General features: G+C 39.2%; 1 protein-coding gene across 2 annotated transcripts; it reads left to right on the top strand.

Moving 5' to 3' along the window:
* Positions 1–2,944: 2,944 nt before the first annotated feature.
* On the top strand, positions 2,945–231,610 carry LOC134541170 (xanthine dehydrogenase). 2 transcript variants are annotated; one of them, XM_063384399.1, is made up of 28 exons: positions 2,945–3,075; positions 19,042–19,099; positions 33,069–33,165; positions 34,863–35,098; positions 39,955–40,235; positions 51,521–51,668; positions 66,445–66,612; positions 73,794–73,870; positions 82,175–82,268; positions 82,351–82,463; positions 129,954–130,138; positions 148,266–148,379; positions 148,456–148,579; positions 149,537–149,612; positions 153,480–153,697; positions 155,772–155,894; positions 155,970–156,194; positions 173,730–173,863; positions 173,947–174,121; positions 175,022–175,213; positions 179,298–179,443; positions 195,091–195,268; positions 196,197–196,325; positions 199,408–199,535; positions 203,072–203,186; positions 203,271–203,525; positions 224,639–224,806; positions 230,785–231,610. In XM_063384399.1, the coding sequence occupies exons 1-28, from the start codon at positions 2,977–2,979 to the stop codon at positions 230,833–230,835; spliced, it is 4,107 nt and encodes a 1,368-aa protein (XP_063240469.1). In that variant the 5' UTR covers positions 2,945–2,976; the 3' UTR covers positions 230,836–231,610. The 2 variants fall into 2 exon arrangements, with proteins under 2 accessions (XP_063240469.1, XP_063240470.1); XM_063384400.1 differs by lacking the exons at positions 196,197–196,325; positions 199,408–199,535; positions 203,072–203,186; ... (1 more) ...; positions 224,639–224,806; positions 230,785–231,610 and adding an exon at positions 195,634–196,185 and having other exon boundaries at positions 2,961–3,075.
* The last annotated feature ends 12,183 nt before the right edge of the window (positions 231,611–243,793 follow it).

The following is a 243,793-nucleotide window of genomic DNA, read 5'->3' as shown; positions in this document are numbered from 1 at the left end:
GTATTGCACAGATAAAGGCTTTTGGAAAATCATATAAAAAAATGGTTGTCTGTAAAGTCGGTTTACGGACGATAGTTTAACGTGACGTCATAACAAAACATTGATGAAATGATTTTATACATTTAAGAATAAAATTGAATCATTTTTATTGAATTATCACAATTTTGTATGGATTCAAAGAAGGAGTGAAATGAAATCTACAATTTAATTGATAAATTTACATTTATTTGCACTCATTAATTCAAATATGTTTATTACTTTAACGAAGAGATTATTTTAACTTAAACTTTTATACATGTTTGCTATTTAACTTCTTCCAATCTGTGTTATTCTGTTAAGGATAGGACGATGATAGGAAAAGTAGGAAACGAATGGCAGTGTTTCAAGTTTAATATGCTTGGACAAAGTAAAATCGATGGTTTTTCCAATCGAGTGGAAGAGAGATAGATGCGGCGCAAACGTACAATGAGCGTAACGGAACAAAGCGTAACGGGAAAATGTGAGTAACGGGACAATGAGTCATCCTTTTTCGAGCGTGCAGCCGGCGTTCATAGATTTATTAGACGTTGTCACGTCAAAAAATTACCAAAACAATATTGTACGTTCATTTAAGGTGACATGTTACTGCAGTATTTATCTCCGATGGTCCGGAGGGCACATCCATTCCCCTGTAGTGCTGTAACGAATATTGTTTTAATATTTTTTCTAGTGAAATTTTTATTCTGAGTATTTAAGCAAAACGTTTAGTATGAAAGTGCAAGGGAAGCAGATATCTCGATACAGATAAGCAAGGCGTAAACGTTTTGATCAGAAAAAAATACAAGGGAAAGATAAGACCTCACTAAAGTTAGGAAATACAAAAAGAAACACTGTAAGTAATATCAGTAACGGTAAACTACTGAATATTTCCGTGAAAATAAATGCAAATGATAGACAGAGTTTGCAACAATCCTGAAAACCAACTAGCTGAAATCATTCTAATTGCACATATACGTACACTTTAACAATTTTTGCTGGGCATTTAAAATATAATTAAATTCCAAAACAAAGTTTCCTTCGATGATTTTTAAGTTAAATAAAGTCTCTTGAAACTACCAATGATTTAAACTGGATTTATTTCTTCCCAAACATTAAACTAACACAATTATTACATCTTTTGATCACAAAATATTTACAGTATGAAATGAATATTTGCAATAACCAATTTCAATGGCTCACACAACCTCATTAAATGCTTGGAAAACTGAATTATTGAAAAGTTTACGTAATATCCTCCGGGTTTTATTTCGAACACACAATACAACAACTGAGAGACCACTGTTTTCTCAGTTTGGACACAAACCGCTCAAAAGGCTGCTTTTGGGCCAACGCTGCTGCCTTTGGTCGAAATCACGTAATTAAATCTAAAAAATGTCCGCAAATAATTATTGTTCCAACAGCACGGCCTGGACAACAGGCATGAAATCTGATCTAGCTCATATTCAAATATGAAGTTTGGAAAGTCCCCACACGATGCGTCCTGCAGTTGCAAGTGCCCAAGCCACGAATGAAAATGGATGAGTCATTTTTTCACAGAGAAGGACTTTCTTCAGAATATTTGCTTTTAAAAGCAGTCCCGGAATGCCAATGCTGGCGGCCACTGGGCTATTCTCTTCGAAAGTATGGACCCCGAGGCTGAATGTTGGTTCACTGACAGTGTCCACTCGCAGATTGGCAGTTACATTTTAAAATAATCTGCATTTTAATGCAAGTTAATTTAAGTGGGTTCTGATATTTAATAATCTGCGCAGTTAGCAGTTTTTTTATTTGATTGAAGCTGATTTATTGTAAGGCTAGGTGCTGTTTATACAGCGAGAAGGACATGCCCGCGTGACACCCCACAACCAATCACTAAAGAAATCGGCCAATCACAATGAATAAATTAAGGCAATGTAAAAAAAACATTCCAGTCACATAACTGAGGGCTTTTTATTTTCTGTCAGGTCAATGGGAAAGTCTGTAATCCACTGTTCCCACACTATCGTAAATATATCATCGTAATGATCTAGAACCATATTAGTCCACAGGCATAAGTGATAAAAAAAATAAAGCAAACAATACAAAAAAACCTTGAATACACATGAAAACATAAAAAAAATGAATATAAGTAACCTTGGATGGGTACGTGTTTAAATATGTGTATAATAGGTATACAGTAGGTAGTAAAAAATAGTTTAAATGTTCTGAATTAAATGAAACAGATTGCTACCACATACAAAAACGTTTCTAGCGATCCTGTAAGCTGTGCTAACGTGAACCTATGTGAACCTTGCAACCTGAAGAAAAAAAAAAAAGAACTTAAAAGTAGCTAATAACCACACACAAGCCAGTACTGCTTGAACAACAGGCATTAAGAGGCAGCCACATATATATGTACTGGAGCTAAAAGATCCTGAAAAATCTCAAATATGCTCCAAAATTACATAATAATAGATTTTAATAACCGAATTAGCTTCCTGATACGCATCATACAATTTAAACGCAAATATGAACGATATTGCCACAATAACAGTCTTTTGAAGGTATCTGACATTATTTAACTGTACTTAATACAAACTTCATTTTATAAACTGTGTCTTGTGAACAGAGAATTGGCGTCTTACCACCAACTTAAGATTTTCGACCGAAAAAAAAAATGGAATATTACGTATTTACCATAATATTTAATTATGAGTTTTTGAAAACTATAAACATGACCGTGTTGTTATCGGTCTACAAAATAAAGCCGAAGTAGACCGAAGCTGAACTCCACGGATGTGTTAGGGAATGTGCAGGCTTCCCGTGGCAACCACAAGCCTACACATTTTTGATCTCTCTCTCTTCTCCCCTCCCCAGACCTGCGCGAACCGCTCTGCCCCCACTCCCGCCATGCAGGGGCAGGTCTAGACAAGGTCGCGGTAGTCCGGCGGCCATTCAGCCAGTCGAGGCAGTCGCCGGATGCTCGCAGCTCGCTGTACGCGCGCGCACACAGCCATGGGATCTGCCGCCGGACAGCAGGCGGACAGCAGCCTCGTGTTCTTCGTCAACGGCAGGAAGGTAGGTCCCTGTCCTCTGTCCAGTGTCGGCCCCCTGTCAGGACTCACACCCGTCCGTCCATCCGAACCTTGCCAGGGTTACACTTTCGAAGGACGGACGGATGAAATTATAACCTCAATCAGTGGCGAATCCAGGATTTCGGTTTGGGAGGGGCTTGACCCAGCTGAGGCTGGGCTTTATCAAGGCAAACACTAATACAATAGTGGACCCAGATGCTTTTGGAGGGGGCTTGAGCCCCTTAGCCCCCCTTCTGGATCCGCTACTGACCTCAATAATGTCCAAAATTCTCTGTCTTCATTATAAAAGGTTTGTAAGTTTGTTTATTTGCTAAGCTGCTTCTGTATTATGTTTCTAACAGGCTTATGAACACATATTTAAAAAGAAAATTGGGCTTGAGATACAAAAGGTATTAAATAATGCACAGTTACTCGAAACTATATTCAAATAAATATTATACAGTTTATTTTATAATTCTTAAGTACATTATCGTGAAAGTGGTAAACCTTTATAAAACAAAGTTCTTCAGAAATGTAAGCCTTAGTTGTTGTTGGCAGCTTCAGTGTGGAAACATATTATGACACTTGCGGATCATTGTGAATCACTTGGCTTGTTGAGGGACGGACAGAGTGAGTCCAGCTGCACCTGAAGTGACACTACCGCTCACACTCCAGACTCCGGGTGTGTCGTCACCGAGCAGTTTATTCACAACGGACCAGCCGTAATGTGCTTGGTCACGGTTTACTACGTAACAAACAATAACTGGTTTCCCCCTCCCCTCGGCCGGTAATACTTTATTTATTTGAATGCGACTCACCAAGCACCATATGTGTTATTATTATGTATGATTATTTAGTCATCTGGACATGAGGCATGTTCCACCATATGGCTCTGGGCCTCACTTGCTTACCCCCCCCCCCCCTTCCTCCTCACACACCCACACACGTATGCGTGAGTGGGTTAGTGTGGATATTTCGCTGCTCCGAACACGTCCTGAAGTGTTATTTTTGTTTCATCCAATATCTTTGAGGCAGCTATTTTACTACACCTTCACACCTTTCAATTAAAATGCTTGTCATTAAATTGTAGAACCATATTCATTATATCAGGTAAACATTATTTATTTGATTTAAAAACATTAAATTTATCTTAATTGTTGTTCATTATTGTAGTTTTAAGATGAACATAAATAAATTATCAAAACTAACTAGTACCTAACTGGTTGATTTGAAAATATTTATTTAAAGAGGTTATTTTTAAAAAATTTCCGCGGGAGCCATCTTTTTTTTTCTATCCTGTAAGGCCCCCCCCCCCCCCCACTAACCTTTTTCCCGCGATACAGCCACTTTCCAAAATAAAAACTAAAAGTCAGTCATGGGGACTGTCGACAGAAGTGAAAACTTAAAATTTTGTTTTTAAATGTAATATGAAATAATTTCTACGCCAAATGTACGCAATAAAATGATTTTGGTATTAGGTATATCACTAGAATGTCGGTGACGCGAACTCATAAGTTTTGCCCCTACCAATAATAACTTTAAAACTAGAAGAAATTAAGATTTTTCATTGAAAAAATAAAAAATTATTATCTTAAATCTACAAATAATCAACATTATATCTAATAAATCAATAACCTGACATTTGAAGAAATTCACATCGCAAATAAATAAACAAAAGAAAAAACACAACCTCAACTTAACTACCTACTAAAAAATATCCAATACTTGCAATATGTACCACACAATAACGTTAAAATTTCCTTGGAAAATAAAGATAAAATTAAAAACTTGTATCTTTAAAAATAGAATGAATTAAGTTTTTAACCTTGAAATATAACAAAATTAACACGTCACGTGACCATGTTGATGAAGACTTACATGAATTTACTCCCTATTCAAACCTTCCTGTAGAAGTTTTCACTTGCTGCTAAGTTAGGGTCGCAAGTGGTAGGATATTCTCTAGTTGCATAGCAATGACGACATGGCGAAGTCAGACTTGTATAGGTGGCAAGAACTTGTGTTCCCGGGCTTGTTTTGCTTCACGAACTGCTGTATCAAGAGGCTGGAGGGAAACCAGTTCAAAAAAGAAAGCGGAGAGCTCAATGTCACTTGACGGGTCAACTGACGTGTCAGTTTCAGGAGCTGACTCGGGGAGCTCGACGCTAGCTGAATCTTTGGGGGAACGTCGGCCTTGTACCACGGGTACCTGCCATTGTCAAATGACACTTTCCGGGTTACGTCAAGTGCTGCGTGGGCCTGTTAGCAGCGGTGCTTGGAACACAATACCGCAGTTTTCAGCTACTTCTTACTTGAAAAATTTGAATAATATTGTATTCTATCTAATCAGCCGCGGCTTATCTGGCAAATTTCAGGGAGTTTATTACAATAAAAAAAAAATACGTGAATTATTCCAAAAATATTTTCTCAAGAAATAGGCACACTGCCTAGTGCATGAAAGATTTAATTCTTAACGTAATTTTATATTTTTTTAAAAGTGGTTTTGTGTAGGCCTTTTTAATTGTAAGTATCTATTTAGTATCTCATTTTATAATTTATTTTTTACTGTGTCCGAGAAAATATTTTGCCATGATAAAATTAAAACTTATCTCATTATCAATTCATGAGGTAGAAAAAAATTGTTAAACACGCTCCTATTTCTATTACTTTAATTAGGTTTCTGCCAACGTTTTGATATATTATGGTTAAAATTATCCTCAGAATGATTTAATAATTTCACTTTATTAAAAATACATGCATTTTTATAACATATTTGATGGCCGAGCATTCAAAGACAGTGACATCTAATTTAATGGGACTCGCAAATTTAATAACAAGTTATATGGCGAGAAAATCACAGCAACAAACAAGCACACTTACAACTGGCAAAAGTCTTCTTACGAATCGAAAATTCAAGTGCGTACTCGCAGAAAATATACTAATATATGACGCGGGTAGTAGGCAAGACAAACTTTAAAGTGTCATTAATGCCAAAACAACGTTTGTGCACATACGATACGAGTTATACAGAATCCATGTCTTCAAACGTCATACTGCGAGTGCGAACGCACACGATGCGGATGCAAAACCAAATAGCAAACGTTGAAACACGCACTTATACGTGACGAAAAATTTAGCAATTAGAAACGCAAGACAACAAATACGTGGCCTTAACAGGAGCATACACAAACCTTTAAAGGGATGGGTAAAAACGAGACAAATGTATTTAAATAAATAAAGAATATTGAACAGGTGTGTAAACAACCACCGACATGACGCACGAGACTTTCCTTGGATCGGCAAGGTTAAAAAAAGTACTCAGTCACCAGTATCTTAAATTAAGCGTACAATCTCCAATACAGGCGACGGCCGAATTAACACACTTAAACTGGAGAACTTACATTCATATGAATTTACTGTGCAGTCATCTTGTACTACAAATTGAAAACCTTACGCAAATCAAACTCAGAAAACCATGTCGACCGAGGATTCTCGTCGCATAGCCTCAAACGGACTCTAAATATTTAAACAGAGAAACGTGGCTGCGGAAAAAAATATGAAGCAACAGCGAAGGTGAAGTTAATTCAAGAAAATAAGTTAACCGAATAAGACCAGTTCCTGTTACAGTTTCCAGTTTCTTTGGTAACCCGCCTCTCTTAGGCTTCTGCCATAGCCGTCTCGGGGCCCCCACGGGCGTAGATACGGAATACTCAGTATACGCGAGACAGGAGAGGTGTTAGAGATCCAGCTATGATCAGAGGCTGAGGCTACCCATCTCAGCATAACCACCACATACATCCCCCGCCTCACTCAGATAACCAAGCTAAGCTCTTAGACATGATCAACGTTGCTGGAGCCTACCCAGTTATACTACATCACACTGGGACCCAGTGAACCCGTGGTCCGGTGGAGGCCTACCCAACCTCTACTAGCTGTCCAGGCTAGTACCGGAGCTGTGTCGTCGCTCACCACGTCGACACTAGGGAACCCTTGGAGCCTGCTCCAAGCGATCGGAGCACCACTACCAAGTCCTTCCCAATCAGAATCCAGTGCCTTGGAGGAAACATCAACGGGAACAATCTTTCACGGATTCTTCCTGTACTACTACCAACTTGGCATATATAAGACCATTCGCCAACAAGCTAGCCGACCTCTACTCTTCAGAGTCCCTCCACTGGATGTCCTCGTCTCCTCGGACTACCCTCCGACCTGCCGTACCTCAGTCCGACTGGTTTACAGCCGGTTAAGGCCCGGACGTGCCTGGACTCATCCGGCGGCGACCGCAGGAAGCCCTGGCTAGACATGACACTCCGGTCGTGCGTGGGCTGGAGGGCATCGGTACCTCCCCCGACCACTGGACCAGGGGAACGTATCACACTTAGTCGAGCAGTTTACGGCTCTTTGTTAAGCCAGCGCCATTCTAGGTCCTTACCATTACCATAGGCCTAAATCCATTCACTATGGGGCCCTTGGGATCAAGACACTGAGGCTCGGCAGTCGAACCCCCCAGAAAGGTTTCAATCGCATCTGCTGTTGCCCGCAGATTCAGCCAATTCACCATTTCTGGTCCCATACATGCAATTGAGGATGCACTGCGGCAGGGTTACGCCCGGCATTGTCCTCTTCAGTTAAGGCGATGCCATGAGCAGAGTTTGAGGCTACCCGTCCCAACATTAGTCACCACAATTCGCCCCCAACAGGGGTGCCCACGCGGAGGCAGAGGATTGCCACTTGGTGCGGAGAGGCGATGTGTTCGCATCCTTGCACCTGTTGGATCATGTCTCGGATACTAGAGCCGGCAACAGCTCCGACACCTCAGACGACAATCACCTTCCCCTCAAGGTCAGGCCCACTCCCAAACCTAATAAGACCAGCAGAACAGCCAGTGGTCTATACAGACTACCTTAACTCTCACGGTGCATGAGCCAGGCAATAACAACATGGAGGGGGAAGTCGCCGACAGGAGTCAGGGGTGGGGAAGTCATGGCGAGGAGGGGGACATGTAGCAGAGAGGGATATACGGCGCGCGGAATTTAAAGCGGTGATGACGTCACCACTGCACAAACTATTTCGGCCTACAGAATTTTTTAATACATGTATTTAATAAAAAAATAAAAACACGGTTTAAAAAATAAACAAACATATACAAAGGTGTTACTGAAAGTCATATAAAAGGAAATGAAAGTTTATATATTATTGATGTCTAAACGAACAGTTGATAGAAACTGCACACCTGTTGTATGAAAATGTGTGTTGGTTTTCTTTATCTTAAGATTTAAGTTTATTATCGAGAATTCCCTTTTTTTAAATCTATGCTTGTTTAAATTATGACATGAAAAAATAATGGGTTATTAAAACGAGTTACTCGATGGCATTTTGAAATATGTATTAAGATTAACATATTTATAACTGTGGATGGAACTATCTCCGTAAATTAAAAGCATGTGAGTTTACAATTAGGTTGATATATATCACAAGTACCCCTACGGTAAAACAATTGCAAATTCTGTTATATACGTCCTAATAAACATTATATGAGTACATTTTTAAATAGCCCATCAAAATATTGTCTCATTTATTCGTGAGTAGAAAGAATTATTTTTTTAATCAACGACATCTACGTTTTAGAATTGTTTAAAGCGAATTGAAGAAAAAAAAATAAAAGATCAATTCCGTGGGTAACATTCTTTTAAAAAAATGGCTATCATTGATTGTGTTTTTGCTGAGATTATTTGGTTAGATTGACAGCAACATGTTTATGTATAACCCGGCTGCTACACAACAACAAATTTACCAAGGAAAAAAAAACTAAATTTATACAAACATTAGACAGTTATTGCTTTGGCTTTGGTTGCATACTACTTGATTGTGAAAGTTAAATAATTGTTGCTGTTGTGGTGTTTTCGTTACCTACATATATATATATATATATATATATATATATATATATATACATATATACATAACAAAACACACACACACGTATATATATACATATATATATATATATATCTGTTTTGTTTGAATTATTATCCTCTTAACATGTTTAGAAATGTGTTTCCCGACTTTGAGGCTGTTAGGAAATATATTTAATATTAAAAACTTTTTCCCATTAATGTTCTTGTTATAAATATGGGCTTGGCGTAACACATCCACATAATTATTGAAATAAAAAATATCAAATTATTATGTTTTAGACTATTATTCTATATTTACATATAGCTCTTTGTAAGTATAGAAAATCATTACACATCACTAACATTTAAAGTTAAGGCACTTACATGAAACAATATAATTTAAAATAAAATATCTGCTATCTCTAAAACTACGCGTATTTATACAATTTTCTTTAGAGTACGACGACCCTTTGAAACTGATTAAAGTTAATGTTATGTTCATTCTAGAGAATATAGATCAGCCTCATGTTTTTACACACGATAATGAAATAAAATATACTCGATTGAGTTCAGGGGAAGGTAATTGAAACCTCCCTTCTCCTATGACCTCTGGCATTGTCCTCAGCTTGTTCAGGATATGCGCCAACTCTTGCTGTGAAAGACTGCGACCCAGCAGAACTATTGATGACGGCGACTCAGCGTGGCTCTGCACAGTATTGGTTGAAAATTCCTTAAAATGGGTGTGTATCACCAGTGTAGACCGGAATGGTAGCTGTGTAACTGAATGGAAGGTTCGTAGCACAATGGCTGATATTCGCCCGACGCGGTAGTGTAAATAACTGCGGAACATGACTCCCTATGGTCCGTATGGTTAAAACCAGGTGTTCCTCGACTTAATACATGCAAAGCAACATAAATTCGCGGCAGCCACGTATCTTCATGTTCTCTGCGCGGGAGGGACCGCCCCACGCACAGAGGACGTATTCTCAATCCGAAGCCCAACATTTGAGTAATTGTTCTTTCTAAATCACCGGCCCGCGAGCATCTAGGTTGGGAAGAATGACTAAGCGATCTCGCTTCCTACTTGGCGAGAGAGTTAACACTCGAAGACCATAGCTTACTAGTGCAGTAAAGCGAAATCAGTAATAAATCTCAAATAAATCTCAAATAAATATTCAGCAAAGAAGAATAAAATCCCAAACATGAATATCAACTGATACGCTATGGAATAAGCTTGGGTCGTCGCACTATGCACAAATAATTACTTAAATAAATGAAAAAAATAATTATTCCTATTTAAATAACAAATTAATTATATAACTATGAGACAAAAAGATTAGAAACATGTAAACATGTCTTAATGTTTAAACTGTGTCAAAAGTGAGGTTTTAATGTAAAACATACGTTAACAAGACTTATCATTGTGAAGAACTATAAGTACTTGGTACAACCACAATGAATGAAATGATGCAGTTGACACTTTAGTGGCAATGTCTTCATGTTTTAAGATTATGGAAGCTTATAGAAGAAAACCTTACGAAATGAAATATTTTGAAAAAAATAATCTTCTTAATATTTCATGTCATAATTTATTTATTTCTTGTTGTATAAACTATGAAAAAATTAATAACATTATTTAAAATTAGTTTTATTTAAGGAACTATCTTTCACTTTTCATTAACAGAATTTACGGAATATTATTTGTATTTAAATAAATTTTGACTGAAATCAACCAGCAGACACACATTAGGTCGCGATTTAGCCCGCCTTACACAAAGTTTAATTACTTCCATAACTTATGTTATGCCCATAGGTATAACAGTGAACATTTCAGTTTGTATAGCAGGAGAGAAAAATTAATTTGTTTCTTTAGAAAAACTATATCTAATGTACCAACATGTAAACAGCCACCATAGTGGTCGAGCAAAGTAGCTGCACGTATCAGCAGACAAACATATTGCTGTAATTTAAAGAAATACCAAAATTACACAAACAATTCAGGAGTGTAATTAATGATTATTTAACCTGGGAAATATATATATTTTATTATTATTTTATCTACTTTGCTTGCGAAAAATGCAACAAACATTTTCATCATAAATATAATAATAAAAATGTTATGTGCAAGTTTTTAATTAATTAAGTTGAATTATACTGCTAGACTTTTTGAAAATCTAGGATATAAGGGAATTTAGTTGTTATTTAATGTAGGTTTATATGATATAACCGTAAAATTATATGTAACTAATCATGTCATCAAGAAAATTCATAAAAATAATTGTGCTCCTAGAACGTTAAGTTCAAAAGGCTACCGAGTTTATTTTTTATTTTTAGTTTAAAATAATTGATTTTTAAAATAGTTTGCATAATTGTTAAACATGTTTTACCAACTGAGACAAAGGAAAAATCACATTTTAACATAATAGTAATGCCAAACATTATTTAAATCTTATTGAAGTAAAAACAGCTCGCTATTACAATTAATAGGGTTGCAGTTCCTATAAATAATTAGTGAATAACATATAGAAACTTATTTACTAATATACTTAGGCTTTTTGAATTATAGATTTAATATTTTTGTTTAAAATTATTTACGTATATTATTAAGCTTTACTATAAGTAATAAGTAAATGTGACGTACTATAAAAATACTAACGTATGGATCTATGTACTTATTAATAGCAATTAGATACACAAAAAAATAAATATATTTTGCTTTAAATACAATTTGTATCATGAAATTTTCATTTATATTAAAACAAAATAAAATAATTTTTTTCAGTAAAATAATGTGAACCAAATCAAAAGAATGACATTGGATTCGAAAGTTCACTCTCTGTCACTGCCCTACAGAAGCACGATGTAAAATATTATGAGACTGTATTTATTCAATGTAATGACAGTTATAATGTGTTTTTAAAGTTTCTATTACTTTTTGCTATGACTATTGAAATTTTCAATATGTATTTGAAATAGTTTGGCTACATTAAATGTTCATTTGACACCCATACAATTGGTGCGTCCGCCGATGTTCACGAATAGGAATACATATATTTATACTGCAACACGTGGGTCCGCCATGTTGACAACTTCGGTTCGGCGATAGCGATGACTGGTTGTTTCACCTGTGGGCCTGATTGTGGTGTTCTCAAACACAGCGACAAACTACAGGCGGGAGTTCGACCGCACCTCGTTGCTCATGTCAGCATATCGTCAGTTTCCAAGCTCCTGTGCACGAGGCTACAATCACTGGCCAAATGGATGAAATGGTCCAATGGAACCATCCGTAGGAACTGTCATTAATAGGCATAGCCTCGCAACTGGGTAGCTGGTAAAATAAACGCTCTGGTTGTAGAGAGCGCCCGTGGCTTGTCAGTGTTTGAGAATATGTGCCCCACAGGCGGGTAGTCGCACCTACCACCTACTTGCTGGGTGCGTTTAAGAGTCGAACCCCAGGTCGCTGAGATGGCGAACCAGCACACGCTGACTGACTTGTCTCCATGCAAAGACACAGTGGATCTCGGGAAAACAACGCTCTGTAGAATTGCGCTAGACTTGTCTCCTGGCGTAGCGAACTTTGTAACGCGCCATGAGAGGCTGTGTAAACAAGTTGAGCAACCTGTTATCAACAGATTGTTCCGTACATGAACCCACCGAAGCTATTCGCTTGTAAACAAGATATGTCTGGCAGCTGCTTACCGTGATGATGTCAATACACTGGAAGGTCTCTGAAGACACTAGCGCTCACATGAAACTGCTATAGTGCGTGTGTCCAAGCTTACAAATAGTTGTGGCTGCTTGGTGAAACTTTGCAAGAACTTATTACCAGCCTGGCATGTCCATCTTCCTGTTATCTATTGAATAAGAGTGTTGTATTGGGTTTAAAAATAACCTTAAAAATCTTTTATAATTTTTTTGGCTTCTTTAAATGTTACATATGCAATGACCTAGCCTCAAATAGCTCAGTTTTTAATGACCAAACTCTGAAAATCAATATTTCTATTCGGAAGCAGCAAAAAAACTACTTAAATTATTATTTTGAACACAAGCAGTTGCCAGTTTACACTGTATGTCATAGAGACAACCTGAATAACGGACAAAGAATGATGAACACACAAACATACAGAAAACAAGCAAAACTCAACACACGTAAATTGTTAAATTTAAAGACAGCATAGAGAATTTCGTTTAAAGCAATTGTAATTACTCAGATCAATATCATAGCTCAGACTAACACATTGGGCTGACAACGAGTCAGTTGCATTAAAACAGTAAATAGAGACAAACAAAAAATTCGGACAAAACAGCGACAGACCGAGGAACCAAACGATATTACTGGTATGACTTATGTGGGGATAACTGGGTCTGGAATTAGGTTATTTTCACAGTTTTACTAATTAATAAATTATACATTACCTAATAATAAATAATTGTACTTTAAAATTTCAGATCACAAATCAGCAGCACTTGAAAGTGTTTATTCTCAAGTTACTCAGTCTGTCCCGATCCGCAGCTCGCACTCCTCACTGCAGCTGGGATCGACAGTGGTTCGCCCCTCACATCGCGCCTGTCCACACACAGCCTCGCGCCACTCAGTCGCACTCTCACGACCCAGTCAACTCCGCGTCGCGCAAGTGTCGTTGCCATACCTCAGCTCAAGGACCTCTACATACTCCACAGTGTTTTTGGTCTGTAACTGGGATTTTTTTCTTACAAACTTTCACCTTTACTACTGAGCTTATATTTCACACAGACTCATATAAACTACGCTTATGCTGTATCTCGCAGCGTTGCCGGTTCGCGCGGATAAAGAAGGTGGTTTACTTTATCCTATTCCGTGTACTGAGCAATTGTTTTATCACGAATGTCCTGGTCTGTAATGTTTAATTATTAAGTATGTATTACTCACGCTATAATATCACTCGTCTTTTTGTAGTCGCATTACAGGTTTGAACGGAATATATTAAAATAAAAACAAATATTTATTAACTGTAACCCGAATACGAAAAAAAAACACTAAAAGGGAAGAAAAAAAGGTAGGTGCGGTTTGATATCATCGTGTTATTGAGTAAAACAAGTCATTTGATATGTTAGATATTCCTATTTATTTAATTATATTGAAATACTCTTTCACTTCCTTATAAATAACATTATAATTCAATTCAAATGCCGTAGTCGTGCGTTGTCAACTACAGAAAAAAAAAATTATTTTTCAAAACTGTAAACCGATTATGGGAAAAATACCAAAAGGTAAGAAACAAGTTAGGTGTTGATTACTATTATAGTTTTATTAAGTAAGATCAATCTTTTATAATTAAAATCTTCTATCAGTTTAATATAACACCATTATAATTTAATTTATCCTTCTTGTATATCCAACTATAATGCTTGCTGGTGTATCAAATTAAACGCATGACTACGGCATTTGAATTGAATTATAATGTTACTAATGTGGAAGTGAAAGAGGATTTCAATAGAAATAAATAAATAGGAATATCTAAAATATCAAATAACTTGTTTTACTCAATAAGACGATGATATCAAACAGGACATACATACCTTGTTTCTTACCTTTAAGTATTTTTCTTCCTTAGTCGGGTTAAGGTTTTTTAATTTTTTTTCATTAAAATTTTATAGAAACTCTATTTTTATAATAAATTTGAAATTTTTTCCCTATAATTTTTGAAGTTTTTTAATAAACTTTTTGATCTATTTTTTATTTGAATATTTTACCCATTAAAACCATATAATAAATATGGATTTTCAAGATCGCTGCTGTAACGATACTTGTAACGAGGATATCATAATTCAAAATGCTTGCCATGACATCCTAATTGTCAAGGTCAATACCTGGGTGGCTTATGGTGGTCTTCCTTTAGGACTCTTTAGCCGCTTTTTGTACTTTTCAAGCCGTTTACATTTTTCATGATAAAAATGCGAACTTTTCCCTCAAAACGGGAATTTTCTCTCAAAATAGGAAAACTTAGGTTTTTCTGTTTCATTTTTATATATTTAGGGGTGATTTTGTTTCCCTAAAACTGGAAGTTTTTGGCGAATTAAGGCCAGTTTTGAGGAATTTTTGGTAATTTTAGCAAATTTGGAAGATTAAGGTCAAATATCAAGGTGAAGGTCATACAAGATCGCCGCCATGACGTCAAAATAAAATATGGTGGACATCAATACCAGCACCACACTCCTATTCCTTTAGCAGGGGGTCGCAATATAGGGCCTATACCTACTACCTAATGCTAAAACAAACTATTACTGCAAGACGTTAAAAGAAAACAGCGGTAGATATAAAAAAATGTATCTGTAGTATGTACGCTATTATATCCGTTAATATTTATTGTGAAACCTTACAAAATAATTTTCAATTTTTATCAGAAATGTTTTTTATACACTCACCATTAATGCAAGGGTTTGAAAATTATATGATTTGATAGATAAAAACATTAATAACTCCCTTATTATGTTCAATATCTAATTTATTCTGTTTGTAAACATTATAAATAGTATGAACAATTTTTGTCTGAAAACTGATTTTGATGCAGCACACTATTTCTGCTAACGGTAAAATTAACAGGGATTGAAGGATAGAAATTTTCTAACTCCCTTATTAGCCTAAATTTTGGTCTGAAATTTTTTTAATAAGACAAACCATTACTACAAAGGGGTGTAAAAACATGGGTTTGAATAAAAATAAGTAAGTAAAACTTTCGTACCCTATACAACATCTTACCGGTTCTTAATTTATTTTTTCTAAATATTGCCTCAAATGATTGTCTTAAATAAATTGTTAAGAAAGCAAAGATTACAGCAAGACGTAGAAATAACAATGATTGAAAGACAAACGAAAATCTTAATTAATTATAAAAGTTCTTTGATCTAAAACCTTAGGCAGAAATAACATTTTTCAGGAAACGAACTATTAAGTATGTAAAAATAGGAGTTGAAATAAAAAATCTATGTTTCCTTACTATCAAATATATTTTAGTATATATTAAACCATTTTAATTTCATTTAAGTCTTCTTATAGAATAAATTTATATACGACTAAATATTAGTGTAAGCTAAGAAAACTAATTTTTGAAGGCCAAAAAAATTCATAGCTAGGTACCTCTGTATGCATAATATTAGATTAGTTCTGAGCTATTCAATGCTGGATGCATTGTATTAAAAATATTTAAAACATTTTCACTGCATGGAATATGAGAATGTTTTATCAATCATTGTGGAAGATTGGACAACATATGGTAGTCATGTTATTGAAATTTTAAAAATGTTCCTGAAGTTAAAAAAAAAAAAAAATCCAGAACGGTTCCAGAATAAATAGTTAGGTACCTCGAAATCTACCTACATTTGTAGGCTGTGCCAAAATGGATGTTTTTAAAGTGAAACCTTTTTAAAGCCGGTTACAGATGGCAGCAGTAGTGTGTAAACTCCTTTACATTATAATATTTTTTAAACGTTTACAATACTTTCTCATACATTTGCATATGCTTGTATACATTTTCGTACTTTCGCGGACTCGTAATTCTCAACTCTAATTTCCCAACTCTGAGGTTTGATCCGGTGTTTGCATTTGAATTGTGACTACTTGTTGAGACATGTATTATATATATATTAATTTTTATATATGTTTATATTAACATTGAAAACTAAGTATTTATTTAATTTTTTAATTGGATTTATTTTATACTTTACCAAACATATTTATATCAGTCTGGCCCTTTTATTATTTTATGTATATTGTTATTTGCATACAAAATTAAAGTAAATTTTTTTACCACTCTAAGTAGGTAAGTATAAATTCTGTAGCGTTTACATAAGAACACGTACCCATTTTTTTTTTTTTTGCTTTGGAAGCTACCACGAGGCGCATGGACCGAGCGGCCCACAGTCAGACACTGCACTTGCAGGCCAGAGGTGCAGGGTTCGAGCCCCGACCCGAATAACGTTTTTCAGGCCCGCCGAGCTCGCTCCAAGCGAATGCAGGCTAATTCTGGCAGATAGTTTCTTACAGCCAGCCGTGTCCTATTTCCTCCCCAGTATCCTTGAACTGTGATGTCTCGGATGACCTCGCCCTAGAAGAGACGCCAAACCCAAGTTACAATAAATAAAACGCCTCCATTAACACGTTCCTGGGATGGTGCAAGTAAACCTCGACACGTCCAGAGCTATCCAACATCCGTCAGTGACGCGATGTGACAGGTACTGCTCGCTGGTGCTTCTACCGCGGTTATATCCTCTGGACTGGCGCGCGTTTTATCGTCGTGCATAGTCAAACCATGAGATTTGAACTTAACCATAACCTTATATGGTGGAGAGATTATGAAAAAATAAAATGCAAGTACCTTGAGTGATTTCAAGAATATTCCACGGGGCGTTTCATGACTAAAAATAATTCTGAAAACACGCGTTTTAGCCATTTTCCTCTCTCCTACAAACGAAATACAGAAACAAAACCCCTCATCCTCCCTAAGCGTATTGTTAACTGTTTTCCGTTAACAGATGCGACCCGGTTACAATGAGCAGTTTCTAAATCGCGTGGATTGTTCTAAGCTCCGTGTGTCCGTGCAGGAGCTGGGGAGAGGCGACTGCTTCACCTGCTGCGTTGCTGCGGCAGCAGACGGCATCTTGGCATGGACGACTGTAACAATATTATAAGCCAAAATTCATTTCATTATTTCAAAAAATAAATTACAGAAAGAGATTGGAAACCGTATATGTGTTAATTTTACTGCCGTGGTGTTAACTGTCAAACCGTTCAGTATTTATCGCCAGAATGTCGTAGTGTGGTAGCTGTTCACTGTCACTCGTCTTCGCTATTTGTGTGTCGAAAACCTGGAAAACTTTAGGAACCATAGGTAGTTAAGAATAACTGGGAAATAAAAATGAATGCTTGATTAATCCATTTGCAAACAATCGTCGTGTGCAGTGAAACTAACTGTCTAGAAACGGCGGGAAAATGTGAATTTGTCTGTTTTCACGAAATAAAACTTTATTTATTTTCCTTTTACTACGTTTTATGTACTAAAAATAATCTGAAGGTAGATGTATTATTAAAATTTATTAATAAATAAAAATAAAATATAACATAAATATATATTGTGGAGCATTTTAAAAGTCATACTGATCATTAGCAAAAGTTTGGATCATATTTCTAGCCCATTAAAAAATTCACCGCATGGCATACAATAAAGAAAAAACGCCTGGAAAATACTTGAATTAAATTTATTATTAATAATAAAAACATTCATCCTAGATAAACCAAATCGCATTATTTTTCTGAAAAATATATCATCACACGAAAACTTTTTAATACCAGTAATTTTTTTTTTCTGTTACATGCGCGGAGTGTCTTTGTTTATGATATCCATTTATTTAGTTATATGACTTTATAATATCTAATAGTCTCGTTTTTAACATCCTAGTTACACTTCACACTAAATCTTGAAATATATAACTTATTTTAAAGTTTTTCCAAGTAGGATAGCTTATGGGACGTTTTCCACAGCCGTATAACACGAGACACTGTAAGCAGTATTGTCTAATCCGATTGCTTTGAGAACATGTATTGTTCTTTCGATAATGCATCGCACTTATTACATTTTTATGACTGAGGGAGTATCGCCTTTACCGTCCGTTTTGACAAGAAACACTTCAGTCTGATCCTTAGATAGTACGTGTCAGTAGTTGGTATTTTGATATAAATTTCCGTACTCCGTAATAGCGTTGCATATGTTAGCATTGTAAACTTCCACAGGTAAGTTGATTTCGGGAACTGTTTTCAAACTTTCGTCACAAATATCAATGCCTGAAAGTAAGTATTCACCTCCCACTGCAGACAGTATTGATGGCCAACCGGATTGACGTAAAATGCATTTGCAATGTTGCATGGAAGTTACTTTTGTGAATGTAGGTACCCATTATGCTCGTTAGATGCTATATTATTTAGTTTTGCACCCACATCGTGAGTCATTTCCTTTGTATTTAAGGTAGCATTACTAACTGCTCTCGCAGCCGAGTGTAATATCGTTAATATCCATCTAACAAACTTTTATGTGTGTTTGCAGGTTGAAGATGGCGACGTCAACCCAGAATGGACATTGCTGTTTTATCTACGAAATAAACGTATCCTTTTTTTTTTTGGTTATTTCTGCTATTATTTGATTTCATTACTTTAATAAATTATATACAATAACTTTGCGATGCACAGATTTAACTTATACAAGTTAATAATATGTATATTTATTATGTAGAGAAATACTAATTCTAGACTGTTAGATATCTATGAATAGACATGTAAGGAATGATGTTGTGGGAGGGATTTCAGCATCCTAGCAGACAGCACGTGTCTGTCCCATGTCCATGTCAAAGGCACACTTCGGCTTTTTCCAGAGGCAGATTATGCCAGATGGACTGTTACAAACAATAATGTTAGTAATTTATTAGAATATTTCACTTAGTTTTATTTGAAACTTTTATTCTGTAATTCAAACCTAAAATTATATTGCATGGCATTTTTTGGAAATAGTTTTTTTTTTATTAATTTAATACATTAAAATACTAAATCCAAAAATGGTTATTATGGCTATTCCTACTTCTTACATGAAATGTTTGAACTGGGAAAACATGTACAAAATGGCCCAGTTAGTAAACAACCATTATTTATTAACTAATTGTTACCCAACTAATAAAATAACATCAATTTAACTATGTTTCCACACAGTAATCATTCTTTAAATCAGTCCACGTATCACTCTCCCCACTGTAGCTTGGCTCAACAATGTCTCTCTCTCTACTGCCTGTCTCTTACCACTCACTTCGGTCCTAACACACTGCTAACATTTATGTACAATATTACGACGTCAAAACACATGTTTCATTTATAAATGATATAAAGTGTTGGAACACCTAAAACATATTTCATACATTTCTTCTTATTTACTTTTAAACATTATTTTTATTTTTAAAGGGCATTTAGATATCTCGTACATCAAATACTGAATATACATCTACAAACAGTCAGTGAGAATTTGTCAAGAGTTAGAGTTGGAGTTGACGTTTTCGGGAGTTTCAAAATATTTTAACCATCAGCCTTGCTTGTTATTGGCATAATTTATTGGCAACGGAAAACAAACTCTACAGCAGCTCAAATAATCCAAGGAGGGATGTAGAAAACTTGTTAGCCTCGCAATGTACTTTAAAAGACTGTCCGTGAAATAGTTTTTCATTATTATCAATGTCAGGAAATTTACACGAGGGCCATTGCATGCATGGGTTTAGAGAGAGGAGATCCACCATACACCAGATTTTTGCCATAGAGCTACTGATGGAGAGAAGATACAAATTTTGGGAATATCTGGCTGTGGGGAAGGCGAAAGACAGTGTAAGAAGACAGTGTATTTGGTGAGCTATTGAAGATTCTGGGATTAAAGAAAAGTTAATGAATAGGAAAACAAGCAGTGAGAGAACTGGTAGACGGATGGGCAAGTGGTTTAAACCAGCCAACAGAGTGAAGTATGTTAATGCATTTTACCCACTTATATTTATAATAGCGTTGAAGTATATTATTATAGTATTTTGTAGAATGTTGAATAAAAGATTGGAAAAGTAGTGATAATGAGTTCTCTGGGGCTTTACAAAAAGAAATTCAAATATTAAAAAGGCAAGACTAGATGCTGCATTCAAACTTTCAAGGAGGTTAGCAAAAAAAAAAAAAAAAAAAAAAAAACAACACCTTGTTGCCGGGTATAAAATCTTTGTATGGCCAAGATTTTACCAAATTCTCAAATATAAGCACTCGATCTGTAACACAAGACATAAGTGGCAAAGTAAGTAAATAGCGCACAAAAATATATCAAAGGGAAGAAGGTGTAAAAATTTCAAAAATATTAGGCCTTTTTATCATGGGTTTAGCAAAAAAAAAAAATAATTTGCAGATATAATTATAAGCTAAGCATCAAAATAAAATCGACTAAAAGTAAACTAATACAAAAAACGTTCGTCGTGTTAACCGGGTAATTTATTTTAATAAGTCAACGTTATGCCGACACCTAGAAGTAAATGATATTAAGTAAAATTCTCTTTACAGTATTCAGATAATACGTGAATACAACCTCAAAAAAGGGCAATATACAGGAGATTAAAAACCTGCTTTAATTTGTGCAATGCGTAAGTCTCCAGCACTTGTGCACTTGTTGGTGTTCCACGTGTTATTTAAAACTTGCGGAACAAGGCTCAGATGCAAACTACAAAGCGTATTGACGTAAAATCTGCTGACCTCCGCTTTTTGGCTAGAGATTATAAAAAGTACTGTTTTTCAGGGAATGCCACCCTAGTTCTGGTGTCACGGTTATTTTTGAGCAAAGGTGGCTCACTAGTCATGCACCTTAAAATATTACCAAAACAAAAAGACTACTACTTATACCATGTTTGGTTTATTACCCTATTTTTTAAATATATTTTACCATTATTTTGTGTTGGGACAATAACAATGCTATACTTTTACATATGGGTATTACTTTTCCTTTAGGGCAGAGTATTACAAGTTTTCTTTACTTATTTACAAAAAATATTTTAACAAACATATATAAAAATATACATTCAAAACTTTTTTTGGTTATGATAAGCTACTGGGGCCCGACTTAATATTTTAATTTAACATTTCTTCAAAGATTTGTTTTGATTACTAGAATATTTTTGGTATTTTTCAATTAATCGTCCAGATGGTACGAATTTGTACGTCGTTTTCCAGATATTAAGCACATTAAAAAAGTTTTAATTGTTTCCTTGCCGAAGATAAATTTTCACAAGCCAAAAATAATAATAATGGTTGCTGGGAAGGGGAGGGCACTCCCATACTCCAGGCAAGCATACAGGGTTTTGTATAGTGAATCGTGTGGTCGACATAAGATAATCGCTGAGGAACAAAATTTAAAAATGAAATAATACATTTTTGCCATTAAAAACAATACCAGATGATCCTCGATAAAATATATTGATAACTTACCATCTGCAGCGGTAAATTTTTTTTTAACCACAAATAATTATGCATGCTGTTTTCATTACCAACTTTTCTTTTGAAATTTTATTTGTGGCTGACAAAACATATGAGAATATTTTGGTATGACATTATATATCATTATTTAGCATAGTTTTTATGATATTTTAGCTCATAATAGTAGTATGTAAATGGCGGAACTGGCACAGGGTCCAGGGTGTGGATTGTGTGGAGTGGGATTGTCGGTCCGCCACCTTGGATTGTGACGTCACGGCGGCCATCTTGGATGGTTGTGACCTTGACCTTTGACCTTGACCTTGACCCCCGCGGCCATTTTGGATCCGCCATCTTGGATCCGCCATTTTGGATGACGTCATTGTGTTCTCGAACATTCCAGCATTGTGTTTTCAGCCATTTTGAATGATGACGTCACCGTTGCAATTTCCGTTACGGCCGCCATCTTTAACTTTTTTATTTAATATCCGATTTAAATGAAATTTTTTTTAAAATTTATTAAAAAATCCATTTAATAAAATTTTAATAAAAAATATTTTAAAAAATATACTTTTACGACACGGAGTTCGGAGTCCTCGGTTCGAACCCGGTGAGGGCAAAAAAAAATTAAAAATGGCGACCGATCCTTCCCCCATGGTGGGTGCTAGCAGACTGACTCCCACCACTTTTTTTCAAAGCATATATATCGTCACCTAGTATGACGTCATGTCCGCCATCTTGTCTTCGTTGCTGGAGACCACCATCTTGTTTTCGTCGGCGAGAGTGCGCTGACACCATGTTAGTTTAGTTCTTATCCGCTAGAGTGCAGTAATCATTTATTACTGTGAAAACCGCCATCTTGAAAATCCGTAATTATTTAGCTAGAAATTCGGGAAAAGTTCCAGAATTCATTAAATAAATCACTCATTAATTTACATATTGATTCGATCGATTCCCGTCCTCGGTTCGATACCCGATCGATGCAATAATGTTAAATTTTTGAAAAAATAATAATTTCAATAAACCATGTTAAACTTTCATAAAGAGACTCTAAATCCTCTACGACCATCATCCTATCAGTCATCAAGACTACCATATTGGAAATTCGTAATTTTAATGCTAGAGATTCGGGAAAAAGTTCAAAATTCATTAAATTAATTTGTAATCTATAAACTGATTGATTGGATCCCTGGACGATACAAAACAACATTAATATATTAAAAAAGTACCACTAAAGTGGCAGGTTTGAGAAAATAAAGAACACCGCAAGTTCTTTTAAAAATATACTTTTATTACATACATACTACACTACTACAAGTACAAAAAAATACACAGACAAATTACTAAAACCTTCTGGATTCCTCGATTCAAACAGTCTTCTTATTGTAGGGACTAAGCCTTTTACATGACTTTAAATGTCTATCCGATCCAGTCATCACCGCAGCCAGAGACGGACTGAAGTTCATATCACTTATATAGTCTCATTAGCCGGTACAACACATGAGTCGAAACAATAACCATGTTCATTAAACGTGAACTAAACTTTCTCGGAGCATTTTTTATAATGATGATGTAAGCTGTCGAGACGTGAAATTAGTTTATTACATTTTATACACTGAAACAGTATTCTTTGAGCATTATTCTGACAGCTGCTTCTTTCATGTCTGCGCGCATTTGAAGTTCTAGTAAATGATGCGTCACAATATTTGCATTGATGCGATGCACGCTCTTCATGAATTGAAGTCTGGAATGCAGATGGTGAAACTTCAGCTGATGATGGAACAGCACGTATCGTTGTCTCCTCTGCAGTCGGTATCGGGATCTCCACCGCTGTCGTGGTCTCCTCTGCATCCGGTATCGGAATCTCCGACTCCATCATCGTTGCTGTCATCGAGGTCCCTGCTGCTGTCGGTAAACAGTCTATCCCGGTCGACATAACTAAATCTCACGAAACTTAATGGAGAGAGCACGTCCGTACTGCACCGCGGCCAGAGGTGAACTGCGGGTCCAGTCGTCTGAACCTCGCTTATATACCCGTGGTCTTCTGGTATACTACATGAGTCAAAATATTGTCTGTATTTAAATTTTTTTTATTAGGTACCTAAAAATTGTAGAAATAAAAACACACAAGTTCAAGTTTTACACATTTATTTATAAAGAGTACACAAATACATATTAGGTTAAGGAATCAAGCAGTTTCACAAGCAAAGTCTTTAATGCCGCACGAACTGTCTCGTCGACTCCGGTTCCAACTGGTTCGATGACTCCGGTTCCAACTGGTTCGCCGGTCACGCGATCAGGAACACAGGTTTCCAGCTGGTCATCTTCTGCGACGTCGACAACTCCGACAAGACATGGTCGGTGACGTCTGTGACCACGTCTATGCCTGGGCTTAGGCTCAGTGCTAGTTGGGACAGATTCACTGCCTGAACTGCGACGACGAGATGCACGTCGTTTGGAAATCTGCGTAGAAGCATCACAGGTCGCAACAGGTTGCAACACGTCCATGTTTGGTGTTGCACATGCAGACGAGGCGACTACCTCAGCGATGCTAGCAGGAAGGATTGTGTGTGGTCTCATGTGATAGACAGCACAGTTTCCAGGTTCGCAACAATCTACCAGCTGCTGAGTCGGTTCGTAGGACACAGGAAAGTGCGCAAACCGCCAATGCTGAGCGCCTCCATCACAGGTTTCTGTATATGTACGTAGATACCCGGAATCCCAGTAGCTGTACTCGACACTGCTGAAGCTAGGTCTTGCGCTCACGCACACGTTAGCAGGATGAAACGTAAACATCTTCTTGCAGGTCGAACGTCAACTGAAGGCACGTACGGATGTACACCATTTATATATGCAGGCTCCTACTAACACTGTGTGTGCCATTTCTGCATTAACTGCGAGTTTGTACAGGCACAGACACGATCAAACTTGTCACGTGACTGCACGTCATATATTGCACTAAGCTTGCGCAGGGAAGGACAGCCGTAGTCGGTCTGTAGGTCTACAATTACAACTGACGCATCACACAACTTGCTCAGCCATTTCTTCTGTTCAGGTCCGACAACGTAGATTATTTCGTTTTGAACTAGTAAATCTTCAATAGTGTTTTTCACTTGGTGGTACGGAATTTTTCCTTCGTCCCACTCTAGTCCGTGATAATATTTACATAGCCATTCATTCGACCGTTTACTTTTTTCGTCTAGTAGTTTCCACGGATACGGAGGTCGGAAGCTGCGGGTTCGAGTCTTGTCTCCGGAGGTGACGCTAATTTCCTTGAGCACGAATCCATTTTGACTCTGGAAACCTTGCAGGTTGCAGTACATCTTGTCGCTAGCAACGGTTGGTCGTAACTAAATTAATATCGAAAACGAAACGGTATTTATGTCAGAATTTTTACAAGTTTGTCTCTACAATTGTACGATGCAAGCCGATAGTGAAGTATCAGACAAAAAACATAGGTGTTTGGTGGAATATTTCCACTAGTCGTTATCTCGATCCTACAGTCGATGATGTTTGAATTTATTCGATCATCCTGTTTGGAAACGTCAGACACCATTAACGGAGCCTTGTTCTTGAAACTGTCAGGACTCAGTATCGGTGACTGTCTCCGCCCATAGTAAGCTTGCTGAAACTTGGCGTACATTTGATATGCTAGAAGATATCTTCCACTTTCAAAATCCATGTTCATGTCAACGTACAGATAACTTTCGCTGTTTCAAAATATTTTTACATTGCGTATTTGACAGTTATCGAATACGGAGCGACTTACTCCTGCATTGAGCTGTCTTCCGGTCTGAAGCCCAACGATGATGTATCTTGGTTTTTCCGAAGCGAAGCTGGACTTTACTATCCAATTGATACACTGACTATGAGGCAAGCCAGGATAAGTTTCCAGGCTCCAGGATCGGAATGGCACATCGAAGTTCTTGCCATTTTCTATGTTCTTCAACATCTTGACTCGTTCAACGGTGCTCACTTGGATGTGGGGCAGCATCCACTCGATAGACTGTAGTGTTAGCGAGACATCTTGAGGGTTTTCTGCAGCGGCGACAATTGCATTAATGTGCGTGTTGGCTAGAAGCAGTACGAGCTCTTGTTTCGAATTAATGATTATATGCTTGTAGTCCTCAGCGAATCCGAGAAGCATGGACAGAGGAACACAAACTTTGAACTTCCCTTCGGCATAAACCGGAAGCTTATATTCATCCTCGAGAGCCCAACCGGCCATCTTTGCAGCAGACAGTTCATTTGGCGTGAGCGAAAGGTAATTTTTCATAGCAGATGTTATGCCTACATCTCTCGTCTGGTCTACCTCGACGCCATTGAGTACATATGTAATGCGCTCGATTAGGTGAAGAATACCATTGCAGGATATTGATGTCGTTGTCGGGTGCGTACCATCCGCTTTTGTAAGCGTGCCTCTTATACATAGAAATGACTGCGAAGGTAAAGTACAAATATCTTGGTGTTGTACTGCAATGCGTACTTCCGATGGTAGTGCGTACGGTCCGAGCAGGAAAGGCTGGTACTCGTGCAATTCCATTTTCGTAATGCTGTCATCAAAAATGACCGGATATTCCACGTTGAGGATTTCGTCTTCCATATTTATTCGGCAATTGTCCAATACTGAGAAGATACTTTATGTTGTCAGGTGTTAATGCACCGATGTCTGGTAGAAAACTGTTCTTAGTCACGACAATACGATTTCTTTTATAACTGTTCGGTGTTACGAACTTTATGCCCATCGCTTCAAGTGCAGACGTAATGTAATTTCTTCGTCTTGAAAATTCACCTTTGGTCCTCGCTGGTCAACGATTCGGACGACGACTTCGTGTGCGCACTTCACGACGACTGGAACATAAATGATACTTTGCGGTACTTCTACCAGTTTATATCCTGGCGGGACCATCGGCGAAAACTCGTGCAGCATGTTGCTTAGTCTTCCGTTGAGATACGTTCCACTTGTCAAATTACAGTTTATTCTTATGACATTCACAGGCAAAATGTTTACTGCGCGCGTAGATTCGTAAATTCTTCCTGTATCATACACCTTTGATTCGAATCCGAGCATCGTACCTATGGTGCCAGGTTTCGTAAAGTCGACATTTTCACTGCATGTTAGAATACTTTTTTGAGTGTTTGGATTTCCACGCAGTTGAAAGTCTACATCCTGTGGTAACATATCCCTGATGTACTTTGCAATGTCATCAATTTCGTAAGAGCCAACAGATAACTGTATTTCATGAGCGGTCCCATCGCTTTTCAGGAAGCAGATCTTGCAATTTTCTTCGTCAATGTTCGGTATGGCATTATATGTTTGAAAATCTACGAGTCCGATACACCATTCTCCGTCTAAATCCAGAGGCGGGAAATGAACCGCCCGCAGCTCAGATGCGTGACCTGTCAATGTAAGTGTTATCGACATGACTAATAAATTATCGTCACTGCACAACCTTTAAGTAGCAATTTTTATTTGTCAGCTATTTTTGTTTGTTAAAAAGCGAAGTCACAAGTGTCCGCAGTTTGTTTGATTAGGCCTCTGTTCCGTTTCATAATTGTAAAACAACGTAGTGGACCGGCCCAGGTACTGTCGCAGTTCTGGCGGAGGCCGTAAATTTCCAAAACTATCGTAGTACTCGGCCATTTTTCCAGACTTTATGTATGCCACCCAGTGCGTGCCGCGACCCGCCGACGTGTCTAAATTAATTATGGCACTCTCACGTGTGTTTGGCTTGCTGGGCAAAGTGTCTCGCATAAACACGCCACAGAAGTTTGGTATTTTAAGTTTGCGTGCGTACTTTATTAAATCTACGTTGGTGAGCGGACGTTTCGGCAACGAACTTAGGATTTTCTCTTTACTCGTTTCTTTTTCATGCCTCGACCTGTCTTGTGAGGTCGTAAGTACAGTCCTGCGCCGTTTTTTTACCGATGGCAATGGCTTCCATGCTTGCATTGTGTCGCTGTGCTTCTTTTAACTGCTTGCATTTATTCTTCGAAGTGTTGACTGCCCGCACTATACCGCTCGTTGCACCGATGAGGCCGCCGAGAGCACCCAATTCAGGCAAAAGCAAAGGAACAAATCCTCCTATAATCTTCTTGTCGAAAGTCTGTAATTTTTGCTTGGCTTTTTGCACGCCTGCACCAGTCTTGTGTTTGGTCTTGCGTGAGTTAGTCTTTGACTTGATGGAGCTGGCTCGTTGAGCGCCCAGTCCTAATTTCGTCTTTGCCTTCATGATTTTGGAAACGCCCCATGCTGCGATTTTCTCTCCTAGTCCCGCGTTCGACGATTTACTTATATCTTCGGCTTCCTGTGCCAATATCTGATCTGCTCTGTGCCTAGATTCCAGATCCTTGCTTAATGAATATGCGATGTCGTGCTGCTTGCACTTTTCGTCCAGAGAATTAATGCCCACGTCACCTCGAGCTAACCTTTTCGCTAGTTTAGTCCCGGGGCCGCAAAATCTGTAGCCGGGAATGTGTAGCTCGAATGGTAGGTTGTTTATCAGCGAGTTTACGAGTCCCGCACCGATGTGTTTTTTGTTCTTACCTCTTCGAGTCATTACGCACAACTGACCAGAAAGTATAAATACGCTTCTTTTATACAATTACTTTAGTACAATGCAGGTCGTCAAGAAAGACGTGTGTTTGCCCTACGCATTACGCAAGACGATGTATTTAGTGCGCGTGAATCACGACATGGCTTACTGTTACCTTCCGCCGTACGTTGCATAATGGCGGGTCCGTCAAACTCCGGCAAGACATGTTTTACTGAGTTTACTGGAGGAGCCAAACGGTCTTCGGTTCGAGAACGTTTACTTGTATTCCAAGTCGTTGCAACAGCCAAAGTACCGGCGCCTAGCTACTGTTCTACGCTCGGTGGATGGTCTGGAGTATTTTCCGTTTAGCGATAATACCGATGTTGTACCTCCAAACGAAGCAAAGCCTAATTCTGTGTTTGTTTTCGACGATGTAATGTGCGAGAAACAAGGCATAATACAAGAGTACTTTTCCATGGGCAGACACTCCAAGGTAGACTGTGTATACCTGTGTCAGACGTACAGTCGTATTCCAAAACATCTCCTACGAGACAACGCGAATGTCATAGTTTTGTTTCGCATGGACGAACTTAATTTACGTCACGCTTATGACGATTACGTAAACACCGACATGACATTCCAGGAATTCAAAGACATGTGCTCCTTGTGTTGGAAACACGAGCACTGATTTCTAGTCATTGTAAAGGACTGGCCACTATATAAGGGCACGTACAGACGAGGTTTCGATCAGTTTATCGCCAAACATGAGTCATAGCATTTCTAAATTTGGACGCAGCAGTCGAGACTTACGTACTGCTCTCAAGTCTCATGACAGCGATATCCGCAAATACATTTCGCTACTGGCTCAAAAGGTGGAAAGTGTGAAAAACGAATTACTATAATATCTCGTTGCCAACGACCAGCGTGTGGAAGCCTCGGATTCTCGCATTCGCGACATGATTGAAGTATCGAATGCACAAAGACGTGACGATCTGAGAACTTTTCAAAGTAGTCTGAAAGAATCACTATCTCACTTGCCAACAAATTCAAATTTAGCCAAACACAAGAAAGAAGTTTCTGCGATCGAATAAAAAAGTATATAAGGAGGTCTTGCAATAATTTTTCAGCCAGTACAATGTCGGACCTGGCCAGTGGCCTTCATCGAGCTATACAGTCTGTTCGTGAAAAATATTTACTTGCTAGACGAACCAGACTTGCACGTGAGAGGGAAAATGAGGAGATATTTAAACCAATCACTAGTCGCCTTGACGAACTTAAAAACAAGGAAGAACCAGCCATCATTGTGAAGACAGAAGTTGAAGATGAAATGCCGACTGTAAAGAAGAGAAAGTATGAACCGGATCGAGAAGAAGAGGACTTAACAAGTACAGAGTCCATGAACAAGAAAAAAATACCGAAAAAGGGACATCAAGTTAATGCAATGGTCCGACCATACCTGATATCGTTTACGAGCCGGAATAATGACACGACCTACGGAGTGTACAGAAAACATAATAAGTGGTTCCTCGGTGCTAAAGAAATAGACTTTCTACCAGGAAACATCGTACGCGTAGCAGAGTACAAAACGCGCGGGACTCCGGGTCTGTACGAATTGCTGTTTCGCAGGGAGCCTAAAGGATATTCTCACAAAGACTTACAAAAGTGTACAAAAAACTGCTAGAGCTAACCAACGCACATTTTCGCGATAACGATCCAGATAGTGGTGTATATAAAGACGTAGATCATGAAAAAATCGACATTCTCGCTAATCTCTTCAGTGAACTAACAATACATGGCGAAGGTTTAAAAAAGCTAGAAAGTGGTCAGATATTTGACTATGTATATTGGGACGACCCTAATGAATTAGTTGATCGCCTTAGAATTCTACATGCTTCGCTTAGCGTAGGAAACTATTCGCACATCAACGAAATAGTCTCCATACTTGAAGAGCTGAGGGAAGCCGGCTACATACAATGAGTCGAACCGGAATCGCTCGCGAACTTCATGCTCCTGCTAGACGAAAATACCTTCGTCGTAAAGTCATAGTTCGTGGAATTGATGATTTATTCCAGGCGGACCTTGTTGGGATGATACCGTATTCCCGATTGAATAAAGGTTTCAAGTACATGTTGACAGTCATCGATGTTTATAGCAAGTTCGCTTGGGCTAGACCTGTCAAATCAAAGACTGCAACTGATGTAGCCAAGGCCATGAACAATATTTTGCGTGATGGACGTGTACCGTCGCACCTGCAAACGGACCTCGGGAAAGAATTCTACAATGCAACCTTCAAGGCTTTGATGAAGAAGTATGACATCAAACACTACACTACATTTAGTAACGTCAAAGCCTCCGTTGTCGAAAGGTTTAACAGAACTTTGCATTCCAAGATGTGGCGGCAGTTCACGGCTAACGGAAATTACAAGTGGCTTGACATCTTGCCGAAACTAATAAGCGAGTATAATTCCAAGGTGCATTCTACCACGAAAATAAAGCCAAAGGACGTAACGGACAATCGCATGCTTCAAACAATGTTTTCCAACACGAAGAAGAAAGATCCACGAAAGCGTAAAGCTAACATCGGTGACATTGTGCGAATCTCCAAGCAGAAAGGTATCTTCGAGAAAGGTTTCACTGCAAACTGGAGTCCCGAACTTTTCCGTTTGACACATGTTCGTGAATCAGAGCCTAGGACCTACTACCTCGAAGATTTCGACCACAAACCTATCCATGGAGGCTTCTATGCCGAAGAGATTCAGCCTACCTTGTATCCCGATACGTACTTGGTGGAGAAGATTATAAAACGAAGAAATGGACGGTCCTATGTCAAGTGGTGGGGCTTTCCACCTCGCTTTTATTCGTGGGTGGCTGATCCGAAAATCGAGAAATCCACAAAACTTTAGTAATTTGTCTGTGTATTTTTTTGTACTTGTAGTAGTGTAGTATGTATGTAATAAAAGTATATTTTTAAAAGAACTTGCGGTGTTTTTTATTTTCTCAAACCTGCCACTTTAGTGGTACTTTTTAATATATTAATGTTGTTTTGTATCGTCCAGGGATCTAACCAAGGACCTTAGTCGATCCAATCAATCAGTATATAGATTACAAATTTATTTAATGAATTTTGAACTTTTTCCCGAATCTTTAGCATTAAAATTACGAATTTCCAATATGGTAGTCTTGATGACTGATAGGATGATGGTCGTAGAGGATTTAGAGTCTCTTTACGAAAGTTTAACATGGTTTATTGAAATTATTATTTTTTCATAAAATTTAACATTATTGCATCGAAAGGGTATCTAACAGAGGACGGGAATCGATCGAATCAATATGTAAATTAATGAGTGATTTATTTAATGAATTTTGGAACTTTTCCCGAATTTCTAGCTAAATAATTACGGATTTTCAAGATGGCGGCCAAATTTCAAGATGGCGGGTGTCACAGTAATAAATTATTACTGCACTCTAGCGGATAAGAACCAAACTAACATGGTGTCAGCGCACTCTCGCCGACGAAAACAAGATGGTGGTCTCCAGCAACGAAGACAAGATGGCGGACATGACGTCATACTAGGTGACGATATATATGCTTTGAAAAAAAGTGGTGGGAGTCAGTCTGCTAGCACCCACCACGGGGGAAGAATCGGTCGCCATTTTTAATTTTTTTTCCCTCACCGGGTTCGAACCGAGGACTCCGAACTCCGTGTCGTAAAAGTATATTTTTTAAATATTTTTTATTAAAATTTTATTAAATGGATTTTTTTATAAATTTTAAAAAAATTTCATTTAAATCGGATATTAAATAAAAAAGTTAAAGATGGTGGCCGTAACGGAAATTGCAACGGTGACGTCATCATTCAAAATGGCTGAAAACACAATGCCGGAATGTTCGAGAACACAATGACGTCATCCAAAATGGCGGATCCAAGATGGCGGATCCAAAATGGCCGCCGGGTTCAAGGTCAAGGTCAAAGGTCAAGGGCACAACCATCCAAGATGGCCCCCGTGACGTCACAATCCAAGGTGGCGGACCGACAATCCCACTCCACACAATCCACACCCTGGACCCTGTGCCAGTTCCGCCATTTACATACTACTCATGATATGTATCGTAAAGACACGTTTTAGTTTCTATGTGAATTTAAAATTTGCATGTAGGATATTATTATTTTAGTCTCAAGTTGAAATTTTATTAAGCAAAATTGAGAATATCATGCCGTTTTATTGTTTTGTTTATAGTAATAATTATCTGCGTTCAGCATCGCCTTACTTGAAGCCCTTTTAAACTTATAAGCCAACGAAAAACTAAGCGTTTTTTTTATTGAATTAAAATACGATAAACTTTTGGAATCAACTACAATCTGTTTTCTAAAATTTCTACTCTAAAATTGAATTATGTGTATGGTTTTCTTTTTGGAATGTACCTAACATAACATGAAAACCAATGACTTACTAAATGGTTTTTTCTTCATCCCATGCTGTTAATTATAACTGAGTTATTGTCTGTTACTGCGCATGCTGTGTGTAACGGCGGTACCTTGTGTGTGTTCTCCTTGACGCCGTGCAGTGCGCCTGTGCGGGACGAAGCTCGGCTGCGGCGAGGGAGGCTGCGGCGCATGCACCGTCATGGTGTCGCACTACGAGCAGTCCTGCAACAAAGTCGTGTATCCTTTCAAGTCCTGCGTCATCGCAAAACTCACACTCAACAGCTCGGTTATCTGTGTGTACACCACCAAGCCTCTGTAAACCTCTCAATGTTTAGGAGCCAGCGATACAAAAAAAAAGTACTTTTACGAGCAGCTCTCCTTTTTTATTTTATTTTATCTTTGAAGTATTAAACAGTATCTATAAAGCCGCGTATACAATATCAGTAAATATAGTTAAACTTGTTGCAATTTAAATACCGTTCCGGATTATTGGACACAGTAAATTGTGCACAGGATTTTGTAACAACAAAATGGTCTGATGTTTTCAGAACGACTGTGTAGTTACGTGTGGGTACCCTGGCAGAAATGAAGAGACAGGCGTCGAGGCGACCTTGCGCCGAGGATTCTCAGAGCCGTGCTTTGGTACGGAAGCAGCTCGCAGCATTTGCCAGGAACGATTTGGGATACTTTGGAAAAAGAAAATCAAAATGGTTGTGCCCAGGATTTTAAAATTTTTCCTCGCGAATGCGAGTTTCTTTCGGTCTGAGTGATGTGGCGCCAGGGCAAAACATCGGGGCAAGCGTTCGTGTTCGGATTCCACGCAGAGAAAAAAACTTTGTTGGGACAAAGAAACATTTGTTTTGTATTTAAAAAAAAATATTTACTTTATATAACAAACTATTTGGTATTTTATAAACTTTGAGTAGCAAAAATTTATTTTGTTTCCCTAACAAAATATGTAGGTACTTGAGTTGAAACCTTTTTGAGGGTCAACCAAATCTTTCCTCTTACAAAATATTCGTTTAAATCAACAGCAAAAATTTATTTGGCCATATAAAAAAAACGTTTCGTCAATGCCGACGATCAGACTTCCTTTCTTTTTCATTCCCGAATTCGCCCCAAGAAAATTCTCTTTCTCGTGCCGTGAGCGAGTCATTCCATTTACTCTCCTACTAAGTGCTATACGTCCATCAGTTGTAACATCTTGTCGACGAGACGTAAAACTACTCACATATGTGTAGGTAATCAAAACTGGTTTATTTTCAACTGTAGAATACAGGAGTTTTACTTATGGGCACAAACATACCCAGATGCATTTACTTTGTATGGAGCTTCCGGATAAAACCAAGCGATACCGAACATTTTTCAATATATGCGAGTGTTAATAATGTTAGCAGGCTTTCACGGCCATTGTCTGATGTAGCCTGGCGTCTGGGTTGTAGTCGTGTCCTTGACGAATAATTCACAGACGTCTCGGTCGACATCGCAGTCGCCATCATTAGGGAGCAATTACCTACAGAGGTTATTACCTGTTGTCCTGCCTTTTTTGTATCCGCCATTAGGTTTTCCGCCATTTTGAACTCTAGGATTTTCTGCAATTTTGTCTTTTCTGGGGATTGATTGACCCACTCTCTAATGTAAAACTTTTTTCGTTACGGCCGCCATCTTGAAAATTCGTAAAAAAATTAAACTAGATAAAAAAATTAGTGTTATTTTAAAAAACTACGAGTCCGCTTTTTGAAATCATTACGTCACTTTTCGCAATGGCTGCCATTTTTAAAATCTGTATTTTTAATGCTGGAAAATTGGTTATCCTTAACAGCTTTCAAAAAATATGCATCAATATTTTTCACCTAGCATTTCATCAAATTTTATTGGGTTATCATAATGACCGTTGTAGTCTCAGGAGCTGGTTAGTTCCTTGACGGGCGCAGTCACCGGTCGGTGAACGCCTGCCTGGCCCCGGTGGCCGCCATGCACGGCCTGGCCGTCACCACCGTGGAGGGCATAGGCAGCACCCGCACCAGGCTGCACGCTGTCCAGCAGCGCATAGCGGAGTCGCACGGCTCCCAGTGCGGCTTCTGCACGCCGGGCATCGTCATGTCCATGTACACCTTGCTGCGCAACAACCGCTCTCCGTCGGTGCACGACATGGAGACAGCTCTGCAAGGTACCGCACTTTCTTTAAGGGAATTGGGTGATGGATCACAGTCCTTCTGCTTTTATGATCTGTATTGAATACTGCCTGGGTGAAACCTGTTTTTATATCGTGGGGAACATGTTGAACATTGCTGTGAAGCTGGGAGAAGTATTTGAGTACTCAAGCTCTTCCTTACAGTGCATTCTGTTAGCATTTAATTTTACTATTGAACATTTTATCTGTCGTTATGGTTTTGAAAATTACGTAAATTTCATACCGTTGTGCTTCAATATTTATTTCATAAGTATATATTTATATTTTTTTTTTTAGGTTTATAGTCTCAAAAACAAGGGAATGCAGATTTCGATTCGGTTGTGACCTTGAGACGAACTCTTGTTAAAACCTCGAGACTCAACTAAATGTAGACGGATAAAATCCTTTGAACTTTTTTACATTTACAAAAAAAAAATACATTCAAACTTTCCCTTAGCCTCTCGTATTCTCCTCTAAGCATGTGTCTCGCAATGGCACAAGAGATGTTGTATATTTCTCTGAAATTCCGTGTAAGAGAGAAACTGTTTGCTTTTCTATTTGCAGTGAAGACATTTTTTGAATTTTAAACTTCTTTGGGCCCGATGAGAGTAATATTTTAAGGCCGGATTTTAATGCAACGTTTTTGTGAAACTATTTCTGACCTCACAGGATGGAGAATAGTTTGCAGACGGTGGAGAGAAATCGTCGTGTCTTGTATCCTGAGTGGGCTCCACGTGGTGGCGTGCGGCTAATGTTGAACCCCGCCGTGCTGCAGGGATAGGCGGGTCGCCTGCGCCTGACGCCACCCGACTTGCTGGCGTCTAGTAGGGAGTGTTTGGGCAGACAACGGGGTTTGAGCTTACTCTTGTGCACTGCGCCACGAGCCATATTCGCAAGAAAATGGTGTTCTTACAAAAACGTTTTATATTAATTACTTGTGTAAATCACTATGTTAAACATTGTTTATATGAACATTGTTTTAGCTGTGTAACTAGATACTTTAGCTGGTATAATGCTTTTAGTGCTTTAGTTTGTCATCATAATTAGTTTAATTTTATCCACTAGACTGCTATATAATTTATTATTACTGTCGCGCCCGCCATCTTGAAATTTGGTTGCCATCTTGGAAATTCGTAATTATTTAGCAATAAATTCGGGAAAATTCCAAAATTCATTAAAAAGTCTGCAGTTAATATAGTTATTGATTCGATCAGTTCCTGTCCTTGGTTCGATACTTTATTGATTAAATATTTTATTTTATGTAAAAAAAGTCTTATTTAATTAAATATGCTGAAAGTCGTAAAGGGGGCTTAAATTCCTTTACCAGCCTCTAGTCAGTCGATGATGACAATTGACTACCATCTTCAAAGTTCGTAATAATTAACCTAGAAATTCGGAAAAAAATTCCAAAAACCATCATAACAATGACTCAATAATTAACAGTTTCACTTTTCGTTAAACCCACCATCTTGGATTCTAGAATGCTGCACTTTTCGTCATGGTCGCCATCGAGTATATTTATGCAATTTTATTTTCGGCCGCCATATTTTAATGGGAAAAGATTTAAAATTTATAAAAAAATAATAAAATTTTAATAATATTATTTATATAACGCAATTACGTCATGGAGTCCTCGGTTCAAACCCGTTCTTCCTCCACTGAAGCCACAGACAGACTGATATCCCACCAGATAGTATGACTGAATGTTCGTCATCTTGTTTTCGTTTGCTGGAGGCCGCCATGTGGTTTTCGTCTGCTAGAGTGAACTTCCACCATTTTAGTTTAATTTTTACCCACTAAAGTGCAGTAATCAATTATTATTTGGTGGCGCCCGTCAACTTGAAATTTGGACACAGTCTAGGAAATTCGTAAATATTTAGCTATAAATTCGGGAAAAATTCCAAAATGAATTGAAAAAAGGTCACTTACTAACATACTGATTGACTCGATCGATTCCTGTCCTTGGTTCGATACTTCATCAATGCAAAAAATATTTAGACAAAAAATACTTTTCATTAAATCAGGTTCAAAATCCTTAAAGCAGCTTAAATTCCTCAACTACCAGCCTCCAATAAGCAGGTGAGGATACATTGACCCCCAACTTTAAAATTCAAAATAAATAATGAACAAAATAAGGAAAGATTCCAAAATTCATAAAAAAAATATTAAAATAATGATTAAGGCAATGGATTTCCGTATTTGGTTTGATTCTCGACCAGTGTTTAAGGATAACTTAAGCTTAAAATAAATTTTAAAATTATGTTACCCGTTAACTTTCGTGGAGTTTATTAATCATTCACTCTACGAAAAAAAAAAAAACTAGACAAGATACCTGTCCGACGAATTAAAATGTTGTCGAACTGCCTAACATGGAAGTCATTTTTTTTCGATGCATTGTCCATGATTTTTCAAACCACAAGACCAGGTAATGAACACTGTCAGACGTATAGACCAGACATTTCCGTACCTCAAGAACTTCTTCTTCGATAGCTAATATAACATATTTCAAGCAGTCAAAAAAGTCTTCGAACGGTCAGACCTAAAATATCTATAAAATATAATTCATGGATTTAGACCAACAGAACATGTTTTACGCGTACTTAAGAACCAATAAATCATGAAAAATGTTTTATCAAGACCAAGAGGTTAATAACTAAGAGATGTTCAGAGCTACTACAGATTTGACTACGCACATTTAACGAAAATACACATTCAACAAAAGAAAAGAAAACACAGTTCACACAGTAGTCCTACACACTGGACACACAGTACGTACACTGAACACACAGTACACACACAGTATGCACATTGGACAAACAGTACATACATCAGACTCACAGTATAAACAGTACACACTAGATGAACAGTAGTGGCTTCCGTCTGAGGAGCGAGGAGCGGGTCAATGAGCGATTGCTCTGATGTCATGGCGGCCATTTTGGACTCAAAAATTACTAAAAAGATGACTCTAATGATTAAAAGATGACTCAAAATGACTCAAAATGACTGTAAAGTTCTAAAGATTTACCGATTTTCTGCAAAAATTCTCGTTTTGAGAGAAAATTTCCCGTTTTAGTCTTTAAAAAGGCCAACTGCTTCGAAATTCCTAAAACTGTTTAAATTCCTTAACGACTAGACACTCCAAGCCCCTCCTTCTCAATTAGGATGCCATGACCGTTTTATTGTATTAAGACGTAACCGTTGCATTTTTCGTTACGGCCGCTAAATTGAAAATTTGTAATTTTTATTCTAGAAATTTGGTAAAAAAATAAAAAAAAAATATTTCAATTATAAATTTTTTATAAAAAATATTTTAAAACACTGTTGCACATTTTGTTTCGGTCGCAATCTTGGATTCTATAAACGTTGCAAATTTCGTTGCGTCCGCCATATTTAAAGTGTATGACATAATCATGGCGTGTTTCGTTAAATACATCATGGATTCTAGATCCTTGCACTATTCGTTAAGCCCGCCATCTTGAATTTACGTAATTATGCTAGAAATTTGAAAAAAGATAAACAATTCATTAAAAAAATTAAATAATCAAATTAAAATAAAATATTATTTCAAACACGCACTTATGTCCTTGGTTCGAACCCGGTGAGATCAGAAATTAAAAAAAAATATATTATAGATTCTTCCTCCACGGAAGCCATCGACAGACTCTCCTACCACCACTAATGACAAGGTATATATCGACAACTAGTATTATGTCATGTCCACCATCTTGAAGATCTGTAATTATTATCCGATTTTAATGAAAAAAGTTCTAAAATTTATAAAAAATAATCAAAATTTCTATAAAACACCACTTAACATTGCGTTATGGCCTCCATCTTGGATTCTAAAAATTTTGCAAATTTCTTTTTTCCCACCATCTTGGGCATGTACTACCTATGACATAGGCTAATCGTTGCGATTTTCGTTATGGACACCCTCTTGGATTCTAGAATGTTCCATATGAATAATAAACTCCACGCAGTGTAACAGGATTTAGAATTTAGTTAGATTTTTGCTTTACTTACTTTTATCACTGGAAGATGATCGAAACAATATCGGTCGAATCAATTAGAGGCTCGTAGTTGAGGAATTAATAACTCTTATAAGTTAATTTTTATTATATTTTTTTGAATAAATTATTTTTCTTGAAATTATTATTTTCGCATCAAACACGATAAATGTAAAGATATAAATTTATCAAATCAATAATTATTTCAAAAAGCGAATTTATTAAAATGTATTTTGGAATTTAATTTCCAAATTTTTGGTCAACAATTATAGAATTTGAATTTCACGTTTATGGTAAAGTTGTAGTCTTTGCGGCTTAGCGCGGTTTGCCTATAGGACTCTTAAGCCAGTTTTAGCAATTTGGGTTCTTTCGAGTCATTCCGAATTTCAAATTTGTGATTTAATGAAAAATATAACGGGAAATTTTCCTTCAAAACGGTATTTTTTCTCTATAAATAGGGATATTTCGAGAAATTTTGAGTTTTTTTTTTGGAGTAAATCTTGAAGAGTTTTGAGTTAAAGATGGCCGAACCCTGATGATTGCCAAGTTACCACCATCAAAATCGTAGTCCTATAAGAAATACATTGCACCGGATCATACCAAATATCAAGTACTAAACAGTTTTATTTTTAATAAAATGTAACTTACATTATGATAATCCATTTTACATGAGGTATCTTAAATTTATTGGTGGTTTTGTCTACTTTCTATTAACTTTATGTTCATGAAGTACGTTTTTAAAACAATGTGTATGTTTTTAAGTCAACCTGAATATAATTAAATACATGGAATAATAAATCATTTGGATTTTTAATTTTAAACCATTATCGATGTATCTATTTACAGGTAACTTGTGTCGATGCACCGGCTACCGACCAATCCTGGAAGGGTTCCTAGTCTTCACTGAGGAGTGGGAGAGGAGACAAGCCTCGCAGTATGCCAATGGCGTGAACGGTGTTAATGGCGTGAACGGTGTGAACGGTGTGAACGGTGTCTGTGCCCTCGGCGACAAGTGCTGCAAGAATAAGACGAATGGTTCCGAAGAACAAGAGGAGGAACTGTTTAACAAGAGCCAGTTCACGCCATTTGATCCCTCTCAGGAGCCCATATTCCCACCTGAACTCAGAGTAAGTGAAACAAACCATTTAGAGAACCTGTTAATGGTGCTGGAAGATACATAATGTCACATACCACAAACATTTATTTACTTTTGCCGCGAGGAAGCCTTTACTTACTAAAAATATAACACTTGAGTATGCTACATGAATTTTTGCCAAATATAGCAATATCTCTATTACATAGCAAAATTTCTAACTTATATACTCCGATTACATGATTTAGGCTTACAAGCTGAGAAGCTGGGTTGGCCATACTATATTCTGCCATAATGGACACACTTTAACATAAAAATTACCCCTTTTATCTGGAAAAAAAAAGGATTGAAAATAACAAAACTTTGCATATTTCAAGAGAAAATATTTAATTTTGAGGGAAAATTTAATTCCGTTTAAAACAGCTGAAAATTTTTCTCATCGAAGAGCAATTTTATTTGAAGAGAGACCAATTTCTTTAAAGTCGGCCTAATTCCTATAAAGACCCGATCTGAGTTCATGACTTTGACTTTAGCAAACACAAAATATTTAATAGAAAAATCAATTTTTTTAAAGATTGTATGTATATTTAAAAATAAAATATAATTAAAAAAATAATTTTGGTTGCGTCGTGAACTTTAAGTTATTTGTAAAAACTCTATGACTGAAAAAAAAACACATATATTGAAACTAATAAAAAAATAATCACTGAAGGGACATGATGGTTAAGGTTTCTGTCCTGAGCGGATGTTTTTGTAATAAAAAATACACATTTTTTCTCCAAGTTGTCCAAAAGAGACTGAATTCCACAACTTATACAGATTTCTCCAATAAATAATAAAGGCATTATTTCTATTGCTTCATTCCTATATGTAATCCCTGTTAGGGTATAATAGGAGATTTATCAATTTAGTAATAGTTTTATCTTCAAATCATATAATCTTTATATTAACTTATTTTCAAAGGGTTTATCGGGGTTAGTAAGAGATTATATTGACTTGTCCCCATAGTTAATGTTATATGCATATTATATATCTTCATGTAAGATTAATTTCCTCTATCCAATAAACGTTAAAGTAAACAAAATAAATAATATTAAACAAAAATTTTCTTCTTTCTTCAGAATCTTCTGAATATATAGGGGAAGGGGGGGCAAGATGGGGTCGTGAGGCAAGATGGGGCAGGTGTTTATTTGTCTGCATGGTGCTGCCATCTTACGGGAAAGGATTTAATATCGAAGAGCAAGTCACGCTGGCTCGGCGTACAAGATTTTAGTAAGCTTGGAGTATTTAGTTGTGTTCGGTGGCCATTTTATTGTATCTCACTGTTTTGATCTTATTTTAATTGGTTTTGGCAAGGCCAACAGGTAAGCCACGATTTAAAATGTTATATTTCTTGGCTTGTATTGAATAACATTGTGTTTGAGGTATTTAATACTGTAACCGCGGAACTGACTAAAAAAGCTGTAAAGTTATTATACTTCTTTTAAGTATTATGCTACAGTTGAGGCAAGATGGGGACGTCCCCATCTTGCCCCTTAACATTGCTCCCATCTTGCTCCTTAAAAGCTCCTAAATATTGTCATGCCAAGAGTAATGCTTTTGATAAGTTGTAGTTATATTATAGGTTTAAAAACCATACCTGCTCGTTTGTAATAGTCTAGTAAAAACCAATTTTTTTAACTATTAGGACAGCTGTATGACCAATACCAAATTACTCCAGACAGAGTGTACAACTGCGATGAAACAAGTGTGTCATCAGTGCCAAAGTGAAGATCGAAAATCATCTCTTCGAAAGGAAGAAAACAAGTTGGAGCTCTGAAATCGGCAGAGAGAGGACAAACAGTAACTGTAGAACTTTATGTCCGTGCACCAGGCGTTTACATGCCACCGATGATATTTCCTCGACAGAGAATGAAAGACGAACTGTTGGATGGGTCTGCACCTGGAACTTGGGCCGAATGTCATCCATCAGGCTGGATGCAGTCCGACATTTTTGTAAGGTGGTTCAAGCGGTTTATGCAATTTACTAACGCCTCCAAAAATAATCGTGTTTTATTACTGTTTGACGGCCATTCTACACAAACAAAAAATCTTGAACTAATTGATCTAGCAAGAGTAAACGGGGTTATCCTCCTCTGTTTCCCGCCGCACTGCACACATCGTTTCCAGCCACTGGACGTTACATTCATGAAGCCACTCAGCACATATTATGAAGTTGCAGTAACCATTGGTTGCGATGCCACCCAGGGCGTGTTGTCACAATGTATCAGATAGCCAGCTTGTTTGGAAGTGCTATTCTACGAGAAGCCACAATGACGACAGCCATCAATGGTTTCAAAACCACGGGAATATGGCCAATACACCCTGAGGTCTTTCAGGATAGTGATTTCTTGCCTTCCGAAACAACTGACAGACCAGCGCCTAGTGTCGTTGAAGGAGCCAGCATACCAGAATCTTCGGGTTCTCAAGTATGGAAGGATAATTCTGTTCCTAGTTGTTCGTCCAAAACTACTGACAGAATGATGCCTGATAATGTCACTGAAAAAGATAGCATACCAGAGTCCTCGAATCCTGTAGTAAACAAGAATTGCATATTTCCTAGCTGTTCGTTCTCCACTGTACAAAATAACACTGGTGCATTGAGTCGAGTATCCCCAAAAGATACAATGCCGTTTCCCCATTTCGGCAAAGAAAGGAACAATTATAGTGATCGGCGCCGTGGGAAAACTGTTATTTTAACTGAATCGCCATATATAAATGACCTGAAAGCTCAAACTGGGAAACGTGCTGTTTCTTGCAAAAACAAGCTGAACCTAGAGCACAGAATGATGACAACAAAGAAGAGTAGGCCCACCCAAAGAGAAAAAGGACAAAGGTTCTGAAGTGAAAGAAACTGACGATGCTAAGTGTATTTTTTGTGGTCATTTGTTTTCTGAATCAACGGAAGCGTGGGTTAAGTGTATAGAATGTCAAGGGTGGGCTCACTGTGCATGTGCTGGAGAAGACGATGAGGACGAAGACACTGCTTATGTATGTGACATGTGTAAATAATGGCACCCCATCTTGCCCCAAGTTATGCCCCATCTTGCCCCATGTATGGGGCAAGATGGGGTGTTATTGTGAGATCGTAAATGTTTTGCCATTGTTTTCAGTGAGTAATCTGTAACTATCATTTTAGTTTACAAAGATAGCCTGACATTTTGTGCACCTGTAGAAATATTTGTCGCCATATTAGCAACAACCATTATTTTTTTAAGGCAATTTCTTCTTAGCGTCCCCATCTTGCCCCCCCTTCCCCTACCATCACCATAAATTATAATAAATATTTTCTTCACCTAAAATGGGTTTTAGACTATTATATTTATCACATCATGAAAGTGAACAAATTTTCCTTCTTGCTTCAAACCTTAATTAAATTCCATAGCCAGAACTAAATTTTCTTCATCTATATTTAGAGTTTATCTTCATAATGTTTATCACGTAAATCAACTGGAGAGAAATTCCTCTAAAATTTTCTTACAGTCAATCTTCATCGCTGTCCGTTTCCACAGATGCATACCACCGATCAAATTCTTCTAACCGTTTCCCCATTTCTGTTACTAGGTTTCTCCAAATTTCAAAAGAATTCTTATTATGGATAAGACTTCGAAGATCTTGAAAGTCATATCCTAGTGTCAGTAATTCTTGAGTATAATTTTCTCTGATATCTTCTGTCTTCTTACATTGATTTAAAACATTCAGTACTGTATCTTCTACTTCACAAATCTGACAAAGAGGTGACTGTACTAATCCAAGTGAATAGAGTTTTGTTTTAAAATTTCCGTGGCCACTGAGAAATTGCGATACATAATAATCCGGTGTGATCCACCGACATTTAAGTCTTGCGTTAATGTCAGGTATGATATTGTACGTATGTCTTCCTGTTGTTGAGGAGTCCCAAGCTTCCTGCCATCTTGATATAACATTCCGCCGAAGTTCCTTCTTCTCTGCCACAGAGATCTTCCTATCCCTATTTAACTGGGATACTTGCCCACGTTCATATATAACTAGGTCAATGGGTATGAGTCCGGCTATAACTAGGAGTGCATCTGTTGAAATTGTTCTATAAGATTTAGTTATAGCAATAAGTACAGTTCGTTGGCTGGATAATAAAGTTCTTCGAGGATGAACTTGACAAGCAATGCGACTCCAAGCACCAGCTGCATATGTTAAAATACTCACATAAACTCCTTTATAAATAATCTCTAGGGTCTTATAGTTTAAGCCCCAATTAACAGGTGTAGTAGATCGTAATCGGTGGAATAATATTGCAGATTTCTTCGTTATGTACTTGATATGCTCGTGGAATCGGAATCCAGTCCCAATCTGTACTCCCAAATATTTAACAAGTTGTTTAATTCTTACAACACGTCCCTCGTAGCGAACTGTGGGAGGTCTATTAACACTAAGTTTACCCTTGAGTAAAATACCTTCCATTTTTTCTGGAGCAATCTTTAGTTTAGAAGCAGTTGCCCATTGGTGAACAATACCTAAAGCCTCTTCAGACTTCTTTTCTAGCATGAATCTTGAATTAGCAGGGATTAATAAAAATCCATCATCGGCGTAGCCGTATATGACACAATCTTCTGGTAACTCTTCACTAAGAAGTGGATCAAATAGCACATTCCAAAGAAGTGGACCAAGGACTGAGCCTTGAGGACAGCCTTTGGTTAATGTCTTATTATATTCTACGTGTCCCTGTTGACATGTACATTCTCTATCACATAAGAAATCAAGTATCACTTTATAAATGTTTGAGGGACACCTCAGTTGCTTCAATCGAAACATAATCTGGGGCCACCAAGCATTGTCGAAGGCCCCAGATATGTCGATTGTTATTCCCATTATATATTCATAAGAACTTGATTCAACTGTAGAAAGCACATCCATCAGAGCCAGCTCTGTACTTTTACCTCTGCGAAATCCATATTGGCGATTATGCAAAACATGAACTTTCTCCAAGTAAGCATGTAGTCTTTTACTTATTAGGCGCTCATATATTTTACCCAAAATGGGTAACATTGTAAGAGGCCTGTAAGATTTAACCAGCGAAGGGTCCTTCCCATATCCTTTGTATATAACTTTCAATAAACCCTTTTTCCAGGCACTGGGGAAAACTTCTTGGAGCAAGGCCCTATTATACATTTTCAACAATACATCTTCCATTCTAGTATATACTCTCCAGAGCATTTCTACAGTTACATTATCCAGTCCAGGTGCTTTCTTCGGCTTTAGCTCCTTTATAATTTTCCTTAACTCCTGTATTGTAAACTCAGGTATGGGAAGAGTAGCAGGAACTTGATTCATTTCTTCCCTCTTCTGTTTGCATAATTAATCCTCGTCTGCAGAACAATCATCCGGTAGAAGTCCATCCAGAATAATTTTTAAATTCTTTGATATAGAGCATATCTGTAATCCATCAACAACAAGACCTGGTATTTCTGTAGGAAGCTTATTCTTCTCAGCACATAGTCGATATATTACACCCCAAGGATCTTCATTTCCTTTCTTGGTAACTAAACTAAGCCAAGATGATCTTCTTTTTTCTCTAATTAACATCTTTTATTTTTTCTTCGTATCTTTATAATTTTCTTTAAGTGTGTGCATTACTTCATAAGTCCACATCTGTTTCAATTTTCTTCTTAAATTTTTAAGTCTGATCCTTAGTTTCTCAAGTTCATCATCCCACCAGGGATGTTCAAGGCTTTTGGGGTGCAAAACTTTAGAATATTTTTCAAATAGTTCAATTATTAATGCAGTTACATTATGAACAAATAATTCTATATCGTCAGGAGTATCTTCCAGTAATATTTGCGATCTTCTGCATAAATCCTTATCAAATAACCGCCAGTTAATAGCTCTATGAGAGTATCTTTTCCTATAGGCTTGATATATTACATCTTCAGCATCCAGGTTTATTTGAAATAGAATTAATCGATGATCACTCTACTCTCCTGGCATACAGTCCACTCCGAAATCTTAGGATAAGTCCTTCTGTCGCAAATAGTTACATCAATATAAGTCTCAGTATCCCATGCCGGTGAAACATATGTAGAGAGTGTGCCAACTCTATTTAATACTTCTAGTTCATTTGCAATAAGTAGATTGTTAACTTCTTCTCCCTTATCATCTGTAATAGGAGAGTTCCATAATGCAGATTTGGCATTTAAATCAGCAGAGAATAATACTCTAGATTTCTTAAGTACATCCATTATCTTCTGCCAATGTTCCAGATGTACTGATATATCATCTGAAAATTTAAAATAAGAAGAAACCAGATTAATCTTAAAGATTCCACAATCAACTAATAAACATACATGGTATTGATTTGTCAGTCCTGCTAATGGCATACAGGTTAATCTTTGATTTCGAATCCAAATAGCAGCTTGAGGATGTTCACCTGCACATATTATCTTGCCAGGTATGCCAACAATCTTCCCACGAACACAATATGGTTCTTGAAGCATTAGAATATCAAGATCCTTGTCTTGAGCAATTTGAATTAATTCATTAGTTACCACAGCAGATCTTTGCATGTTCAACTGTCCAATTTTAATAATTTGTTGTCTATTCATATGTTATCTTTTCTTGTTCTTTTTTGAGAAATCTTTTATATACCGGACATTCCGTAGAATCTACTCGGTGACAATATTCCCGATTTTACTTTCTACAATTAATACATTTATCACCATCTTGTTTTTTCCACATTCCTGATATTTATGTCCCTGTTCGCTGCATATCGAACAGGTTAAATTTCCATGGCATTAAGAGGCTATATGACCATATGATTGGCATTTATAACAGCGAGATACAGATATGAAGTCCTTAAAATGGCATGATGAAAATCCAATATATATAGATGATTTTCTCTTCAGAAGACTTCTTATTTTAGGTGTTATCTCTACTATCATGTGTATTCTGTCTGTCTTATCCTTACGTACACGTTTAGTTCTTACTTGGAAATCTTTGATAAACTCTTCCTTAGAAATATCCATTTCTGAGAGATTTTGTTCATAAAGGTCTTCTGAAAAATTTTTACAGTCATACTCTTTGGGCACATCAAAAATTATAATTTTTGGATCCCTTGACTTAGGTTTTTCAACCCGAATCCCCGATTTCTTGAATCTTTCATCCTTCAATAATTTCGCAATAGTTTCCTTATCTTCAGATTCTATAAGAATCCCTCCTCTTGAGATCTTCCGAATACTCTGGAACTGCATTTTCTCTTTGATAGGATTAATTATTCTTAGAAGATCCTGTTTTGTACCTTCACTTGTTTGATCTTCCTTTTCAGGAAGAACAAACACAATTTCCTTCTTTGGCTTCAACATAGGCCATTCTGTTGTTTCGTCAATTTTCCCACTTATCAAGGTAGATGAATAAGTTGGTCCAGCAGTAACAGCTCGTGAGGCCATCTGTTGTTGGGTTTCAATAATACCCTTCATTTTTGCATTATCAAGTAATACTCTGTCTACTAATCCTTTTAATTCCACAATTCTTGGAAGCATATAGTTTGTAGCACTCTTGTTTACCTTAGAAATCTCAGTAGTTGCGTAGTAAGTAAGATCTTTAACTAGTTTTTCAGCTTGAAATAACAATTGTTGCTCATCCCAGTTTGTTGAATTTAAAGATTCAGTTTGACTAATATCTTTATCAGCATGTTTCTTCTGCATTTCTTCACTCAAAATATCTTTTAGCATTAGTCCTACGACTGCACGATCTTGTCCATGGATAATGGGCCATATATTTACAATCCATTTTCTTTCTTCTCGACCAGGAGTTCCAATACTTGCCAAATTAATATTTGGTTCCAGCAGTTTGTCCACCAATACAGTAATTTTCTTTGCATCCAGATTTTTTCCAATTATGGCATCAACCATTGCCTTCCGTCTTTCTGACCAATCGCCTTGAAAAGGCGCACTAGGAGGTTCCAATAGGTCTTCGAACCATTTCTTCTGTTCTTGTGTCATTATGTGCCGGACAATGGACTGTTCAGTTTATCGGTACTATAGACCGTCAGGTCTCTGCTTACTGCAGTGGGTTTTAAACCCCCGACCTGCTGCCCTCTTAGCCGTTGTTGGAGCTTATGGCGGCAAAGCTCACGCTCTCAACTGTAAATAAACCAGCTGGCAGACTTATTGCCAACAATCGTTGCCACCCATTGGCCCAACGATGAGGGGGGGCAGAGTCCACAACCTCTTAATTCAATTCAATTCAATTCAATTCGTAGCCAAACCGTCCGGTACTACGAACGAATCTCCTCAATTTCAGAGATCGCAATAGTCACCAGGCGGTATGGAGGTTTAGCTCGAGGTAATGAACAGTCCAGTGGGAGATACCCCGAGAAAACACTTATACAAATGGATAAGTTACTCTTGCTATTTTTTCGTCATGCAGACACATCGGATAATATTGTCATCTGCTAGAAACATCTAGTTTTTATCGCCATCTTGCTTCACTTATCTGCTAGAATGATTCGTTGTCACTCACCAAAATTTCAACTACATTTCCGGCTGCCATGTTGTTGGCAAATATATTGAAAACATTTTAAAAATCAACAACAGTTTCGGAAAAGAAAAATAAGAACATGAAACCTAAATAAACATTATATATTATTTAAAAATTTTCTCTAGTTGAAGCAGGTACACAAATATCTTTACGAGTATTATCTCTTATTTTGTCTACTCCTTGAGTGGAATGCAATTGATATGGTGCATCTGGTAAAATTGAAGTCATATTGACTTGTAAAATAAGTGTAAAATAAAGTTACATGGAAATAATAATATAAACAGATAAATAATAAAAATATGTTTACAAGCCTTAACTAGTGATTTCAGACATTTTTTGATTTAATACTCAAAGAAGTAGGCCGACTTTATCTAAAGCCATGATTTAATTCAAAAATGAAAAACTTTTTAAAATAAATTTTACAAAATTTAGGTAATATGGCACATAAAAGTTACAGTATATTAAAATAAGCTAGTTATGGTTTTTTCTTAGCTGTACCACAATTTGTGTGTGATGTAATGCGTGTTTAACTAGAACAAATACTTTTCCAGTAATGTAGCCCTCAAAATTTCATACAGAACAGATTTTAGTTACAAATGAATTACTAAAACCATTGAAATAAAATTTAAAATATAGTGTCTTACTTGTGGAGGAATGAGAATTTGAAATAGTGAACATGATGAACGAAGTGAATACCCATATCTAAATAAAACACACGCACAATTACAGGTATCTATTGAAATAAAAAAATACATAATGTTTAATATACATGAATTTATTTAAATGTACGAATTAGTATAGACATATATTTCTTAAACAGAGGCCACTAGGATATCTCTGCACACCACATGTGAGCCTAGGTAGGCGGCGGCTTTAAGCATACTCTGAGAGCGGGTGAGTTCTGTTTCCGGAGTTCTTTTTTGAACTGTATTTTTAGAAGAGTGAAAATTTCATTAAACACGTGTTTTCAGTGTGATTATTAAGACATAAAACAATTGGTACAGATTTTTAAAAGTACTGGAGGGCTCATTGCAGATTTATCATAATTGCTCTGTCCGACTGCTCAAATATCGTAGTTCACCTAATGCACGGCCATAAGACTGCGTGCCAGTAGCTAAGAGGGCGACACCGCGCTAGAAACACTAGCGAGTGTCGAACTGCTCGGGGATGCACCACAACGCCGAAATACCACAACGCTGAACGTACAATAACGCCGAAAACCATAACGCCGAATGCCAAATTGACTACAACGCTGACAGCTAGAAAACTGCTGTGTACCACAACGCCGAAATACATTAACGCAGAAAAATGTCATTGCAGGACTGCCACAAAGGTTAGGTTAGGTAAGGTTAGGTTAGGTTAGGTTAGGTTAGGCTAGCCTAGGTTAAGTTATGCACACAAATTCATTCAGTTTTTCATTTTGCTCCTGTGGTCCCCCCTCCCCGCAGCTTCATTTTTCGGTGTTACTGTATTTCGGCGTTGTGGTACATAGCAGTTTTATAGCTGTCGGCGTTGCGGTCAATTTGGCATTCGACGTTATGGTATTCGGCGTTATTGTACGTTCGGCGTTGTGGTATTTCGGCGTTGTGGTAACGACCGGAACTGCTCATCCCGTCTCGCTTAAACAAATAAGCCCCTCTAAACAGCGACGCACTCCCTTAATTCCGCGAAGGCGGACCGCAAGAAACAATAAGGTGAAGCTACATCGGCTGACTCGCGACACTGCTTACACTTCTGGGAGAGACCATCGCACGCTCGCAGTTGTGCTGCCGTCTTTATGTGAGGTCGGAAACTTTTCAGATAACCCTCTTGTATGATTGTATGACCTAATGTTTTTTGCAGTCTTTTTTTTTTGTAGTTACGCCCTTTTGAATTATTATTTTATATTCTTCCTTTGTGGTCACTTAATTTATTGCTGCTAAAATTATGGGTAAATAGCACAGATGCACTTTATTTTAACATAATTTTTGTCAGTAATAATTCTATCATTTCATATATTATACACAGACTAATATATATGAAATAATGTTCATTTGCACAATATTAAAAAAAAAATCGATTTTTTAATAACAATTATTTATATTAAATTAAATTAAAGTTATGTTTATCATTATTCAATGGACGCCTTACGCCCCTTACAACCTCCCAGTAATGAAATAATCGTCATAAAACAATAAAAGATAATACTCTTAAAATCATAAACACGAAAAAAAATATTCAAACTGCAGCAAAACTGGGAGAGTTAAAATTCTTGGTTTATTAAATCAAGCACTGTCACATAAAGAAATTTAATATCAGTGCGTATTCTAAACATTTACAGCTATAGACAATCACAGATATTTACTTTAAAAATAATAAGTGCGCTCTACAATAGTTGAGATCTAATGAATATTTAGAACCCATATACTCCATACTATCGTTTGAATATTTTTGTACCTATTACCTAGATTTAACTTATTATGTTGATGTTTGGCAGCCAGATACACATTGGATTAAAAAATATGTTTACATATGTAGGCCTGCAAGGAAAACATTGTTATACCTGTCAGTTGTAATTTTGAAAAATTGGTGTTTTTTTTAACAAAAATGGTTAACCCTAATTTTGTCAAACCAAATGTACAATACAAGTAAATTCTTATAAATATCGTAGTGTGTGTACCTACGTTGCCAGGACTGTCTACAAATGTATGACTGTGCTGTAATGCACCTGTCTGGAATAACACGTAGCCCTCCTACCACCTGGTTCTTGCGCCACGGTGCTTGTGTTCCCAGACGTCGCCGGAAGTGTACAGTCGCAGCCTGGTCCTGAAGGGCAAGCGAGTCACGTGGTACCGCCCGACCAGTCTCAAGGAGTTGTTGGCTCTGAAAGCTGCGTACCCGGATGTCAAGTCACGTATTGTTGTGGGCAATACGGAAGTAGGTCAGTTATTTACCAATTTTATTTTTCAATTTTGGTGGTTTAGATATTTACTTTTCCGCAGTGGTGCAAATCCATTGAATTTCTTGATTATTGGCTAGGGGGGAGTTGCGCATATGTTTTAACCGACACAAATCATCTCTGTACAGGGTTCTTTTAGGTTGTACACTGCCACATTTTGGGGCATATGTGCATTCAATAAGCAGAAAACTTTGAAATGTACACAAGTTTTCCATTAAACATAGTTGTTACGTTAATGTTTATCAACTCCGTTTCACAGTAAAGATTTTGAAAGCCCAAGCGGGCCTGCTCAGTGTGGGGCTTCTTAGTTTCAGGCGGGAAACTCTAATCCCCCTCCCCGATATGCACCAATGGATTTCGTATTATTTCAAATGCTGATATTGTACTCACAAAACATTGATACAGATTTCACAATAAATACGAATATTCACCGCATCTTATATTGTAAAACTAATGATCTGCTTTTTGTTCGTACGGATGTGATCACTTAATGTGACTTCATTTAGTTTAAGTAAGTTATTCTTAAGTATCAAGTGCTCGTTAGTGTCCTATGATTTAAAAGTTTATTTACATACCCACACAATTTTCCACACAATTTTACTTGTAAAATAACCTTACAATAAAAAAGTACAATAAAATATTAAGGAAATTAAAAATCTGAAGGATTTTTAAAGCACAAAACTTAATTTAACCTCCTGATTTAATTTACAGATAAATAATAAAATCATATTTTAAATAATTAAAAAAACATGCTTTGATTGTTTTATAAACTAAAAAGTAAAAAATTATCATTACATTTCAGTAATTTGTTCAACAGCGACAGAATTAACTTCAATTGTATACAACGAAATTGTTAGTAAGCTTAAAATAAGACTCAAGTAATAAACAAAAAAAAACTAATTGTATTACAAAAAGCTTGGGGTGCTCTGTTCTTTCATTTTCATGATGACCCTGTCTTAAGAATATACATAAAAGTAAGAAAATTTAAGACAACTGATCTCAAGCACTCCATGCTTTTTTCCATTAAAATTGTTTTGTTTATTACTTTTGAACAAAGTACTTAAATGAAAATATTTTTTTTTTTTACTTTTTCGTTTATAGAACAATTAAAACGTGCTATTTTAGATTTTTTATAAATATAATAAATTTCTAACTTTTATCAATTTTCAAGTCCCGAAAATTTCTGGGGCAATTGACCTCTCCCTCCCCCCCCCCCCCTACCAAGGAGTTATTACGGTGCCCAAGGGCCCCGGAAGCACGTCAATATTAACGTACTTTATTTGTACCAACTTAAAAAAAATCTGCGGCAAAACACCTCTGCCTTGAGGGGGGTGGGTAGTTTGAGGACCCCGAATGGCTCGGTAACACCCTAAAATAGAAAAATAACAGATTTTTTAAATTTCCGAAATTTTGTGATTTTGACCCCTTTCCCCCTTTTGGAGTGCGGGTAGTCGGCTTCGGGAAGATTTCTCACCATTCCCTGGACTATTTTATATACAAAGAGCATGGGTATTGCCCATGGCATGAAAGTACTAGTGTTTTTTTGCCCCTTCTCTGTTCGGGTAATACTCATGAAATTATTGTATTGTCATCGAGATTAAATATACTTGCAAAGTTTCAAATCGATACGACAGTTAGGAGTAGGTTTAAATATACTTACAAGATTTTATTTCATAGTAATAAGTGAAGCTAGTAAAATAGTGTTAAAAAGCATGTTGGGTGAGCTGAACTCGCCTAAATTGTATCTTTCTACCTGATTTTAATAATAAATTAATAAGGGTTAACAGATGAATATACATAAATAATTAGGCACCTAATAAGTAATATCTTGCTAAAAACACGGTTTGGTTGATCGCCTATGATATGGTATTATTTGATAAAAAATTTAATGGCTTAGATAACTAAAATATTTAATTGAATAGTGATTAATACTATGTAGGCGAGGATAGCTCCGCAAATAAATCATTAGTTCACATACAATTAAAAAAAATGGTTACTGTAATTCATCTTTCAAAGATAAACATATGCTATCACGGACTTTATGGTTAGAATTTTTAAGACCTACAATTCTGTAGTTCATTAATTTGATGTAAGTAGTATATAAATGCGTTTACTGGGACATGGAGTCTGAGTGATGCGTGAGGTGGGGTCAATTCCTACCGACCTATGACGTCACGTCCACCATTTTGGATTGTGAAATCACGGTGGACATCTTGAATTACATTGACCCTGACCTTGATCTTGATTCCGGGGTCATATTGGATCCTCCATCTTAGATTTCACCATTTTGGATTCTAGAAATTTCTGCCCTTCTGTTTTCCGCCATTTTTTTCTCTTGGGATGAAAAATACACACTCCACAAACGTTGCATATTTCGTTCAGGCCGACAATTTAAAATATTATCTTTTTCCTTAAAAAATTGGAAAATATTTTTTAATATATAAAAATTTTGCTAGTAAAATTTTAATATAAATATGTTCCTCAATCATGGATTCTGTAACGTCGCACTTTAATATATGGCAACAATTTTGAAAATCCATATTTTGCATTTTATAAATTGGAGAAAATTTTTTTAATTAAGAAAAAATAATTAATTGCATTTTAATAAATTCATTCCTAGATCTTAGATTCAGGTATTTTTAAATTATGATGTAACCATTTAAATTATTGTTTTATCCACCATCTTTAAATTCAGAATTATTATGCTAGAAAATCGGGAATGATTTAAAACAATTAATAAAAATTATGTTAATACACTTTTGATTTAAAAATACACTTAATTTATGGAGTCCTCGGTTCAAACCCGGCGAAGTCATTTGATTAAAAATGGTTATGGCTCTTTGCACCATAGAAGCCACGGGGACGCACCACAACGCCGAAATACCACAACGCCGACAGCTAGAAAACTGTTGTGTACCAAAACGCCGAAATACACTAACGCCGAAAAATGTCATTGCAGGACTGCCACAAAGGTTAGGTTAGGTTAGGTTAGACTAGACTAGGTTAGGTTAGACTAGACTAGGTTAGACTAGACTAGGTTAGACTAGACTAGGTGTGGTGATATTGGTTTTAACCTTTTAGCAACCTCTTAGCAACCTCTTTGCATGAACATTGTTTAACCTTCAATATTACCTCTTATTCAAATCTATGTATTAATTCATGTAACAATCTAAGTCATGTTTTGTGCTTAATAAAGCCTTAGTTTCTGAAGATAAGGTTTATTATGTCAATTTATTAAGCACATTCTATCAAGAAACATTTAATACAAACAATGGACAAGTATTTCAAGCCCGAGAGATTTGAAGCAGATCACACAACTGGGAAAAGCTCCTCACAATGGAATCACTGGAAGAAAACATTCGAAGTCTTCACAGCTTCAATCAAGGCTTCTGAAGCTGATAAGCTGTTACTACTCTACAATCACGTGAGTCACAGTATATACGAACTTATTAGCGAATGTACTTCTTATGCATCTGCAATCGAAAAGCTAGATTCACTCTTTATTAAACCTAAGAATGAAATATTTTCAAGGCATAAACTAATGAGCCGACACCAGCAACCTGATGAAAGTGTAAATCAATTCTTACAATCTTTGCGTCTCCTTAGCTCTGACTGCGAGTTCAAAGATGTTAAAGCAGCAGCTTATAGGGATGAATACATTAGAGATGCATTTATAAAAGGTCTCTCATCGAACAGTATCCGACAACGTTTGTTAGAAAACGCAACTCAGCCTGGATGAATCATTTGCAAAAGCACGATCATTAGAATCAGCTCATATAATTTCTGAATCCTATATTCCTAGCCAGACACCTTTAGCCTCAACTGAGCCGGTTCAGCAACCAAATTCTCCTGTAACCGCAGCCAGCAGTAGTCAGAAATGTTTCTTCTGTGGGTTCCCTCGTCATCCTCGTTCTTCCTGTCCAGCGCGAGAAGCTACGTGCAAACTCTGTGGTAAGAAAGGCCATTATGCAAAAGTCTGTAGGTCAATTAAGCCCAAAGATCGTACTGCCGCCTTACCTGACTCTCCTCAAGACACAGATGACTTCTCAACTGTTGCTTGCCTTCCTGCTAAGTCTCTGGTTTTCCCTACTAACCAATCTAATCGTAATCGTAAGACCAAACCAACATCTTCCAAAACATCAGCTGCTTCTCCAACTAGCCTTTCCAAAACCATTGTCAAACTGAAAGTAAATGGTTTTCCAGCTGAAGGGCTAATAGACACGGGGAGTTCGGAGAGTTACATAAATGATGGTTTTGTCTCCAAACATAAATTAAAACAATATCCTACATCATCTGAAGTAGCTATGGCATCGTCCTCTTTGGCCATGCCTATAAAAGCTTATTGTTCCATAGATTTACAAATCTCGGACAATATATACAGAAAAACAAAGCTTAACGTTCTAAACAACTGTTGCGCAGATGTTATATTAGGGCATGATATCTTTAAGCAGCATTCCACTCTGTCGATAGTTTTTGGTGGTAATAAACCTGAACTGCAAATCAGTAGCTTAGCATGTGCCAAAGTCGGTCCGGCCACCCTCTTCGAACACTTAACACCAAATTGTAGACCTATCGCGATCAAGTCCAGACGACACTCAAACGAAGACGAAAAATACATTCAATCCCACTTAGAAAAACTTCTCTCTGACGGTGTCATTGAAGAAAGCAACTCACCCTGGAGGGCGCAGGTACTAGTCGTGAGTGGAACACATCGAAAACGTATGGTCGTCGACTATTCTCAGACTATAAACCGACACACGATGTTAGACGCTTACCCAATCCCTTCCATAGAGAAAATAGTTTCCGATGTAGCTAAATATAATATCCACAGCACAATAGATCTCAAGAGCGCATATTATCAAATACCAATAAGGGTTGAAGACAGGCCGTACACCGCCTTCGAGGCAGCAGGAAAACTCTGGCAATTCAAACGTATACCAATGGGCGTCACCAATGGAGTGTCTGCGTTCCAGAGGAAGATGGACGAGATCAAGACCAAAGAAAGACCACAAGGAGTTGACATCTACTTGGACGATGTGATGGTGAGCGGAAAAGACCAATCTGAACACGACTCAAATTTACGAAAATTTTTAGACGTCTGCAAGAAATATAATTTAACCATTAATCAAGAAAAATCCCATTTCAATTTGAAGTCTCTTAAGCTCCTCGGTTATCTCATCGAAAACAATATACTCAAACCAGATCCCGACAGACTTAAGCCACTGATTGATTTCCCTATCCCTAGAAACAAAGCATCCTTGCAACGAGCACTAGGGATGTTCGCTTATTATTCTAAATGGATTCCAAAATTTTCAGATAAAATACGTAGATTAGTGAACTGTAAAGTATTTCCTATGGCCCCTGAACTAATCCAAGACTTCAACAATTTACGGAACTGCATAGTTAAATCCTTCGTTGTTGACGTAGAGGAAGACATCCCATTCTGCGTCGAAACAGATGCCTCTGACGTCGCCATCGCCGCCACTCTGACTCAAAACAAGAGACCAGTAGCCTTCTTCTCGAGAACCCTCACTAAGAGCGAACAACACCATTCAGCTGTCGAGAAGGAAGCTTATGCGATCATTGAAGCCCTTCGGAAGTGGAGGCATTACTTGATATGAAGAAAGTTTCAACTTATAACCGACCAGAAGTCTATTTCTTACATGTTTAACATTCGGCATCCTGGTAAAATCAAGAACGAAAACTTTACAAGATGGCGGTTAGAACTTGCTCCTTACAACTATGACATCATCTACAGACCGGGGAAGGAGAACGTGGCGGCTGACGCTCTCTCTAGGACTTGCGGCTGGCTCCATACCTTCGACAGACTTGTCCACTATCACAAGGCTTTGTGTCACCCAGGGATCACCCGGATGGCTCACTGGGTGAAGAATCAGAACCTTCCCTACTCCATCGACGAGATACGCTGAGTCACGTCTTCCTGCAGAACATGCTCCGAAATCAAACCTCGCTTTCACAACAAGCGGAGCACCCTCATCAAGGCCACCGCACCCTTCGAACGGCTCAGCGTTGATTTTAAGGGACCATTACCATCCAACACTCCTCGGAAATATCTGTTAACGGTAGTCGACGAGTACTCCAGGTTCCCTTTTGCCATCCCTTGCAACGACCTATCCTCCACAACCGTCATTCAAGCACTAAATCAGATCTTTACACTCTTCGGATATCCTTCATACATTCACACAGACAGAGGCACATCCTTTATATCCAGAGAACTTCAATCATTCTTACATTCCAATGGAGTTGCTACTAGTCGTACTACACCATACAATCCGTGTGGAAATTGCCAAGTAGAACGTTACAATGGGATAATATGGAGAACTGTATCGCTGGCGCTGAAAACGAAGGGACTCGTGATAACGCAGTGGGAGAAGGTGTTACCTGAAGCGTTGCACTCCATCCGCACACTGCTCTGTACTGCTACTAACGCTACACCCCACGAACGTATGTTCTACCATAAGAGAAGGGCCAGTTCTGGAGTTACTCTTCCTTCGTGGCTTACTACACCAGGGAAAATTCTAATGAAGAATCACGTCCGTCAGAGTAAATATGACCCCCTGGTGCAAGAAGTAACTCTGCTTGAGGCGAACCCTGACTATGCTCTGGTTCAACTTCCAGATGGTAAGGAGACAACAGTCAACCTCAGGCATCTCGCTCCTGCAGGGGATATTGTCAACAATGAATCTAACTTAGAAGACGTGAATTTTCCAAACCTCGCTGATGATCCTAATCAACACACTGAAGCATCTGAAGACACCCAGCTGAACTCACTCCAGAAGATTCACCTGCGAAGAACATGAATGATCAAGACCTACCTCAAGTGAACCCAATTCGGACTCCACCCAGATCTCCTCCCAGACCTCAACCTCCACTCCGGAGATCTTCACGCACCACTAGACCTTCTGAATATCTCAAGGACTATGTCCTTAAATGAAGAGGGGGCGAATGTGGTGATATTGGTTTTAACCTCTTAGCAACCTCTTAGCAACCTCTTTGCATGAACATTGTTTAACCTTCAATATTACCTCTTATTCAAATCTATGTATTAATTCATGTAACAATCTAAGTCATGTTTTGTGCTTAATAAAGCCTTAGTTTCTGAAGATAAGGTTTATTATGTCACTAGGTTAGACTAGACTAGGTTAGACTAGACTAGGTTAGACTAGACTAGGTTAGACTAGACTAGGTTAGACTAGACTAGGTTAGACTAGGTTAGGTTAGACTAGGTTAGGTTGGACAAGGTTAGGTTGGACAAGGTTAGGTTGGACTAGGTTAGGTTGGACTAGGTTAGGTTGGACTAGGTTAGGTTGGACTAGGTTAGGTTGGACTAGGTTAGGTTGGACTAGGTTAGGTTGGACTAGGTTAGGTTGTACTAGGTTAGGTTGGACTAGGTTAGGTTGGACTAGGTTAGGTTGGACTAGGTTAGGTTGGACTAGGTTAGGTTGGACTAGGTTAGGTTGGACTAGGTTAGGTTGGACTAGGTTAGGTTATACTAGGTTAGAATAGGTTAGGTTATACTAGGTTATGTTAGGTTAGGTTATGTTAGGTTAGGTTGGACTAGGTTAGTTTGGACTAGGTTAGGTTGGGCTAGGTTAGGCTAGGTTAGGTTAAGTTAGGTTAGGTTATATTATGCTAGGTTAGGTTAGGTTATATTACGCTAGGTTAGGTTAGGTTAGGTAAAGTTAGGTTTGATTGTGGTATTTCGGCGTTAAGGTACATTTAAGAAACACACAAAAATTCGTTGAGTTATTTCGGCGTTGGGGTACACAGCAGTTTTCTAGCTGTCGGCGTTGTGATAAATTTTGACATTCGGCGTTATGGTATTTTGGCGTTGTGGTAACGACCCAGAAGCCACCGGCAGACTGATCTCCCACCACTACTGCCAAGGAAAATATTACGTCAGCCAGTATGACGTCATGGCGGGAATCGTTTCGTCTGCTGAAGGCCATCACCTGTGTTCCGACATATGGGTTTCGCCTGCTAGAAGATGCAGTCGCCATATAAATTTAATTTTTGCCCGCTATAGTCCACTAATTAATTATCAAACCTACAAATGCCATTTGGTCGGGCGTCTAAGCCGCCATCTAAAAATTCTTTAAGTATTAAAATATCAGAAAAAAATCCAAAAAACATTAAAAAAATCACTTCTTAAAATAATTTTTTACTCGATCAAATACAATGGTAGGTTCGATTCTTGCTCGAAGCAAAAAAAAATAATGTTATGTAAAGAAAATATGTAGTCAATATAATATGGTGAAGAATCATTATATTTGGTTAAATTCTTTATGTACCAGCCTCCAGTAAGCCAATGAGGGCATTGGCCACCATTTTGGGATTCGTAATTACTAAGCTATAAATTCGAAAAATTTCGAAAAATCATTAAAACAAAATTACTGACTAAAATATTCATTGGATTTATAGGTTTTCGTCCATGGTACAATCCTTGACTGATTTAAAAAAGCTAATTAATTAGATATCACATCAATATAATATAAAAAGCGAGTTTCCAAAAATTAAATGTCCATAAGTTTTTTTACGAATAAATATTTATCATGTAAATTAAACAAGTACAAACAAGTTACTAGTGTTTCTCGATTTCTTTAGTATTTTTAGAAGACAAAGCATTACTTGCAGTACTACATCATACTCTATTACTGGGCGAGTCCAGTTAGAAACTATGCACCTCAACATAGAAGAACAGACCTGACCAGCCGCTTGGTGAGGCTAACAAGACCAGTTGGTGGCCAGCCGTATTCAGTTGGTGATAAAGTTCATATTGTTACGAACGCGAGAGACCGGACCGCGATGCCAGGCTCGGAGCTGGCTGGCGGCCCCTCACGGTCACTGACTTCATGCGCCATCCATTGACGTAAGACATGCCACGCGTGCTTCCCGGATTACAAGGGTCGACGCTAACCCCCCCCCCCCCTCGTCAACGCTCACCACGTGGTGCCCTGCCTCGGCACCTGACAGCCTGTGGGAATCCCGCGGGCCATCGCGTGAGCTGTCGATGCTCTTCTCGACGCTTCGGGCGTCGGGTCGGCACGGAATGACGCGTCTAGCCCCAGCCACGCTAGTCACTTCTAGAAAGGCGCCGGGGTCTATATAAGCCTGGACGCCGGCCTCCACGACAGTGGCTCAGCGAAGGGAAGTGCGACGGCGGCGACGGAGTTCGGCAACGGAGGTCCACGAGGGGTTCTGCTGCGAGAGTTGCGCCAGAGGTGCGGCCCAGCGAGGTGTGCGGTGTGTAAGGACTTGAGAGACTGAGTGAGAGTAATTGATAAGTAGGCATTTTAAGTCATACTATGTATTAGTGTTGTAAATAATAGCAGTCATTAAAACTGTGCAAAAAAAATTAGGCCATCCCTATACGAACCCATTTCTTCGCAATCAACGATTATTTTTAAAATCGTAATATTTTGGTGTTAGAAGTGGGATAGCCCTAATGAAATAATAAAAAATTATTAATAGTGATTTGAAAAAAATAGAATTTAGATTTTTGGTATTAAAATTAGTATTAGGAACTGCAGTTAGTTTCGAGTGTTGTAGTTTTTAAAATAGTGTCAGTGTTTAGTATTGGGTTAGGTTATCCCGTAGGGGAAATTACAGTGTAGTCATAAGACAGCAGTGTTAGGTTTTTAGTGTATGTTTAACAGGAAGATGGCCGCCGAAGAACTTAAAAAACGCAAATTTTATCTTGGCCGAAATGAATAATGAAATGAAGAAGGGCCAAAAATAAATGAAAAGTGAAATGAAGAACTGCCAAGAGGAGATTAAGAATTGCATGAAGACCGAGATCGAATACATGAAGAAGAACCAAGAGGTGATGAAGAGGTGTCAGGAAGATACGCATAATGAATTCATGGCTGCCCAAGAATGATTAAAGAAGAAGATGGATGAAACCAGTATTCAGTTCGAAGGGAAAGTGCAGTGTTTGGAGCAGCATCTTGCAGAATAATAGCAACAGCTAGCTCACCTCAAGCAGACCACCGAACAGCGAGTAGCAGCTGTAACTGAAGAGTGCCGTCGGATGATCAAGGAAGCTACTTCGGCTACAAAAAGGAGCAGTTATTCTGGAGACCTGAAGGTGGAAGGTGCAATTGGCCACTCAAAATTAAATCCACACACCTTTGATGGCCAGTCTTTATGGGCTGTCTACAGGCGACAGTTCGAGGTCGCTGCTGAAGTGAATGGCTGGGACAATGAAGAAAAGGCTACGGCACTCGTCTTGGCCCGGCGAGGATCTCCACTAGAGCTACTGCAGACCATTCCAGTTACAGACCAGAAAGAATATGGGGTATTACTAGAGGACCTTGAGTTGAGGTATGGTGACCGACACATGGGCGAGGTGTACAGAACAGCCCTGAAGACACGCCAACAGCATTCTTCAGAAACACTCCAATAATTCGAAGTCGACATCGAGCGGCTCGTGCACCTCGCCTACCCAGAAGCACCAACAGAGTTCCGTCAGCTGCTAGCCGCTAGTGCTTTTATAAACGGGCTCAGCGATGCGGAGGTTCAACAAACACTTCGTCTGGCCCGCCACAAATATATCCGTGATGCTTTTGTTCACGCCCTGGAAATTGAAGGTGCCGGCATGGCCTCAAGAAACATGCGAGTCAGAGCGAGACAGGCTGTGATAGATCCTTACCACCAAGCGAATGGCCTCTCGGATACTAACGAAGGGATTATACTTGGCACACTAACGAAACTATTGAATGGATCTCAGTTTTGGAGAACAAGGGGACGACAGCAGTGCTTCGTCTGCAAAGAACTGGGACACATCTGAAGCGAGCGTCCGAATTGTGCCAATGCTATGAGGCAGCGATCGTACAAGAGAAGAATCAACTGGTCCGACGTAGAAGAGGTCGCCCATAGAGTTTCGCTTGTCGAGAAAGAGGGCTTATCCAGAATGACTTCCCGAATATGTGAGACAACCAAAGGAGGAAGGAAATCAAAACGACGAAGGGATAAAAGAGGGTGACAACTCGCTGGTTAAAGGAGCAGAAAGTCGCCTACAGTGTTCTGCATACCGACGACAGCATGTTCAATGGAGAAGCCCGGAAAGGAAACGTGTTCAGCATGGTTGCCTGATGGAAAGGGAAGTGCCACAGCAGCAGGTGCGGAAGAGCGAGACCCATCGTAATTGCGAAATTGACCTATAGTCCCGAAGAGTCGGAGGACGGCCGCGGTGTTACATCTGCCAAGAAGTGGGCCATATCCAGTCCACCTGCCGGATGCGTAGGATTGCTTCGCAGCATGGTCTACAACAAGACAGTGTTACCTATTCGAGACACAGGCTTAAGGATGCGGCAATGTTACGAACACGAGAGACAAGACCGCGATGCCAGGTTCGGAGCTGGCTGGCGGCCTCGCACAGTCACTGACGTCATGCGCCATCCATTGACGTAAGACATGCCACGTGTGCCTGCCCAAGGGTCGTCACTACCCCTCCCCCCCCCCTCATTAACAATACCCGCGCGGCGCCCTGCCTTGCGCAAGCCGCCGATGCCCTTCTCGAAGCTTCGGGCGTCGGGTCGGCACAGGATGAAGCGAATGGCCCCAGCCATGCTCGTCACTTCTGGAAGGGCGCCGGGGTCTATATAATCCTGGACGCCGGCCTCCACGACAGTGGCTCGGTGAAGGGAAGTGCGACGGCGGCGACGGAGTGCGATGAGAGTTCGGCGACGGAGGACCACGAGGAGTGCTGCGGCGAGAGTTGCGTGAGGTGTGCGGTGTGTAAGGACTTGAGATACTGAGTGCGAGTAAGTGATTATGTAAGATTATTTATTAGTTCTCTAAATATTAGGAGTCAATAAAATCGTGCAATAAAAAATAATAATTGAGCTATCCCTATACAAACCCAGTTCTTCGCACTCAACTATTATTATTAAAATCGTAACAATATATTTAGTAGCCAAGATGCCTTATTTTCGATACTTAGCATACATTTTAAACACGTCGTGTAATATGTCAAACATATTGACCAGGCATAAACAAACCACGAGGCAAATAATGACCTGATACAGATTTGACGACGCACAATCTGCGAGAATGATAAACGTGCTTCAATCGCTCCATTTTATCCAAAGTTCCTAATCTTCAAGTGCTCCAACAGCTCCCAGTTCTCTAGCAGCTTCAAGTGCAACAACAAATCAAAATGCTCCAAACTCTTAACTGCTACAAGTGCTTGTAGTGCTCTGAAAATCCAAATGCTCTATTTCTCCAAGTGATTCAAAGCTCCAAATTCTCCAAGTGCTTTTATGCTCCAATACTTTGTCTTTCAACAGTTCCAATGCTCTAAAGCTCCAAAGTTTCAACTGCTCCAAAGCACTTAATGCTTCATCGTTCCAATTGCTACAAAGCTCCAAATGCTCCAAGTGCTCCAAGGCTCCAAAGCTCCAAAGCACCAGATGTTCTAAAACTCCAATTCTCCAAGTGCTCCAGTGCTCCAAGTGCTCCAACTGTTCCAACAGCTCAAATGCTCTAAGACTCTAATTGCGCCAAGTGCTCCATGGATCCTACTGTTTCAAATCACCAAATGCACCAAGTGCTCCAATTCTCGAATTCCTCTAACTACCCCAAGTGCTCAAAGTGCTCTAACTGCTCCAACAGCTCCTTCTGCTCCAAGTGCTGCAATCCTTCATTGGCTCCAATTACTTCAAGTTAACCAATGCACCAATAGCTCCAAAGACTCCAAGTGCTACAAGTACATTTGGTTGGCTCCAACTGACTTTAATCACATTATGTTCGAACTTGCCCCTATTCAAATTGTGTAGTGGTTAATCGTTTCGGAGTATTTTTAAGTCACAGTATAAACAGTGGAAGTTGTTTTTGTGTAGTGTAACATGCACATTTTAATAATTTAGTTTAGTTAAGAGTTCCTTTAGTGACTAAATAAACCTGTATATACGTGAAGGAATGTTAAAACGCCGTCAGCCACCTATAATAGGCACTCTCTATGAAGAACTCAATTGTTTCCTAAAATTAGAGATTGAAAATTAAGACAAATTATAGCAAGTTTTTAGTTAAACATTATCGTGATGCATTATTAGACTGTTGGGCAAAAAATTAATTAAAAATGATTTTTTTTTTAAATTTTTAGGTAATTCAACGATAAAAGTTTTTTTAATATATTTTTTTTTAAATTCAAATTTTATTTCATTATCATTCTGTGTACAAGCAAAAAACAGAATGTATTTAACTAAACTTAAGGAAGAAACGTCAAAGGAAATTTGCAGACATCCAAAAAATATTAATTGAATTGTTATAATTGAAGCTTTAATGAATGTCTTAACTTTTAACAGTTTTATAACTTCTTTTACAAAGTGGCTGAGCTGGTGTGATTTTGCGTACATATAATCAAAAAGCCGATATATAAATATATACTACTATTACACATACTACGTATATATATACAATAAATATACAATAAATGTACAATATAAATACATTCTACTTATATATTATATTTATACTTTTATCATTAAAATATTTTTTTTCTCACGATTAATCTTACGCACGCATGAAATAACTACTGTAAACGGCTTCATTACTATACCAATTTATTTTTAAAATTACAGAATGCTGATTATTTAAACGCATAATTTTATAGATACTAAAAAAAAAGTCTTACAGTCCTGTAAAAATGTATCTCTCACAGAGGCCGGGAAAAAATACAAAAATGTTTACCCGACTATTCAGTGCGAGCTTGAGGTCGTAAATTCTAATAGAACAAAATCACTCGTATCTTTCCTCCAACGTCTCTGGTTGAAATATGACGTCACGTGTATGAATCATATTGCCTTTTCTTCTTTTAAAATAAAGACGGTTGGGGGGTGGGGGGCAACGCTGACACTAACTTGAACTTGAACTTGAACTATCCGCTGGTCGGTGGTTACCTCAGGCACTGCACAAGGCGGGCCGAAACCACGGCCCTGACCCCAGCACTCGCCAGCTGGAAGTAGCGGCATCCACTTCAAACAATCACACACACTCGCAACGAAGCCCCAACAACACCGTTTCTCACCGCAAACTTGCGCGCCATCAACACTCCTGAACATTGTCACAGCCAGTTGAGGTAGCACCATTCCTTGCTGCGCCAAACGGCGTCACGTAAGTAGCAGGTTACCTTACTACAGTACATGCACGCCCGATGCCCAGCGAGCGAAAACATCTTTTTCGTCGCACGCATTACTTATTTCGCGAACACACTCAGCAACAGTCACGTCCAAGCGCAACGCCACTCAAATGCCAGTTCAACATATTACCTGACAAACATTTATGTATAAACTCACCAACATATAAGTAATTATTTACGAAAATAACTACACAGTCTAAAAATTCTTAAATACAAAGATGTAAATCACTATACTTTCATAAAAAAAACTTACTAGATCATAGCAGAAAGTCTCTTAGCAATGTTGCCAACATATACAAAAAAAAATTAATGAAACTTTTACTGCCTCAAAGTACAAATCATAAATTTAACAAATACTTACGAAACTATAAATATAAATTGGTACCATTTACAATAAAAAATCAAAGGAGTTTTAAAATAATACAGAGTGCAGTAGTCACAATTTTTTCATTAATATTCTATGTATGTCCAAAAAAAGTATATTGTAAGTATAATGTTTATTGAATTCAATTAATTATTTGAGAATGCAAAATATGTTTTGCTGATACCTGATGAAGTGCGCTAGACGTGTGATGAAACAGTGTTCTGTGCATGCAGGAGTGGAGGCCAAGAACAGGAAGACCTACTTCCCTGTGCTAATCCACCCCAACAAGATCCCGGAGCTGCAGAGCGTGGCGAGACTGTCGTCTGGGCTGCGAGTGGGGGCGGCCGTCACACTCTCGGACATGGAGAGCGAGTTGCAACTGGAGATACGGCGGCAGCCCGGTAACGGCTACAGCACATTGCTCAGCTAGTAGTGTTGCTTTCCCTCATCGGGTTGCTATCTATCATATATTATAAATATTTATAATGTTCGCAGATAGATGATTGTCGAGTCAAAAACTTGGCATTAATAGACGCCTGGCACTGTCTTGCACTTACTACGGTGTAGAGACGGTTGGTGTTTTAGGAACCAGTGGCAGCACTCTTTTGGAACTGTATTTTTCTATGCCACAATATTGTTTTTTTCCTTCATATACTCGTCATTACTATAAGTTGAGGGCTATTTCTTTTCATTTAACACTATACTGCTCTTGCATTTGTTGCTTTGTCATAAATATTTTTTCAACAGATATTTACTAAGTATTGTATGGATGTAAGAAGTCAATCAAGGGTTATCATTTGTGCGATGTTTTGTAACGTGTGTGTAACACTGAGAAACAATCCGTCGATGATATTTGTGACGCAACATAAAATGCAAGAGAGGTTTACTGATAAATTTACAGATACTGTCTTTGATAAACAGCAATGACTAGAAACTTAAAAAAATTCAATATTGCGTGTGAAACCCAACCTCAAGTATCTCTAAATTCCGTTCACACGTCACACGTCACACGTCACACGTCACACGTCACACGTCACACGTCACACGTCACACGTCACACGTCACACGTCGGGCCCTAATTTTAGGTAGTCGATTCTCTGTATTCAACTTCCTTTCACGACACACTTGAGTGCTCATTTTAATGTTTCTGCATTTTAATCAAATTATAACCACTACTTTTATTACTTATTTATCCTTCCTCATTGTGATCGGTTTTCAATAACTACGATGGTTCAAAACTTCACTTGAACGATAAAATAAATTCACCAAGGTTTTTTTTTCGTGAATTCCATCGTGAATAACGGGAATGTTGTGTATGAAAAAAATAATATGATTAACAAAATTTATTTTGCTCGATTTTTTGACGTAGATTCGATGAACGTCTTACTTGACGGTCGGGTGCCAAGCTAGAAAAAGTGCGACCCCAAACCGCGACAATCATGACTCATAGTTTACATCCACTGGCTTAACTGACTCCATATCAACATCAGAATCATCAGAGAGCATGTCCATGTGTGTTACTAAACAATTTTCTGCTTTCCCCCGCGCTTCACGCGAGGTAGACAGTTGAGGCTAGCACAAGCGCAAATTTCGCTTCTCGTTCGGGGACTCGTTTTACCCCACGATCTCTTTTATCTCTGCTAATTTTGCCTCATTCGATAAAAACGTCATTTTTAAGTAGTATACAAATGTGTTTACTGCGCCTGACTTCACTTGTGAAGCCGGAGTATCATATAATGAAATAATAATAAAAAAAAAATTAAAATAATAAAAATAATAAAAATTTAATTGTTTAAAAAATTACAAAAACAGCTCCTGCCAGCTTGTGAACTTCTCCATGTTAAGCAATGATAGAGTTCTAGTACAAGCGAGAATTTATGAAAAAATTTATGAACTTTTTTTTTATATTATTTTTGGCCAATATTTTGACGGTATTCTTCGCGTGTTCATTATTCCTGTTGAAACTTCAGCAGATATTCTGTGAAAGCTTCTGGTTATTTCTGAGAAATCGATCTTTGCTAGAAAAAATTTCTATACTTAATGAGTCACGTATTTTTATTTTTATTTTTAGATCCATTAATTGGCAAATTTCTTATACCAAATTATTGCTTAAAATATTTTTATTAGATGGAATTCAAAACATAAAACATCCATTACTCATGTGAAAGCATATGCTTTTAGACAGCTGAGAAGCACTATCATGAAGGACGAACTTGCTTCTCCTTGGTGTTTAGCGAAGCCTTCCTTCTCTTGCGATCGTTAGTGAGCACCCCGCATCCCACATAAAATAAATAAATAATTTTTACCTCAACACAACACATAACGACTTCCAATAAGTAACGTGTAAAACATTCGTTTTTCACACTTTCTACTTTTTGAATCAGTAGTGAAATAATCATGTCTGATGATAAACTGATCGAAACTTTGTCTATACCTGCCCTTATATAAAGGCCAGTTCGTAACTATAACTTGGAATCCATGTTCGTTTTCCCAACACAATGAGTACATGTCTTTGAATTCCTGGAAAGTCATGTGATCGTCATAAGCATGACGTAAATTAAGTTCATCCATGAGAAAAATTACTTTGATGTTCGCTTGGTCTCGTAGGACATGTCTTGTAATACTACTGGATGTCTGACACAGGTAAATATAATCTATGTTGCCATGTCTACCCATGGAAAAGTACTCTTGTATTATGCCTTGCTTCTCGCACATGACATCGTCGAAAACAAACACGGAATTGGCTTGCGCTTCGCTACGAGGCGCCACGTCTGCATTATTATTAAATGAGAAATACGCCAGGCCATCAACCGATGGTAGAACCGTAGCGAGACGCTGGTACTTTGACTGTTGGAGAGACTTGGAATAGGTACACATTTTCGAACCTAAGACCATTTGGTTCTTCCAGAAAACATGCTAAGTTAGAAAGCGCGTTTTCCTACAGTTGGACGGGCCCGCCATTATGCATCGTACGGTAGAAGGCAATAACGAGCCGTACTACGATCCACATGCACTGGCTTCGCCGTCTTGCATAATGCGCACGGGCAAACACTTCTTGCTTGACGACTTTCATTGTACTGGTGAAATTGTATACAATCAAACACATTTATACTTTATGATCAATTCTGTGTAATGATACGAAGAGTTAAGAACAAAAACACATCGGTACAGGACTTGTGAACTCGCTGATAAACCATCGGCCTTTCAAGATACACATTCTCGGCTACATGTTCTGTGTACTAGGAACGAAACTAGCCAAACATCGCGGTGACGTGGGCATTAATTATCTTGATGAAAAGTGCAAGCAGCACTATATTTCCTATTCCCTCAGCAAGGATCTGGAATTCAGGAACCGAGCTGACGTGATATTGGCACAGGAAGCCGAAGATATATGTAAATCGTCGGATGCAAGACTAGAAGAAAAAATCGAGGCGCGGGGCATATCCAAAATCATGATGGCCAAGACTAAATTAGGAATGGACACTCGTCGAGCCAGCTCCAACAAGTCAGACTAATTCATGCAAACCCAAGCGCAATACTGGTGTAGGCATGCAAAAAGCCAAGCAAAAGTACAAACTCTCGACACGAATATTATTTGAGGATTTCCTCCTTTGCTTTGCCTGCATTGGGTGCTCTCGGTGGCCTCATCGGTGCAACGAGCGGTATAGTGCTGGCAGTCAACACTTCGAAAAATGAGCGCAAGCAGTTAAAATAAGCACAACGACACAATACCAGCATGGAAGCCATTGCCATGGGTAAAAACAAACGGCGCGGGACTGTACTTGCAACCTCACAAATGAGATCGAGGCATGAGAAAGAAGCGAGTGAAAAAAGTCTTAATGTATATATAATTAAGTACGCTCGAAAACTGAAAATACTTTATTTCTGAGGCGTGTTTATGCGAGACACATTACCAAGGAAGCCCAAGACTCGTGAGTGTGTCATTATTAATTTATATTATTCTAAGGGTTGTGGCACGCACTGGGTATTGTACATAAAGTCTGGAAAAATGGCGACATTTTTGGAAATTGACGACCTCCGCCAGAAGTTAGACGGTACCTGGGCCGGACCACTACATTGTTCTACAATTACGAAACCGAACAGTCACTTAACCAAAAATACTGCAGACACTTGTGCCTTAGCTTTTTAAATAAAAATATAATTTTTAGTTAGCGACAAATTTTTCCTTATAAAATAAATGAACAGATATAAAAACAAATAAGTCTTGTCAATAACACTTATGTTGACAGGTCATGCATCAGAGCTGCGGGCAGTCCATTTCTCGCCCCTGGATTTAGACAGTGAATATCGTATTACACTCGTAGATTTTCAAACGTATAATGCGATACCGAATATCGATGAAGAAAATTGCAAGATTTGCTTCCTGAAAAGTGATGGGACCACTCAAGAAATACAGTTACCTTTTCGCTCTTACGAAATTGACGTAATTACAAATTACATTAGGGAAGTGTTACTACAGGATGTAGTCTTTCAAATGCGTGGAAATCCGAACCCTCAATAAAGCATTCTAATAGGTATGCAGTGAAAATGTCGACTTTACGAAACCTGGGACCGTAGGTACGATGTTCGGATTTGAACAAAAGGTGTATGATGCAGGAAGAACGTACAAAATACGCGTATAGTAAACATATTGCCTGTAAATATCATAAAAAAAAATTATTTGTGCAAGTGGAACGTGTCTCATCGGAAGATTAAACAGCATGCTGCATGAGTTTTCGCCAATGGTCCCGCCAGGATATAAACTGGTCGAAGAATTGCAAAGTATCATTTACGTTCCAGTCGTCGTGAAGTGCGCACATGAAGTCGTCGTCAGAATCGTCGATCAGCGAGGACGCTTGGTGAATATTCAAGACAAAGATATTACATCACGTCTACACTTAAAATGATGGGCATAAAGTTTGTGACACCGAACAGTTATAAAAGAAATCGCATTGGCATGAATAAGATCAGTTCTCTACCAGACATCGGTGCATTAACACCTGACAGTAGAAAGTATTTTCTTAGTATTGGCCAAGTGCCGAATAAATATGGAAGACGAAATCATCAACGTGGAAGATCCGGTAATAAGTATTTGATGACAGCATTATGAAAATATAATTACACGAGAACCAGCCTTTCCTGCTCGGGCCGTACGCACTACCTTTAGAAAAACACATTGCTGTACAGCACCCGGAAATCGGAACTTTACCTGCGCAGTCATTTATGTGTATTAGAGACACTCTGACAAACGCAGATGACACGTATCCGACGACGACAATATCCTGCAATGGTATTCTTCACCTAATCGAGCGAATTGCATACTTACTCAATGGCGTCGAGGTAGACCAGACGAGAGATGTAGGCATAACATCTGCCATGAAAAATTACCTTTCGCTCATGCCAAACGAACTGTCTGCTTCAAAAAAATTCCGGTTGGGCTCTCGCGGATGAATATAAGCTCCCTGTTTAAGCCGAAGGAAAGTTCGAAGTTTGTGTCCTCTGTCCATACTTCTTGGATTCGCTGAGGACTACATTTATATAATCATTAATTTAAAACAAGAGCTCGTACTGCTTCTAGCCAACACGCACATTAATGCAATTGTTGCTGCTGCAGAAAACTCAATGGGTGTCTCACTGACACTACAGTCTATCGAGTGGATGCTGCCTTACATCGAAGTGAGCATGATTGAACGCATCAAGATGCCGAAGAACGTAGAAAATGGCAAAAACATTGATGTACCATTCCGATTCCAGAGCCCGGAAACGTATCCTGAATTGCCTCATAGTCAGCATATCAATTGTATAGTAAAGTCCAGCTTCACTACGGAAAAACCAAGATACATCATCGTCGGGCTTCAGACCGGAAGACCACTCAACGCAGGAGTGAGCCGCTACATATTCAATAACTTTCAAATACGTAATGTAAAATAATTTTTCAACAACGAAAGCTACCTGTTTGTTAATGTGAACATGGACTTTGAAAACTGAAGATTTATTCTCAAACATCAAATGTATGCCAGGTTTCAGTTAGCATACTATGGTCGCGGACAGTCCACCGATGCTGAGTCCCAACAGTTTCAAGAACAAGGCTCCGTTAATGGTGATTGATGTTTCCAAACAGGATGATCGAATAAATCCAAACATCGACTGAAGGATCGAGATATCGAATAGCGGAAATATTCCACCAAACACCTATGCTTTTTGTCTGATACTTCACGATCGGCTTGCATCGCGCAATTGCCGAGTTAAGCTTGTGAAAATTCTGTCATAAATATTGTTTCGTTTCCGATATTAATTTAGTTAAGACCAAGCATATTTTATTAAAATTTGAGTAATTAATATTATTATTTTATTAAAATTTTACTAATTATATTTTTTAAACATTTTAGAATTTTGTTTTGCTAAAATCGGATAATAAATTAAGTATTTTCAATATGGCAGCTGTAACAAAAATTGCAACAGTATTTTAAAATATTTTTTTTTGAAATTTGATTAATAAATTGTTTTATACATTTTCGAACTTTTTTATTATAATCTGATAATAAATAAAGGTTTTGAAGATGGTGGCCGTAACAGAAATTGCAATGGTGACGTCATAATACTTGATGATGTCAGAGGCTTATAGAAGGCTGTAGACATTGATTCTTAAGTCTCGATAAGGAATTTTTAAGCCGCTGGTATTTTTAAAGACAAAAACGGGCAATTTTCCTTTGAAACGAGAATTTTTTCTTCAAAAAAGAATTTTTTTTAATTTGTTGGCGAAATTTTTTTCAAAAAAAAAAAAGACATTTTGACAAATTATGGCGAATTGTGGGCAAATTTTTGCAATTTTTAAAGTCAATGTTAAATTTAAAATTTAAGGTCACCTAAGATGGCCACCGTGATGCCACAATCAAGATTGCTGTGTGCCCGGAGCCTCTATTTTATACTACTCACGTACATTCTGACAAAATATAATTTGCACCAAGTATGATTAAGTTGAGCCCTTTATGAAAAATTAAAGCATAAATTGAGTGTCATTTTTGAGACCCATAAGTATAATTCACTCGATGGACTTTCTCCCTTTCCATGATTTCTTTCAGTATGATTACAATTAAATAAATGTTATATTTTTTAATCTTTAGTGTGTTTCAAAGTTTTTTTGCATAATAACACATTCTTGTTAAAGGTTGTGTGTTAGTCCTAACACTAATTTTTTAAAAATAAAAATTTACATTTTTATGTGTATTAAAATACACACTGACAATTAAATGGTGTATATAAACTGATTTGAACAAATTTTGCCCATCAAACCCTATATTATCATTATGTTAAAGTGATTATTGTACATAAAATATTTGATCGTTCTGGTAGGTTTGGTTGTATACATTGCCAACATGGCATTCCACATAAAACAGTTTTTAGTTTATCTCATTGTAAAATGAAACAGCTCTAGAGGCATTTGTGGACATAAGTATTCTGAAATTTGTTTCCTCATCATTTCCTACAGATGTACGGAATTTTAATAAATAGTAATTACATGTAGCTGCTTATTTAAAATTACATTTTTTAAAAATCATGTTTGGCTGTTTATGTGTTTCAGATTACAAAACCAGGATTTTCAAAGAAATAGTTGATATATTGCATTGGTTTGCTGGGAGGCAGATCCGAAATGTGTCGGTAAGTTTTAGTAGTACTAAAGTGCATATTTTACAGTAATTTATGAAGTGAAAACTTCTTTAGCCGCGTTGAGCGATTTTTGGTAGGGGCAAAACTTATGGGTTCGTGTCACCGACATGCTAGTGACATGTTGCGCCAGACTGGCTACGCGCACCGGCCTGTGTACATGTATACGCATATATACACTAATACATTGTATATACTCGTGTGCGAGTTGGACACTTTTTAGGATGGGTTAAATCTTGTTAGTTCGTATCACAGACATGCTGTAATAGCAGTAAGTGAAGTTAATTATTCCACGTTTATACATGACGTAGGACTGACATCGCTGGTAAGTCATAGCTAGTAAGGATAAATTATATCTTGCTGACATCGTACTGATATAATACCAAAATCATTTTCTTACATATATTTGACGTAGAAATGATGTAATATTACACATTTAAAAACTAAGTTTTAAGTTTTCTCTTCTGTTGACAGTCCCCATGACTGGCTTTTTTTTTTTATTTAAATTTAACTTCATTTGTTGCGCTGTAATTAAGAAAGAAGAACAATATTTTCAGCCACAATATTGCTGGTTGCTCTCATGATAGTTAAAAGAAGTTTATTTTACATGAAGTAAGTTAACCTAAATAATATTGTGCTGGTCTTTTAAGCTTAGATCTTACATTGCATTATGGTTATTTAATTTGATAGTCTTTTCAATAATATCAGGACTTTTATGGTACCACGTGTTAGTAATAATAATCACTTGTGAAATATTTTAAATCTCGCAAATAATTTTTATACACATAATACTATAATCAGACATGCCATCGAAATCAAATGCAAAAGAGCCTTCTTGGTAAATTTAAAGGAATAGCATTTAAAATAAACTAATGGCAGAAAAACCAAAATAATCATATAAACATGTGAGACCGATCAAAAAAATAGTGTCGCAGTTTTCAATTTTGGTAAACAGATACATTTAAATCCAATAAGTAAAATTCAGAAGGTTTCTTCCTAATGTAATGTTTTATTGAATTGTTCAATATAAGTTTGCTATTATTAAAATTATGATTTAAACATATTTAATTTTTTTAATTTAAAGAAAAAATATACTTTACTACTTGTTCGAAGTAGTATATAAATGTTCCTCAGATAGCTGGTTTCAGTGCGAGGTGCTGTAGCCAGTATCCGCCATCTTGGATTGTTACGTCATGGTGGCCCTCTTGTATGACCGTGACCCCATCCGCTATCTTGAATGACGACCCTGGACGTCATATTTGAATCGTGTGCCCCACTCCTTAAAGTTTCTTTTTTCGTTACGGTTTGATCGCCATAAAGTTCCCAACTTTAAAACGTATTTTTCGTTACGTTGGCATCACCATCACGTCCTCCCACTTCAGATTTACATTTTGGCGATGGTTTGTAGGACGCCACCTTGTTCCGAAGAACTTTCAGCAATTTTGGATCCCGCCATTTTGATTTATCATGTCACGTTCGCCATTTTGAAAATACGTAATATTTATCTGAAAAATTAAATATATCCTATGTAAAAAAATTGTTTCTTCAAATTTTTTAAAAATTATTATAATACGCATTTACATCATGAATCTTGGAGTCCTAGATTCTAATCTGGTCAGAGCATTCGATTTAAGGGGGTGTCTCCCATTTCAGGTCAAGATTTTATATTTACAGTAATAACAGATAGACTTGTAGACTTTTTCAATTGTTTAACTTTCACGAAATTAAAAATATATACAGCGCATACATTTTCCATAATTAGCTGCCAAAGTCACATTTTTAACGTTTTTGGGTTGTACAAATAAGGACAATTTAATTTATTGAAAAAATTAAACTTTTTAGGTTTAACTGCAATGCCACTGGCTATTTCAAGAAATGGTTTGAATTTCTTTCAGAAAATATTAATTAATTTTACCTGGCATTTCAAAATTCTCAAATTTGTTACGATTTTGACAGCCAAGAAACATGAAATGAGTTGTGATATAAATGCAAACCATACAATGAAGTAGCCAGTGGCATTGCATGACGGGTATCTTGGATTCACCATTTCGCTTTAGCCTGCGAGATTTCGCAGCCGCCATATTGGTTTTTTTACCTGCTAGAGTGCGGGCATCAGATTGTTAGCTGTCTGAGCATCCGTAATATTGTCGGCCATCTGGACCGCCATATTAAAAATCTGTAATGAATTAACTAAAAATTTGAAAAAAATTTTAAAATTATCAAAATCACTTTCAAATTGTAAAAACAAATCTATATTTATATACTGATTGATTTAATGTTTAGTTCGATCCATGTTCAATGAGAAAAAAAGATGTTTTAGCTTACAATAATTATAAAATTAAATATTACCTCAATTCTTGTTGTGCTGTTTTCAAGTTTCCGTAGTGTATAAACTGGCTACAACACCTGTTGCATTGATATTTAACATTTTTAGAGGCATTAGTACTTGCAAATCTTCATGTTTTTGATGCCACAGTAGGTGCAATTAGGTGATGCAGCACTGACAGTTGTTGTTTCCTTTGTTATCGATTTCACAGTTGCTGATGAAACTGTATTCATTGAATTCTCCAGTACTCTTAATAATAGGTAATGTTGGAGATGCTACATGCTAGATATTCGTGCTCGTTGGCAGCACTGACACCAGGATCTCTGTTGGTGATGGAGATGACATTACTGTCGTTTTATGTGATGAATCTGAGCCGAAGAACATTTAATTACTGATGGTACAGGTGTCATCAAAGTCTTCGTCGTTGATGCTACTGTAGCCATCAAGTACAAGTAAGGATTAACACTGTTGAATAACTTTCAGGATTGCCAATCCTCACTCTTCCACAAACAAATGTTAACTGACTGTTACAACCAAAGAAAGCCATTTATATATCCATGTGTCAGTCATATGACGCTTGTACCAATCAAACTTCAGTTTGTAGCGTTACAGTAGTCGATATAAGAATCCACACATTTTCGCATTGTGACGAACTTAACGACTTGTTCAGTGGAACGTTCCAATCTTCATGACGTCTGGCATGGTACACATGGTAATGATTCTGCCGCAAAATTTACAAACAGGTTCTTGCTTGCACATACTAGCCCAGTACATATTTCTTCATGTCAATTTAAGCTCTTATGGCATACCAATTTTTTACTACACTTTTTGCAGAAACATGTTTTTTTGTACATTATTCAGACATCAGCTTTTTTCAATATTGCGATCATAAGATATTTGATGAAATACTTTCCACAGTACTTACACTGTTGCGTCATGGTAGGCCTGCAATCAAAGTAGACATTGGTAATACCGAACACAAACTTAATCTCATGAAACGTACTAAAGAGAGCCAATCCGCTAAAGGACTGGGATTTCCTGTTGAACCCTGCTTATATATCTGCGGTTGCTGGTATAATATGAATCAAAACAACCACATATCAATTTTTGTGTTAAATGAAATATTTTTATAGGAAGTTAAATTATGGGTACCTTGAAACTCTAGGAACAAAACCCACAAAGTTCAAATTTTAAAAATATTTTTAAAAATACGCAAATCACACTTAAATATAAGAGACGGAAAGAAGAGAATGAAAGTATAGTGTTTGGTGGAATATTTCCACTTGTCATTATCTCGATCCTACAGTCAATTGTGTTTCATTTATTCCATCATCCTGTTTGGAAACATCAAACACCAACACTTGTTTTTTAAACAGTCAGGATTCAGTATCGGCGGCTATCCGCAACCATAGTATCCATGCGGGAACTTGGCATACATTTGATATGCGAGAACTTGGCATACATTTGATATGCGAGAAAAAGTCTTAAGTATTAAAAGTCCATGTTTATTTGAGACACTTCTGGTGTCTCATGTTTAATGTTTAATTTTAATTTTAACGTATTTTTTTTAGGTAATGTTTTCATATTTATTTATATATACGTCTTTACTAGTTTTAGTTAAAACTAATCAAAGACTGTGGTTTTCCGTGCGGCCATTTACCTCTGCTGAATGGACTTGTCCACGTATGAAAGAGGGGGAAATTAGCGGAGGGAGGTGGATGACGTCATGGGAGTGTGACGTATGCGGGGAGCGGACTGTTTGGACTGCAGAGAGGGAGAAGCTTGCGGGCGTTGACCGACGGCGGGTCAGTTGTGAATATGGGTTCCCAGGGTAACTCCGTGCACGGGAGTTGGGACACGACCCACACGTCGTTATGAAATGTTAACCCTGGAGACTGCTACGCGGAGTTATCGTTGCCGCGGCCCACCTCAGCTGCATTATATTTTTTATAATTTGGAATGAACGGCAACGTATTTCCCATCAACGATTTTAAACTTTTCGGGAGTCGCGAGTGTTAATTCACCACGCCCCGAAGTGCATCGACCGTGGCCATTTGACTGTGCTACATGTCACCTACTCCGAGTCTACAGCCCGGGTACCCGCAGGCGCTACAGTTTTGGTAAATTTCTACAGCACGGCGAGAATTACTGTAAGTAAAACTTTAGTTTGTTATTGGTGGAAGAAGAAGTTGTTTTGGGACGGTAGCCAAGATTTGGTGTGGACTCCCCCCCCCCTCCTCTCGCGTGTTGAAGCACGGACTTAGACTTATGCGAAGGCAAGGCTTTTGTGCCGCAGGTAACGTGATCGCTACGGCCGGGCGTCACGTATAGGATTTGTAAATTTTATGTCGTTTTTATGTAGGCTATTTTATTCCACTTGTCTGTAGTTCATGTATTATAAGTTATCCGGAATAAATTTAAATGTTTGCTTATAAAGTAATTCGTATGAACGCTGCAATAACCTACTGTATACATAATCAAGCTTTTAATTTAGGTTTGCGTCTCTACCGGGTCTACACAACTAGCCATGGTGAAGTCAAGGTTAGCTGGATTCAAAAACAATGATTTTAACTGGTGGTGCTGGTAGAGATGGACGTGGGCTGTTCGCCCCCGCACGGGGTAATTTTACACCCACATATTTACAGGTATAAGTAGCTTTCACTGTTTGAAATTATTTTTATATTACTTACTTGGCAATCATCGAACATAAAGCAACTCACTCTCGTATTGAACTGTCTTTCAGTCTGAAGCCCGACGACAATGTATCTTAGTTTTTTCTAGCGAAGCTGAACTCTTCTATGCAGTTGATTCATTGACTTTAAGGCAAGCGAGGTTACGTTTACAGGCTCCACGATCTGGTTGACAAATCAATGCTTTTGCAATTTTTCTATGTTCTTCGACATCTTGAAGCTCACTTGTATGTGAGGCAGCATCTGCTCAATAGGCAGCAGTGTTAGCGATACATCCTGTAGAATATCTACAACAACGACTGTTGCATTAATGTGCGTGTTGGCTATAAGCAGTTTGAGCTTTTGTTTCCAATTAGTTGTCTTGTAGTCTTCTTCCAAGAAGCATGGACAGAGCGGCAGGTAGTTTATTCGGCGTGAACTAAAAGTAAAGTGGCTTTAATGCCCACATGGGTGGTTGTAATATCCACATTTCCTTTCTGGTCTACCTTGACATCGTTGAGTATATATGTAATGCGCTTTATTACGTGAAGAATACCGTTGCATGATATTTTGGGGCGTAGTCGGGTGGTCTCCATCTGCATTTTTCAGCATGTTTATTATATGTAGAAACGAATATAGAGGAAAGGACAAATATAAAGTTGCTGTACAGCGATATGTACTTGAAATGGTAGTGCATTCTGGCCTAGCAGGAAAGGCATGTACTCATGCATTTCTATTTTCGCAGTGTTGTCATCAACAATTACAGGTTGTTCCATGCTACAGTAGGGGGTGTTTAGGTTTCCTGGACCACATAATGGGCCAATTAAAAACCCTTTATACACAATAAGTGACCCCACCACCCCTTCTACAAACTTTAAGTTCAGAACCTATTTATCTAAATTATGTGTAAATGATGCATGTATGATTCACCCCCTCTCCCATGACTCACCACTTACTCTGCCATTATCCCCCCCTTATCAAAAAATTATCACTTAATAATCGCAAAAATTTAATTTACTATGATTAGAGTGTGTATGACTTGTAACCACTTCCCTCTATGACTCGCCAACACCACCACTCGCCACTCTGACTCTTCCCCTTCCCAAAATAGGTATTGATTTTTTCTTAAGACTGGATGCCTTGAGAGAGTCTGGAGGGGTTGTTATTGATTGGAGGGATGATCCACTATCACCTCTCCTCGTATCTTCCATGTTGGTTGTGAAGTTCTCAGTCAGGCAGCTCTAATGTCCTCGTGGTGACGTCAAAGCAGCAGCAGGTTGAAGTAGCGTGTGTAGGATGGCGCCACCTTCGCCACTTTTTATTTTTTTTACTAAAGTATGTTTGCCGCAGGTGGGTTTTGAATTACGCAATGAAATAAGGTAAACATTTTGCGTGAAGGAGGAGGTGAGTGAATATATTGCCAACATCTTGGCTGATATCTTGGAGCAAGCTGAATGTATTTGTCGATGACATAAATATATCTCGAGGCGTACAAATTTAGGGTTGCGAGGAGGAAGGTTGGAGTGGGGTGATGAAATGTGTGAGGAGTGTAGGCTACCATCTTGGCCGACGTTTTTGTGGCAAATTTCTTGACCAATGTCTTGGATGTCGTCTTGGAGGAAGTTTGTAGTAAGATAGTAATGCAGACCTGCCATCTCTCACGATTTTGGTGTGAGGCTCACGATTTTAAGGTCCATCTCACGCCCTCACGCCAAAACAGTGTTTCCTCACGATTTTTCGGGGCCCCAAGATTTTTTTTGTAAAAGTTACAAAACAAGTTTTACGAAAGCTTACAGTAACGAGTTTCCATCAATACTCGAGTCACGTAAAGGAAGTAATATTGCGTTTTGTAGCGTGTGCCGTGCTGATTTTTCTATCTCGCATAGTGGAAGAGGAGACATTGTGAAACATGTCGCTACAAAATAACACAACTAACACGTGAAGTGTATTGCTTCCAATAAAAAAATTAATTTTGCTGTGAACAGTGATAATAGTGTTACACGAGCAGAATGTTATTTTACATCTTTTTTAGTTGCGGCCCTGCATGATCACTACACGACAACGCTAAATTATGTTCAACTAAATTAAATCTGCAACCTATAATTTGTTGAAATAAATTTTGAAGCAGAGACCGTGTAACATATGTACAGGTATGACACTTAAATTTAAAGATTCTCATTTGTTGTTTTTTATATCTAACCTGTATTTATGGGCCTGAGAATTTTTTATTATCGAGGACCTCATGATTTTTTTAATTTGAATGTTGGCAGGTCTGGTAATGCCTCTTGAAGCATATGTAATGCATGTTGTGACGGGATCTAGGTGGCCACCTTAGCCGAAATGTCTTGACCAATGTTTTGGTCCATATCTTGGAGGATGCTAAAACTATACTGAAGACAGTAAAGCTTTTCAGGAGTAGTGAAGGAGACAGACATCTTAGCTGACTCTGTGTAGGCTCTCTGTGCAGATTTATTATTCCGATGCAATGTAGTCGTGTTTTGTCCAAGCTGTACCCTACAAGTGTGTAATATTCTTAACCATGACATTGAATATGTTTCTTAACAAGAAAACTAACGGTTTATTATGAAATTAAATACATAGTAAGTCTTGTATATTTTGTGAATGTATTAAGTTATAAACAAATATGATTAATCGTATTTGCCGAGTATTTGTTTTGTCCTCATGTTTTTGCGAGAAATAGAGATACCAAATAAACATGTAAAACAACTTGCAAATTAAAAAAAAATTATATTTGTAAGACGAATATGAGAATATAAAAGTGCTCTTGAATAACTTGAAATTTCGAAGACTTTTGATATTCCTCAAAGTATGTAAGATCTCCAGAGAAAGAAGCTTTATTGTATACAGAAGAGACATAGGCTGTTAAGATTTATGGCGTTGGAAAGGAGCATTCGGCACAAAACTTGACATCTGGCTATCCTCAAGTGCCTGATTCTCAAATATATAACTGATGGACAGCTACATAGCAGTGTATTAAGTGAATCACTTTCCACAACACACATTCACAACACCAAGAGCCCAACCTGGAATAACATGCATAATGGACACTATGTGGTATTTGTATGTATAACTATACATATGACAGCACGACGGCTCTACCAGGTACACAACACACACAAGAATGTGGTGCGTTAGCAGCTGAGATGAGGCACCATGTCCCAGGATCCACTCAGTCCGAACCAAGGATAACTATTAATTAAATAACACGGTACTGGAAAATTCTAAACCGTGACCACACATAGATAATAAGATGTACTAAACCACTTTAAATTTTTGTTTCAGGCGGTTGGTGGTAACTTGATGACGTGCAGTCCCATTTCCGACCTCAACCCCATCTACTTGGCGGCGGGCGTGCAGATCGAAGTGCAGAGTCAAGGTGGTAGCTTGAGTCCTGGAGTGAAGTGACTTTGATGTGTCGGTGTGGCGTCGTGTTGGTCATGGTTCTGTGCATCTTCTAGAGCGTGGCGCTAGGAAGATAGTCATGGACAGCAGTTTCTTCACCGGCTACCGCCGTAATGCTGTGCAGCCCGACGAGGTCCTTGTGGCCATCACCATCCCGTACTCTGCGAAGGTAGCACCAAACTGGTCTTATCTCATTTTGATTGTACACTTAAATAAATGCATCTAGTGATTTTTGAAAATAGTGACAAGGATATCCGCGGGCTTTCAAAGAAAACCCGCTGAGTTCATTAAGCTTAGTTATGAGAAAAAATTATTTTTAGGTTTGTATGTTATTATGAAGTATTGGAAGACATGAATGGTAAAAATACTTTTTTGATTAAATATATAATACTATTAAGAAGGTGCACTTAAAAATAATGAACACGTACCTGCCAAACTGTCAAACAAATCTGCCAAATTAAATATCTTGAGATAGTGAATGTTCCTGAATGCCTCCTAATATTTACTGAATGATAATTGCTAACCTTTAAGTCATAATGGTTAATTTAATTAATATCTTGTGTTTATCTTTAAGCCTTGTTTTCTGTTACACTGACATTATGTGTGAAACAATCGTTCGGTACGATGTTGATTCCAACAAGAGGGTTGCATTATGTGTTATAAGTGTACTTGTTCACTAATCTGTGGAACGAAAACACTAACCCACCTCTTGGCGTCGCCACATTGGGTTGGGTTGATTTGTTGCCTGCCTTTATTCCAGAATGTTATGCTTCGCGACAGAGATACTTACAATTAAAGTTACCTTTTCTTCGTGACAGTGTGAGCTCTAGATGAATCGCTTTGCGTGCTGACTCTCCTGCTTGCGGTTTGTCGACTACAATTGCAAACATAGCTACTTTTGGCTACAGAGAGCATCTCTTCAATTTGTAACGAAAAAAAAAATTCTTAGTGGATACGTTGGTGTAACAACTTTTCAGTTTTTATGTGCCAATTTTGACGACTTGTTTATTTTATTAAAATTATTACACATGATGTTTTTACTGTTTAATATATTTTTTTATTTGCGAAATTTAAAAATTTTGGAAGATGGTAGCAACCATATATCAGCAGTCATATATCATTTCAAAAATATACGTTAGGCCTATACAAAACAATAAATTACTATAAAATCAATATAATGTAGTAAACAAATATTTTGAAATCAATAGCTCCTGATTCGAAAATAACTAAAACTTTCGGAGACAGTAAGTATAGAAAGACCTTATGATTATTTCGTGGTCTAAGAGACTGAACGATTCTTTTGGAAACTATGATGTATAATTGCTCATGCACGAAAATCATCGAGAAAGTGTATAGTATTCGTAATGTAACACCGACTGCAGGCTGGTAATCCATAGATCCACGGCCATCTTGGATGACTTTAACCTTGTCTTTTTTATCCACCTAAATTTTTCTATTTGGAAAGTAATTTTCCTTTTTAGAAGCAAAATTACCTATTTTTCACCTGAAAAAAATTTTCCTCATAGTGGTACAAGATCCTCGGAGAAATGCCATTTACCTCAGAGATGTGCTAACCATCTTTATAGCAGAGTGCAAGTTTATCATGTAAGTCCCTATACTAGCCATTTAGCTAATTCGGACACTGTTGCGGGGTGGGGATTTAGGGATTTACGGCCAACATATTAAATGGACTTGACCTCTATGTAGATGACATTAATCGTTCGCAGCCCACACGTTTAAGAACTCCTGAACGTTCTGCTTTCGTTTACGGCTATCACCATCGAGCGCTAATTACTGTCAATACACAAATGCATTGCTGGTCAGGTTGCAAGCTACTGAAAGTTAGTGACTTGATGTTAAATGACATAAGCTTCCCCCCTACTTCCATGACCATATCACTTGCCAGCAAAAGAGAAAGTTTGTTTCTCTTGTTTCTTCCTAAGCATCACTCTGTCTCAAAGACGCGAGGTTGGTGTTCAATTAAGTACCTGTGTTATTATGCACTCTTATACACATCTATATCCATATATATAATAAAACTTTTTGAGAAAAAAGTCTGTACATTGGATGAAATGATGGAAATGGAATATAGTTGTTAAAAATTGGGTCTGTTCGTCTGTTTGACTATTTGTTTGTTTGTTCGAGGATCAATTGAAAACTATTTACTGGGCGGATTTTGATAAACATTTTTCTTTAAAATGTAATTTTTATTAAACTAGAATATTTTTTTTTGGCATAAAGTTTTGTAAAATTTATGTACGTATATAAAATTACACCAGCTCAGGCCCTTTCTAAGTTTGATGAAACATAAGCAATTAATTAAAGTTGTCATGATGCTATTTATGCTTATAGTTATCAATTTTTTATTTGAATATCTGATATTTTCCTTCAACATTTCTGCCTTAAGTTAAGTAAAATAAATAAATATGTTTCTCATACACTAAAGGATAACATATACATAATTGGGCATAATGGCATTTTATTGTGTGTGCCAAACAGTAATGTTTCCCTATTATGACGAAAATACGCGGTCCTAGTGTGTGGGGACGCATGCCACCGCCCCTTTTTTAAAAAAGAAGGGGGGAAGCCACAAGTTTAATAAATGATTTAGGGTACCAATAATAAACATACAAATTACAATTTTTATATTTTGCTAAATTCAAGCCCGAAAGGGTGTTTAAAAGGTAAGTATGCGTTTATAATTGGTAGTGCGGGTGTTGAGGTAGTAGTAGCGTATTGTTTTATTATATATTTTTGCGTATGCAAAATTTCTCGGTGAGAAATTACGATGTAGTGTGGGTCCTGTGTTGCACAATACAGTCGTAGTAGTACTGTGTGTACTGATGTTTGCGTTGTGCTATTGGCAGTTAAATCAATTACGATCTATCAATCAACCCACTTCAGCAACGTAAGGCACAAGTACTGCAATAGCTATAATAATCAACAAAAAATAACACTTTCCTATAACTTTTTACGAAACCTTAAGAGCGAGTCAGGGATGAACAAAATACTGATGTTTCTAAAATTAGATAATTATATTATGTGGCTCCAGAATTATACGTTTACCAATGTAAACAAATACCAATGCTATCAGGGTAGCTTGCAAAATCCATGACTGTAGAAACAATAATAATGGCTTGTTGATAGCTAACAGTGTAACAAGACTCGCTCAGTCTATACAGAAAACATTATTCTTAGTATATACATTAATAAGACAAGGATAAGTAGTCTGAGTCAGACTAATAAAAATTAAAAATTGGAGATTAAGTCGGACAGTCTCACAAAAACTTAATCATCACAAAACTATAGTCTTCATTATACAATAGTTTCTCATGGTTCTAGTTTTTAATATTGTAACTTTTTGCCGGCTAGCAGTAACCCAGTGGTAGATTATAAATATATTCACAGGACCGTTTGGCCATACTGGACTGATATTTGCAGTGTTGGCGAACAATAGCTTGTTTACAAAATGTTAGTTGGACACAGATCGTTGTCAGGGAAAATTAGAAGGTTGCGTTTCTATTGCTTATCACCTCCAGTTGCATAACTAGGAATTGTTACCCGTGGTGCGCCATGGTGGAAACAGCTGCCAGCAAAGGGATCACCCAGGGACGTAACTAGACATTTTTTCACCCGGGGCAACATCTCATCTTGGCGCCCCCCCCCCCCTTAATTTTTCCCTAAACCAACAAAGAAAAATTTACCGACAACACGTCATCATATTACCACTACATATGAATTCCACAGTTCCAAATATCTTTTATTAATTAGGTAACAAACAAATGTATTTATTTACAGCAATTTCATTTTACTACCAGATAAAATACCCACTTATGTCTAAGCTACTTCATTGACATGTAATCTAAGAGTAGCATGTTTGATATATACTTTCACAATATTTACATAAATGCTGCAAATTAAATGAAAAGTTTATCATCAAATGACATAACAATATGTGTGGACTGAATCGACAAAAAGAACAGGATATTTGATTATGATAAATAGAGTTAATATTATGAAAAAGATTTCACTCAAGTTGTTATCTTGAGAATCATAATAAAATTATACATTTGACACAATATCATAATCTACTGGATAATTGTGATAAAAAAAATTAATTCACACACAGAAAGCTTGAACTAAAACTTAACTTTACGGGCTCTTTTGGCTGCAAATGTTTTTACAGTGCCCTCAAAAGACAGCTTTGAAACTAACTTGTGCTCTATTGATATGATGCTCAGGTTGGTTAGTCGTTGCTGACCTGTTAAATTTCTAAGGTAATTTTTTATGATTTTTAGTTTGCTAAAACTCCTTTCATTAGAGGCGGTTGAGACTGGTATTGTGCAAAAAATTCTCAATGCTGTCGCTATGTTGGGGTATGCGTCTTGAAGCCCATTCTTATATATTAATGGCAGAAGATCTGCTGGTGAAGCTGTTTTCATATTAGGGCTTAAATCCAAGGCATGATACTTAAAACTTTCAACTTCTATCGCCAGCTCGTCCCTGTTTAAGTCTTCTTTATATGTGGTAGCTAAATCAAGTGCCTGTTTCTTCAATTCTTCTCCATTTAGTGTTTCAAACAGAGCTCCATTGAGGAAACCAAATAAACTATTCATGTTTTGAATAGCTTGAAACCTTTGTCTCAGTTCACTCAGAATCCGATCTATTATTTGTATAATCAACAGTCTGAACTTTTTTTCTTCTGAGAATTCATAGCTTTCATCTTTACCCTTTTCATCAACCATCCGCTTTTTCTTTCTTCCCCTTACTTGTTTGAAATGAGGATATAGGTTAAGCTTTTCTGCTATTTCTTTCGCTTCTCTTATTGCGTTTGTGGAACTATTTAACCTTTCTGATCCTAATTCTGATATCAGACTGTGCCATTAATTAGTAAATTCGACACGATATATTTAAAATTTTTATTATGATTTTAAATTTTTGTGTGGAAATTTTATTTGCTCTACTATAGTGTAATTTTAATTTGTTAGTCTGGTGTACTCCTCTGAGTTAAACTTTGTCTCAGTGCCCTGAAGCCCCTTTCCCATCGGCGTATCGGATATTTTGCTGGCCTAATCCCTGACATGCAGACAGCTTACCATTTCCCCCGCCTTCAGTCACGCCTCAAGCCTGTAATATTATTTCTCTTCGTGACCCTAACTGCATAGAGCAGCTTCTGGGCTGCAAGCCGCTACTTCTCAGAGAGCTGCTGAGAGAAGTAAGTCTGGTCACGAATACGTATTAGGTTCTCTCCTCGAAAAGCACGTCATGGACGCTTGTTCTCAGCGTCGATGCACTTTCCCCCCCCCCCCCTTCTCTTTCGGTTCTAAGAATTCGCCTAAGGCCAATGACAGGTCAGAAAATTCAGCAGACAGCGACCGTCTCCCAGGATGCCTTGCATAAAAAAATGTGTGTGCCAGGATGGACCACCCCGCGACACCTAGTGGCAAACTCGCTAACCACCCAGCCAACTTACCCTGTAGGCCGCCAGAGTGTAGCACTAGACTGCGCCCTTTAACCCTTGGTTTAAGCAGACGCCTTGGGCGAGTCGATTCTTTTTTATTTCAGACAGCCCTCAACAGGTAGCGCTAAAGTCGACGCAATGCTACCAGCTTCGAGACTTCAATCAGAGTTCTTTTTTATGGCCCTCACTCGGGGAACTTTGGGACCTTTCGGTCCGGACTCCCAGTCCTCCCCTCCACTTTTGATTCAAGTTTTACTTTTAATTACGAGACGCGGTTTGCCGCGACACAGATCATCTCGCGTCGCGCCTGCAGACAGATCTCCAGCGATTATCGGCGAATCGGCAGACTTCATCCGACCGCTAACGACTATGTAGTCGCTTTGTATAAGGGATGCTATCCCTCAAGTCAATTCTAGTAGATTAGTCTGTCTGCATAGTTTAGTTATTTGCCTTAGAAATTTTTCTCTTTTATATTTAATCATGAAGAAATCATCCGCGTCCTGCCGCGCAATTCGCGAGCTCCAGACCCTGGCTGACTCCACGACTACAGCGTGCTGAGCAACTCCCCTGTTTTGGTGAGTGATAATTCGCGACCCCCCTTTTTTTTCCTTAAATTTTTTTGGGCATTTTCTGCCCCATAGACTGCCTGTATACAAGTTCTAATCAGGTTTGATTTGGACTGTTGCAGACAGGGTCGATGACAGGGAGAGACTGATGCTCCCATCTCGTGGCCCCCTCCCCATTCTGTTCCGTGGGTCACATTAGAAGAAACGTTTCGACTACCCGACGTGATCGTTTGAAGACCCCGGGTGGTAATGTAAATTCAAAATTTCCCCTTCACCTAGCTACGAACTATCTTAAGCGGATGACCAACCCACCAGCGACCAGTGTTTTTCTCAAGGACATGTAGAACGAATAGAACTAATTTTCAATGTAATCATCGGATCCATCCAATTTTGTGTGTGAAACTTATAATGCAAATGTTTATATTTCAAACTAAGAATGTAAATTGTTTTAAATAATCGCGGGCTAGCCCATTTTCGTTTCTCTTTTTGTTAATCTTTGAAACTTGTTAAAACCTCTTGTGTGTAAAATAATGGAAACAAGATAATTCATCAGGGCAAATAAAACAGGGAAACTATAGATCAAGTTAATCGTGTAGTTTTTATTTATCGATTTTAACGATCCCACAACTTCCTCCTTGCTTGTTACAGGAAGTTCCTAAATTTTGTTTGTTCCCCACCTCGTGTCGCCTCTGGTAAATCAATTTATTTAACTTATGTTTTTTTTTATCCAGCATGTTTCCAAGGCTCTTTTTTAATTAATTCCAAATAATTCAATTTTGAGGCACGAGGGGTGTTACAACTTGGTAGCAGAGCATGGTTACCTTGATCTATAGGCATACCTGAATAATATAAGCATATTTAAAATTAAAATAAAAGTACAAAATTTTTTTTTAAATTAATTTTTGATAATAGCAATTTTGTAATAATATTGTAAACTGATCGCTGGTACACCCCCTAGTTATAATGAGTTAAATTTTTAAAATTTATCTTGAGTTAAATTTCCGTGTGGACTTAGGCTAGCGCGTAGCGCGCGAGACGTCTTTCAGCGGTCCCCAGCTGTCCCGACCGCGGCGCAGCCGCAGACACACACAAGGCCACAGACACCCCTCCCCCGTCTCCACGTGCCGGTTATCTCTCACGGCGCACGTCCGTGTCTTCATGTTCAGTTCAGCGCCCTGTACGACCTTCGTAGGGGTGTCCAACTGTTATCTCACCTGGAACCTTACTTTCCCAGTAGCGCGAGACGATTGCCCACGACTTATATTTTTTTTTGTTGTCCGATTAATCCTGGACCATAGCAAATTTTTACGTGAGCAACTGTTCCGCTCACATCCTTTTCCCGACAGCCACATGGGAGCTGTCATGTTTGTTTTCCTCCTCCCCCCCCCCCTCCTTCTTCGAGCGGCCTCTGCCGCCCGCTTGTCTTCAAGGGGTGACCACAGCTGACGTCTTTGTCGTGACGCCGGGCTTGGTTTATCTCCGCCCGCCGTAGTTACTTTATGACTGAGAGTCAAATAAGTTTATAGTTTTCCACTGTTGTCCCGCAGTAGTCAGCTAAATGTGTTTAAATTTAATAATTAAGTTTACATATGAACAAATAACTATAAGTTAAGAGTACTTTTTTAGGCTACTAACGCCATTACTAATAAACATGCACATAATATTTAAATATAGATTTTAATTTACATATCAAGGGCTCCCCCCCCCCCATCATAATAATGATTTCAAACTATACTGAAAGACATTTGCCTTATAAGAATTTCACGTCTTACATTATTAAAGTAATAATACTAGAAAACATAATATAGTGATAAAATAATAATAATATAATCAAGCATATTAAAATACGTATTTCCCGAAATTAAGTACCTACGAGGTGACTAGCCTCATTGTAATGTTTATAGTAATCACCGAGAGTGGTGAAATCCTTTCAACCTCCAACGAGAGGTCCACTAAATTAATTTGGGTACGTTTAAGTATCCCGTCTCTAGGCTAGCACACTCTATGTACTTTAAGATACTTTAATTTTTAATTTTTCCATATGTAAGTTCAGTCTTGAACAAGCTGCTTGCTGTAAATTGTTTTATTTTTTTTAACTTAGTAATACTTCTCTGACATTTTTTTTTAATCTTCATGAATTTTGTTCGACGATTTTATCTATTTAATTTTTGATTAAGTTCAATTTTTTTTAATAATCATAATTCGTAAATTAAGCAAGAATAATGTTTGTAGTTTGTTTTAAATTGATTTAGCGTTAAAACCTTTATGTGATTATTTCTTTATTTTCCTTGTACGTACATGTGATGTAGCTACAGCGACGTACATAGATTCTGAGCACAGAAGCTGTCACATCTAGCCATTTTTTTTTGTTTCCTTTGCATTCTACCCCCAAAGCTGTATTTCTTTTACATCGCTATCGATGATATGGTTTATTTAAGTAAGAGCTACGTGACTTCCAGACGGCAAACAGGTTTCTTTTATGTGTTTTTTTTTTAAAATAGGAGCTAGGTCAAGCTAGCCAACGAGCAGCGCAAAAGAAGGGTCCTACGAGCCAACGAGCCGAGACTCGGTCCTCTAGGTGGAAAATCCTATGACCATAGAGTGTTACTGGGTTAGATCCCCAGCACTCACCTTTGGACGGCCTATGTTCAAACCCCCTCTCAGGCAGTGTGAAACCTATCAGCAGTCATGGAAGATCTAACCGCTCCATGATAATTTATAACCCTTTTGATTGATAATTATTGGTTTATTGCATTTTACCTTTCTTTAAATAATTTAAATTTGAGTGCGAAGAGTCGTTAATTTATTGTTTTGTTTGCAGAAAACTTTTATATAATAAATATTAGTTAGTTATATTGAACATCAGAGTTGTATGCGCTAAAATTTCTAAATTTGTCGAATATTTAATTTTTTTTTAAATTCATTCATTCATACGGATTGTTGATCTTTTAGGGTTCCAACCCCAAAAAATTAAAAACCCGCCAAGGGAATCTTACCCTTAGGCCCTGTGTCACTCTGGGACTGAGGATCTGTTTTACCTTCGGGGAAGCAGCAAATTTGACCGTCTTCTCCATGGCCTGATTGTGCAGGGCAAAGTCCCAATGCCTTCGGCTTTTATGGAATGACAATTGTACATGGGTTCTATTCCCAAATATATTTTGTAAGTTACGGGTTACCATACCCATTTCCAGGGGTTACAATCCCCATCAGTCACTGAGTGCTCAAGGACGCATTTCCCTTGTTTCGGCCTCAGTGCTTTTCGGCCCGCCTCACAGCGCCCATCTTTAGAGTTTTGTCACGTGACACCATTCCCAACATCCGAGATCAACTTTCCTCATTACATCATTCATCGTTAAGTGTTAATTAATTAATTATAATATACCTTCGATTTGATCAAGATATTTTTTTATATGTAAGTAGTTTTACTACAGTAGATCCTGGTACAGGGTAAGTTTATGGAACCCAGGTTTTTGGTGGCTCAAGTGGGCCACCCTGACTCCGTCTTTCAGGGGGGAAGTATGTGCCGTTAATTAGTAAATTCGACACGATATATTTTAAATTTTTATTATGATTTTAAATTTTTGTGTGGAAATTTTATTTGCTCTACTAAAGTGTAATTTTAATTTGTTAGTCTGGTGTACTCCTCTGAGTTAAACTTTGTCTCAGTGCCCTGAAGCCCCTTTCCCATCGGCGTATCGGATATTTTGCTGGCCTAATCCCTGACATGCAGACAGCTTACCATTTCCCCCGCCTTCAGTCACGCCTCAAGCCTGTAATATTATTTCTCTTCGTGACCCTAACTGCATAGAGCAGCTTCTGGGCTGCAAGCCGCTACTTCTCAGAGAGCTGCTGAGAGAAGTAAGTCTGGTCACGAATACGTATTAGGTTCTCTCCTCGAAAAGCACGTCATGGACGCTTGTTCTCAGCGTCGATGCACTTTCCCCCCCCCCTTCTCTTTCGGTTCTAAGAATTCGCCTAAGGCCAATGACAGGTCAGAAAATTCAGCAGACAGCGACCGTCTCCCAGGATGCCTTGCATAAAAAAATGTGTGTGCCAGGATGGACCACCCCGCGACACCTAGCGGCAAACTCGCTAACCACCCAGCCAACTTACCCTGTAGGCCGCCAGAGTGTAGCACTAGACTGCGCCCTTTAACCCTTGGTTTAAGCAGATGCCTTGGGCGAGTCGATTCTTTTTTATTTCAGACAGCCCTCAACAGGTAGCGCTAAAGTCGACGCAATGCTACCAGCTTCGAGACTTCAATCAGAGTTCTTTTTTATGGCCCTCACTCGGGGAACTTCGGGACCTTTCGGTCTGGACTCCCAGTCCTCCCCTCCACTTTTGATTCAAGTTTTACTTTTAATTACGAGACGCGGTTTGCCGCGACACAGATCATCTCGCGTCGCGCCTGCAGACAGATCTCCAGCGATTATCGGCGAATCGGCAGACTTCATCCGACCGCTAACGACTATGTAGTCGCTTTGTATAAGGGATGCTATCCCTCAAGTCAATTCTAGTAGATTAGTCTGTCTGCATAGTTTAGTTATTTGCCTTAGAAATTTTTCTCTTTTATATTTAATCATGAAGAAATCATCCGCGTCCTGCCGCGCAATTCGCGAGCTCCAGACCCTGGCTGACTCCACGACTACAGCGTGCTGAGCAACTCCCCTGTTTTGGTGAGTGATAATTCGCGACCCCCCCTTTTTTTTCCTTAAATTTTTTTGGGCATTTTCTGCCCCATAGACTGCCTGTATACAAGTTCTAATCAGGTTTGATTTGGACTGTTGCAGACAGGGTCGATGACAGGGAGAGACTGATGCTCCCATCTCGTGGCCCCCTCCCCATTCTGTTCCGTGGGTCACATTAGAAAAAACGTTTCGACTACCCGACGTGATCGTTTGAAGACCCCGGGTGGTAATGTAAATTCAAAATTTCCCCTTCACCTAGCTACGAACTATCTTAAGCGGATGACCAACCCACCAGCGACCAGTGTTTTTCTCAAGGACATGTAGAACGAATAGAACTAATTTTCAATGTAATCATCAGATCCATCCAATTTTGTGTGTGAAACTTATAATGCAAATGTTTATATTTCAAACTAAGAATGTAAATTGTTTTAAATAATCGCGGGCTAGCCCATTTTCGTTTCTCTTTTTGTTAATCTTTGAAACTTGTTAAAACCTCTTGTGTGTAAAATAATGGAAACAAGATAATTCATCAGGGCAAATAAAACAGGGAAACTATAGATCAAGTTAATCGTGTAGTTTTTATTTATCGATTTTAACGATCCCACAACTTCCTCCTTGCTTGTTACAGGAAGTTCCTAAATTTTGTTTGTTCCCCACCTCGTGTCGCCTCTGGTAAATCAATTTATTTAACTTATGTTTTTTTTATCCAGCATGTTTCCAAGGCTCTTTTTTAATTAATTCCAAATAATTCAATTTTGAGGCACGAGGGGTGTTACAAGACGGTTAATATGTTTTGCTGATAGATCGATGGTGATGTTATCTCTTTGTAATAATTTATTGACAATATCAATACGGCTTAGTTCCCTATACCAAAAACAGGAGAAGACAATGAATTCAAACTTTCTGACATTTTTTAGAAAAGAAGTTGCTTCTGTTTTTGTTTCAGCTGTCGTTATTGGGCTGGTCACGAGAGCATTCAAAGCATCTATAATCTTGTCTAGATGCTTATATATTACAGCTACAGCTTCTCTCTTAGTCGACCATCTGGTATTGCTTTGCAGTTTGAGAGATAAGGGAACATGTTGCACTAGAACCTCCCATCTATTGGTGGAGGAAGCAAATAAATTGTAGAGACAATTAAGTTGGCCAAAGTAGGACTCTGCCTCTGGTGATAAGCTAGCAGCATTCGCCCCAACTAAATTTAGCGAATGTGCTGCACATGGCACAAAATATGCCAAACTATTTACTTCTTTGATTCGAGATTGAACTCCTTTGTACACACCAGCCATGTTTGACCCATTATCATATGACTGCCCTCTGCAGTTCTTAATATCTAATCCATCATTTCTGAGTTTTTCTAAAATCTCTTCTGAAAGAGCCAATCCAGTTTTTTCACTAACTATTATGAAATCAAGAAAACTTTCCACTATCTCTGGACCATTTTCGGTGATCTTCACGTAACGAATAACTTCAGACATTTGTTCAAAATTGCTTAGATCGGGCGTGCAGTCAAACATAATGGAAAAGTATTTAGAAGCTTTGATGTCATTAACTATATGTACTCTTATTTTTCCAGCGATAATTTCTAAAAATTAATTTTGGATATAAGGAGAAAAGTAGCTGACCTGGCCCTTTTTATGGCGGAGAATGTGCTCTCTCAGTTGGGGATGATAATGAGATACCAGCTCTATTGTGTTTAAAAACGTGCCACATCTAGGGTCACCAAAGTCTAGGGATTCATCAGAACCTCTTAATGGACTACCTTGTTTAGCTAAATGTATAATAACATCAATTATTACATACAAAACTCCTCTCCAGTGTGTTTCCTCCTGTGCTATTTGATCCTGAAGCGCTTTATCAATACCAGAGCATTTATTTAAGGATAATTCCAATGTTTTCCACGAGAGTAGTATGTGAATGTATGTCCGAGATCAGGGTTCAGGGTGTGGATTGTGATTGTCGGTCCGCCATCTTGGATTGTGACGTCACGGCGGCCATCTTGGATGGTTGTGACCTTGACCTTTGACCTTGACCTTGAATTTGATCCTCAAAAATTGCCAAAATCCGCCAAAATTGGGCAAAATTTGCCCAAAATTCCTCAAAAATCGCCAAAATTTCCATTTCTGTGGAAAAAAGTTCCGCCAAAAAATTTCCAAAAATTCCACAAATTAAAAATTTCTCTTTTCGAGGGAAAAATTTCCCGTTTCAAGGGAAAAATTCCCGTTTTTGTTCCTTAAAAATCCCAGCGGCTGAAAATTCCTAAAACTGGCTTAAGCATCCTTAACTCAAGCCTCAGTTAAGCCATTTCTAGGAATAAGGATACCATGACCGCCAACTTGGATTATGTCGTCACCGTTGCAATTTTCGTTACGGTTGCCATCTTTAACTTTTTTATTTATTATCTGATTTTAATAAAAAATTAAAATTTATTAAAAAAAATTAAAATAAAAATTTAATAAAAATATTTAAAAAGCATACTTTTTCGACACGGAGCTCGGAGTCCTCGGTTCGAACCCGACGAGTGCAAAAAAATAAAAATGACGACCGATCCTTCCCCCGTGGTGGCTGCAGGCAGACTGACTCCCACCACTTTTTGCCATTCATATATATCGTCAGGTAGTATGACGTCATGTCCGCCATCTTGTCTTCGTCTGCTAGAAGCCATCATCATTGTATCGTCGGCTAGAGTGCGCTGAAGCCATGATAGTTTAATTCTTACCCGCTAGAGTTCAGTAATCATTTACTACTGTGACACCCGCCATCTTGTCATTTGGCCGCCATCTTGAAAATCCGTAATTATTTAGCTAGAAATTCGGGAAAAGTTCCAAAATTCATTAAATAAATCACTCATTAATATACATATTAATTCGACCAGTTTCAGTCCTTGGTTCGATACCCGATCGATGCAATAATGTTTAATTTCATGTAAAAAATAATAATTTCAATAAACCATGTTCAACATTCGTAAAGAGACTTTAAAACCTCTACTACCGTCATCCTATAAGCCATCAAGACCACCATATTGAAAATGTGTAATTTTAATGCTAGAGATCCGGGAAAAAGTTCAGAAATCATTAAATAAATTTCCGATCAATATACTGATTAATTAGATCGACTAAGGTCCTTGGTACGATCTAGGATGATGCAAAAAAAAATTAAATATAACATCAATTTAACATAATAGTAACAGGTTCGAGGAATTAAACACCGCAAGTTCTTTTACAAACATAATATTTATTACATAATTTCTATTCTACTACAGGATCACTTACGAAAGCCAGCAATCTTATAATCATTTAGTTCCGCAGCGGTGTGAAATGACTAATTCTTAGCTCCAATCGGTTTATACTAGACAGAGTCCAGCCAGAACCTTTACAGACATAGTCCACCTCTTCTTGACAGAGTTTCTGGATACCGTATTTTACAGTTTGCTTCACATCGTTAAAACTGTAAATTACTGCAGCCGATGTCTTGAATGCACACTTCTTCACTTTGTCATCGAACGGATATGGCTTTCCATATATACAGTCCAACCACAAGTTATATTTCAAAGGCCCGTTTGTTGCTACATCATCAGTAAGATGATTGATTATCTTCTGTCTGATATCGTCAAGAAAATTACAAATGTCCTTCGACTCACCGAACGTATTTAGATAATAGTAGTCTTTCAATGTTCCACGAAATGCAGACTGCGCCAAGTAGAAGCCATTATCGTTCACTTGTAATGCTCCGAACACAGTCTTAGGTTTAGTTCCATGTTCAGACGTCATAACAATCGGTTGCTGGGCATCTGTTTTTTTGGTTGTACGCTTTCGTGTCTCCAATCTAAAGCGAGGAGTCGAAATGTCGGCAGGTAGTTCAGCAGTAGGAGCACAGACTTCACCTTTACATTTTTTCGCATGATGTCGCAAACTGTCAATTCGAGTAAACCATTTAAGGCACTCATCACATCGAAACTTCATGCGAGAAGGATTCTTCGTGCATTTGCTCCGTTCATGTCTTCGTGCATCATGGAAAAATGCGAACGACGTATCACAGTAGCTGCAAGGATACCGTGGTGATGAAGACGATCCTTTTAGACCCGATCCAGATACAGGCGTTGCAACAGTAGTACCATTTCCAGGCATTCTCTTATGCACATCGATGCATCGTTGTTGCGACGAAACCTTTACTTTCTGCCGCACAGCAGGACCTTTGCATGCCTTCATGTGAGTTTTCATATTATCTTTTCTGGCAAACTGCTTATGACATTTCTCACGAACAAACATTTTACGATATAGGTTCTTGACACATTCGCTCCTCTCGTGTCGCCGAGCATTGCTGTTGTTTGAGAAAATCTTGTCGCAGTAACAGCACCGATGTTCGCTAGTTGTCAAATCAGCATCCATTGAAGTCTCCATCGAGGTCGTATCGTCGATGTCGTGGTTTCCTGCACATCCAGCTTAGTAGTCATTAAGCTATCTTCTGCTGGTGGTATCACATCTGTTGAAATCTCCTCCAATGTTGACGTCGTCGTCGTTGCCAACAGGATCTGCTCCACCATTGTCGTCGATGACGTCAAGGTTCCCGTAGACGATGGTACAACGTCCATCGAGTTCGGCGTTAAAGTCGGTAAATATGCCATCGAGTTCTCAAGAACAGGTAATTACGCGACTTATGTACCAGATGAAATAATCTAGGTGATCCTTACACCGCAAGGGCGCCCATACCCGGGGGCAGGGGGGGGCCGTGGCCCCCCCCTAGCTTTCAGGGAAGGAAAAAAATATAGTGTAGTCAGGTGTTTTACTTTAAAGAAAATTATTTAAATTCGGTATTATGTAGAAGTGATTCAACACGTAGATATCATTGTATATCGTTTTTTGCATGTCTATTTCATTTGTTATGTTAGTTCAAGCATTAGTTTCTGCTGCTGCGATATAAGGTGTTGTGTACAGGGAGAAAACGCTGTTCAAGCGCAACGCCCGTGGCGAGTCATTCCCCTTCGTATTCCTACCCAAGCTCGCGCGATAACACAACAGAACAGATTTAGACCAGTCAGAGTTAGACGACGCGACAGTTGACATGTGCTTGTAGACGGCGAAATGTTTTGCTACTTTTTGTCATAATAATGTGTATGTTCACAAATAACATCTCAAAACAGAGATTTTTCAATAGTCTTTAGGTCTACCTACAGTTTTATGCATCTGGTCTAGATTTAGTTTAGTGTATTCAGTCAGTATAAATAACTTAAGTGCAAATAAATAAGTGAAAAGTGTAAAGATAAAAACCATTGTTATTATGTAGTGTTTCTTAGTTTTCCTCATTCGTCACATCCGCTCAGAATATTCACAATTTTTAAGGTAAGCTAACACCTTTAAAGTTACTCAAATAAGAATTATTGTTCAGAAAAGTCTACAACGTAAAATTTATGTTGGAATTTTTAATTTAGAGGATATCACTTTTTCCCTTCAAAAGTGTTTAAAGGGATAAGGATTCCGCTACCTTCAGTAGACTCGAAAGCAATTTACACTGGAATCTCGATTTTACGTATGCTCACAGTCGCTTGGATTGCATTCGTAAAATCGTTATCTTCATAAAATTTCAAACACCCCACCCTGTGAAGATACATGTTATAATTTATTGAACGGAATATATATAATATTAAATAGTAAAAACAATGACTGCTGTCTGCCCTCTGCCCTCCCCTTATTTTTTTTTTTAACATTCCACAACTTGCTTCATTGCACGAGTGATATAAAAGCGACATCACAGCGACTAAACACAGTTGCACCACGCATTGCATCATGTTAACTTTTGTGTGGTGACAGTAGGTTGTCCGACATGCCTTTCTTGGATATCTTTCCTTTTCGTAAGACGCGTGTTACTAAAATAAATTTATATTTGAGTTTGCAAACTTGTCCACTCCTTGCCAGAGACGACTGAACACAGACGAGACTATCCAGGGTCGGGTTGATGAGCTGGAAGAATTCCCTGCCTTGCATTTTTATGGACTTCACCTTATCATATTTATCAGTTAATCTTTAACAAATCAGCTTGAAAAATATTAATGAACGCACTTTTAGTAACATAATCGAGGAGAACAAGCACACAGTTCAGTGTACACCTGTACTGTTTCATAAAAGTGATCATAGGTAGGGACTGGAAAAATTCGCGGTTTCAATGACCACTAGGATAGACTAAACGATTCTCCTATGTACTCTGGCAACTATCACATGGTCATTGGCTACCGACTCGGGGAAACTGTTTACTGCGATTCTTATGATTCGATACTTCTTTTGTTGAGTGTTTGCCATTGGCTCAGAGTCCTTCAGGTAAATTGCGGTCCAATCACTGACGCAGCATTAAGCTAAACGAGTTTGGATTCCAGCCTGTCTCGAAAGGAATCCGCGAATTTTTACGGTCTTTAATCATAGGCTTATTTGGTGAAAAAAAACGCTGCTCTTTAACGACAGACATTCATTAAAAACACAGTACATTTTAGTGCGAGAAGCCCTTGAATTTGTGATAGCCATAGGGAATTATTTGTTTGTATAGTAAGTTAAAAAAAAGCTTAGTTGAAAATCCGCTCGTCACGTCTACTTGCTGCGTCACTTATACCATTTTTGAGCGTTTTTTACTGGGAAACCGATGCAGCGAAGGTAATTAATGCGAAAATTGTCAAGATAATGCCTAATGGCTTGGGTTGCTGGATATTAGCGGAAAGGAGAGGAAGTAGCTACTCAATATCGTTTCTTTCTCTCACGCTTCTCAAGGTTTCAAGCTCAGTTGCTATGTTCACGAGCTGGAAATGTTGGAATGGGTAAGGAATGTTGAGTATAGTTCATTTGCGGTAAAATAAATATTTTTACAGCCTTGGCATAATTTTTCAATCTAAGAAATTTCGAACTTTGCGACAAATAAAGTGTACCTAGTCCATTTTTTCTTTTCGATTTTGAGTTTGATGCCGCAATAACTTATACAATATTCACTAACGGTAAATGGCTGTTGTATTAGCTTTAAAATATGAATACGCTGTGCATTAAAAATTAATATCTTTATATGTTTTCATAGTGTTTTTTTAATTTTTTTAAAAATATATTTTGGTGTAAAATTTTCCGAATTTTAGATGGTTCCTGAAAAAAATGTATTCGTAAAATCGCGGCTTCGTTCAGTCCGGGCTCCGTAAAATCGAGGTTCTAATGTACTCTTAATTCTGAAGTTAAGTTCTGAACATGTTATTTAAGGGTTTATCAATGCCGTATTTACGCGCAGGCTATCTAGGCTGTAGCCTATGGGCCCGCACCACAAATGGGGGCCCGCACCACACGACACGAAAAAAAAAAATTATACTGCGATGTGGATCTTCTTATATTCTTAAAATACGCGTCGACATAGTATGTCCAGTTGTTTTGTGTGGATTAATTGCGCCGAACTAAACTCTTCTGTGGAAAGCTGATATATGAGTTATGTCAGCATTTAGAAATTTTCGATTATTTTCATTGGTTTTGGTGTCACTTAATTCCTTAACATCTAAATACTGTTTGGTTAAATAGTCTAGTTTAATAATAAACTAATTTTTTCTGTGCTTTACTACTGAATCCATCTGTGCTAATTTTAAATGATAAGCAATTATGATTCATATCGAAACATAGTAATATTCATTTAATTGTGAAACAATTTTTGACTGTAATTATAAGCGTAGTTCAGGTGTTACATTTAAAAACAACTGTTTTCTGACTGTGATAACATACTCAAATCGTTTCTCTCCCAAAGTTGAATCTTTTGATCAACACGTTTTAAACTTTATAATTATTTTAATTTAATTTGTACGCGACATTTATTTAGGGGTAAAGAGAGCAATTAGTTGAAGGACTGTATTCTTGATATCCGTGTACCCGAGACGCTTCAAAAGTATAAGGACTCTATTCCTGCATTTGTGTTTCTAAAAATTCATTTGTTTCAATAAAATAGTTAATATTTAATTAATAAAGTAGCCAATAAAGATTTTTTTATGGCGAATGAGTACTGTGGTCTATTATTTTAGTAACAGGACAAAAAATTTTAACAGGGTCAGAACTGGAACTATTTTATGGCTAGTAACAAGCCGCAGTTAAGTCTTCCAAAATATTAAAAATACTTCATACCCCTAAGTCTGGCCCCCCCCTACAAATTATCATATGGGCGCCCTTGTTACACCGTCGTTGACAGTAACAAACTGAGCGACCTACTGTCTAGGACTCGCTTATATACATGCACCGGATGGAATAATACGCTAGTCAAATCAAGAATCATTTACAATAATACTAGAGTCAAAACAACATTAAAAATAGAAGGACCATCAACGAAAAGGCAGCACATTTGGAAGCACCGACAACGAAAAGGCAGCACATTTGGAAGCACCGACAACGAAAAGGCAGCACATTTGAAAGCACCGACAACGAAAAGGCAGCACCGACAACGAAAAGGCAGCACATTTGGAAGCACCGACAACGAAAAGGAAGCACTATCAATGAAAAGGCCGCACCGCCAACGAAAAGGAAGCACATTTGGAAGCACCGACAAAGAAAAGGCAGCACCGCCAACGAAAAGGAAGCACATTTGGAAGCACCGACAAAGAAAAGGCAGCACCGCCAACGAAAAGGAAGCACATTTGGAAGCACCGACAACGAAAAGGCAGCAACATCGACGAAAAGGAAGCACATTAATTTGTCATTGACTCCAATATTCATTGGCTCCAATATTCTTTGGCTCCAATATTCATTGACTCCAATATCCATGAGCTCCAATATCTATTGGCTCGAATTGCTCCAAAAGGTTTCATCAGCATTTTGGTTCCAACAGTCTTTTGGCTCCGATAGTCATTGGCTCCAATAGTCATTGGCTCCAATAGTCATTGGCTCCAATATTCATTGGCTCCAATATTCACTGGCTCCAATATTCATTGACTCCAATATTCATTGGCTCCATCAGTCATTGACAACTACAGTCTTTTGGTCCCAAAAGTCTTTTCGCTCCAAATATATTAGGCTAGAATTCTTCGAGTCTAAGAGACTATGAGACCTTATGGCTACGAGTCTAAAATGATCTAGCTGGTTACGAGTTATACATGGCTTGCGAGGCTACAGAGCTACGAAGTTTCTAGTACACAGGTTTACATGACTGCGAGGATACAGGACTACAAGTCTACAAGAGTACTTGACTACGAAGGTACTCGTCCACATGACTCCAGATACCGCATCTGTCTTCGACGGAATTTTCTCTTTTGCTACATCTACACCATCAGCATTATGTTATAAGATTACAAAGCTACTTGCTTACATAGCTTCAAGTCTACGAGGCTCCAATACATCATGACTACGAGACTACGAGCCATGAGGTTACGAGACTATGCGATTGCAAGTCTTCAAGGTTACGTGATCGCGAGGCTATAGGACTACGAAGCTTCCAGAACGCATGGTTACGAGAATGCATGACTAATTGGCCGCATGGCTACGAAACTTTATGTCTCTAACTGACTACAATAGCACTATTCAGTGGTGAGAGTTAATTTATTTCATGCAAAGGTACTTGCTGCAAGCAGTTCCGCTTTTCAACATCAGATGACGTCACGTTTTGCTTGCAGGTAAAATAATATTTATTTTATGCGGGATGCGGGTTGTTCACTATCGATCGCATAAGAAGAATGGCATCGATAGTCTTCAAGGAGAAGGAAGTTCGTCCTTCCTGCTAGTGCTTCTCAGATTTATCACGGTCCGCCATCTTGGATTGCGACGTCACGGCTGTCATCTTGGATGGGTGTGACGTTGACCTTTGACCGAAACCGCAGGAATGATCGCAAGCACACGGATTAACCATCATAATATTGATAAGAATAATCAGGAGCACACGGAGAAAACCATCATAATATTGGCAAGAATAATCAGGAGCACACGGAGAAAAACGACACATGTTTTCTTTGATATCATAAAATTACAGAAAAAAATAATTTAAAAATAAAAATAAATTAATAAAAACATTTAAAATAAAAACAAAAAATACATATACAGATCCTGCTAGCTTGTAAACTTATCATTGTTGAGCAAAGATAGAGTTTTAGTACAAGCCAGAATTTTATGTATTTTTTGTTTTTATTTTAAATTTTTTTATTAATTTATTTTTATTTTTAAATATTTTTTTTCTGTAATTTTATGATATCAAAGAAAACATGTGTCGTTTTTCTCCGTGTGCTCCTGATTATTCTTGCCAATATTATGATTGTTTTCTCCGTGTGCTCCTGATTATTCTTATCAATATTTTGATGGTTTATCCGTGTGCTTGCGATCATTCCTGCGGTTTCGGTCAAAGGTCAAAGTCACACCCATCCAAGATGACAGCCGTGACGTCGCAATCCAAGATGGCGGACCGTGAGAAATCTGAGAAGCACTAGCAGGAAGGACGAACTTCCTTCTCCTTGAAGACTATCGATGCCATTCTTCTTATGCGATCGATAGTGAACAACCCGCATCCCGCATAAAATAAATATTATTTTACCTGCAAGCAAAACGTGACGTCATCTGATGTTGAAAAGCGGAACTGCTTGCAGCAAGTACCTTTGCATGAAATAAATTAACTCTCACCACTGAATAGTGCTATTGTAGTCAGTTAGAGACATAAAGTTTCGTAGCCATGCGGCCAATTAGTCATGCATTCTCGTAACCATGCGTTCTGGAAGCTTCGTAGTCCTATAGCCTCGCGATCACGTAACCTTGAAGACTTGCAATCGCATAGTCTCGTAACCTCATGGCTCGTAGTCTCGTAGTCATGATGTATTGGAGCCTCGTAGACTTGAAGCTATGTAAGCAAGTAGCTTTGTAATCTTATAACATAATGCTGATGGTGTAGATGTAGCAAAAGAGAAAATTCCGTCGAAGACAGATGCGGTAACGGGAGTCATGTAGACGAGTACCTTCGTAGTCAAGAACTCATGCAGACTTGTATTCCTGTATCCACGTAGTCACGTAAACTCGTTTTCTAGGGGCTTCGTAGCTCTGTAGCCTCGCAGTCTCGTAAACATGAAGATTCGTAGTCACGTAATCTCGTAACCTCATGGCTCAAAGTCGCGTAGTCATGAAGTCTTAGGACCTCGTAGAATTGAAGCTACATAAGCAAGCGGCCTTGTAATCTTATAACATAATGCTGGTGGTGCAGTTGGAACAAAAGAGAAAATTTTGACGAAAACAGATGCTGTAATTGTAGCCTTGTAGACGAGTAGCTTCGTAGTCAAGAACTCATGCAGACTGGTAGTCCTGTATCCTCGCAGTCACGTAAACCTGTGTACTAGAGGCTTCGTAGCTCTTTAGCCTCGCAGTCTCGTAAACTTGAAGATTCGTAATCACGTAGTCTCGTAAACTCATGGCTCGTAGTCGCATAGCCAGGATGTCTTGGGACCTCGTAGAATTGTAGCCTCGCAGTCTCGTAACCATGCGTTCTGGAAGCTTCGTAGTCCTATAGCCTCGCGATCACGTAACCTAGAAGACTCGCAATCGCATAGACTCGTAACCTCATGGCTCGTAGTCTCGTAGTCATGATGTATTGGAGCCTCGTAGACTTGAAGCTATGTAAGCAAGTAGCTTTGTAATCTTATAACATAATGCTGATGGTGTAGATGTAGCAAAAGAGAAAATTCCGTCGAAGACAGATGCGGTAACTGGAGTCGTGTAGACGAGTACCTTCGTAGTCAAGTACCCTTGTAGACTTGTAGTCCTGTATCCTCGCATTCATTTAAACCTGTGTACTAGAAACTTCGTAGCTCTGTAGCCTCGCAAGCCATGTATAACTCGTAACCAGCTAGATCATTTTAGACTCGTAGCCATGTGGTTTCATAGTCTCTTAGACTCGAAGAATTCTAGCCTAATATATTTGGAGCCAAAAGACTTTTGGGACCAAAAGACGGTAGTTGTCAATGACTGATGGATCCAATGAATATTGGAGTCAATGAATATTGGAGCCATTGAATATTGGAGCCAATGAATATTGGAACCAATGAATATTGCAGTCAATGACTATTGGAGCCAATGAATATTGTAGCCAATGACTATTGGAGCCAATGACTATCGGAGCCAAAAGACTGTTGGAGCCAAAAGGCTGATGGAACCTTTTGGAGCAATTCGAGCCAATTGATATTGGAGCTCATGGATATTGGAGTCAATGAATATTGGAGCCAATGAATATTGGAGCCAATGAATATTGGAGCCAATGATTATTGGAGCCAATGATTATTGGAGCCAATAAATATTGGAGTCAATAACAAATTAATGTGCTTCCTTTTCGTCGATGGTGCTGCCTTTTCGTTGTCGGTGCTTCCAAATGTGCTTCCTTTTCGTTGGCGGTGCTGCATTTTCTTTGTCGGTGCTTCCAAATGTGCTTTCTTTTCGTTTGGCGGTGCTGCCTTTTCTTTGTCGGTGCTTTCAAATGTGCTTCCTTTTCGTTGGCGGTGTGGCCTTTTCGTTGATGGTGCTTCCTTTTCGTTGTCGGTGCTTCAAAATGTGCTGTCTTTTCTTTGGCGGTGCTGCCTTTTCGTTGTCGGTGCTTCTAAATGTGCTTCCTTTTCGTTGGCGGTGCTGCCTTTTCTTTGTCGGTGCTTCCAAATGTGCTTCCTTTTCGTTGGCGGTGCTGCCTTTTCTTTGTCGGTGCTTCCAAATGTGCTGCCTTTTCGTTGTCGGTGCTGCCTTTTCGTTGTCGGTGCTGCCTTTTCGTTGTCGGTGCTTTCAAATGTGCTGCCTTTTCGTTGTTGGTGCTTCAAAATGTGCTGCCTTTTCGTTGTCGGTGCTTCCAAATGTGCTGCCTTTTCGTTGATGGTCCTTCTATTTTTAATGTTGTTTTGACTCTAGTATTATTGTAAATGATTCTTTATTTGACTAGCGTATTATTCCATCCGGTGCATGTATATAAGCGAGTCCTAGACAGTAGGTCGCTCAGTTTGTTACTGTCAACGACGGTGTAAGGATCACCTAGATTATTTCATCTGGTACATAAGTCGCGTAATTACCTGTTCTTGAGAACTCGATGGCATATTTACCGACTTTAACGCCGAACTCGATGGACGTTTTACCATCGTCTACGGGAACCTTGACGTCATCGACGACAATGGTGGAGCAGATCTCGTTGGCAACGACGACGACGTCAACATTGGAGGAGATTTCAACAGATGTGATACTACCAGCAGAAGATAGCTTAATGACTACTGAGCTGGATGTGCAGGAAACCACGACGATCGACGAAACGACCTCGATGGAGACTTCAATTGATGCTGATTTGACAACTAGCGAACATCGGTGCTGTTACTGCGACAAGATTTTCTCAAACAACAGCAATTCTCGGCGACACGAGAGGAGCGAATGTGTCAAGAACCTATATCGTAAAATGTTTGTTTGTGAGAAATGTCATAAGCAGTTTGCCAGAAAAGATAATATGAAAACGCACATGAAGGCATGCAAAGGTCCTGATGTGCGGCAGAAAGTAAAGGTTTCGTCGCAACAACGATGCATCGATGTGCATAAGAGAATGCCTGGAAATGGTACTACTGTTGCAACGCCTGTATCTGGATCGGGTCTGAAAGGATCGTCTTCATCACCACAGTATCCTTGCAGCTACTGTGATACGTCGTTCGCATTTTCCATGATGCACGAAGACATGAGCGGAGCAAATGCACGAAGAATCCTTCTCGCATGAAGTTTCGATGTGATGAGTGCCTTAAATGGTTTAGTGTAATTGACAGTTTACGACATCATGCGAAAAAATGTAAAGGTGGAGTCTGTGCTCCTATTGCTGAACTACCTGCCGACATTTCGACTCCTCGCTTTAGATTGGAGACACGAAAGCGTACAACCAAAAAAATAGATGTCCAGCAACCGATTATTATGACGTCTGAACATGGAACTAAACCTAAGACTGTGTTCGGAGCATTACAAGTGAACGATAATGGCTTCTACTTGGCGCAGTCTGCATTTCGTGGAACATTGAAAGACTACTATTATCTAAATACGTTCGGTGAGTCGAAGGACATTTGTAATTTTCTTGACGATATCAGACAGAAGATAATCAATCAGCTTACTGATGATGTAGCAACAAACGGGCCTTCGAAATATAACTTGTGGTTGGACTGTATATATGGAAAGCCATATCCGTTCGATGACAAAGTGAAGAAGTGTGCATTCAAGACATCGGCTGGAGTAATTTACAGTTCTAACGATGTGAAGCAAACTGTTAAAACGGTATCCAGAAACTCTGTCAAGAAGAGGTGGACTATGTCTGTAAAGGTTCTGGCTGGACTCTGTCTAGTATAAACCGATTGGAGCTAAGAATTAGTCATTTCACACCGCTGCGGAACTAAATGATTATAAGATTGCTGGCTTTCGTAAGTGATCCTGTAGTAGAATTGAAATTATGTAATAAATATTATGTTTGTAAAAGAACTTGCGGTGTTTAATTCCTCTAACCTGTTACTATTATGTTAAATCAATGTTATATTTAATTTTTTTTTGCATCATCCTAGATCGTACCAAGGACCTTAGTCGATCTAATTAATCAGTATATTGATCGAAAATTTATTTAATGATTTCTGAACTTTTTCCCGGATCTCTAGCATTAAAATTACACATTTCCAATATGGTGGTCTTGATGGCTTATAGGATGACGGTAGTAGAGGTTTTAAAGTCTCTTTACGAATGTTGAACATGGTTTATTGAAATTATTATTTTTTACATGAAATTAAACATTATTGCATCGATCGGGTATCGAACCAAGGACTGAAACTGGTCGAATCAATATGTATATTAATAAGTGATTTATTTAATGAATTTTGGAACTTTTCCCGAATTTCTAGCTAAATAATTACGGATTTTCAAGATGGCGGCCAAATGACAAGATGGCGGGTGTCACAGTAGTAAATGATTACTGCACTCTAGCGGGTAAGAATTAAACTAACATGGCTTCAGCGCACTCTAGCCGACGATACAATGATGATGGCTTCCAGCAGACGAAGACAAGATGGCGGACATGACGTCATACTACCTGACGATATATATGAATGGCAAAAAGTGGTGGGAGTCAGTCTGCCTGCAGCCACCACGGGGGAAGGATCGTTCGCCATTTTTTTTCTTCGCCCTCACCGGGTTCTAACCAAGGGCTCTGAACTCCGTGTCGTAAAAATATATTTTTTATAAATCTTTTATTAAAATTTTATTATTTGAATTTTTTTATAATTTTTAAATTTTTTTTTTCATTAAAATCGGATAGTAAATAAAAAAGTTAAAGATGGCGGGCGTAACGGAAATTGCAATGGTGACGTCATCATTTAAGATGGCGGTCATGGTATCCTTATTCCTAGAAATGGCTTAACTTAGGCTTGAGTTAAGGATGCTTAAGCCAGTTTTAGGAATTTTCAGCCGCTGGGATTTTTAAGGACTAAAAACGGGTATTTTTCCCTCGAAACGGGAAATTTTTCCTTCGAAAAGAGAAATTTTTAATTTGTGGAATTTTTTGAGAATTTTTGGTGGAATTTGTTTCCACAGAAATGTAAATTTGGGCGAATTTTGAGGAATATTGGGCAAATTTTGCCCCATTTTGGCGGATTTTGGCGATTTTTGAGGATCAAATTCAAGGTCAAGTTTAAAGGTCAAGGTCACAACTATCTAAGATGGCCGCCGTGACGTCACAATCCAAGATGGCGGACCGACAATCACAATCCACACCCTGAACCCTGATCTCGGACATACATTCACATACTACTCACGAGCAAAAACACTTTTTGTGGTTAAGTGAATTTTCATGCTCAGGAATCCTTTCACTCAACTTTTTCCACTGAGTGAAACCTTCCTTCTTGGCCAAAACAGATACTTTTTGTTCAGAGAACATGTAGGAAAAAAGTTTGCATGGTACACAAAACAAGGCATTTTTTGATTGACTGTATGTTAGCCATGTTCGGCGTACCTTTAGACCACCAGCAAATGTTTTGGTGAACCAGTCTTTGGTTAAATTTCTTCCATCTCTTGAGGTGTTACTTAGATCAGGCTCTACCTTCCCCTCGTTCAATAATCCTGATACTATAAAGCATCTTTCTGAATCCGAAAAGGCTGCAGGCCACTTTCCGGGGTCTCTGAAATCAAAATCAATAGCAGGCTCACCCTGGACGAGGTCCTTTGTCGCAATTGTAGAATCCGGAAAAAATGCCTTTGATGTTCCAACAGTAGTCGTAAAATGCTGCTCAGATACAGTGCATGTTTGGAACTCATCTTCATTGATGACTTGTGTTACTGGAATTTGAAGTTGTTCTTGATGGCTTCTTGCCCGCTCACTCCTTGTTCCAGTTGCACATACCTCTTGAATGGAATGTTCTTCAGGATCCTTACTGCTACTGCTACCACCTACAAAACAAAACCAAAGTAATTAGACTTGTTTGATCAATGAGTAAGTCTAGATATGTGATTTCTGTGTAAGCTATTGCTAGGTATACTATTTTGAAATTCTAATTTGAGCTGGTAATTCCTATACTCTTTGTCTGAAACAATTTTTATAAGACTAATCATTGCTGCAATGGGCTGAAAAAATAGGGGTGAAATTAAAAAAAAGAATAAAATTCGTACCATTAACACTATTAAATTCATTACTTTTTATTGTAAAACCTAAAAATATTTCTACAAGCTTCGTCTAAAATTATTTTTATATGGCCAGCCATTACTGCAAGGGGCGGAAAAAACAAGGGTTGAAAACAAAACAAAACAAAAAATCATTACTCCCTTAGTAGCCACACTATTAAATCGGTACAAATTGTTTGAAAATAATAATTTTTATCTAAAACATTTGTGTTAAAATTATTGCAAGGAGTTGAACAAACTTGGGGTTGGAGTAAGAAAATAAATAATATTTTTCAACCATGTACACTACAAATCCATTCCTATTTTTTTTAATTTCTAAATATTGTCTAAAACTATTATTAAAATATTTTTTTTATCTGACCAAGTATTACTGCAAGTAACATGGTTTGAAATTAAAAAAGAGGCATTATATTTTTTAAATATACCTATATACTATCGAATCCGTAATAATTTATTTATAAATTCTTAACTTCATCGAAAACTTTGGCTGAAACAATTTTGGATGAAACGAATTACTACCGCATACACAGCTTTGAAATTTTAAAAAATTCAAAACATCCTTAGTAAGTATTTATTTCAAACCGTCAATATTATTATAATCATTGTTGCAAAGAAAATTTTTATATGACCACGTTTTAAGTGCAAGGAATGAAAAAAAAAGTGTTAGAAGGTCAAAAAAATTAAATAATTACCTACCTTAGCTGACACATAATATGAAAATCATTCTATGCTCTTTAATGCTGGATACATTGAGTTAGAAATGAACAAATATTCAATCGATCATTTTGTAATATTGGAGAACATAAATAATTTAAGTACATTAAGTAATTAAAATGTTCCGGAAGTTTATAGGAGTCTTCAAAATACTTCCAGAGAAAATATGTATTACTTCGAAATCTACATACGCCTGTAGGCTGTGCCGAAAGGGATTGTTTTTATAATTTTTATTTCAAAGGTTTTTTTGATCCAATTTCCAGTAGCCATATCCTGGCTACCGAACTGGTATCTTAAGATTATTGCTAATCCATCCAGTATTTTTGAGTTTTTATAGTGAACATTGCTCTCTCAAAATGCAGTCTGCTAAATCATTGATATAAAAAATATTATTAGAAAATATTTAAATTACCGCTTTTCCAAGGATGTTATTATTAATTACCCAAAAACCTATAAAATAGTACAATAATTGTATACACATAGATATCAAGTTTAATCATACATAATTTTGCTTTACAAAGCGTTGAATTAAACATATATTACCGGCAAATAGGCAGATAGACAGACATGCGCGTATATGTTTGCGTACGGACTTAAAAAATGTTGTTCAAAATTATGTATTATATCTAACGGTGGGCCTATTTAAGTTCTAATGCAATACTTTTCTATTACAAAAAATAAAATAAGAAAGTAACATTTTAAAAAAAATTATTGTTAGGGTACCTTATTTTTTTCAAGTAAGTTAATAACGTACCTTCTTCATTAACGTCTTTGACATTAAGCCAAGATGATAAAACGGACGAAGACTGGCGAGCTTCTTTTTCTCGTTCTTTAGCTCTTCTTTTGAATTCTGCACCGGACGGTTTTTTTGACATGTTTTGAGATTAAACACGATTGTCAAACACAATTGAAACAGTTTACGAAATTGTGTATTCACAAATAGCAAAAGTGACGTAACAGAGAGAACAGAAATGCTACACACATGAAAAGATACTCCCGGGCGAATGACCCTACTGGGTTGTGGTTGTGAACAACTGAAGCTATTTCAGACACCCGATGCCTGACCTGGCCTGGGCGGGGGTGAGAAATGTCGCGACTTTCCAAGGTCGGGTGGGGATTTCCCTCCATGGTTTCCACAGGGCCACGGCAGAGTTGCCAGACGTACAATCTAGAAGGTATTTGTACCTACCAAAATTCAGTGGTATGTACCTACCAGTTACCACCGTATCATCGCAAGTTAGAATGTACGCAAATAATATCATTTTTATTAGCTTATATATTATATATATTCCAATATGAATTATTCCGTTAAACTGCCCTCGACTTTGTTTGTTCTAACACTACGATATTGAAGTAAATATATGTAGTATAAATTACTCTGCCAGTTCAGCGCCCCTCCAAATGCGGCGCCCGGGGTACAAGCCCCGTCTGCCCCCCTCTAGTTTCGTCCCTGGGATAACCAGTAGTACGGCTGGTGTAGCAACTTACTTATGGCTATTGTTGCGTCGCACTCGCACACACACACAACGAAGCCCAGCCTATAACGTCCCTAGGCCTACAACAAAGGCACTTACTAATTTAAAATTTCTGAGTTCAAAAAGTACAAATTGGCGCCTAAATAAACCACTGAGTGTCGCAGGTTTATTTCGTGACGGCACGAGGAACTCCCCGAAGGAACGGATCTGGCGTTTGTAAACCGCTACCGGCGTCCAGACGCCTTGCTGGGATTGCCTAAGCGCCTGACGCTACAATAGCAATAAATAACAATCCTGAATAAAAGTTACGTAGTGGTGCATGCATCACAACACACAGAGTTTTTACTGACTTATTTATTTAAAATACACTATATAATAAATATGAAAATAATTCCCGAGACTTCCTGATGACAGGTGGGTAACCCCACTTCCGGTTATTTGAAACTTGGCCCGTGGAGTACTGTGTCTGTAGGATGCTCTCAAAACGTAAACAATCAAACAATGAAGCATATTTCATGGCAGGCACGTGCACGGGAGGTGACAGTTCATAATGTTTATGTTTTTAAATGTTATATTTAATATATTTATTGAAGATCGCAGGCTTTCACGGCCATTGTCTGCATTTTCTTGGCTTCTGGGTCTATCTGATGATGGCAGCTTCAATGACTGCCGAAACGTCGCAAGACAATTACCTGACACAGCCTATAACCAGAAGCCGATAAAATGTATCATATTAAACTTCACGTGGGACGTTTATAAGCACACACAGCTCTCCATGCTGAATTTCAAATCTTGCGGCTCAGTAGTTGGAAATAGGGGGTTCAAGAACAGGCGGAGGATCGAGGATCCGGCGGCCATCTTGGATGACGTCATCTAATCCGTATGCTAATCCATGCTAATCCGTATGCTAATCTATGCTAATCTATGCTAATCCATGCCAATCTATGCTAATCCATGCCAATCTATGCTAATCCATGCCAATCTATGCCAATCAGTATGCCAATCTATGCCAATTCGTATGCCAATCTATGCCAATTCGTATGCCAATCTATGCCAATTCGTATGCCAATCTATGCTAATCCATATGTTAATCCATGCTAATCCATATGCTAATCCATCCGCCATTTTATATTTCTAGAAATTTCCACCAACTTCGAATCGTGACGTCACCGTTGCACTTTTAGTCACGGCCGCCATCTTGGATTAGAATTTTTTTTTCGAACTTTTGAAATTCGATGTAATCATCAGCCGCCATCTTGTTTCGTCTGCTGGTGGCCGCCATCTTGTTTTCGTCTGCTGGTGGCCGCCATATTGTTTTCGTCTGCTGGAGGCAGCCATCTTGTGACGTCATATAGTTCTGTTGGTCGCCACCAGATAGCAGCAGGGATTATTTTATTTTAACTAAAATATTTTCAGTGCCGAGGCTGGGATTCGATCCATGGGACGTGAAAACGTCCAGGATGTCGTGGTTACGAGGCGGACACCTTGACCACTAGACCACGAGACCAATTGGGATATGGTGGAATAAATAATCTATATATGCTACGTACTGACGGCAAGTTTATGATAAATGGGGGAGGAGGGTGTTTTTGCCTTCCTTAATGCATACCTAAGGCCCCACATTTTAAATTAAAATTATTATACAGCCGCCATCTTTAATTCCAGCACAGACTACCAGATGGCGCTAAATTCAAAAATTAGTTACCAGAGGCGCCGCCATCTTGGTTCTCAAGTTGGCTGGTAGATGTCGCTAGTATCGCGCGCCAAATTCAAAAATTAGTTACCATAGGCGCCGCCATCTTGGTTCTCAAGTTGGCTGGTAGATGTCGCTAGTATCGCGCGCCAAATTCAAAAATTAGTTACCAGAGGCGCCGCCATCTTGGTTCTCAAGTTGGCTGGTAGATGTCGCTAGTATCGCGCGCCAAATTCAAAAATTAGTTGCCAGAGACGCCGCCATCTTGGTTCTCAAGTTGGCTGGTAGATGTCGCTAGTATCGCGCGCCAAATTCAAAAATTAGTTGCCAGAGGCGCCGCCATCTTGGTTCTCAAGTTGGCTGGTAGATGTCGCTAGTATCGCGCGCCAAATTCAAAAATTAGTTGCCAGAGGCGCCGCCATCTTGGTTCTCAAGTTGGCTGGTAGATGGCGCCACCGTCGCCATATTTTAGTTAATATAATCGATACCAGATGACGCCACCATCGCCATCTTTAGTTCCTAGTGTTGCTACCAGAGTGTGCCACCGTCGCCATCTTTAATTCTTAAAGTTACCGCCGGAGCGCGCCACCATCGCCATCTTTAATTCATAAAGTCGCTACCGGATGGCACCACTGTCGGCCATCTTTAATTCAAGGTATTGTCGCCGGATGGTGCCAAGTTTGAATTTAAAAACCTACAAGTGTTATGCAATGTGTAACCAGTCGAGATAAGTTTGGAACCTGTAGCCATATTATTATTATTATTATTTATTAATGTATGTTTATTAAATATGATAGAGTATTTATAAAATATTGGTGTTGTGTAGAGTCTCTCTCTCTTCTTCTCGTAGTGGCGGAAGACATCTCGAAGGTAGTGTTAGAATTTATGTATTAAAGCAATCACTCTAGCTGAGGAGACTATTAACTTATAGTTACAATTCAATAATAGCGGCAATTAAATGTTTTGAAATTAAAGCAAACAACGTAAATGTTAAACACATATTTATTTAAATCTTATTACAAACAGCAAGGGGTAAGAACAATCGATGATTTAAAAGAAGTAAATAACGAGTAATAAAATCACATAATATTCACACACTACACATCATAGTGACAAAGGCAACATTAACTCGAGACCCAATTATACAAAGTAGTATGGATGGTCGAATAGCCAGAATTTTAAGTAGCTGAACATTACAATGGGCACTATGGAATTTTCCATACATTTTTATACATTTATCCAGGCGGTTTCCATAAGTCTTTAAAAGTTTGGACTACCACGTTAGTGGAGCGATGCTGTGAGACCCCAGAACTCGCTCGAAATATCCTGCACAACACATTCCAAAAACATGACGTAGCCTATGGTTGACGGCACAAACACCCTGAGTGGCTCTGCGTGTTTCCTCCTGCCCGAACACGCGCTGCTGTGAAAGCCTCTTCCCGAGCACAGACGTCACTCCCGCAGCAGACAAAACAGGCGTATGCTACAGGAGCTAGAACAATTGAATAGCCAAATATATATTTAGACTACCCAACTTCATAAATGACATGAGATAATTTCTGTGCGATAATCATACTTTAAATGTTGTAATGTATGTATAAACAATAATCATGACTAAGTACTTGAAAAAAAAAATGTAAGTGAGGTGTTATTCACCTTTAGCGCTTCTCGATTTCTGTATCTGCTACCCACGAATTAAATTGAGACGGGAAACCCCACCATTTCACAAAAGACCGGCCATTTCTTCGTTTGAGAACTTTTTCCACCAAATATGTGTCCGGATACATCGTAGGCTGGATCTCTTCAGCATAGAAGCTACCACGAATAGGCTTATGGTCCAAGTCTTCGAGGTAGTAGGTCCTGGGTTCCGATTCGCGAACATGTGTCACACGGAAAAGTTCAGAACTCCAATTCGCTGTGAAACCTTTCTCAAAGACACCTTTCTGCTTGGAGATTCTCACAATGTCACCAACATTAGCTTTATGCTTGCGTGTATCTTTCTTCTTCGTGTTGGTGAATACAGTCCCAAGCAGACGATCATCCTTTACATCTTTAGGCTTCATTTTCGTGGTAGAATGCACTGTGGAATTATATTCACTTATAAGTTTCGACAAAAGATCCAACCATTTGTAATTACCATGAACCGTGAACTGACGCCACATCTTGGTGCGCAATGTTCTGTTAAACCTTTCTACTACAGAAGCTTTAACATTACTAAATGTGGAGTAGTGATTGATACCATGCTTTTTCATCAAAGCCTTGAAGGCTGCATTGTAAAATTCCTTGCCAAGATCTGTCTGTAGGTGTGACGGTATGCGTCCATCACGCAGAATGTCTGCCATAGCCTTGGTTACATCGGCTGCATTCTTCGATTGTACAGGTCTGGCCCAGGCAAACTTGCTATACACATCGATGACTGTTAGCATGTACTTGAAGCCCTTGTTTATTCGTGAATATGGAATCATCTCAACAAGGTCTGCCTGAAATAAATCATTAAGACCATACACTATAACCTTACGACGTTTGTAGTTCCGTCTTGCAGGAGCATGAAGCTCTCGGGCAATCCCAGCTTTACTCATGATATGTAACCTGCTTCACGCAGTTCTTCCAGAATAGAGAGTATTTCGTTATCGTGACCACTATGTCCGGCTGATTGTGAAGCCAGTAACAAGCGAAGTCGAGAAACTAACTCGTTTGGATCATCCCAGTAAATATAGTCTCTTTTGCGCTTCAAATCAAATGTTTTTTGCACTAGTCCACTACCTTTCCGCTGCGACCCGATACCTCCAAACATGTGGTATATAATGCCGAATTTTGGATGTTCCAATGTCTTATACTGTCCAGTCAAAGCATTATTATTTTTAAAATATCCATTCGTGATTTCAAGTAAATGTCTATACTGTTTTAAGGCCAGATGGATCTCGTGTGAATAGTAGTTCGTATAAGCCAGGTGCAGCCCGAAAAACTTCATCATTCACACGTACCTCACTTTTGGGGAGAAAGAATATTTCTGAATTTCCTATAAACCATCTGTTTTTGCGACGATATACTCCATATATGACATCATTTACTCTAGGGTTAAAATTACTTAGATATGTTTGTGCTTCATCGGTATTGGATTCATCTGATGTAGTAGGTTCAGAATTCTGATGTTTCCTATACCATAGATTCAGTGGTAAATCATCATCGCTGCTACTAGATGTAGCCTTAGGTTGAGGGTTTTTAAAAGTAGATTGTAAGGGTTCTTGTTTCACAATGGGCGCAGGTGCTACCTTTTCAAGTCGGGAAGTAATTGGTTGAAAAATAGCTTCATTGATTTCATTACGCTCTAGGCGAGCCCGTTTTGCTAATAAATATTTAGCACGTACATTCTTAATGACGTGGTCTAGCTTATCTGCCTCGAGCGACATAACTGAAGACAAACGAGATAACTGAAGTCTTATATAGCTCTAAACCCGAACCGATAAAAGTGAGAGCAATCGCACTTGTGTACCCAGCTTTACATCCTACGATGTCTTAGGCTTAGTACGGGGAGCTATTGGTTTAGGAGTCGCAGGCTTCGGTAGAGCTATTGGTTAAGGAGCAACAGGCTTCGAACGTGTATTGATGAGAGAAAGTAATTTATGTATATCATTCTTCATGCTATCGACAGTGCGAGCCATTTGTGAAAACCGCTGAGTGTTATCTATGCTACTTACACTTATTGTCTGGAAAGCATCTGTTAAGTTTGATGTTAGCACATCTTTAACACTAGTCAAAATCGATTCACGCAACTTTCCTTCAAATGAAAAGAGCTTTTTTTCCAACACCGAAGTAAACATGTCACTTAATTTTATTAGCATTTCAGAAAGATTTTTATTCAGTTGATCCACAGAGTGCTGCTTATTCGTTTCCATAGTATGCAAGTAGTTGGTAAGCTCTAATTGTACACTTCTCATGTTAGTGAGTGAGCTATTGAGTCCAGTAAACCATTGCTTCAACTCATCCGAAATGGTTCTTAAGGCATGAGTAATCAATCCGGAAATACCGTCAACATAGTTTTTATTAACAGCATCATCAGGATCTTTAGGTGTAGCCACGCGTTTCAAACGTTTACCATCCGCACTGCATTGTCCATCATATGTAGGAATCAAACACGACTCATACTGGCGTTTAAGACTCCCACCACCAAACTTGGAGACGCTATTGTTCATTCTTCAATGATGCACAACTATGAAGTGGTCGAAACCGCAACGATATCGTCCTTTAAGTAGGGGACTGTCCTTTACAATCACCAGAAACCCATGCTCATGTTTCCAGCATAATGAGCACATATCTTTAAAAATATTAAATGTCATGTCTGTGTTTACATGATCATCATAAGCGTGACGTAAATTAAGTTCGTCCATGCGGAAAAGTACTATAAAATTCGCGTTATCGCGGAGCAAATGTTTGGGTATACAGCTATATGTCTGACACAGGTATATGCAGTCTACCTTGGCATGTCTGCCCATGGAAAAGTACTTTTTAATTATGCCTTGCTTCTCGCACGCAACATCGTCGAAAATAATCACCGAATTAGGCTTCGCTTCGTCAGGGGGCACCACATTGGTATTATCGTTAAATGGAAAATACTCCACTCCTTCCACCGAGCGTAGAACATTGGCTAAGCGCAAGTACTTTGGCTGTTGTAGTGATTTCGAGTATAGGTATACGTTTTCGAACCGAAGACCGTTTGGTTCCTCTAGTAAACTCAGTAGTACACACGTTTTTCCGCAGTTGGATGGGCCTGCGATTATGCATCGAACAGTTGAGAGTAATAAAGACCCATGTCGCGAATCACAAGCATCTACTTCATCATCATTAGTGATGCATACTGGTAACGACTCGCTCTGTGCTACGAGCTCCATGACACTGAGTGTAAACCTATAAAACAGGCATACTTATAAAGAATACTATCAGTTCGTTGTTATGACTCGAGCAAGAAGGAAGGTACAGAAAGGTGGAGGGTTAATAAATTCTGTTATTAACAAGCTACCAATTGAACTACACCTGCCAGGATATCAATACTGTGGTCCAGGGACGAAATTATCGAAACGACTAGCACGTGGTGACTCAGGCATAAATTCTCTAGACAAAGCATGCAAGCAGCATGATATTAGCTATTCGCAAAGCAATAATCTAAGTGACAGACACATAGCAGATGGTATATTAGCAGACACAGCTGCGCAAATTGCAAAGAATTCAGGGACGAAATTCGGGGAGAAAGTTGCGGCTTGGGGTGTAAATAAAATCATGCGTGTTAAACGTAAACTTGGATCGGGCATAAGACACAAACCTATGAAGAAAAAACAGAATAGGAAAGCACCCATAAAGAAGGGTGGACTGTTGCCCTTTATTTTCCCAGCATTGGCTGCGCTAGGTAGTTTGATTGGTGGAGCTGCAGGCATAGCCAAATCTGTTAACACTGCTAAGAACCAGGTGAAATTGCTAAGTCAAAATGCTCAGCACACATTTCAAAAAACGGGTCCGGCCTCTTCTTGCAACCTTACCCAGTGATGGGAGGAGGAGGAAGGCAGAAACCAAGAAGCAAGAAGAAGGGAAACAAGAAACAATAATAAATAACTTACCGAAACGACCTCTTACCAATGTAGACTTAAAGATAGCAATAAAAAAATTAAAAATTCCCTACTTTAGAGATGTGTTTATGAGGAACAACCTACCAAGAAAACCATGGCATAACGAATGTGCTATTATTAATTTAGATTCCTCTGAAGGCCCTGGAAGTCATTGGGTTTCCTTTAGCAAGAAGGGTCTGAATGTTACATATTACGATAGTTTTGGAGATTTACCTCCACCCCTGGAACTAAGACAATATTTGAATCCATCAAATATAACCTACAACTATACTAGGCAGCAGAGAATAAACTCATGGAACTGTGGTCATTTATGCATACAGTTTCTGCTCTCTGTATATAAGAAACACAAGTGAGAGTTTAGGCTCACAGTTCAAAAACGAGGGAAAGTGGTACCACATAGAGAGACGTAATCGTATAACCTGAAATGTCGATTACGTTAATACTAACGGGAAACAGTTCGGAACTATGTTCCACACACTTTCCTCCATTGGAACTTAGTGGCGGAGAGTGGGAAATGGCTCTTGTCGACTTTCACAGCTATAATAGCATTCCTAATGTACATGAAACAAACCATTATTTTCGTTATATCTTAAAGGGTGAAGAGCAGTCCCACGAGCTGATTCTACCAACAGGCAGTTATGAAATTGCGGACATTGAGATGTATGTGAAACAAAAGCTACCAGCTAACATCATCTTCACACTAAGAGGCAACCCCAACACACTACAGTGTGCAATGTATAGTGATGCAGCAATAGATTTTCGTGCAAATGATACTCTACGAAGCATGCTTGGCTTTGAAGCTGGAATCTACAAGGAAGGAATAGTACATGAATCAACACTGGCTGTGAATATCCTTCCAGTGAACGTCATACGTATTACAACCAATATCGTCGGCAACAGTTTTCTCAACGGAAAGGTAAACAGCACGCTACATGAGTTTGCTCCACTTGTACCACCCGGATATAAAATAACGGAACTACCAAAAAGTCTCATTTATACTCCAGTCACCGTCAAGAGAATACAGGAACTGATTGTGCGGGTTGTTGACCAGGACGGTTACCTAATTAACTTTCGAAACGAACAAATCACTTTACGTCTACATCTGAGGAAATATGGCCGTGAAATACTTTAATCTGTATAAAGGTAGGGGAGTGACGAAACCTAGAGTCAGTGGATCACGAGACCTCAAGCGACTAACACGTGTAAACGTACGCTTACTTAAGAATTTGGGGTATAAAGTTAATCAAAATGGCCGATAGTATTTTAGAAATTGAACAGCCGATACAATACGATGATGACATTACCAAAAGTGAATACCATTCTTATAGGCCATTCCTACATGGTCCCTATGAAGCAAGCTCTGAGGTAAGAATTTCAATACAAAATGCTGATATCTACACTCTAATCTCCAAGAGCATTCTACGCATACGTGGCACTTTCGCCAAGGCAGATGGTACAGCACCGGATAATGCAAAAATTATAAACAATGGAATAATGCATATGATGAGTCGGATAGCATATGAGCTGAATGGTGTTCAGATTGATGAGTGTCGAGATGTGGGGACTGTATCTACCGTGAAAAACTACTTGTCACGCACAAGTGATGAAAATGGACTTAGTGAAATGTCAGGGTGGAGTCTCGAAGAGAACTACAGCCTTCCTGTTACTGCAGCTGGACAGTTTGAGATTTGTGTGCCACTAAACCATCTGCTCGGATTCGCAGAAGACTATAAGCATATTATCATAAATGCAAAGCAAGAGCTAGTGATAGTATTGGCAAATACATTTACTAATGCCATTGTAGATGTAAGTGTCCAACCACAACAAGTGTCACTAACTCTAAATAGCTTCGAATGGCTTGTTCCACAGATCACTGTTTCACCATCCCAAAGAACACGGCTTCTTCGACTGGTGGAGAAGGGAAAAAATATCGACCTAGCTTTTAGATCGTGGAGCATAGAATCATATCCTAGTTTACCACATGCTCAAACAATTTCTTGGAATGTGAAATCGAGTTTTTCCACAGAGAAGCCACGGTATATAATCGTAGCATTTCAAACTGCTAGACATAACACCATTAATGCTGATAAATCGAGATTTGATCACTGCGACGTAAAGAATATCAAAGTATACCTCAACTCAGAAAGCTACCCCTACATTGATTTAGAAAACAATTTCACTAATGGGTATTACTTACTTGCATATAACATGTATGCAAACTTCCAGTCGAGTTTCTATGGACGGCAATGTGCACCGCTTTTGACTCCTCAAAGTTTCAAAGACAGAGCAACTCTGTTTATGTTTGATGTATCTCGCCAGGATGAAAGGATTGCTTCAAATGTAATAGATTGCAAAATTGAAGTTACAACTTCAAGGAACATCCCTGCTTTAACTCAAGCCTTTGCGATTATACTACATGATAGACTTGTATCGTATAACCCAAGAGACAAAACTGTTAAAATACTGACCTAGAAAGGATATTGGCTTAGTCTCGTCTCGACCGCCATGACGAAATGTGTAAACCTCCAAGGCTTCTCTAGTCAGTATGGGTTTATTATCAAGGAACTTAGCATTGCAGATGAAGAAGGAAATGTAATAACACGTAACTTTCAACCTCCATTTAAATGGCGATATCTCACCAGGAAGCATCAAAAAACAAATGCTTGGCTCACTAGAAATTTTCATGGTTTACATTGGGAACACGGACTCTTTCCTTATGCTTCAATACCCAACATATTGACAAGTCATCTGACCGGACCTGTATTGGTTGTAGGAATAGAGCAGAAACGGTGGCTGGCTAGCTATTGTAAGCATCATGTGCTAATATTAGATGTACAAGCAGAATATGACTGTCCATCATTGAAAGAATTAAATAAATTGTACACGTGCAATAATACATGTCCAGGTCCGATCTCAAGACACAATGCAAGCATGCTTAGGGCTTGGATGGTTGATCACCGCGTTGGAATGTTGGAGGGCGTCAGCAAGGCGGTGGGGACAACAACGGAAGCAACGGTACATGTGACTGGACTGGAGGGGGGTCCTAACGGTATAAATTGACATCAACACCCTAGACACAGCAGTCAACTCATAGTCGAGTGGGTATAGTGCTGCTGCTACAAATTCAAGCAAATGCCGTTCGATCTGTCTGCAAAGTATGCGGAAGTAACGCCGGGATTTCGCCGTGTGAACTACATCACCGAGGATGGATACTTTCAACTAGAGGTCTGCAACTTCGGTCATCACTGGACCAGTGATTGTGACGAGGAGGCTCCGGACATCATCGAGACATCCTGCAACAAGGTAGATTGTGTCGTCCATTATCTAAGACCTGACAGTACATTCCCTACAACATTAGAAGCGCTTAAGGCTGCATCAGCGACTGAAACTATAAGCTCGGAACCAGACTATTCCTCAGTAAGGTGCGAGTTGCGGCGCAACACCGATCCGGAGGCAGTTATTAGTTGGAAGGAACAGTGTGACGGGTTTATTCACAACACCACCTACGTTAACCATCATTGGTACACATCCTGCAGCTTTCTACTGTGTAGACTCTACCGCTTCACACCCTTCAGTTAAATTTGTAAGCTAAGAAGCAATTTGAAGGTTCGTGCGGTTGTTATTATGTCTTCACGCCATGACAATGACTTCAACAGCTTGTGGCGGAATACGTTTGAATGTATTAGGACCATACCCTTAGAGGACATACCAAGTGAAGCAGAGGATGAGGAAACATTTCTACACAATTGGTTTGAAATCGAGTACTGCAGACAACATGGGCGACGCTGGTCACGTGAAGAGCCGTGGGGACGATCCCCTGAGCGTGATCGTTCGCCAATAGAGTCCGCACATCAAGTTTTTAGAGATGTACCTACAATTCAACCTGCTCGTGAACCAATGTTACCACCAATCATCGCTGTCGAACCACTGCCAATTGCATCTCGTCAATCACCTCCTACATCAATCAAAGAGAGACCGTCACCTCCATCAATTGTGGGGAGACCAGCACGGACATCGCATCTCATGCTAGGAGCAAATCTAACGTCTAACTTTATAAACGTAAGTGAATCAGCAATTAACATCTCATAGAGTATAGTATACAACTGAAAACAATTTTAACAATGGACTGTTCTAATAAATGCTCTACTCTATGGAATTGCATAACAGACATATTTATCCAAGTGATACATATATTTTTAAATACGACCCTCGCCTCGTGCGATGGCAGTCGAGCTGAAACTGTGGTGGTGTAAGGACCTACAGCAGAAGTAGTTAACCAAGATGTCTAACTTTCAACCGAACATGATATACTCCAGTGTAACGCCCGGTCTAGGTACTGTTGATTACAGTGAGTCTATCGACGGGGTTTTAAAACATTTTTCGGAGAGATGTGACGCTGTGTTTCACGTGAAACAGGTTTCAAACCCAGGACCTCAAGATACACCTCTAGAAGTTATCAACTGTCTGGGCTATGGACATTGTAGTGTGAATATGATGAGAGACGATACAGTTCTCCCTGCAACACCTGAAGAGGTTTTCGCACATGCATTCAACCTACCAGCTATTCGGTCACCACCAGCATCTGCATGTGGCCAGACTTCGCCAGTACAGACATCAACTGCCTGTACCCAGATGGGTGCTACATCGCCAGCACCTACTACATCAGTAGCAGTCCAGCCTAAACGCCGGCGTCAGCTTCGCCTTCCTACATCTCGCAAGAGTCGAACCCGAGATCTCAGTCATCTAGGTCCGATCAGTGAAGACACCACTCAAGTATGTTCCACAGAAAACACTAGTGATGAAAGAACTGTTGAGATTGCCCGTGTAGCTGTACGTTCATTACTTCTGGAACTATTGAGCAAAGTATAATGTTATTTATATCAATTTTCTCTTTAATATGTATTTCAGAGTTTATTCTACTCTATGTAACTTGTAGTTATGCTTAATATTTAGGTATTGGGTCTCGAGTTAATGTTGCCTTTGTCACTATGATGTGTAGTGTGTGAATATTATGTGATTTTATTACTCGTTATTTACTTCTTGTAAATCATCGATTGTTCTTACCCCTTGCTGTTTGTAATAAGATTTAAATAAATATGTGTTTAACATTTACGTTGTTTGCTTTAATTTCAAAACATTTAATTGCCGCTATTATTGAATTGTAACTATAAGTTATTAGTCTCCTCAGCTAGAGTGATTGCTTTAATACATAAATTCTAACACTACCTTCGAGATGTCTTCCGCCACTACGAGAAGAAGAGAGAGTCTCTACACAACACCAATATTTTATAAATACTCTATCATATTTAATAAACATACATTATTAATTAATAATAATATGGCTACAGGTTCCAAACTTATCTCGACTGGTTACACATTGCATAACACTTGTAGGTTTTTAAATTCAAACTTGGCACCATCCGGCGACAATACCTTGAATTAAAGATGGCCGACAGTGGTGCCATCCGGTAGCGACTTTATGAATTAAAGATGGCGATGGTGGCGCGCTCCGGCGGTAACTTTAAGAATTAAAGATGGCGATGGTGGCACACTCTGGTAGCAACACTAGGAACTAAAGATGGCGATGGTGGCGTCATCTGGTATCGATTGTATGAACTAAAATATGGCGACGGTGGCGCCATCTACCAGCCAACTTGAGAACCAAGATGGCGGCGCCTCTGGCAACTAATTTTTGAATTTGGCGCGCGATACTAGCGACATCTACCAGCCAACTTGAGAACCAAGATGGCGGCGCCTCTGGCAACTAATTTTTGAATTTGGCGCGCGATACTAGCGACATCTACCAGCCAACTTGAGAACCAAGATGGCGGCGTCTCTGGCAACTAATTTTTGAATTTGGCGCGCGATACTAGCGACATCTACCAGCCAACTTGAGAACCAAGATGGCGGCGCCTCTGGTAACTAATTTTTGAATTTGGCGCGCGATACTAGCGACATCTACCAGCCAACTTGAGAACCAAGATGGCGGCGCCTCTGGTAACTAATTTTTGAATTTAGCGCCATCTGGTAGTCTGTGCTGGAATTAAAGATGGCGGCTGTATAATAATTTTAATTTAAAATGTGGGGCCTTAGGTATGCATTAAGGAAGGCAAAAACACCCTCCTCCCCCATTTATCATAAACTTGCCGTCAGTACGTAGCATATATAGATTATTTATTCCACCATATCCCAATTGGTCTCGTGGTCTAGTGGTCAAGGTGTCCGCCTCGTAACCACGACATCCTGGACGTTTTCACGTCCCATGGATCGAATCCCAGCCTCGGCACTGAAAATATTTTAGTTAAAATAAAATAATCCCTGCTGCTATCTGGTGGCGACCAACAGAACTATATGACGTCACAAGATGGCTGCCTCCAGCAGACGAAAACAAGATGGCGGCCACCAGCAGACGAAAACAAGATGGCGGCCACCAGCAGACGAAACAAGATGGCGGCTGATGATTACATCGAATTTCAAAAGTTCGAAAAAAAAAATTCTAATCCAAGATGGCGGCCGTGACGAAAAGTGCAACGGTGACGTCACGATTCGAAGTTGGTGGAAATTTCTAGAAATATAAAATGGCGGATGGATTAGCATGGATTAGCATATGGATTAGCATGGATTAACATATGGATTAGCATAGATTGGCATACGAATTGGCATAGATTGGCATACGTATTGGCATAGATTGGCATACGAATTGGCATAGATTGGCATACTGATTGGCATAGATTGGCATGGATTAGCATAGATTGGCATGGATTAGCATAGATTGGCATGGATTAGCATAGATTAGCATAGATTAGCATACGGATTAGCATGGATTAGCATACGGATTAGATGACGTCATCCAAGATGGCCGCCGGATCCTCGATCCTCCGCCTGTTCTTGAACCCCCTATTTCCAACTACTCGGCTCATAATCATATGGCCAGAGAATTTAATTGCAACAGTCCGAACAAAAAAGTATAAAACAACTGTGGCTCGCGACTATCTTTAGACGGGTTGCTATGGTAACTGGCCGATAATGAACGGTTCGCGCTCTTGCTAAACACCAGCACTAAAGACGGGATCGTACAATGAGCCAGATTCTTCCTGCGCATACGCGACAAGCCACCGGGGTGTAGAGAAGCACAACGGGTTCTGAGGGCTTGGGGTGAGCGCGGATCCCCAAGAAAAAAGAAAAACAAAGTTGTTGAATTAAAGTTTGAGGGGAGGGGAGGTTAGTCTACATAAGGTTTTTTTAGCGGGAATATGTGAGTTTTCGTCTTTATTTATAATATTTATTTGTGTTGTAATATCGCGAAATAAAGTTTGTTTTTAAATGCTGTTGACAAATAGAAAACCAAGACAAAGTTGATTTTTTTCTGGGTTTTTCTGTGAATAGACATAGTTTGTTTCAAATGTTGTTGACGTAATGACATAGTTAACTCTTTCTGGCTTTCTCTATGAATAAACATTCCCGAAATAACACCTTTTCATGTTCTGACTGTAGTGACAATGTTAAATTAACAGTAGTTTGCGCAGACATATGACTTAATGTCATTCTGAAATTAATTTCATCCCAAGACAAAGAAAATCTCAAACTGAAGGTTCACATCAGTATTAACTATGTGAAAAACAATTTCCACATCTTTCAAAACTTCGAAGGCATCAGCGCGAAATTCACTCTAGCTACTTGGATGCGCCATCAATCGGTACAAAATATGTAAATTGCAGCATTTTGACTTTACTTCTGAAAATAAGACAACCATGATTGATCATTTTCGTACTGTGCACGACATTGATACTGTTACATAACATAAGAATTCAGTTCGTTTTCAGATTTCATATCTTGATGAGAGAGAGAAAAGAACATATAGATTATATGTTGGAGCCATGGGGGCGAAAAGGCATAATGATGGGTCGAAACTATTCTCATACCGATGTAACCGTTCTAGTTATTCCACCACGAAAAGCACTGGGCAATAACACGTCAAGATGCAAGGCAGCTGCAAAATTAATGGTAGGTGTCCAGCTGGTATGCAGGTGACCTCAATGGTAGATGGAAAGTGTAAAGTTTATTTCTGTTTCACCCACGTTGGTCACCACTGTGAACCAGGTCATTTACGAATTCAGAAAAAAGATCGCGAGGCACTGGCATTAAAACTTCCGGTCAGTATTGCCCCAGATACTATCAAAGGTGGAGTTCGTGATTCCGTTTGTGAAACATCATTATCCAAACCACATTTACTGACAAAGAATGACTTGCAGGATATTAAGTAAGCATATAACTTGGGTTTGATTGTAATGAGGCATGCAGACGATTGGACAAGTGTCACTAAAAGGGTAAATGAAACGAATGAAAGTGACAGCGTATGTGTTCTGATGTACAAACAACAGGGAGAAGAACACCCACTGCTTCGTAAAGAATATTTCGTCTCAATAATACATAACAGTGCACAATGTGTAATGCTGGAAATACATGGTCCTGAATGTGTTTGTATGGATGGTACTCATGGTCTAAATAATTACAATTTCGAAGTGATTACTTTCCTTGTCTAGATATGAGGCAGGGCCATGTGATTTTTTTTATTTCGAACTGGTCAGATGAAAGAATACTCTCAATATTTTTGTAATGTGTTATTGAACGTGATTGTGAATAATTCTAAATGTTCTGGCTCCTAATTTCTCTGCATCACACAAGGTGGATCTGGATCATTCTAACTGGCTCAAAATATTTCTAAGTGGCACAAGAAAATCGAACTGTATCATTTAAACAGCCAAGTTTATCTTTCTACTAAGAAGTGAAACTATATAAATAAGACCGCCCCCAGCCCCTAATCAGCATCACACAAGTGGATCTATATAATTCTGCATAGCACAAGAAGGTAGAACTATATAATTCTGCCTGCCTCACGCCCCTAATCTTTCTGTATCACACAAGGAGGTAGATCTACATCAGTCTGACACCCCAGCTCATAATCACTTTTCATTATACAATCAGGTGTATTTATATTATTCTGACAGCTTGGATCCAAATTTCTCTACTTCTGTAAAGGAAGTGTAACTATAAAATTAAACAACCCCTGGCTTGTTATCTCTCTTTATTGCACAAATATGTTGAAGTAGATAATTTTGACAGCACTTGGCACACTGAATCGTACAATGAAGTCGAACTTAATAATCCTGTTATCCCCAAACCCCATAAGCTCTCTTTATTGCACAAGTTTGATGATTGTGAACAATTCGAACTGCTCTGGCTCCTAATTTCTCTGCATAACACAATGTGGATCTAGATCATTTTGACTAACTGGCTCAAAATCTCTCTAAGTGGCCCAAGAAAATTGAACTATATCATTTAGACAGCCCAGTTTATTATTTTTATATATGAAGTGAAACTATTTTATAAATCCGCCCCCAGCCCCTAATCTGCTCACAACTATGTAGAAGTAGACACATCTGACAGTCCCAGACCCCTAATATCTCTGCATCACACAAGTTCATAGAAGTATATACGACTAACAGCTCCAGGTCCCTAATCTCTTTGCATCGCCAAAGTGTGTAGAATTAGACACTTCTGACAGCTCTGGCTTCTTATTTCTCGGAATTGTACAAGGAGGCGGATACAGATTACTCTGACAGCTCACAAGAAGGTGGAACTATATAATTCTTACAGCTTGAGGCACTTCTTTTCTGCATTGCACAGATTTGAAGTAGCAGATCAGTGTGCAAGCAGTCCTTCAAACCAGTTCAGATATATTGATAACGATTTTTTTAAATATTTGTATTTGTCTGTGATCTGCACTTTTAATTAAACTACATACATCATACTCAAGACATGAAAGTGTTTCTGAAGAAAATTGTTAGTTCTAATGTTCAAGGTGTTTCAAATTTTTGTATGGTTGTAAGATGGTAGTCAATAGGAACCTCAACAATAGATTGTCTGAAGGAATAGTAGGAACTGACCGTGTCAATCATTTAAATATATTTTTTTTAAAATATAATTGTATTGTATTGGCTTAATTTTAGCATATGTTATTCATTTTAATTCAAGTAAACATGATGATATTGTCACACAAGCAGAGGTTTGTGAAGGAAAGGGAGATTTGGAGGATATACACCCTCATTCTTCCGATATCTTAAAATAATATAAACATTTCACAACAAAAGGAAAGAATTAAAAAAAAACAGCAATGTAAGTGGTTCTATTACCTCTCCCCTCCTCCATCTTAGCCCCACCCTCTCCACACAGCTGAAATTAAATTCTGCATTTACTCCTCCACACACATGTTGGTATTTTTAATTCCAAGTATATATGTTTTAATGGAATACTCGTGGAAGTTAGTTAATTGTAACCAGAGATACACATTTGATTTTCGTTACTGGATTGTTTAATCTGTAAGGTTAATGTTAGTCTTTACTTCGAATGACTATACATATTTGTAGTAATTCAGTATGGTTCTTCGTCATTTCGGTGCCACTTATTTTATCATGACTATACTATAAAAATATTCCCAGGGTTGGGACAACACAGGCGTTACGATGCTCCCAAGAGCCTTAGTGAATTAGTAACGCGATTTTATCGCGATCTGGAGGAGGTAGGAAAAAGACTGTGTCGAAAGCCTGATATCTATCCTGGCATCATCGTATCCATTCAGCTTACCGCCAGTTGTAGCAAATGAACTCTAAAAAAAAACACACTGAGCGGCACCTGCCCAATCCCATCGCTCTCACCATGGGATCCCTCACTCGGGCAGATTACGTGTGGTCCAGTCTCGGACCTAGCCAACCTCTACTAGCTGTGCAGGCTAGTTCCTGGGTTGTACTTGCAGCACTAAATAATGTTTCAGAATCAGTACTTCCGCGCCTACAAGCAGGCGAGGAGGAGAGACGACGACATCGCCATCGCCAACATGGCAGTGAGCGTGTGGCTGGAGCCCGACACGAGGACCGTGAAGGATCTGGCCGTGGCCTTCGGAGGACTGGCGGCCACCACTGTGCTGGCTGGGTCCGTCCGCGACAAGGCGGTCGGCAGGTGAGGCGACCCGTCTGTGTTTATTGTTTTAGTCAATATAATTCATATAGTTTGATATTATAATAGAGGTCATTGAACGATACCAATAACATAGTTTAATGTGTCGCAGCTTTCTGGTACTAACAAGAAGAGGGCATGACTTGGGAAATTTACATCGGGATGAAAATCGGTGTATTCGTAGAAGAATATATATATATGTTTTATGCATTTGTACATTTGTAATATATTTATATATGCTAAGCATATTAATACATGTATTGTGCAAATAAGAACTTTATATTTTATTAGTCTGACTATAACATTTACTGAGCTGGATTCTTCAAGACCTTCGATTGGTTTTCTCTGTTTGCTGTTAGTTATTCCTGGCAATATTTTGATAGTTTTCGCCGTATGTTCCTGGTTATTCCCGGTTAGACTTCGGTTCATGTTCTCCGCATTATCCTTGTTATGTATGAAGAAAACATTCACTCCATGCATTTTTTAAAGCAATATACAATTTCCTGAAGGCAAGAGCATGACAACAGAATGAGTATCAAATGTGTCATCGATACATTTTTGGTGATGTCTTTCAGCTTCAGTTTTGTTAATTAATTGTTTCCACCTCCAACATAAATTGCACGATATTCTAAGCATTCAATTACATTTTACGAGTTAAATTTCAAATCGACATAAACTTGTGAATAAGTATGGTGAATTTCACGATTCTACATTGATAACTATTATTACAAATGTAAGTTGAAGCAAAATGTGTCAATCGAATTTGTTTACGGATTAAAAAAATTCCACAAAACAGAGGGAAAATTTTAAGGACTTAAAATTCAAAAATAGAGCCAACAGTCAAAAAATGAAAAAAAAATTAGGGGATCTTATATTTGTCTGAAGATAGCATGAAGAAAATTTTATACAAATCTGTAATATCTGGCATGGAATGTCCTCGATAGAATGGTAAGTAAACTCTATGGAATACAGAATATAAATTTGTTTAAAGCTTTAGTTACTTTTACCTTTGGCCGAGAATCGAACTAAGGACGAAAATATATAGACTCAATCATTTCATTAATAGACGATGTTTGGTGATTTTTAAATTATATTCTGAATTATTAATCAATAATTACCGATTTTCATGATATGGTGAATATGGAAACCGTAACGAAAAGTGCAACTTTCTAGAAACTAAGATAGTGACTATCTAAAAGTGCAATGATCTAGAATCCAAGATTGCGACCTTAACGAAAAGTGCAATATTACAGAATCAAAGATGGCCACTGGGTCGAGGTCATAGATCAAGGTCAATGTCAAAGGTCAAGTTCAAATTTAAGGTCAAGGTAAATGTTTTGACCTGTGGTAGGACTTCTGAGGACACTTGCCCTTCTCTAAAGAATATTGTCTGTCTCTAAAGTATATTGCCCCTTTATGAGGAATATTGCCCCTTTCCTAGAAATTTTGGCTGCTCAAGATTTTTTTGAGAAATTTTTAAGTCATTTTTGAACATTTTTGGAGTGTGACACCAAATTAGATGCACGGTCACATTCCAAAATGGCGGATTGGCTCATAGCTTCAAATCCTTAAGACAGTCCCCGAATCGTCAATTGTATACCACTTATGTAAAACGTGGTTATTTTTTCGTATTTAATATGCTCATCGTCAGATAACTAGGTACGATTATACCCACCTAAACATTAAAACATAATAAATTTAATTTGATATTCAGCACTGCAGGTAAGTAGGTATATAAAGTATGTATGAGGGCAGGGGAGGAGGGAGGGGGATTAAGGGATTATGTCACTTCCTTCGACCATGCACACACAAAAAAGTTTCCCGTTACGTTCATCAGCCATGTACGCACGAAAAAATGTCCCGTTACAGTAGTAGGATATAGCCGTTTCTGGGACAGGCGCAGGATCCAGGATCCGGCGGGAATCTTGGATGACGTCATCGGTGACCATCTTGGACTCAAAAATTCCCTAAAATTCCTTAAAAATGACTCAAAATGACTCAAAAATTCCCGTTTTAAGAAAAAAATTCCCGTTTTCGAGGGAAAAATTCCCGTTTCGAGGGAAAATTTCCCGTTTTATTCCTTAAAAATACCAGCAGCTAGAAATGTCCATATGTAGGCTTAAGCATCCATGTCTACAGCCTCAGATAAGCCTCTGACGTCATCATGGATGATGACGTCACCGTTGCAATTTCCGTTATGGTCGCCATCTTTAAATTTACTATCCGATTTAAAAAAAAAAAATTAAAATTCAATTAATAAAATTTTAATAAAAAATATTTAAAAAAAACATACATTTACGACACGGAGCTCGGAGTCCTCGGTTCGAACCCGGTGAGGGCCAAAAAAAAATTGGCGACCGATCCTTCCTCCACAGAAGTCACCTACAGACTAACCTACCACCACCAATAACAAGGTCAACTAGTATGATGTCATGTCCGCCATCTTGTCTTCGTCTGCTGGAAGCCATCATCTTGTAATCGTCTGCTAGAGTGCACTGACGCCATGTTAGTTGAATTCTCACCCGCTAGAGTGCAGTAATCATTTATTATTGATGTGTCACCCGCCATCTTGTCATTTGGCCGCCATCTTGGAATTGTGTAATTATTTAGCTAGAAATTCGGGAAAAATTCCAAAATTCATTAAATAAACCACTAATCAATTTACATATTGATTCGGTCAGTTGCTGTCCCTGGTTCGATACTTGATCGATTCAATATAGTTTAATTTTATGTAAAAAAATAATAATTTCAATAAACCATGTTCAACATTCTTAAAGAGACTTTAAATCCTATAAACCATCATGTCCGCCGTCTTGGAAATTCGTAAATATTTAGCTATATTTCGTGAAAAAGTTCAAAAATAAGTAAATAAAATACAATCAATATACTGATTAATTAGATCGACTAAGGTCCTTGGTACGATTTAGGATGATTCAAAAAAAAATTAAATATAATAACAATTCAACATTATAGTGGCAGGATCGAGGAATTAAACACCGCAAGTTCTTTTACAAACATAATATTTATTACATAATTTCTATTCTACTACAGGATCGATCACTTACGAAAGCTAGCAAATTTATAATCAATCATTTAGTTCCGCATCAGTGTGAAATGACTAATTCTCAGCTCCAATCGGTTTATACTAGATAGAGTCCAACCAGAACCTTTACAGACATAGTCCTCCTCTTCTTGACAGAGTTTCTGGATACCGTTTTTAACAGTTTGATTCACATCGTCAGAATTGTAAATTACTGCAGCCGATGTCTTGAATGCACACTTCCTCACTTCGTCTTCGAATGGATACAGCTTTCCATATATACAGTCCAACCACAAGTTATATTTTGATGGACCTTTATTTGCTACATCATCAGTAAGCTGATTGATTATGTCCTCTCTGATATCATCAAGAAAAGTACAAATGTCCTTCAACTCACCGAATGTATTTAGATAATAGTAGTCTTTCAACGTTCCACGAAATGCAGACTGCGCCAAGTAGAACCCATTATCATTCACTTGTAATGCACCGAGCACAGTATTAGGTTTATTTTCATGTCCAGACGTTATAGCAATCGGTTGCTGCACATTGGTTTTCTTGCTTGTACGCTTACGAGTCTCCAATCTAAAGCGAGGAGTCGAAATTTCTACAGGTAGTTCTTCAGTAGACACACGGACTTTTCCGTTGCATTTTTTCACATGCCGTCGCAAACTATCAATACGTGTAAACCATTCATGACACTCATCACAGCGTAACTTTATGCGAGATGGATTCTTCTTGCATTTACTCCTCTCATGTCTTCGTGCTACATGAGAAAAAGTGAACGACATATCGCAGTAGCTGCAAGGATACCTTGCTGATGAACACAAGCCTTTCAGACCCGATCCAGATACTGACGTTGCCGCAGTTGCGCCATCTCCAGGCATACTCTTATGAACATCAATGCATCGTTGTTGAATAGAAACCTTTACTTTCTGCCGAACAGCAGGACCTTTGCATGTCTTCATGTGCGTTTTCATATTATCTTTTCTGGCAAACTGCTTATGGCATTTCTCACAAACAATCATTTTACGATAAAGGTTCTTGACACATTCTCTCTTTTCGTGTCGTCGAGCATTGCTGTTGTTTATGAAAATATTGTCACAGTAACAACACCGATGTCAGTTAGTTGTTGAATCACCAGCCATTTAAGTCTCCATCGAGGCTGAAACGAAGTTCGTCGTGTTTTCCTGTGAAGCCAGCACCACCGGCATTAAATTCTCTTCTGCTGGTGGTACCACGACTGTTGAAGTCTCCTCCAGTGTTGTCAGAGGCGTTGCCGTCGGGATCTGCTCCAACATCGTCGGCGCTGACGTTAGAGTTCCTATAGACGATTGTACATCCTCCATCAAGTTCGACGTTAAAGTTGGTAAAGATGCCATCGAGTTCACAAGAACAGGTAATTACGCGTCTTATGCACCAGAAGAAACAAACTAGGTGATCCTTACACCGATAACGTCAGTAACAAACTGAGCATCCTGCTGTCAAGGACTCGCTTATATACATGCACAGGATGGAATAATACGCTAGTCAAATCAAGAACCATCAACAATAATACTGAAGTCAAAACTACTTTAAAAATAGAAGCCCACTCAACGAAAAAGGCAGCATATTTGGAAGCAAATTCGACATATGAAATGGACACGCAATGCACGCACCTGCAGATTTCATCATAAAGTTAACATTTAAATTTCATTCAAGCGAAATAGCAAGCCAATGTCACATCATCATATTAACATCCTATTGGTCATACTATCCTCAAAATTTCACAGTATTATAAATCACACCAGTTATAGACGGACTTATGGTTTCTAACACACAACAAATCAGTCATTTTTCTTTAATAAATTCATATTTTAAAAAGCAAAATATACATTGTAAACGAAGAACCAGGTACATAAATATGTTATATACTTTATGCACACTGTAGACGCCAAGAGCTTGAAAGTACATATGTAAGAAAGATATTTAATAAAACTGATATTAAATTGTATATTTATTCCCATTAATACACATCAGATCAAAAAAAGTAGGTTTTATTATATAAACCTCACATTTCTTAGTTCATGTTTCATTGAGGACGTATAAATTTTCAGCATTTCGCGAACAAAGTAGAAGTTTTAACCTATTCTTCAATCATTTGGATTGTCTCTCGATGAACAATTGGTCTCATGTGCTACGGCTTCCATCTTCTTTACATATTTGTTATTATTAGTCTTAAAATCCACGCATCCGTGTCACTATCACAGACGCAAAGTTATATTCATCATCATCATCGTAGCTGTCATCAATATTATCATGAGCTGCATCAATATCACTCATTTTATGATGTCGTTTCCGCATTTCAGTTGTCAGAGATTTACCACAATCTATGATGTTGTGAGCTTCACATTATTCTCTATTGTTTTGTAGACATGGTTAGTTACATTCTCGTTTTCTTTAAAAGCCTGTGTGTCCAGTTTTATTATTTAATCCTTCATCCCATCATCCCAAACACAATTAAATCATTGTAGTATACAGAAAAAAAAAACAACAAAGTTCTTTTCATTTAATCTTAGGAACCACATCATCCTTTCCACCTATAGTATAGTTTCTTGAGCCCAAGAGTCTTTCAATATATACCATGCAGTGTTCTTCAAGAGATGTGGCATACTTCTAGTTCTACATACAAATCCATCCTATCATTGATTTGTTGACACGTTAGAAAAAAACCTTAAAGTTAATTTTTACGTGTTTTATTAAATTATCACTTCGGCTAAAAATAATTACCACACATAGTGTGTTATTACATTTCCTTCTTCATCTGCAATGCTAAGTTCCTTGATAATAAATCCATACTGACTAGAGAAGCCTTGGAGGTTTACACATTTCGTCATGGTGGTCGAGACGAGACTAAGCCGGTAATGTACTGTCAGGTCTTAGATAATAGACGACACAATCTACCTTTTTGCAGGATGTCTCGATTATGTCCGGAGCCTCCTCGTCACAATCACTGGTCCAGTGATGACCGAAGTTGCAGACCTCTAGTTGGAAGTAACCATCCTCGGTGACGTAGTGCACACGGCGGATCCGGGCGTTACTTGCGCGTACTTTACAGACGGATCGAACGGCATTTGCTTGAATTTGTAGCAGCAGCACTATACACACACGACTATGTGTTGACTGCTGTGTCTAGGGTGTTGACCTCAATTTATTCCGCTAGGACCACCCTCCAGTCCAGTCACATGTACCGTTGCTTCCGTTGTTGTCCCCCGCCTTGCTGGCGACCTCCAACATTCCAACACGGTGATCAACCATCCAAGCCCTAAGCATGCTAGCATTGTGTCTTGAGATCGGACCTGGACATCCAAGTTACATAGAGTACAATATACTCTGAAATACATAATAAAGAGAAAATTGATATAAATAACATTATACTTTGCTTAATAGTTCCAGAAGTAATGAACGCACTGCTTGACCAGTGACCGGTGTAACTAAATATTAAATATATTTTATTTTCCATTACCTTTCGTGGAATTTATTAATCATTCACTCTACGAAAAACAACTCAAGACAATATACCTGACCATCGAATTAAATACAGTACTGCTATGCCTTACATGAAAGTCTAATTATTCGATAATCTAAATAACCTATAAATCGTTCATGTACAATGCCACACATACAGGCCAATTTTTTCTATGGACCATGAGACCGAGTCATGACAATATCAGAAGTATAGGCTAGTCATTTCAGGACCGCAGGACCTTCTTCGTCTTTAGATAATTACAGTCATTTAGACCATCATGAAATTTTTATACATACTAAAGGATTAAGCGACCTTGAAAAATATTTTAGTAACACCAAGAGGTTTTGAACTAGTAAATATTCAGTCACTACATATTTTACTACGCGCAATCAACAAAACGGAAGCACCATCAACGAAAAGGCAGCACAATCAAAAAAGTCAGCACATTTGTAAACACCATCAACAAAAAAGGAAGCGCATTTTGGAAGCACCACAACGTAAAGGCAGCACATTTTGGAAGCACAATCAATAAAGGCAGCACATTTGGAAGCACCATCAACAAAAAGGCAGCACATTTGGAAGCACCATCAACAAAAAGGAAGCACATTTTGGAAGCACCATCAACGTAAAGGCAGCACATTTGGAAGCACCATCAAAAAAGGAAGCACATTTTGGAAGCACCATCAAAAAGGCAGCACATTTGGAAGCACCATCAACAAAAAGGAAGCACATTTTGGAAGCACCATCATAAAGGCAGCACATTTGGGAAGCACAATCAATAAAGGCAGCACATTTGGAAGCACCATCTACAAAAAGGAAGCACATTTTGGAAGCACCATCAAAAAGGCAGCACATTTGGTAACACAAGTTACGAGAACTAAGTCTTAGTTAGAAATCAGAATGCAAGAAATAAAAACATTAAATTTTTACTTTTAATATTTAATTTATTTCTTAAGATTATACAAATAGAAGTAAAATAAGCCATTATTGTATTTAGCCAGCTTTGCTCAGTTCTTCGAGTATGAAAGATATTTCTTTTATGCACGAATAGTTTCCTGCACAAAGTGAGCCATGTAGAAGTCTTAGCCGGTCAACCAATAAGTTTGGATCTTTCCACGATGTGTAACCAATCTCTTCTACTACCAGCTCACTTGCTTGTTTATTATTAATACTTTTAATATCACAATCGTCCCAGTGATCATAATAAGCGTTATCAGATTTTATTATTATAACACGTCGTTTCCATCGTTTCGGTCTCAGGACACCGTTACATTCTTCGATCTTGTCAGCTTTAGGTGCTTCATCACAGTCTATGCTTTTGTCAACAGCCTCAGAGTCACTGTAACAATCACTGTAGAAGGCATCCTCTTCACCCAGATTACCATATGAATTCGATATCGATGATGTCGAAGTGCCATTATCGTCTTCATACTTCCTTTTTAGGAGTCCATCATCATTTTTACAAAGTAAGAAAGATCTACTTGAATTCGGCTGGAATGTATTCTCACTTTTCACGTTAAGGATTCTTCCATTGTCTTCATTCTTCCATAAATCATCATCGACCTTCAATAAAGTTTTTCGTCGAGATCGGAAGAGCCACGAACATAATCTCTCTCAAGACAAGGAAAATTATTGTCGTAATGCAGATCACTATTCCTTAGTCTAGTAGATCCATCGTTGTACTCTGGCTTGTACGCAGGCTTAACGTTACAAGTTCTGTCATGTCTTTTTAAGCTCTCCCCCCGCGTAAACGACTTGATACATCGAACGCAACTTATCATATTGCGTAGTGGATTTTTAACACAGTCATTCTTCTGGTGTTGTCTTCCATTCTTTCTCAAGATAAATTCATTGCTGCAAAACTTACACCTGTGTCCTTTCGATACAGCGACAGACACCGAATCAGGATTCATATTAGTTACTGTGACTAATGTTAGATACAAACAGACAGTTTTCCAATTGGAACCATTACTTAAATATAATTTTTTTAATTATTTCTTAAGCGAGAGTTAAGTTATCTCATGCAAAGGTACTTGTTGTAAGTAGTTCTGCTGATGACACCACGTATTGCTTGCAGGTAAATAATATTTCTTTCTTTCATGCGGGATGCAGGATTCTCACTAACGATCGCAATAGAGGGATGACATCGCTAGACTCCAAGGAGAAGGTAGTTGAGAGTTATAGCACAAGCGGGCTTGTGAACTCTTCGCTTAAGCAACATGAGTGTTCTAGCACAAGCGGGCTTGTGAACTATTTGCTTAAGCAACATGAGAGTTCTAGCACAAGCGGGCTTGTGAATTCTTTGCTTAATAACATGAGAGTTCTGGCACAAGCGGGCTTGTGAACTCTTTGCTTAAGCAGCATGAGAGTTCTAGCACAAGCGTGCTTGTGAACTCTTTGCTTAAGCAACATGAGAGTTCTAGCACAAGCGTGCTTGTGAATCCTTTGCTTAAGCAACATGAGAGTTCTAGCACAAGCGGGCTTGTGAACTCTTTGCTTAAGCAGGATTAAATTTTGGACTTTTTTTTTTTTAAAAAAATGGTAATTTATGATGTTTATAAACGACATCATCCCTGATGGTTTTCTCTGAGTGCTTCTATTTTATTTTTATTAGAAGGAATTTAAAAAAAATCATTATTCAGTCAAATAATAATATATACCCTGAGAAATCTGAGAAACACTAACTGGGAGAACAAACTACCTTCTCCTTGGAGTCTAGCGATGTCATCCCTCTATTGCGATCGTTAGTGAGAATCCTGCATCCCGCATGAAAGAAAGAAATATTATTTACCAGCAAGCAATACGTGGTGTCATCAGCAGAACTACTTACAACAAGTACCTTTGCATGAGATAACTTAACTCTCGCTTAAGAAATAATTAAAAAAATTATATTTAAGTAATGGTTCCAATTGGAAAACTGTCTGTTTGTATCTAACATTAGTCACAGTAACTAATATGAATCCTGATTCGGTGTCTGTCGCTGTATCGAAAGGACACAGGTGTAAGTTTTGCAGCAATGAATTTATCTTGAGAAAGAATGGAAGACAACACCAGAAGAATGACTGTGTTAAAAATCCACTACGCAATATGATAAGTTGCGTTCGATGTATCAAGTCGTTTACGCAGGGGGAGAGCTTAAAAAGACATGACAGAACTTGTAACGTTAAGCCTGCGTACAAGCCAGAGTACAACGATGGATCTACTAGACTAAGGAATAGTGATCTGCATTACGACAATAATTTTCCTTGTCTTGAGAGAGATTATGTTCGTGGCTCTTCCGATCTCGACGAAAAACTTTATTGAAGGTCGATGATGATTTATGGAAGAATGAAGACAATGGAAGAATCCTTAACGTGAAAAGTGAGAATACATTCCAGCCGAATTCAAGTAGATCTTTCTTACTTTGTAAAAATGATGATGGACTCCTAAAAAGGAAGTATGAAGACGATAATGGCACTTCGACATCATCGATATCGAATTCATATGGTAATCTGGGTGAAGAGGATGCCTTCTACAGTGATTGTTACAGTGACTCTGAGGCTGTTGACAAAAGCATAGACTGTGATGAAGCACCTAAAGCTGACAAGATCGAAGAATGTAACGGTGTCCTGAGACCGAAACGATGGAAACGACGTGTTATAATAATAAAATCTGATAACGCTTATTTCGATCACTGGGACGATTGTGATATTAAAAGTATTTATTATAAACAAGCAAGTGAGCTGGTAGTAGAAGAGATTGGTTACACATCGTGGAAAGATCCAAACTTATTGGTTGACCGGCTAAGACTTCTACATGGCTCACTTTGTGCAGGAAACTATTCGTGCATAAAAGAAATATCCTTCATACTCGAAGAACTGAGGAAAGCTGGCTTCATACAATAATGGCTTATTTTACTTCTATTTGTATAATCTTAAGAAATAAATTAAATATTAAAAGTAAAAATTTAATGTTTTTATTTCTTGCATTCTGATTTCTAACTAAGACTTAGTTCTCGTAACTTGTGTTACCAAATGTGCTGCCTTTTTGATGGTGCTTCCAAAAAGTGCTTCCTTTTTGTAGATGGTGCTTCCAAATGTGCTGCCTTTATTGATTGTGCTTCCCAAATGTGCTGCCTTTTTGATGGTGCTTCCAAAATGTGCTTCCTTTTTGTTGATGGTGCTTCCAAATGTGCTGCCTTTTTGATGGTGCTTCCAAAATGTGCTTCCTTTTTTGATGGTGCTTCCAAATGTGCTGCCTTTACGTTGATGGTGCTTCCAAAATGTGCTTCCTTTTTGTTGATGGTGCTTCCAAATGTGCTGCCTTTTTGTTGATGGTGCTTCCAAATGTGCTGCCTTTATTGATTGTGCTTCCAAAATGTGCTGCCTTTACGTTGATGGTGCTTCCAAAATGCGCTTCCTTTTTTGTTGATGGTGTTTACAAATGTACTGACTTTTTTGATTGTGCTGCCTTTTCGTTGATGGTGCTTCCGTTTTGTTGATTGCGCGTAGTAAAATTTGTAGTGACTGAATATTTATTAGTTCAAAACCTCTTGGTGTTACTAAAATATTTTTCAAGGTTGCTTGGTCCTTTAGTATGTATAAAAATTTCATGATGGTCTAAATGACTGTAATTATCTAAAGACGAAGTAGGTCCTGCGGTCCTGAAATAACTAGCCTATACTTCTGATATTGTCATGACTCGGTCTCATGGTCCATAGAAAAAATTGGCCTGTATGTGTGGCTTTGTACATGAACGATTTATAGGTTATTTAGATTATCGAATAATTAGACTTTCATGTAAGGCCTAGCGGTACTGTATTAATTCGATGGTCAAGTATATTGTCTTGAGTTGTTTTTCGTAGAGTGAATGATTAATAAATTCAACGAAAGGTAATGGAAAATAAAATATATTTAATATTTAGTTACACCGGTCACTGGTCAAGCAGTGCGTTCATTACTTCTGGAACTATTAAGCAAAGTATAATGTTATTTATTTCAATTTTCACTTTATTATGTATTTCAGAGTCTATTGTACTCTATGTAACTTGGATGTCCAGGTCCGATCTCAAGACACAATGCTAGCATGCTTAGGGCTTGGATGGTTGATCACCGTGTTGGAATGTTGGAGGTCGCCAGCAAGGCGGGGGACAACAACGGAAGCAACGGTACATGTGACTGGACTGGAGGGTGGTCCTAGCGGAATAAATTGAGGTCAACACCCTAGACACAGCAGTTAACACATAGTCGTGTGTGTATAGTGCTGCTGCTACAAATTCAAGCAAATGCCGTTCGATCCGTCTGCAAAGTACGCGGAAGTAACGCCGGATTCCTCCGTGTGCACTACGTCACCGAGGATGGTTACTTCCAACTAGAGGTCTGCAACTTCGGTCATCACTGGACCAGTGATTGTGACGAGGAGGCTCCGGACATAATCGAGACATCCTGCAAAAAGGTAGATTGTGTCGTCTATTATCTAAGACCTGACAGTACATTACTGGCTTAGTCTCGTCTCGACCACCATGACGAAATGTGTAAACCTCCAAGGCTTCTCTAGTCAGTATGGATTTATTATCAAGGAACTTAGCATTGCAGATGAAGAAGGAAATGTAATAACACACTATGTGTGGTAATTATTTTTAGCCGAAGTGATAATTTAATAAAACACGTAAAAATTAACTTTAAGGTTTTTTTCTAATGTGTCAACAAATCAATGATAGGATGGATTTGTATGTAGAACTAGAAGTATACCACATCTCTTGAAGAACACTGCATGGTATATATTGAAAGACTCTTGGGCTCAAAAACTATACTATAGGTGGAAAGGATGATGTGGTTCCTAAGATTAAATGAAAAGAACTTTTTTTTTTGTATACTACAATGATTTAATTGTGTTTGGGATGATGGGATGAAGGATTAAATAATAAAACTGGACACACAGGCTTTTAAAGAAAACGAGAATGTAACTAACCATGTCTACAAAACAATAGAGAATAATGTGAAGCTCACAAGATCATAGATTGTGGTAAATCTCTGACAACTGAAATGCGGAAACGACATCATAAAATGAGTGATATTGATGCAGCTCATGATAATATTGATGACAGCTACGATGATGATGATGTTGATAACTTTGCGTCTGTGATAGTGACACGGATGCGTGGATTTTAAAACTAATACTAACAAATATGTAAAGAAGATGGAAGCCGTAGCACATGAGACCAATTGTTCATCGAGAGAAAATCCAAATTATTGAAGAATAGGTTAAAACTTCTACTTGGTTCGCGAAACGCTGAAAATTTATACGTCCTCAATGAAACATGAACTAAGAAATGCGAGGTTTATATAATAAAACCTACTTTTTTTGATCTGATGTGTATTAATGGGAATAAATATACAATTAATAAGAGTTTTATTAAATATCTTTCTTACATATGTACTTTCAAGCTCTTGGCGTCTACAGTGTGCATAAAGTATATAAAATATTTACGTACCTGGTTCTTTGTTTACCATGTATATTTTGCATTTTAAAATATGAATTTATTAAAGAAAAATGACTGATTTGTTGTGTGTTAGAAACCATAAGTCCGTCTATAACTGGTGTGATTTATAATACTGTGAAATTTTGAGGATAGTATGACCAATAGGATGTTAATATGATGATGTGACATTGGCTTGCTATTTCGCTTGAATGAAATTTAAATGTTAACTTTGTGATGAAATCTGCAGGTGCGTGCATTGCGTGTCCATTTCATATGTCGAATTTGCTTCCAAATGTGCTGCCTTTTTCGTTGAGTGGGCTTCTATTTTTAAAGTAGTTTTGACTCGAGTATTATTGTTGATGGTTCTTGATTTGACTAGCGTATTATTCCATCCTGTGCATGTATATAAGCGAGTCCTTGACAGCAGGATGCTCAGTTTGTTACTGACGTTATCGGTGTAAGGATCACCTAGTTTGTTTCTTCTGGTGCATAAGTCGCGTAATTACCTGTTCTTGTGAACTCGATGGCATCTTTACCGACTTTAACGTCGATCTTGATGGAGGATGTACCATCGTCTATAGGAACTCTAACGTCAGCACCGACGATGTTGGAGCAGATCCCGACGGCAACGCCTCTGACAACACTGGAGGAGACTTCAACAGTCGTGTTACCACCAGCAGAAGAGAATTTAATGCCGGTGGTGCTGGCTTCACAGGAAAACACGAAGAACTTCGTTTCAGCCTCGATGGAGACTTCAATGGCTGGTGATTCAACAACTTACGGACATCGGTGTTGTTACTGTGACAAGATTTTCACAAACAACAGCAATGCTCGACGACACGAAAAGAGAGAATGTGTCAAGAACCTTTATCGTAAAATGATTGTTTGTGAGAAATGCCATAAGCAGTTTGCCAGAATAGATAATATGAAAACGCACATGAAGACATGCAAAGGTCCTGCTATTCGGCAGAAAGTAAAGTTTTCTTTTCAACAACGATGCATTGATGTTCATAAGAGTATGCCTGGAGATGGCGCAACTGCGGCAACGTCATTATCTGGATCGGGTCTGAAAGGCTTGTCTTCATCAGCAAGGTATCCTTGCAGCTACTGCGATATGTCGTTCACTTTCTCTCATGTAGCACGAAGACATGAGAGGAGTAAATGCAAGAAGAATCCATCTCGCATAAAGTTCCGCTGTGATGAGTGTCATGAATGATTTACACGTATTGATAGTTTGCGACGGCATGTGAAAAAATGCAACGGTAAAGTCCGTGTGTCTACTGAAAAACTACCTGTAGAAATTTCTACTCCTCGCTTTAGATTGGAGACTCGTAAGCGTACAAGCAAGAAAACCAATGTGCAGCAACCGATTGCTATAACGTCTGGACATGAAAATAAACCTAATACTGTGCTCGGTGCATTACAAGTGAATGATAATGGGTTCTACTTGGCGCAGTCTGCATTTCGTGGAACGTTGAAAGACTACTATTATCTAAATATGTTCGGTGAGTTGAAGGACATTTGTACTTTTCTTGATGATATCAGAGAGGACATAATCAATAAGCTTACTGATGATGTAGCAACAAACGGTCCATCAAAATATAACTTGTGGTTAGACTGTATATATGGAAAGCAGTATCCATTCGAAGACGAAGTGAGGAAGTGTGCATTCAAGACATCGGCTGCAGTAATTTACATTTCTGACGATGTGAAGCAAACTGTTAAAAACGGTATCCAGAAACTCTGTCAAGAAGAGGAGGACTATGTCTGTAAAGGTTCTGGTTGGACTCTATCTAGTATAAACCGATTGGAGCTGAGAATTAGTCATTCCACACCGATGCGGAACTAAATGATTGATTATAAATTTGCTAGCTTTCGTAAGTGATCGATCCTGTAGTAGAATAGAAATTATGTAATAAATATTATGTTTGTAAAAGAACTTGCGGTGTTTAATTCCTCGAACCTGCCACTATTATGTTGAATTGTTGTTATATTTAATTTTTTTTGCATCATCCTAAATCGTACCAAGGACCTTAGTCGATCTAATTAATCAGTATATTGATTGTATTTTATTTACTTATTTTTGAACTTTTTTACGAGTTATAGCTAAATAATTACGATTTTCCAAGACGGCGGACATGATGGTTTATAGGATTTAAAGTCTCTTTAAGAATGTTGAACATGGTTTATTGAAATTATTATTTTTTTACATAAAATTAAACTATATTGAATCGATCAAGTATCGAACCAGGGACAGCAACTGACCGAATCAATATGTAAATTGATTAGTGGTTTATTTAATGAATTTTGGAATTTTTCCCGAATTTCTAGCTAAATAATTACACAATTCCAAGATGGCGGCCAAATGACAAGATGGCGGGTGACACATCAATAATAAATGATTACTGCACTCTAGCGGGTGAGAATTCAACTAACATGGCGTCAGCGCACTCTAGCAGACGATAACAAGATGATGGCTTCCAGCAGACGAAGACAAGATGGCGGACATGACATCATACTAGTTGACCTTGTTATTGGTGGTGGTAAATTAGTCTGTAGGTGACTTCCGTGGAGGAAGGATCGGTCGCCAATTTTTTTTTGGCCTTCACCGGGTTCGAACCGAGGACTCCGAGCTCCGTGTCGTAAATGTATGTTTTTTTTAAATATTTTTTATTAAAATTTTATTAATTGAATTTTACATTTTTTTTTATTAAAATCGGATAATTAATTTAAAGATGGCGACCATAACGGAAATTGCAACGGTGACGTCATCATCCATGATGTCAGAGGCTTATCTGAGGCTGTAGACATGGATGCTTAAGCCTACATATGGACATTTCTAGCTGCTGGTATTTTTAAGGAATAAAACGGGAAATTTTCCCTCGAAACTGGAATTTTTCCCTCGAAAACGGGAATTTTTTTCTTAAAACGGGAATTTTTGAGTCATTTTGAGTCATTTTTAAGGAATTTTAGGGAATTTTTGAGTCCAAGATGGTCACCGATGACGTCATCCAAGATTCCCGCCGGATCCTGGATCCTGCGCCTGTCCCAGAAACGGCTATATCCTACTACTGTAACGGTACATTTTTTCGTGCGTACATGGCTGATGAACGTAACGGGACACTTTTTCGTGTGTGCATGGTCGAAGGAAGTGACATAATATCTTAATTCCCCGTCCCTCCTCCCCTGCCCTCATACTTACTTTATATACCTACTAAGGTACGCTTTTTAAATAGTTCAGCTATACACTGCTCCTATAATCTCTTCCGAATTCCATATCTTGCATTTAAATACACCCGATTAAAATTAAATTCTTTGTTGCAATGCTTGCATGTATTTCTATTTTTTTACATGTGGCCGTGCCTTTCCTTCTCTCTTTCTCTTATATAACTTCTATTTTACTCTTATTTCTGTTTTTACGTCTATTGTCTTTGAACATGTTTGTCACCACACACAGTGTAGTTCTACTTGAGCACAAATTGGTGTTTCCTTCGACCCGACTGTGGCGTTGCACTTTACTTTTTTTGAGCTGCAGAGAATCGGTGCGGTGCTGGAATATTTATTCTTTGGTTTCCTGTAGTCATCAACTTGAAATTGACAGTAAACCTAGCGAGCTTAACCTCGGTTGGTTTTTTTTTTGTGTGACGGTTCGTTCCCTTAGCAAGGGTTGGGCTATTTCTACCACCAATGACTTTGTTGTCTGGCTGCATGGACAATCCAGGAACTGCCTCTTCGATTCTTGCTTTGGTTTCACAGCCTTTCTTCACACCAGAACTGCCTTTATCTCTTTAATCACTTTGTAACTTATATTGTGCCTTGAGTATAAAATGTCATCTTTATTTTAATTCTTTGTTGATCACTTTTTCCATTTTATGATCATCGTGTGTCCTATTTTACAGCGATTTTTACTACAATTACACCTTCGTGCGCTTATTCAGGTACATTTGTTTCTTTTTGAACTGTTTCCGAATGAACAAAAAAATCAATGCTAGATAAGCGTAATTTTCATTATTTTTTTAGTTATAATAATTTGTTTTCATGTTTAGTTATTACTAAATACCCTACAACCGCAGTTTCTTTCCGCCATGTCCCTGCGACACTTCATTTACTGTTCTGTACAAGACTGGTCAGCGTGTCCCCAAGGCTATACGGTGTAGGTATTTGTTAGGTGTTTGGGCAAAAGCTACAATGAAAGGCTGAGGCAACCCATTCTAGCATCGTTGCCACCCAAACCCCATAACCCATTCAGCTTACCTGTGGTTGTCTCGAAGGGAAACCTTAGTCAGTGATCACCGCAGAGAGCAAAGATCCGACCGAAGCCTATCCAAATTCCACTAGCTGCTTCGGCTAGTACCGGAGCAGTATCACCGCTCATCATGCACACCCATAAGCGAAATGAAGACTTCTCTGGTCGTGCTCTAAGCGATTAGAGCCAGAACTGCCAGTTCGCGTCATCATCATTCGACCTGAGTGTGGTAGAGGGATCCTCAGTGTGGACTCCAGATGTCAACACAGGTCGTGGTGCCATAACAATGCCTTGCAGGCTTGTATGGACTGTTAGCCCTAGAGCTAACTCGGTAACAGTCCAGGCCACAGGGTCACCTGGGAGAGTGAAGACACACAACTCCTTAGATATCTGACCGACTCCTGCTCCATGGAGCTTACAGCTTTTTGGCCTATTTGTGGCCCTTTGCAGAACAAAAGCTGCGTTCAGTCCATCCATTATTGTTATGCCTAATGGATCTTCAGGTTGAACCAACGCCTTTGTGACCCGACAGCCTGAGGGCCCGGTAAAGCCAACTCCCTTCCCTCCTCCCTCCCTCAGAAAGGTTTCCAGTCTATTTGCTGTTGACTGCAGAGGGCCTTCCCCCCTCACGAGATACCTCTTTCACAATTGCGGATGTCGAGGAACAAGAAGTTCTTGATGTTGAGAGCCCATGTATTCACTTCATTGCACACATTTCATGAAACTGTTAGATTCTGACTCGGATACTAGAGATGGAAACAGCTCCGACACCTCAAGTGACGGGCACTTTCTCCCAAGCGAGTCAGGAGCGTTAGTGACGGCACCACACCGGGAGAGAACATCGCAACACCGGGAGTGTGTGTGGTGTGAGGTGCGCAGGCGGTGGGACGAGGCCACTCTGGAGGAGGTCTACTCGGCTCTGATGCAGGACCTGCCGCTGCCGCCCGACGCGCCTGGAGGCATGGCTCGCTACAGGCGCTCGCTGTCCCTCAGGTGAGTGCGCCAGTCTCGGTGCCGCTACACTGGCGTCCCGCTCGTGCTCGCATCTAACCACTGTGTGTCCTTGCAGCTTGTTCTTCAAGGCGTATCTCGCCATCAGCAAGGACATCGGGCACAGCATACCTGCCTCCTACGAGAGCGCTGCCACGGGGTTCCACACTCTGGCGCCCAGGAGCTCCCAGTACTTCAGAGTGGTGAGTGGCACTTTGCGGGTATTCCCACGGTGGCCCGGAGCCCAGGTGATAGGGGTCCCATTCTCTGCGTCACAGCTCCATCCGCCACTCCTTGTCATCTCTAATGAACTTAATGCCAGTGACATATAAGATATTAGCACAGAGTTTCATGTTTATTAACTTTGCCTCAGTTCACGATAACTCTGCCTTAGCCTCAATTTACTCATTCACAATGTTAACCGAGCCGTTACTCTCACACCAAAGGATTTTTCTGCCCATCCAATTCTTCTACTAGATAATCCTCTCGTCCTTCATTTACCCTGCTTGCTTTAGTTAAGTGAATCCCAACAAAAAAAACAATACTTTCAAAATGCACAGAAAAAAAGTGGTTCAAACACTTCACTGCCACGAGTGACAGTCAAACAAAAACAGGGCATAAATTTCGCAAAATTAAAAAATTAATGAAACATATCCCATAGTTCAAACGAGAAAGGACAAGCCAAAGGGGATTAAAGAGAAAACAGTTTAATACAGCTTTTTTTTTGTAGCATCAGCATTGTGGTATTTTGGCATTATGGTAATTCATCGTTTTTTACAGAGGTCTTAAGCTTTTCTGTGTTATGGTTTTCATCTATGTATCTGCGGAAAAAATACTTTTTTTCTGATTAAAATGACGAATAAGCTCCGCAAATACAAGCGGTATCAACTGCGTGTGACATGTTCTAGTGCTAGACAGACAGGCAGGACGAATCATGCAGCTGACTGAAATTGTTTTTCCAATACATTAGTTACAGAAATATACATGTATGCCAACCGTTCAATGCATTATTGTTCTAAACTATAACAAATGAAACTGCTTTGTGCTATAAAATTTCCAAAAACTTGTTTTAACACGAATATCTGTTTATCGGTTAAATAATTTCTTTAAAGAATGAAATAAAATGTTTTTGTGTTGTTATAGTATTATTACAATTTCAGGCATCCTCAGAACAGAATGGCAGTGATCCTGTGGGCCGACCAATGATTCACAAGTCAGCTGAGAAGCAAGCAGCAGGTATTTGTACAAAACTTCATGTTATGTGTAAAATAGAACCTTAATAGCTTGTAGAAAAACAATGCTTATAATATCTGATACAACTGTTCATTTTCTTACATCAAATATTCACATGAATTTTCAATGCTTTAGGTGGCCAGTGTTTTGCAACAACTTGAGTGCACAAACGATACAGATGCAATTTGGCCTCGTCACCACACCCCTCCCTACACCACATTCCACACATCCTTTCCCAGGCTTCAGATGTGTTGGGATTGTTTAAAGACTCCCCCGTCTTCATGCCCTGGTCCCTTTTACAGTGTGTCCTGATTGGTCGGAGATATCCTTCCCTCTCTCATCGTCATCCTGCATGAGGATGGAGCTTGGTCGTAATTGGCCTGGATTAGGAGAGTTTAGGATATATTCGTAAAAGAAAACCCAAGTACCACTGGAGTGACATTTTAAGGGAATAACTAAACACGTGAGGGCTGTACACATGGTTGAAAAAGTGAGAAGATACCGGGAATGAGGCAAATAATTGAAATGCTATAAGTTAAATTAAATTAGCAAGACAATTGATTAAAAATAAAAAAAATGGTGAAAAGGCTGTTGCTAAGAAGTGTGCCATGCAAGTATGCTATAAACATACAATGATAGTGGAATAATAATAAGTTTATGTTAGACGTAAAACAAATTGCTGACATTTCATATGTACATACACTAGGAAAGTCTAGAGGTAGGAAGGAGGAGAGAGAAGAACATAAAGATACTTGTGAATATAAGATTAATTTGCACTAAGAAAAATGTTTTTGCTAGTGGAGTATTTGAAAATAGTGGAAAGGAATATAAAATACCAAGTTTATCTGGCTAGTAATCGTTTGAGATGCATTTTGGAGAGAAACAATGATAAAGTACAGAAAGTCCAAACACAAAATGATAGACGTTTTGATACGGTGTACATGTGCTAGAAGAAACAAACCAATTTTTAGTTAATTTTCTTAGTTGAACTTTAGAATTAAAAAAAGCAGCATACAATAGGAAAGAATAGTAGAGGTTCCTTATACATAAATAAATAAATATGAAATAATATATATTATTGGGATGCATGATGACATTTGCATCACAGAGAAGTCATCCAAGTAAAGGAGAGCTTAAAATAATGAATGTTATGTATTATTCAATTTATTATTAAAAAACTCTCACTTTGTATATATAAAAATTCATTCCAGTAGGACAGCCATTTGGCAACTACGGCAAACAGCTGCAAATAAATAAAAGCTCTCCCTTCCACAGTACAGGTAACTTGGTAGATCTGGAACACAATTCTTATGACATGTTTGTCTAAAGATGTTTTCGCTATCTTTAACTATTGCAAATTTTCTCATATTTTGGGAAGGATGAATGGCCCGAGGGGAGGAGGGTGGTTATGAAGACATCGGTGGAAGGGGAAAGGGTTTCAATAGTTTCTTTCTCGAAGACGTTAGCTGACATTTTATATCACAGTTGGATTTCTAGATGGTGCAAGTGTCGTCTGATCGTCTGCTGATGTCCCATTGGCATATTTTTTCAAAATAATTTTTTAATCGCTTGTAAAGTCTCAGGTTCGGGTATGAGTCGTGAACATAGGGACGCAGTTGGTGGAGCCCAAAAGCAAACCAGAAAAGGCACTAGCCTAAATATAAATGTAAGAAAAATGATTTCAATAAAATATATGAACTAAACTTTTGTGAGTTCTGGTTATACTGAAGGCAAGATTGGCTTGACGCCATATTTTATTTCTTTTTTGGGGAATGTTATTTAAGGTGTCTGCTAGAGTCCGCCAATTGCCATTTTTTATTTCAGTGTTTTCAGTCAGAATTACTTGACATATTGTTTGCTACGATGATTGCTAGTGACTCACGTAACTTATGGTTTCTGCTAGTGAATATCACAAAATTTTAATCTTTTATTGCATTATTGGCTATCAGAAGTGTTAGTGTTTCTAATGTGTGCTACCGGGCAGCACACGAGGGCTTTATTTTTAAACACCCGATGGGCTATAAAAAGAAAAATTTACATAATATTATAACTACCAGAAGCTCAGCAGTGTCTTACTTTTTTCTACAAAATCGCCAAAATAGATGAGGCATTTGTCATCTCGTGACATACAGCCTGGATGACTCTCCCTCTTGATGCTGCTGTGAGACGGGTAGACTAATCGCGCGGCGCACTGACTCCTGCGTGAAGATGTATTGCAAGAGATGGGATAGCGTGGCACAATGCACCGCACTATTAGTTGATCCGTCTCACAGCGGCATTCCGAGGGAGAAGGAGATTCAGGCGCTGGCCCTGTGTCTCTACTCACTGGCGGCTAAATTCCTTGAAGAAGGCATCGATGAACTTGCGTCACGATATGACAAATGCCTCACCTGGTTTGGCAATTATGTAGAAAAATTAGTAAGACCCTTCTGTATTTTTGGTGATAAAAATAAGTTATGTAACTTTGTTTTCTTATAGCCCATCGGAAGTTTAAAAAAACAACCCTCGTATATTGCTTAAATTTTCCTCTTTTAGTGCAAGACTCTTGATTTAATTATATAAAAATATTTAATTTTCTAATTTTTTTATTTTAATTGGTAATGTATGTATAGTAGTACTATCCAGTATGGTACTTAACTCATCGTGTAAAGTACCTATTTCTAAAGTTTTGGCATAAATGAAGAATAAGATTTACTATCGTAAATGGGAATAGAATAAGTTATAATTTTCATAAATTCAATTAAAATTTGTACATTAGTGGTAGCCAATTCAATTAAAATTATATAATATTTCGGGTGGTAGATACAATTTAAATATGCTTTCATCGTTGCTTAGAGCTTTACATTTATGCATATTATGCAACTTATTCTGAAATATATAGCTGTTACACGTAATAAAAGTGCAAATCATGAACTGAAATTGTAAAAACGTCAGCACATTGTGTTATGTGGTGAATTGCAGGAAATAGTGTTGGTCTCCGGAAGACAAGAAGAATCGGCTACGTTGGCAAACATAAAATGCTGGGATTATATATATCTATTTTTTTTAACGGAAAGTTGGTTTGAAGCAGGGCATACGCAGGGGCAGTATGAATCACAAGGCGGGCTCCAGGGGCACCCGAGCGTCCCAAGACTTCTGCACTTGGGGTTAAACCGACACCTCATTCCTGGACACGCTGCGTGTATGTTGCAAACTGATCATATTTTGGCCTACACGCATGCAACAAGCAGCAAACTTTAAAATATACAGAATGTTTTAACATCAAACCCTTTCAGCCCGGGGCACCACCCCCCTCCCCCAACCCACGCACCAGGGGGTCGAAGTAGATACACCCGACCTTTTTTCCGAAAACCTAATAGGTATCGATCATCCTAACAGATAAAAAGTAAAAAAAAATCTGAAAGCAAACATTGGAAAGAGGTCCTACACTTCCCCGCCTCCTGTTCGCGAAGTTAAATACTGCGTACGTTCCCGGGTTCGATGGGTTTGCTTCCACGGTGACGGCCGTGAACTCCATACAAGTCGGCCCGGCCCAAGGTTTTGGTTTTGAAAAATGCTATTTGTTCAATGAGTATATTGATTTTAGAGGCCGAGGCTAAAATTTCATAAGTATATATATATAGAATGAAAGAATAATAATAATCACAACAACCCCAGGCAGTGGTGGAGGGAATGCAGCGGTGTGACTGTACAGGAGAGGCGGTGTGACTGTACAGGAGAGGCGGTGTGACTGTACAGGAGAGGCGGTGTGACTGTACAGGAGAGGCGGTGTGACTGTACAGGAGAGGCGGTGTGACTGTACAGGAGAGGCGGTGTGACTGTACAGGAGAGGCGGTGTGACTGTACAGGAGAGGCGGTGTGACTGTACAGGAGAGGCAGTGTACTGCGATGACATCCCGCGCTACCACAACGAGCTGTACCTGGCGCTGGTGCTCAGCTCCCACGCCCACGCCCTCATCAAGTCCACCGACGCGTCCAGAGCGCTCCAGGTGGACGGCGTCGTCGCTTTCTTCTCAGCCAAGGACATTCCTGACCACCACAACAGATACGGCATGCGCAACGATGAAGAGGTTTTTGTTTCATCTGAGGTAGCCGTTGTTTTTTTTTGTTAAATCTATACTAATATTATAAAGCTGAAGAGTTTGTTTGTTGTTTGTTTGAACGCGCTAATCTCAGGAGCCACTGGTCCGATTTCAAAAATTCTTTCAGTGTTGGATAGTTCATTTATCGAGGAAAGCTATAGGCTATATTATATTATCAATAACATTAGGGATCCTTACTAAAAGTCCAATTTAGAACCAAATGCATTGGAGGGGGTTAGATACAACATGCAGTACACGTACGAAGTGTGTGTTGACAATGCCACAGGCGCTAGAAGTTTATTTCCTATTGCCTATTAACATTGTGGCCACGCACTAGATGCCTTATCATTCTTAATTTTCCCATACAAGTAAAAAACACCCGTGGGATATTAACAACAAAGCGATCAGTACCCTCATATAGAATACATAGAGATAGTGTGAGGTATATATGTAGATATAAAGAGATAAATACAGATAGAGATATACATAGATATATAGGACTATAGATGTAGATAGAGGTAAATATATATTCAGAGACATGGATAGATTATTTGTATATGTGTAACCAGTAGCGAATCCAGAGGGGGGGCTAAGGGGCTCAAGCCCCCTCCAAAAGTATCTGGGTCCACTATTGTTTTAGTGTTTGCCTTGATAAAGCCTAGCCTCAGCTGGGTCAAGCCCCTCCCAAACCAAAATCCTGGATCCGCCACTGTGTGTAACTACTTCAAACATATTACAAAACAAAACTGAATGAGGCATTGCAATGCATGCCGAGCATTAGCTAGATAATGGAATCTTTTAAAAATTAGTAATCCCTTATTTTTCAGTTTTTTCTTCTATATTGCTTTATAGAGTCTAGATTACATTCAGACCAGGTTAATAACTATAAACTGGCAGAACAACGTCTATCGGGATCTGAAAGTGATTTAAATTATTTTGCACACTTGACATTCAAATTAAGAAGACAATTACTAACTACATCTGATCTCTAAACAGTTCCCCTTCACCCTGTGTTCAGCCCGGGCAATACTGGGTACTGCAGCTAGTTTACTATACAATGTGTATATGTGTATGATTGACGATGTAACGCTGTGTGAGGTCATGTCACTTAACTGCTTTAAAAAAAAAAAGTGTTAAAATAAGGAATGTTATGCTGAGCACATTTTCACCCCTGTGATGTGTGCAGTTAGCTTCTTGCGTAGAAGTAGCTGCAGAGGCCTTGAGTTATCTGAATTTTTCATTAAAACAAGCAGTTGTAGAATAAAATTACTGTTGCTCATTTTCAAGCACATAAAACATATATTTAGGGACAATAAATACATACTTTTCGCTATTTACAAATGGGTCGTAAGAAAGAGATGTACTAACAAAACTGACATTTATCATAAAAATTTATACAAATTTTCAGTTCACTATATGCACGACATATAAACAAAAATAATAATTTAAAAATTTTTATTTTCAACCATGATAATAATCATATGTGGGACACTGACGTTTTAAAAATTTGATTTACATAAGTTTGCATAGTAAAATAAGGTTGTTTGAAGTAGGGAATGCCTTCTTTGCACAATGAATGAAAAATTTATAAATTTAGAAAGCAAAATCATTGCTTGCATAGTTTAGTAAGATTATTTTAAATGGGGTGTATGATTGTGATAGGTTAGGATCCTGAATATCCTCATGGGGTTATGAGCATAGTGATCCCGTAGCTTTCTCAGCAAGATAATGCTGTGATGGTTTATATGTCCGTTCGCGACTTGGAATCCAGGGCATGACTCCTAAAATTATCACAGTGCTTAACCACGGAAGTAATTTTCCACATGAAAACTCCCACGCGTGGCTGGTAATGAACCCAACAGTTATGATCTCTGAGCTAACACATCAAACAATTATGCTGATAATAAAAATAAATGCCTATTGTTAATTTTATCAATGGTATAAAATCTGCTAAGCAATAATTCCCGTATGATAAATAAAAAAAATTAACGCTTTATATTCAATTTCAAACTGACTATGGAAAATGTGTAGTAAATACTGTCATTCTAAGTGGAGCAGTAGGCAGGTATTTCTGCCACAGGTGACATCTCAAGGCCAGGTGGTAGGGGCCATAGTGGCCTCGGACCAGACTACAGCCCAGGAAGCTGCGAAGCTGGTCAAGGTCGAGTACGAGGCGATAGACGACGTGATCGTCACTTTAGAGGTATGAAGTGTATCTTGTACGCCAGCAAGTAGTCGTGGAACAGAGCTCCCTCCACAGTGAACGCCCTTGTGCCAGGACGCGATACGGAGGAGGTCCTTCTTCGCCGGCTCGCCGAGGACCATAGCGAAGGGCGACGTGAGGACAGCCTTCGAGCAGGCGGACCACGTGGTGTCCGGCGAGGTGCGCATGGGCGGGCAGGAGCACTTCTACCTGGAGACGCACGCCTGCATCGCCGTGCCGCGCGGCGAGGACGACGAGCTGGAGCTGGTGTGCTCCACGCAGAACCCCTCCGAGATACAGGTACCCCCTGCCCCACACTCGTCACTAGACACCTCAAACAATTCGCGCATTCATTTCACGATAGGCCAGAATCCAAAACATTTGCAATTTTGGCTGCTTCGGTGATTGGGGCCACAGTATATCTGAAGGACTTTGGGCCAATGAAAAAAAATGTAGGCCTAAACAAAAGAAGTAGCGAATCACGAGCATCCCAGTTAACAGGTGCTGCGAGTCGGCAACCAATGAGCACATGCAATTGGTCCGAGTGCATAAAGGATCATGGAGTCCGTCCTATAGGAAATTGAAATCGCGAATTTTTCCGGTCTCTACTCATCACTATTTTAAATAGTTATAATTTTTCTGTATAAGAATAAAGGCTACTGTATTAAAAAAAATAGTAGATAATTTAACAAGGATAGCAAGGCAACGCTTTGTACTACATATATGCAATTTTACAAAGCTCTGCCTTGTGGTTTTTACAAAATATTTGAAGTAGCTTGGCTTATGGGTTGTAGCCGTGTCCTAGGCAAATAATTCACCAACGTTTCGGTCGACATTGCAGTCGCCATCATCAGGGAGCAGTTACCTGCGTAACGTTACGTAAGTAACTGCTCCCTGATGATGGCGACTGCAATGTCGACCGAAACGTTGGTGAATTATTTGCCAAGGACACAGCTACGACCCAGAAGCCAAGCTACTTCAATGGCCGTGAAAGCCTGTGAACATTATTTACAAAATATCGCTGGCAACAGCGTTTCCAAGGATTTCAGTAGATGTATATAGTTCATATGAGGACAGGGGCTGAGGGCTGGGGATCGGGGATCCGATCCAGCCACCTTAAGGCTTCGCTTCATCACCCATGTTGGATTACGTCACTTCCGCCGGCCATACACGCACGAAAAAGTGTCCCGTTACGTTCATCAGCCATGTACGCACGAAAAAATGTCCCGTTACAGTAGTAGGATATAACCGTTTCTGGGACAGGCGCAGGATCCAGGATCCGGCGGGAATCTTGGATGACGTCATCGGCGACCATCTTGGACTCAAAAATTCCCTAAAATTCCTTAAAAATGACTCAAAATTACTCAAAAACTACCGTTTTAAGAAAAAAAATTCCCGTTTTCGAGGGAAAAATTCCCGTTTCGAGGGAAAATTTCCCGTTTTATTCCTTTAAAATACCAGCAGCTAGAAATGTCCATATGTAGGCTTAAGCATCCATGTCTACAGCCTCAGATAAGCCTCTGACGTCATCATGGATGATGACGTCACCGTTGCAATTTCCGTTACGGTCGCCATCTTTAAATTTATTATCCGATTTTAATAAAAAAAATTAAAATTCAATTAATAAAATTTTAATAAAAAATATTTAAAAAAAACAAACATTTACGACACGGAGCTCGGAGTCCTCTGTTCGAACCCGGTGAGGGCCAAAAAATAAATTGGCGACCGATCCTTCCTCCACGGAAGTCACCTACAGACTAACCTACCACAACCAATAACAAAGTCAACTAGTATGATGTCATGTCCGCCATCTTGTCATTGTCTGCTAAAAGCCATCAATTTGTTATCGTCTGCTAGAGTGCGCTGACGCCATGTTAGTTGAATTCTCACCCGCTAGAGTGCAGTAATCATTTATTATTGATGTGTCACCCGCCATCTTGTCATTTGGCCGCCATCTTGGAATTGTGTAATTATTTAGCTAGAAATTCTGGAAAAATTCCAAAATTCATTAAATAAACCACTAATCAATTTACATATTGATTCGGTCAGTTGCTCTCCCTGGTTCGATACTTGATCGATTCAATATAGTTTAATTTTATGTAAAAAAATAATAATTTCAATAAACCATGTTCAACATTCTTAAAGAGACTTTAAATCCTATAAACCATCATGTCCACCGTCTTGGAAATTCGTAATTATTTAGCTGTAACTCGAGAAAAAGTTCAAAATTAAGTAAATAAAATACAATCAATATACTGATTAATTAGATCGACTAAGGTCCTTGGTACGATTTAGGATGATGCAAAAAAAATTAAATATAACAACAATTCTACATAATAGTGGCAGGTTCGAGGAATTAAACACCGCAAGTTCTTTTACAAACATAATATTTATTACATAATTTCTATTCTACTACAGGATCGATCACTTACGAAAGCTAGCAAATTTATAATCAATCATTTAGTTCCGCATCGGTGTGAAATGACTAATTCTCAACTCCAATCGGTTTATACTAGATAAAGTCCAACCAGAACCTTTACAGACATAGTCCTCCTCTTCTTGACAGAGTTTCTGAATACCGTTTTTAACAGTTTGCTTCACATCGTCAGAATTGTAAATTACTGCAGCCGATGTCGTGAATGCACACTTCCTCACTTCGTCTTCGAATGGATACGGCTTTCCATATATACAGTCCAACCACAAGTTATATTTTGATGGACCGTTTGTTGCTACATCATCAGTAAGCTGATTGATTATGTCCTCTCTGATATCATCAAGAAAAGTACAAATGTCCTTCAACTCACCGAACGTATTTAGATAATAGTAGTCTTTCAACGTTCCACGAAATGCAGACTGCGCCAAGTAGAACCCATTATCATTCACTTGTAATGCACCGAGCACAGTATTAGGTTTATTTTCATGTCCAGACGTTATAGCAATCGGTTGCTGCACATTGGTTTTCTTGCTTGTATGCTTACGAGTCTCCAATCTAAAGCGAGGAGTCAAAATTTCTACAGGTAGTTCTTCAGTAGACACACGGACTTTACCGTTGCATTTTTTCACATGCCGTCGCAAACTATCAATACGTGTAAACCATTCATGACACTCATCACAGCGTAACTTTATGCGAGATGGATTCTTCTTGCATTTACTCCTCTCATGTCTTCGTGCTTCATGAGAAAAAGTGAACGACATATCGCAGTAGCTGCAAGGATACCTTGCTGATGAAGACAAGCCTTTCAGACCCGATCCAGATACTGATGTTGCCGCAGTTGCGCCATCTCCAGGCATACTCTTATGAACATCAATGCATCGTTTATGAATAGAAACCTTTACTTTCTGCCGAACAGCAGGACCTTTGCATGTCTTCATGTGCGTTTTCATATTATCTTTTCTGGCAAACTGCTTATGACATTTCTCACAAACAATCATTTTACGATTAAGGTGCTTGACACATTCTCTCTTTGAGTGTCGTCGAGCATTGCTGTTGTTTGTGAAAATCTTGTCGCAGTAACAACACCGATGTCCGTAAGTTGTTGAATCACCAGCCATTGAAGTCTCCATCGAGGCTGAAACGAAGTTCGTCGTGTTTTCCTGTGAAGCCAGCACCACCGGCATTAAATTCTCTTCTGCTGGTGGTACCACGACTGTTGAAGTCTCCTCCAGTGTTGTCAGAGGCATTGCCGTCGGGATCTGCTCCAACATCGTCGGCGCTGACGTTAGCGTTCCTATAGACGATGGTACATCCTCCATCAAGTTCGACGTTAAAGTCGGTAAAGATGTCATCGTGTTCACAAGAACAGGTAATTATGCGACTTATGCACCAGAAGAAACAAACTAGGTGATCCTTACACCGATAACGTCAGTAACAAACTGAGCATCCTGCTGTCTAGGACTCGCTTATATACATGCACAGGATGGAATAATACGCTAGTCAAATCAAGAACCATCAACAATAATACTGAAGTCAAAACTACTTTAAAAATAGAATCCCACTCAACGAAAAAGGCAGCACATTTGGAAGCAAATTCAACATATGAAATGTACACGGAATGCACGCACCTGCAGATTTCATCACAAAGTTAACATTTAAATTTCATTCAAGCGAAATAGCAAGCCAATGTCACATCATCATATTAACATACTATTGGTCATACTTTCCTCAAAATTTCACAGTATTATAAATCACACCAGTTAAAGACGGTTTTTTGGTTTCTAACACACAACAAATCAGTCATTTTTCTTTAATAAATTCATATTTTAAAATGCGAAATATACATGGTAAACGAAGAACCAGGTATGTAAATATTTAATATACTTTATGTATACTGTAGAGCTTGAAAGTACATATGTAAGAAAGATATTTAATAAAATCTCATATTAAATTGTATATTTATTTCCATTAATACACATCAGATCAAAAAAAGTAGGTTTTATTATATAAACCTCGCATTTCTTAGTTCATGTTTCTTTGAGGACGTATAAATTTTCAGCATTTCGCTAACCAAGTAGAAGTTTTAACCTATTCTTCAATCATTTGGATTGTCTCTCGATGAACAATTGGTCTCATGTGCTACGGCATCCATCTTCTTTACATATTTGTTATTATTAGTCTTAAAATCCACGCATCCGTGTCACTATCACAGAAGCAAAGTTATCATCATCATCATCGTAGCTGTCATCAATATTATCATGAGCTGCATCAATATCACTCATTTTATGATATCATTTCCGCATTTCAGTTGTCAGAGATTTACCACAATCTATGATGTTGTGAGCTTCACATTATTCTCTATTGTTTTGTAGTCATGGTTAGTTACATTCTCGTTTTCTTTAAAAGCCTGTGTGTCCAGTTTTATTATTTAATCCTTCATCCCATCATCCCAAACACAATTAAATCATCGTAGTATACAGAAAAAAAAAAATCAACAAAGTTCCTTTCATTTAATCTTAGGAACCACATCATCCTTTCCACCTATAGTATAGTTTCTTGAGCCCAAGAGTCTTTCAATATATACCATGCAGTGTTCTTCAAGAGATGTGGTATACTTCTAGTTCTACATACAAATCCATCCTATCATTGATTTGTTGACACATTAGAAAAAAACCTTAAAGTTAATTTTTACGTGTTTTATTAAATTATCACTTCGGCTAAAAATAATTACCACACATAGTGTGTTATTACATTTCCTTCTTCATCTACAATGCTAAGTTCCTTGATAATAAATCCATACTGACTAGAGAAGCCTTAGAGGTTTACACATTTCGTCATGGTGGTCGAGACGAGACTAAGCCAGTAATGTACTGTCAGGTCTCAGATAATAAACGACACAATCTACCTTTTTGCAGGATGTCTCGATTATGTCCGGAGCCTCCTCGTCACAATCACTGGTCCAGTGATGACCGAAGTTGCAGACCTCTAGTTGGAAGTAACCATCCTCGGTGACGTATTGCACACGGCGGAATCCGGGCGTTACTTCCGCGTACTTTGCAGACGGATCGAACGGCATTTGCTTGAATTTGTAGCAGCAGCACTATACCCACACGACTATGTGTTGAATTCTGTGTCTAGGGTGTTGACCTCAATTTATTCCGCTAGGACCACCCTCCAGTCCAGTCACATGTACCGTTGCTTCCGTTGTGGTCCCCCGCTTTGCTGGCGACCTTCAACATTCCAACACGGTGATCAACCATCCAAGCCCTAAGCATGCTAGCATTGTGTCTTGAGATCGGACCTGGACATCCAAGTTACATAGAGTACAATATACTCTGAAATACATAATAAAGAGAAAATTGATATAAATAACATTATACTTTGCTTAATAGTTCCAGAAGTAATGAACGGACTGCTTGACCCGTGACCGGTGTAACTAAATATTAAATATATTTAATATTTTATTTTCCATTACCTTTCGTGGAATTTATTAATCATTCACTCTACGAAAAACAACTCAAGACAATATACCTGACCATCGAATTAAATACAGTACTGCTATGCCTTACATGAAAGTCTAATTATTCGATAATCTAAATAACCTATAAATCGTTCATGTACAAAGCCACACATACAGGACAATTGTCTATGGACCATGAGACCGAGTCATGACAATATCAGACGTATAGGCTAGTCATTTCAGGACCGCAGGACCTTCTTCGTCTTTAGATAATAACAGTCATTTAGACCATCATGAAATTTTAATACATACTAAAGGACCAAGTGACCTTGAAAAATATTTTAGTAACACAAAGAGGTTTTGAACTAGTAAATATTCAGTCACTACATATTTGTCTACGAGCAATCAACAAAAAGGAAGCACCATCAACGAAAAGGCAGCACAATCAAAAAAGACAGCACATTTGGAAACACCATCAAAAAAATGGAAGCACATTTTGGAAGCACCATCAAAGTAAAGGCAGCACATTTTGGAAGCACAATCAATAAAGGCAGCACATTTGGAAGCACCATCAACAAAAAGGAAGCACATTTGGAAACACCATCAACAAAAATGAAGCACATTTTGGAAGCACCATCAACGTAAAGACAGCACATTTTGGAAGCACAATCAATAAAGGCAGCACATTTGGAAGCACAATCACAAAAAGGAAGCACATTTTGGAAGCACCATCAAACAGGCAGCACATTTGGAAACACAAGTTACGAGAACTAAGTCTTAGTTAGAAATCAGAATGCAAGAAATAAAAACATTAAATTTTTACTTTTAATATTTAATTTATTTCTTAACATTATACAAATAGAAGTAAAATAAGTCATTATTGTATGTAGCCAGCTTTCCTCAGTTCTTCGAGTATGAAGGATATTTCTTATATGCACGAATAGTTTCCTGCACAAAGCGAGCCATGTAGAAGTCTAAGCCGGTCAACCAATAAGTTTGGATCTTTCCACGATGTGTAATAAATCTCTTCTACCACCATCGCACTTGCTTGTTTATTATAAATACTTTTAATATCACAATAGTCCCAGTAATCATAATAAGCGTTAACAGATTTATTTATTAAAAACACATCGTTTCCATCGTTTCGGTCTCAGGACACCGTAACATTCTTCGATCTTGTCAGCTTTAGGTCCTTCATCACAGTCTATGCTTTTGTCAACAGCCTCAGAGTCACTGTAACAATCACTGTAGAAGACATCCTCTTCACCCAGATTACCATATGAATTCGATATCGATGATGTCGAAGTGCCATTATCGTCTTCATGCTTCCTTTTTAGGAGTCCATCAATTTTTACAAAGTAAGAAAGATCTACTTGAATTTGGCTGGAATGTATTCTCACTTTTCACGTTAAGGATTCTTCCATTGTCTTCATTCTTCCATAAATCATCATCGACCTTCAATTTAAGTTTTTCGTCGAGATCGGAAGAGCCACGAACATAATCTCTCTCAAGACAAGGAAAATTATTGTCGTAATGCAGATCACTAATCCTTAGTCTAGTAGATCCATTGTTGTACTCTGGCTTGTACGCAGGCTTAACGTTACAAGTTCTGTCATGTCTTTTTAAGCTCTCTCTCCGCGTAAACGACTTGTTACATCGAACGCAACTTATCATATTACGTAGTGGATTTTTAACACAGTCATTCACTCTGGTGTTGTCTTCCATTCTTTCTCAAGATAAATTCTTTGCTGCAAAACTTACACCTGTGTCCTTTCGATACAGCGACAGACACCGAATCAGGATTCATATTAGTTACTGTGACTAATGTTAGATACAAACAGACAGTTTTCCAATTGGAACCATTACTTAAATTAATTTTTTTTTAAATATTTCTTAAGCGAGAGTTAAGTTATCTCATACAAAGGTACTAGTTGTAAGTAGTTCTGCTTTTCAACAACAGATGACACCACGTATTGCTTGCAGGTAAATAATATTTCTTTCTTTCATGCGGGATGCAGGATTCTCACTAACGATCGCAATAGAGGGATGACATCGCTAGACTCCAAGGAAAAGGTAGTTTGTTCTCCCAGTAAGTGTTTCTCAGATTTCTTAGGGTATATATTATTATTTGACTGAATAATGATTTTTTTAATAATTCCACCTAATAAAAAAAAGCACTCAGAGAAAACCATCAGGGATGATGTCGTTTATAAACATCATAAATTACCATTTTTTTTTTAAAAAAGTCCAAATTTAATCCTGCTTAAGCAACATGACAGTTCTAGCACAAGCGGGCTTGTGAACTCTTTGCTTAAGCAACATGAGAGTTCTAGCACAAGCGGGCTTGTGAACTCTTTGCTTAAGCAACATGAGAGTTCTAGCACAAGCGGGCTTGTGAACTCTTTGCTTGAGCAACATGAGAGTTCTAGCACAAGCGGGCTTGTGAACTCTTAGCTTGAGCAACATGAGAGTTCTATCACAAGCGGGCTTGTGAACTCTTTGCTTCAGCAACATGAGAGTTCTAGCACAAGCGGGCTTGTGAACTCTTTGCTTAAGCAGGATTAAATTTGGAATTTTTTTAAAAAAAATAGTAATTTTTGATGTTTATAAACGACATCATCCCTGATGGTTTTCTCTGAGTGATTTTTTTTTATTAGGTGGAATTTAAAAAAAAATCTTTATTCAGTCAAATAATAATATATACCCTAAGAAATCTGAGAAACACTAACTGGGAGAACAAACTACCTTCTCCTTGGAGTCTAGCGATGTCATCCCTCTATTGCGATCGTTAGTGAGAATCCTGCATCCCGCATGAAAGAAAGATATATTATTTACCTGCAAGCAATACGTGGTGTCATCTGTTGTTGAAAAGCAGAACTACTTACAACAAGTACATTTGCATGAGATAACTTTAATCTCGCTTAAGAAATATTAAAAAAAAATTAATTTAAGTAATGGTTCCAATTGGAAAACTGTCTGTTTGTATCTAACATTAGTCACAGTAACTAATATGAATCCTGATTCGGTGTCTGTCGCTGTATCGAAAGGACACAGGTGTAAGTTTTGCAGCAAAGAATTTATATTGAGAAAGAATGGAAGACAACACCAGAAGAATGACTGTGTTAAAAATCCACTACGCAATATGATAAGTTGCGTTCGATGTAACAAGTCGTTTATGCGGAGAGAGAGCTTAAAAAGACATGACAGAACTTGTAACGTTAAGCCTGCGTACAAGCCAGAGTACAACGATGGATCTACTAGACTAAGGATTAGTGATCTGCATTACGACAATAATTTTCCTTATCTTGAGAGAGATTATGTTCGTGGCTCTTCCGATCTCGAAGAAAAACTTAAATTGAAGGTCGATGATGATTTATGGAAGAATAAAGACAATGTAAGAATCCTTAACGTGAAAAGTGAGAATACATTCCAGCCGAATTCAAGTAGATCTTTCTTACTTTGTAAAAATGATGGACTCCTAAAAAGGAAGCATGAAGACGATAATGGCACTTCGACATCATCGATATCGAATTCATATGGTAATCTGGGTGAAGAGGATGTCTTTTACAGTGATTGTTACAGTGACTCTGAGGCTGTTGACAAAAGCATAGACTGTGATGAAGCACCTAAAGCTGACAAGATCGAAGAATGTTACGGTGTCCTGAGACCGAAACGATGGAAACGACGTGTTATAATAAATAAATCTGTTAACGCTTATTATGATCAATGAGAAGATTGTGATATTAAAAGTATTTATAATAAATAAGCAAGTGAGATGGTGGTAGAAGAAATTGATTACACATCGTGGAAAGATCCAAACTTATTGGTTGACCGGCTAAGACTTCTACATGGCTCGCTTTGTGCAGGAAACTATTCGTGTATATAAGAAATATCCTTCATACTCAAAGAACTGAGGAAAGATGGCATCATACAATAATGACTTATTTTACTTCTATTTGTATAATGTTAAGAAATAAATTAAACATTAAAAGTAAAAATTTAATGTTTTGTTTCTTGCATTCTGATTTCTAACTAAGACTTAGTTCTCGTAACTTGTGTTTCCATATGTGCTGATTGTTTGATGGTGCTTCCAAAATGTGCTTCCTTTTTGTTGATTGTGCTTCCAAATGTGCTGCCTTTATTGATTGTGCTTCCAAAATGTGCTGTCTTTACGTTGATGGTGCTTCCAAAATGTGCTTCCTTTTTGTTGATGGTGTTTCCAAATGTGTTTCCTTTTTGTTAATGGTGCTTCCAAATGTGCTGCCTTTATTGATTGTGCTTCCAAAATGTGCTGCCTTTACGTTGATGGTGCTTCCAAAATGTGCTTCCATTTTGTTGATAGTGTTTCCAAATGTGCTGCCTTTTTTGATTGTGCTGCCTTTTCGTTGATGGTGCTTCCTTTTTGTTGATTGCTCGTAGTAAAATATGTAGTGACTGAATATTTACTAGTTCAAAACCTCTTGGTGTTACTAAAATATTTTTCAAGGTCACTTGGTCCTTTAGTATGTATTAAAATTTCATGATGGTCTAAATGACTGTTATTATCTAAAGACGAAGAAGGTCCTGCGGTCCTGAAATGACTAGCCTGTACGCCTGATATTGTCATGACTCAGTCTCATGGTCCATAGACAATTGGCCTATATGTGTGGCTTTGTACATGAACGATTTATAGGTTATTCAGATTATCGAAAAATTATACTTTCATGTAAGGCATAGCGGTTCTGTATTTAATTCGTTGGTCAGGTTTATTGTCTTGAGTTGTTTTTCGTAGAGTGAATTAATAATAAATACCACGAAAGGTAATGGAAAATAAAATATTAAATATATTTAATATTTAGTTACACCTGTCACTGGTCAAGCAGTGCGTTCATTACATCTGGAACTATTAAGCAAAGTATAATGTTATTTATATCAATTTTCTCTTTATTATGTATTTCAGAGTATATTGTACTCTATGTAACTTGGATGTCCAGGTCCGATCTCAAGACACAATGCTAGCATGCTTAGGGCTTGGATGGTTGATCACCGTGTTGGAATGTTGGAGGTCGCCAGCAAGGCGGGGGACAACAACGGATGCAACGGTACATGTGACTGGACTGGAGGGTGGTCCTAGCGGAATAAATTGAGGTCAACACCCTAGACACAGCAGTCAACACATAGTCGTGTGGGTATAGTGCTGCTGCTACAAATTCAAGCAAATGCCGTTCGATCCGTCTGCAAAGTACGCGGAAGTAACGCCGGATTCCGCCATGTGCACTACGTCACCGAGGATGGTTACTTCCAACTAGAGGTCTGCAACTTCGGTCATCACTGGACCAGTGATTGTGACGAGGAGGCTCCGGACATAATCGAGACATCCTGCAAAAAGGTAGATTGTGTCGTCTATTATCTGAGACCTGACAGTACATTACCGGCTTAGTCTCGTCTCGACCACCATGACGAAATGTGTAAACCTCCAAGGCTTCTCTAGTCAGTATGGATTTATTATCAAGGAACTAAGCATTGCAGATGAAGAAGGAAATGTAATAACACACTATGTATGGTAATTATTTTTAGCCGAAGTAATAATTTAATAAAACACGTAAAAATTAACTTTAAGGTTTTTTTCTAATGTGTCAACAAATCAATGATAGGATGGATTTGTATGTAGAACTAGAAGTATACCACATCTCTTGAAGAACACTGCATGGTATATATTGAAAGACTCTTGGGCTCAAGAAACTATACTATAGGTGGAAAGGATGATGTGGTTCCTAAGATTAAATGAAAGGAACTTTGTTGATTTTTTTTTTCTGTATACTACAATGATTTAATTGTGTTTGGGATGATGGGATGAAGGATTAAATAATAAAACTGGACACACAGGCTTTTAAAGAAAACGAGAATGTAACTAACCATGTCTACAAAAAATAGAGAATCATGTGAAGCTCACAACATCATAGATTGTGGTAAATCTCTGACAACTGAAATGCGGAAACGATATCATAAAATGAGTGATATTGATGCAGCTCATGATAATATTGATGACAGCTACGATGATGATGATGATAACTTTGCGTCTGTGATATTGACACGGATGCGTGGATTTTAAGACTAATAATAACAAATATGTAAAGAAGATGGATGCCGTAGCACATGAGACCAATTGTTCATCGAGAGACAATCCAAATTATTGAAGAATAGGTAAAAACTTCTACTTGGTTAGCGAAATGCTGAAAATTTATACGTCCTCAAAGAAACATGAACTAAGAAATGCGAGGTTTATATAATAAAACCTACTTTTTTTGATCTGATGTGTATTAATGGAAATAAATATACAATTTAATATGAGTTTTATTAAATATCTTTCTTACATATGTACTTTCAAGCTCTTGGCGTCTACAGTATACATTAAGTATATAAAATATTTACGTACCTGGTTCTTCGTTTACCATGTATATTTCGCATTTTAAAATATGAATTTATTAAAGAAAAATGACTGATTTGTTGTGTGTTAGAAACCATAAGTCCGTCTATAACTGGTGTGATTTATAATACTGTGAAATTTTGAGGATAGTTTGACCAATAGGATGTTAATATGATGATGTGACATTGGCTTGCTATTTCGCTTGAATGAAATTTAAATGTTAACTTTGTGATTAAATCTGCAAGTGCGTGCATTGCGTGTCCATTTCATATGTCGAATTTGCTTCCAAATGTGCTGCCTTTTTCGTTGAGTGGGCTTCTATTTTTAAAGTAGTTTTGACTCGAGTATTATTGTTGATGGTTCTTGATTTGACTAGCGTATTATTCCATCCTGTGCATGTATATAAGCGAGTCCTAGACAGCAGGATGCTCAGTTTGTTACTGATGTTATCGGTGTAAGGATCACCTAGTTTGTTTCTTCTGGTGCATAAGTCGCGTAATTACCTGTTCTTGTGAACTCGATGGCATCTTTACCGACTTTAACGTCGAACTTGATGGAGGATGTACCATCGTCTATAGGAACTCTAACGTCAGCGCCGAAGATGTTGGAGCAGATCCCGACGGCAACGCCTCTGACAAAACTGGAGGACTCTTCAACAGTCGTGGTACCACCAGCAGAAGAGAATTTAATGCCGGTGGTGCTGGCTTCACAGGAAAACACGACGAACTTCGTTTCAGCCTCGATGGAGACTTTAATGGCTGGTGATTCAACAACTAACGGACATCGGTGTTGTTACTGTGACAAGATTTTCACAAACAACAGCAATGCTCGACGACACGAAAAGAGAGAATGTTTCAAGAACCTTTATCGTAAAATGATTGTTTGTGAGAAATGTCATAAGCAGTTTGCCAGAAAAGATAATATGAAAACGCACATGAAGACATGCAAAGGTCCTGCTGTTCGGCAGAAAGTAAAGGTTTCTATTCAACAACGATGCATTTATGTTCATAAGAGTATGCCTGGAGATGGCGCAACTGCGGCAACTTTAGTATCTGGATCGGGTCTGAAAGGCTTGTCTTCATCAGCAAGGTATCCTTGCAGCTACTGCGATATGTCGTTCACTTTTTCTCATGAAGCACGAAGACATGAGAGGAGTAAATGCAAGAAGAATCCATCTCGCATAAAGTTCCGCTGTGATAAGTGTCATGAATGGTTTACATGTATTGATAGTTTGCGACGGCATGTGAAAAAATGCAACGGTAAAGTCCGTGTGTCTACTGAAGAACTACCTGTAGAAATTTCGACTCCTCGCTTTAGATTGGAGACTCGTAAACGTACAAGCAAGAAAACCAATGTGCAGCAACCGATTGCTATAACGTCTGGACATGAAAATAAACCTAATACTGTGCTCGGTGCATTACAAGTGAATGATAATGGATTCTACTTGGCGCAGTCTGCATTTCGTGGAACGTTGAAAGACTACTATTATCTAAATACGTTCGGTGAGTTGAAGGACATTTGTACTTTTCTTGATGATATCAGAGAGGACATAATCAATCAGCTTACTGATGATGTAGCAACAAACGGTCCATCAAAATATAACTTGTGGTTGGACTGTATATATGGAAAGCCGTATCCATTCGAAGACGAAGTGAGGAAGTGTGCATTCATGAAATCGGCTGCAGTAATTTACAATTCTGACGATGTGAAGCAAACTGTTGAAAACGGTATCCAGAAACTCTGTCAAGAAGAGGAGGACTATGTCTGTAAAGGTTCTGGTTGGACTTTATCTAGTACAAACCGATTGGAGCTGAGAATTAGTCATTTCACACCGATGCGGAACTAAATGATTGATTATAAATTTGCTAGCTTTCGTAAGTGATCGATCCTGTAGTAGAATAGAAATTATGTAATAAATATTATGTTTGTAAAAGAACTTGCGGTGTTTAATTCCTCGAACCTGCTACTATTATGTTGAATTGTTGTTATATTTAATTTTTTTTGCATCATCCTAAATCGTACCAAGGACCTTAGTCGATCTAATTAATCAGTATACTGATTGTATTTTTTTACTAATTTTGAACTTTTTCACGAGTTATAGCTAAATAATTACGAATTTCCAAGACGGCGGACATGATGGTTTATAGGATTTAAAGTCTCTTTAAGAATGTTGAACATGGTTTATTGAAATTATTATTTTTTTACATAAAATTAAACTATATTGAATCGATCAAGTATCGAACCAGGGACAGCAACTGACCGAATCAATATGTAAATTGATGAGTGGTTTATTTAATGAATTTTGGAATTTTTCCCGAATTTCTAGCTAAATAATTACACGATTACAAGATGGCGGCCAAATAACCAGATGGCGGGTGACACATCAATAATAAATGATTACTGCACTCTAGCGGGTGAGAATTCAACTAACATGGCGTCAGCGCACTCTAACAGACGATAACAAGATGATGGCTTCCAGCAGACGAAGACAAGATGGCGGACATGACATCATACTAGTTGACCTTGTTATTGGTGGTGGTAGGTTAGTCTGTAGGTGACTTCCATGGAGGAAGGATCGGTCGCCAATTTTTTTTTTGGCCCTCACCGGGTTCGAACCGAGGATTCCGAGCTCCGTGTCGTAAATGTATGTTTTTTTAAAATATTTTTTATTAAAATTTTATTAATTGAATTTTAAATTTTTTTTATTAAAATCGGATAATAAATTTAAAGATGGCGACCGTAACGAAATTGCAACGGTGACGTCATCATCCATGATGACGTCAGAGGCTTATCTGAGGCTGTAGACATGGATGCTTAAGCCTACATATGGACATTTCTAGCTGCTGGTATTTTTAAGGAATGAAACGGGAAATTTCCCCTCGAAACGGGAATTTTTCCCTCGAAAATGGGAATTTTTTTTCTTAAAACGGGAATTTTTGAGTCATTTTGAGTCATTTTTAAGGAATTTTAGGGAATTTTTGAGTCCAAGATGGTCGCCGATGACGTCATCCAAGATTCCCGCCGGATCCTGGATCCTGCGCCTGTCCCAGAAACGGCTATATCCTACTACTGTAATTGGACATTTTTTCGTGCGTACATGGCTGATGAACGTAACGGGACATTTTTTCGTGCGTGTATGGCCGGCGGAAGTGACGTAATCCAGCATGGGTGATAAAGCGAAGCCTTAAGGTGGCTGGATCGGATCCCCGATCCCCAGCCCTCAGCCCCTGTCCTCATATGAACTATATACATCTACTGATTTCCATTGTAAAACGTACAAAAATGGGGGTTGTCTGTAAAGTCGGTTTACGGACGATAATTTTACGTAATAACATCATAAGAAAACATGGATGAAAAATAGCATACTTTTCAATTTTCAATTATTATTTACAGTTTTTGCCAATTGAATTAATTTTTTTTTGTTTAAATATAGTCACGAACAATTAGTTATAGAAATAAACTGAAATCAAATCAATGTCAATAAATTGTTAATTTAAAATGACGAAATTCGACAAAAAAATCAATTTTTTTTTGAATTGCTGCTTTTAAAAGGCCCGCCTTAACCTGTTTGATCTTGGTTGGCTGGTTCTTGTACGCTCGGCTCAGGCGGAACATTACAATGAGTCATGCTTTTTCGTGCATGCAGGCGGCGTTCATCGATTTATAAGACGTTATCACGTCAAAAATTTTCCAGTGTAAGGAACAATTGGTTGTTGGTTGTTTGCAATAGTGTCCAGGAGAGACTGTGAACGAGGATGTCGTGCTGCAGAAGCAGGTAATAGTGTCCAGGAGAGACTGTGAACGAGTATGTCGTGCTGCAGAAGCAGGTAATAGTGTCCAGGAGAGACTGAACGAGGATGTCGTGCTGCAGAAGCAGGTAATAGTGTCCAGGAGAGACTGTGAACGAGGATGTCGTGCTGCAGAAGCAGGTATTAGTGTCCAGGAGAGACTGTGAATGAGGATGTCGTGCTGCAGAAGCAGGTAATAGTGTCCAGGAGAGACTGTGAACGAGGATGTCGTGCTGCAGAAGCAGGTAATAGTGTCCAGGAGAGACTGTGAACGAGGATGTCGTGCTGCAGAAGCAGGTAATAGTGTCCAGGAGAGACTGTGAACGAGGATGTCGTGCTGCAGAAGCAGGTATTAGTGTCCAGGAGAGACTGTGAACGAGGATGTCGTGCTGCAGAAGCAGGTAATAGTGTCCAGGAGAGACTGTGAACGAGGATGTCGTGCTGCAGAAGCAGGTATTAGTGTCCAGGAGAGACTGTGAACGAGGATGTCGTGCTGCAGAAGCAGGTAATAGTGTCCAGGAGAGACTGTGAACGAGGATGTCGTGCTGCAGAAGCAGGTAATAGTGCCCAGGAGAGACTGTGAACGAGGATGTCGTGCTGCAGAAGCAGGTAATAGTGTCCAGGAGAGACTGTGAATGAGGATGTCGTGCTGCAGAAGCAGGAAATAGTGTCCAGGAGAGACTGTGAACGAGGATGTCGTGCTGCAGAAGCAGGTAATAGTGCCCAGGAGAGACTGTGAATGAGGATGTCGTGCTGCAGAAGCAGGTAATAGTGTCCAGGAGAGACTGTGAATGAGGATGTCGTGCTGCAGAAGCAGGAAATAGTGTCCAGGAGAGACTGTAAACGAGGATGTCGTGCTGCAGAAGCAGGTAATAGTGTCCAGGAGAGACTGTGAACGAGGATGTCGTGCTGCAGAAGCAGGTAATAGTGCCCAGGAGAGACTGTGAACGAGGATGTCGTGCTGCAGAAGCAGGAAATAGTGTCCAGGAGAGACTGTGAACGAGGATGTCGTGCTGCAGAAGCAGGACATAGTGTCCAGGAGAGACTGTGAACGAGGATGTCGTGCTGCAGAAGCAGGTAATAGTGTCCAGGAGAGACTGTGAACGAGGATGTCGTGCTGCAGAAGCAGGTAATAGTGTCCAGGAGAGACTGTGAATGAGGATGTCGTGCTGCAGAAGCAGGTATTAGTGTCCAGGAAAGACTGTGAACGAGGATGTCGTGCTCCATAAGCAGGTATTAGTGTCCAGGAGAGACTGTGAACGAGGATGTCGTGCTGCAGAAGCAGGTAATAGTGTCCAGGAGAGACTATGAACGAGGATGTCGTGCTGCAGAAGCAGGTTTTAGTGTCCAGGAGAGACTGTGAACGAGGATGTCGTGCTGCAGAAGCAGGTAATAGTGTCCAGGAGAGACTGTGAACGAGGATGTCGTGCTGCAGAAGCAGGTATTAGTGTCCAGGAGAGACTGTGAACGAGGATGTCGTGCTGCAGAAGCAGGTAATAGTGTCCAGGAGAGACTGTGAACGAGGATGTCGTGCTGCAGAAGCAGGTAATAGTGTCCAGGAGAGACTGTGAACGAGGATGTCGTGCTGCAGAAGCAGGTATTAGTGTCCAGGAGAGACTGTGAATGAGGATGTCGTGCTGCAGAAGCAGGTAATAGTGTCCAGGAGAGACTGTGAACGAGGATGTCGTGCTGCAGAAGCAGGTAATAGTGTCCAGGAGAGACTGTGAACGAGGATGTCGTGCTGCAGAAGCAGGTGGCCGAGATGCTGGGCGTGCAGTGCAACAAGGTGGTGTGCCGCGTCAAGAGGATGGGCGGTGGCTTCGGCGGCAAGGAGTCGCGCTGCTCGCTGCTGGCGCTCCCGGTCGCCTGGGCCGCGCACAAGTCAGTGTCCTCCTCTTCGTTCTTCTCTCGCTGGACCACGACGTGAGACCACTCAGTGATACACACGTACTTTTCTCGTCCAGGCTCGGCCAACCGGTGCGCTGCATGCTGGACAGAGACGAGGACATGATGATCACAGGCAGTCGCCATCCCTTCTTCGGCAGGTACAAGGTGGCTTTCTCCAGCCGAGGCCAGCTGCTGGGCTGTGAGATGGACATTTATAACAATGCCGGAAGCACCATGGACTTATCGCAATCTGTAAGCGTTTATGTTGTATTCTTAATGATGCTGGGTTTTCAATTGCAAGCTTATGTAACAGTGCATATATATGCTCTGTAAATGATTTATTGGCGTGGTTTGAGTTTAAAAAAAAATTGCTGGCAGTGGTTTATGTCCAAAAATAATTTATGTTAAAGTGCATATATTTTTATGCATTTAATTGTAAGGATTTTTTTTTTTAAATATTGTATTCGGACGTTAAGCTTATTCGTATCATTCCTCGAAATTAATCATTGCACCTACCCTTGGGTGAGTGCCGATTATGTGATAGGCGTAATATATTTCAATTATGATAATACAGTGTATTGGAAAAACATTTTCAAAATATCTAAATACTTAGAAACTGCTGGTCATGTTTTATTTTTTTAGTGATGTTGGTCATTTCGCAGATTCTTTTGATTATAGTTTTTTTCCTTTTAATTGCTGAATTTGTGTAAAGTTGTCAATTTTTTAATTGTGTTCTTTTAATACTCATAAAATATCAATATATATATAATTTTTTTTGAAGAAACTAATTTCCTATTATTTAATGAAGCTGGTATCTTGCTGAAGTGTAAAGTTTCATATTTCAGTTAATATTGTTAAATAGGTATTGTTCATGTTTGAAGTTTACGCACGTTCTTAGAAGTAAATTTTTTTAACTGTGTATAATAATTCCAGAATGAAAAGAACCCTGATTGCACATTTATTTACTAAATCTTTATAGAACACATTTTCTAAATAAAAAGCTTAGAAATTGGTTGAAATAACAATTTAATAATTCTACTTACATGCTCTTTAATACAGAACCAAATAAATGTTTAAATGAACTAACTAATTTAAAGTGTTTATTTTTGAGTAGGTTAAAAATTTTTGTTAAAATTGTTATGTTTTGTGCAGGTGCTCGAGAGGGCGATGTTCCACTTCCAGAACTCATATTTGATACCAAATGTGAAAGTCACTGGCTATGTTTGCAAAACAAACCTACCTTCCAACACAGCTTTCAGAGGATTCGGAGGACCGCAGGGAATGTTTTTTGCCGAGAACTTGATAAGAGACGTGGCTAGGTTCTTGGGAAAGGATCCTATTGAGGTACAGCACCATGCATGATTGTGCGCTGGCTCAATGACCTTTGTTTCCTCTCCCACTCTACTTGCCTTGACCAACCTCGTGATCTTACTTTGTATCCTACACACAACTTTGCCATTGACACTCAATTTCCCAGGGATGGTAATAATTCATTGATCCTCAGTTAGTATACAATAAATCTGCGTTCATGCATGATTGAAATCGTGCTCTCTGAGAATCATAAACCTTATTTATATTTTATTTTAAAACTGGCTGAAGTAATTTAATAAACCCTTCAGTTTACATTCTTTTAATGACTCTCGCAGAAGGTAAGATTTATTTAAGATATTATTAATGACCACTGTAATTGCTTATTACACTGTATTTCACAAGAAACCTCAATATCTGACAAGAAATATGACATGAAAAAACACAGAAAACAAGCTAAAATCGTTGGCCAGACATGTCAGTTAGATTGGACAAACAAATCAGTCAGGGTCAGGCTTACGAGACCAGTTGGTTTCCAGACACATCCAGTCGGTGGCCAGGCACATCCAATTGTTGCCTAGACAACTTCAGTCTCTGGCGAGGCATGTCGGATAGTTTGGAAAGGCATGTCCATTGGTGGTCAGGCATGTACAGTCAGTAACCAAGAAGTGTAATATTTCGGTTCTAGGAATACCTTCCAATCAAGTCATGATTAACGTCAGATTTTTAGGCCAGTCGTTTCCGAACCAAAAAGTATTTTTTCTACGTTCGACTAAAACTTCAAACAGATCATATACAATGTCAGACATGTAGGCAAAGCGTCTCCGAACCAAAAAGGTTTTTTTTTTTCGGCAATACTGAGCGAACATTTTAAATAGGTCATTTTCAATGTCGACATTTAGACCAGGCATCTCTGAACCACGAGGCCAATTATGTCCCGACTGCAGACTTTTCGATGCATTTTCGCCAAAAAGGAAGCACATTGAACTAAAAGGACGTACATGTGGACGAAAATTCTTCTTGAAAAAATAGGATATCATCACAGGGATACGATCTAATCAGAGGGACGGATCTCATCAGTAGGATACGATACAACCAGTCGCGTAGCCAGGATTGTTGTATGGGGGGGGGGCCTTAGAAGCATGGTTCTCTCCCCCCCCCCCTACCCCGTTTTAAAGTTCTCCCCCGGATAATTTTGGATTTTAAGGTGTAAAATAGTGCTATTTGAGCAGTTTTCGGTACTTAACTTTAAATATTGTAATTGTAAAAATATAATTAATTTTTTAATAAAAAAAATTGTTTGAGTGATGAAGTAAGAAATTAATTAAATATATTTTTATCAATTCAAGTGGCTTGTCCATGTCAACTCAAAATCATAAATCATGCTCGAAGATCGACAATACAAAAAAAAACGAATAGAAAGGGTTGAGTTTCGGCAGAACTGGCCTATTCCTGGAAACAATTAGCTTTAGCTTGAAGAGTTACATGACACCATGACATCGTCTCAATTCTATATACACACAGCGATACTTACACTTTTTGAAGCCCAGTTACCACCTGCTTATAATTACCGCGCTGGTTAAATACAATAGGTGTAAGATATTTGAAAGCTTGGGACCCGTCACTGCGTCGCAACCTTATAGCTTCTGCTCGCGACAGTGGTAGGGGAAGGGAAGGAGAATCGGTAGGGCTCGCTTACTCTTCCCATTCAGTGCAGTGACCGGTGATAGCAGTAAGACACCCAGGCTTTTAGCTAACCTGCTTTCAGATAAGAAAAAAGTGTTGCTAAGGGGGGGGGGGGGGGGGGCTAGACCCCTAACCCCTCCCCCCCCCCGGTTACGCCACTGGATACTACTCTCTTGACTTCGTGCATTTAGAGAAAATGTCATACATTTACATAAACAATTAACTCAGTAGGATGCTATCCTATCAGTAGGATACGATCCTCAATATATATTTATATATATTTCTGTTTATAGTATGCTCCAACTGATCCATCTGTCTTTGGCAACTGACCATTACCTGTTAACTAAGTCATGCCTTATGTATTTAAGTTCAATATTTGCTGAAAAATACTGCCACATCAACATTGCTACAGAGTTAAAACTTTTTGGCCCGTTAGTCAGAATTACGGCTATGGCGGTGCCTCTGTGTGTGATGTTAATAACATCACATTGTGGATATTTTCAGGAAATTTGTTACTGTACCATATGAACAGTGTCATCACGACATTTAAGAATTCTTAAGTACGTTGTAACTGCAGCAATCTTACTAAGTAGCAGAACAATATATTTGGTTTTATATAGTAATATTTTATTGGCCAGGGAAAAATTATGAAAGACCTGGAGAACTCAGAGAATTTCTTTTTGTAGGTTTTTCTGGGCATTCTGTAATAACGTGCCGAGTTCCTGCCCTTATTTGCAATATTTGTTGAGCAAGTCGCTTTGAATATTGCTAAAAGTCTTGCAACTCACTGGTGGTAGCAGGTCTTTCTGTGGGATCATAGGCCAATGTTATGAACATGTCTCAACAGAATTCACAGCGATGGCAGAATTGAACTTCCTTAATTATTTTCTTGGAAAGAAAATCAGAATGTGCATAACCTTTCACATACCTTACATTAACTCTTGTTAATATACTAGGATTATCCCTAAAATAAAGTCTCCAATTTTTTTTCACAACAAAAACATATTTATTTGCCAGGAACTATACATTTTTGGGAAGCTTGGACTATCTACTATTTTTCTACTTAATCCCTGCTGCGATCGATGTAGTGTAACATTTTCACATACACCAGTGTCATAGAAATATCTCGCGATGGCGCGCAGGTAGTGTACGACTTCTTTCAACTCCTCGTCGGTCCTAAAATTCGTCCCACCCAGTTGTGACTTTAATGCAGGTAAGAGATGACTTGGTGCTTGGTTCATATTGAATGGGTTAAGGGGGGGTGGGTGAAGGGTGTGTGACGTTATCCCATTCAAATCGGTTGATAAGGTCGGTTGTTGCACATGCGGCGCGGGGAACAGCTTTGTCCTGATGAAAACGTACTCCCTTCGTCAGCATGCCACTCCTATTTGTTTTGTATTGAACGGTGGCGGTTCTTCAAAGTTGACAGCAGCGATCAGAGTTTATTGATATACTGGTAGGTATGAACTCGCACAGCCAAGTTCCTTTCCTGTTCCAAAACGTTGTCGCGTTCACTTTGCCGGACGACAATGTTTGTTTAAACTTTCGCGACTTCGGAGATCCTGAATTCCGCCACTGACAGGACTGTTCTTTTGTTCCTCGTGCGTTGCAATGCACCACGGTTTCTTCGCTAGTGACAATTTAATCAAATAGTTACTCCCCCTTTTCTGTGTACCAATCAAAGAATTCACAGCCCGTTTCAACCCGTTGTCGTTTGTGATCTTCATTGAGCATTCTGGGGACCTACCTTGCACACACTTTGTGATAATGTAAGTTTTGGTCAAAATTTTGCCAATAGTAATCTTACTGAAATCAAAGATATATATGCACAGCTCCCAATATTCATCTGTCGATTTTCAAACATTACCCTATCCACGTTTGCAATCATTTCGTCCGAGACCGATGGCGCTCTTCATCATGATGTCTGTACATCAGTTTTTAAACTCTCTGCAATTTTTTTTCGCACAGCTTTGATGTCCATACACTGTTTTCCATACACTTTACATAACTTTCAATGAATTTTAATAGGCGTAGTGTCCTTAGCACACAAAAACGAATGGCAGAATGTAACTCACACCTGGCAGTAGCGGCGAGTGGAAGATTCCATCGCGAATGGCTATCAAAACATGATTTAGCGTCGCAGACAGCTCGGAGTGGTGGGGATTTGTAGGCTTTTTTTCTGTTTTTTGTAGCTACAGGTCAACGTTGCCAGATATTGAGTTAAAGCGTTTTTCGTGACTCCAGTGCCTTGGAGAAGTTATTTTACGGATAACCCTTAATTATAATGCAATGAACTTGTACTTTGGTAAATACTTGTTATATTAGGTTATATTTGTTTTATATGATAATATATTCAACAAAAAAATTTTATTTAAATTTATCTATGATAAACTTGTTTTGAAATAACAGTAAACTTTCTTGTGACTTGTCAAAGGTGGCAGCAATGAATCTGTACAAGGATGGGGATTCGACTCACTTCAACCAACCTCTAGAGAACTGCACTCTGAGGAAATGCTGGGATGAGTGTCTGCAGAGGTCTAACTTTACCTCCAGAAAAGCGCAAATAGAAGCTTTCAATAAGTAAGCCACCCGGTTTCACTTGAACTTTTGTTTCTTGAAATACATCTGCACTTAAGACAATGCAAATTCATTAGATGCAGTCAAGCTCTTAAAAAATTTTCAAAGACTTTTCAGAATAGTGGGACTCTGCTGTATATTTTTAATTCGGTAACAGTAATTTAGCAATCAAATGCAACTCTGAATACAATTTAAATTTGTTGTATTATAAAATTATTTAATAAATTTCAATTTTGATTACTAACTTTCATTGAATTGTTCTCTCTTGGATTGTCACTGACATGAGAGTATTTATGAGTGTTAATAATTGTGAAAATCGCACATAGATTCCAAAGAAAAAACATTTTTAAAAGACAGAGACTAGTGATTTCATTGGATTACACCATTTCCCGTAATTTATATACAAATAATATATAAGAATTAAATACTCGTAAAATTATTGGTAAGTTCAATTATAATATGTAAAGTTACTCATTCCAAGATAAGTTAATTTTTGTTTTGTATCTCATAAGATAGTTTTATACTTTTTTTTTTTCGTAGTTTATTGTTTAAAGTTGTGGTTATGCTCTTATTCAAAAACAAGAATTGCATGAGCAGTGTGTCTATACCTTCTTCATGTAGATGATTAGTTATAGTTGTAACATGTGGTTAGTACACCTACAGGGGTGTGATCATAGATGTTCTGGTATTAGTACCATTTTGTTTGGAGAGGAAATTTTATAATTCAATGGTTCATCTGAAATAATTGTACTGTTGTAGTAGTATGTTTTGGCCGGAACTGGGACAGGGTCCTGGGTGTGGATTGAAGATTGTTTACATTGTGACGTCACGGCGGCCATCTTGAAGGTGTGTAACGGGACACATCGTAACGGGACAAGTTTGACCTTGACCTTTGACCCTCAAAATTCGCCAAAATTGGGCAAAAATTGCCCAAAATTCCTCAAAATTCGCCAAAATGTACATTTCTGTGGAAAAAAATTCCGCCAAAAATTCTCAAAAAATTCCACAAATTAAAAATTTCTCTTTTCGAGGGAAAAATTCCTGTTTCGAGGGAAAATTTCCCGTCTTTAGTCCTTAAAAATCCCAGCGGCTAGAAATGTCCATATAGAGGCTTAAGCATCCATGTCTACAGCCTCTGATAAGCCTCTGACGTCATCATGGAATATGTCATTTTGAATAAAGACGTCACCGTTGCAATTTTCGTTACAGCTGCCATCTTTAACTTTTTTTATTTATTATCCGATTTTTATGGAAAAAAATTTAAAATTTATAAAAAATTCAATTAATAAAAATTTTATAAAAAATATTTAAAAATCATACATTAACGACACGGAGCTCGGAGTCCTCAGTTCGAACCCGACGAGCGCAAAAAAAAAATAAAAATGACGACCGAACCTTCCCCCGTGGAGGGTGCTAGCAGACTGACTCCCACCACTTTTTTTCAAAGCATATATATCGTCACCTAGTATGACGTCATGTCCGCCATCTTGTCTTCGATGCTGGAAGCCATCATAATTGTATCGTCGGCTAGAGTGCGCTGACGCCATGTTAGTTTAATTCTTACCCGCTAGAGTGCAGTAAACATGTATTACCGAGGTGCCCCCGCCATCTTGAAATTTGGCCGCCATCTTGAAAATCCGTAATAATTTAGCTAGAAATTCGGGAAAAGTTCCAAAATTCATTAAAAAAATCACTCATTAATTTACATATTGATTTGATCCGCTCCTTTCCTTGGTTCGATCTCTGAACGAAGCTAAAAATAAATTTAATTTAAATATCAGAAAAGTGTCAGGTTCAAGGAATTAAACACCACAAGTTCTTTTACAAACATAATATTTATTACATAATTTCTATTCTACTACAGGATCAGTTGCAAAAGCCAGCAATCTTATAATCATTAGTTCCGCATCGGTGTGAAATGACTAATTCTTAGCTCCAATCGGCTTATACCTGACAGAGACCAACCAGAACCTTTACTGACATAGTCCTCCTCTTCTTGACAAAGTTTCTGGATACCGTGTTTAACAGTTTGCTTCACATCGTCCGAACTGTAAATTACTGCTGCCGATGTCTTGAATGCACACGTCTTCTCTTTGTCATCAAACGGATATGGCTTTCCATATATACAGTCCAACCACAAGTTATATTTCAAAGGTCCGTTTGTTGCTACGTCATCAGTAAGCTGATTGATTATGTTCTGTCTGATATCATCAAGAAAATTACAAATGTCTTTCGACTCACCTAACATATTTAGATAATAGTAGTCTTTCAATGTTCCACGAAATGCAGACTGCGCCAAGTAGAAGCCATTATCATTCACCTGCAGAGCACCGATCACAGTCTTAGGTTTAGTTCCATGCCCAGATGCCATAGCAATCGGTTGCTGCGCATCTGTTTTCTTGCTTGTACGCTTACGAGTCTCCAATCTAAAACGAGGAGTCGAAATTTCTGAAGGTAGTTCAGCAGTAGGCGCACGAACTTCACCTTTACAGTTTTTCGAATGTCGTCGCAAATTATCAATTCGAGTAAACCATTCATAACACTCATCACAGCGAAACTTCATGCGAGAAGGATTCTTCATGCATTTGCTCCGCTCATGTCTTCGTGCATCATGGGAAAATGCGAACGACGTATCACAGTAGCTGCAAGGATACCGCGGTGATGAAGACGAACCTTTCAGACTCGATCCAGATACTGACGTTGTCGCCGACGTACCATTTCCAGGCATGCTCTTATACACATCGATGCATCGTTGTTGCACCGATACCTTTACTTTCTGCCGCGCAACAGGTCCTTTGCATGTCTCCAAGTGTTGCTGCAAATTAGCATTTCTTGTAAATTGCTTGCGACACTTAATACAGCCAAACATTTTTCGATAAGGGTTCTTAGCACATTCTCTCTTCTCATGTCTGCGAGCATTTGAGGTGATAGTAAATGATGCGTCACAGTATTTGCACTGACGCAATGTACGCTCTTCATTAGTTGAAGAATCCATTGTTGATGATGAAACTTCGGATGATGGTGGTATCACATCTGTTGAAATCTCCTCCAATGTTGACGTTGTCGTTGCCAACGGGATCTGCACATTCTCCATCGTAGCTGTCGTCAAGGTTCCCGTAGTCGACGGTACAACCTCCGAGTTTAACGTTAAAGACGGTAAAGATGCCATCGAGGTCTCAAGAACAGCTTATTGACACGACTTATGCACCAGAAGAAACAAACTAGGTGATCCTTACACCGCCGTCGTCAGAATCAAACTGAGCGTCCTGCTGTCTAGGACTCGCTTATATACATGCACCGTATGGAATAATACGCTAGTCAAATTAAGAACCATGTACAATAATACTAGAGTCAAATCTACAAATTAAAAAAGAGGATCATTTGATCGAAAAAAAATTCGATATCTCCAATATACGCCAGGCTCCAAGAGCTACAATTCACGTCATCAGATCCATCTACATTTTGCTCCTATGCTTCAATTGACCATTAGCTGCAAGTGCTCCAACAGCTCCATCAGCTCCAACACGTAATGTACGCAATGTACGCACAATACATGCAATTTACACGCAATAAATGTAATGATTACACAGTACACACAGGAAACGGAACGTACACACAGTACACACAGGAAACTGAACGGACACACAGTACACACAGGAAACGGAACGTACACACAGTACACACAGGAAACTGAACGTACACACAGTACACACAGGAAACGGAACGTACACACAGTACACACAGGAAACGGAACGTACACACAGTACACACAGGAAACGGAACGTACACACAGTACACACAGGAAACTAAACGCACACACAGTACACACAGGTAACTAAACGTACACACAGTACACACAGGAAACTGAACGTACACACAGTACACACAGGAAACTGAACGTACACACAGTACACACAGGAAACGGAACGTACACACAGTACACACAGGAAACTGAACGTACACACAGTACACACAGGAAACGGAAAGTACACACAGTAAACACAGGAAACGGAACGTACACACAGTACACACAGGAAACGGAACGTACACACAGTACACACAGGAAACGGAACGTATACACAGTACACACAGGAAACGGAATGTACACACAGTACACACAGGAAACGTAATGATCACACATACAATAGCGGAAACACACACAGGCTTAGTTGGAAATCAGAATACAAGAAATAAAAACATTAAATTTTTACTTTCAATATTTTATTACTTCTCATCATTACACAAATACAAGTAAAAGAAGCCATTATTGTATGTAGCCAGATTTCCTCAGTTCTTTGAGTATAAAGGACATTTCTTTGATGCACGGATAGTTTCCTGCACAAAGCGAGCCATGTAGAAGTCTTAGCCGGTCAACCAATATGTTTGGATCTTACCATGATGTGTAATCAATCTCTTCTACCACCATCTTACTTGCTTGTTTATTATAAATACTTTTAATATCACAATCGTCCCAGTGATCATAATAAGCATTATCAGATTTATTTATTATAACACGACGTTTCCATCGTTTCGGTCTCAGGACATCGCCACATTCTTCGATCTTGTCAGCTCTAGGTGCTTCATCACAGTCTATGCCTTTGTCAACAGCCTCAGAGTCACTGTAACAATCACTGTAGAAGACATCTTCTTCACCCAGATTACCGTATGAATTCGCTATCGATGATGTCGAAGTGTCTTCATCGTCTTCATGCTTCCTTTTAAGGAGTCCATCATTTTTACAAAGAATGGAGGATCTACTGAATATAGGCTTGAATGTATTCTCACTTTTCACGGTGTTGATACTTCCATTAGTTTCAGTCTTCCCGAAGCCATTAGCATCCTTCAATTTATGTTCTTCCTCACGATCAGGTGAGCTAATACCATCACGCTCAGGACAAGGAAAATTATTATCATAATGCAGATCAATCTTTTTCAGTCTAGTGGATCCATCGGTGTACTCTATGCCGTAAGTAGTCTTGACTTTACATGTTCTACCATGTCTTTTTAAACTGCCAATTCGTGTTAACAACCTGCTACATCGATTACAGCTTAACATGTTGCGTAGTGGGTTTCTAGCACAATCATTCTTCTCATGACGTCTAGCATTCCTTCTCATGACAAAATCCTTGCCACAGTATCTACAGGGGCTTCCTTCCGATTCAGCTATAGATAACAAACCACGATCCATGGTAGCTTCTGTGACTAATGTTAGATACAAACTGTCAGTTTTCTCCAATTGGAACCATTTCTTAAATAGAGTTTTCGAAATATTACATCAGCGAGAGTTAAGTTATGTAATGTTAAGCAAATTGATGCAAGTAGTTCCGGTTGTCGTCAACAGATGGCGCCACGTGTTGCTTGCAGGTAAATAATAGAGGAACTTCGGGTATTGTGGACCCATCGGTTAAAGTGGACCCACGCTGTCAAACTCGGTGTATGTGCTGCAACCTAGGAAGAATCACAATAAGTAATCTGCCACAGAAGCTGAGTTGCTTAGACTGTTGAAAACGTGCGCGCATATCGATCTCCGCAGGTTACGTTACGATGACGAAAAACCAAGATATAAAAGTTTTTGCAGGTATGTATGTCTTTGTAACGTGTTGAAATACTTAAGGTAAATAAATTATGTATAATATTTAAAAGTAACGATAAAGGAGTCTGTGTTAATGGTAGGTGTTGGAAATGGTCAGCACGTAAGTAGTTTCGATCATAATTCCATTCGAATAACAATGGCATAGGTCGGCTAAAGTGGACCTACGAGGTGCGGGTAAAGTGGTACCGGTCCACTTTACCCGCCAAATTTTACGTAACATACAGATTTTTTTTAAATTAATTTTTTACTTTAGGTAGGATTCACGACACTTCAAATTTCTCTTAGAGTAGCGGCGGAAGTTAGTAAAAGCCAATCAGTGAGAAGCTTTTATTTAAATGCCACTCGCTGATTGGTTAATTTAAAATTCAACGCAACGCTATGTGAAAATTCGCTGTATAGTGAATACCACTTTTTTTTATAACGTATGTAGAAAAGTTTTTTGGTTTGTTGCAGATGTCAACACAGGCAGAAAAAGTGGGTGTGTCAAGAAAGATCATAATCATGGAGTCAACAGTCCACGATTGCTGCTGTTCATGCTGTTCGTAAAAAAAAAGATATGGGCTTGAATAAAGCGCAAAAAATGTTCAATGTGCCTAAAACATCTTTAAGAAGATATGTCAATATGATTGCCAAATCACCTGAAGAATCCATTCTTACAACATCAGGTAGGAAACGAATATTTAGTCCCATAATGGAACAACAGTTAGTAGAGGATTTGTTGTTTATGGAAGCTAAATTATTAGGTTTAACTATGCAAGACGTAAGGAGGCTTGCCTACCAGTTAGCGGAAAAAAAATAATATTGAACACAGGTTTTCTGAACTCAGGGAGGCTGCTGGAAAGGACTGGTTATGTGGATTTCTAAGGCGACATAAAAATATTATCGTATTGCGAACTCTTTCAGGAACATCAATAGCCAGAGCCAAGGGGTTCAATAAAACTAGTGTTGCAAACCTTTTTTGATATTTTGGAAAGCGAATAAGACAAAACGAACTTCCCTCCAACTAGAATCTACAATGTAGATGAAAGTGGATTGTCTGTGCTATCCAGCAAAATACCTAAAGTGATTTCTTTAAAAGGTAAACGCCAGATTGGATCAATTTCATCAGCCGAACGAGGTTCACTTATCACTGTGATAGTATACATGAGTGCTGGTGGGAGTTATGTACCACCTATGTTAGTGTTCCCAAGAAAATCTTCAGTCAACATCTTACAAAAGGTGCTCCTCCAGGTTGTGTATTTACCTGCCACCCTTCTGGATGGACCAACAGTGACATTTTCAGTGAATGGTTTGATCACTTTGTGTATAGTACCAAACCAACATGCTCTGATCCTGTTCTCATTTTGGACGGACATTTCAGCCATACCAGGAATCTAGAAGTTATGGACAAAGCCAGAAAAATTTCGCTTCTTCGGAATATTGGGGTTACATGGCGGTTCAAGAAGGTACAGTTACAGCGACCCCAGAAAAATCAGGGGGTAATCAGTCACCTTTTCGAGATGTAGCAGACACATCTTCATCTGAAGCTCAGAATATACAACCAAACACATCTTCTGCTGCCAATGAAGCTTTTCCACTACTTCGAAATGTCAGCAACACTTCTTCAGTCATAGAAGAACCTTCAACACTTCTTCAGTCATAGAAGAGTCTTCAACACTTCTTCAGTGTCCGCGTCCCAAATCTCTACCGGGAGGAACTGCATTTTCAGTAGGCCCTAGTGACATTTCGCCATCTCCAGTAATCGCTAAAGCAGCAACAACAAGAGGTAGGGCAAGAGGAGCGGCATGTGTTGTTGCATCATCTCCTTTAAAAACAGCCTTCAAGAAAGTCGTAAACGAGCTGCCAAAAAAAATCCTGCCTGTTCAGCTTACTGGAAATAGAAGAATAACATAAATTAACAGCTATCTAGGAAGACTATGGATACAAAGCAATCAGTTGAGCGTAATACATTTGACGAAACTGATGCTACTTGTATCTATTGCTCTGGAAAGTTTTCTGATGACAGAGCTGGGGAAAATTGGGTTCAGTGTTTGGAGTGTTTGGACTGGAGTCACGAAGAATGTGCTGACAATGAAACTGCGCATTTCGTATGTGATATTTGCAAAACCTAATTCACCACTTTAGTACATATATCTACTGACATAGGGCTACACGTATGTGGTTAGTGCATCCTTATTACTATCATGTAGTCTAGAATGTTTTCAGTGTGCAAATAAGACATTTAGAATATTTTAGTAAATATGTGCACTATTATTCTGCTAAACTTCACTATTAATAACTTTTTGTCTCCGAAACGTCTATCCATTGTATACTCATACAAATTAAAATTTAATCTTTGTTTAAAAGTTTTAATAATTTGGGATGGGTAAAGTGGACCCATGGTTCCACTTTACCCACACTGTTCGGGTAAAGTGGACCTTTGCATACTTTTTTATATATCACTATACAAAGCCAACATCCTGAGTGAAATAAGTAGGTTCCATATTTTCGTTACCCTTACATACCAAGCTGTCATATTGAACAGACAGATGTAATTATCTTATACAGATACTGAAATACAACAAAAAAACAAAAGGGGGGTCCACAATACCCGAAGTTCCTCTATCTATTTCATTAATGTAGGATGCGGAACGCTCACTATCGATCGCAAAGGGAGGTTGGCTTCGATAGTATCCAAGGAGAAAAAAGTTCGTCCTTCCTGCTAGTGCTTCTCAGATTTCTCACGGTCCGTCATCTTGGATTACAACGTCACGGCGGCCATCTTGGATGGGTGTCACCTTGACCTTTGACCGAAACCGCAGGAATGATCGCAAGCACACGGATTAACCATCAAAATATTGATAAGAATAATCAGGAGCACACGGAGAAAACCATCATAATATTGGCAAGAATAATCAGGATCACACGGAGAAAACCGCCACAAGTTTTCTTTGATATCATTAAAATACAAAAAAAAATTAATAACAAATTAAAAATAAAAACGAAAAAAAAATTCAAACATTCTGGCTTGTACTAGAACTCTATCTTTGCTCAACAATGAGAAGTTCACAAGCTAGCAGAATGTTTGAATTTTTTTTTCGTTTTTATTTTTAATTTTTTATTAATTTTTTTTTGTATTTTAATGATATCAAAGAAAACTTGTGGCGGTTTTCTCCGTGTGATCCTGATTATTCTTGCCAATATTATGATGGTTTTCTCCGTGTGCTCCTGATTATTCTTATCAATATTTTGATGGTTAATCCGTGTGCTTGCGATCATTCCTGCGGTTTCGGTCAAAGGTCAAGGTGACACCCATCCAAGATGGCCGTTGTGACGTTGTAATCCAAGATGACGGACTGTGAGAAATCTGAGAAGCACTAGCAGGAAGGACGAACTTTTTTCTCCTTGGATACTATCGAAGCCAACCTCCCTTTGCGATAAATAGTGAGCGTTCCGCATCCTACATTAATGAAATAGATATTATTTACCTGCAAGCAACACGTGGCGCCATCTTTTGACGACAGCCGGAACTACTTGCATCAAATGCTCGCAGACATGAGAAGAGAGAATGTGCTAAGAACCCTTATCGAAAAATGTTTGGCTGTATTAAGTGTCGCAAGCAATTTACAAGAAATGCTAATTTGCAGCAACACTTGGAGACATGCAAAGGACCTGTTGCGCGGCAGAAAGTAAAGGTATCGGTGCAACAACGATGCATCGATGTGTATAAGAGCATGCCTGGAAATGGTACGTCGGCGACAACGTCAGTATCAGGATCGAGTCTGAAAGGTTCGTCTTCATCACCGCGGTATCCTTGCAGCTACTGTGATACGTCGTTCGCATTTTCCCATGATGCACGAAGACATGAGCGGAGCAAATGCATGAAGAATCCTTCTCGCATGAAGTTTCGCTGTGATGAGTGTTATGAATGGTTTACTCGAATTGATAATTTGCGACGACATTCGAAAAACTGTAAAGGTGAAGTTCGTGCGCCTACTGCTGAACTACCTTCAGAAATTTCGACTCCTCGTTTTAGATTGGAGACTCGTAAGCGTACAAGCAAGAAAACAGATGCGCAGCAACCGATTGCTATGGCATCTGGGCATGGAACTAAACCTAAGACTGTGATCGGTGCTCTGCAGGTGATTGATAATGGCTTCTACTTGGCGCAGTCTGCATTTCGTGGAACATTGAAAGACTACTATTATCTAAATACGTTAGGTGAGTCGAAAGACATTTGTAATTTTCTTGATGATATCAGACAGAACATAATCAATCAGCTTACTGATGACGTAGCAACAAACGGACCTTTGAAATATAACTTGTGGTTGGACTGTATATATGGAAAGCCATATCCGTTTGGTGACAAAGAGAAGACGTGTGCATTGAAGACATCGGCAGCAGTAATTTACAGTTCGGACGATGTGAAGCAAACTGTTAAACACGGTATCCAGAAACTTTGTCAAGAAGAGGAGGACTATGCCAGTAAAGGTTCTGGTTGGTCTCTGTCAGGTATAAGCCGATTGGAGCTAAGAATTAGTCATTTCACACCGATGCGGAACTAATGATTATAAGATTGCTGGCTTTTGCAACTGATCCTGTAGTAGAATAGAAATTATGTAATAAATATTATGTTTGTAAAAGAACTTGTGGTGTTTAATTCCTTGAACCTGACACTTTTCTGATATTTAAATTAAATTTATTTTTAGCTTCGTTCAGAGATCGAACCAAGGAAAGGAGCGGATCAAATCAATATGTAAATTAATGAGTGATTTTTTTAATGAATTTTGGAACTTTTCCCGAATTTCTAGCTAAATTATTACGGATTTTCAAGATGGCGGCCAAATTTCAAGATGGCGGGGGCACTTCGGTAATAAATGTTTACTGCACTCTAGCGGGTAAGAATTAAACTAACATGGCGTCAGCGCACTCTAGCCGACGATACAATTATGATGGCTTCCAGCATCGAAGACAAGATGGCGGACATGACGTCATACTAGGTGACGATATATATGCTTTGAAAAAAAGTGGTGGGAGTCAGTCTGCTAGCACCCACCACGGGGGAAGGATCGGTCGTCATTTTTATTTTTTTTTGTGCTCGTCGGGTTCGAACTGAGGACTCCGAGCTCCGTGTCGTTAATGTATGATTTTTAAATATTTTTTATAAAATTTTTATCAATTGAATTTTTTTAAAAATTTTAAATTTTTTTCCGTTAATTCGGATAATAAATAAAAAAGTTAAAGATGGCGGCTGTAACGAAAATTGCAACGGTGACGTCTTTATTCAAAATGACATATTCCATGATGACGTCAGAGGCTTATCAGAGGCTGTAGACATGGATGCTTAAGCCTCTATATGGACATTTTTAGCCGCTGGGATTTTTAAGGACTAAAAACGGGAAATTTTCCCTCGAAACAGGAATTTTTCCCTCGAAAAGAGAAATTTTTAATTTGTGGAATTTTTTGAGAATTTTTGGCGGAATGTTTTACCACAGAAATGTACATTTTGGCGAATTTTGAGGAATTTTGGGCAATTTTTGCCCAATTTTGGCGAATTTTGAGGGTCAAAGGTCAAGGTAAAACTTGTCCCGTTACGATGTGTCCCGTTACACTCCTCCAAGATGGCCGCCGTGACGTCACCCAGGACCCTGTCCCAGTTCCGGCCAAAACATACTACTTGTTGTAAATAAAAAAAACATTTTACATTATGATTTATTAGCAAATTGTAATTTTTGTGTTTTATAAAATGCAAATACATTTGTATGAATAAATTTTTTCATGCTAGAATTATGAAATTTCTATTAACATTATAAAATGCAATGAAGTATTTCATAAGTTAATTATTGGCAATTCTTCACTGTTTTTTTATTTTATTAAGTCATAACAATTTTACAAGCATAAGGCTATTTTTACTATCAGCTATTCATTCAAGTTTGCAAACTTGTATCAGGGTCATAATACAAACACAATTACTGAAGTTCAAGCTCAAAGAAATTCAGTTTCGTCAATAATTAATTTTTCAAAAAGTTACAAACTTTTATCATGTTACCATGTTAAATTTATTTTCATGTGTCAACGGAGTATCTACTTCCACAATATTAGAGTAAGATGGGGCAAAGCTCCGCACTTAAGGTTTAAATTGATATTCTGACCGTCCAAATAGCAGGAGGATGATTTTTCCTAATTTCCGGAATACACACACATTAATACAATTCAGTTATATTCACAACTGTAGGAAAACAAGTGCATTATTTCATAAGTTACAAGTATCGACAGATGTGCAAATCCGGATCTTTACCCCACTAGTGGGGCAAAGATCCGAATTGAGTGGGGCAAATACCTAAACCCACAGTGATCAACACTTATTATCTACAGGAAAACATTTTATTTATTATAATATGATTATTTTAAAATATCACCACTTTGGAAGTTGTAAACAGGAAATTACAAAATCACACAAAGAGTCCAAAAATCTAATTAGACAAAATAATTGATAAATTTTAAAACATTGCTTAAATATATATAAAACAATGTCAAATTTAAAAAAAAATTAAAATTTATAATTTAAAAATAAAATTCTAACTTTCTTAAACTATATATTTAAATGGAAAATTAAAAATATTCTAGCTCTACAAATTTGAAATTAAATAAACCAATGAAAAGTAAAAGAAACCCAATGGCAATAGACTAACGATAGTAGACATAGTAGAAAGTAGATAACTTCAACTTACACAATGTATGCAAAATATCATTTTTTCTCATTTATGACTTGGCATAAAATAAAATAAAAAATTGAACAGATGCAGTAACAGCATTGACATAGTAAAGGGACAAATATAACATTTATCTTGTAGTTTAAAGACAGGTTCAATTCTGGAGCTTCATTGACACAAATCACACACAAAGTTTAGTGTGTCACAATGCCTCACATGAAGTACACTGGATCCAGTCCTCGTTAGGTGGGTCTTCATACAATGCCTCACAGCATGGGCACTGTATTTTATCTGACTGAATGGCTGATTTTACTTGTTTAACAGTGTCAGCAAATGTACATATGCAATGGTCACGGCAGAAGTTAATTGCTTCTAGCGACAAATGTGACGAATTATTATTCAGCAGAAGCAATACAGGATGATCAATGTCAGCTCGCACCTTTACCTGAAAGTGACGAAGCCATTCCATAAAGAGGCTACAATTTACATAACCCGAGTCAGAACACATTGCAATTGTTTCTGGAGGAGCTCCATCTAGAAGTTCATTTCTCATTCGCTTGCTTGCAAATATTATTGCAGGTGGGACAAAAATACCACTGGCACTCAGAGAACACTCAACTGTGATATTTTCGCCCCTCTCACAAGATGATACTTTACCAACAAGCTTCTTCCCTTGTCTTGCAATCACTTTTGGCACCTTGTTTGGAACCGTTGAAAGACCACTTTCATCCATATTAAAAATTGCGCTCGGTGGGAATTTGTACTTGTTGTACAACACAGACAAATTGTCATAGACAACTTGACTTGGCTCTTGCTGAACCCCATAATTCGGCCGAGACTCGTCTTCTGTGGTGTTCTGAGTGCCAAATTATGTGTTTCAATAAATATATAGGCCCAATCTTTTTCCGCCATTTGCTTTGCTTTGTCAAAGTGTGGGCGATTCCAGTTGATTCCGCGTAGTCAAAGCCGAGTTAAAATCGCGAATCCAAGTATCTACAGTGGGTTGCTAATTCGGCTTCTTGGTCAACTGTAAAAACTGCAACTGCTAGCATTTCCGGAGTGTAAGCCTTGGCTTTTGTTTTTCTTGTATAGTTTCTGAAATAAAATATAGAATGGATATTAGTCTTATTAACGATTATTTGTTCTCAGATGATGGAATTCAAATACATGTTATTTATCATTCAGTAAAGAAAGGCATGTGGAGGGTGTTCAGATTATTTTTAAAACTTTGTGAACATATATTCAATTTTTTTCCTATTAATGGGAGGGCTAGTATACCAGCGAATCCCGCTTTTCTTTTCAGTGCCTCTGTACAAGGTAAAATAAAAGTTTTATACATTAATTTATTTTTATATCCCCTATTATGTTCCAAAGCACTCGTGTAATAACTGAGCGCAGTTTATTCAATATTAAAACACAATAAGATGGGAATTAATAGTTAGTAAAGTTAAATATGTGGATAATGCAATGAAAAAGAAAGGAATGCAATGACCATTTACATTGCCAAAACATTTTCCTCCAAGTGCCTAAACCCACAGCAAAATATTGAGCATTAGAGAGGCTGAGACTTCAAATTAAAACATTATTTTAAAAAAATTAATTAATTAATGTTAGACATACACGTGCGAGGGGCAAAGATCCGCATTAAACACGTAGTGCGGATCTTTACCCCGTCATTAGTTGCGGATGCTTGCCCCAGAGCGCAGTCTGGCCTGTGCGCGACTCCTGCTGCTACCTGTGTTTGACCATCTCTACCACTACCAATGCACAGTAACCATAAAGAAGCACACTTTCTTACTGTGGTTTCATAAATCCTTCCCGATCGTTGTTCCCGGCGACATACATTGTTTTGTATTTATGCAAAATTACATCAGATTATAGTAAATTAGTTCTTACCTCATTATGTTCGCTAGGTGTTATACACTGGCACGATACACATGGCAATAAACGACCACAATGGCGACACTTTTCTTGACTGTGTCAATGTTGCCAACAGTTTTCATTTATACAAAATATTTCAAGATAGGACCTTTGCCCCACGCGGATTTTTGCCCCATCTTATCTAATTACATTTAAATTCCTGCAGTATTTTATAGTCATATACAGTCGAAGACTGGATATCGATAATGGACTAGTTTTAAAAAAAATTATTTAAACCCGAAAAACCTAGCTAAGTACCATCGCCAAAAACCTATAAAGTGGTGGTCAAATGTAACCACGACCATGATAGGTCCGACATATAGTGTGGGTGGTATGTTCTGGGCCGCTGGAGATGTGCTAAGTGAGAGCGTTCTGTACGACAGGAACACTGTGAATTTAAACCTAATTGTTTTTATTAAAACCTATAATCCTATGCAGTCACTCTGCTCCAACCTGGAGACTTCTTTGCTTTTAAACAAGCAGCTGATAGGTATATACTTCAACACGATGAAGCTAAAATTTTCTAAATGCAGTTCGATGAGAGCGTCAAAAGCCGCACTTGGAATTGTCAAGATGAAATCAACTTTTATTGTACTTGAAGTATGGAGCATGCGGGAGTTTCTCAAAAAGCACCACTACTTATATAATCAAGAACTTTGTTTTACCATAACCATTTCAAACCAACTTTTCTGATGAGGAGAAGAGGGACCTGCAACAGATGTGGCAATATTTGTAGGAATAATAAATTAAAATTGATTTGTATTCTTTAAAAGTAAGAAATAAGGGCTCAAAATAATTAAATACAAGCCATTTACTGGTACAGTGTTAATTATCGTAAAAATACAGTAATAGACGATTCAAATTACAACAAAAAAAACCTTGAAACTTCTTTCATTGGCAGTTAACCTGATTTTTGCCGATTGAGTTTTACCACTTAGCACATTTTACGTTTCATTCATCAGTTAAACAGATCAAAAAATCATCAATACTATTATAAATCTTACCATAGATTATCAATAAATTAATTATTTCAGTATTTTTATCCAATACTTTTTTAAAAACAAAAAAAAAAATTGAATAACTTAATACCAACAATTGACACTTAGCCATTATTAATGTCCAGTCTTCAGGTTATGTACTTATAGTTCCTCACCCCACGCTGTTAATTATGTGAAAGAATGGGTAAAATTAACATGGCTAGAAGACAAACAAGATGTCACTTTTAGGTTCACTGTATTTGGAAATTGGCAGAAGTTTCCTTGACCAGTTTGATGTTAGTGAATGTCTCTTGTTTCCAAGTCATCTTACCCTTATTTAGCAGTTCTTCACTGCTACAACACATCACTTCACTCTTCAGCCAGTATATGTCTCCACCGACGTCAATGTTTACATGATTTAAACCAAATTTAATTTGTTCATATGCAATGTTTATAATAAACTTACAGAAAAAATCGCTGGAAGAAAAGAGGATTGAGCATGGTGCCGACAATGTTCGGGATCTCATTTACTGCGCTGTTTCTGAACCAAGCCGGGGCCCTGGTGCTGGTGTACGAGGACGGCTCCGTGCTTCTGACGCACGGCGGCACAGAGATGGGACAAGGCCTGCACACCAAGATGATCCAGGTGCGTCTACCACAGATTCCGGCACATCAACACGCTCGGCTGTGGCAGTAGCTCATGTCTGGTGCTTGTGAGCACATGTAGCAAGCAGGGTGTTGGGGATCCCCCACGACCACATGGCAGTAGCTCATGTCTGGTGCTTGTGAGCACAGGTAGCAAGCAGAGTACAGGGGAACCCCCATGACCACATGGCAGTAGCACATGTCTTGTGCTTGTGAGCACAGGTAGCAAGCAGAGTGCTGGGGATCCCCCACGACCACATGACAGTATCTCATATCTGGTTCTTGTGAGCACAGGTAGCAAGCAGAGTGCTGGGGATCCCCCACGACCACATGACAGTAGCTCATGTCTGGTGCTTGTGAGCACAGGTAGCAAGCAGGGTGCTGGGGATACCCCACGACCACACGGCAGTAGCTCATGTCTGGTGCTTGTGAGTACAGGTAGAGAGCAGGGTGCTGGGGATCCCCCATGACCACATGACAGTAGCTCATGTCTGGTGCTTGTGAGCACAGGTAGCAAGCAGAGTGCTGGGGATCCCCCACGACCACATGGCAGTAGCTCATGTCTGGTGCTTGTGAGCACAGGTAGCAAGCAGGGTGCTGGGGATTTCCCACGACTACACGGCAGTAGCTCATGTCTGGTGCTTGTGAGCACAGGTAGAGAGCAGGGTGCTGGGGATCCGGAAGTAGCTCATGTCTGGTTCTTGTGAGCACAGGTAGCAAGCAGAGTGCTGGGGATCCCCCACGACCACATGACAGTAGCTCATGTCTGGTGCTTGTGAGCACAGGTAGCAAGCAGAGTGCTGGGGATCCCCCACGACCACACGGCAGTAGCTCATGTCTGGTGCTTGTGAGCACAGGTAGCAAGCTGGGTGCTGGGGATCTCCCACGCCCATATGGCGGTGGTTTATGTCTGGTGTTTGTGAGCACAGGTAGCAAGCAGGGTGCTGGGGATCCCCCACGACTACATCCACATCTCGGAGACAGCGACGGACAAGGTTCCCAATACGTCACCGACGGCAGCGAGTGCTGGTTCCGACTTGAATGGAATGGCCGTCCTGGTGAGTAGCGCTGCTATGTGTACGTGCTGTTACACTCCTCAGTGTCTCCAGATAACCGGGGACAACCACTGGATCTTTTGGTTTCAGATGGCAGAATAATGATTTTGTCCAGACATTAGTTCCTATGTTTTTATTTTACTTTGAAATTGTTCACATTATATTATATAAGTTGATTAACAAAGAAACATATACAACATGGTTTTAAAATCACATCATAAAAGAATGGGCCGGCCCATATTAGACAATTAAATAGATCTTTAACATAATTTAAATAAAATTCGTAACAATAAACTGACTCACAGTCCCAGGATCTTCCAAGTCCTAATGATAAATTCCTGACTGTCTGATCTGTCCAACGTCGTGATTCCATGCTAGTCCGAAAAGGTTTTAAAAACTGTAGGGCTGGCAGTTTGAAGGTTGCTGGACGAAGTGGAACAGCTCATGGGAAGTCAGATGGCCTTAGTCCCTTGCCCGTAGAGACTGATCTGGTCCTTGGAATGTGTCCGGTTCTTGAAAAACTGGTCCGGTACTTGTACCCCTAGTCTGGTACTTGTAAACTGGTCCGGTACTTGTACCCTGGTCCGGTACTTGTTCCTTGTCTGTGAATAGATTCGAAACACATATGTTAAGGACTGATTCACAGACAGTTGGTGAAATAGGCAGAAAATGCCTTCTAGTCACGATGATGGTCGGAGAGTAAAGGTAGTAAAAACTCACCAAACAGGGTGATGTCTTCCAGGATCTGCCCGGGTGTTGAGCACATGGAACCGTCGCATCCGTTTCATGATTTTAAAAAATTAATTATTTATGATGACTATAACATGACTATTTGAGCTAGATCTTCACGGACTGACTAACGACTAAACACTACCGTTGTGGGAATCTGGGAATCATCCCTTGTATAGTTGATCACATCTTAAAATAAAAACGGAGAGGTGTCCTGATGACGTAGATGCGAAGTAGCCAGTCCAGAATCGCGGCGCGCAGTAAAGTTGGGGCGACAGAGACTCGTAATTAAAAGGTGAAGTTAAAGAAAGAAAGGGGGAACGCTTTGGCTTTCGGCCGAAAGGTTCCGAAGATTACCGAGGTGCTTGTCGAGGAAGGCTGACTTCGATATCTCGAAGTTGGTGGTACCGGCAGATGTCAGCGCGAACTACTTAGGTGTGGCTGAACCGAGTAGAGGTCGACTCGCACGAGGCGACTGCTAGCAGCATTGGGCTTATGGAGTGGACTGATCCAGCGCTCTGGTGGCCTGGGAAGGATCTACGGGGTACTGATTACTGTGTGACACGCCAGAGGGCAGGCGTTTAGCGGGCGTTCAAACACCCAGGGGAAGTGATTCGCAAAACTACCGCCAGGTGGCATAAGCATGCACTATTGGGACTTGTGTCGTGGCCTTGGGGACAGGCCAACTCTGGCTGGGGTTAGTGGCCGTACATCGCTCTGGGCCAGTGTTCCCAGGAAATCTTGGAGAGGGGGGAGGGTGTGTGGGGCTGATGTGGTATTGGGAAAAACGCTCTTCTGAGCCCGGAGGCGTGACTGAACGTTGGCGAAGATGATTCGAGATCATGTCAAGAAGTGCTCGCGTCAGGCGAGGTCTTGGAAGTAGCCGACCCTGAGAGCTTGCAGGACCTAGCAGTTCTCGTCACGGATCGGAGGCGAATTACAGGCGACGTTCGTGCGCCAAAGCGGGAATAAAACAATACACGGACTGACTGGCAAAGACTCTGCAAAAATCAGATCTAGGGCTGGGAAAACTTGGGGAGACAGGTCTGACAAAGGTTGAATGGGAGTGTACAGGAGGAGGAACAAGTTTAAGTTCTTGCCGCAATATAATGATTTGTGACATTATTTAATTTTTAAAAAAATTCAAACTAAAAATTGTGCCCAAAATACTAGTTGGCGGCACAGTGCTAACCTCCATTCTAGAGTCGTTCAAGAGTTAGCTGGGTAGAAGAAGGCCTCTAAATTTCTTAAAACAAATTTTGACTTTAATAGAAATATGTTATTTTGAATGTTAAAAGTACTGCAAACGTAAAATAAAAACTTTATATGGAAAGTATTTAGTTAGGCACTATATTAAAATTGTTTGCTGTTTCAGGAATGTTTTGTATACACATGTTTTTCGTAAGGTAATAAACAACCAAAGTGTTAACCTTGTAAAAGTTTGTTACAAACCTTGCGTTAGGACATCTTATTTTACTTAATTACTGTGCACAAAAATTATGTTTACAAATTTCAAAACAAAATATGTAAGTAAATATGTTACATAGGTAGGGTATATGTTATGTCGGCTTTCAACAGCACTATTATTATTTTACTTTTATTGGACAGTCATAAGGCCTCATAAAACAAGGTGCGGTTCTTGGCCTTTAGGTAGTAAATTTTAAAATAATATCACATTAAAAATATACGAGTTATAATCAGCGTTATAAAAGACAAAAAAATAATCAAGGCACAGTTAACCACAAAAACTGACAAAGTGTAGGTGACTGGTCACTAGAAAATATGTTTTAGGTTTAGCCTCGAAATGTATCGTCACGTTATTGTTAAAAAAAAATTTTTAATTGCCAATTTTGTCCCATTTTGAACCATAGTGCTATTCTGTGCTAAGTTTTCTAGTTTACCTATATAAAGTGTGTGTTATTAGTAGGGACCGGTAAAATTCGCGGGTTCAATGTCCTGTAGGATGAACTCCATAGTTATACGTACACTCAGTCAAATGTCACCCACTCATTGGCTGCTGTTTTGTGAGGCGTCCCAACGTAGCAGCCTGTGATTCGATAAAGCTTTGGTTGGGTGTTTCTCATTGGCCCAGAGTCATCCAGGTGAGTTGTTAGCCAATAGCAGAGGCAGCACTGAGGTATAACTATTTGTATTTTAGCCTATCGCGAAATGAATTCGCGAATTTTTCAGATTTCTAGTTATTAGTATTGTTATACTAGGAGTCTTACAATAAAACATTAAAAAAAAAAAAAAAACATGTTACTTGTGGATAAATACCTACAACTGGTAAATTTTAAGTAGGAATATTTGTGTACGCAACACAGTTCACATGTAATGTATTTTTTATGTGTTGTAGTATGCCTGTCAGACCATCGTTGACAGACTCAAGCCATATCGAGAAGCCAACCCGAAAGGCCATTGGAAAGACTGGGTGAAGAAAGCATACTTCGACAGAGTTAGCTTGTCAGCAACCGGATTTTACAGGTAACATATTAGCAGCGGTAGCCAATAAGGAGATAGTCAATTTTCGAATTAGAATAACCTATAAACATATTGACAGTAATGATGGCTTCTGGCATACACTACTAGAAGCTGGTAGCGTACATATAAAAAATAAATGTAAACATACATACAATTTATTTTCAAAAGAGTCGTATTTTTGGCAATAAGAAATTGTACAGAGGCTAAGGCTATGTAACAACCAGGGTAAATCAACGCTAAAATGCGTTTGGACCTCTATGTGGAGTATCTCATGACTCCTTCCGAAAGTTCTTTGGGTTCCATTCCCGCCACTCACCTTTGGACGACCTCTGTTCAAATCCCTCAAGCAGTGTTAAACCTTATGCCTGCCATGGAAGATCCTATTCTTCACTTAAAGATAGCTGTCCCTATAGATTTATTATATAATTTTATATCAGTTTCATTTTTTAAAGAATTTAAAATTTGAGTGCTTATGCTAATTAAAATATTTTTAACAACACTTTTAAACAATAGTTTTAACAATAGTTTAAAATGATATTGTAGCAATCAAAGTTGTCATAGTTGAAGTCACTAATCAGCAGTTAATTTCTTTTCTTTCACATTTTGAGGTGTTGATATTTTCGGTTTTCTCGCCTTTTCAAGCTTTGGAAATTTCCCTCACAGGTATCTTCTGTTCCAGCCTGTTGGGCTGATCACCTGTCAGAGCTTTGACAACCTAATCCTATGTTCAGCTAACAAATGTAGATTCTGGGACCGAGGTTTTGCAATGTTTATCGAGTAAGCAGCAAATTCATTCTGTCTTTTCCAGTTCCAGAATGTCAGGTCTGATTCATTATGCCTTTCTTTGGTTTTTTTTTAAAGGCTCATATACAGTGGTTCCATACCCACATATTTCATTTACTGGGTTTTAAGTTCCCCATTTTCCACTGAGATCTGAAGGTCACCGTACCATTTCTTTCTCAGTGTTATACGGCCTCCCTCATTTTGCCGATTTTGTGAAAATACACCATGTTCATCATCTGAGATAAACTTTCTTTATTTAAACCTCAGCACGATTGTATTACCTTATTATCATTAATTATTATTTTTCATATTTAACATTTTATTAAATTTTTTTAATTAATTTACCCTATGTTCCACATTTCAGCGGGTGAGTACGTGCCGAAAATAAGTACTGTTGGACAAAATTTACCATTTTACCTCATTTTTTTTTTTAATGATTTTATGAATCTAGCTTATTTATAATTATTTTCCTTACTTTACACTCCCACTGAAACTTTGCTGGACTAGTTTCTGTTTGTATTTCCCGGTGTTTAATGCAGATGATCCAGCGGTCACATGTAAATTCAGCAGGGCTCTTCATTTTCTCTTCGCTCCTGATCAGGGCTTGGATGTAATTACTACCTGACCGTGACTTCAGGCGAGTAACTGCTCCGGTCAGCTCCTACTGGAGCACGAGCCTCCTAAGATGTCGGCTGAACTAGACAACTCTGGTCAGGCATGGGTAAACATTTCACCATCGCCTAGACATGCCAGAGAGGCCAGTTTCGCCAAGTTCCCACTACTCTAGCTTTCCATTGTACCCCTTGCCACCTACGTGGCCGCTATGATGGCAGAATCCAATATGGCGCACACCAACACCACACTTGGAGGAACATTTACATACTACTTGTTATGACTATTTTAGTTCACCAAATATATTCCAGGGTAGTTGAACCATCATGGAGTCTCATTTGGCACACGAATACATTTGGTATAGATACTTAAGTGACTATAAACTGGTTTATGTCTACGTGGGTCTGCCATCTTTGTGTCTCATTACCATTCATAGACTTCTGTTCCATTTTACGTAATTACGCTACTAAACATTAATAATTACTAGGAAATATCACATATCTGTTAAAAATATTTCATTCAAATATTTTTTTAAATTTTAATGAAAGTATAAAATATTTTCATAACAGTATAGAGTGACAATTTATCCAAAACTTGCATAAAAATACTGCTAATACGAAAGATTTTCCTGTAATATTTCTTGGAAGTAATATTCTTCAGGTGGGACGCCAGTTGGTCACCCCTCTAGGAGGTTTTCGGCCGTCGTAATGAGCTTCCGTAAAACGTTACAGTTCGCATGCCAACCGACTGGACAGCCTGTTGATCCTAACCACCGCATGAGTCATGATTTGCTGCAGTTGGGCGAATATTGTTGCAGACCTGGGGCATTCAGTACCTGAGTTTTCTGGGAGAGAATTTGGCTCGGTTACAAAATATAAAATATTATGTATTCAGTCACTACCACATTCTTACGTGTTATCTTCTTAAAATCTATATTTATTTATCCATGCTCTGTAAATAGCTTTAAATTAATATAACGAGTATATAATTATCATTTTCAATAAATAAATATATAAGTAAGTAACTGCCTGTAATTTTTTTATTAATATTACTGCCCTTATAACTGGTAAAAATTCTTGCACATTTGATTTAAACGCAGAAAAAACTTTATCGAGAATAATAAAATTTTCCCTGAAATGCTTCTTTAATTTCTGCTAACGAAGATCTTATGACATTATCACAAGGAATGTGTGATGCAGGTTGCAGATATACTGCTATGACATTGCAGATCATTGAAATCTTACTGCGATCAACGGAAGGCTCTGAAATAAAACTTCAGCAGTTTGCAGATGATATTAGAGCAGTATTCAATCATAATTTTTTTGGCTTGAGAGGTTTCCGTTAGTAGTAACGGGATATTTTATAGGTAATAGTGATCAAAAATCAGCATAGCAGGAAGCATACATGTAGCATCTAGAATTTTTAAAAGATAATTTATTAGAAGATGTCATATTCTTTGGCAACTACAATATCCCCTACCTATATCTATATTCAATGTTTCACATAGTGGTTTCTTTCTAAAAAAAGCCAATTAACTTTTCACTTATACTGCAAAATATCTTCAATTATTTCTATAAACAAATCATTCGGCTACATAGTAAATCATGCATCACAAAAAGAATATTAATAACTAAATATTTTTTTATTTAAGATAAGTATTATTAATACAAGTAAATATTTTGAAAGTACACAAGTAATGTTATAGCATTAGGTCCATTCTATCAAAAAAATCTAAATAAAAATCATCTTTTGCAAAGGCAAGGAAAACCATGATGATGGGATCTTTGTATACTAACCAAATATGGTAAGTGTTATAGGTAATGACTAAGATGAAATTGAATCCTATACCAAATTCTCTCAAAAGAAATTTGTAGTGAAGTATTTTTTTTGTGTATACATAACAGAATACACCAATTATTACTTAGATCTATTTTAAAAGGTTTTCATCATCGTTATGGTATGTCACTAATTCAATTATACATGATATTTGATAAGTATATTAGCAGAATAGTTTTCACAATGTTGTGTTGTGGAAATACTTAATGGCATAGAACCTCCATCGAAAAGTTTTTTTTTTTAAGTTAATGTTTATAAACTGTTTACTGTAAAAATTTTCACTGAGTAATATTAAATTACAATTTCAGAACTCCTGGCATTGGTTATAATTGGGAAAAAAATGAAGGCTGCCCATTTTCGTACTTCACGTACGGCGCGGCGTGCTCGGAGGTGGAGATCGACTGTCTGACGGGCGACCACCAGGTGGGTGCAGTCTCAGAGGCGAGTGCAGTTGATGTGCACGCCGCAGGGAGACAGCGGTCTGACTCGGGTGTTGTGGTGTGGAAGGTTCGGCGCACGGACATCGTGATGGACCTGGGCGAGAGCCTGAACCCGGCGATAGACATCGGCCAAGTGGAAGGAGGCTTCGTCCAAGGCTACGGTCTCTTCACACTCGAGGAGACGCTGCACACTCCCTCGGGAGCCGTCTTCACCAGAGGCCCTGGCTTCTACAAGATCCCTGGCTTCGCCGACATCCCTGCCGAGTTCAACGTGTCGCTGCTCAAGGGCGCGTCCAACCCTCGAGCCGTGTACTCCTCCAAGGTCAGCCTCGCTCATTGGTTCACTAACACACTCGAGTTGCGTATTCCTCCATGGTCAACTCTGTACAATTGGTTCACTGACAAACACTCGAGCCGTGTTCTCCTCCAATGTCAGCTCCAATAATTGGTTCACTAACACATTATCGAGCCATGTACTCCTCCTATGTCAGCTCCGCTCATTAGTTCACTAACAAACACTGAAGTAAACTTCTTCAAGGTCAGCTCCTCTCATCGTTTCACTAACTAAAAATCGAGCCATGTACTCCTCTGAGGTTAGCTCAGCTCATTTGTACACTTAAAAACGTACGTACTCCTCTAAGGTCATCTCCGCTAATTGATTAACTAAAAAAATACTCTAACAAATACTAGATCTCTGTCCATCAAGATCAGTTTGTTCACTATCAAACACTCGAGCCATGTACTCCTCCAAAGTCAGCGCAGCTTATTGGTTCATTAACAAACACTTGAGCCGTGTAATCCTCAAAAGTCAGCTCCGCTCATGAATTTACTAACGAAAACACGAGCCGTTTACTTCAAAGTCAGCTCCTCTCATCGTTTCACTAATAAACCTTCGAGACGTGTACTCCTCCAATGTCAGCACCACTCATTGGTTCACTAACACACACTCGAGCCATGAACTCCTCCAGATCAGCTCAGTTCATTGGTTCACTAACAAAACTCGAGCCATGTACCTTTCTGTCAGATTTTCAATTTTTTCACTAACAAAACTTTCCAGCAATGTACTCATTATATTAAGCTCCATCCATTCAAAATAAAATAAAAATATTTTTAGCTTTAGTTACTCTTATCACTGGCCAAGAGTCAAACCAAGGATTGAAATGTATCGAATCAATCATACATTAATATAAATATTTTTGATGATTTTTCGAATGATTTCCGAATATTTAGGTCAAATATTATGGATTTCCAAAATGGTGGCTATTATGTCAATCTGCTTACTGGAGGTTGGTCGTAGAGGAATTTAAGCCTCTTTTAGGATTTTCTACCATATTTTACTAAACAGTAGTTTTTTTTTACTTAAAATTATTATTTTTGGATCGAGCAAGGTTCGCACTAAGCACTGTAATCTATAAAATAATAAATTAATAATTTGTTGAATTTTGATGAATTTTGTACATTTTCTCGACTTTCTAGTTTAATAAATACACATTTTCAAGATGGCGGCCAATATTTTATCATCAACTGGAGACTGGTAGAAAATATCTTAAACTGCTTTTATATAGTAAAACTGTAATGTTAATTATATTGCATATATAAAGTATTGAACCAAGGACAACAAACAATAGAATCAATCAGTATATATAAAAAATATATTTTTTTTTATGAATTGAAGAATTTTTCTCGAATTCCAGCTAAATAATAACGAATTTTTAAGATGGTGGACATGACATAATCCAAGTTGCTATATCGTTTTTTTTTTTTAAAATGGCTATAATTACTTTTTTATTAAGTTAAAATATTTCACTTTTTCCTAGCATAAATATACGAATTTTCAAGATAGCGGCCGTGATGTAATAGTCCAAGCTGTCAAAAATGATTTTTTATAAAAGTGTGTATTAATAAATTTTTTCCCGATTTCCTAGCTGAAAAAACGTGAATTTTCAAGATGGTGACCATAACGAAAAATGAAACAGTTGCATAACAATTCAAATAGGCGGCAGTAGTGTATAATAGTTCCTCCTGGCACTGGGTTAGGGTTTAGAATTGAGGATGGCGTCAATGACCGATTGCTCTGATGTCACGGTGGCCATTTTGGAAACAAAAATAACTCAAAATGACTCAAAATTTTTCGAATAAAAATCCCATTTCGACGGAAAAAAATTACCGTTCTGAAGAAAAATTTCCTGTTTTAGTCCTCAAAAACGCCAATAGCCATATCTACAGCCTCCGAGGTCATGGACTTGACAATTAGGACACCATTACCACCATTTTTAACTATGTCATCACCATTGCAAATTCCGTTACGGCCGTCTTTTGAATATCCGTATTTTATATGCTATAAAATCGCGAAAAATTTGAAAAATCATAAAAAATTTAATTTACAAAATTTCAATAAAAATTTTTTAATAACACCATTTTACATTTTGTTATGGTCGCTATCTTAGAATCTAGAAATATTGCACATTTCATTATGCCCGCCATCTTGGACGTGTATGACATAATCGTTGCGCGTTTCGTTACGGACACCATCTTGGAATCCAGATCGTTGCACTCTTCGTTACGCTCGCCATCTTGAAAATTCATAACTATTATCAGAAAAAATTATAAATTCATAAAAAAATTAAATCATTCATATTTTATAAAATATTACTTAAAACACGCACTTACGCCCTTGGTTCAAACTCCGCAAGAGCCAAAAAATAAAAAATGATGACAGATTCTTCTTCCACAGAATCCGCCGACAGATTGACCTACCACTAATGCCAAGGTACACATATCGACAGCTAGTATGTCACGTCCGAGATCCTGTATTAGTCTGCTGGAGACCCCCATCTTGTTTTCGATACTTGTTACTAGGAGCGATAGTGTCATAGTACAAATGCCATATTTTAGTGTGTTACCATCATGTTAGTTTAATTCTTAGCTACTATAGTGCAGACAGTTATCTCTCACGGTAGCCGCTATCTTAAAATTCGAACGAATTCTTGGAAATCCGTAATTATTGACTTAGAGATTCGGGAAAACTCCCAAAAAAAAGTCATCAAAATATCCATTTAATTAAATAATGATAGACACGATATATTTACATCTTTGGTTCTATCCTTGAATGTTGCAAATCAATAAAATTTCATGTAAAATAATAGGGGAACTGTGCCTAATACCGCACCGCTTCCTAATTCCGCACCCCATGGTATCTCGGCCGGTATGTGGTGCAACATAGCGGCAATAAGCACAGCTCGTAGCTGCGGGCAAAGTACCGTGTCGGTGGGAGAGTATAGCGTCCTCACAAAGATTTGCGTGTGCTAGGAGAGAATGAATTTTTTACTGTGAGCTAAATATTCGTAAGGGGTCACTTCTTCGATTTGTTTCAACAACAAAGGTATGTGTTTTTTACAATTTGACTGTATAAATAGCGTGTCATAATACCAAAGTGTTGCTAGTAGGAGTGGTTATTTTAATTGAAGTTACGTTTTTTGTAAAAATGGCCGCCTTTTGTTTTGCTTGCATTTGCCGAATACCGCACATTGAAGTAGTCCTAATATCGCATGGTGCGATATTAGGAATATCTTAAATTTTCTACGACTAGCAGCTTAATACAATACAATGCAACCTACATTACATTATTATCCAGTCAGATATTATACATTATTGTATGTGGCATGTTACTTACATTGTATATAAAACAAAATATGTCATAAGTAGAAAAATACCTAACTATTGAAATTACTTTTGCGTAGTTTGAAAATAGCAGGCGATACATTGGTTAAAACAAACACAGTTTGAAATTGTCACATGCACACACATGCAAGCAGGCTGCCTGTAATGCTATCTGAGTGAATGATTTGTGATGTGTAGCTTACAGTTTTGTTTTGAGGAATGTTATGCGTATGCATTTAAGAGTTTATTTCAAAAGAATTTTGTATATTTGGCATTTTTCTTTACAGATGGCGCCAAAAAAGCGCAAACAGTGGTCACAAGAAAACATGAGAGATGCTGTATTAGCAGTCAGAGGAAAATAAATGGGATTGTCACGAGCATCGAAACTGTTTGATGTTCCTAAATCTTCATTGAAAGACAAAGTTAATAGTCGTGAGGAAGATGTAGATGAACTAGTTTCTACAAAACTTGGAAGGAAGCCAGCATTTGATGATGAAATAGAGGAAGCATTGGTAAGGTACGCATTGGAAATGGAGGCTAAGTTTTATGGCTTAACAGCTGAAGACATTAAACGAATGGCTTTTGAACTGGCAGAAAAGAATGGTAAATGCCATCCTTTTTCTAAGGGAGAAGAAGCAGCGGGATGGAAATGGCTACGTTCATTCATTCAGCCATTGATGGTTGTTATTAAACATTCCCCAAATAGTCTCTACAACTGTGATGAAACAGGTCTCACTGTCGTGCAGCACAAAGTTAGTAGGGTGGTTTCAGTAAAGGGGAAACGTCAGGTCGGAGCAGTATCTTCTGCCGAAAGAGGTTCCTTGGTGACTAGTTACGTGTATGAATGCCTCGGGTCACTATATCCCACCACTTATAGTCTTTCCCAGAGTCAACATTAAACCAGAACTGCTTGATGGCACTCCAAATGGTTCTATAGCTGTGTGTCATAAATCTGGTTGGATACAAATAGACAGTTTCCTTCAGTGGTTCCAACAGCAGTTCTTGGCCATTGTGAAGCCTAACAAAGAAGATCCTGTCATATTGGTGCATGATGGACATTATTTCCATACCGAAATCTTCAACTACTGGAGCTTGCTCGTGAAAATGGTGTGCACATTGTGTGTTGCCCCCCCCCCCCCCCCCCCCGCCATCCACTGCACAAACAAAATGCAGCCCCTTGATGCTTCATTTATTTTGCCCCTGAAAACTTACTATGCTCAAGCAATGGAAACTTGGCTCAAGCAAAATGAAGGCAGAGTGGTAACTCACTATCAAGTTGGAAGACTTCTGGGAGAAGCTTACAACAAGGCAGTTACTGTTGAAACAGCTACAACTGGTTTCAAGAAAACTGGCTTGTTACCTTGATACCGCAACATTTTCGGTCAACATGAGTTTGTTAGCGAGCACAACAGTAGCCCTCTATATAACGATAAAGTAAACAAACCTCATACGACACCGCTCTACAAAACAAAGGAATTCGGTCGTTAGGCATATCAACAGCAAGTAGGCCTATCCAACAAGAGCTTCATAAAAGTCCTAGTGACATCTGTTCATCATCTCAGCCAAGCACTAGCATGGCGTCAGGGATTCTAGTAGGTCCTGCTGACATTTCACCTGTGCCTTCTCTGAAATCCAACCAAACAAAACCATCAAGAGGGAGAGGTCGACCAACCTGCCCTGCTGCCGTACTGACAAGTTCGCCTTACAAAAACAAGCTATCCGATGATGTGAAAAACATATCTATGAAGGGTAGGACAAAACAGCTACAGATGGGCTACAAGAAGAATATTGAACGAGGGAAAAAAAGTTGTGAGACAGGTAAAACTCTAAGCTAGAAGGAATCTCTTGCGGACAACAAGAGCAACAAACAAAAGAAACGGAAGACGAAGATATCACTGTCTTCAGAATCAAGTTAAGAAGAGATGGCTGAACCTCTGACAGTTTCCACAGATGAAGAAAATAGTGATGATGAAGATTGTGTGTGTGTCCTTACTGCGACCAGTTGTATTCACAAGACAGGCAGGTGGAAAAATGGTTCTCTGTACAAAATGTCTCATTTGGTGCCATGAAGAGTGTTCAGGAACAGATTATTACACTTCATTTATATGTGATTTTTGTTTGGAAGGGTAATGCTACAAATATTTTCAAGATTTATGAGACTCGTATTTATTTCATTGTTCTAGTTTGAAAATGCATATTTAAAATTTAGTTTTAATTAGAAACTTTTTTTTTGCAACATACCAGCATAAGAACGATGTAAACTGAACCATTTGTTAGTTATTCTTTTTAATGGAAGATGTGCCAGATATATTAGTTTTAAAAAAATGGTGTCCCAAATATCGCACTAGTGTGCGATATAAGGAACACTGTTTTTCAAATGACGAAAGTGCATCAAATCCCTTTCTTTGTTATAAATTGCAAATAAATGAAAATAAAACCATGTCCAACATAACATGTTTTGCAGTAATAACCCTAATATGCTAAACAGCTGTTAATTATTTTTTTAGGAAATTTGTCTCCACATAAATCAGCATTTTCAAAATGGGTGCGATATTAGGCACAGTTCCCCTACTAATTTAATTATACTTACAATAAGCCAATGAACATTGGAGCCAATGAGTGTATGAGCCAATGACTGTTACCGTCAATGACTGTTGGAAGCATTATATCCTATTAGAAACCTGCATAAAATTGACCAAAACATTAGACCTATGCTTACCAGGCAATATCATATATCCCCCTTGGTACCACTGTAAGTACATATCAAAATAGCATCCGGTTAGGTTCACACTATGATCTGAACACTACTATAAAAACACTACTCCATGTAAATAGTGTAAACAAACAGTATTAAAAAATTGGTTGTCTGTAAAGTCGGTTTACGGACGATAGTTTAACCTGACGTCATAACAAAACATTGATGAAATGATTGATCCAGAAGAAAAGGAAATATCATATTTGGCCTGAGACTGAGCCGTAATAGGTTTTTGCAACCAAACCATTTAGGCATTAAAAATATATTCTTTGAGGAAGAAATTTTTTTTTAATTTTTCTCTATTTTGTATGATAAAATCTACCTCTGCATACTTTTATGAATAAAATTGAATCAATTTTATTGAATTATCACGAAACCATGAAGAGAATGATTTTTTTCAGATGGTATAAATTAAAAATATTCCACGCACGATATTTGTTTGAATTTCTTTTAACTAGCATATTCTCTGTTGGACTCGTAATATTCACACGCTCGTGGGCTCATAACTATAATACGGTGTGTGATTTAGTTGATCAAATAATAACTCATGACAATAATCCCGTGGCGCGGTGCACAACAATAACCTCGAACCAGTACGCCGCCACGTGCCGGCCGAGTTCTCTGTACCTTCCGCAACATACCAGAGAGATGCAACGCATGCGTAAACACATCCGTAGTGGGACATCCGTAGTGGGACAATTTTTCGTGCGTGCTGCCAGCGTTCATCGATTTATTAGACGTTGTCACATCAAAAATGTATATTTATAAAACTCTCTACTAAAATATCATAACAATTTTAAAACGATATTTCTATTTGTGCTCCTTAGTTTTAATGTTTATTAAGTTAATATAGTACTATAAAAAGGCCTCATTTAGTAGTTGACCTAACCAAAATTTATTAATTTATAAACAATTTATTAAAAGGACTGTACATATCTTGAGCTGTCCTAGAAACACACATTCTGTACTTTCATTAACTTTCTGTGACTAAACAATCTTATCAACACTAGCTCAATAAACTCTTAAGTATGCAGAATGTTATTATATATCTTAAAATCTCAGAATTCTTTGCTTCTCCTACTTTGTAATCCGAAGGACCGTGACGCAAACACTCATCATGTATACTTTTTGTCAAGTTATAGGAAATTATGAGTAATTACATTTGAACAAGTAAATTCCAACCGAGTATAAATTTAATTTCTGTGTCTCGTTCGCTCGCCGCACTCACCTTGTTAATATTTCTCGTGCAGAAATTAAACTCGCAAAGGATTTTACAAGCCTAAAATTCAGAGAAAATTATACCAACCACATAATGTACCTACCAAATGGTCGACACATGGCCCCAAATTCGTAAATTAAATTTACTAACCAGCCATCGCTAATTCCTACTTGCAGTGTTATTGATTGATATAAATTTTTATAGAATTACATTTCTCTTTAGCTGAATAAATCTGTTTACCATCACCCACTACTCCTCGCCGAATAACTAAAATGGCAAAAACTTAAGAGTTTTCGTTTCATCGGCGAAATAATAAAAATTGCGCCACGCAATTTAACGAGCATAACTCGCCAGTTGAAAATAAAAACTAATATTATAAATGACAAGTAACTCTGTCTGTCTGTCTGTCTGTCTGTATGTCTGTTTGTTTGTTTGTTACCTTTTCCCGGCTGAACGGATCGTAATGAAATTTGGCAAGGAGATAGATTATATCCTGGGGATGGACATAGGCTATATTTTGTCTGAAAAAATAACCTTTAAACGGGTTAAAAAAATATATCTTAATTTTATGTAATGTGTGTCATAGATATACAAACTGTTAGTGTCATTCCTCTATGCCTGCCGAGCAATAGCTTTCAAGCCTTTACGTTACGTTTTTCTATTGTAAGGAACTAAGTAGAGAGTAAGTAAAAATAAATATCTTGACAGTTTGTAGTGTCGCCATATTTGTTTCAATTTTCAATACCGTTTTTGTATATTACAATTTAAATTGCTGAAAAAAAATAATGTTTCATAAACACACAAATACTGAGTGTGTGTCATTTCTCTATGTCCACGAGGTCTCGCCGCGTCAATTTTCTCCTTGGGGCGAACCCGTCCGCTTAGTTAAATAAACAGCTTTTATCGTTGAATGATTTCATGATTTATTTCATGAAAATATGCTCTCATAAAAAAGTAAGTTTTATAGACATTTAATAGGTGTCTCTCTCTCTGAAGATCAATCTATGAATCGTTACAAATTTATTTCCTTTATTTTTTAGTTTGATTTGATACAATATGATATCACTAAAAATTAATTTCTACCCCTTCCTATTTTCATTTCCATATTACGAAGATTCACTTCTTCCGCACGGAGGGACTCCACGCAATATTTTTGCATGCAATTAAAAACTATTTTTTAATGATGCCAAAGAAGTATAACTTCTCATGCGCGTACCTAAGTACACGCACCCATTTTTTTAAATTTAATTTCTTCTATATATTTTTTTTCTACCTACCTAGGGCACTCATAATTCTTTTAAATTTCACGTGTATGTTTTCAATGTCATTTCAGTTGTACATTTTTTTTGTCAAATTGGTCATTATTAATACTTTGTTTCATTTTGGAAACATACGTATTTTTAGGTATTATGACAAATAAAAAAAATTAGTTACACTAACATTCTTAGGTTTTTATTGTATGGATAGTTTCAAGTTTCATATTATGTAGGTATATAAATTCTTAAACTTATAAATTTCTTCGAAATTTATTTATAGGTTGGTAGGGCCTACTAATTTTTTCTATTTGTCAATATTGTTATTTTTTTACAGTACCTACTTATAACTTATTTGCAAGGAGTTTGGTTTAGTGATTATAATTTATCTGCCGAGCGTCAAGAGTCTTAGGGCTACTGAGACCGAAGACCAGAAATATTTATCAATAATGTAATAAATTGTTGAAAAATTTTAATTTTACTATTTCAGGTAGGTTGATTTTTTTTTATTAATTAGAATAGTTACGTGTAATTGCCATCTTCCTTTATTTCATATTAAACATTATGTTTGGTTGAGTGTGAGATAATTTTATTTATGTATGTTTTAATTTCATTTATTTTCTTTATTTATATATATATATATATTCTTACCTACCTACTTCTATTAAATTTCAGGTGGATGTTAACATTGTCATTCCACTTGAATAATTTTTTTTGACAAATTAGTTGTTATTTATACTTTTTGTTTCATTTTGGACTATGTTTTTTTTTACTTAATTAAAAGATTTGTGTTGTGTACAGGAAGTGATATCTCTATTAATTTCTATACTCCTTTGGATAAGCGGAATATGGCCACCACAGTTTTACATATAAACAAATCCTACAAATGTTTTAAACATTATGACAAATAAAAAATAGTTTCACAAACATCCTTAGTATTTTTGGTGTGTATAGTTTGAAGTTTAATATTATGTATGTACGTAAATTCTTAAACATAGAGTTATTTATTAATTTATTTAGAAAATTATTCATAGGTAGGTAATAAGTTTTCCTTTATATCTCTTTCCATTTGGAGTGTTTCCGAGCCATTCGGGGTCCTCAACATCACCCCCTCCCCCCCACCCAGGTGGTTAAAGCCCCAAAATTTCGAAAGTTTAAAATTTTTAAAAAATCTTTATCTTTCGATTTTAAGCGTTTTCGAGCCATTCAGGGTCCTCGAAGCCCCCGCCCCCGTCTGGGAAAAAGCCCCAAAATTTCGATAATTTTAGGAATTTCAAATATCTATTTTTTCGAGATGGAGTGTTCCGAAACATTCGAGGTCCTGAATCTCCCCCCCCCCTCCCCTTTCCACAAAAGTGAACGCCACAAAATTTCGAAAAATTGGAGGAAATTGTATTAAAATTAAGTCATTACGAACTAAAGTGTCCGGGGCATGGTGGAACTTTTACCCAAAGTCGACTTCGCACCCAATTTTGTGGGAGCGAGGGGGGGGGGGAGTGCAAAACCCAAAAATTTATTAAATTTAAGTATACTTTTTTACTATTTGGAGTGTTTCCGAGCCATTCGGGGTCCTCAAACTACCCTCCCCCCACAAGGAGTCAAAGACCCAATAATAAAAAAATTTCCCAAACTTTCGAAAACCTATTCTCTTTCGGTTTGGAGTGTTTAAGAGCCATTCGGGGTCCTCAACATCACAGGGGTCAAAGTACCAAAATTTAGAAAATTTCAAAAATCATTCTTTTTCGATTTTTAGTGTTTCCCTGCCATTCAGGGTCCTCAAAATCACCCCTCCCCCTCTGTGGGCAAAGCCCCAAAATCTCGACAAATTCAGGAATTTCAAATATAATTTCTTTCGAGATGGAGTGTTCCGAACCATTCGAGGTCCTGAACCTCAACCCCCCCCCCCCCCTTTTCACAAAAGTGAAAGCCACAAAATTTCGAAAAATTGGAGGAAATTGTATTAAAATTAAGTCATTACTTACTAAAGTGTCTGGGGGATGGCGGAACGTTTACCCAAAGACGTGTTCTCCAAGAAATTTGTGGTAAGGCGATTGGGGAAATGCAAAAACCCAAAATTTCGAAAAATTTCTTAAATTTAAGAATACTTTTTTACTATTTGGAGTGTTTACGAGCCATTTGGGGTCCTCAACATCACACCCCCCTCCACCCCAGGGGTCAAAACCCCAAAATTTAAAAAAATTCAAATATCATTCTTTCGATTTTTATTGTTTCCCAGCCATTCAGGGTCCTCAAAATCACCCCTCCCCCTCTGGGGACAAAGCCCCAAAATTTTGAAAATTTCAGGAATTTCAAATATAATTTCTTTCGAGATGGAGTGTTCGAAACCATTCGAGGTCCTGAACATCAACTTTCCGCAAAGCCCCAAAATTTCGAAACATAAGAATATATATAATTGGATTTTGGTATGTATGACGTCGATAAACTCTTACACTGTTTTACCGATCGCCATGAAAGTTGGCACATCGAAGTGTTTTTATCATGAAGAAGGTTTTTATGCTATACATTTTTTTTTGTAACTCGCCGCTAGATGGAACTGTAGCGCATCAACTTCTAAACCTTTCAACCGATCACCATGGGCAAACAGAAAATCATAGGTCACAGATACACAAACAGTAATTATGTGTCATTTCTTAATGTCCACCACACTGGACATATCGCTATCCATTTTGCTGTAACTCGCGGACAATATATCACCCGGTGTTCAGCCCGGGCAAAGCCGGGTACTGCAGCTAGTATCTCTTTAAAGCCAACTGCAACTGGAAATCATGTCCAAACATACAATGCAAAATATGTTAAAAATCGTTTCTTCGTCACCAGTGCCTCTTCCATTCAACATGGGGAGCAGAGAAGGTATGTCAACAAATCGCTGCAAGATAACATAAAAATATTTCTGCCAGACGTATTTCGGCGATCTTACTCGTAGATAACCAAATGACGATTTTTTGCCACCAAAAACACATCGTAGTATTTTGCTGCACCACTCAGCGTCCTTGCTTCATTTCAGCGCAGTGTCCTCGAGGCTACATTTCCGAGCAAAACATTTTTCAATTTTAAATTCTATTACCAATTTCTTTTGTCCTTTCATGCTTTGAATTCATCGACGACTCTATCACAACAACTAGAACAACTCCCTCACAACACACAACAGTTGTTTTCACTAGAGCACCACTACCAACAACGTAAAACCCGAGCCTCGCCGAAGCGAGCCGAATATGACCGAAAACGTTCGGGAGACTACGCCAGCCCGAGCATTCGCACTCACAGACCCATGAGCTGTCAACACGAAGGGGTCACAGGAAGACCACACAAGCCTAAGACAAACAGCGACGCACTAGCGCTCACAGACCCATAAGCTGTCAACAAGAAAGGGGCACAGGCAGACCACACAAGCCTAAGGCAAACAGCGACGCACTGGCGCTCACAGACCCATGAGCTGTCAACATGAAGGAGGCACAGGCGAAACCACACAAGCCTAAGGCAAACAGCGACGCACTAGAGCTCAAAGACCCATAAGCTGTCAACACGGAGGGGGCACAGGCAGACCACACGAGCCTAAGGCAAACAGCGACGCAATGGCGCTCACAGACCCATAAGCTGTAAACATGGAGGGGCGCACAGGCAGACCAAACAAGCCTAAGGCATGCAGACGCACTCGCGCTCACAGACCCATGAGCTGCCAACTCGGAGGAGGCACAGGCAGACCACACAAGCCTAAGGCAAACAGCGACGCAATAGAGCTCAAAGACCCATAAGCTGTCAACACGGAGGAGGCACAGGCAGACCACACAAGCCTAAGGCATGCAGACGCACTCGCGCTCACAGACCCATGAGCTGCCAACTCGGAGGGGGTCGCACAGGCAGACCACACAAGCCTAAGGCAAACAGCGACGCACTCGCGCTCACAGACCCATGAGCTGCCAACTCGGAGGAGGCACAGGCAGACCACACAAGCCTAAGGCAAACAGCGACGCACTAGAGCTCAAAGACCCATAAGCTGTCAACACGGAGGAGGCACAGGCAGACCACACAAGCCTAAGGCATGCAGACGCACTCGCGCTCACAGACCCATGAGCTGCCAACTCGGAGGAGGCACAGGCAGACCACACAAGCCTAAGGCAAACAGCGACGCACTAGAGCTCAAAGACCCATAAGCTGTCAACACGGAGGAGGCACAGGCAGACCACACAAGCCTAAGGCAAACAGCGACGCACTGGCGCTCACAGACCCATAAGCTGTCAACACAGAGGGGGCACAGGCAGACCACACAAGCCTAAGGCATGCAGACGCACTCGCGCTCACAGACCCATGAGCTGCCAACTCGGAGGGGGTCGCACAGGCAGACCACACAAGCCTAAGGCAAACAGCGACGCTCTCGCGCTCACAGACCCATGAGCTGCCAACTCGGAGGAATCACAGGCAGACCACACAAGCCTAAGGCAAACAGCGACGCACTAGAGCTCAAAGACCCATAAGCTGTCAACACGGAGGAGGCACAGGCAGACCACACAAGCCTAAGGCAAACAGCGACGCACTGGCGCTCACAGACCCATAAGCTGTCGACACGGAGGGGCGCACAGGCAGACCACACAAGCCTAAGGCATGCAGACGCTATCGCGCTCACAGACCCATGAGCTGCCAACTCGGAGGGGGTCGCACAGGCAGACCACACAAGCCTAAGGCAAACAGCGACGCACTGGCGCTCACAGATCCATAAGCTGTCAACACGGAGGGGGCACAGACAGACCACACAAGCCTAAGGCAAACAGCGACGCAATCGCGCTCACAGACCCATGAGCTGCCAACTCGGAGGAGGCACAGGCAGACCACACAAGCCTAAGGCAAACAGCGACGCACTGGCGCTCACAGACCCATAAGCTGTCAACACGGAGGGGCGCACAGGCAGACCACACAAGCCTAAGGCAAACAGCGACGCACTGGCGCTCACAGACCCATAAGCTGTCAACACGGAGGGGGCACAGGCAGACCACACAAGCCTAAGGCATGCAGACGCACTCGCGCTCAAAGACCCATGAGCTGCCAACTCGGAGGGGGTCGCACAGGCAGACCACACAAGCCTAAGGCAAACAGCGACGCACTAGAGCTCAAAGACCCATAAGCTGTCAACACGGAGGAGGTACAGGCAGACCACACAAGCCTAAGGCAAACAGCGACGCACTAGAGCTCAAAGACCCATAAGCTGTCAACACGGAGGAGGCACAGGCAGACCACACAAGCCTAAGGCAAACAGCGACGCACTAGAGCTCACAGACCCATAAGCTGTCAACACGGAGGAGGCACAGGCAGACCACACAAGCCTAAGGCATGCAGACGCACTCGCGCTCACAGACCCATGAGCTGCCAACTCGGAGGAGGCACAGGCAGACCACACAAGCCTAAGGCAAACAGCGACGCACTAGAGCTCAAAGACCCATAAGCTGTCAACACGGAGGAGGCACAGGCAGACCACACAAGCCTAAGGCAAACAGCGACGCACTGGCGCTCACAGACCCATAAGCTGTCAACACGGAGGGGGCACAGGCAGACCACACAAGCCTAAGGCATGCAGACGCACTCGCGCTCACAGACCCATGAGCTGCCAACTCGGAGGGGGTCGCACAGGCAGACCACACAAGCCTAAGGCAAACAGCGACGCTCTCGCGCTCACAGACCCATGAGCTGCCAACTCGGAGGAATCACAGGCAGACCACACAAGCCTAAGGCAAACAGCGACGCACTAGAGCTCAAAGACCCATAAGCTGTCAACACGGAGGAGGCACAGGCAGACCACACAAGCCTAAGGCAAACAGCGACGCACTGGCGCTCACAGACCCATAAGCTGTCGACACGGAGGGGCGCACAGGCAGACCACACAAGCCTAAGGCATGCAGACGCTATCGCGCTCACAGACCCATGAGCTGCCAACTCGGAGGGGGTCGCACAGGCAGACCACACAAGCCTAAGGCAAACAGCGACGCACTGGCGCTCACAGATCCATAAGCTGTCAACACGGAGGGGGCACAGACAGACCACACAAGCCTAAGGCAAACAGCGACGCAATCGCGCTCACAGACCCATGAGCTGCCAACTCGGAGGAGGCACAGGCAGACCACACAAGCCTAAGGCAAACAGCGACGCACTAGAGCTCAAAGACCCATAAGCTGTCAACACGGAGGAGGCACAGGCAGACCACACAAGCCTAAGGCAAACAGCGACGCACTAGAGCTCAAAGACCCATAAGCTGCCAACTCGGAGGGGGTCGCACAGGCAGACCACACAAGCCTAAGGCAAACAGCGACGCAATCGCGCTCACAGACCCATGAGCTGCCAACTCGGAGGAGGCACAGGCAGACCACACAAGCCTAAGGCAAACAGCGACGCACTAGAGCTCAAAGACCCATAAGCTGTCAACACGGAGGAGGCACAGGCAGACCACACAAGCCTAAGGCAAACAGCGACGCACTAGAGCTCAAAGACCCATAAGCTGTCAACACAGAGGAGGCACAGGCAGACCACACAAGCCTAAGGCAAACAGCGACGCACTGGCGCTTACAGACCCATAAACTGTAAACATGGAGGGGGCACAGGCAGACCACACAAGCCTAAGGCAAACAGCGACGCACTAGAGCTCAAAGACCCATAAGCTGCCAACTCGGAGGGGGTCGCACAGACAGACCACACAAGCCTAAGGCAAACAGCGACGCAATCGCGCTCACAGACCCATGAGCTGCCAACTCGGAGGAGGCACAGGCAGACCACACAAGCCTAAGGCAAACAGCGACGCACTAGAGCTCAAAGTCCCATAAGCTGTCAACACGGAGGAGGCACAGGCAGACCACACAAGCCTAAGGCAAACAGCGACGCACTAGAGCTCAAAGACCCATAAGCTGTCAACACAGAGGAGGCACAGGCAGACCACACAAGCCTAAGGCAAACAGCGACGCACTGGCGCTTACAGACCCATAAACTGTAAACATGGAGGGGGCACAGGCAGACCACACAAGCCTAAGGCAAACAGCGACGCACTAGAGCTCAAAGACCCATAAGCTTTCAACACGGAGGAGGCACAGGCAGACCACACAAGCCTAAGGCAAACAGCGACGTACTGGCGCTCACAGACCCATAAGCAGTCAACACGGAGGGGGCACAGGCAGACCACACAAGCCTTAGGCATGCAGACGCACTCGCGCTCACAGACCCATGAGCTGCCATCTCGGAGGAGGCACAGGCAGACCATACAAGCCTAAGGCAAACAGCGACGCACTAGAGCTCAAAGACCCATAAGCTGTCAACACGGAGGAGGTACAGGCAGACCACACAAGCCTAAGGCAAACAGCGACGCACTAGAGCTAAAAGATCCATAAGCTGTCAACACGGAGGTGACACAGGCAGACCACACAAGCCTAAGGCAAACTGCGACGCACTCGCGCTCACAGACCCATGAGTTGCCAACGCGGAGAAGGCACAGGCAGACCACACAAGCCTAAGGCAAACAGCGACGCACTAGAGCTCACAGACCCATAAGCTGTCAACACGGAGGAGGCACAGGCAGACCACACAAGCCTAAGGCATAAAGACGCACTCGCGCTCACAACCCATGAGCTGCCAACTCGGAGGAGGCACACGCAGACCACACAAGCCTAAGGCAAACAGCGACGCACTAGAGCTCAAAGACCCATAAGCTGTCAACACGGAGGAGGCACAGGCAGACCACACAAGCCTAAGGCAAACAGCGACGCACTGGCGCTCACAGACCCATAAGCTGTCAACACGGAGGGGGCACAGGCAGACCACACAAGCCTAAGGCATGCAGACGCACTCGCGCTCACAGACCCATGAGCTGCCAACTCGGAGGGGGTCGCACAGGCAGACCACACAAGCCTAAGGCAAACAGCGACGCTCTCGCGCTCACAGACCCATGAGCTGCCAACTCGGAGGAATCACAGGCAGACCACACAAGCCTAAGGCAAACAGCGACGCACTAGAGCTCAAAGACCCATAAGCTGTCAACACGGAGGAGGCACAGGCAGACCACACAAGCCTAAGGCAAACAGCGACGCACTGGCGCTCACAGACCCATAAGCTGTCGACACGGAGGGGCGCACAGGCAGACCACACAAGCCTAAGGCATGCAGACGCACTCGCGCTCACAGACCCATGAGCTGCCAACTCGGAGGGGGTCGCACAGGCAGACCACACTAGCCTAAGGCAAACAGCGACGCACTGGCGCTCACAGATCCATAAGCTGTCAACACGGAGGGGGCACAGACAGACCACACAAGCCTAAGGCAAACAGCGACGCAATCGCGCTCACAGACCCATGAGCTGCCAACTCGGAGGAGGCACAGGCAGACCACACAAGCCTAAGGCAAACAGCGACGCACTAGAGCTCAAAGACCCATAAGCTGTCAACACGGAGGAGGCACAGGCAGACCACACAAGCCTAAGGCAAACAGCGACGCACTAGAGCTCAAAGACCCATAAGCTGCCAACTCGGAGGGGGTCGCAAAGGCAGACCACACAAGCCTAAGGCAAACAGCGACGCAATCGCGCTCACAGACCCATGAGCTGCCAACTCGGAGGAGGCACAGGCAGACCACACAAGCCTAAGGCAAACAGCGACACACTAGAGTTCAAAGACCCATAAGCTGTCAACACGGAGGAGGCACAGGCAGACCACACAAGCCTAAGGCAAACAGCGACGCACTAGAGCTCAAAGACCCATAAGCTGTCAACACAGAGGAGGCACAGGCAGACCACACAAGCCTAAGGCAAACAGCGACGCACTGGCGCTTACAGACCCATAAACTGTAAACATGGAGGGGGCACAGGCAGACCACACAAGCCTAAGGCAAACAGCGACGCACTAGAGCTCAAAGACCCATAAGCTTTCAACACAGAGGAGGCACAGGCAGACCACACAAGCCTAAGGCAAACAGCGACGTACTGGCGCTCACAGACCCATAAGCAGTTAACACGGAGGGGGCACAGGCAGACCACACAAGCCTTAGGCATGCAGACGCACTCGCGCTCACAGACCCATGAGCTGCCATCTCGGAGGAGGCACAGGCAGACCATACAAGCCTAAGGCAAACAGCGAAACACTGGCACTCAAAGACCCATAAGCTGTCAACACGGAGGAGGCACAGGCAGACCACACAAGCCTAAGGCAAACAGCGACGCACTAGAGCTCAAAGACCCATAAGCTGTCAACACGGAGGAGGCACAGGCAGACCACACAAGCCTAAGGCAAACAGCGACGCACTAGAGCTCAAAGAACCATAAGCTGTCAACACGGAGGAGGCACAGGCAGACCACACAAGCCTAAGGCATGCAGACGCACTCGCGCTCACAGACCCATGAGCTGCCAACTCGGAGGAGGCACAGTCAGACCACACAAGCCTAAGGCATGCAGTGACGCACTCGCGCTCACAGACCCATGAGCTGCCAACTCGGAGGGGGTCGCACAGCAGACCACACAAGCCTAAGGCAAACAGCGACGCACTCGCGCTCACAGACCCATGAGCTGCCAACTCGGAGTTGGCACAGGCAGACCACACAAGCCTAAGGCAAACAGCGACGCACTAGAGCTCAAAGACCCATAAGCTGTCAACACGGAGGAGGCACAGGCAGACCACACAAGCGTAAGGCAAACAGCGACGCACTAGAGCTCAAAGACCCATAAGCTGTCAACACGGAGAAGGCAGTGGCAGACCACACAAGCCTAAGGCAAACAGCGACGCACTGGCGCTTACAGACCCATAAGCTGTAAACATGGAGGGGGCACAGGCAGACCACACAAGCCTAAGGCAAACAGCGACGCACTAGAGCTCAAACACCCATAAGCTGTCAACACGGAGGAGGCACAGGCAGACTACACAAGCCTAAGGCAAACAGCGACGCACTGGCGCTCACAGACCCATAAGCTGTCAACATGGAGGGGGCACAGGCAGACCACACAAGCCTAAGGCAAACAGCGACACACTCGCGCTCACAGACCCATAAGCTGTCAACACGGAGGAGGCACAGGTTGACCACACAAGCCTAAGGCAAACAGCGACGCACTAGAGCTCAAAGACCCATAAGCTGTCAACACGGAGGTGGCACAGGCAGACCACACAAGCCTAAGGCAAACAGCGACGAACTGGCGCTCACAGACCCATAAGCTGTCAACACGGAGGAGGCACAGGTAGACCACACAAGCCTAAGGCATGCAGTGACGCACTCGCGCTCACAGACCCATAAGCTGTCAACACGGAGGAGGCACAGGCAGACCACACAAGCCTAAGGCAAACAGCGACACACTCGCGCTCACAGACCCATGAGCTGTCAACACGGAGGAGGCACAGGCAGACCACACAAGCCTAAGGCAAACAGCGACGCACTAGAGCTCAAAGACCCATAAGCTGTCAACACGGAGGAGGCACAGGTAGACCACACAAGCCTAAGGCAAACAGCGACACACTCGCGCTCACAAACCCATGAGCTGTCAACACGGAGGAGGCACAGGTAGACCACACAAGCCTAAGGCATGCAGTGACGCACTCGCGCTCACAGACCCATAAGCTGTCAACATGGAGGGGGCACAGGCAGACCACACAAGCCTAAGGCATCAGCGATACACTCGCGCTCACAGACCCATAAGCTGTCAACACGGAGGAGGCACAGGCAGACCACACAAGCCTAAGGCAAACAGCGACACACTCGCGCTCACAGACCCATAAGCTGTCAACACGGAGGAGGCACAGGCAGACCACACAAGCCTAAGGCAAACAGCGACACACTCGCGCTCACAGACCCATAAGCTGTCAACACGGAGGTGGCACAGGCAGACCACACAAGCCTAAGGCAAACAGCGACGCACTGGCGCTCACAGACCCATAAGCTGTCAACACGGAGGAGGCACAGGTAGACCACACAAGCCTAAGGCAAACAGCGACGCACTAGAGCTCAAAGACCCATAAGCTGTCAACACGGAGGAGGCACAGGCAGACCACACAAGCCTAAGGCAAACAGCGACGCACTGGCGCTCACAGACCCATAAGCTGTCAACACGGAGGAGGCACAGGTAGACCACACAAGCCTAAGGCATGCAGTGACGCACTCGCGCTCACAGACCCATAAGCTGTCAACACGGAGGAGGCACAGGCAGACCACACAAGCCTAAGGCAAACAGCGACGCACTGGCGCTCACAGACCCATAAGCTGTCAACACGGAGGAGGCACAGGTAGACCACACAAGCCTAAGGCAAACAGCGACGCACTAGAGCTCAAAGACCCATAAGCTTTCAACACGGAGGAGGCACAGGCAGACCACACAGGCCTAAGGCAAACAGCGATTCACTGGCGCTCACAGACCCATAATCTGTCAACACGGAGGAGGCACAGGCAGACCACACAAGCCTAAGTCAAACAGCGACGCACTGGCGCTCACAGACCCATAAGCTGTCAACACGGAGGAGGCACAGGCAGAACACACAAGCCTAAGGCAAACAGCGACGCACTGGCGCTCACAGACCCATAAGCTGTCAACACGGAGGAGGCACAGGTAGACCACACAAGCCTAAGGCATGCAGTGACGCACTCGCGCTCACAGACCCATAAGCTGTCAACATGGAGGGGGCACAGGCAGACCACACAAGCCTAAGGCAAACAGCGACACACTCGCGCTCACAGACCCATGAGCTGTCAACACGGAGGGGCGCACAGGCAGACCACACAAGCCTAAGGCAAACAGCGACGCACTGGCGCTCACAGACCCATGAGCTGTCAACAGGGAGGGGCGTTCAGGCAGACCACACAAGCCTATGGCAAACAGAGACAGATAGCACGCGCGCAGCAACCATGCTGGCCCGACAGCGCGCATTCGAAATCCAAACAAAAATGTGTCATTTCAGGTGTGAGGAAAAAACTTTGCGGCTGTAGTCTGGTATATGCCGAACTTGAAACCTTCTCTGAACTTTTAAATGAGAATTCGTTTGACGACAGTCATTGCTAAAAGCTCATAACAATGGTCAAGTAACTTCGCCATTGTTGAGAGGACCGAGACCTTCGGCTTGTACCGTGAGATGCAAGCAATCAAGGGATTTGCTTCTGAACTGTATTTAATTGTAATATTTCGATACAGTTTATTTATTTTAAGCTAGTGAAGTGGTTTAATGTGACCAATTTGTATCTTCTACATGTACTGGTTTCGTGATCGGAAGATGGCGACCATTGTGACATGTATGTTTTGTGAAGGATTAATAAAAAAAATCATGTTTAAATCAGTTTGTATTTGAGAGACATTATTTCAGTAGTCAAGCATACAGCAGTAACATTTCTTTTGGAATTTAAACATTTGTCAGCGCCCAAGTGTTCACTCCAGTCCAATGTTGAGCTAGTCGGAGTCCTGGAGAGTTAAAGTTATTCACACCATTTAAAGTTAAACTACTTTATGTTAATTATAATTATTTATACGTTTGTTCTTAATACATAAATATTATTTTTAAATATTAAGAACTAACACATTTTTTGAAAAAAAAAATCAGGCTGTGGGTGAGCCCCCGCTGTTCCTGGCCTCGTCCGTCTTCTTCGCGATCAAGGAGGCGATATCAGCGGCGCGAGTGGATGCCGGCAAGGAGGCGTGGTTCCGCCTCGACTCTCCTGCCACGGCCGAGAGGATCCGCCTGGCCGCCGCCGACCACATCACAGACAAGGTAACATCTCCCAACTGCCAACTGCCACGTCACAGGCAAGGTAGCATCTCCCAACTGCCAACTGCCACGTCACAGACAAGGTAGCATCTCCCAACTGCCAACTGCCACGTCACAGACAAGGTAGCATCTCCCAAATGCCAACTGCCACGTCACAGACAAGGTAGCATCTCCCAACTGCCACCTGCCACGTCACAGACAAGGTAGCATCTCCCAACTGCCACCGGCCGCGTCACAGACAAGGTAGCATCTCCCAATTGCCACCTGCCACGTCACAGACAAGGTAGCATCTCCCAACTGCCAACTGCCACATCACAGATTAGGTAGCATCTCCCAACTGCCAACTTCCATGTCACAGATTAGGTAGCATCTCCCAACTGCCACCGGCCACGTCACAGACAAGGTAGCATCTCCCAACTGCCAACTGCCACGTCACAGATTAGGTAGCATCTCCCAACTGCCAACTTCAATGTCACAGATTAGGTAGCATCTCCCAACTGCCACCGGCCACGTCACAGACAAGGTAGTATCTCCCAACTGCCACCTGCCACGTCACAGACAAGGTAGCATCTCCCAACTGCCACCTGCCACGTCACAGACAAGGTAGCATCTCCCAACTGCCACCGGCCACGTCACAGACAAGGTAGCATCTCCCAACTTCCAACTGCCACCTCACAGACAAGGTAGCATCTCCCAACTGCCACCTGCCACGTCACAGACAAGGTAGCATCTCCCAACTGCCACGTCACAGATTAGGTAGCATCTCCCAACTGCCAACTTCCATGTCACAGATTAGGTAGCATCTCCCAACTGCCACCGGCCACGTCACAGACAAGGTAGCATCTCCCAACTGCCACCTGCCACGTCACAGACAAGGTAGCATCTCCCAATTGCCACCGGCCACGTCACAGACAAGGTAGCATCTCCCAACTGCCACCGGCAACGTCACAGACAATGTAGCATCTCCCAACTGCCAACTGCCACGTCACAGACAAGGTAGCATCTCCCAACTCCACCTGCCACATAACAGACAAGGTAGTATCTCCCAACTTCCAACTGCCACGTCACAGACAAGGTAGCATCTCACAACTGCCAACTGCCACGTCACAGACAAGGTAGCATCTCCCAACTGCCACCTGCCACATCACAGACAAGGTAGCATCTCCCAACTGCCACCGGCCACGTCACAGACAAGGTAGCATCTCCCAACTGCCACCTGCCACGTCACAGACAAGGTAGCATCTCCCAACTGCCACGTCACAGATTATGTAGCATCTTCCAACTGCCAACTTCCATGTCACAGATTAGGTAGCATCTCCTAACTGCCACCGGCCACGTCACAGACAAGGTAGTATCTCCCAACTGCCACCTGCCACGTCACAGACAAGGTAGCATCTCCCAACTGCCACCGGCCACGTCACAGACAAGGTAGCATCTCCCAACTGCCACCTGCCACGTCACAGACAAGGTAGCATCTCCCAACTGCCACGTCACAGATTATGTAGCATCTTCCAACTGCCAACTTCCATGTCACAGATTAGGTAGCATCTCCCAACTGCCAACTTCAATGTCACAGATTAGGTAGCATCTCCCAACTGCCACCGGCCACGTCACAGACAAGGTAGTATCTCCCAACTGCCACCTGCCACGTCACAGACAAGGTAGCATCTCCCAACTGCCACCTGCCACGTCACAGACAAGGTAGCATCTCCCAACTGCCACCGGCCACGTCACAGACAAGGTAGCATCTCCCAACTTCCAACTGCCACCTCACAGACAAGGTAGCATCTCCCAACTGCCACCTGCCACGTCACAGACAAGGTAGCATCTCCCAACTGCCACGTCACAGATTAGGTAGCATCTCCCAACTGCCAACTTCCATGTCACAGATTAGGTAGCATCTCCCAACTGCCACCGGCCACGTCACAGACAAGGTAGCATCTCCCAACTGCCACCTGCCACGTCACAGACAAGGTAGCATCTCCCAATTGCCACCGGCCACGTCACAGACAAGGTAGCATCTCCCAACTGCCACCGGCAACGTCACAGACAATGTAGCATCTCCCAACTGCCAACTGCCACGTCACAGACAAGGTAGCATCTCCCAACTCCACCTGCCACATAACAGACAAGGTAGTATCTCCCAACTTCCAACTGCCACGTCACAGACAAGGTAGCATCTCACAACTGCCAACTGCCACGTCACAGACAAGGTAGCATCTCCCAACTGCCACCTGCCACATCACAGACAAGGTAGCATCTCCCAACTGCCACCGGCCACGTCACAGACAAGGTAGCATCTCCCAACTGCCACCTGCCACGTCACAGACAAGGTAGCATCTCCCAACTGCCACGTCACAGATTATGTAGCATCTTCCAACTGCCAACTTCCATGTCACAGATTAGGTAGCATCTCCTAACTGCCACCGGCCACGTCACAGACATGGTAGCATCTCCCAACTGCCACCTGCCACGTCACAGACAAGGTAGCATCTCCCAACGGCCACCGGCCACGTCACAGACAAGGTAGCATCTCCCAACTGCCACCGGCAACGTCACAGACAAGGTAGCATCTCCCAACTGCCAACTGCCACGTCACAGACAAGGTAGCATCTCCCAACTGCCACCTGCCACGTAACAGACAAGGTAGCATCTCCCAACTTCCAACTGCCACGTCACAGACAAGGTAGCATCTCACAACTGCCAACTGCCACGTCACAGACAAGGTAGCATCTCCCAACTGCCAACTGCCATGTCACAGATTAGGTATCATCTCCCAACTGCCAACTTCCATGTCACAGACAAGGTAGCATCTCCCAACTGCCAACTGCCACGCAACAGACAAGGTAGCATTTCCCAACTGCCAACTGCTACGTCACAGACAAAATAGCATTTCCCAACTGCCAACTGCCACGTCACAGACAAGGTAGCATCTCCCAACTGCCACCGGCCACGTCACAGACAAGGTAGCATCTCCCAACTTCCAACTGCCACCTCACAGACAAGGTAGCATCTCCCAACTGCCACCTGCCACGTCACAGACAAGGTAGCATCTCCCAACTGCCACGTCACAGATTAGGTAGCATCTCCCAACTGCCAACTTCCATGTCACAGATTAGGTAGCATCTCCCAACTGCCACCGGCCACGTCACAGACAAGGTAGCATCTCCCAACTGCCACCTGCCACGTCACAGACAAGGTAGCATCTCCCAACTGCCACCGGCCACGTCACAGACAAGTTAGCATCTCCCAACTGCCACCGGCAACGTCACAGACAAGGTAGCATCTCCCAACTGACAACTGCCACGTCACAGACAAGGTAGCATCTCCCAACTTCCACCTGCCACGTCACAGTCAAGGTAGCATCTCCCAACTGCCACCTGCCACATCACAGACAAGGTAGCATCTCCCAAATGCCAACTGCTACATCACAGACAAGTTAGCACCTCCCAACTGCCAACTGCCACGTCACATACAAGGTTGAAACTCGCAACTGCCATTCTTTCAAAGCTGGGACAATATTTATCTATTTTTTCTTGCTTGAATTTGGTCAATAGTCCAACATTGAGGTGTTTTTTTTTTTTTTTTAACTTCGACTCACTCGCTACTGCCAGAAGGAACCAGATGGCCGAAGACAACCACATTACATGCTAGGTATTTACCAGCTGCCAGTCCCCGTGTCAATCTTCCATAACCAGCACTCTTCCTTTCTCTTCCTTTTTGTCACATTTTGCCTGCCACTTGTCATTAGTCAAACATAGAGGCGTGGTTCTCACTTGACTCATCCACCACGGTCATGAGAATCCAGCTAGCTGCAGCAAGCTTCAACCCAGACCAGGTATCTGCCAGCCAAACACTCCTGTGTCACTCTTCAATATCCGGCACTCTTCCCTTACTTCCCTCCTGTCACATAGCTGCATATCCCTGGTCGGTAATTCCATCATGATATAAACTTCACATGGAAACCCACAAGTGGCTAATGAATAACATTTAGAATTGAAAATTTAATTTAAAAAACATAATTAAAATAGTCCACTCTACACGCCCCTGCCACTAAGTAAAGGAAAATGGAGGAACACAGAAGGAAGTAGCTTAAACAACTACATATGACATATGAGTTCAATGTATTTTTTAAGCATGCCAGGATGCTGTGGCGAATCAAGGAAACCTTGCAACATTGTCGATATTGCTACAGAAGAAAAATGACTAGAGTAACATATAACAATACTTTCACTCTGGCAAGGAAATCCCCATGGAAGCGAAAAATCGGGCTTCATACCATCCTTTATCTTCACTCCAGGAATCATGTCCCCATTAAATAAAACCATGAGGCATGCATACCGGCTGTGGCCAGGCCTCTGGCCAAAATATGTTTTTGTAATTTTTAGTTTTGTAAAAACTTTTGTTTACTTTTAAATGTTGTTTTTAATGGATACTGCAGTTTTAATTGAAAGTTAATTTATTTGGTTTTTTTGGTTAATGCTCTTGTTAATGATTATATTTAATCGCTGGGGAGTTGCGCGGGGTGAGCGCAACGAGTTTACTCGAGCAGTGACTTAACGGAATAGTTGGTAATATAAGTGCGAGTTGCTGGCCCTGGAAGAAGGCGTGTGTGTGTTTTGCAAAGACATTGGCATTCGCAGACCGCACCTGGTCGAGAGCAGACTCCGTTCGCGCGCGAAGTTACATTCACCCGACGTCTGTTTGCTGTACAGCAGTGGTCAGGCGTGGAGTGGACAAGTCCTCGATACCTGGATTGAAAGACGTTGAGCCTCGAGCACGTATTGATCGGCTGTCGGGGTCAGACTAGACTTAACTATTGCTGGCAGCAAGAAGTTTTAATGGCTGTTTTGATAATTAGCCACGAGTGTGTGCGGTGCGCCCACGAAGGAAACTGAAAGTACAGCTGCTCCAACTATTCTGGGTGTTGGTTGTGAGAAATGGACAGAAACTCCGTCACCGTTGTACAGCTTACTCTTCGTGAAGAGGACTAAATTTTTATAGTGTTAGGTTCGCGCACTCCTCTAGCGTTTTTCGTTATATTGTAAATTGCTGTAATTTTTTAATAGTATTTTTTGTAGTTATTTTTAATGCAAATGGCGTAATATATCTTTGTAGGTTTTAGGAAATGCCGGCAGGGTAGGGATAGTCCTTATATGAGAGGTTTGTTATATTATGAAATAAAATTGTTTTGCTAGTAGTCTATTTTTATATAACAATATTTTTATTTCATTTTGTTAGAATTATATCTTTTTGCGCTTAATCAAATATCTACCATCATATTATCTGGACTATTTAGGATTGTTATGACTACCAAATATTTCGTTAAAGTATTACAAAAAATTAAATAAAATTTAGTAGGATTAATAAAATTTTATTTTATTCCAGCAAATGCCCACTACGACACCATATTTTAACTCTGCTTTTCAAGGAGCTGTTTTTTAAGTAATTTTTCATAACACTCGGTCTGGATTTTGCGCGCATTTTGCGTATCGTGTTGCAGTTAGTTTCATTTTTTTTTTTTTTGAAATCCATTCGGGTGTTGGGCTTGTGCTATCTACCGAGAACAGAGGGTAGATATCCCACGGCCCATCTCACATCTCCAGCAAGCAAGTCCCCATGGAGCCGAACCATCAGGCAAAAATACCAGTGCTCCATCCCATTCTGGCAAACAAGTCCCAGTGGAGCCGAACCACCAGGCATACATGCCAGCCCCCTCCTCCTTGTGTCGATGCAGGATACATGGACACGGCATGCCACCCACGCAAGCCTTGTTCACCCGCTGGTGATGAAGGTCCAGATAAGAAGGTGGTGCTGGACTTTCAGAGTAGGGGAACTACAGTGGTGTCACACATTACACACAATCACACTCAACATTTTTGTAAATATATCCTTTTAATGCTTTTACCATAATTGTTTACACTATTCATTCTTTAATTTTGACTTTGACTTTTAGTGTTTCATAGTGTCTTTGATTTCAGTTGCCTGAAGCAGAACCAGGAAGCTACAAACCGTTTTTCCTGAAAGCATAAGTCGCACTATGATATGACGTTTCGGCAGTGCCATCGTACACAGTTACGAAGTGCATCGGGCAGAAGATACCTGCATGTGGGTATTTGCTTACCACCTTCTACGACACTGCTACTCTACAAATAATTCCAACTTTACTCATTGAAGACTCACGCTGTGAACATTTTTGTGTCAATTTGGGGAAATGTCACCGTGTTTTATCAGTTCCAGTATTTGCTTTCTGTGTATATGCAAGTTATAGATGGAACATTTAAAGTGTGTATGGAAAAAAACTTATTTTTTTCACAAATTTCTTGACAACATATTTTATACACTTGTGTAAAAATTGCTAAGATTATTTTTTTAAACAAATCTACCAAAAATTTTTTCGCCTTATTCATCAAAGTACAACAGCTATAGATAGCAATAATGTATCTATTTTTTCTTGTAATTTGTTTTACAGATTGTATTAAAGAACTATAATGCAATAAAATTATATGTAATAAAAGTATTTAAATGTTATAACATTGTTCAAGGCTTTGAATTGTCTTTTTTATTAATTATCCTTTAAAATTTAATGAAAATTTTAATGAATTTTACCTAGAAATAAAAAATTTGTTTTATAACACATGCTAATAAAAAAGGTGATTCCGATAGTTTTGTACTCAAAGATCTTGCATAACTTTTCCAATATAACAAGTTAATTTACTAATTGAATCTTAAATAATAATTTTTTACTAGTAAAAAGTATTCATAATTTATTTTCGAGCATTTTTCATTAAATACTATTTTAAGGAATTATGTTGTATTCCTATGACCACTATATTTTCATTTATTCAATCAATTTAAATTCCAATTTTAAATACAGTAATAAGCAATTAGACCAATAAAGGATTTAAAATTCCACAGAACAAATTATTGAGTCATTTAAATATCCATCGAACAAATGGTAGAGATGAACACAAACACTCAAAACCATTAGTCACATGCAGGTTAAAATGTTTTCTTTGTTGTGATAGAAAACAAATAGCAAAAATAAATTACATTGGCAGTCAAACAATTTTATTAAAAGATGAAAACAAAAAGGAAATACTAACTACATTGATAATAACTGAAATACACAGGACAAAACATAAACAAACAATGAATTAGGTTGACAAATAGACTATTGGCATAGGTTTTCAGTATCTCGCCTGAACAAAAGCCAAAATCTAGGTTATAACATCGTAGAGTCTTACTTATAATGACAAAATATTCTGGCTTGTACTGGAACAATATCCTTGTTCAACCAATGAGAAGTTCACAAGCTGACAGAATATTTTGTAATTTTTTTTCAAGTTTTTGGTTTGTTAATTTTTATTATTACTTTATTTGATTTATTTTTAAATATTTTTCTGTGAATTTCTGATATTAAGGAAAACTTACGATTGTTTTCTTCGTGTGCTCCTGATTTTTTAATATTGATTTTTCTCTCCTCCGAGTGCTCTTGATTATTCCTGGTTAGACATCTGATGGTTTTCTCCAAGTGCTTCTAGTTATTTGTAAGAAATCAATCTCTGCATGAAGAATTGTTTAATTAATCAGTCATACCTTTTTATTCAGAGTTACATTTAATTAGTGAATTTCTGCTACTATTAAATCAGCATTTACAATATTTTTATCAGTTGGAATTAAAAAGAAAATCGTTACACAGTCCGATAATATGTGATAAGACGGATAAGAAACACTATCACGAAAGACGAACTTACATGTCCTTGGTGTATAGCGAAGCCATCCTTATTTAACGATCGTTAGTGAGCATCTCGCATCCCACATAAAATAAATAAATAAATTATGTCTCAAGTGACGACAAATCATGCCAATAATCGGGACTACTTGTAACAAGTTCTTTTGCTTGAGATAACTTAACTCTCGCTGATGAAATAATAAAAATATTCTATTTAAGTAATGAATCTAACTTATAACTTTCAGTTTCCATCTGGCATTAGTCTCAGTAACTACTATGGATCCTGATTCGGTGTCTGTCGCTCTATCGAAAGGAAACATGTGTAATTATTGCAGCAAAGAATTCATCTTGAGAAAGAATGGAAGACAGCACGAGAAGAATGATTGTGTTAAAAATACACTAGGCAATATGATAAGTTGTGCTCGATGTAGCAAGTCGTTTACGCGAAGAGAGAGCTTAAAAAGACATGATAGAAATTGTAACGCCAAGCCTGCGTACAAGTTAGAGGTTAACGATGGATCTACTAGTCTAAGGAAGAGCATTACGTCAATACGTTTCCTTGCCTTGAAAGTGATTATGTTCATGGCTCTTCCAAATCTCGACAATAAGCTTAAATTGAAGGACGTTGATGAATTATGGAAGAAAGAAGACAATGGAAGAATCCTTAATGTGAAAAGTGAGAATAAATTCAAGCCGAATTCAATTAGATCTTTCCTACTTTTTAAAAAAGATGGACTCCTAAAAAGGACGCATGAAGACGACGAAGAAGCTTCGACATCAACGATATAGAATTCTTACAGTAATCTGGGTGAAGACGATGCCTTCTACGGTGATGGCGACAGTGACTCTGAGGCTCATTACAAAGGCGAAGACTGTGATGAATCACCTAAAGCTGACATGATCGAGGACTGTGACGATGTCCTGAGACCGAAACGATGGAAACGTCGTAATAAAATAAATTATCCTGATCAAGCTATTGATGAACATTGGCTCGATGACGAATGTTACCTTGAGGTTGGTGTTCAAACGGAAGACACCAGAGATCATAATATTTATTATAAACATGCAGGGAATATGAACGTAGCAGAAGAGATTGACTATGTCATGTGAAGATCCTAACATATTAGTTGATCGCCTAAGACTGTTGGTGGCATATGTTCGTAGAGGAAACTACTCGTATATCGACGAAGTATCGTCCATACTTAAAGAACTGCGGAAAGCTAGCTACATACAATAACCATTTGTTTAACTATCATGTGTGTACAATTGAAAAATAAATGAATTATTTAGATTAGTAGGTGTATTTGGTTCGTATGGGGACACAGGAGGCCGGAGGGGGATCGGGGATCCAGTAGATAATTATGAAATACTGATTCAAGCGCAGGCACAGTATCATGGATCCGGCGCCCATCTTGGATGACGTCATCGGCGGCCGTCTTGGATGACGTCATCTAATCCATGCTAATCCGTATGCCAATCTATGCTAATCCATATGCCAATCCATGCTAATCCGTATGCCAATCCATGCTAATCCGTTTGTCAATCTATGCTAATCCGTATGCCAATCTATGATAATCCCTATGCTTAGCCATATGCTAATCCATCCGCACATTTGGTTTTCTAGAAATTTCCACCAAATTTGAATTGTGACGTCACCATTGCACTTTTCGTCACGGCCGCCATTCTGGATTCGAATTTTTTTTTTTCGAACTTCAACTTTTCGAAATTTGATGTAAACATCACCCGCCATATTGTTTCGTCTGCAGGTGGCCGCCATATTGTTTTCGTCTGTTGGAGGGAACCATCTTGTGACAACATATAGTTCTGTTGGTCGCCACCAGGTAGCAGCAGGGATTATTTGTTTTCTTTAACTAAAATATTCTCAGTGCCGGGGCTGGGATTCGATCCATGGGACGTGAAAACATAGAGGATGTCGAGGTTAGAAAGTAGACGATCTATCCACAGGACCATGAGACCAGTTGGGATATTGGGGAATAAATAATCTATATATGCTACGTACTGACGGCAAGTTTACTATAAAAGGGGGGAGGGGTTTTTGCCTTAATGCATATCTAAGGTGCCACATTTGAAATTCAAATTATTATACCGCCGCCATCTTAAATTTCAGCACAGACTACCATATGGCGCCAAATTAAAATATTAGTTAGGGAGTCGGCAGACAGGTGTCGTACGCCGCCATCTTGGTTCTCAAGTTGGCTGGTAGATGTGACTAATATCGCGCGCCAAATTCAAAAATTAGTTGCCAGAGGCGCCGTCATCTTGGTTCCCAAGTTGGCTGATAGATGTCACTAGTAACGCGCGCCAAATTCAAAAATTAGTTGCCAGAGAAGTAGCCATCTTGGTTCTCAAGTTGGCTGGTAGATGTCGCTAGTATCGCGCACCAAATTCAAATATTAGTTGTCAGAGGTGCTGCCATCTTGGTTCTCAAGTTGGCTGGTATATGGCGCCACCGTCACCATCTTTAAGATCATATAATCGATACCAGATGATGCCACTGTCGCCATCTTTAGTTCCTAGTGTTGCTACCCGAGCGTGCCACCATCACCATCTTTAATTCTTTGTTACCGCTGGAGCATGCCAAATTCAAATTCAAAAACCTAGTAGTTGATAGTGTCACTAGCATCCATATTGGCTGGAGAGGTGTGGCATGATGTGTCAAAGTATACGTACCTTTACGTGCATCAGACTCTCACACGAGAATTTTCATTGTCAAAGTCCCTGAATGTATGCTTATAGGGGATTACTCGTTTAACTGCATATACCTATTAATTAAATAACCTACAAGTGTTATGTAGTCAGTCGAGACAAGTCGGAAACGAGTCAAGACAAGTCTAGACGTAGTAAGTCTAGACAGTCGAGACAAGTCCAGACAAGTCGGTAGCCTGTACTCGCCAAGTTCTCCGCTGCCGTCACTGTCACCTGGGGATCTGACGAGTTCTAATTAATATACTCGTACACATCCTACCTCTATGACTTCTACAAACAGACTGAAAGTACCTACTCCAAAAGGACATATGTATATTACACCCACATGAAAACATTTGATAACCATCAAGAATGCCAACATACAAAAATTAATTAACCATCGCTGAAACTAATTTCCCATCATTAATAAATTACAATAAAAGTGTTATGCAATGTGTAACCAGTCTAGACAACTCGGTAGCCATGTTGGAACAAGACTGGTCAAGTCTAGACAGTCGGGGTCACCCCAAATCGACTAGAAAAAAAATTCCATATACCTGTATTCAGCAAGTTCTCCGTTGCCATCACTGCCACCCGGGTATCTGACGAGTCCTAATTAATATACTTTTTCACATCCTACCTCTATGACTTCTACATATACAGTGTCAGGCGTATAGGCCAATCTTCTCCGAGCCATGATGTCATTAAAGACTAACAACAAACACATGAAACGAAAAAACACACACACACACCTACACGCATGACACTTGAAGAGAAATGTAAGGGAATGGCTTTTCATTTGTATTTGTGACAAACAAACCATCCATCCGATAACGGAACACCAAATCATCATCATCATTATCATCATGATCAACATCACTACCACTGCTGCATCATTTTCAGCCTCTCTGTCCAAGGAAGTAATTAGACTAGGTCCTGAAGAAGGAAGTGTCCTTCGATGCAGAGGGCTGTGGGATCGCTCCCAACTATCATACATTTCGCTATCGCTTGATGAAGTCATGGTGACAGGAGCACGGGTAGACACTAGTCGAACTAAACCATAATTCTGTGAAATACAGGCTGCCAGTCGCAACCCTGTAGCTGGTGCGGTGGTCATGGAAATAAATCCTAGGAACATCCCAAACAACATTCCATTAGCCCAGGAATGTCACAAACAACATTTACAAATACCCTGAGTGGCTTGGTGAGGCGTGACCCCCCTCAAAGGCGATTACTCCTGCCCTAACACGCACTGCAGTGAAAGCCTCTTCCAAAGCATAGAATAATTTCTACAAAGAACATCGCTGTAAGAAAAAATATGAATTCATATAGTACGATTCCTGCTTGAATAATATTAAATTCACTACATTCAAACGCCTCGAAAAACAAGAACTTAAGTTAGCTAACAGTATTGGTGCGGTCAGGAGACAACTAATGTATCTGCTGCGTTAATATCAGAACCTAGCTTCTAAATCATATAGATACGCAAATGACATACAGGTTTAAAGTGCACACACTGGATTCATAGTATGTGCAAAGGATAATTAAGTATACAAAATATAAATCTATATTAGCGGATAAATGTTATCATGGATGCTATAGAGGTTTATGCAGGCACGAGGATTATGTTTCTCGAACAGAGGGATCAGCCGAAGTGGATTGGGAAACTCGTTGTTAGTGAAGTTGAACATTCCCTCCAAGTCATTCTAGCACTGATTAACATGCTTAGATGCTCATCCGCATCTCAATTAACCAGAATTACACACTTAAAAAGTATGTGCTCATATAAGTATTTACAGATTGACCACTGCATATTTTTTCTTTGATGCAGGTAGGTAATTCGATGTAGGAGCTAGCTCGAAGTTGATAAAGCTTGTTAATATGTAGTTTTAGTCGCTTAACATCAGACAAAGACCATCCGGACCCCTTTCATAATTAGTATTCTTCCTCTATACATATCTTAAAGATGTACCTATTCAGTAATGACATCCTCCACTTCATGAACTGCAAACAGTGGAACATTCGTGATTTTGAAGGCCCTCTTGTCTTCACACGTACCCATGGGCTTTTCACAATTACAGTCAAGCACGATGTAATACTTGAGTGGACCATCCTCTTCAATTTCCTCTAGAAGTTGGCTTATTAGTTTAACCTTGATAGAATCCAAGTATGTACATGTGTCCTTGACAGAACTGGTATTATTTTCTACCACACAAGTCTTCAAGTTACTCCAGATTCCCACTTCTGCAATGATGAAGTCGTTGATGTTGGTCAAAACCCTCCTCTGTCACCAGCTACGTTAAGCTGGTGCTTGGCTTAGGTATGACTACAGGCTTAAGCGCGGCCATTTTCTGCTACTTAGTTGATAGTGAATCAGGACCCTTGCACACTTTGGTATGTGCTTTCAACTTGCCAGCCCTGGCGAACACTTTAGCATAGTTCCCACACGAATACATTTTATGGCTAGGGTTGAGACCACAAGCCATCTTCTCATGATGGGTGACATGGCTGGAGTTTTCGAAGGTTTTGAAGTAGAAGCTACTCCAGGTTACTGAAGTCGTGAGGGCAGCAACAGTACATCTTGTAAGATATTACCACAATTTATCACTGCGAGCAACTATCTTTCCACACAGATGACACTGCTTGAGGTCATGCAGCTGGGTGTCAGCACACTGACGTTCATAACAGTAGCAGGATAGAAACATCATTTCTGCATGGTTGATGCCATCACAACAATCGGTAGTCTGTGCTCAATGCACGGAACGGAACACGCGACAGAAGCCCGACGTACGGAGAACTATAACAGAAGTCTTAAGAAAACAATGTAGCTAGTCATAACATGAAAATGTTTGCATACATAAATTCAAACCTACAAACTACAGCTTCAACAAACCAATCCTTAAGTTAGACTACCTTGCCCGAAAATAATATTAAAAATCACTAAAATGTTAAAGTACTGTAACTGACAAGTTACACTGAAGTAGTCAAAAAATATTCAAAGTCCTGGTAACTGGTAAATTTAACAAATTTTTGGGTTGGGTTAGGTAAGGTTAGGATGGGTTAGGTTGGTTAGGTTAGGTTGGGTTAGGTTGGGTTAGGTTGGTTTGTGTATGGTAAGGTTAGATTAATTTAGGTTTGAGAGGGTTAGGTTGAATTGGGTTAGGTTAGGTTGTGTTAGTTTGGGTTCGGTTGGGTTGGTTTAGGAGGGTTGGGTTAGGTTGGGTAAGTTTGGGTTAGGATGGGTTAGATAAGGTTGGGTTAGGTAACATTGGGTTGTGTTAGGTTTGATTAGGTTAGGTTTGGTTGGGTTGGGTTGGCTTTGGTTCGGTTAGGTAAGGTTAGTTTTGGTAAGGTTAGGTTAGGTTTGGTTAGGTTAGGTTGGGTTGGGTGAGGTTAGGTTAGGTTAGGTTGAGTAAGGTTAGTTTGGGTTAGGTTCGGTTAGGTTAGATTGGGTAAGATTAGGTTAGGTAGGTTAGGTTAGGTTATGTTAGGTTAGGTTAGGTTTGGTTAGGTTATGTTAGGTTAGGTTCGGTTATTTAAGTTAGGTTAGGTTAGTTTTGGTTAAGTTAGGTTAGGTTAGGTTAGGTTAGGTTAGGTTAGGTTAGGTTAGGTTAGAAAAGGTTAGGTTAGGTTAGTTTAGTTTAGGTTAGGTTAGGTTAGTTTAGGATATGTAAGGTTAGGTTAGGTAAGGTAAGGTTAGGTTAGGTAGATTATGTTGAGTTAGGTTGGGTTAGGTTGGGTTGGGTTAGGTTAGGTTAGGTTAGGTTAGATAAAATTAGGTTAGGTAGGTTAGGTTATGTTAGGTTAGGTTAGGTTTGGTTAGGTTATGTTAGGTTAGGTTAGGTTGGGTGAGGTTAGGTAAGGTAGGGTTAGGTTAAGTTTGGTTCGGTTTGGGTTGGGTTAGGTTGGGTTTGGTTGGGTAAGGTTGGGTAAGGTAGGGTTAGGTTAAGTTTGGTTCGGTTTGGGATGGGTTACGTTGGGCTGGGTTGTGTTGTGTTGGGTTAAGTTGGGTTAGGTGCGGTTTGTTTGGGTTAGTACTGGTTAAGTTAGGTTGGGTTAGGTTGGGTTAGGTTAGGTTAAGTTAGGTTAGGTTAGGTTGGGTGAGGTTGGGTAAGGTAGGGTTAGGTTAAGTTTGGTTCGGTTTGGGTTGTGTTAGGTTGGGTTGGGTTGTGTTGTGTTGGGTTGGGTTGGACTAGGTTCGGTTTGTTTGGGTTAGGACGGGTTAAGTTAGGTTGGGTTAGGTTGGGATAGGTTAGGTTAGGTATGGTTAGGTTACGTTAGGTTTGGATAGGTAAAGTTAAGTTAGGTAAGGTTCGGTTAGGTTGGGTTAGGTTGGTTTGGGTTGTGTTGTGTTGGGTTAAGTTGGGTTAGGTTCGGTTCGTTAGGGTTACGTTAGGTTAGGTTAGGTTAGGTTAGGTTAAGTTAGGTCAGGTTAGGTTAGGTTAGGTTAGGTAAGGTTAGGTTAAGTTAGGTTAGGTTAGGTTGGGTGAGGTTGGGTAAGGTATGGTTAGGTTAAGTTTGGTTCGGTTTGGGTTGGGTTAGGTTGGGTTGTGTTGTGTTGGGTTGGGTTGGGTTAGGTTCGGTTTGTTTGGGTTAGGAAAGGGTTAAGTTAGGTTGCGTTAGGTTGGGTTAGGTTAGGTTAAGTTAGGTTAGGTTAGGTTAGGTTACGTTAGGTTAGGACAGGTTAGGTTAAGTTAGGTAAGGTTCGGTTAGGTTGGGTTAGATTGGGATTGGATAGGTTTGGGTGAAATTGGGTTTGGTGAGGTTAGGTAGAATTTGGTTGGGTTGGGTTAGGTTGGGTGGGTTTGGGTGGGGTTGGGTTGTGTTAGGTTGTGTTAGGTTGGGTTAGGTAGGGTAAAATTAGGTTGGGTTAGGTTGGGTTAGTTTAGGTTAAGTTAGATTAGGTTAGGTTAGGTTAGATTAGGTTATGTTAAGTTGGGTTGGGATGGGTTAAGTTAGGTTAGGTTAGGTTAGGTTAGGTTAGGTTAGGTAATGTTAGGTTAGGTTAGGTTAGGTTAGGTTAGGTTGGGTTGGGTTGGGTGAGGTTTGGTTCGGATAGGTTGAGTAAGGTTAGGTTGCGTAAGTTTGGGTTACTTTAGGTTAGGTTAGGTTAGGTAAGGTAAGGTTAGGTTGGTTTAAGTTAGGTAAGGTTATGTTAGGTTAGGTTAGCTTAGGTTAGGTTAGGTTAGGTAAGGTTGGGTTAGGTTGGGTTAGGTTAGGTTGGGTTGGGTTGGTATGTGTAGGGTTAGGTTAGGGGTAAGTTGGGTTAGGTTGTTAGGTTGGGTTATGTTGAGTTGGGTTAGGTTGGGTTGTGTTAGTTGGAGTTGGGTTGGGTTGGTTTGGGAGGGTTGGGTTAGGTTGGGTATGTTTGGGTTAGAATGGGTTAGAATAGGTTGGGTAAGGTTAGGTTAGGTAGATTATGTTGGGATAGGTAAGGTTGGGTTAGGTTGGGTTAGGTTAGGTTAGGTTAGGTTAGGTTAGGATAGGTTAGGTTAGGTTAGGTTAGGTCAGGTTAGGTTAGGTTAGGTTTGGTAAGGTTAGGTTAGGTTAGGTTAAGTTAGGTTAGGTAAGTACAAAATGCACAATAATAACCCATTTTAACGAAATAAGTTTTCTCAAATAGAAACAATTTCCAATTATGAAATGCATAATTTAATCTAAAAAAACCGATGTAAAGGACTTACATGTGTGGAAATTTTAATTTATTGCACAATTTATTGTGAATTAACCAAAAGTATATTTAAACGTTTCCAATGAATTGCAAATGAATCCAATTATAACTAAATTAGTCAATAAAACTATTACATCAAAGAAAATCACTCGGTACAATATCAAACCAATGATTTTTTCTTAAAAGCTCTTATAGAAGTAATATGGAGTAGAAAAAGATTAAAAAGAATTAAAAGAACTCATTTTTAACGAAATAAGTTTACTCGAATAGAAAAAATTTCCAATTATTAAATGCTTGATTTATTATAAATAAACCATTGGAAAGCACTGAAATGTGTGAAATAGTTATCCACTTGTACAATTTAATTTGAATTAACCAAAATAATCCTAAAGGATTCCAAAGAATATGAAATAAATCTAATTACAACAAAATTAGTTGGTTAAACATTACATCAATCCAAATCACTCGGAACAAAATGAATTAATTGATTTTTACATTAATGCACTTTATTAAGTAATAAGAAGTGAAAAAGGTCAAAAAGTATTATAAGAACGTATTTATCACGAAATAAGGTTATTTAAATAGAAACAATTTTCAATAATTTAATGCATGATTAAATTTAAATAAACGATTGGAAAGATTTTAAATGTGTGGAAATATTACCCACTTGTTCAATGTAATGTGAATTAACCCTAAGTAATCATAAACGATTACAATTAATACGAAATATATCCAATTATACCGATAATAGTCGGAAAAACTATTACATCAAACAAACTCACTCAGTACAATATGAAACAAATGATTTTTTATTAAAAGCACTTAAATAAGTAATATGAAGTAGAAAAAGATTAAAAAGAATTAAAAGAACCAGTTTTTAACGAAATAAGTTTACAATAAAAAACAATTTGCAATAATTAAATGCATGATTTAATATAAATAAACAATTGGAAAGGACTCAAATGTGTGGTAATGTTATCCACTTGTAAAATTTAATGTGAATTAACCCTTAAGAATCATAAACGATTACAATGAATAAGAAATAAATCCAATAATAACAATAATAGTCAGAAAAACTATTACATCAAACAAAAACACTCAGTACAATATGAAACAAATGATTTTTTATTAAATGCACTTAAATAAGTAATATGAAGTAGAAAAAGATCAAAAATAATCAAAAGAACCATTTTTTAACGAAATAAGTTTACAATAAGAAACAATTTCCAATAATTAAATGCATGATTTAATATAAATAAACAAATGGAAAGGACTCAAATGTGTGTAAATGTTATCCACTTGTAAAATTTAATGTGAAGAAAACCCTTAAGAATCATAAACGATTCCAATGAATAAGAAATAAATCCAATAATAACGATAATAGTCGCAAAAACTATTACATCAAACAAAAACACTCAGTACAATATAAAACAAATTATTTTTTATTAAAAGCACTTAAATAAGTAATATGAAGTAGAAAAAGATCAAAAACTATAAAAATAATTCCATTAATAAAGAAACAAGTTTATTCGAATAGAAATAATTTCCAATAAAAAATTCAAGATTTATTATAATCAAACAATTGAAAAGGACTGAAATGTGTGGAAATGTTATCCACTTGTACAATTTAATGTGAATTAACCAAAAGTTTAGTAAACGATTCCAATGAATAAGAAATGAATCCAATTATAACTAAATTAGTCAATAAAACTATTACATCAATCAAAATCACTGGGTACAATATGAAAAAAATGATTTTTACTTAAATGCACTTAAAGAAGTAATAAAAAGTAGAAAAGGTTAAAAAGCATCAAAAGAACCCATTAATAACGAAATAAGTTTATTCTAATAGAAACAATTTCCAATTATAAAATGCATGATTAATTATAAATAAACCATTGAAAAGGTCTCAAAAGTGTGGAATCGATATCCACTTGAACAATTTAATGTGAAGGTTAGATAAGGTTAGGATTGGTTATGATAGGTTAGGTAAGTTCAGGTTAGGTTAGGTTAGTTTATGTTAGGTTAGGTTAGGTTATGTTATGTAAGGTTAGGTTAGGTTAGGTTAGGTAAGGTAAGGTTAGGTTAGGCTTGGATAGGTTGGGTTAGGTTAGTTGGGTGAATTGGGTTAGGTTAGGTTAGGTTGAGTTGGGTTAGGTTGGGTTGGGTTAGTTTGGTTTGTGTTGGGTTTTATTTGGGAGGGTTGAATTAGGTTGGGTAAGTTTGGATTAGGATGGGTTAGATTAGATTGGGTTAGGTAAGGTTGGGTTGTGTTAGGTTGTGTTTGGTTGGGTACGGTTTGGTTGAATTGGGTTAGATAGGGTTGGGTTGGGTTGGTTTGCGAGGGTTGGGTAAGGTTGGGTAAATTTGGGTTAGTTTGGGTTTGGTTAGGTTGTGTTGGGTTGGGTTAGGATAGGTTTTATTAGGTTGGGTTAGGTTGGGTTGGGTGAGGTTGGGTTTGGTAGGGTTAGGTTAATTTGCGTTAGGTTGGGATGGGTTAGGTTAAGTTACGTTAGGTTAGGTTAAAGTAGGTTAGGTTAGGTTAGGTTAGGTCAGGTTAGGTTAGGTTAGGTTAGGTTTGGTAAGGTTAGGTTAGGTTAGGTTAAGTTAGGTTAGGTAAGTACAAAACGCATAATAATAACCCATTTTAACGAAACAAGTTTTCTCAAATAGAAACATTTTCCAATTATAAAATGCATGATTTAATCTAAAAAAAAAACCGTTGTAAAGGACTAACATGTGTGGAAATGTTATTTTATTGCGCAATTTATTGTGAATTAACCAAAAGTATAGTTAAACGATTCCAATGAATAACAAATGAATCAAATTATAACTAAATTAGTCAATAAAACTATTACATCAAAGAAAATCACTCGGT

Source organism: Bacillus rossius, chromosome 18 (assembly GCF_032445375.1).
Source record: "Bacillus rossius redtenbacheri isolate Brsri chromosome 18, Brsri_v3, whole genome shotgun sequence".
In the NCBI taxonomy this organism is placed as follows: Eukaryota; Metazoa; Arthropoda; class Insecta; order Phasmatodea; family Bacillidae; genus Bacillus; species Bacillus rossius.
This window is presented reverse-complemented; position numbering and strand designations above follow the sequence as displayed.

Bases quoted from the DNA above. Each gene is read 5' to 3' on its own strand.
- LOC134541170 (XM_063384399.1), top strand. From the start codon at position 2,977: ATGCTCGCAGCTCGCTGTACGCGCGCGCACACAGCCATGGGATCTGCC. The intron at 19,100-33,068 runs GTATCCTTTTTT...GACGCCGTGCAG, and splicing joins GTTTTATCTACGAAATAAAC to TGCGCCTGTGCGGGACGAAG. The intron at 155,895-155,969 runs GTATGAAGTGTA...CCCTTGTGCCAG, and splicing joins ACGTGATCGTCACTTTAGAG to GACGCGATACGGAGGAGGTC.